General features: G+C 34.2%; 11 protein-coding genes, 2 long non-coding RNA genes, 4 other non-coding genes and 2 pseudogenes across 31 annotated transcripts; 12 read left to right on the top strand and 7 right to left on the bottom strand.

Moving 5' to 3' along the window:
- The first annotated feature begins 293 nt into the window (after positions 1–293).
- On the top strand, positions 294–8,405 carry LOC144557473 (putative disease resistance protein RGA3). 2 transcript variants are annotated; one of them, XM_078306041.1, is made up of 8 exons: positions 294–1,699; positions 3,183–5,319; positions 5,881–5,978; positions 6,116–6,475; positions 6,800–6,839; positions 6,978–7,057; positions 7,809–7,917; positions 8,008–8,405. In XM_078306041.1, the coding sequence occupies exons 1-2, from the start codon at positions 644–646 to the stop codon at positions 5,289–5,291; spliced, it is 3,165 nt and encodes a 1,054-aa protein (XP_078162167.1). In that variant the 5' UTR covers positions 294–643; the 3' UTR covers positions 5,292–5,319; positions 5,881–5,978; positions 6,116–6,475; positions 6,800–6,839; positions 6,978–7,057; positions 7,809–7,917; positions 8,008–8,405. The 2 variants fall into 2 exon arrangements, with proteins under 2 accessions (XP_078162167.1, XP_078162168.1); XM_078306042.1 differs by lacking the exons at positions 6,800–6,839; positions 6,978–7,057; positions 7,809–7,917; positions 8,008–8,405 and adding an exon at positions 6,545–6,747.
- Positions 8,406–20,895: 12,490 nt separating this feature from the next.
- LOC144557203 (disease resistance protein RPP13-like) lies at positions 20,896–208,509 on the bottom strand. Of its 4 annotated transcripts, none has more exons than XM_078305740.1 (6): positions 208,255–208,509; positions 124,037–124,464; positions 114,264–114,459; positions 22,912–23,739; positions 21,070–22,311; positions 20,896–21,037 (listed from the first exon to the last, which is right to left on the bottom strand). In XM_078305740.1, exons 2-6 carry the CDS (start codon positions 124,458–124,460, stop codon positions 21,013–21,015), a joined length of 2,715 nt encoding a protein of 904 aa, XP_078161866.1. In that variant the 5' UTR covers positions 124,461–124,464; positions 208,255–208,509; the 3' UTR covers positions 20,896–21,012. The 4 variants fall into 4 exon arrangements, with proteins under 4 accessions (XP_078161866.1, XP_078161865.1, XP_078161867.1 ...); XM_078305739.1 differs by lacking the exon at positions 208,255–208,509 and adding an exon at positions 124,770–124,908 and having other exon boundaries at positions 124,037–124,489; XM_078305741.1 differs by lacking the exons at positions 114,264–114,459; positions 124,037–124,464; positions 208,255–208,509 and adding exons at positions 24,793–25,438; positions 25,762–25,913.
- On the top strand, positions 77,911–82,782 carry LOC144556569 (uncharacterized). The gene is made up of 3 exons (XM_078304957.1): positions 77,911–80,356; positions 81,722–82,019; positions 82,632–82,782. Exons 1-3 carry the CDS (start codon positions 77,911–77,913, stop codon positions 82,780–82,782), a joined length of 2,895 nt encoding a protein of 964 aa, XP_078161083.1.
- LOC144557215 (coniferyl alcohol acyltransferase-like) lies at positions 89,063–91,805 on the bottom strand. Its single transcript, XM_078305754.1, has 3 exons — positions 91,506–91,805; positions 90,768–90,971; positions 89,063–90,061 (listed from the first exon to the last, which is right to left on the bottom strand). Exons 1-3 carry the CDS (start codon positions 91,746–91,748, stop codon positions 89,108–89,110), a joined length of 1,401 nt encoding a protein of 466 aa, XP_078161880.1. The 5' UTR covers positions 91,749–91,805; the 3' UTR covers positions 89,063–89,107.
- LOC144557675 (small nucleolar RNA snoR103) lies at positions 106,315–106,419 on the top strand. Its single transcript, XR_013512754.1, has one exon. It is a non-coding gene; the product is annotated as a small nucleolar RNA snoR103 (small nucleolar RNA).
- Positions 106,479–107,169, top strand: LOC144557216 (uncharacterized). The gene is made up of 2 exons (XR_013512555.1): positions 106,479–106,607; positions 106,725–107,169. It is a non-coding gene; the product is annotated as an uncharacterized LOC144557216 (long non-coding RNA).
- Positions 115,163–117,086, bottom strand: LOC144557211 (uncharacterized). The gene is made up of 4 exons (XM_078305749.1): positions 116,965–117,086; positions 116,046–116,108; positions 115,876–115,944; positions 115,163–115,535 (listed from the first exon to the last, which is right to left on the bottom strand). The coding sequence occupies exons 1-4, from the start codon at positions 117,034–117,036 to the stop codon at positions 115,389–115,391; spliced, it is 351 nt and encodes a 116-aa protein (XP_078161875.1). The 5' UTR covers positions 117,037–117,086; the 3' UTR covers positions 115,163–115,388.
- On the top strand, positions 136,909–140,487 carry LOC144557208 (proteasome subunit beta type-6-like; annotated as a pseudogene). The gene is made up of 8 exons (XR_013512553.1): positions 136,909–137,097; positions 137,205–137,281; positions 138,081–138,136; positions 138,707–138,787; positions 139,186–139,297; positions 139,422–139,495; positions 139,626–139,700; positions 140,194–140,487. The product of XR_013512553.1 is annotated as a proteasome subunit beta type-6-like (transcript).
- LOC144557674 (small nucleolar RNA snoR103) lies at positions 138,375–138,479 on the top strand. The gene has a single exon (XR_013512753.1). It is a non-coding gene; the product is annotated as a small nucleolar RNA snoR103 (small nucleolar RNA).
- Positions 143,157–149,629, bottom strand: LOC144557202 (putative disease resistance protein RGA3). Of its 6 annotated transcripts, none has more exons than XM_078305735.1 (6): positions 148,495–149,629; positions 144,899–147,025; positions 144,245–144,342; positions 143,900–144,138; positions 143,553–143,647; positions 143,157–143,467 (listed from the first exon to the last, which is right to left on the bottom strand). In XM_078305735.1, exons 1-2 carry the CDS (start codon positions 149,533–149,535, stop codon positions 144,926–144,928), a joined length of 3,141 nt encoding a protein of 1,046 aa, XP_078161861.1. In that variant the 5' UTR covers positions 149,536–149,629; the 3' UTR covers positions 143,157–143,467; positions 143,553–143,647; positions 143,900–144,138; positions 144,245–144,342; positions 144,899–144,925. The 6 variants fall into 6 exon arrangements, with proteins under 6 accessions (XP_078161861.1, XP_078161860.1, XP_078161864.1 ...); XM_078305734.1 differs by having other exon boundaries at positions 143,553–143,656; XM_078305738.1 differs by having other exon boundaries at positions 143,553–144,048.
- LOC144557212 (MAP3K epsilon protein kinase 1-like) lies at positions 162,168–165,240 on the top strand. 3 transcript variants are annotated; one of them, XM_078305751.1, is made up of 8 exons: positions 162,168–162,521; positions 162,860–162,943; positions 163,031–163,122; positions 163,272–163,355; positions 163,800–163,863; positions 164,557–164,601; positions 164,698–164,761; positions 164,884–165,240. In XM_078305751.1, exons 3-7 carry the CDS (start codon positions 163,043–163,045, stop codon positions 164,749–164,751), a joined length of 327 nt encoding a protein of 108 aa, XP_078161877.1. In that variant the 5' UTR covers positions 162,168–162,521; positions 162,860–162,943; positions 163,031–163,042; the 3' UTR covers positions 164,752–164,761; positions 164,884–165,240. The 3 variants fall into 3 exon arrangements, with proteins under 3 accessions (XP_078161877.1, XP_078161878.1, XP_078161876.1); XM_078305752.1 differs by lacking the exon at positions 162,860–162,943; XM_078305750.1 differs by lacking the exon at positions 162,168–162,521 and having other exon boundaries at positions 162,528–162,943.
- On the top strand, positions 178,170–184,918 carry LOC144557207 (uncharacterized). Of its 2 annotated transcripts, XM_078305748.1 has the most exons (3): positions 178,176–178,255; positions 181,395–181,487; positions 182,624–184,918. In XM_078305748.1, the coding sequence occupies exon 3, from the start codon at positions 182,642–182,644 to the stop codon at positions 184,598–184,600; it is 1,959 nt and encodes a 652-aa protein (XP_078161874.1). In that variant the 5' UTR covers positions 178,176–178,255; positions 181,395–181,487; positions 182,624–182,641; the 3' UTR covers positions 184,601–184,918. The 2 variants fall into 2 exon arrangements, with proteins under 2 accessions (XP_078161873.1, XP_078161874.1); XM_078305747.1 differs by lacking the exon at positions 181,395–181,487 and having other exon boundaries at positions 178,170–178,255.
- On the top strand, positions 187,625–191,506 carry LOC144557214 (alcohol dehydrogenase 1-like). Its single transcript, XM_078305753.1, has 6 exons — positions 187,625–187,955; positions 188,883–188,965; positions 189,047–189,115; positions 189,699–189,875; positions 190,763–190,950; positions 191,235–191,506. The coding sequence occupies exons 1-3, from the start codon at positions 187,760–187,762 to the stop codon at positions 189,092–189,094; spliced, it is 327 nt and encodes a 108-aa protein (XP_078161879.1). The 5' UTR covers positions 187,625–187,759; the 3' UTR covers positions 189,095–189,115; positions 189,699–189,875; positions 190,763–190,950; positions 191,235–191,506.
- On the top strand, positions 201,041–201,145 carry LOC144557682 (small nucleolar RNA snoR103). Its single transcript, XR_013512760.1, has one exon. It is a non-coding gene; the product is annotated as a small nucleolar RNA snoR103 (small nucleolar RNA).
- Positions 203,762–208,256, bottom strand: LOC144556571 (disease resistance protein RPP13-like; annotated as a pseudogene). Its single transcript, XR_013512479.1, has 3 exons — positions 207,602–208,256; positions 205,789–206,561; positions 203,762–205,176 (listed from the first exon to the last, which is right to left on the bottom strand). The product of XR_013512479.1 is annotated as a disease resistance protein RPP13-like (transcript).
- Positions 208,510–215,740: 7,231 nt separating the features above from the next.
- On the top strand, positions 215,741–219,557 carry LOC144556572 (proteasome subunit beta type-6-like). The gene is made up of 8 exons (XM_078304958.1): positions 215,741–216,039; positions 216,147–216,223; positions 216,997–217,052; positions 218,181–218,224; positions 218,406–218,585; positions 218,710–218,783; positions 218,911–218,985; positions 219,210–219,557. Exons 1-8 carry the CDS (start codon positions 215,937–215,939, stop codon positions 219,339–219,341), a joined length of 741 nt encoding a protein of 246 aa, XP_078161084.1. The 5' UTR covers positions 215,741–215,936; the 3' UTR covers positions 219,342–219,557.
- On the top strand, positions 216,564–216,668 carry LOC144557679 (small nucleolar RNA snoR103). Its single transcript, XR_013512757.1, has one exon. It is a non-coding gene; the product is annotated as a small nucleolar RNA snoR103 (small nucleolar RNA).
- A 2,076-nt stretch (positions 219,558–221,633) lies between the features above and the next one.
- LOC144557206 (disease resistance protein RPP13-like) lies at positions 221,634–226,260 on the bottom strand. Its single transcript, XM_078305745.1, has 3 exons — positions 225,595–226,260; positions 223,430–224,197; positions 221,634–222,919 (listed from the first exon to the last, which is right to left on the bottom strand). The coding sequence occupies exons 1-3, from the start codon at positions 226,203–226,205 to the stop codon at positions 221,665–221,667; spliced, it is 2,634 nt and encodes an 877-aa protein (XP_078161871.1). The 5' UTR covers positions 226,206–226,260; the 3' UTR covers positions 221,634–221,664.
- A 4,148-nt stretch (positions 226,261–230,408) lies between these two features.
- On the bottom strand, positions 230,409–231,034 carry LOC144556503 (uncharacterized). The gene is made up of 3 exons (XR_013512467.1): positions 230,951–231,034; positions 230,767–230,865; positions 230,409–230,579 (listed from the first exon to the last, which is right to left on the bottom strand). It is a non-coding gene; the product is annotated as an uncharacterized LOC144556503 (long non-coding RNA).
- Between the last annotated feature and the right edge of the window lie 6,153 nt (positions 231,035–237,187).

Below are 237,187 nucleotides of genomic sequence, written 5' to 3' on the forward strand. Positions count from 1 at the left end.
AGAGCTTATAAAAATATAGTAATGTAGATAATTTTTAAATGTTAATTTTTTAACTTATTGATTCACATAAAAATAAAATTGAAATTTGATACTTTTTTATAATCACATAGAAAAAATAACATAGATCACATATAATAATTTTATATATTTTGATATTTATAATTTAAATTTTAAGTTATTAACTCTTAAAAATAGAGGACACGATGGAAATATAATATAAATAATATTAAAAGCATTTTGAGTTATTAACCTTATAAAAACTAGTAAAGTACATTAATGTGCTACACAGAACAACAAAGCCCCGCTTTACAAAGGACCAATTCACATGTGCCAAAGGATGGTACAATTAATAATTTAATATTCCTTGTCCAGCTCATCTCCACCACCAACTCTTTAGTTTCAAAACCCCATTCTCCAACGAATTCGTATCCTCTGAGATATCTCAAACTTTACGTGACTTTTTGGAAAATCCCAATCGTTTAAATAAGTTCTGCACGAATCTCAAAGCAACAATAATAAGGACCCCCGAATAGGCACCGGACACGTCGGTCACGCAAAAGTTGAGATATCTCAGAGGATACGCACTCTTCTCCAACTATTCCCATTAATTCCAATCTCCCTTTCTCTGACCACTCCAACAAACATGGCGATGATACTCGATGCCTTCGTGTCAAAATTTAGTGAGCTTCTCGTGCAAATGGTGGTGGAAGAGGTGGGCATGCTGCTGGGCATCCCTGGCCAGATTGAGAAGCTCGGTGACACCGTTCGTGACATTAAATGCGTCCTTGCCGATGCAGAGAGGAAGCAGAGCACGGACAGTGCCATTGAGAGCTGGCTCATGCAGCTCAAGGATGTCATGTATGATGCCGATGACGTAATTGACCTCTGTCAGATCAAGGCAATGGAGCGCCTTGCCAACTCCAGCTCATATTCCTCTTCAAATGCTCATTGTGGCTGGCCTTTGCTGTCTTGCTTCTGCAGCCCGTCATTTGATGACGAGATTGGATTCAAAATCAAGGATATCAATTTGAGGCTGAAGGGGATTTCCAACAGAAGAGCTGATCTGAGATTGACCGAATCACAAATCTTTCCTATGCCTTCTGATCAAGTTAGCCAAGTGGACTCAATCATCAACCTCAAGACTGATCCCTCGATTGTGCTAGATGATATTGTGGGAGAAAAGATTGAAGAAGATACTAAGATGCTAGTGGACTGGCTGACTGAAGAAGAGAAGGGGGTCAGACAAAATATTTGTGTTGTTGCTATTGTAGGGATGGGAGGAATTGGGAAGACCACTCTAGCGAAAAGGATTTTCAATGATCCGAGAATTGGGGATGAATTTCAGTTAAAAATTTGGGTATGTGTCTCAAAGGATGTGAGAGTAGTAGAAATGTTGAAAATTGTGATCTTGCAGGCAGGAGGTGAGTTTGGTGCTGCCAATGAAAGATCGAAGCTGGTGCCTTTGCTCGAGAGGCACATCAAAGGGAAAAAGTTTCTTCTTATTATGGATGATGTTTGGGAAATGAGCCAAGCAGTTTGGAACGACTTGTTGCGGGCTCCCATGAGCGGGGGAGCTCATGGGAGTAGGTTACTTGTTACCACTCGAGATGAGAGAGTTGCGAATAGTATGCAGGCAACAAAATTACATCGAGTGGACAAGTTATCTCACGAGGATGGCTGGTCCTTATTAATTAAACAGGTATTGTAGAAAACTAAGAAGGTATTTTATAATTTTCTTCTAATTTAAATTAATATTACACGTGTTAACTTAGCTCAGATTTTCTGTACTTTTGTTCTCGACCTCAAAGATATTCATTAGTAGCATAAGATCTCCTTAATTTGAATTAATATTAGATGTGTCAACTTCCTCATATTTTTTTGTTGACTTCTTGGTCCTAATTTGAAGCCGCAGGCCACATCTAGCTTATTTAAAGTATAGTTTTACATGTACTTAATGAAAAATAAATGCAGTCAAATATAGCTTTCTTTTTTCCTCTAAAAAAATGGCTTTCTTTAAAAATTTCAATACACAACATTCGATCATTGCAACTAATTAAACTAGGTTGTTCATTACTGTAAAATTCACCGTTTAATTAGCTAGTGGCAGAGGAAGGTTGGCAAAGGGGCCATGAATAATAGAATGTTTGCAGAGATCGATGGCACTGGTTTTTAAACACAAAACAAGCTTGTATTGTTCATAAAATGGAATACATGATACCAAAAAAAGGGGAAATACACATCGTATGTTTATAACAAAAATAAACTGACTTTAGACCATAATTTTCCACATCTCTTTGCTGGGTAGATTGAGCGTCCTCCTTAGCACAAGCTTTTAATCCAGGGGTCCCCTCTCCTTATCATCTGCACCTCCTTAAGAGCCAAAAGTAACTTTTTTGTAGACAATTACACTCCCAGCACGCTGACCTCCTCAAGGCATTCACATTTTTTTTGTTGATTTCTTGGTATTAATTTGAAGCTGCAGGCATGCATGTCTAGCTTATTTAAAGTATAGTTTTGCATATACTTAATGAAAAATAAATGGAGTAAAATATAGTTTTCTTTAAAATTTTCCAATACACACATTCGATCATTGCAATTAAACTATTTTTAAATTGAATATTTGGGGAAGGAAGAAGCAACGTGGGGGTAAGTACTACATTTATTCTAGAAACTTTCTGTAATGTGGGATTCAATGCTCTTATAGTGGCATTATTTTCAATTTAAAGTTTTGTATGTTTCTTTCTTTGAGTTAGTAATCTAGGACCTTGTAAGTTGTAAATAAACTTTTTTTTTAATCAATATATTTGTTGGCGGTACTTCACCGAAAATAAACTTTTTTATAATCAATATAATAATTTTGGTCAATTTAATGCAATTTATTTTGAAGAAATATATTTAACTAAAATCATAACATATTTTGATTAACGAATTATATTATATGACAACGATATGAGGGGTAATACAGCCGACTAATCGATTCCGGTTCCTATTTTCGGAACCATTGTTTTTATGTGTGGTTCAAACTAGAGCTGTTTTACATTACAAATGTATCACAACTACTAGTGGCCTAATTTTGAACTTAATTCTTTAACCTTTATAGCTATAAATTTTTAATACACATGGACTTCAGTTTTAGAAACATTCAAAGTTACTAACTTCATCTTCATATAATTATATGATAGGTCCTTCCAAATGGGATTGAGAGTGAGATTCAAGATCTCAAGGAAATCGGGATGCAAATTGTTGAAAAATGTGATGGTATGCCCTTCGCCATCAAAAGCATAGGCGGTGTACTTAGCACAAAGGGTAACTCGAGAGAAAATAGGCAAGCAATTCTTAGAAGAATCGTGTGGTCTATGGACGAGCCATCGGGAGATATCCATCGTGCAATCTATTTGAGCTACGAGGACCTTCCATCACCTTTGAAGCAGTGCTTCATCTTTTGCTCCCTCTATCCTAAAGATTTTCAGTTTGAAAAATACGAATTAATCTATGGTTGGCTAGCAGAAGGATTTTTGGAAGATAACGAAGCATTTTGGGTGTTGGGAAATGAATACTATACAGCCCTAGTGCAGCGCAATCTTTTGCAAGATACCAATGCATACTATCATCAAGGTCAATGCAAAATGAATAACCTTTTGTGGTCTTTCGCCTATCAATTAGGAAAAGACGAAAACTGTCGATTACGGGGGGGACAAGCCTTTAGGTCTGACGGTTCAATGAAAGTGCGAAGGCTATCAATAGAAGGAAATGATGTAAACATTGACGTAATCAAAACGGAAAAAGGATATTTGAGAACATTGATTTATTTTGAACCCGAAATTGCCCTCGATGATCTGTGTAAAACCTTTACAAACCTTCGCACCATAAATCTCAGTCGGTCCAAATCCAATTTGTCAAGCCTACCTGATTCCTTGTGTGGCCTCGTGCATCTAAGATACCTAGATGTCTCTAATTCAAATTTAACAAATATTCCATATTCCATAGGAAATCTAAGAAATTTAGTATATTTTTGTTGTTCATACTGCAAAGAGTTGTCACATGTCCCCCCAAGCATTGGTAATATAAAGAAACTGAGGTTTCTTGATTTTCGACATACAAAGGTGGAGGCAATCCCAGTGGCATTAAATAATCTAGAAAATCTCTCCCATCTATTGGGCTTCGTACCAACCGAGAATAGTTTGGAGGAATATAGTAGCATTGATGAGTTAGAATTTTTATCAAAACTCATTTGTCTTATGTTAAATAGCTTGGAGAGAGTAACTGATAGGAACATAGCAGAAAGAGCTAACCTTAGGAGCAAGAATCTGTTGCAAGCATTAGACTTTGGGTACACCTCATTGAGCTCGGAAGAACAACTTTCCCAAACTGACGAGAAGAAGCTGTTAATAGAGGATGTTTTAAATGAGCTTTGTCCTCCAAATTCTGTAAAAAGAGTTGTAATTAAGGGTTACTTTGGTAGATATCTTCCTAATTGGTTGAATTTGGGAGCAGCCCTTCCCAACTTGCAAGATGTTTTAATTTGTGATTGTTCTTGCTTTGAGGTGCTTCCCATGTTAGGTCAACTCCCGAATTTGCATAGACTTCAAATAGAAGGTGCATATTTAGTCGAGAAGGTGGGGGAAGAGTTCATGCAGGGAGATCCAATAGTTCATACAATAAGTGGTTATAGGATGCCGCCATTTCCCAAACTGAATTGTCTAACCTTTCAAGAGATGTCCAATTGGAAAGAGTGGCAGTGGAATAAGGGACAGCAAGCCATGCCCAGGCTGAAGAAATTATATATTGGAGAGTGTCCCCAGTTGAGATCTCTTCCGGAGGGTCTTTTGCTCTATGCTACTTGTTTGGAGTGCCTGGAAATTGTAGGTGCCGATAAACTGATTACCATAGAGAATATCCCATCAATCAAAACTATTCAGGTTGCTAACAATCCAAACTTGATGAGGATTTCAAATTTGCCCAACATTTCGCGTATTCTAATCGACAATTGCCCAAATCTGAAAGGTGTAATGAACCCTAAAGCTTTACAGAGGATGGTGTTAGTTGATTATAAAACACCATTTCTACCAGATTACTTGACGACCACAATGACACATAACCTAATAATCTGGTGTCATGAAGAGTTACTGCTGAAGATTGTAAGTCAAGGAGAAAGTTGTTCTGAATGGCACAAATTCAAGCACATTTCCAAGGTGAAGATTGGCACAGAGGATGAATCACTCTATGCTACCTACCAGAAGACACCATTCAGTTTCACCACCAACGTCACTGCAAGTTTAGAAGAAGCTTGATCTTGGTGTAGTTATTTTTTTCGTTCAAGTATGCTATTCCTCTGCTTGGTTTAACTAGCTTTAATCATATCAGGCATTCTATTGAGATTTCTGATTCATTTGTCATATTCTTAAACATTCATTATACTTCTATGGTATATGAGCAGCCACATATATAAGCTACTTTTGTTGTTTTTATTTTGTGCTTTATTGGTTTGTAATTCCAACAGATCTTTTGAGACCCCATGAATACAGTATAGTTTCAACAATTTGAATTAGTCTGGTCTGTTACTTAGTATGTACCATTATTACAAAGCAATCACCACAAATTCTATTACATAGATATACAACTCAAATTTACAGATTTCAGGTGACATATACATGTTTCCTACTATAACACGTCAACCCCATTGATAGTAGTTTCTAATTTCAAAACCCCTAACAAGTCAATTTAGACTTTGATTGGTAGATGTATATTCATGCCAGATACTGGATGCTGAACATATAAATTTAAGCTATAAGAGAGAAATTAGGTTATCTAAAGCTAGGTAGTGTAAATATAAAGTTCCTGAACTGAAATGCTGAATAATCTTCTGTTTGTGTTTTGTAGATTTTGCAACCTACCGAAAGAAGTCATAAGCTTGAGAACTGCACAAGAAAAGTGGTGGCGGTACCATGAAACATAAATTAAGCAAATTCGATAGAAGGGTAATATTTTTTGGGACTCTCTATAGTACAACAAACTGATTTTTGCTATAGTACAGAAAAATTAAATTAAATCGTAATCGTTCATTTTATCTTTCGAACTGTATAGATTAAATTGTTAATTTAACACTGTTTCACAGATGCTGCACTAATGTTAGTGGAAAAGGGTATAATGGTCTCTGCGCCAAAAAATTCAGGTCGGACTTTTTCCTCTTCGTCTTTCCCTCCAGTATCAACTCTCACCTGAGAACTCAATAGCGAGTTGGCAACCCTCACGGTGATACGACAGAGAGAAACTTGCTCGCCAAATCCAAATCCAAATCCAAATCACAGCACAGAATTAACACCACTGCAAGATCATTCGGCCAATGACCGCGATCGGAAAGAGGAACCAAGCTAAAAAGAAGATATCACATCCCGATTCTAAAACCCTAGGCGAAGGATCTAATAGCTCAGATCCCCAATCTCGACAACGCTCCCCTTAATTTCATCACAATCAGGTACCATGCTCTTTCTCCCTTCAATCTACTCTGCAAATTCTATCTTTTGTTAATTGTAAAATTTTGCAGAGCCATTGTTCTTTATCGGCAAATTTATTTTGCTGGTAAATGCCATTGCACTGCAATGAGGGTTTGCATAAATGGTCATATTATATAGTAATAGTGAGATCTATAATGGCTCCTAGGAGATTTGTAAGGTAAATAGAGCTGCGTATAAAATTACTTGATGTATATTTCTAGAAAAATTTAATTAGACAATTGTGATCTCTGACTTTCTTTTGCTTCTGGTGTTTATTAATTTGGTTGTTTATTCGGTTTTGGCAGGGAGTAGTCCATAAAGGACCTTCTTGATATACTACAGACTGTGAGTTTCTCTCAAATTTAGTGTTCATGACTTTGCATCCATTTAAATAATATACAAATAGTATTTTTTTTTTACTGCTTAAAAAAGGACCAATCCCTTTTGTAAACCTTTGTATTTTACTGTTCTAATTTGTGGCAGATTCGAGGAGAAAATGCCTTGTGATTGATCCTAAGCTTGGTGGAACTCAAAAATGTTGATTCAATTTTCATGTCTCAAAGGTACTCAATATGTTTTAAAGTTGGAATCTAGTACCATAAAAAGCTATCTTATAATTTGTCTAATTTGGTTAAAACATCAGAGTGAGTCTATGGTACTATGCATAGCATGGATGGGTCCATACGTCGGATCAATATTTTCATTTTAAAAATTTAACGGTCGATCTGAACCATTCCACATGATTTCCATATGAATATGTACTTGCATACCGGATTTTACATTTTTTTTTAATTTTTTTACTATTTTTTAAGATAGGCAGAAAATCACTTGATGTGAAAATTCTAGACCATCCAAAAACAATGATATTCTACTTATCTTAAAAAATAGTAAGAAAATTCTAAAAAATGTAAAATTTGGTCTGCAAGTGTATATTCATATTGAAATCATGTTGAATGATTCGGATCGACTATTAGAATTTTCAAAACAAAGATATTAATCCATAGTACGGACCCATCCGTGCTATGCATAGTACCATAGACTCACTCAAAACATAATATAATGTCCAAAATTGAGTTAATTAGTAGCTGAGTTGCAGTTATTTGTGAAAATTTAACATTTTGGCAGTTTATTGAAAACAGGAGAGTGTTGTAAAATTGGCTCGATATTGTTGATGTTAAACTAAGCCCACCATAATTTTACTTAATTGGATATGGTCTGTACTAGTCTATACTGGTACACATTTAACATTCATAGTAACAGTATGTTGGCCTCTACCTCATTTCTTTGTTCTTTGTTTAATTATTTGGAATGTAGGGATCTCAGTTATTGTTGCAAAATTGGGAGCTCAGTTTTAATTGTTCTTTCAATTTTGGATTTTACTCGCTGCTGCATGACAGATTTGCACATTGGTTCTTGTCCAAAGGTACAGTTTATTTCGTTAGTAATTTATACAAATATTCTATTATCATATTTCAATATATTTGATCCTTTCATTCTTTATTTTTGTTTGTAGAGAATGAAGGATGGAACTTATTTGAAGAATTGAGAACAAATTTTGATTGCACAAGAACATGAAGATGACAGTGAAAATGATAACTCATATTACAGTGAAAATTTAGGTTTGGATTGAACAAGCAGTAGATGCATTTAATTTGAGTGTTGCTTAAGCTGTTGCATAGAATATAATAGATGAATTATGTACGGTTACTGTTATTTTCTATTGTTACTGTAACTGACAATGTTTATTGAGTCTGTTGTTTAAGCTTTAATTAGTTTTAGATTAAGCTTACGTGTAGTTGATCAGAATTCAGTAGATGAATTTTGTTGCTCAAGATTTTTGATGAGCATGAACAAAAATATTCTTGTTTTGTTGTTACTGTTAATTAAAGGCAAAGGGAGGTTATTTTGCACGTTTTGTTGAGTGTTACCAAGTTTTTAGCATTCTTTTGAGTGTTTACTTGTAATATATTATTGTGTTTGCTTGTGATATATGATGAAAATTTTGTCATGACTAAACTACCCTTTATTCTTTTTTATTGCTAGTACAGGTTGAAAAAGTAACTCAGTGTACCAATAATAATATAGGAACCTTTCTTTTGCTTGCATAAATCAGTTGTTAAAAACGAAACAACAAAAAACACAATTGAATCATAATCAAATACGAATACAATCATACATAATTCTATTCAAATCTATTAGACCAATTAAAAACTAGAATAACAAGAGAACAGCCTCCTACCTAACATGGAATTCCAATTCATGAATTGAATTGAATTAAATATATTAGTCTAAAGCAAAAAATCCAAACACTTTATGCCCTCGTTTTACGAACTTCACCTCTTGGTTCCAATCCAATTTAATCCCCACTTCACGTCCGTAAATAAATTATTATTATATATCATTCATCTGTTCCCCTCCCCCTCCACGTGTCCAGCTGCAAACGGATCGTGATAATATCCTCCGGATCCGAATTTGGATATAGAAACAGATACGAATACGTATACAATTATCCGTATCTGTATTTTTTTTTATTTTCAGATATCCGCATAAGTAACCGCTGAAATTTCTATTGGGTTTAGGGATATAAACGAATCAGATATTATCTGATTTCGTTCAGATTCGAACCCGAAAAATTATTTAAATTATCCGATCTGTATCCGTATCCAAAAAATTATAACGGATAAAGATACGGTAAGATTTTTAATTATTTGTATCCGATTGTTTACACTTTTAAACCACAACAAATGTACTCTATGTTCTTAAATTGATTTATAAAATTGCATATTCATACTAATGATTTATTAAAATACATATACATATATATTTTGATGAATAATATAACATTATGACATAATTAGTTATTGTTTTGATAATATTATTTATATTTTGTAACAAACAAAATTATTATGATAAATATTAGATCTAATTTGTGAATGAAAAAAGCATATTTAGTTGTTATTTTTTACTTAATTTATTTTTAATTATCTAAATTATATTCATATCCCATTCGTATCTGTCCGATATCCGATCATATCCGTAACATTTAATATCTGATCCGCATTCGTATCCAAAATTATATGTATTCGTATTCGAAAACCCTTCACCAACTCTCTTCTAAATATTGTGCAAACATAACATTCACGCATAAGAAAATAAAAATGCTAATTTTCAACAGAGTCATTCAATTTTTTTTTGAAATAGAAGTCTAACGCACAGTCACTACAACAAAAAAATATATCAGCAACCAGTGCAGTCGTCGGTCGCTAAAAATCTGTTCCTGCAAAAAAAATAAATAAATAAATAACTGGTTTTGGTGATCAATATTTTCAGCGACCTTATCAGACACCCCTTTTCTTTCTATCGCTGAAAGTGTTGGGTTAAAAAAAAAAAAAAAAACTCTATTTCGGGCATGTGAAGATGTAAATAGTAAAATATATATAAAGAGCGAAGTGTATCTTTCTTTTAAGATTATGAACATTATCGTATACTTGTATTATATGATACATGATACCATACTTCTGTCGTATTTGTGCTACTTGGTTAGAGTATATATGTCTTGGGGATTCTCTAAGGGCTAAGATTTCAATTTTGTTTGGCTTGATTATTATTTTATATGAAGTTGATTATTTTATATGAAATTGTCTAAAAAAAAATATCAATATGAGTTAAATTCAAATTAGATGACAAATTTGGCAAATAATTGCTGCAATTATTCAGTCAACTTTAAAGTAATAGCTTCATTTTTGCAAGTATGGAATTGGAACGTAATAATTAGAAAAGAATATAAATACTACATCAAAGCCTTGAAACGCACATATACACACTACCTATTGGCCAGTCCATCATAACTGAACCATTGAATAGTACAAATACGACCCTGTTTGGTTTGAATGCCCGACCCTGTTAGACATGTCACATGTGGAGTTCTGGCACCAACAGGTATAAAGTTCTGCCATTGTATCAGAATTCAGAACATGAAGTCGCACAGAGCAGCTACAGACGAACAATAAATGCCAACTGCCACCAGCCAACTGCTCATTTTTATTTAATTAATTCATCAGTCAAGTTCACATCACATATCTGTACCAGATGCTCATGTGTACTAAACACAATTAATATATAGCCACAGTCACATGAAGCAGAAGAGGTAGAGACAAAAGAATCATAGAGGAGGTGCCTTCCTGGCAAGCGATGCAAATAGTTGCGTGAAGTTTGAATTTGATCCAATAAGCATGGTTTGGAAACTCGGCTGAGTCTGAGTTGACTCAGTCGGGTCGATCTGAATTTCACTCGAGTTTCATGCTCATGTGATTTTTTTTATCACTGTTTAGATTTATTGAAAATCACTATTTTTGGATGGTCCAGAATTTTCAGATCAAGTGATTTTCTAAATATCTAAAAAAATAGTAAACAAATTTCAAAAAATGTAAAATTTGGTCTCCAAACACATATTAATATGGAGAACAAGATGAACGGTTCGGATCGACCGTTAGGATTTGAAAACTCGAATACAGAGCCGTAGCACAGTAACAATCCGTGATATGCATAGTACCATAGACTCACTCAAATATATTAGTCAACCAAGCAAAGTTCTGCGTACAGTTTTTGCTCGTGTTAATAAATAGTTTGTATTTCTTAATTCTGAAAGCAATTGTGCATACATATAGGGGTGGCAACGAGCTGTTAACGAGCGAGCTAGGTCACACTCGAACTCGGCTTGTTGGTGTATCAAGCTGAGCGAGCGAGTTTGGATTTCAGGTCACGAGCTAAAACTATTGCTCAAGACCGACTCGTGGCTTGTCCGAGCGAGCCGAGCTAGCTCGTTACTAACTTGGAAGATTTATAAATTTGTATATTTTCTTTCCTGCTATATCTTAAATTTTCATAACATATCTTATCAATTATGGCTAAAACAAAATAATATTTATATGACTAATTATTGAGGAATATTCTTAATTCAATTGTAATTAAACAAATTAACTACTATAAATTAACTTTACAGCTAAATTCATACATACAAATATATCAAAATCCAAAATTCATACAAACATATTCATAGAATAAATTTATGCATACCAAATCAAACAAATTCATACAAATTAACTTAATTACTTATAATTAATTCACACATATTCCATACAAAATTATCAAATTAACCTTAAACACAGTCCAAAGTGCAATTGCCATAACATTAGCTATAACATTCATACATCATAATATCTCCAATCTGAAGTGAACGGATCTGATTATACTATTAAACTATGTATATTAAATAGCTCGTTAACGACCGAGCTGGCTCGTGCCGAGCCAGACCAAACTCAAACTCATTAATTCTGGCTCGAGTATGTAGCGAGCGAGCTAATTTTAACTCGATCCACTAACGAACGAGCTGTTACCGATCGAGTCACGAGCGAATACCAAGCGAGCCACGAGCCACGAGCTTTTTTGCCGGTCCTACATACATATAATATTTCAAAATTCCTATATTTAAATTTTACTTGCTATTGTCATAAATCCCACATCCACAATAATTTTTGAAATACAATTATTTCTTTGGCAACATTATTGTATAATGATATGGTGTAAAAATAAAATCATTACAAAATAAACTATGCGAAAAGATCTCAAAAATTTAGTCAATGTTGGACTCATTCAGCTGGCATAGATGAGATGAATATTTAGAAAATAATTTAAATCCACCGTGATAGGTATAGTGAGGTTTAAAAACACCATAAATATTTCTGATATCCTATATGAAATATTTATTGCAACCAATAAAAAAAAAGGCGAGCTTATATACAAAATTTGATATTAATTGTATTTTTGGATTTCAAAACTAATTCATCACAAAAAAATCAATAAAATCTAGAATTACATATAATATATGTTAAACTTATTTTTCTGTCAAAATGAAATATATATATATATATATATATATATATATATATATATATATATATATATATATATATATATATATATATATATATAAGATGGGCTAAAATGAGCCATGGAGTAAAATAATTTGGTGCTTCATGGCACTATATTTTCATTTTGAAAATCCAAACAATCGATCTGAACTGTTCAACGTGTTCTCCATATTGAAATGTGCTTGGAGACCAAATTTTACATTTTTTAGAATTTTTTTACTATTTATTAAGCCACTTTGAAAATCACTGATCTGGCGGTCCAGAAATATTTACTGTTTTTTATTGTTCATAGTAAAACAATCATTTTCAAAGTGGCTTAATAAATAGTAAAAAAATTCCAAAAAAAATGTAAAATTTAGTCTCCAAGCACATTTTAATATAGAAATCACATCTAACAGTTCGGATCGGTTGTTTGGACTTTCAAAATGAAAATATGGCATGGGGCACAAATGCGTTTTACTCCATGGCTCACCGTAGTCAACCTCATATATATATGAAGAGATGAACTACGGTGAGCTATCGATCTAGTAAAAGAGGTTTATACTCCACGCAATATCTTCATTTTCAAAGTTCAAATAGCCGATCCAAACCGTTAGATATTTAATCTATAATAAAATATGCTTGGAAACTAAATTTTACATTTTTTGGAAAATTTTTACTATTTATTAAGCCACTTTGAAAATCTGAAAATCCGGGTGAACAGTAAAAAACAGTAAAAATTTCTGGACCACCGGATCGGCGATTTTCAAAGTGGCTTGATAAATAGTAAAAAAATGCCAAAAAATGTAAAATTTGGTCTCCAAGCACATTTCAATATGGAGATTATGTTGAGCGGTTCGGATCGGTTGTTTGAAGTTTCAAAATAGAATTTTTTTGCCATGGAGTAAAAAACCCCCTTTACTCTATAGCTCACCATAACTCATCTCTATATATGAATATGGAAGTTGGCTACTCTACTTCCATAAGCATGTGCTTATAATTAAGTTATTTTTGTGTTTTCAATGTCCAAATGGTTGATCTTAAGCGCTTAATATGTTCTCCATATTAATATGTGTTTGGAGACCAAATTTTATATTTTTTTGAATTTTTTTTACTATTTTTTCAAAAAAATTTAAAACAGTAAAAAAATTCCGAAAAAATAGTAAAAAATTCTAAAAAAATAATTTAAAAAAATATGAAAAACCCTGTTTTGAAAAATTCTAAAAAAATAGTAAAAAATTTCAAAAAATATATAATTTGATCTCTAAACACATTAATATGGATAACATATTGAGAACTTTAGATCAACCATAGGTATATATGATCTTATCTTCTACTAATATGTTATTGCTATCAATAAATAATAGGTGGGTCTATATGCAATTAATTTTTGTCCTTGTCAGCCAACGCATGGCATGTGCGCTTTTACTATGAAAGTTATAACATTTGTCCTTGTTAGCCACCATTACAAGACATGTCTGCACTAGACTAAGTATCAAGAAGGAGATAAGAGTAGACCCCATGGGCATCGGACCTATAGGAGTAGATTCAATGGGAACTGGACCTATTTTTAGATTCAACGAGCTCTAATACTGTATAATTAGCATTAAGATCTATGCGCACGAGTAACAAATATACACGGATTTTCGTGCAACGGGCACAAATATTTTTGCAGATCGGATAGTCATTACACCCATCGAACCAAAGTACGTAGGTCCATTGGGCATCAAACCTGCTCTGAATTCATCAAGAAGACTTAGAGTCAACACTCGATACGACAGGAGGATAGTTGGACATAATTGCAAAGGGACAATTATTGGTGTTAGCTTGCTCTCCATTAGTGGTTTGCAACTCGGGCGGGTACGGGTACGACTCGGGTACGGGTATACTCGGGTAGAAGGGTATTCGGGTACGGGTATGGCGGGTATAGTTTTCAAACACCATACCCTACCCGTCCTATACCCGTACCCGTGTACCCTTGACGGGTAGGGCGGGTACGGGTAGGCGGGTACGGGTATTTTTTTTTTTTTTTTTGCTGTTTTTTTTATGGTTTTGTTTTGTTTTTTGTGGTTTTTTTGTGGTTTTTTCTGATTTTTTTCTGATTTTTTTCGGGGGAAAAATCAAAATTTTTGAATTTTGAACTGTGATGAACAGTAACTCGGGTATACGGGTACGGGTACTCGGGTAGTCGGGTACAGGTTTAGTCGGGTACGGGTAAACTCGGGTAGGGTATGGTCGGGTATTGGTCTAAAATAACGGGTCCGGTCCGGTTTTTGCCCGTACCCGCGTACCCGAGTACCCGACCCATACCCGAGCTCGGGCACGGGTACCCTAGCGGTCGGGTACGGGCGGGTACGGGCGGGTATACCCATTAAGGGTTTTATTCAAACTCTACTCTCCATACATTTTTATGGGCAGAAGAAGGAAACTGGATCCGCTGCTTTTTTCAGAGTCAAAAAAGTTTGCATCCTCCGGTATTGCACCGAATTTCAAATAAATATGACACGATTGCAACCGAGCGATTGAAATTTAGTGTCTCACTACTACAGAAAATGCAACTATACACAGTTAAAGAAGTTAATGACACACAGTTCTACAATTGTGTCTGCGTGCGTCGTGTATGAAAAGGTCGATACATTGTACACAGATCTGCATATCTCATAAAATGTGTACATATATGTTATATATTTTGTTAAATTATGTAAGTAAAATTAATGTTGAATATACTAATTGCTTTCGTATGTTGAATGTTAAACGAGTTATTGTTTTGTGTATATTATACATGTTCAATTCTTGAATAATGAATGTATAATATTGTATGTTTAATGACTATCAAATATGATTGCTAGCTAATTATAAATCGAAAAAAAAAGATCATACACGATTCTTAAAAAAATCCGTGTACAAAGAGTAACAAACACGGATTTGTATTAAACAGTGATGTATGGTTTCCAAAAATCATACACGGATCACTTATAGAAATTGTCTATATAACCCTAGACATTATACACGATTACTATGACGTTGTAGAAATCACAAGTTTCAGCGCATATTTTTTAGATCTGACATGGTTTGATTGCAGGTACCATATATGTTAGTACTATATAGACACAGTTCTGTAACCGTAAAGATTGTATGGACATTTTCATACACGATGCGTATGACCACAGTCACAATTAAAATCATGAGTCATTAGCTTTTTGGATTGTATATAGTCGTGTTTTATGTAGCAATTAAAACACAAAAAATGATTTTAAAACTCTAATGATTTTCGTGAATCTTCATATCAAATTATTATTAAATAATATAATAAAATAGAAAAAGTACCTCTGATTTTCGACGGTATACACCTATGTTGCATGGATACGGGTACGGGTATCGTGTCGGACACGACACGGGTACGGCGATACGGCAATTCTCAAAAATCAAGGATACGACACGCTTATTATATTGTATGATTAATTTAATAATACTATTATTATATAAATTAAATATAAAAATTCTGGGTTACTTTAAATATAAAAGCTAATAGCTTATAACATCAAAAGTAAAGTGGTTCAGTGGTTAAGGCCTTAGACGTGTACAGATGAATCCCCAGTTCGAATCCAGCTTCCAGCGCTGGGAAAAAAAAAATTTTTGGCGGAGTCCACAGCAGACGCGGTGCACGGTGCAGCAATGGACCAGACGCGCGGTATCCAGGGCGTGTCCAGATGTGTCAGAGCCGTGTCTAAGCCGTATCCAGACGAGTCAAAGCGTGTCGGAGACCGTATCAAAGGAGTAAGGACACGCCACGTAAGACGACGCGCCAGCTGGCGTGTCTGATACGTATCGTGGCCGTGTCAGAGGCGTGTCGGTGTCGGATACGTGTCGGACACGGGTACGGTGGGTTTCTAGGAGTGTCAGGGTAACATAGGTATACACAGATACGAAAAAAAAATTCCGATCCAAACTTTTTTTAAAAAGACGCTTTTAAAAATATTTTTGGAGGGAATGAAACGAGTGCATCACATTTTGAATATTAGCTAATATGTCAAAATCGGGTCTTTAAGATAAGAAAAGAAATTTGTTCTAAAATAGTGTTTTGTAATTAAGACTATGTAATTATGATTGAACGTTCCACCAAAACTAGTCCTTGTTAAATGAAAAGTAGATGCTCACGTTATGTTGAAAAAATTGTCGTCCCATTATTAATGCTGACATTGACCTGTTTTAATATTCTTATTATAATATGATATAATTATTCACCGTAACTTGCTAAGAATTAATGCCTTTTATTTAGATGTTTTAGTACTACGAGGTTATCAAGGAAGCAAAACACTATAAAAATATATATTTCGGAAATTGTGTCGAAAATATTTTATCCAGAAAAAGGTGAAGTATTTTAAAAACCGTGAACATAGTGTAAAGCTCCGACTTTCTAAAATGGTGGAATTGCAACTTAAAAAAATATGAAATAATATGAGACAGAGAAAAATGAAAATTGAAATAATAAGAGATAAAAGAGAGGGAAGGGTAACAGAGGACCCACAAATATTATAGGCAAAATTAATCCACGACTTTCAACACGACTTTAAAAAAATAAAATAAAACTATCTGTTAGCTCAGTAAGATTAAGGTTAGTATATTTTAATAACAAATCAACTGCTGTGATTGTGATGGCATAATTTAGCCACTGTTAGATCTGGGCCATCTAATTAAAATCAAAAGGGATAAAAAAGGCCTTGGATTGGGCTGCTTTCGTCAGGGATAAAAAAGGCCCAGTTGGAACAATTTAAAGGTGAGATGATATGCATCATATAGTTCTTTGAGCAAGAATTAGAGGTGGCTTGAGAGTTGAGACTACAGACTACAGATATTATTTGCAGTAACACAGATTTGGAGCTTGAAATTACAGCGTCGGATGAGAATGAGGGTTGGAATCGGTGCAAGCATTGCTAAGGAAAAGACTTGATCCACATTCAAACTTTGAGTTACTTTAGAGAATATGACTAAAATTTTGTACCATAAAATAAATTGCAACAAAACTTCCTCCCATCAAAATATTTCCACCATAAAATAAATTTCGGGTATATTTAACCAGATACAATTTATTATTATTATTATTATTAGAAGAAATACATCTACAGTTTCATGTCAAGTATTTGGCAAAATGGACACATATTTTTGTTACACTTTTCCCAGTCTCTAAATATTTTTTGAAATTACATTATCAATGGCACATCAATAACCAAAAACTAATTAGTAGGCTGAGTGAGTGATCAATAAAAAACCTAATTTCTTCGCATTGGTTGAAGAGATGAAATGAGATAATCTGATATTAAACATTGAGAAAATAATTAATCAAATGTTCCTCTACAATTCCACCATTTAAGATCTACTCGAACAAGTTGTGCTGATTTCAAAAGCAAAGTTGTTTCATATTAAACATAAAATGTCACAAAGAATTATCATTTTGTTGTAAGTGACCACCATCATCGGCGTCGCTAACAACGAACGGTGTGATACTCAGTGCCCATTTCAGAACCAGCACTGGTACGCATCTCATCTTCCCATTTCTGAAATCTCTTCTTCTTTCAAGGCTATAACCTCTAATTACACCTGTTTGTTCTCATATTTCACTTGATTTGATGATTATCTAGGTATGTATGTGGCTAATCGGGCTTCTTAAAACATCACACAGCTTACTGATAATGTCTACATGTGCAGATCTGGATCGGTAAATTCAAATTAAGTACTGAGTTTGATGGTATATATCATTAATGAATTCATTTGATTTATTTGGCTTTTTGGTGGAACATTTTTTAAATAATTACTGAACTGGGTGGTAAACTGGTAATCAAGCAAAGTTATGCTAAACTGAGAGTCCATTTCATAAATACAATTGAGGGTTGACCGAATTGAACTAATTAGGAGTTAGTCCAACAGCTGAGGAACTTTTATAACTATACCTTTTTCTAATTATTCTGGTCTATGGATCACCACCTACTTAGTTTTATTTTATTTTTACTTCTTTTAAATATATTGTAATTATTTATCTTTCAGGCAGCTGATACTCAAGTTATTTCTGATTATGTTCGGTACTTTCTTCATCAACACACGTAACTTCTATATATATATATATATCTTCATTATCTTTAATGGCATGGAAAATTCTTTTGACCTTTTAGTATCTTCTGATTATATAACCCATCAAATATGTTTTTTTATCAGTTCCTGTGAAACCATATTCAAACACCAAAAGATGATATTGGTTTGATTTGGCTGTTTTAGGTTAATATAATTTCATTGACCAACATTTTGATTTGATAATTACCAAAATTTCTCTCATGTGTAACAGTGTAAGGATAATTAATGTGCATCTTTCTTTTTTTCTTAGTCAAATGCTAGGATTTTCTCATGTGTAGTTAATTATATGGATTGCACTTTCTAAACAAAGATGTTATGACAGTGATGTAGAATTTATTATGATAATCTTTTCAAGCCTCTTGTATTTTTACTATTGTGCATTTGTGCTGATTGGTACCTGGGATTGGAAATCGTAATATTTTTCTCAACAATTGTAAAATACAAGATTTTCAAAGAAGAGAGAGAACATGTTGAGCGCTTCAAATTGATCATTGTGTGAGGGCATGTGTTCCCATATTAAAACATTGTTTTGAAAAATTCTTAAAAAATAGTGAAAGTTCCAAAAAATGTAAAATTTTGTTTCCAAACACGTATTAATATGGAGAACATGTTGAGTGCTTCAGATTTATCATTTGAAAATTAAAAACGCAAAAATAACTTATAAGCATATGCCCTTATATACTTATGTAAGTAGAGTAACCAACCTCTATATCTATATACATAATAAAAGATATTCTAGAAATTGTAAAAATTTAATCTTTAAATATATTTTCATATGAAAAATCATATTCAACGATTTAAATTAATTGTTTAGAATACTAATCATATACATAATACTGTAGTCTCACTCCGACTAAATTATAACATATAAATCCACTTGTAAAATACTTTGCTATTTTGCAAAAATAACTTTATTTGGGTCCCAACAAATAAAATAGTACCTTCGCCATTAAAACAAAAGGGAAGGTACATGACGCTCATCTTTTTATAGTTTGGAATCCAAAATTTCGCTATTGGTATTTACATTTAAATATACGGATAATATTATGAAAGGACCTCTCTGTATATAGAAAAATTGAAGTTCGTCTTTATTTTATATGCATGAAAATTGATATTCCATAAAAGTAATTGAGTTTCAATACTTATTTTCAATAATTGAATCAATCATTTATATTGTCAAACTTAATAATATGACTGAAAATTATTTATAATTTGTAATAATAATTATTCAAAATGTTAGGGGTATACCAAATTTGATGTCCAAAATATAAAATTATTATTTTATTTAGGAACCGCCGATAAAATTTTTGATATATTTTTTATGTCGCATTCTATCTGATGTATTTCATTCGATTTAAAAATGAAATTATTTCTCCAATAAATAGTTTGATTTTTAAGACGAAATTCAAAAAAAATTCTAGTTCAAAATATAGTATAAAAAAGGCACAATGAGAAGAGGATTTTAGGTTTATTCTTGTATTTTCTTGGGATTTTAAAAATCTTATTTGTTTTCTAATTTGTAATAATAATTATTCACAATGTTAGGGGTATACCAAATTTGATGTCCAAAATATAAAATTATTATTTTATTTAGGAACCGCCTATAAAATTTTTGATATATTTTTTATGTCGCATTCTATCTGATGTATTTCATTCGATTTAAAAATGAAATTATTTCTCCAATAAATAGTTTGATTTTTAAGACGAAATTCAAAAAAAAATTCTAGTTCAAAATATAGTATAAAAAAGGCACAATGAGAAGAGGATTTTAGGTTTATTCTTGTATTTTCTTGGGATTTTAAAAATCTTATTTGTTTTCTAATTTGTAATAATAATTATTCACAATGTTAGGGGTATACCAAATTTGATGTCCAAAATATAAAATTATTATTTTATTTAGGAACCGCCTATAAAATTTTTGATATATTTTTTATGTCGCATTCTATCTGATGTATTTCATTCGATTTAAAAATGAAATTATTTCTCCAATAAATAGTTTGATTTTTAAGACGAAATTCAAAAAAAAATTCTAGTTCAAAATATAGTATAAAAAAGGCACAATGAGAAGAGGATTTTAGGTTTATTCTTGTATTTTCTTGGGATTTTAAAAATCTTATTTGTTTTCTCAATTTCATTCCCCAAAAAAGATATATATTAACAAAAAGATAAAAAGTTTCATAATATAAATGGCGCAATTCCATGTATCTCTTAGCTCAGTTAGCAACTTTTAAAAGAAAATTAAGTATACTTGTTTGACGACGATTACAATGATCTACAATTAGATACCTTGAATGTTCTCCAATATTATTTTAGTGAAGTTTTATTGGTCCAGTAAAAGAAGGAGAAATTAATTACTGAGAAAAAAGGAATAAAAATATGCCATCGAGATTTCAGATTCAATTTCAACAGATACATGACAGTAAATTAATTATAGAAAGAACACATACAACAAAAGAAAAAAAGAGAGAAGACAATGACAAATACTAAATAGGAAGAGTAAAATATGAACTGGAGGACTCCGTGCATGGCTCTACCAATACTTTAAATCAAATGAAGGGACATGTGGGCATAAATTGCAGACAAAATCAGCCTTGGAATCATCCACATATCCCCACTCCAAGTTTTGAAGGTTGGTAAGGTATTGTAGCCCTTGAGGAACACCCAATTTATCACATCGATAAATATGGAGTTTTTTAAGAATGGGCATTGCACCCTCCTCTATCTCCCATTCCTCCATTGATAAGGAATAAAGCTCCAAAACTTCTAACTGGCTAAAGCCTCTAGAGGAACAGGTTGTTTTTCGACTTTCGAATGCTTTATGAAGTATGAGAACCTTAAGGCAGCGCAGCTTCTCCAATACTGGCATTATATCCTGCTGGAATTTGTAATCCTCAATTTTGAGATCAATGAGGTGACAGGGGAGCATATCCTCATGTAGCATCTGGGTCAATTTAGTGGTGCTAGGGTAAGAAAGTTCGAGAGATAGAGATTGTAAATGGTTATAAAATAGGAAACCTCTCATGTCAAGTATGTCCAGTACACTATCATCATGGATTATATCGAGATTAGTTAGGTGTTCTAATGTGGACAGAAAAGGGACAACTAAGTTCGATGTAGATGACCTGGCATATAATTGTAATGAACGTAAATTGGGTATATGGGGTAACTCTATCTCCCATGATTGTGTGGGCATCACCTCACCAATAATTTTCAAATTTGTTAATTTTGTAGATGCTGGGAGTTCCAAGTAAGTGTCATAGACATGCCTCAGTGTCTTGATATTCCATGCACTTCTAGGAAACTCAAAATAGTTGCCACCAATTGTTTTTAACCATCTGACTTCAAAGGTCTGCAGAAATTTCATTCTGCCTATCACTTTCTCAAAGAATTCTTGATCATAGTTGTCACTTACCCTCCCTGCAAGACTCAGATATCTTAACTGAGTCAATCCCATAAACATCCCCAACTCTATTATGTTCTCCTCTTTCTCTCTAATGCTTACCACTTTGAGCAGTCTTTGCTTAGAACAATTCGGTATGCTCCCCTTATAAAAGCACAAAAGAGTGCGGAGGTTTGGGCTCATTAAAAGTTGATCACAATCTAGATTGTGAATTGCCACACGGCGTGCCCTGCTCAAACTCATTTTATCATCTGGATTTGTATACACCAGGAGAAAGTTTTCTTCCTTGGCTTTTTGGAGAGCAAGATCTCGTAGCAGATCATGTATGCGTAGAGTTTTGATGGAACCAACATACGATCTGCTATCTACTTGAACCATGCTCCTAGCATAAAATGAGACAAAACAAATTAAGTAAAATGATTAAAGATATCATAAAGAAAATAGTTAGTATTAAAACAATTTAGTTTAATGTTGTATACATAAGTTGTGTATATCATTAAATGTTGATGTAACGTGCTAGGTTGATGTTGTATACATAAGCTGGTTTTATTTAAATAAAGAAAGAGACAAAAAGAAAAGTACTTTGATTTTTTCATGCATAGGAGGATCTGTATAATTTTTACCACTAATTCTTCTATGAATGAAAAAAATTAAGATGCTATATTTTTCCAATATTTTCTACAGAAAAGATTCTCCAATATTTTTCCTATATTTTTACTTTTTCTTTATTTTTTTTGCGATTGGTCAGCTCCAATAGAGTGTCATCACGGAATTCCCAGCCCCATGATAAAATATCAATGTTTGTTATTACTTATTATATTTCTCAAAATATAATTATGAGACTTAACATTTAACATAATAAAATTGTCGGTGCTTGGGCCTACAATTTTTCTTTCTATTATTTTTTTTTCAATTAAAAATTTAATTTAAAGAATATTGAATTAAAACCAGCACGTTAAATCCTTAAATGAAGATGTAATACCTTTGTATAAGATCCTCTAAGAAACTCTCTGCAGTTTCTTCCAATGTTCTGTTATCTTCTTGTGGTATGAAGCCCTCTGCAATCCACATTCGAAGTAAGGATGTGGCATCGATTGTATAGTCTTCCGGAAATGCAGCAAAGTACATGAAGCATGACTTTTGAGCAAATGACAAGTGCTCATAGCTAGTGCCTATGATCTCGTGCAGGTTTATTCCTTCGACGTCATGCCAACGCATTGTCCGGGACATGCTACTCCAAGCAGCATAGGTGCGAGGCTTCTTTGATAAGAGACCACCTAAAACCACCAATGCAAGAGGCAGCCCACCACACATGTGAACAAATTGATCTAGGACATCAGAAAGATCATCAATAGAAATTTTATTTGGATCATGATTAGAAAAAATTATTTTTAACAAAAGCTCTCGGCTTAACTCCTTAGTTAAGCACTTGAGCATGTATGGTTCACTGTTGGGATCCATGCCCTTAGGAACATCAGCGATCCTAGTGGTCATAAGGACTCTACTCCCATTGTTTTTATCTGGAAATGCTGCACTAATTTGAGTCCATAGATCGGTTGTCCAGACATCATCTAGGACTATGAGGTATTTTTTGCCTCCAAGAGATTTGTAAATCTCTGCTAGAATCACTTCTGTTTCATTTGGTTGATCACCAAGCTTTTTGTAAATCTCTGCTAGAATCACTTCTATTTCATTTGGTTGATCACCAAGCTTAAGTTGTTGCGCTATCTTTCTCGAAACATCAATTACTTTGAACTTGTCAGAAATAGCTACCCATATGCGAACTTTAAATTGTTTTACGACATCATCACTGTGAAAATAAAATATTATTGGATATTAGTATATGCAACCGAAATACAAAGACGAAAGACTAGATAAAAATATATAAGTGAATATGGAAAGCGGGTAAATAATAATATATAAGGGTTGGACCATTAGATTGGGGACATCTATATATGTAGATGTGTATGCAACAGGTCAGAAGTTCTCTACTTCTCTCTTCCTATTTTATTTTGTTCTATTGACGGGGCTACTGAAATAATTAATACCTGACCTTCCCAAGTCCAGCTGTTGATCTTGTTGAGCTTTTGCACAATGTCAAGAAAACCCATGTAAAAGTGCGATTTAAAATCAATTTAACAAAATATAATATACTAAAGTTGATTAGAATATATATTAATTTTAGACCTTTTACGCAAACCTCAAAATTATATTAATTTTACATCCACTTTTTTTTTTCTTTTTTAATGCAAACCTCATAAGTATTTCAACAGGGCTAAATTTATCAAGGATATATATTATTCTCATTTTATTATTTAAAATTAAGAAGTCCGATCCCAAATTAATGACCGGAGTTTTGGAAGGTAATTGTCAAATTAAAGTTTTTTTTTATAAGCATGATTGGAGCTATCAGCTTAAATGAAAGAAAAAGAAAAAGATTGTTAAATTAATTAAAAGTTAAAGGAGCCAAGTTCTTACAAGTCAAAAGTATACGAGCCTCGTATCATGACATTATACCTTACCTCATTCTAGATTATAAAATTAGTTAATATTTCTTGGTGTCATTGTGAAACATATATCTCATCTAAATATAAAATTTGAATTTAATAGAGCAATATATTTAAATTCATCATACATTAAGGACTCGAGAAACTATAATTTCAAAAATTGGCCTTTTTCTAATAAAAGACGAGTTTTACATAAAGACAAACATATCAACCATGTTTTCCATTTTAATTATCTGAACTAAAGTGTGTAATTTTATATAAACGAAATAATTGAAAAATATTAATATAGGGACAAAGGTGAATTTGGATCAAATTAATAGTAAATGATACAATTTAATAAATAAAAAAGCGCATACCAATTATACACTTTTTGTGCAAGAGTTGTCTTTCCGAGTCCACCGGTCCCGCAAATTGAGACCACAGAACGTCTCTTGGTGGTCTCATCAAGCAACTTCTTGACAATGCGGTCCTGGTCTGCCTTGAAACCAACAATATCGGGATCAATATCGGGTAGTATCAGTGGCCTGACGGGTAGTTTGATGTCTCCACTGCCGTCGCCCAAATTATTTATTCCATATCTGACTCTGCTGTCTTCGATCTCTTTCATCTTTTCTAGGATTTGGTTTATCTCATTTACAAGGTTGTGTACAGCCGGGAGTTTTTTGGTTATTCTTAGGAAGTTTTTTATGGCCGCCCTCTTGCCGGACTTTGGTGGATTTTGAGGGATCTCCATGAGAAAGGTGTCTATTGCATCTTCTATAGAATAGGCAATATCTCTGACCTCCTTGACCCAATGTTTCTGCCTTTCATCTTTTATTTGCTTCTTGTCAGCATCCTTAAGAAAAGCCTGAATCCGCTCGAGTTCACGGCCGACTTTCTCAACTTTCTTATTGACACTGTATAAGTGTAAAACCTCCTTAACTACAGCATCAGCCAGCTTGCCGAGCACCAAATTTACAATGGTTTCAGCCATCCAGCTTAATTCTCTGTTTTATATGTGAGCTGAAACGAGAGAGTAATTTATATAAGAAATCTGAGAGTGGATATATATTTTGGGTGGTAGATGGACGAACTGTTTTGGGAATATAGCACAGTATTAGATACAGTTGAGAACCCAAAAGCAATAATTTATAAATCCAAGAAACAGCATGTGATGAAGTTACCACAATGATAACAGATGATAGAGAAAACTACTAATCAGATAAACACAGAATGAAATCCAAGATGCTCATCCTTGGTTGATATTTTAGCATGCAGGGTTCCACGACCTACACTTAGTTTGTTCTAACTAGGACTCTCAAATCCAATTGAAAGTGGTGCCTTACCCGGAGAGAAGACAAGCGCCGAGCAGAGACTGTCTATAACGTCCAAGACGTAACAAAGCAACAGAGATCACGAATTGAACACGAACAAGAAAGAAATCTAACTAGTTAGATCTCTCAAATTTTCTCAATAATTTTCTAATCTAACTTGTTACCCTTACTGTCTATTTATAGGTGAAACCCAAGAGAGAAGAATCATTTTAATCTATTACTACACATCTCCAGTTAGTGCGGCTGTAGTTTTCAAGCTTGGTGTTGCGTGCGAGAATATGGAAAAGTATCTGAGCGGACAATATTAAGTGCAAGAATATGGAAAAGTATATATGTGAGAGAGTAGGTGTGTTCATTTTACACTTTACAGCACATGCAGCGGATAACTATTATTTAAAAAGATGCATGTGGGCCTTAATGTTCTACGCACCAAATCTTTTTAAGAGAATCTAAATTATTGCTTGCTTTGCTTTACAAAAAGTGATTTTAAATTACTTTATAGGAACGTTTTTATTGTGGCTGTTGTTTTAAAGTAAAATATACAGCAATTTAGTTCCCTTATTCTTGATAATCGCATAGTTAAACATGACAACTACTTGAACAAATTAATCTTTTTCAATTGACCAAATGTTTTTATAAGGATCAAATATAAACTTTTTAGTAAAAATACTTTTTCTCCATTTTTTATAAAGTGAGTTAAAACTCTCTCCTTTAGTTAAAAACGTGTTAATTATTTGTCTAAAAGAAGTTGCCTAATGAAATTGTATTAAAATTGGAAATATCCGTGCCATAATCCAATTAAAAAATATTTTTAAAATTAATAATAGTTGGCCCACAATACCCAAAATATCCGACCCAATATAATACCTATTTTCCTCAGCAGGTAGCTAGCCTGTTCATTTTCTCCCTTTATTTAATAATTTTATATAGGAACAATGGACCACTGCTTGCTATTGTACCCTATGAATTTCCTTAGCACTCTTAGAGCTCCTTAGCACCTTATGGAGTCTTAAACTTGTCGAAGAAGTGCTCATTTATAAAGTTTAAAACCATTTTCTCAGTCCTCTTTTTGTTCAATTTTCATGAGCTTACCGAATATTTTAAGCCTTAATTTTACATGACTTAACCAATTTTCTTTGAGAAATGGAGAGAAAAGAGGCCGGAATAACTGAAGAGGAAAGAAGCAACCATTTAGAGTTAGATTATTGAGAACAAACTGGCAATCACAAAGGTAGGGATGCAAACGGATTGGATACGGATCCAATAGTGATAAAATTATATTTGTATCCATTTTTATTTTATGGATACCGATACAAATTGCCAAGAATTTTTCACAATTGATCCAATATATAGGCCATGCCAGTTGAGGTTGAGCAAAGACTATAGTCAACTATCAAGACGCCATGGTTTGAGTTGGTCGCACATATGCATGGCTCCGTGAAAATTCCAGTATTAATTGTAGAACTGAAAAGCGAGTCCGCATCGTCTGCATTAACTCAAAATAGCATCTTTTGAGTTAATACATGTCGGTCGTCTGATTGTAAATGGAGTCCATCCGGCTTCCGTCTATAACTTAGGTGCTTTCAATATTAATGCAGATGTAATTCGCACAAATTTTAAAGTTGATCAGACGGTCTAGATACATTAATTTTATTTTTCAGTTAATGTAGAGGATACGAATTCCTAGAAAGCAGAGCCACTTGCCTCAAAAGCAGAAGCTACTGCTTGGCCACAGCATATCTTTTCACGTATTGTGGCAGCAGATTGTCCACAAGCTAGCCATCATTTTTCTCGTGGAGCGATTACCTTCCCCATTTTTTTATTAATAGAAAAAATATATATCGGAAAAAGTTAATAAAATTGGAGAAATTCCAAATCTAAATTTTTTGTTATAGTTTGTAACTCTAGTCAAATTCCTACTTTACCTTCAGCTCGTCCCCTAAAGAAGATTGCTACAGTTTGAACGTTATGGACCATAACGTCCATACTTTTTTTTTTTTAAAAGAGGCATAAGCCCATTTCATATTACTGAAATTGGATAATTATAAAAAAAAAACTAGTCTCAGTGTATCAACAACACCTTGACTAGAAGTCATAAAATCTCAAATCACAAAAATAGCAATAAGTTCATACACCATCATACACCAGCCATAATAAAAGCTAGATCTAAGTTCCAAAAGTAATCCATATTAGCTAGAACTAAGCCACTCATAATGGGGCTAGGGTATATTAGATAGTTAGAGCAAAATGGTAAGGCTTTCATCATCATCCATCAAAGGTCCACAAAGTCCTCACGTCCGTCAGTACGCTGGTGTATCACCATAGGTAATGGCATGAACTGGCTAATAGGAATCGCATCCTCCACTACTGGCATCCACTCTCCAACAGAGTCCTTGGTCTTCTTTTTCAACACACCTATGCAATACAAACAAAGAGATTTTATCATAACAATCAGTGTTCTAGCTGTTTTAACTTGAGCATTATTAAAACACATGTCATTTCGATTTTTCCAAAGTGTCCAAGTGACAGCACTTAGGACAATTAGTAAACCTGTTCGATCTTCATTTTTAAGAGAGTAAGAAAACTGAACCAAACCATCCCAATTATGCCAAAGATGCATTACCTCTTGACTCTTCCCTAACCAAAACCAAACCTGTTGAGCTAAGTTACACATTAGGAACAAATGATCTACTGTTTCATGTTGACCACAAATGTGACATTGGGTGTTACCTATCCAGCCTTTTTTAGAAAGGTTATCTTTGGTCAGAATGAGATTGTGTGTCACTAACCACATGAATATTCTTATTTAATAGAAAGGGAACAATTTTGGTACCACTGATCTAACCAGAACCTAACTTGAGTTTGTATACCAGGAGTATAAGTAGAACTCATATCCCCAATATGACTAATTTTGTTCATAGTAGACCAGAATAGAAAAAGGAAATTTGAATGATTACTAATGTATTTGTTTATAATAAGTGTTTTACAAAGGCCAACATATTCACTATTTTTCAATTTCCACCACCATTTAAGCATAAGGGAAATGTTCATTTGTCTAAGGTCTAGTATGCCTAATCCTCCAAATTTTTTGGCTAACCTAGATGTATACCAGTCTAAAAGGATGTATTTTTTTTTCCTAGAGTTACCTTGCCACAGAAACCTCCTCCTAATTTTGTCTATCAGTTTAATAACAGTGAGAGGTACCTTATACACTGAAATAACATAAAGTGGAATAGCAGTAAGTACTGAATTTAACAATGTAAGTCTACCACCTATAGATAGCATAATGCTTTTCCACAATTGTAGCCTACTTTCTACCTTATCAACTAGGAAAGACCAATCAGAAATTTGTAGTTTTTTATAATGTAATGGAAGTCCTAAATACTTCATTGGAAATTCCCCCCAGGAGCATCTAAACAGGTGATTAAGAGCTGAATTACGATCTATATTTAATGGGAACATTTCTGTTTTATCATAGTTAACTTTGATCCCAGATAAGGATTCAAAGGCTAGCATGGCCCACCATGCAGCTTCCACATTAGCTTCTTGAGCTGTCAGAAAGAGAATTGTGTCATCTGCATAGTGGCAGTTAGTAATGGCTCTACCTTCTATACATTGGGGTCCTAAACCTTGTATAACATTAGCAATTCTACCTTTAGAGAATATTTTACTCAATGTATCTGCAGCTAAGATATATAAAAAGGGAGATAAAGGATCTCCTTGTCTAACTCCTCTTTTACAATAGAAATATTGACTAAGCTCCCCATTAATAGTCAGACATGATTGAGAGCTATGAAGCCATTGGGTAATCCACTGGATCCATCTATTACCAAAATTCCTACCATATAGTATTTCTAACAGATATTCCCAATTAATCTTATCATAAGCTTTTTCAAAGTCTATTTTAATAACTACCCCAGCTTGCTTATTAGTATGACAAGAATGCAACTTTTGGCTAAGTTTTTTCAACTTATTGGACCAACTTTTGGCTATATAACTTAGTGACCAGATTCACAAACTCCTCCTTTTCAGTCCAGATTGGATCAAATCGAAATATTGGAGGGGGTGGTCATAACGTCCATACTGTAGCAATAGTTTTTGGGTTTTGATTTTCATATATGTTAAAATCTAACATTGATACTTTATTTTTAAGTTTTCAATTTCATTTAAATTTTTTAAATCAAAATTGAAATATAAATGAGATTGAAATTGTTCAAATTTTGATATTTGGCTTTCAAATATATTCAAATGAGATTGAAATTAAAAAGTAAATTTATAGATTAGTTATTCGTCATATACATAGTCTAACAATCAAATCTCGTATAGGTTTGATTATTGTTTCATTATGCACAAAAAAATATTAATTCTAGTGGTAAAAGCACATGGTCTCTATGTGATGGGTTCGAAACCCAAATGGGAAAAATCATTTGTTGTAATAACAAGAGTATTAAATAGTTGGGTGGCTTGACCTCTAACCTTTACTAAAAAAAAAAATATAAATTACAAATTATTCAAATTTTATGCTATGGTAAATATTTTTTATGAGCACTATATATAAATCATATATATAATACTCATAATTTTTTATAACATATATGAAAATGAAACCAAAAAAAAAAATGCTATAGTATGTAAGTTATGGTACTGTAGCATTTTGTTTTGTTTACGGAACTGGGCTGAGGGTAAAGTAGAAATTTGACTGGACGTTATTGTTTTCTTAGATTTGAAATTTCAAATCTAAAAAATCTGTTTCAGGCGCCCCCAATTCTTTTAATTTCTTTTTCTTTTTTTTACACAAAAAAAAAGGCTGAAAGCGTAATTCATTACTGAAATATTTAATTACAGTCACCGAAAGACTACCAAAGAAGACATCTTCCTGGTAACTGTTTGTCTTGTACCAAAAGACAAACTTTCAAACTCTTTTGTACCGCTGTTCCACTAGAATCTCCTCAGAGCATCTTTTTATGTGTATATATCTAATTAAGGAAGACTGGATATTTTCAGTTTAAAAATGTAAAGTCAAATACAAGAATGGTTCTAACTAAATATAAAAAAAGTGAGAGAGAGAAACGATACACCAATAGAGACAGAGAAACTTAGCTTGGTGGTCACTACCAAGAATTTTTTTTTTTTAGAAAAAAGAGAGACTTACTTGTTTGTGCGCCACAAACTTTGGCAAGTGAAGGAATAATGTCTTTTTTTGCCATGTTTCACTAGCAGTTCTAGACCTCATCACTAGTAGAAAATATATAAATAGCATCGTTCCATTCAAATCAGATGTATCAAATATGAGATACTAATAGCTTTTATGATCGGACGAATTTAAAAAAAACATCCTTAAAAATTACAAGATCGGACATCTCTATAAAGCCGATTATTATATGGTCTGGACCATGGTCACAAAATTTGTAAATTAATCGCGAATTATTCAGTTGACTGAAATTTGACCGAATTATCATGAATAATTTTCAGATTTTACAAACTTTTTCCGAATTTCCAAATTATTCACAAAATTTTACCAGAATATGTTTTTTTTTGGTTTGTTTTTTGTTTCCTTGTAGGTCTGAGATCTCTGCTTCAGATGATTCTGAATCATTTCCAAATTATATCAGAATTATTTCTAAATAACGAATTATTTACTTTGCCAAATCGAATCTGAATAATTCATCTGTCACTATGGTTTGCACTATGATTATCAGCCTTTTAATATTGACCGATCATAATGTTGCGTAATTTGGGTCAGCTGACCCGTTTTGATCAGCTGCTCTTTTTTATATCCTGATACAATCCAGTACTTTCTTAATGGGGGTATCAGAATTTCGCCAAGTCCCGCTCCTCATTTTCATTTCCGCATCCCGTTTACCATTTTGGCCTCTCTCTAAGTTACATGAGCTGCTCTGCCTCTCTCCTCTGCTCACCATTAGAGTTCTCTCTCTCTCTCTCTCTCTCTTCGCCCCTTTCGTATTCAGGTAGTCTCTCACTTCGCTCCTCTCGCCTTATTGCTTCATTTGAAAATTGTTTACCTTTTGGGAGCATGGATTTCATTTGTTCATAAGCGATCTTTGTTGGTAACTGGTAAATGTAATTGATGACACTTGAGTATCTCGTTTATTATTCATTGAGAAAATTGCAGTCCGAAAAAAAAAAAAGTTATTCTTCTGAACTCTGTCTCTCTTCTCTTATTACATTTTGGACCTTTGAGATGCATCTAATTGGTTTACGACAATTTAATTTGGTACTTTCTGATACCATGGCCATCATTAATTTGGGACAATGTAATCGAGATGCATCTAGTTGGTTTCTGGCAGATGAGTTATTCTCTGTTCTCTGTTTAGAGAGTAATAAATTAGTTATTTTCTTGTAGTTATTAACCCTGGCCACATGTGCAAGGGGTTGATCTCTACATGGACCTCTTTGAGGATAAGGTACTGTTGTTGTTATCTGGTACTGGTACTTCCATGACTGGTACAGTTTTTATATGATGGGCAGGAATTGTTACCAAAGTCTACTCTAAGACCTGGTACAGTTTTTGTACCTAATGCTCCTTAAAACTTGACATAATTTTTAAACAAATTTTAGCTAACACAATGGATGACGTGTTTCTTTCATTTCTACCCCTGGCACACATTCTTGACCTGATTGAAGAATACTTTTTCCACAAGGGTGTTTCTGTTGGCTATTACCAAGGTGTACTTTGTAATTTTACATCTCTTTTTCTATTCCCAGTTATTATTCAATCTCATGCTGATAGGGCTGAAAACGGAGCCGGATTATCCGTTCCAAATCCGCTCCGTATTCGATTCAGATCCGAATACGGATAAACGGATTCGGATAATTTCCGGATCCGGATATTTATCTGTTATAGAATATTGATTCGGATACGAATACGGTTATTATTTCATAAACGGAACGGATATCCGGGATATCCGCGAAACCCATTAAGCTATACTCCATTCGCTGAATCCACGTGACTTTCCTAAAAGCTACTTTTTGCCTCTTCACTTTTTCCCAAGGGCAAGATAGATGCACGTGGGTTTTGAACCATTGTGGCAAGAGGTTGTATTATATATATAGAGTTAGGCTGGGGTGCTATGGATAGCATAGTGGCCTCTATGCTACGGCTCAATATTCGAGTTTTCAAAATCCAAACGGTCGATCCGAACCGTTCATCTTATTCTCCATATTAATATCTGCTTGGAGACCAAATTTTACATTTTTCTGAATTTTTTTACTATTTATTAAGTATTTTATAAAATTGTTGATCCAACGGTGGCTGCACAAAACAGTAAAACCGTTGGATTAGCGATTTTCAAAGTGGCTTAATAAATAGTAAAAAAATTCAGAAAATTATAAAATTTGGTCTCCAAGCAGATATTAATATGGAGAATAAGATGAACGGTTCGGATCGACCGTTTGGATTTTGAAAACTTAAATATTGAGCCGTAGCACGGGAGGCCACTATGCTATCCATAGCACCCCAGCCTAACTCTCTATATATAAAGGTATTACTTAATAGTAAAAGTTGTGGGACTATTGGAATAATTTGAAAACCGGATCAGAGCTTGCTTTTCTTTACAAGTAGTCAAAGATAATCTGAGCCTATTTATTGGTCCATTATATCCTCTCTAATTTGAAAACATGTACTGTCAGTTTTTATAAACTATATCCTCTCTCATTTTTGTATTTATTTATTAATTAATTAATATTATTATTTTAAAGTTCATATAACTCAATATCCGATAATTATCCGTTTTGTATTTGTATTCAAATCCGTATCCGTAGATTATCCGCTCCGTATTCTTATCCGTTTAAGAAGGATATGGTTTTGAATTTTGATATCCGTTTACTATCCGTATCCGTATTCGTATCCGCTCATTATCCGACGGATGCGGATATGGTATAGCATTATCCGCTCCGTATCCGCTCCGTTTTCACCCCTACATGCTCATGTAAAAGGGGTGCTTAATATGAATATTTTAGATACACTTGCTGTGAAAATTGAGGGTAAATATTTTAACAGAGCAGTTTAGCTTCATGCAGCGCACTAACCATATGCACCTCTGTTTTTTTTTTTTTGAGGGGGTTGCATCTCTGTTTTGATTCGATTCTATAGTCCGTGCGCTGGACCAGTATGCTCTGTAGTATTCTACAGTGGGGCCTAGATTTACTCTCAGTCGGATCAAATTTAATCCGGTGCCTAGTTAGACTGTAATGATTCCTTTAAGATTCGCGGAAGGTCAAAAGAACAGTCTGGATAATCTCATATATTGTAGAGAACAGTTCCTCTGTATTAACTACAGAGGATACGAATTCCCGTGAGCTGCATGAAGCCAAAACTGCTTCGTTATAATCTTTACCCAAAATTGAGCATTACCTTGACCTCATATTATAGCAACTCAAATCAACTAAACTCTCATAATTAAATCCATAAACTGTAATTACAAAACAATTTAGTAACAAACAACATTTCAGGCTACCTCTAGTCTTTGGGAATTCAAAATAATGCGTGGTATCGAAGAAGGACGGGTCCACACAATACACTGGAAGCACGAATTTCCGATGTCATTTCTGAACCATATTATCACCACCCCAATACCATTACCATTTCTCTTCAAATTGAGATTTCGATACCTCTTAAACGCTTCCTCTGATACAATTGAGAACTCCTCTGGGGTAATCCCAGCTACCATCTAGTATTTCCGGGAAGAACTACTACTCATGGTTAGACTTACACAGGGATCGAAGGAATTGAATTGGAACTGGAATTTGGTCTTTAGAAAGAGAGATTGTGGAAGGGAGAGAGAAGGGAAGAGCTGAGAGTGGTGCCATGTGTGCACAAAATAGTGTGAAACGTGGCACTTTCAATTCTGATGCGCTTTGACCTGTCCCTTTCAAATTTTGTTTGAATTCATATCAGAATCGTACTTTTTTTTTTTAAATATGGAGTTCTGGACCGTTAGATCAGAATACGCAGAGATATTAAAGGAGTTTTTGTAATTTAATTATGATCGGACGGTGCGGATCTAAACAGATATATTTTGTTCTCATAGGATATGGATTCCAATTAAGACTATGTTGCTATGCAGAGCGTAGATCGGTCCGCACTATCAATTGATATTTTATTTTTAAATTTAATATTTAATCTGAATGGCTAAACATGCTAAAAAAGTTACTTGAAGACTATATTTTATATATTTTTAATTTTTTTATTATTTTAGATAAGTAAAAAATTACTACTTCATTTTGAATGGTCGATTGATAATCTACCTATCAAATTTCTTTTGTTAAAATATAAAAGATAACAGTTTCAATTTCAAAAATAGATATGAATACAGATACGAATTATTCATATACGTTTTTATTTTTATTTTCGGATATCCGCAAAAATATCCGTTTAAGTAGCAGTGTTGTAAATAACGATATGCGGTCATCGGACGGGCAAGATACCGCCAAACAATTAATCGAGAATAATCAGTCATAATCGGAAATAATCGATGGATTAATAAAAAAATTCATGCCGGTTTGATTACCGCCAATGACTAATTGGTCGATTAATTGACTTAAACGGACATTTTTTACGACACGGATAAGTAGAGATGCTAGCTTCTTCTCTTCCCTTATTTTTCCAAATTCCTTAAATTAGTGATTCCCATTTCTCCCAAATTACTTAAATTAGGGGAGAAATTGACGAAAACATCAAATGGCGATCTCTACTCTAGTGTTAGGTGCATGATTTTTCTTCATAAAACATTGCAAGGACAAATATATTTTATTTCACAAGAAATCTTGACAAACTTTATGAAAATATAAACTGACACTTAAGACATGTTATTAGATTTATGCATAATGTAACATCCTTACATATTATCTCCCTCTTATGTAATTTAAACAAAAGAAAAAACACCTCAGTACTTGAGTACCCTTCAAAATTTCAGAAACTATTCAATGATTTATTCACTCCTTACTATACTGCGATTCTACATTGATTTTTCCTGAAATAAATTATTACGAGCTCGTAAAAGAAATTTGGAATTAGTATTTTGAGGACATAAAGAAGTTTTATTTCTGATGACCTGATTATTGTAATTACATTTATTAAAAAAAATGTCCGTACTTTTATATGTTTTAATGAGAAGAATAATTTGTTGAATAATAAATTAATTTTGTTACAATATCTGAATTATGTATTCGAACTATATCCGTATCTGTTTAATATCCAATATGTATATGTATCCGTTTAATATTCAATCTATATTTGTATTGACAAAATAATTAAATACCGATGTAAAGAATATTCAACAAATCTGTATCTATATTGAGCCATTGATCAATGATGAGACTTAATCTTATATCACACATTATTCAACAAAAGTGTTACGGATGTAAAGCATGCAAGCAGTAAGCAAGTTCTCGTTCACGATTTGCCTACCAATATATTTTTATTAAAGCAAAAACAAACAAAAAGTTGTGAATTGGAAAAAGAGAAGGTACATGTTAAATATCAATTGGCAATTTAGCACACTTGTTTATCTATGTATTTATTTCTTGGTCTAATTTGTATTTCATTTTTACATATTGATCACACAATCCTGATAATACTGAAACCTATAAAGCCTACAATAATTACCAGTACATTTAAACTCTCCAATCCTTTCAATTCTCTCTGTTTGTGCATAAGGGAGACGGCACAATTACTTACCAGTTACCAGTTACCAGTAAAAGCCTTCCTATATATAACTAAATGTGAGCCAAAACTAAAAATGGGCCTTAGCTAGTTTACTTTACCAAATTACCCTTTGTATCCTTGAAATTCTTGTCCTCCAATCACAGCCTCTATTGGTGCCGAATGAAGACAAGGAAGAAGAAGAAAAGGTAAAGAAGTTTATTGAGTTAAGATTATACTCACTGGTTCCTTGCTGTCAATTTGAGAAATCCGATGTATAACTTTTGCTATGATAACCTGATGCTTTATTGTTAAATCTTTTGTAAAATTAATGTTGTGGCATTCAACAGGCATGTATCCCGATATTATAGATTGTAAATAATAGTATAGAAAAGGATTTATACAGATTCAGTGTTGATTTCAAACTTTGATTAATTATAATACTGATATAATAAATGCTACATTATGAAATATACATTCTGTCATTCTGGCATGCTATAGCATCAATGATTTAAAGGCCTTAATTTTGGAGTTCAGGCCTAATGACAACCTTTCCTGGTAATCCTCAGAAGAAGTAAAAGGAAGAAAAGAAGGTGCGAAGAGCAGGGCTTCATTTACAAAATCTCCAAAATTGTTATATATTATATATGCTATAATCACTAGTGGAGAACATACAATTAGTGTCGCCTTAAAAAACCGACACTAATACATTAGTATCGGCTATTTACAAAAAACCGACACTAATAATATTAGTGTCGGCTATTTAGATATAGCCGACACTAATAATTGAGAATTAGTGTCGGCTGTTATAAACAGCCGACACTAATGTATTAGTGTCGGCTATTTATAAACAACTGTTACGTTACGAAATTTTTACAATTAAATTCAAATGATTTAATAGAAGGAATCGATAAATCATGTTAATAAAATGGAAGTTTAAACCTTAATTAAGGTTTCCCTAAATAAGTAAGTTAATTGTGAATTGAAATCGCGTCGAAATTTCGAGATTTCGGAACTTTATAGGCTCAGTGCGGATGGGGTCCATCCGCAGTGCGGGTAAGTGTCCATCCGCAGTGCGGGTAAGGGTCCATCCGCAGTGCGGGTGGGGTGCATCCGCACTCATGAAATTCTGTGTTGGTCCAAAATCGGCTAAGTAGTGAGTGCGGATGGAGTCCATCCGCAGTGCGGGTAAGGGTCCATCCGCAGTGCGGGTAAAGGGCCATCCGCAGTGCGGGTGGGGTTCATTCGCACTAGGCTCGGATTTTCTTGATTTTGGTCTGAAAACTTTCTAAGTCCCGAGTGCGGGTCAAGCCACCCGCAGTGCGGATGGGGGCATCCGCACTCAGGGTGATTTTTGCCCTAAAACTCAAATCCAACCTTCTCTCTCTCTCACTTCACCATTTCCCCATTATTTCATGATTTTCGGCCAAAGAGAAGGAAAAGAGTGCGAGAACTTTCCGTTTCTTTCAGACTCCCGATTGTTGCGAGAAATTGAGTTTGGAACCGAGAAAGCAGCCGAGGATCTCTCCGAACCCTCCTATTTGGTATTTCTTTCTCTCCTTCTTTCTTTCGAAAACTCGAATTTTCTCGATTTCTCAGATTCTCGTTTTAAACCCGAGATTTGTGTTCGAATTGCTCGAGGATTAGTTCCTCTACACTCCTTACTAGTTTGTTTGCCAATATTTTTCCCGATTTCTTTCGATTTATGAAATCTGATTTCTAGGGTTTCGTGCCAAAATTGAAAGTTGGCATAATCGTGATTTGATTTGCTTAACCCGACCAATTAGACTTGTAATCGGTAGGGTTGCCTCCTGATCGTGAATTTTTAGAACATTTAACGACTGATTTGAGATTTTGACCAAATTAGGGTTAACCAAACGGTGGATTGAATTGAACCGAGAACCAAAGTAGTGAAACGGTGATTGATGGTTACCAAATGGAGAGTTTGTATGGTCCAGAGGACCTAGATGAGATCTTGTGTGATTTTAGAGGATTTTGGTAAGAAATAAGGAACCGAACGAATTGATACCAAAAACATAGGAATTGATTAGAGAAGGTATAAGCCCTAGAGGTAACTCGAGTAAACCTCTCGATCCTGAACCAATGTTAAACCAAGTATACGTATAATATAGGTGTAGGCTCGGTCGAGCAAGAAATTGCGAGACAATACGAGACGTCCGATCCTTAAATTAAGCGGTACGCTCGTCATACTAAGGTGCGGGATTCTTGGACTTGTTTGATACTTTATTTTCAGGAATTAAACTGTGTTTTCGTTTGTCATGTTGAATATCATTGATTGCATCACTGAATTGCGTAGAGCATTTGCATAGCCCAATCAAATTAAACTCGAATTGATCTGAATTGAATGATTTGCATACTGGTATGGTTATAGGTTATGTCGATCTATTGTGATCTGATTTTGATTTAAAGTCACCACGAGTGGAATTGATATGTGTGTGAATGGATTTACGAAGTTAAGCACTTGGATCCAATTAATTTGCCAAGTCGGGCTGTATGCTGACTTGGATTCCCAGGATCCTAAATGGCCTTAGGTGAACGGCCCTCGATATTCCCAGTACCGGTTGGGACGAGGGAGGGTGATTATGTTATGAGATGTGTGATTGGAAATCGTGGTTGACTTGTGTAACGTCTATGGCTCGGTAGCATTTTCCTACGTGTTAATGCATTTGAACGGTCGATTGAATATGACGAATATTGGAAACGATTCTAAAGTGGATTTTCTTTACATGATTTGAACCAGACCTTAATAAACTGTTAAGCCAAGCGGTTGCAGATGGGTGTCAGATAAAGGGTCCAGCGGTTGGCCATCTGTAGGTGTCAGTAACCCTACAGATGTGGGTTTGATAATGGTTCAGCTCGAAAGAACATCTGTAATTGCTACAAGCCCTATTGAATTGAGTTATTGAATTGAGTTAAGCCAAAATATATGTTGTGTTTGAAATTCATCTTGGAAATTCTGTAAACTGTGTTTCGGGTTGATTAAACTGTTGTCGAGCATTGGCATGCTGTTATTTATGATTATATATATATTTGTTTGAACTGTTATTGTTTGGGTTTCATTGTTGAATATAGAGTTTGATTGCAAGTCCAATAATTCAAATGTGGCAAATTCGCACTGAGAATTTATTCTCACCCCCACCCTTCCGGTTATTTTACAGGTACGGGTGCGATTGATTCCGGAGAGGCACGCGAGCAGTAGGCCTTATAGTTTACCATTTACTTGACCCTAGTTATGTTTTGGTTGTTTAGTTTTAGGGTAGGCCTCGTGGTTAGTATCCGGATGAGATACTTTTGTTGTATTATATGCTGACCAGACTGTGTACTCTGATATATATATTAGAAACTTGTTTGAATTGCTTGTTGTTTGGTTTGAAATGTGAGTAGCCTTGTAAGCATACACGGCGTTGTATGCTTACGGCGGGGGACTGTTACGACCCGTGGCCGCGGGTTGTGACAACAACCGACACTAATACTTAACAATTAGTGTCGGCTCTTTATAAACAGCCGACACTAATACATTAGTGTCGCCTTTTTATAAACAGCCGACACTAATTCTCAGTTATTAGTGTCAGCTATTTATAGACAACCGACATTAAAGCTAAAAAAAAAATTTCATTTTAAGTCCTGCGCACCTCTTTCAAACGCACGCCTAGGGTTTAAAACATCTCTTTCACTTCGCTTCACGCTTCTCTCCGATCTGTTCTTCTCAAACCGAGCCGCTTCTAGGCGAATACCAGAAGATCTTCTCAAACCGAGCATGCTTCAGTCCAAGGGGCATAACTTTTGATCCGTCCGTCGGATCGGGCTGAAATTTTGACAGGAGCTCCGCAGCCCCAAATCAATATTGATTTACTTTCCAGCCCGATCTGACCGTCGGATATAGATTTTTCGAATTTTCTTTACAATTTCAGTCCGATCTAACTTATAGTCTTTATAATTTTAGAGTTTTTAGGGTCTTTTATGTATTTTTTATGTATTTTCTGTTTTAGGTTTGTATTTAAACAGATTTTATGTATTTTCTATTTTAGGGTTTGCACAAACCATTTATAAGAATAACAATAAATGAGCAATTTGGATGATATTTTATTTAGTGAGTGTTATTTGTAAATTATGATGAATTATTTGATATCTTTGTTTTATATATAGTTCAGCAAAAATATATGAGCATTCCAGAACAAAAATTTTCATTTTTAGAATTTCCTATGATTTATAGTGAATTTTTGAAATTTTTTTTTTTAAAAAAAAAACATTAGTGTCGGCTATTTATTAAAAAGCCGACACTAATAAGTATTAGTGTCGGTTATTTAATTAATAGCCGACACTAAAAGTTAGTATTAGTGTCGGCCATTTAATAAATAGCCGATACTAATGGCTTACTTTTAGTGTCGGCTATTTACAAAGTATTAGTATCAGCCCGATTAGTGTCGTCTAATGTCCGACACTAATACCCATAAACATCCGACACTAATTCCAAGTTCTCCACTAGTGAATATATGTTCATGCCCCTTATGACAACTCATGCATTCATGCTATGCAATTTAAAAGCACATTCAAGAACTTAATTACTATCAAGCAAACAAGAACTAATTAGCAATCAAGTGAACAAGCAATGAAACTGACTAGCAACAACAATAATAAAGTAAGCTAGAGGAATCTGACAATAACTCGAAACCCGTACCTTAGCAATGTCGAGACGATGTGATTAGCGTGTCACTAGCAGTGTGGATTTAATGATACAATCCTGCTTGATCAAATCGTGCAGAGTTCATGCCTATGCCAAGTTAACAGATTGGTTCCGTAACTCAATGAAGTCTTCTATTAATTATTTGGCCACATCATGTGAAACTTGCGAGATTCCGTGAACCAAGAATTAAGTGCAAGGAGTCTTGAGCAACGTCTTTTGCTCCTTCCCATGCTTTGCTTGAGCTGGAGCCACCATGCCTTAATTGACAAGTTTCTAGTTATGACTCAAGGAGGAAAGACGGTGATGAGAGCGAGATGGAATGACAGGGGTGCTAAATGTAATTGACGACTCACCAATGAAAAATATTGCAAGAAGAGAGAGAGAGTAGAGGTCTAATTGGGAAACAAAAGGAATGAAATAAGGGAAGAGTAAATGACACGGGTTAGAAATTGGGGTTAGGTGGGTGGAGAAACTGAATTAGATAATTAACAGAGAGACCCATGAGTGAAAAAGTAAGATTAGGTGAGCGGTAAAAATGAATAATTTTATAATAGAACAGGTGGAGATATTTGTCTCCAAACTTTATTTTAAGCATTTAAAAGATATTCAATTATCAATTATTCTCAATGAAATGATTAGCATATTTACACCTAAATCCTTTGCATTTTAAGAAATATACTTGACCTTTTAAATATTAAGATTTTAATTAAGATAAAGTTATAGATATATTTCAAAATACTTCAAACTAAACTAAATATTTATAACCATTGTAAGACTTTAAAAGCTATTGAATTTTCAATAATGAATTTGACTATTTCACATAACTTTAAGTCTAGTAGGAATATATTAGGTACAATATTATTAGAATATTTGATTTAGTACATCTTATGTGTTTGTATAGTAGTAATTACTAATTTTTAAAAGGAAGCAACTAACAGTCCCCCAACTCTAGTTCTCCAAAAATTTCCGGATATTTTTAACTAATTCTGTAAACATCAATACTAAATCCTGTAAACTAATTCAACAAATCTTATCAACATAAAACTTTCAATTATGTGTGGTCCCCAATAATTTCTACTTTAACTACCACTTTAACCACCACTTTAACCACTTTAACTACTTTGACTGGGACCACTTTTAAACCTTTGACCATGACCACATTTAGAAGATCTCTAACAGCTTTTCAAAACTAAAAACTAACCAAAACTACATTAAAACTTTGTAAACAAAAATATGTAAAAAATATTCGATTTTTTTTTTCAAATTTTTTTTTCGAACTTTTTATTCGGAGTTTTTATTTTCCAAAATTTATTTTTGAAATTTTTATTCGGAATTCTTTTTCAAATTTTTTTTCAAAATTCTTTTTTTTTTTAATTTTTTCTTCAAATTTTTTTTTGTCTCCTTCTAGATACTACTTTTAATTATTTTGAATTCTGTAAACCTTACTACATAACTCTGTAAATAGTTTCGTTTAATCATATAAACCGGTAAAAAAAAATCAATTTTTAAATTTTTAAATTTTTTTTTTCAAATCTCCTTCTAGATACACATAGTATCCTGTAAACATGCACATATTATCCTGTGAACATACACATATTATCCTGTGAACATACACATATTATCCTGTGAACATACACATATTATCATGTGAACATACACATATTATCATGTGAACATACACATAGTATCCTGTGAACATACACATAGTATCCTGTGAACATACACATATTATCCTGTGAACATACACATAGTATCCTGTGAACATACACATATTATCCTGTGAAGATACACATATTATCCTCTGAACATACACATAGTATCCTGTAAACATACACATATTATCATGTAAACATACACATATTATCCTGTAAACATACACATATTATCCTATAAACAGGTAAAAAAAATTATGTAAATAGTTTTGTTTAATCCTATAAACCGGTAAAAAAAAATTCAATTCTTTTTTTTAAATGTAAAAAAAAATTCATTTTTTTTTTAAATGTAAAAATAAATTCAAATTTTTTTTCAAATCTCCTTCTAGACTACTTTTAATTATTTTGAATTCTGTAAACCTTATCACATAATTCTGTAAATAGTTTCATTTAATCCTATAAACCGGTAAAAACAATTCAAATTTTAATTTTTTTTCAATTTTTTTTTCAAATTTGCATCTAAATGATATTTTCAATTGTTTTGAATTCTGTAAACCTGATCACATAACTCTGTAGACATTTTCGTTGAATACTGCAAACCAGTAAAAAAAATTCAATTATATATTTTTTGAATTCTATAAACCTTATCCCATGACTCTGTAGAGAATTTCGAATTTTTTTTCAAAAAAAATTTCGAATTTTTTTTCAAATATCCTTCTAGATACTAGTTTCACTTAATTTAGATTCTGTAAATCTTATCAAATAACTCTGTAGATAGTTTCGTTGAATCCTATAAATCAGTAAACAAATTTCAAATTCTGTAAAAAAAAAATTTGAATTTATTTTTTTCAACTTTTTTTTCAAACTTTTTTTCCAATTTTTTTTTTCAAATCTCCTTCTTGAGTTTCAATTATTTTGAATTATGTAAACCTTATCACATAACTCAATAGATAGTTTCATTGAATCCTGTAAACCTGTAAAAAAAAATTTAATTTTAATTTTTTTCAAAATTTAATTTAATTTTTTAAAATTTGCATTTAAATGGTACTTTCAATTGCTTTGAATTATGCAAACCTAATCACATTACTTTGTAGACAATTTCGTTGAATATTGCAAAAAGAAAGTTTCATTTTTTTTAATTGCATCTAGATGTTACTTCCAATTGTTTTGAATAATGTAAACATTATCACATGATTCTGTAGACAATTTCGTTGAATACTGTAAACAGGTAAAAAAAAATTCAAATTTTAATTTTTTTTTAATTTTGTATCTAGATACTACTTTACTTCTAATTGTTTTGAATTCTATAATGTATAACAAATGTTAGTGTATTTATCAAATATTTCATTTTTTTATTCTTTATTTAAATTAATATCAAAGTACTTTATGTTTTATCAAAGTTATACAATACTTGTTATCTCCGTATTTCATTTCAGATACTATTTGTCTTACATCAAAACACTAAATAACAATACACTAAAACAAATCTCTTCCATACAATTCTTGGTAACCACTAACAAAAAACTTAATTTAACTGTTAATAAATTCAATTCATACATCCAATAACCTAATTACAAGCAAAGTAATAAACTAAACTGGTTTCAACATCACAGATATGGACAACTATAGGATCACCCTATAAGTATACAATAAAAAAAAAAGCGTGGCTCCTGAATAGTTAAAAGATAACTAGAAGAGAGAAGAGCAAGTAAACAAGCCAACACGCATACCCAACAAGACCACTATGTTCATCCCCACATGAAGCCAGCCGAACCAAGAGACTGGTACATACCCAAGTTGACCAAAAGACGAAAACCATTCTGATCGCAAAAATTAATGTACCTCCACATGGTAAAAACAGGGAGATGGCCGAAAATATTACCAGTGGCAGCATGCAGTAGCCAATAAGGCTGAAGCAACGGTAGAGGTCAAGGCAACCATTTCGGCCCGCAATCATGTTGAAAGTTGAGTAAAGGAAGAGCGATGCTATTATGACCCAACCTAGCAATTATTCAAATAGAAAAAAAATATTAATACAGGGTTCTATCATGGTAATGTTCTCATGCAGAGAGGTCTGTAAGATACACAGTCATCAGGCACACTAGAGTAGTATTAATTCAGACCAGATACTTTCTATTCTCACATAGTACTTGAGTACTTCTCATCCAAGGTATCATATATTGGCTCGGTCAGTTCATAAGTTCCCAATTTTAAACCGTAACATCTATTTCTATTTTGTACCAATATCTCCAATCCTTCATTTCCTGCTTTACTAGCAGAAGTCAGGCACTTTCTAATTGGAACAAACATATGAAGGGTAAAATACAGTGACTGCTAAAAACATAAACCAAATTATCCCATACGCATTAACAAATCAACACTTTGAGAATAAGGCATCAAAATGGTTACTTCTATATTATATTACAAAAGACTATAAAGAAAAGCTCCCTGTGTCATATGCTCTACAGCTAAAAACACTATAAAGAAAAGAAGAAATCAAAGAGTACGTACTGGTATCATATATGATATACCTGTAAAAGGAAGGGTAGTATTGTAAAATTCTACTGGTACAATGTTTAAGGATATTCACGAACATTCTGGAAGAGGTGTAAATGAGCATTGTGGAGGAGGGAACGGGCTTCCTCATTTGCCGAGTCATCTGCACGTACTTCCTTCATCTCTTCCTCCCATTTCTCCAACTTGTCCCTGTGTATCCTGTTTTTTTATTTTGAAAATCATCAATTGATTTACTCCATTTGCTGCCATGTTTAATTAGTCATCATCACTACCTTTATAATTGATTGTGGATAGGTTTAGCAATCATGTTCTCAGTCTATATTTGTGTTCATCTCTTAGAACATACTATTTACGATGCGTCATACTTTTCCAGTAATAGAATACTAAATTTCTTGTGAATAGGTCAACACAGGGTTTATTTTAAAATCAAATAAATATGGAGTTTACACATTTATTGCCCCCTCCCCCGTGAAGGAAAAAAAAAAGAAGTGATTTGAAATCATAGAAAAAAGGAAACTGACGTGATCAGACATTCTTCAAACTGAGCACTGAGATCCTTGAAAAGAGCCTTCCCTGCTTCTAGAATCTCAGATACCTACATATGATACAATTCTAACATTATAACAAGAAAAGGTAGCAATTATAATGAAACCTAGCTAGCAAAAGGAAGTCTTTATACCTAGACACAGATTTTACTAGATCAGACAATCTCAAAATTTCTATATTAACAAACTGAAATTGAAGTAAATTAACAAAATAGTGCACTTTTACAACATTTGAAACATAATGATCTTCAAACCAAAATTGAAGTAATTAGAGGTATGTCATTGGTAAGTGGATGAAAGGAACTGTATGAAATGAAAGAAATTGCAGTTACTAAAATGTGTGCTTTTTGTACATGAATTCTTTTCAATCTCATCTAATTTTCAGATTGTTAGTAATGAATTCTTACTTGACAGAAGCACTAGCTATAGGAACACTATATACAATAATACATTGAGATATGAAGCTCCCAAGGTTTGTCGCCCCAAAATATCCTTGTTTTTGCATCTTAAACCCTAAGATACACGATTTCCTCACTGAAATTCAAAAGAAGTACAATAAAATGAGGTGTAAATAAATAATTATACATATAAACCCTTCAATTACAAGAGAACATTGCTCAAGTACTCCGACCAGCGTGGGTCTCCTTCGTAGTCGTACACCGCCGCTGCCGCCCGTTTGGCGTTGCTGGGACCTTGCTTGAACGGGATCGGTGCCATCTGTACAGAGATAAAGGGAGAGTGAGACAGGCAGAGAGAGAGAGAGAGAGAGCTCCGATCAGTGGTGCCCGGTCCGATCGGTGGTGCCGCGCCCGATTGAGATCAGCGGAGTGGAGAGATTCGAAATGGAAATTTGTACGGAAGAGATCTGGAAAGAAAAGAAAAAGAGGATGGGGATCGAAAATTTTAAAAACCATTAAATCGCAAGGGAGGTTTATCCAGTCGAACCGTTAAAATCAGTTAGGGAGGTTTATCCAGTCGGACCGTTAAAATCCGTTAGAAGTGCTTTGAAAGCGCGTCGGGGATTTTTCGGGAACTGATGGCCGGGGGATTATACCTTTTCTCTTTTTAAAATGCAAAAGTTAGTAAATATACTTGAATATCCTCACCATTTTAAAATCACTTTACTTCAATTTAAATAAACTTTCGTATGTTCCAAAATTGGGATGTTACAGAAGCTATCAATATAACATTGACTAATTTGACTTGAATGGACACTATGTTTGAATTGTTTAACCTTACCTGACTTGGTTGATCAATTTATAAGCTGAGATGGATATATATGATTTAATTTCCTTTTCTATTCCTATACCAAAATGAGTAAAATTGGGTCAGTAGAAACCCGATTATTTAGTGAACTTCTAAACTGGTTCTATAGGCGAACTCATATAATATTATATGGTTGTCTATCGTGTTTGAACTTACAAAGTTGATACAATCTTCTATGGTTGTCTAAGACTAAGTTCCCAATGGGAGCTTACTGTCATTAGTTTGCATGATTTCACAAATATAAATAAAACAAAACCAAGGACTAATTTTCATAATTACACCTAATATCTGACAGAAATTGAGCTTGGATTTTCTTTGAAATTTTGGTTTTCCTTTTATGGCTCATTGTTTGATTTTGTAATTAGATAGGAGAAACATTCACGAAAAATGATTTCTTCATTACATATATCTTAATTTGTTCAGAATGTCATTTATCGAATTATCCAAATGTTCTCAATTCTGACCTAAATATATAATGCGAACCTATGGTTATCAGTACAACCATGGATATAATTTTATCTCTTTTGCCTTAGAATTAATGTACCGGTAAGCAATAATGGTTGTCAGTACGTAATGTATGAAAAGTTTTTATCTTTTTCTCATCATTATTTTATTTCGAACAATTGTAGTTGAAGAGTTGGAGAAGAACATTCTCTAAGAGACAGATCCCGACTTTGATGCTTTAATATCCGTGCTCTATCCTATGTTGACAGATTTGAGAAAGAGGTACTACATCTTTTAATGCATATTTTTTTTATGAACAACTTAGCATGTTATATTTACTTTTGAAATAAGGCTATGGCATTATGGATCAATATCTTCATTTTTTAAGTCCAAGAAAATGATTTAAACTGTTTAACATAATCAAATCAAATTTTTGGCAAATGCCAATGAAACTTTAAAGATAAAATACATATATTGACAAACCAGAGTGTAGAAAAACTTGTATGAAATGTAGGTTGTAGATCAAATTTAAAAAAAAATAATAAAAATTCCATCTAATGGTAAAAAAAATTTTAAAAAAAAAATGTAAATTTTGGTCTCCAAACACATTTTAATATAGAGATCACATCTAATGGTTTGGATCGACTTTTTGGACTTTGAAAATTAGAAAACGACTTAGTTGCATGAGACCTCAGGAAGAATTGATTTCATATTAGCCAACCTCTATATATATATATATATATATATAAAAGATGAGATTTTATATAAATGAAAGCCTTAACAGGCAGCTGCACGCACTGTCACTCTGTTCCATTAATATATTTAGAAGTTTATTGTCCATAAATTTAGATGAGTAGATATTTAATGAAATGCTCACAAAATGATGTACAATTTGTTTGCTGAGTACTGAAAGAATCATAACGCATCAAATAAGATGATTAAATATGTCAAGACGGTTTTCATCTTTCCAGTTAAAGGTTGGATTTTCTTTTCTTGTTATTCAGTTTGTCTAATTAAGATAGGTCCTTGTATGGAACAATATATATGTGTTCCCATGAATATGTCAAGGCACGCATTGTACATGCATGTTTGATATTTTTATACTGCTACTTGAAATGGATTTAGATAAAATAGTAAGATATATTAAACAATCGATAAGTTGACAACCAAATTTCGCTTTATTTTATTGTGGATACATTTGATAGAGTAGGATACTGGGATGATCTGAAATGGACATGAAATAAAAAAATAAAAATAAAAAGAGATCACAAACAACAACATGCCAGCTGAAGTAGAATTGGAAACAAAAAGTCGACATCTGTTTGACATAACAGAAAACATGCTCAAGCGAATTTTGGTGATGAACAGTACTCACGCCCCGAGAGTCCAAGGTTGCACCGCGGAGTAAAAGGCATGGATATCAAGCTCCACAACATGACCCTCTGCTGTTACTTTCGGGTTCTTTTTGTATGGAACGTAATAATTATAGCTTCATTTTTGCAAGTATGGAACGTAATAATTAGAAAAGAATATAAATACTACATCAAAGCGTTGAAACGAACATATACAAACTACTCATTTGCTAGTCCATTATAACTGCACAATTGAATAGTACAAATACGACCCTGTTAGACATGTCACATGTGGAGTTCTGGCACCATCATGTATAAAGTTCTGCCATTGTATCAGAATTCAGAACATGCATAATCTCACAGAGCAGCAACAGACGAACAATAAATGACAACTGGCACCAGCCAGGTACTCATGTGTACTAAACAACAATTAAAACAAGCTCAACCAAGAATCCGGAAGAAATTTCTTACAACCAATACGAGGTTTGGACAATATAAAATAGTAATACTCTAATTTAATAATATTTAAAAAGGTTATATGCAGGCACAAGAATGGGAGAGTATTTGCGACGATAAAAGTGACTATCTGCGAGGGTATACCGTCATAAAAGTATTTTTTCTATTAATGACGGTATACTGACAGTATCGGTCGCGAATACTCCTCCCATGCTTGTAGTGGGACCAGCAAAAAAGTTCCTAATTCATTTTTAAATGCTAGACTAATCTACAAATATTAAAAATGAATCCTATAGTTAGATATATATCATTCAATTCTTCACAACACAATATATATTAGTCAGCCTACCAAAGTTATGCATACAGTTTTTGCTTGTTTTAAATAGTTAGTATTTCTTAATTATGAATTGAAAGCAATTGTGCCTACCAAAGTTAAGCAAAGTACTTACTGCTATGACATTAGGAACAAGTGGAACTTAAAATTCACCATTCACATTTAACAGCTGGTATTTATGCATAAGCATAGACATGCTGTTGGAAATTAGATTATACTATTTACCAGTAAAATTGAACTGGAACAATTCATCAATCACATAAGCATAGACGGGAAGAGGTGCGACTGGTTGTGTGCTCAGGCCGAATCAGAGTAAGCGGATTGAAAGGTCGGAGTAAGATGAATGAGGCGCGAGAGAAAGACAAGCCAAAGAACGACATAAGCAAAGAGAGAGAGGCGGAAGGAGGGAGGTCAAATAGATAAACCCTTCTCTAACAGATGACCCTTTAATGTTTTAATTTTCCGTCTATCTCCGTTAGACTCAATCAGCGTCAATTTTTTGCACGAATCTCTAAGCCTATCCACGGTTTAAAAGTGCATAGCACAGATTGACACTATATATGCATAGCACCGTAGACTAACTCTATATATATATATATATATATATATATATATAAGATGAGATTTTATATAAATGAAAGCCTTAACAACAGCTGAACGCACTGTCACTCTGTTCCATTAATATATTTAGAAATTTATTGTCCATAAATTTAGATGAGTAGATATTTAATGAAATGCTCACAAAATGATGTACAATTTGGTTGCTATGAGTACTGAAAGAATCATAACGCATCAAATAAGATGATTAAATATGTCAAGACGGTTTTCATCTTTCCAGTTAAGGGTTGGATTTTCTTTTCTTGTTATTCAGTTTGTGTAATTAAGATAGGTCCTTGTATTGAACAATATATATGTGTTCCCATGAATATGTCAAGGCACGCATTGTACATGCATGTTTGATATTTTTATACTGCTACTTGAAATGGATTTAGATAAAATATTAAGATATATTAAACAGTCGATAAGTTGACAACCAAATTTCGCTTTAGTTTATTGTGGATACATTTGATAGAGTAGGATACTGGGATGATCTGAAATGGACATGAAATAAAAAAAATAAAAAAAAGAGATCACAAACAACAACAACATGCCAGCTGAAGTAGAATTGGAAACAAAAAGTCGACATCTGTTTGATATAACAGAAAACATGCTCAAGCGAATTTTGGTGATGAACAGTAGTCACGCCCCGATAGTCCAAGGTTGCACCGCGGAGTAAAAGGCATGGATATCAAGCTCCACAACATGACCCTCTGCTGTTTCTTTCGGGTTCTTTTTGTATATGATGCCTTGTGCTAGACGGAACTCTCCGGTCCCTCCGACAATGGCCCACTCACCGTGATATACACTCTGGCCCATCACCTGAAGCGATGACCCCTTGAACCTGTTTGATATGCAATGCATATAGAGGTTAGCAAGTTGTACTACCTCTAATTGTCTGTCAGAATTCAAATATTGCAGTGTGTACCTGACAACTAATTAATAGCAAATTGATCAAGTCACCATTAAAGTTGAATAAAGAAAGTTCATTTCGTGTAATTCATATCAGCTATAAGTGTCTAACTTACGTACTACCTGTCATCCTCGAACACAATGCTGAAATAATTTTGCCAGCTTTCGCTGTTCATGTCAGAATTAATATGCAGGCCCCGTGCACGTGCAACGACCTGTGCATTGGACTCGTGTCCATCGTACAAGGCCCAATCATTAACGACGGTATTACCAAATGAATGACGAAGACTTGGGTTTACTATTGTTGATTGGGTACGGTTTGATCCCTTATAGTTTTGGTGCAAGTACAAGTGGAAAAAGAGTTCATTTTTCTTGAGTGTGGAAACAGGAGCGATGATAAACGGGGATTTATCCATGGCAATATAGGACTGTTGATAGAAGGAAGACAGAATCAAGGTTTGATGTTTTTCTATATGATTGGAGAAATGAGAGAGGGGTTAGGGGTATTTATAACCATGCATGCACTCTCTAGATTTATAAAATTAATTTTTATGATGTCATCGATGAGCATCGGATCTGCTCTGAATTCATCAAGAAGACCTGGACTCAACACTCGATACGATAGGAGGGTAGTTCGACATTATTGCAAAGGGACAATTATTGGTGTCAGCTTGCTCTCCAACATTTTTATGGGCAGAAGTAGGAAAATAAGGAAACCGGCGGATCCGGATCAGCTGCTATTTTCAAAGCAAAACAAGTTTGTATCCTCCGGTATCACACCAAATTTCAAATAAATATGACACGATCTCAACTGAGCACTTGAAATTTAGTGTCTCGCTACTACATAAAATGCGACTATACACAGTTAAAAAGTTAATAACACACGGTCTGCAACTGTGTCTGTGCACATTGTGTATGAAAAGGTCGATACATTGTATATAGGTCTGCATATCTCGTAAAATGTATGTATACATTGAGGTTAGCTAATATCAAATCGATTGTTCCTGAGTTCTCATACAACTAAGTTGTTTTTCAATTTTCAAAGTCCAAAAAGTGGATCCAAACCGTTAGATGTGATCTCTATATAAAAATGTGCTTGGAGACCAAATTTTATATTTTGTTTTAATTTTTTTACTATTTATTAAGCCACTTTGAAAATCGCTGATCCAACGGTGGCTTAACAAAACAGTAAAACTAGAAGCCACCGTTGCACTACTAATTTATTTGAGTTCATCATTCTAATTTATTTCAATTTTTAATTGCACTACTAATTATATTTTGTTTAAAATAATACACATTTCAGTGCCATAGACAAACAGGAGGCTGAGAATGTGGCTATTTTGTGATAAAGAACATAGAGTTTATCATCAGAAATTATTTTAGATATTTTCCAAAGGTTTGCCAATTAATCACCTGTTTTGATCTATCATGCATGTTTTCAGATTCATTTGTTATATATATGTATATGTTGTTAATATGTTCGGGGTTCGTTCATGCAGAATAAATTGAGCAGTACACCGTACAAGGAAAGGGAACTACATGCGATCTGTATAACATGGTGTAAGTACTTCTTGTATCATGTTTTACCTCCTGATGAAAAAAGGATCTGAATAGAAACCTGGACAGTTTTTGGTACATGTGATGTAAATTTTTGTGGTAATTGGGAACAACCGTTATTACTACACCTACATGATGTACATTTTTGTCGTTGGTACAACTAGTGGGTACAATTTTTTGACAGCTTTGCTAGTTTTGGGTGGGGGTATAATTTTGGTGGTATAGTACGTACTTACAATTAATGAAGGTTTGAAAATGATATGTACATTTCTGATGGTACAATGATATACGTGTGGTGATCTAGCTATGTTATACTGCTATATATATATATATGGCTTTTTGGTTTATAATTAATGTATATATATATATATATATATATATAGAGAGAGAGAGAGAGAGAGAGAGAGAGATGGGCTACGGTGAGTTACGAAGTAAAGTGACTATTTTACTTCACGCTCATATTTTGTGATTTTTAAGTTCAAAACGTCGATCCGAACCGTTCATCTTGTTCTCCATATTGAAATGTGCTTGGAGACCAAATTTTACATTTTTTGGAATTTTTTTACTATTTATTAAGCAATTTTGAAAGTCGCTGATCTGATGGTCCAGAAAATTTTACTGTTTTTTACTGTTCACAGCAAAACAGAAATTTTAAAAAATGCTTAATAAATAGTAAATAAATTCCAAAAAATGTAAAATTTGGTCTCCAAGCACATTTTAATATGGATTAAACATCTAACGGTTCGGATCGGTCGTTTGGACTTTCAAAATAAAAATACGGCGTGAAGTAGAAACGCGTTTTACTTCGCAACTCACCGTAGCCCACCTCTATATATATATATATATATATGTTGTTAATTATTGGGTATAATATGCATTATGCATGTTGTCTGTTTATATATTGGTTAATTCATTGCATGTTTAAAATTGGTTCAAATGATGGATTTCAAAAATGGCTAGCAAATGGAGGCTAGCTAGCTCCTAATGGGGCCGTAATTAAAAATATATATATAAATCACCAACGGTTTAAATTAAAACAAATGTCAAAGGTAAGATAAGAATGCCAACGCAAATAAAAACAAAAACAATGGTGTATGTGACTTTTGCCATCTGAAAACAAATTCAAAAGTCGCGGTGTTAAGAACCTATGCTATCGCTTTAAAAAACGCAAGCTATGCCATTGAACGCGCAACGGCCCCAGTTTATAATGCTGTTATGTAAGCAACGCCATCGGTTGGTTAATCTAAGCGATAGCATATGTGCGCAACACCATTGGGTCATCCGACAGGATGGCAAAAGTGAACACATTTTCTATCGGGGCGATATGCATCGGTTCAGAACTCGATGGCGGAATGCTATTTCAACCAATATAAAAGTGTTTTTCTCTAATAGTGTTAACTAGTATTTAGAGTGTGGTTCTGGAACTAAATTTCTTTCATTATATATTTTTGCTTATAATTTTCTACTGCCTTTAGTATTGATTAGAGGACACCTTTCTGATTAGTATTGCTAAGAGTAATTAATATACATTCTATCACTATTTCAACCCCCAAAGAAATGGTTTATTGTAGCCTGCACTGGAACTAGAGGCCTCCGAGTAGGCATGTTATCTCGGATCGAAATCTAAAAAAGGAGCAGATTTGAACATGCGAACAACTATATTTGTAATCTAAACAAATTAAAACAATTATAGTTTTACATGCGAACAACTTTTCGATCACTTAATAAGCAATATAAAATAGTTTGATCTAATTTAATAATGTTTATGAAGTTTATATGCCGGATCAGGTTAAAGTTAACAAATTTTTTAAATGTTAGAATAATCTAGACATATTAAAAATGAATCATGTAGTTAGATATATATCATTCAATTCTTCTCAAAACAAAATATATTAGTCAGCCAACCAAAGTTATGCATACAGTTTTTGCTTGTGTTAAATAGTTTGTATTTCTTAATTATGAATTGAAAGCAATTGTGCATACATATAATATTATAGAATATTAATTCCTATATCTGACATTTACTTGCTATTTTCATAAATACCACATCTACAATAATTTTTGAAATACAATTATTTGTTTTGCAAAATTATTGTATAATGATCTGGTGTAAAAATAAAATCATTAGGGACTGGTACTAATATGTATATGATCTATCTTCTACTAATATGTAGATGATGGAGACCTTAGGCGTTTTCTTTACTTCTCACTTTCAAAGACCTCAGATCCGGTCTCCTTATGCGCAGAAATCAGACCAACATTCAATACAGAGAGAGAGAGAGAGTATTAATTGATCAAAACGGCGCTAGAAGGAGAAAGCATTTTATATAACAAAAACCCTAAAATAACATTTCTACACGGCTCTTTATTAAACGTCCATGTAGCTCTCTCAAGGCTTTCTACACTGTTATTTAAACATAAAACCGTGTACAATTTCTACCTTTCTACACGGCTCTTTATATAAAGGTCTGTGTAGCTCTCTCAAGCTTTCTACACTGTTATTTAAAAAAACATCCGTGTACAATTTATACATTTCTACACGGCTCTTTATATAAAGGTCTGTGTATCTCTATCAAGCTTTCTACACTGTTATTTAAAAAAACATCAATGTACAATTCCTACCTTTCTACACGGTTCTTTAATAAATATCCATGTAGCTCTCTCAAGGCTTTCTATACTGTTATTTAAACAATAATCCGTGTATAATTCCTAATAAACGTCCGTGTAGCTCTCTCAAGGCTTTCTACACTTATTCTTTAATAAATATCCATGTAGAGATCCCACAGATATTTTGGGCTTCCAAAAAATTACAATTTCTACACGGTTTTTATATAAAATTGTCAAATCTGTGTACAATGTGCAGTGTACAATGACCATTTTTGTAGTAGTGTGTAGAGTTTAAATTTACAATGTAAATTAGTAAAATAGCTTAATTAGTTGATTTGCTATAATTATTAAATATATTTTGAATGAAAAGTTTAATTATGTTTAATTTATAAAGTGATGTAGTTATTGTATTTTAATTTATGTATCGTCTTTGTTCAGATACAAGCATGTGAGACCTTCTAGATGTTGAAATACAACATTATCTTTTTTTTTTGGTTGTCCGTGGTAACCGGAAATTCTACAAGGTTACAAATTTTTTTTTCGTTATTTGTGGGATTTGTGGTGTGGAATGGTGGAGTGTGGTCGTTTGTGCAAAACGGATAACTGAATAAAATTTTCAGTTACCACATAGGTAACCGAAAAAATTCTTAGTTTTTATGGTTTTTGTAATTTGGTCGTTTGTGCAAAATGGATAACTGAATAAAATTTTCAGTTATCTCATAGGTAACCGAAAAAATTCTTAGCTTTTATGATTTTTGTAATTTGGAGAGTAATGAATCTGTTTTGTGATTTTTTTTATTTACGTTTTATTAAAAAAAAATCCTTCACCAGCTCCCTTCAAATTATTGTGAAAAATAGTGGTATTACCACCGATTTCATAGAAATCAAAGTATACCTGATATGGTACCTAAAATAGGTACCAAAATCAAATATGAAAAGTCATACATCAAGTCATCATCAACAAACATAAAAGCATACAAGGAGAGATAGTACTTCAAATTATTGTGCAAACATATATAACCTTCACGCATGAGAAAATAAAATTGCTACTTTTCAACAGAGCCATTGATTTTTTTTTTCTAGAAATAAAGGTCTGACACATAGTCACTACAACAAAAACAATACTATCAGTGACCGGTGCAGTCACGCGACGTTGAAACTGTTTTCCTTCAAAAAATAAAATAAATAATTAAATTACTGGTTTTGGTGACCAATATTTTCAGCGAATGTATAGATCAGCCACCCCTTTTCTTCCGGTCACTGAAAATGTTGGGTAAACAAAAAAAATGCTATTTCGGGCATGTGATGCTCCATTAAAATAGTAAAACATGTATAAAGAGCAAAGTGTACCGTTCTTTTAAGATTATGAACATTATCGTATACTTGTATCATCTCATACATAATACCATACTTCTGTCGTATATGTCCAAGGGCTAAGATTTCAATTTTGTTTGGCTTCACTAATATTTTATATGAACTTGATTATTTTATATGAAGTTCATTATTTTATTTGAAATTGTCTAAAAAAAATATCAATAGGAGTTAAATTCAAATTGGATGACAAATTTGGCAAATAATTGCTGTAATTATTGAGTCAACTTTAAATTTATAGCTTCATTTTTGCAAGTATGGAACGTAATAATTAGAAAAGAATATAAATACTACATCAAAGCGTTGAAACGAACATATACAAACTACTCATTTGCTAGTCCATTATAACTGCACAATTGAATAGTACAAATACGACCCTGTTAGACATGTCACATGTGGAGTTCTGGCACCATCATGTATAAAGTTCTGCCATTGTATCAGAATTCAGAACATGCATAATCGCACAGAGCAGCAACAGACGAACAATAAATGACAACTGCCATCAGCCAGGTACTCATGTGTACTAAACAACAATTAAAACAAGCTCAACCAAGAATCCGGAAGAAATTTCTTACAACCAATATGAGGTTTGGACAATATAAAATAGTTTTACCCTAATTTAATAATATTTACAAAGGTTATATACAGGCACAAGAATGGAGGAGTATTCGCAACGATAAAAGTGACTATCTGCAATTGTATACTGATACGGCTCAAGTTCCGGAGGACGGGACCGTAAGGTTTGGTTGTTTTGGGAGCTCGACTCGTCCCAGCTTGGGAAAACCGGGCCGAGTCTCGGTAGAGTGACTTAGGGTAATTGTCAAAGTACTCGTACTCTAACCTCTTGGTACCTTCTATTATCTTTTGGTCCGCCCCCGAATACCTCGGGATTTGGGACTTATATAGATGATTCTCCGACAACCATTCCGTGTTGTCAGAATTGTCAGGGACTGTACGAGGACGGTTTAGGGTCGCGTAACTGTCCTACGTGGCGCCCCTGCGGATGTCATGGGCTGGCCATGTCGAGATAGGCCTTTTGCCGGGCTTTAGGCTTGGGCCTTTCCGCCTTGGGCCATGTTGATTCCGTGGGGATAGGGGCCTTATTGTTGGTCCCGACCTAGCCTCCTAGGGGTCCTAGGCTGGGTTATTCATGACCCAAATCCGTTCTCCTTGGGCCCTTGTTTACATGGGCCTATCATTAGCCCCCTAAGCCGAGATGTATTCGAGTGAGAAGTGCATGAGTGAGGTACATTTCGGCTTGATTATTAATCGTTAGTTTTGTTGATTTGACGATATATGTTAATCAGAATTGGGTAAAAGTGAGAATTATGTCGACGCACAGCAGTTAAGAAGAGGTGTCGTAAGTTATTTGGAACTTTCAATGGTTCATCACGCGACATAGTTCATAATAAGTTAATAACGTGACATTACTCTGCATAGGGCTCAGTGGTCTTGTTCATGACATAACATTGACAATCTTAGAAACTACTACTTAGTATCCTGTGAGATCTTGGGCTCGTCTCTCAGTCGGAGTCGGAATACCATTGTTGTATGTCTCTTTTCGGGTATGTCTCTTGCCTGTATTTTTCGATGGCACATGTTGGGCATGTAAAATGTTTAAACCTCAGGTCTTCACGTGTTTTTGGTGGGTAACCAGAGATGCAAGCTGGATGGAATGCCTCCATACACTCAACGCATGTAAACATCAGATGTCACTTGCCGTACCTTTCGCATTTTGGGCAGAAGTCAACCTTCTCTTGTATGCGAGACGTGGCGTCAGCTGTTTCCATGTGTCTCGCTTGTAATAGCGCCGGATCGTTGCTCATGTTTTGAGATCGGGCTTTTGGTAGAGGGAGATGAAAATATATCCTCTTTTGTCGTTATGACTATTATATATAGCTGTTTGCTGATATCATGTCCATCGGGTGTCGTGCTAGGTCCTTTTATTACTGTGTGAGCGTGGTGTTTATTAAATGTTTGTGGTACTCTTTTCCTCCTCTCCCCCCTTTTTTTTTATTATTTAGAACGAAAGGCCAATCTTTCCTGTTCTCCCCCCCTTTTATGACTATTATATTTAGAACGAACACCAGCAAGTATGGTGGCTGTTGAGTGGCCTCGCGTGGTGTGGTTCGGTAGGCCCACATGACTTCATTTAACATGTCGGGCCAATCTTTCCTGTTCTATGCGACCTTTTTCTTGAGGCCGTCAATGATGGTTCTGTTGCTGACCTCGGTGAGACCATTGCTCTGTGGGTGACTGAAAGAAGCAAAGTTGTTACGAATGCCTAGCCTGTGTAAGAAAGATAGTGTGCTAGTCGCATTAAATTGGGTGCCATTGTCCGAAGTTAATGCTCGCGGCAGACCGAAACGGCAAATCATGTTTTTCCAGATGAATTTTTGGATGACAATGGCTGTGACAGATGCGAGGGCTTCAGCCTCGATCCATTTGGTGAAGTATTCCACCGCGACTATTATCCATCGTCTTTGTCGAACCGCTAGGGGAAAGGGGCCAACGAGAATGGCCATGCACCTGGAATGCTGACTTGATCGTAAGCCGGCACGTTGCTTATCTTGCTGTGAAATTGGCATTGCTCACATTTGCAGACCAGGTTGGTGGCATCTTGGTGAATTGTTGGCCAGTAGAATCCGGCACGTAAGATCCGTTTAGCCAGAGTCTTAGTGCCTTGATGGCTGCCACAGATCCCGGCATGTGTCTCAGCTAGCATTTCCTTAGCCTTGTCTTCACAGAGGCATCTTAGCCAAGGTCAGAGGTAACCTCGCTTATATAGTTAATTGCCGAAAATAGAATAGAGAGGTGCAATTTTCCACAGCTTACGCGCCTCCATTGTGTCGTCCGGCAATGTCCCGGTGGTGAGGAAGTTCCATATCGGCGTGAACCATGTGGTATTGTCGTCAGTGGTGACGAACACGCTAGCAGCCTTGGTATCAATGCTAGATGTTGGAACCTCCATCACGATGACTGGTTTGTCTTTATCCAAATTGCCTGCAGCGCCAAGTTTGGATAAAGCATCAGCTTGACAATTTCTATTGCGGGGAACGTGGACAATTTCGATCTTGTCAAACTGTTGTTTTAAGGATTGTAATTGTTCGTGGTACTTGCGTAACCGTTCGTTATCAACACGGATCTCGGCATTGATATGTTTCATGGCTCCTAGCTCTTTGACTAGTTTGGAATCACTATAAAGATGAACTTCCCTTTAAGCCTGCAATCATGGCTTCATATTCGGTTGTGTTATTGGTGACAGGAAACAGGAAATGTAGTGCGTAGTTCAGGGTTTCACCCATTGGTCCTGTTAAGGAGATGCCTGCCCCGGCGCCCTGTATAGAAGCGGCGCCATCAAGATAAATAGTCCATTTACTTTCCGATGAGTCAGGTGTTCCCGAATATTCTGCTATGAAGTCGACAAAAATTTGTGACTTGATAGCTGTTTGCGGGAAAAAAGAAATGTTGAACTCCGATAACTCCAAGGCCCAAGACAACAGTCGGCTGGAGGAGTCAAAGTTGGTGAAAGCCTTTTTAAGTGTGACACTGATGTAAATATGAATGGGATGTGATTGGAAGTACGGGCGTAATTTCCTGGCCGCGACGACTAAGGCGTACGCGGCCTTCTCCAGTTGGGAGTACCTGGTTTCGGCATCCCGTAACACATGCGAGAAAAAGTAGATCGATTTTTGAACTTTTTCGTCACGAACCAGGGCTGCGCTGACCGCACGGCTGGTCGTGGCAATGTATAGAGCTAGTGTTTTTCCATCTGTGGGTCGGCTGAGCCAGTCGCCCCGTGAGAGTTTGCAATTCTTTTAGGTTTTTTGGGGGGGGTCATATCTAAGATTGCTTTGGACTTAGAGGGATGAATTTCGATTCCTCGCATGGAAACCATGAACCCTAAGAACTTGCCTCCTGTAAGGCCAAAAAAGCTCTTCTTCGGGTTCAACTTCATGTTGGCTCCGTTTAGGTGGTGAAAGTTTCTTGTAGATCGTCGATATGCCCCATGTCGGTCATGCTTTTAACGAGTAGATTGTCCATGTAAGCTTCGAGGTTGCACTCGAGTTGCGGTTTACCGACAGTGTTCATCATTCTTTGGAAGGTGGCCCCTGAGTTTTTGAGCCCAAACGGCATGACCCTGTAACAATAGAGACCAAAGTTAGTGGTAAAAGATGTTTTTTCCTCGTCCGCCTCGTGCATCATAATTTGGTTGTATCCAGAAAAAGCATCCATGAAACTGAGGAACGCGTGCCCGGATGTTGAGTCCACCAATTGGTCAATTTTTGGCATGGGGAATGGGTCCATCGGACAAGCTTTGTTGAGGTCTGTATAGTCAATGCACATTCGCCAATCGCCATTAGATTTCTTTACTAGAACCGGATTGGCCGTCCATTCAGGATTGACTATCTGCAATGGTATATCGTCATAAAAGTATTTTTTTCTATTATTAACAGTAGTATTCGGGACGGTATACCGACAGTATCGGTCGCAAATACTCCTCCCATTCTTGTAGCGAGGACCACCAAAAAAGTTCCTAATTCATTTTTAAATGCTAGACTAATCTACAAATATTAAAAATGAATCCTATAGTTAGATATATATCATTCAATTCTTCACAACACAAAATATATAGTCAACCAAGCAAAGTTATGCATACAATTTTTGCCTGTGTTAATATATAGTTTGTATTTCTAAATTATGAAAGCAACTGTGCATACATATAATTTTTCAGAATATCTATATCTAACTTTCACTTGCTATTTTCAGAAATCCCACATCTACAATATTTTTTGAAATACAATTTTTGCCTGTGTTAATATATAGTTTGTATTTCTTAAATTCAAATTGGATGACAAATTTGGAAAATAATTGCTGTAATTATTCAGTCAACTTTAAATTTATAGCTTCATTTTTGCAAGTATGGAACGTAATAATTAGAAAAGAATATAAATACTACATCAAAGCGTTGAAACGAACATATACAAACTACTCATTTGCTAGTCCATTATAACTGCACCATTGAATAGTACAAATACGACCCTGTTAGACATGTCACATGTGGAGTTCTGGCACCATCATGTATAAAGTTCTGCCATTGTATCAGAATTCAGAACATGCATAATCGCACAGAGCAGCAACAGACGAACAATAAATGACAACTGCCACCAGCCAGGTACTCATGTGTACTAAACACCAATTAATTAAAACAAGCTCAACCAAGAATCCGGAGGAAATTTCTTACAACCAATATGAGGTTTGGACAATATAAAATAGTTTTACCCTAATTTAATAATATTTACAAAGGTTATATACAGGCACAAGAATGGGAGAGCATTCGCGATGATAAAAGTGACTATCTGCGAGGGTATACTGTCATAAAAATATTTTTTCTATTAGTGACGGTATACCGACAATATCGGTCGCGAATACTCCTCCCATTCTTGTAGTGAGACCAGCAAAAAAGTTCCTAATTCATTTTTAAATGCTAGACTAATCTACAAATATTAAAAATGAATCCTATAGTTAGATATATATCATTCAATTCTTCACAACACAAAATATATAGTCAACCAAGCAAAGTTATGCATACAACTTTTGCCTGTGTTAATATATAGTTTGTATTTCTTAATTATGAAAGCAACTGTGCATACATATAATATTTCAGAATACCTATATCTAACTTTCACTTGCTATTTTCAGAAATCTTACATCTACAATATTTTTTAAAATACAATTATTTATTTTATTAAATTATTGTATAATGCTCGGGTGTAAAAATAAAATAATTGCAAATAAACTATGGACATGATCTCCAAATTTAGTCATTGTTGGACTAATTCTGCTTGTATAGATGAGATGAGTATTTAGGTTTAAATGCACCTTAAATACTTCCGCTATCCTATACGAATGATTAATTTATTGCCACTAATAAAAAAAATGTAAACTTACATGCAAAAGTTGATATTAAATGTATTTTTGCATTTCAAAACTAATTCATCAAAAAAAGATATCAATAAAACCTCGAATTATATCTAATATTAGACTTATTTTGCTCTCAAATTGAAATATACACACACACACTGTGAAATATGAATACAGTTAACATATATATATATATATATATATATATGATCTATCTTCTACTAATATGTTATTGCAATCAATAAATAATAGATGGTCTTATATGTAATATGTGTCCTTGTAAGCCAACTAGCTAAGACATAGCCTGTGCGATTTTATTATGAAGTTATAACATTTAACAAGCCACCATTTACAGGGACGTCAATAATGTGTGTACTAGACTTAGTATCAAGAAGACCTAGACTCAACACTCAATATAAGATGGAGGAGGGTAGTTCGACATTATTGCAAAGGAACAATTATTGGTGTCAACAGCTTGCTCTCCGTACACATTTATGGGTCGAAGTCGGAAACCGGATCCGCTGTTTTTCTCGATACAAGTGGAGGGTGTGTTTGGATAGCTGAAGAATAATCACTCATATGGATTAGCACTATTTTGAACTATTATTTTATGTTAGAGTGTATTTGGATTAGCAAATATGGACTATTCTTTGTATGTCTTTTGTGGGTTTTCTCACTATTCTACTAACCCAATAAAATGATGAATTAGCTACTATTTTCAATTTTAGGGTTAGCTCTATTCTTGTTATATTCCCTGTTTCTTTCAAACGTTCCTAGAAAAAAACGAGATTGTATCCTCCTGTACGAATTCCAAATAAATATGGTACGATCTTAGCCGAGTGATTGAAATTTAGTGCCTCACTAATACAGAAAGTGCAACTATACACGGTTAAAAATGCTAATGACACACTATTCTGCAACCGTGTCTGCGCGCATCGTTTATAAAAAGGTCGACACATTGTATAGATTTGGAGAACTGTGTCAGATCTCCAAAAAGAAGACGTTGAAATAGGTTATTTTTATATACTCGATCATAATAACCGTGTATAATAACAAGAGTTATATAGACGGTTTTACAAGGTATCCATATATGATTTATTTAAACCATACATAGCTGGTAAATACAAACCGTGTATGTTACTATTTTTACACGGCTTGTTTTTAAGAAATGACTTGGAAAAAAAATAGAGAGACATGCATTATAACAAAAAGGTGTGAAAATTTGTACTTCTTTCATAACACAAGGATTATACAATAAAACCGTAAAGAATTATTTGAGCATCAGAAAATGCCTGTCCGAAAATGCTCTCTAGGACTTCCGAAAATATCCTCCAACATTCATATATGATTTTTAATAAAAAAAGCCGTGTACAATTTGATCAACTTGTACATGGTTTTACTCTTTACAACCGAGTACAATTTGACCATATTTTTCGAAGCAAATTTCGGAACAGTGTTTTCTGACTTTGGACACAGATTTAGTGGAAAATTTTAACAATAGTATATATTATACAGTGTATGCTTTGTGTTTCTGTACTAGTGTATAGTGTATGCAGAACCAGCGAAAAGTTCCCAATTTTTTTAAATGTTAAATTGATCTACACAAATTAAAAAAAATCTTATAGTTGGATTATATCATTCAACCTGGTTTTCACAAAAATATAATATACTGGAGCGCAAAGCAATTTGAAATGGAATTAATAAACAACAGACACACTCAAGCACTGCAGTGAGTCGTAGCAGCCACAGGCCCTACAGCTACAGAATACGAAAAAGACAATTCGGTTTTTTTTTTTTTTAAATAAAAAAATCCCTTGAGCGATCGAGTAATTCGTTGTTACCGTAAGTGTATTGTATGTAATAAATCGAAAGAGATTAACCTAAAAGAAATAAAAAGATATATTATTCATTGTTGCCACTTGAGAGTGAATGAAACATGGGATATGTTATGTACTAGACATAGTAACAAGAAGACTTAAGAGTCAACACTCCATACAAGAGGAGGGTACGTAGTTCCACACATTATATATTGCAAAGGTACAATTATTGGTGTCACCTTGCTCTCCGTACAGATTCCATGTTTATGGGTAGAAGTAGGAAACCGGATCGATTAGCTGATTTTCTCGATACAAAAGGATGGTGCTTTTGGATGGGAGAAGATTAATAATCACTAATCTGAATTAGCACTATTTTGAACTATTATTTTATGTTTGTGTGTATTTGGATTAGCAAATATAACTAATTTTTGTTTGTCTTTTGTAGATTTTCCCACTATTCGACTAACCCAACAAAATGTTGGGTTATCTACTATTCTCAATCTTAGTGTTAGCTCTATTATTGCTCTATTCCTTGTTTCATCCAAACATTTGTAGAGAAAAAATGAGTTTGTATTCTCCAGTACAGCACCAAATTCCAAATAAATATGGCACGATCTCAACCAAGCGATTGAAATTTAGTGCCTCACAACTACATAAAGCGCAATTATACACAGTTAAAAAATTTAATGACACAGTTCTGCAACTGTGTCAGCAAGTATCGTGTACAAAAAGGTCAATACATTGTACACGGTTGAGGAACCGTGCCAGATATCTTAAAAGAAGATGCTGAAATAGGTGATTTATACACGGTCATAATAACCGTGTATAATAACAAGGGTTATATACACAATTTCTATAAGGAGTCCTTGTATGATATGTGTAAACCATACACAGCTGGTAAATACAAACCATGTTACTCTTTGTACACGGTTTGTTTTTAAGAACCATGTAAACTTTCTATTTGTTTCAATTTTCATTTATAATTGGCTATCATCCATATTTTCTAGCCATTAAATCCAAATTAATTACGCATCCATAATTCAGAAAATATTTACAACATACATAAAATAATATTCAATATCCAACATTTCAACACACAGAAAACAATTACATTCACGTCATAAGCAATATAAAATAGTTGGACCCTAATAATTTAATAATGTTTACAAAGTTTATAAGCAGGATCAGAAAAACTTCCCAATTTTTTGAATGTTAGAATAATCTACACATATTAAAAAAAATTCCTATAGTTAGATATATATCATTCAATCTTTCACAAAATAAAATATACTAGCAAAACCATTGGTGCATTGAAAAGAGCACAAATAATTAAGGAATTTAAGATGGAATTAATAAAAAGGCGACACGCTGAAGCATAGCAGCGAATCGCAGCAGCTAAAGAGGTGGCAATGAGTTAACATCCGAAAAATACAATGGTCACAAGTAGGGGTGGCAATGAGTTTGAGATGGAATTAATTATAAACAGGCGACACGCTGAAGCACTGTAGCGAACTGCAGCAGCTAAAGTGGTGGCAATGAGCTAAAAAGGTGGCAATGATCTAAAATCCGAAAAATACAATGGTCGCAAGCAATGTTATTAAATGCGGTTCTTATGCAGTATGCGGAAAGTCATTGCATACTGCGTATACAGTATGCGGCCGCGTATATGAATTATTATGCGGACTTATGTATACGGAATTTAAAATGAGAATTCAAATATATACGTATGTATTTGAATTTATTTTCATATAAATCCATGTAACAAATATAATGCCACAAAACACAAGATGTGTGTGTGTGTGTGTCGGTCACTGACTTAGTACTTTACAATATATTTATATACGTTTTAAATGAATAAAAAGTGAAACCAATTTATTTCTAAGGTCCTTTGTTTTAGGACTTTAAAAAATTACAAAAAGTGACTAATGAATAATGAATAAGTTGTGCATTATCAAGATAGGGCCCAAAATTACATATATAAAATAGGCCCAAAATACATTGCATTTGATAGTGCGTTACGACTCACTGAGATGATGATGTGGCATTAAAGCTTCTTTAGTCTGGCTGTACAATGAAGATACTTTAGTCCACAGCTCTAAAACAATAAAATGGAACCGTTTGAGAGCCTATAAAAGGCACTGGGAACTAATGAAAAAATTACTTGACCGGACCAAGTCTGCATGAGTAATTAATGGGTTTTGGATCAGATCCGACATGGTTGGTCTGATTTGGATTTAAAATTTTATTTAATAATTAATAAATATGTTGGTCTGATTTGGATTTAAAATTTTATTTAATAATTAATAAATATTTTTAAATGCATTGCATAATACATATGCGGACCGAATAGCCATATCTTATGTGGTTGCTCTCCGCATACGTAGCATACGTATATACGGCCGCATATGTGCGGCCATATGAACTGAATTTTATTACACTGGTCACTAATAGAGGTGGCAATGAGCTGACAATGAGTTGCTAAAGAGCGAACTAAGTCTCACTCATAATTAGTTTTTTGTGGATCAAACTAAGAGAGCAAGTTTGGATTTTAGATCTCGAGCTAAAACTACTGTTTAAGACTGACTCGTGGCTTGTCCGAGCAAAAGCCGAGCTGACCTGTTACGAGTTATTGGTAGATTCTTAAATTTATATATTTTCTATCTTAAATTTTCATAGTACATCTTATTAATTATGGCTCAAACAGAATGACATTTATATGACTAATTATTGAGGAATACTCTAATTAATTCAAGTGCAACTAAGCAAATTAATTACCATAAATTAAGTTCGTAGCTAAATTAATACATATTAAAATATCAAATTCCTGAATTCATACAAACATAGTTCACAGAATGAATTCATGCATACCAAATCAAATAAATTCATACAAAATTAACTTAATTGCTTATAATTAATTCACAAATATTTCATACAAAATTACCAATCAACTTAAGAACAGTTCAAAGTGTAATTACCATAACGCTGGCTATAACATCCATAGACCATAATATCCCCCAATCTAAAGTGAACGGATACGGTTAAAATATTAAACTACGTATAGTAAATGGCTCGTTAATGACCAAGTTGGCTCGTGCCAAGCCAGGTCAAACTCACACTCATTAATTCTGACTCAAGTCTATGGTGAACGAGCTAGTTTTAGCTCGGTCTACTAATGAACAAGTTGTTACCGAGAAAAAGTCCTTGGGAGAGTAATTTATTGTTACCATAAGTGCCAATTTTTTTATATTAATATCTATCATTTTATAGAAAATAACACAAATATCTATGTTTTTCTTGTAATTTTAAAAAATGCCTAAACTGTCAATAAATTCAGCGGTCCACTTTCTTTCTCAATCACCAAGATTCTCGACGGTCCAAAAAGAAAGTGGACTGCCGAGTTTCTTGGCGGCTCAGATTATATATATATATTTTTTTTAATTTGAGGTGAATTTGATGAGAAGATAAAATTAGTGTTATTTAAATCGAAAGAAATGTAACTAGAAAATAAAAAGAGATATTATTTGTTGTTGCCACGTGCACAGCACATGATTTATAATTAAGGGGACAGCTTGGGTTTTTCATTTGAAATGGGCGAATTGTTCGATCAGAGCTGTTCCATTCTTATCTTTCGAGTGAATGAAGCATGGGATATGTTATCATCGGTTTTAAGTCGCACGGATACTTTCATGATTTGTTTGGATTTAGTGCATATGAATTTTGGTTCCGTATCCTTCCTACTCATCTGACTTCAAGCAAATTGAAACGGATGGCCTAGAATAATCTCCGCCGGGCTAACTTCAATCCGTTGCCTATAGAGACTGTAGGAATCCGTTTTGAGATTTGCGCTAGGTTAAAAGAATCGTCTGATCGTAATTATCCTTAGTCAAGTAAAGAGGTACTTGGCCTGACTTTCTCATTGGAGTCACGAAGATCGTTATCTACTTATCGGAGTTGCTCTTCTTGTCCATAAAATGAACTTTTGCGGTTGTTGTGTAAGAATAGTAGAATTGAACTTTAGTCTATGCTGAGGAGTTTATGTTATGTTGTCTTAAGAACGTTTAGTTCATAAATAGAGGCTATGAAGGCTTAGTTTAGGGATAGTAGTGCTTTAAGACTCAGGTATGGTTTAAGATTATAGATAAATGAAGGCTAAAGAAGGTGGTCTTAATTCTCGCTAAGGAACTGATGTTTCAAAATATTAATCGATTAAAAAATTTAAAAGAGACATAAGAAGGCTAAAAAAAGTGTTTATTTTTTTTTTATCTTCTTCAATATTTTTTACCTAGAGCAATAGATATAAAGCAGTATCAGATTTATTCATGATCAAACGGTTCTCATATTTTCCTACCATTATATAATCTCTAATAAAATTAACGGAATGTTTTATCAGAAGGGTAATATAGTCATTTTAACAGAAAAACGTTCCCTTCTATTTCCTACGTCTTCGCCTCTTTCCTTCCTCGCTTCGTCTGTAGTCTCTCTTTTCTCCTCACTTCATTCCTCTAGCGTAAAGATCGTGTCAGCTCTTTGGCAAGTGTCTGTTTGGTGGCAGGTTTGTGGGCCCATGGCCTACGGGCTGTGTTTCATTTAGCTTCTTCGTTTCAGGTCCTTTTATAGAATGAAATTATATGGTATGGCAAATATGGTACTTGTTACCAAGTTATACTAACTTTTGTCGAAATACCTCGGGTTGTTAGCTTTGTATTTGCACATTGAGGTTGCATCAAGCCATAGTTGGTCAATTGTAAAATAACACGAAATTGGTCAAGTTAAGAATAATTTCCCAATTAATGCTATGATACAAATTTTGTCTAATCAAGGCTTAATTTCGATTTTGAAAAAAATGGTAATGTCATTGTGCTAAACTGGGTTTGCAGAAAGCATGCTTTAATGGACACTGAATGGTTAATGGGTTTAATATTTACAAATTTGACCACTTGAAATGTAGTTAAATAAACTATACCAGTTAGGGCTAGTACTAGCAGTTCTATAGGGCAGCACCAAAATTCCCTAATTATTCCTTATCGCACTATATTATGAACAAACAGAATTGCAATAACTTGCTAATGTTGTAATGCTACAAAAGAACGCAATATGAAAATTTTATAGCAATACAAAACTTGGAATAACACATGCAAAACAGTATACTGACACTAGTGGACATCTATAATAACACATGTAAACATATCCTGTTCTATTTGGAAGAATCCAAATGAGATATGCTTTACTGGTAAATCAATTAAGGAAAATAGAAACATAATTCTTCTAATTATTTCTCTTATACACTATTGGACAAGACATGTAAAAGAAGAGCTCTGCCTTGCTACTAGGAACTGGGTGCCTGGAGATGTGGATAACATTCCTCTGCAGGAATGATACTCTACTGAACAGCATATTGGAAAATTTGCTATATGCGCAGCAAAAAAAAAAACTTTTCCAAACCAATTTTCTAATTTTGCTCTTTCTAGCACAACTCTGTTTCATACAAATAATATACTGGATTTTCTGAACTGCTCAGAAAACAGAAACTCTTTCATTCATTTGCTCTGTCTAGCACAACTCTGTTTCATACAACTAATATACTGGATTTTCTGAACTGCTCAGAAAACAGAAACTCTTTCATTCATTTGCTCTGTCTAGCACAACTCTGTTTCATACAAATAATATACTGGATTTTCTGAACTGCTCAGAAAACAGAAACTCTTTCATTCATTTGCTCTGTCTAGCACAACTCTGTTTCATACAACTAATATACTGGATTTTCTGAACTGCTCAGAAAACAGAAACTCTTTCATTCATTTGCTCTGCCTAGCACAACTCTGTTTCATACAAATAATATACTGGATTTTCTGAACTGCTCAGAAAACAGAAACTCTTTCATTCATTTGCTCTGCCTAGCACAACTCTGTTTCATACAAATAATATACTGGATTTTCTGAACTGCTCAGAAAACAGAAACTCTTTCATTCATTTGCTCTGTCTAGCACAACTCTGTTTCATACAACTAATATACTGGATTTTCTGAACTGCTCAGAAAACAGAAACTCTTTCATTCATTTGCTTTCGTTACAAAATCATCTCTACTTACATAGTTAATATACCTAATACAAAATCTATTTTTAGATCTCCAGTACTTCCATAACATTCTAAAATTGATAAATGCTCCTTAATAATCTATGCTAAATAGAGATATTCTAATTAAATATTCTGACTACTAATCTAAATAGAGAAATATGCTACTATAGCTTCAGACAACTACTTTTAGAAAATAATCACAGCAACTTCGATCAATTTTTAACAGAGCAGCTCATGGTGACAGATGAAGCATTTGATGAAGCTAGAGAAGAAGGGACTCAGTAGAAGTCTAGAAGGCTATTTTTATAACTTTTGATATGTTGAATAAGTTTTTTGTGCGAGTTATATGTGTGGCAAAAACATCCCTTATGCTAACTATGTTGTTCTCGTTATGGTACCTGTGTGCCAGTACCAGTGTTTTGGGTACCAGGATAGTTAGTTGGCAAGTAAAAATTTTAAGTAGTTTCTAATTCCTATCAGCCGGTAGGAGTAAACGTATGGTTTGTTTCCATGCACCTTGTGTCTTGAAGTGATTTAGTTAGTGATATCAGACAAATGTTGTTGTTATCACTAGCTAAGTAACGCTCCGTCTAATTTTGTTTTCTGGAAAGTACTGCTTTTGGCTTAATAACTTTTAAATTGAAATATACATTGTGCTCTATGAACTAACTACCATCGACATATATCCTTGCAGCAACTAACTAATGTTGATCTCGCCAATAGCATATGCTGATCATGCACACTCCACAATAAAACCTCCAATAATTATTTTTTGATTGGTAATGTGTGCTTGTATGCTTGACTCATTGTTATATTATCAACAAATAAAGAGGAGACAATAAAACCTTGGTAGCACCTACCAAGTTTTCAAAAAAACAAACAAATAAAGAGGAGACAGTTGAAATATCCTTATTATTTTGTATTCATCATGTCTTTGTTTTTTAAATTTATATATCAAAGTAAAACCGTTAAATGTGATATATTTTATTTTCTCTATATGCACATAAAAAATTATCACTATTCAATTTTAGTTTTATATAAATGAATAATTTAAAAATCAATGCCACAACTTATTCACATCAATATATTTTTGCAAACTCTTGATAACAATTTAAATAAAGTTAAATATTATAATTATTTATATTTGCATAGAGAAAATAATGTCGATGTTAACTAATATTTTATTTTGATATTTGAGTTTTAATTTAAAGTTATTAAAATTTTAAAATAGAGATACAGAAATGAGACATATCAACTTTCTCGATCCAATAAAATATGCACAAACCTGACCTTTAATTTCAAAGAATATTGGGCCCTGAACTAAAGCCCATGAGGTCGACCGGCTTTTTTCATTTAAAAAATATTGGAGTTCTGTCTGTTCGGTCCAACCAGTTATAAATATTTTGCATACGAGCCCATGAGCCCATGAGCCCATGAGCCCATGAATATCCCCTAATTCCACGTATCAATTGGTTAGGCCGCTATTTCTTTTTTATTTATTAGCAAATAATGTGGTCTAAATGCATTAAACTTTAACAGCTTCAATTGTTGGTCACTGCATGCCTAACTTTCCATTACCTAGATATATAGAGTTTGATCATAGATAAATTATGATGAAAGAGAACAATGTACATGCAGTTGGCGCCTCAAACCTTTCATTTTGCATGATGCAAAAGTTGGGTAATGAAGTATCTCTCTATGGCACATATATAAATCCATGCATACGGTAATATTAATTAATTGTCCTTAAAAGTTAAATGTGAAAAACAGAGAGAAATTCCATCAGAGCATATATCTCCAAATATGCAAGAACCATATAATAGAGCATATATCTCCAAATATTATTTCTTCTTCCACTATTTATATCCTTCATCACAGACAAATATCAACTTAAGAGAACAAAATTGAGAGAAAGATCAGTAGTGATATAAAGAACTGGCCATAGATAGTCATGCATAATGAGGTAGTGAGTTGAATGCAGCCAAGGATGACTTGCCGGAAACTGAATAAACCCAATTGCAATGAGAGTTGGTGTTTTTGCAAAATTGCCGGCAAGTTGTCCTTGGCTCCGTATGGCTCTCTTCTTCTCACGCTCGGCTTTTTCATGGATACTAAGGCATCTACACATTTGTGTAAGGTTCTCGCACCGTGTACCATGTTGTGTTAAGCTTGATGATGGTGTACAAGCTAAAGATGGTGGACCAGTTCCATATGGATGTTTTGAGCTGGACCCGGCTTACTTGCCAGTGGGTTTGTTGCAGGCTAAGGAGACAACAAATTAGGTTTGTAGTGAGTAGTGACAAAAAATTAAAATTCAGAATAATTTGGTATATTTTAAGTTACTATATGTGACCCCCATTTTAGTGAAAAGATCTAAGGTTCAGGTTTAGGTAATCACCAACTTTTGAGAAATAAGATCTGAACCTTACATAAACCCAATAGTGACATGTGATATTGGCATGTAATCTGGCTGGTGAGTTGTCATCTTTCCTCGTATTCTAGACAAGCAATAATTTGTTCTCTCTTCATTTTGAACTCATTTTTTATTAACTAAAATATGGCAATTTCCCTGAATATACCTAATTTCTTGAATAGAAATATTTCGGATAAGCAATGTACAGGGAAGGTTTTTGTTGATAAATTAGAATATTAGCCTCAGACTATATAAAGGGTCAGGTCAACCTTCTCTCTTGTAAAAATACACAATAGAAAAAATATTCAAAAAGACTTTTTTTCCTCAGATTTGCATCTCAATACAGAAAATCAAAATAAGCTATATAAAAGTGCATACAACTTGAAACCTTAAGAAATTATACTAAGATAAACGAATCTGTGACCTATTTCTCAAATATTTTAAGAAATCTTACTGATAAAATGAATGAATGGATCTTTAAGAATTCTGAAAAAATTTTAAATAGAAAATAATGAATTGGAAAATTAAATTGAAGGAAAAACATCGTACAAGCAATACAGAAAATTGAAAAAAATAATAATAATATGAACTTGGGCTGACAGATGGGTTCCACCAGTCAGACCCCTGACACACCAAAGGCTACACAGTTCCCTTATTCTTTTTTCTTATCCCTCTTTTATTTCCTCTCGCCTCCTCCTTCTTTTTCTTCTCCTCACAAATTAACAGCCCCTACTCTCTCTCCACTCTGCAATGTAGTTCACTTGATTACTTGACAGTCGCTAGAAATATTATATTTGTGTAGTGACTGAAGATTAACGACATCCACAGTAAAATTAGGTAGCCTCCATCACCAAAAGGAGCTAGACCGACAATGTAGTATGCTGAATTATGAAAATTATGTTGATGAATTATTTATATTCTTTATGTAGCCGAATCAATGTTGTAAAAAATGGTGGTTTAGTCCGATTTATCGACCGATTAGTCGTTGATGGTGATCAAACTGTTACAAATCGTCCGTTTTCATTTATATAAACAATAAATTAGTCATTTTTATTATTCTTTTTTTTCCTATATTTATATGTTATTTTTATATGTATTATACTTTGTCTTATCTTATTTGAGCTTTTTTAAAGATAATTTCATAATATTTTATTAATTAACAAAACTAAGTAAAAATAAGTTTATTTAATAAGATTGATGAGTTAAAGTAAACATTTTTAATAATTATAAGTATATGCACATAACTTTAATAAAAACGTAAAATTATCCATAAAACTCTATTTAATTGTTTAACAGTATCTCGTTTGTTCGACGAACACATACCGTTATTTACAACACTGGGCCGAATTATGAACTTAAGTGACATAATATTATGGTTGTTTAACAATTTCTTGTTTTGGTTGAATGGCTCGTAGTTATGTAGCTTTTCGTATAATTGAGAAAGCAAGGACCAATTAATTAAGGACCTATTAATATATTGGTTTCGGTATTAATTGGTTGAATGACTGGTAAAATGGAATTTCTGTAGAAATAGAGGTAAATGGTTTTTTTTTTTTTTTTTGATGGTAAATAAAAAATTTCGGGTTCCATTACTGGGTCGAATTGGGACTATTATTACAATAACGGGCCCCTTGGCCTTTTTACTGAAAAAGAGAATGAGAATGTCAAGCTCTTTGAGCTTCGTTCCATTTCCATATTTGTGATGTCCAACTAGAGGTGCAAACGGATCGGATATTAGACGGATACGGATACGGATATCTGCTTTTTATAATAGTGAATAACACAATTTTTTTTTATAATTCATACTAAATTATATAATATATATCTACTATTCGGATACGGATAATTAAAATTCAAGACCATCACTACTACAGAAATGGTCATTGTACACTGCACATTGTACACGGATTCGATAATTTTACCTAAAAACCGTGGAGAAATTCTAATTTTTTGGAAGCCCGAAATATGTGTGGGATCTCTACACGGATGTTTACTAAAGAATCAGTGTAGAAAGCCGTGAGAGAGCTACACGGACGTTTATTAGGAAATGTACACGGATTATTATTTAAATAACAGTGTAGAAAGCCTTGAGAGAGCTACACGGATATTTAATTAAAGAACCGTGAAGAAAGGTCGGCATTGTACACGGGTGTTTGTTTAAATTAAAGTGTAGAAAGCTTGTGAGAGCTACACGGCCGTTTCATAAAAAGCTGTGTAGAAAGGTGTCAATTATACACGGTTTTTTGTTTAATTAATAGTGTGCAAAGCTGTTAAAGAGCTACACGGACGTTTAATAAAAAAAGCCGTGTAGAAAGGTTATTTTAGGGTTTTGCCGTTTTGGTTATTAAAGGGCGCGCCTTTTCCATCACCAAGTTGGTTATATAAAAGGCGTTCTCCTTCCAGCGCCGATTTGATCAACTCTCTCTCTGATCTGATCACTTGGGACTTTCGGAGGCGGATGAAGATCATATTTTAATAAAGAAAGAGCTAATCGAATAAATAGTCGGATGAAGATTTTCCAAAAAAGGGGAAGAGGTGAGATGAAGAACCTTCAGAGCGGATGAAGAGTCGAATGAAGAGTCGGACGACTCTTAATCCGACTCTGAAGGTTCTTCGTCCATCTCTTTTCCTTTTTTTTGAAGGTCCATCCAACTTTTTGGTTTTAGCTAGCTATTTCTTTATTAAAATATGTATCTTCACCCGCTCTGAAGAGTCGGATGAAGAGTTGGAGAAGGACCTTCAAACCAGATGAAGAGCCAGTCTGATTTGTGCGCTAAAGTGTTTTTGGAGGATAATTTCAGAGCCGGATGAAGAGTCGGATGAAGGACCAGAGCCGGATGGGGAGTCGATGAAGTGTCGGACGATCTCGTCCGACACTTCATCCGACTCTCTATCTGATTCTGAGTGTCCTTCATATTTCAGTGCTTCCAGTCCTTAAAAGAATTTTCTAGTTTATATGGATTTAACTTTTGTAATTAATGCTCAATAGGAATTTGTAATTTTTGTATAAATTAGTGTTATTGAATTTTTTGTTCAAATTGCTATGTATGTTTTGGAATTGTGGATTTTAAATGTCTTCCTCTGTTTTGGAAATTGTTTGTTTTGCTATCCGAAAAACATAAAAAAAAAAAACAATGCTACACGGACGTTTAATAAAGCGCCGTGTAGAAAGGTATAATAAAAAAAGGTTTTCTGTTTTAATTAATAGTGTAAAAAACAATTCTACACGGCTGTTTATATAAAAGTCCGTGTAGCTCTCTCGACTTTCTACCCACATTTATAGCTAAATGTCCGTGTAGAAAGGTTTAGGGTTACAAAAAGCTTTTTCGAGCAGGCTTCCAGCACCGTTTTGATCAATTAATACTCTCTCTCTCTCTCTCTCTCTCTCTCTCTCTCTCTCTCTCTTTCTCTCTCTCTCTCTGTATTGAATTGGTCTGATTTCTGCGCAAACCGGAGCTGAGATCTTTGAAGTTAATTTGCATTTCTCCTCTCTATCCTGCTAGCTAGGTTAGTCTTCCTCTTTTCTCTCGCTAATTTTCTGGTACTTATTATTGCTTGATTATTTAGGTCAATTATTTATTAATGCATGCATGCTTGATCTGTTAAGGTAATGTAAATAATTAGTGTATTGTGGTCCAATAACCGACCTATTGATGCTTTTAGGTCCATGCCCGTTCAAAATTAATCTAATAGGGATTAATTTTGGATAGTCCCTCGTTTGGGACTGCTATTTGAATATTGTGTCTCATTTAGGATGTGAACAGATTAATTAGCGGGATTTAATTAGTGTTTGAGAAAAATTCGTCAGCATTTCTCCTTATTGCTCCTACGAGTATGTGGTTTACGCATACTTGGGGAGTTAAGGGGAAATGCTGTCGAATTTTTCTTAAACACTAATTAAATCCCGCTAATTAATGTGTTCACATATGAGGCATAATATTCAAGGAGTGGGTTACGATTGTAAACCGGCCCGTTTGTAAGCCAAGAATTTGTAACAATGTATGTTGCTCGACCACCATGACTAATTGGAATCATTCTTTTAATTTAATTTACAGATGGATCGAAGTTGGATGTACGAATTGCGACGTGATACTGCAGAATATTTGGCTCGCGTTGATGAGTTCATAAAATGTGCCGAGAGTTATAGAGTGAAGACAAAGGATAACGACATCTTGTGTCCTTGTAGAGATTGTAGCAATTTTAAAAGATTTGGGGACTTGGAAGAAATTAGAGCTCATTTGATTTGTCGGGGATTTCAGAAGAGATATATGTGTTGGTTTATGCATGGTGAGAAAATTGGGGAATGTAGTGCTACCAATAGAAATTTTGTTTTGGAAGACAGTGTTGATATTAATGTAGAATTTGTTGATAATTTTGAGCTTCATTCCAACGATGATTTTGAGAATGTCGAAAATTTTGATAATCTACTTGAACTTAATTACAACGAGGATGATTGTGTGAATATTGATGAAAATGCAGAATACGATTTTATTGAAAATCTAGAAGACATGTTACGTAATGCATGTGGAAGATGAAATTAGTGATAAAAATTATAAAAAATTTCAGTATATGTCTAATGAATCCAAAAGGCCGTTATATCCCGGGTGTACCAAATTTTCAAAACTATCAGCTGTGTTGAAATTGTTGAACTTAAAAGCAGACAATGGTTGGAGCGACAAGAGTTTCACGTCCTTATTAGAGCTCTTACGAGAAATGCTCCCAGATAACAACGAGTTACCCTGTACAATATATCAGGCGAAGAAGTTGATCTGTCCAATGGGCTTGAAGGTCGAAAAAATACATGCTTGTCCGAATGACTGTGTATTGTACCATGGAGAGTACGAGGCCATGCATGTTTGTCCTAAATGCGGTGTTTCACGGTACAGACGTAAGAACCAGGACACTGACGATGGTAACGATGAAGGAAACAAGGGTCGGGCTCCGGCTAAGTCGATGTGGTATTTTCCGATAATACCGAGATTCAAACGGTTATTTGCAAATCCCAAAGATGCGAAATTATTGCGTTGGCATGAAGACGAGCGCAAAAGGGACGGTAAACTAAGACACCCAGCTGATTCTCCTCAGTGGAGAAACATTGATAGAGATTTCACAGAATTTGGTGGCGAATCAAGAAACCTTAGGCTAGGGTTGAGCACAGACGGAATGAGTCCGTTTGGAAGCATGAGCAGTCGGCACAGTACTTGGCCAATTCTTATATGCATCTACAATCTTCCTCCTTGGTTGTGCATGAAACGCAGGTATATAATGATGTCATTACTAATCCAAGGACCCAGACAACCCGGAAATGACATAGATGTATATCTCGCACCATTAATTGAGGACCTCCAAAAATTGTGGAGGGATGGCGTCCGGGTGTGGGATGCGTACGGCAAAGAGCAATTTGAGCTGCGGGCCATGGTATTTTGCACCATAAACGATTTCCCCGCGTACGGAAATTTATCGGGCTATAGTACTAAAGGAGCAAAAGCGTGCCCTATCTGTGAAGATGACACGCAAGTGCTGAGGTTGAAAAATTGTAAAAAGAATGTTTTCATGGGGCACCGTAGGTTTCTTCCTATTAATCACCCATACCGTAAGAAGAAGAAAGAATTCAACGGGAACACTGAGCTTGGAGTGGCACGTCGTCCGTTAGACGGGAAGGGTGTCTTCCTGCTGGTTAAAAATCTTAAAGTTGTTTTCGGAAAATGTGCCAAAGCACCACCGAAAAATATTTGGAAAAAGAAGTCCATATTTTGGGAGCTACCGTACTGGGAATATTTAGAAGTGAGACACTGCCTAGATGTCATGCATATTGAGAAAAATGTATGCGACAGTCTGATCGGCACATTGTTGAATATTCCGGGGAAGACTAAAGACGGTATCAATGCTCGAAAAGACATGGTGGAAATGAAAATACGACCCAAGCTTGCACCGCAGGATAAAGGGAAGCAAAAGGCATACCTACCTCCCGCAATGTGCACAATGTCGAAGACCGAGAAAACAAGCTTCTGTAAATGCCTTCATAGTATTAAAGTCCCATTAGGGTATTCTTCGAATATTAAGAAGCTTGTGTCGATGAAGGACATGAAATTGATTGGTCCGAAATCCCACGACTGTCATGTTTTAATGACACATATGATTCCTGTTGCAATCCGGGGAATTTTACCAAAGCCCGTTCGACAAGCCATCACGAAACTTTGTTTTTTCTTCAATGCAATTAATTCCAAAGTGATAGACCCGCTAAAATTGGACGCTCTGCAAAAGGAGGTCGTCGTTACTCTCTGCCATCTTGAGATGTATTTTTCGCCATCTTTTTTCGATGTTATGGTTCACCTTGTTGTTCACCTGGTGAGGGAAATTAAGATTTGTGGTCCCGTGTTCCTGCGGTATATGTATCCATTCGAGAGATTCATGGGTATTTTGAAAAGTTACGTAAGGAGCCGACATCGGCCCGAAGGTAGCATCGTAGAAGGATATTCCACGGAAGAGGTGATTGAGTTTTGCACCAACTACATGACCGGTGTTGGTCCTATTGGCGTTCCAAAATCTCGATACGAGGGAAGGCTCCAGGGAGTAGGGACTATTGGGTTGAAAGCCATAGTTGCTGATAGAGATAAACTGTTAAAGGCACATTTTATCGTACTACAGCACATGGCAGATGTCACTCCCTATATAGATGAGCACATGGCAATCCTTCGACAACAGAACTACACGAGAAGTCAGAAGTGGATTACTGATGAGCATAACCGTTGTTTCATAGGATGGCTGAAAGAAAGAGTGAAGTCACACTCCGAAATGTCGCCCGTAAGTGAAACGGTTAGATTGCTGGGCCAAGGACCCCAAATGGTTGTTAGAACATTCCAAGGATACGAGATTAACGGATATACATTTTACACTAAATTACAAAGTGATAAGAGCACCATGCAAAATAGTGGGGTGACGTTGGTGGCGACGTCTCAAGAATTCAGTAGATCAGGGGATGCCCGGCCTGTAATGGCATCAAAGTCATATTACGGTGTTATTGAAGAAATTTGGGAGCTCGTTTACAATGCTCACCTCAGCATTCCCTTGTTTCGGTGTCAATGGGTCGAAGACCGTGGTGTTAAAGTTGATAACGACGGGTTCACAGTGGTAGATTTTAACAAAGTCGGGTATGTTGATGATCCGTTCATACTCGCCAAGCAAGCAACCCAAGTCTTTTATGTCACTGACCCGAGTGATGCTAGGTGGAGCATCGTCTTACCCAGAAAAAGAAGGATTGTTGGGATAGAAAACGTAATCGACGAAGAAGAGTACGACCAGTTCGATGAGATACCTCCATTTTGTGCCGATGTGCAAGCTGAGATAGCAACAACTACTGAAGAACAAGACGAAGCAAATTACATGAGATCTGACCACAGTGAAGGACTATGGGAAAATGTTCAAACAGTAGAAAAAAAAAGAAAAAGGAAAAAAAAAAACCAATGTAATATTTATTTCGTTTAACAGTGAACAATTTCATATTTATATTCTAGAAAAAACACAATTTATAATATTTATTTCTTTTATAATATTTCAGAGATGAATAGCCGAACGAAGAGTCAAACCATAAGATCACTTAAGGTTAGTTCTATAATCTATCTCTGAATATTAATTTGTTTCTCATTAATTTGTATAATATGTATTAATGACTCGAATAGATAAGCATAGTTTATTTGCATTACTGATGAGATCTTTGGATGACTGTAAACCGATAATATTTATTCCTTTTATTTGTTTATTTATTCCCGTTTAGCTCTGTTATTATTTTTTATTTATTAATATTATTTTAATGACTAATTGCTTTTCTACACGGACATGTAGTTAAATGTCCGTGTAGCTCTCTTTTAGCTCTGTATTTCTTTTTTTGCATATTTTAAAATGTTTAAAAACCTTTCTAAATGTTCGCAGCCATTTTGCATTTATTCTTAAGTTTTTACATTTATTATTTAAACTGGAAAAGGAAACAACGCTCCAAACTCAATATTTATGTAAGTACCAAAAAAAATCCGTTTAGAAAGGTTTTCCACACGGACTTTTAATTAAGTGTGGAAAACCATTCTAAACGGATTTTTAATTAAAACTCCGGGTAGAAAGGTTTTTCACACGGACTTTTAACTAAAAATCCGTGTAGAAAGGTTTTTCACACGGACTTTTAACTAAAAATCCGTGTAGAAAGGTATTCCACACGGACTTTTAGCCCTACATTGTGTATACAGGTTTTTAATTTCCTAAATTTTTTTCTATTTTATAATTAAATATAACATCATTTTGTACTGCTAAGTTATATCTATAAATTAATTATTTACATAGCATCATTTGTTCCATTCGAGCCTTCATGATTTTTTACTCTTTTACATGTATTAATTATGATCAGGCTTTTGCATCGTTGGAACTTACGATTATTAAATAAAAGAAAATTGAAAGGGCACCATATTCATTCCCTAACCCTTTAGTAATCAGAGCCATATTTATTGACCAAAACCATTAGAACGAATCGTACACGGACGTTTAATCAAACGTCCGTGTAGAAATAGGTATTTTAATTAAGACGTCCGTTATGCATGAATCCTGTAAAATGTTGCATTTATTTTGAAGCGCGGAATTCGAATAGTTGCCTTTCTATTTAATTATCTGAGAAGACGATCAAAACAACTTCATAATTCTATATAATCCGAGAAACTCCATTACAAAACAATCTGAATTGTACAATTCTTTTGAACTTACTTCTTTAATTTGTTCCCAGTAAAAATGGATCCCTACTCATCCGATGACTCACAAAATAACAGTGACTACTCAAACTCTAACGATTCAAATAGTTCTGAGAGTGAGTTCTTCCAGCAAACTGAAGGTTCAGACTCAGACGACTCACAAAACGACTCACCCACTGGAGGCATACAGTGCACAGTATGCCAAGAGGTCGGAAAATATGAGTGGTTGTTCCATTGCAACCACTGTCAAGACTCATACCACCCGTTATGCGTCTGCTCAGATACTTACCAAGGCAGCAGAGATCCGAGATACAATTCATGGATCTGCCCTGGGTGCGAGAACGATGACCAAGAAGAAGAAGATGATGACGAAGACGACGATGAAGAAGAAGAGGAGGGAGAGGAAGAGGAGGAAGAGGAGGAAGAGGAAGAGGCTGCTGGAGAAGATGATGAGGAGGAAGGAGAAGAGGAAGACGAGGAGAAGAGAAGGGCGAGGAAGAAGCAGAAAAAAAATGGTGAAGATCAAGAAAGCAGTGAAGACAAAAAAGATGAATCTTCAAAAAAAACCAAGAAATAGATTATTTTTATTTTTAATATTAAATAATTTATATTTCATTTGTCTATATTTTAATTGTTTATATTTTGTCTGTTTACATTTTATTAATATTTACTTAAATATTAATATAAATATGAGATTATTAATTTAACACGTTAATTTATATCTATAACATATTAACATTATTAATTATTTAGATAGCATCATTTATTTAACAAAAAAGAAAAATTTATAGAAAACAAAATGTTGATTAAATTAAACAAAATATATTACATCAAAAAGGATCCTGGCTAATACATCATATAACACAAAAAAAAACTGATTAAACAAGATACAGAAGAAGAAAACAAAAAAAGCTAGCTAAATTAATGAAACATGCCTTCATAAAGGCCCTGGCGCAACCCCGTCCTCCTCCTAATCCAGGGGCTTTTTGCCCTGATCCAGCGATCGCCCCTCCTTATGTACGGCTTTGGTGGTGGGTGCCCCCTTGGACTTCGGCGTGGCACATTTGAAGGCGGCCACGGCCATGTCCTCCTGTAGTTGGGAGGAGGCCTGAGATAGCCGGGAGGGACTTCGAAACCGGGGGGGAGTTCGAAATTAACACCAACCTCTTCGGGCAGGATGTAGCCGGAGGGCAATGGCCACGGCACATTTGAGGGGTGAGCACTGCCGGCCGGAGGGACTTCGGCCATTTCTACTTGCAAATAAAATTTATATAAATATATTGATCGTACTAGTTTTATATAGAATTTTGAAGAGCCGTTTCGTCTTCTAAGAATTTTAAATTAATAAATATTTGCACACGGACGTTTAATGAAATATCCGTGGAGACATTCTCTATCATTTCTAAACGGTTTTTTACTTAAACATCCGTGTAGAAAGTTAAAAGATTTGTCATTTAAACTGAAAATGTGCTTTTTAAATAATTATCTAATGGAAGTCGGAACGACGTCGCTTCAAACTCTGAAATTTTATTATTTATAAATATTTGAGTTTAGATGCAAATTAAGTTTAAAAATATAAAAAAACATAAAAATATGTCTTTACATTTCGAACTTCCCAAGGCGCGAATTTGTTTCCGCGAACGCATATAATTTATACACGGATTATTAATGAAATAACCGTCTAGAAATGTCTTCCTTGACGGATGTTTAATTAAATATCCGTGTATAAATGATTTGCGCGAAATAAAATGCGCGCTGGGTCGGCCATGGTCACTTTCTTTTCAAAATCCCTTCGTCTCCTCTAAACCCTAAACCCACGCGTCTCCTCCTCTCTCTTTCCGTGGTTCCTCTCTCTTGGTGCTGCCACTGTTGGTGTTTCGCTCTGTCCTCCTGTAGTTGGTGAACCTCTAAGCTCCTCTCGCTCGCTCGGTAGATTGTAGAAAGAACGATGACACATTCAGGTGAGGATAATGTTGAGAACGTAGCTGTGATGGATAATGTAGAAGGAGAGAATGTAGCTGTCATGGGAGAAGAGGTCTCGCAGGCTCGGCCTGAAAAAAGGAAAAGAGGTCCGACAATGTGCAAGAAGATCACTGAGAAGAAGGAAATATTGCCAATCGAATTCCACAAGAACGGCTGTGCGAAGGGTGATAATCGGGCAAAGTACTCAAATTTTTGCGCCACCACGGTGAAGAAACATGCATCTATCCTGGTTGAGCGCTGGGATCAGTTTGATCAAAATAAGGACAAGGACCAATGGTGGAACATTGTGAAGGTAAAGTACCTAACAATTCATTTTTTTTTTTGGAGTAGATGAACTTACATGCAGTAGTTTCGTTATCAATCAGGACCAGTGGAACATCGTGGACGACCTAAAAGACAAGATAAAGGGAGTGTCTTTGAAGATAATGAATGAAGCTTGGAAGCAATTCAAGAGCAGGTTGAAAACAGTTTACATGGATCAAGGGAAAGATCCGTTGCCAGTGTATCCTTGGCTGACACAAGAGGTGTGGGAGGAGTTCCAAGCTTTGAAGAAAACAGAAGAATTCAAGGTATGTAAATTTAGGTAACTCATTAGAGCATCTCCAACAGTGATTGCTTATGGATTGCTTATGCTGATGTGTCAATTGTTTCTGTAATTGCTGGGTTGTACGGCTATTGCTTATTTAGCAATTGTTGGAATTAATTTCATAATTGCTAATTTAGCAATTAATTTCAATTGCTGGATTGGAGATGCTCTTAGTTTTTATTCTTTCTCAATCTATACTCATCTTCCTTAAGTAATGGATTTACTTTGATATGTTCGAAGAAAAAAAGTGAGAAGGGCAGGAAGATAGCCAAAATGAACAAGTACCCGCACAAATTAGGGTCGGGTGGTTACGAGGGTAAGTCGAAAGAATGGGCTACAATTCTTTCGCAAAACCAACAGTCTGACTCACCCGTGGTTAAGATCAAAAATCCTAGGGGCCAAGATTGGCTCATGGGAAGATCTGAGATAACCGTTGAGGGGCGGATAGTACTCCCAAAAGACGTGGAGCCCGTTGCTCATAAAATGGTAAGAGCCTTTTGTTATAACTGTGTCATTCAAACAAAATCATAACTCTGTGTACATTACTTAGTGTTTTGTTATAACCAATTTTTTAATTAACAGTTGGAGGTGGAGGAGGAGGTCGTTTCTGGTACCCGGACTGTCGCAAGACAAGAAGATTCCTTGTCCTTGGCGCTCCCGAATCCAGAACACACCGGTCGAGTTAGGGGCAGAGGGGTCTACACGGGCTGGAAGGAGGAATTCAATGGAGCAAAACCCCGGAGAAGACCTCGTGCCAAGGTCAACAAAGACGAGATGGAATCAAGGTTGGCACAGGTGCGCCAGGAGGTACGCGAGGAGCTTTCAATGGAGTACAACCAGAAGCTGGCTGAGCTGGAATCAAGGATGGTGAACCAAATGCACCAAATTAGGCAGCCATCCGAGGACCGACCTCCCGTTTCTCCGGGAGTTCGGCGAAGCAGTCAGGCATCCGGGACCGAAGTGATAGGCGGCTTGGACAATCTAAAGGTAACCACTACTTGTTCATAATCGAAAGGTATTGTTGATTCTCGCGGTTAATTCGCTAGACAATATTATTTCATTCTAAAGACAACTAATTGCTGATAATTATTGCAGGAGGCCACAGCATGCGACCTCGTCATGTATTTCGGTACTAGTCCTCTGACCATTGCTAAGGGCATTGTATATCCTCCTGCAACCGGTGATCAGTTGAGGCCCAACTATCTCCGCGTAGCGATTGAGAAGATCACGCAGGATTGGGCTGTGAGAATACCTCTTCCTGTCCCTGTCGAGGAAATGGTGGTGCTTGATGATGCCCGCTATTCGACAGTCCAATGGCCGAAAAATCAAATTTTTTTGGACAATGTACGTAAACTCCAAATACAATAGGATATCTTATTCAAATCATTCTTTTCAAATACTTGAAAAAGACATATACAAAATTTGATACAGACACGAAGAGGTGAAACAATCAGTGAGGATGAAGCGTTGTCACCGGTACGGGACATGGAATTAGCCTTGGTGTCTGTTGCGCCAGAAGTGCCTGATGCGCCAGTGGATGCGCCAGTGGATGCGCCACTAGACCGTATGGGGCTCACAGCAGAAGAGGTTAGCCGTTTGCCTGGTCAGTTGAAGACTCTCCACGCCCACTTGATCAAGGCACCCAAGGACATGGCGGCTGTTACCTTCAGTGTCCCTCCCGGTATGTTTCTACACGATGGCAGGGAGGTCGTGCTGCCTTTCACAAAATTCAACGACTTTCTACAGGGCGCCTCGTCAAGCGATAAATGGCTCGATGTGGGAGTCATCACCGTTTTCCTCATGTTAGTGACCAATCAATTATTTATATCATGTGTATAGCACTCAAATATATACTCTAATGTAAAATGATGATTTTTCAGGTTCCTAGTCCAGAAATGCCGTGAGACCGCATCGAAAGGTAAGGTGAACTTGTGTGCACTTTTGGACCCCAGCAGAATTAATGGAAACATGTTGGAATGGTATGAGGATGATTGTGTCGATTACTTGCGTAAAGCGATGCATCATGCTCGTGAGGATCAAAAGAAATTTCTTCTCCTGCCATACCACCAAAGGTAGGTTACTTGTAACCCTTAATTGTTTATATTTTCAGTTAAACAATTACACAATGAACCATAGCAAACACTTGTGTCACCATTACATGCTGAAATATATATGTCACTAATTTTATGCTAAAGTACTACAATTCTTCTCCCCCCACAGCTCCCACTGGTGTTTGTTGGTGATTGTGCCACTTGAAAATACGATTTATGTCATGGATTCAAGCCGGCCCGACAAATCCATCACCACTCAGCAGTCCAAGAGAGTCATGCCTGTTATAATTAAGTAAGTTATCTAAATATCACTTGGTTTGATTTTTTTTTTTTATAATTGTGGAATTGCTAATTACAGTCACTCAATTTTGTAAGGGCTTTTCGGCAATATCTTAAAGAGGGTGGAGTGCAGAGCACGGGTAAGAGCAGAAATAAAATGAATGGGCTCTGGAAGGAGGTGAGCACACTATAATTTTATAATTTCATATTTTTGGGTTCAAAAATTTATTGTCATTCTGACATAGGCTGCTGAATGTAAATTTCAGTGCCCACAACAGATTGGCGGTTGGGAATGCGGTTATTACATGATGATTTTTATGTTTCACTTTGTTGAGCGCATACAATTCCAATGGCCATCATATCCGGTATGTAATTCATATGTTTTGCCTTGACTTGTCCATACAATTAATATTGATTTCCTCTAAACTTGTTTTATTAGTTGCATTGTTATAATTGCAATAATTTATTTCTATAAAGCAAAACAGAGATGTAGTTGCCATATTTTTGTAACTTGCATGTTTTGAATTTTTTGTAGTATTCACCAGAGTCAAAGAGTTACTCCAAGGAGCAGTTAGATCAGTTTAGATGTATGTGGGCAGATTTTTTTATAAAACAATTTTGTAAACCAGAATATGGATTTGTATGATTTTTGTATAATTCAGTGTACATGAATTTTGGATTAATTTTTGATATAATTTGGAAATTTCGAAAATTTAGGGGTTTTGGTATTCTTATTTTGGAAATTCTCTATTCTGGAATTGATCTGATTTTAAATGGCTGGAAAAACTGGAGGCTAGCCAAAAAAAGCAAAAATTTTTGAAAAACAGTAGTTCAATTATACACGGACATTTTAAAATTTATCCGTGTAGAAAGCTTTTTCCAAATTAAAAAAATAAAGAAGAAAATTAATACATACAATTATATATTAAAAAAATATTAAAAAATAATAGAGCTACACGGATATTTAATTATACATCCGTGTAGAAAGGTCATTCAATATTAAAAAATATTAAAAAATAAGAGAGGTACACGGATATTTAATTATACATCCGTGTAGAAAGGTGTTTCCACAATAAAAAAATAAAGAAGAGAATAAATACATAAAATTATACATTAAAAAAATATTAAAAAATAAGAGAGCTACACGGATATTTAATTATACATCCGTGTAGAAAGATCATTCAATATTAAAAAAATATTTAAAAAAAGAGAGGTACACGGATATTTATTATACATCCGTGTAGAAAGGTGTTTCCACATTAAAAAAATAAAGCAGAAAATTAATACATAAAATTATATATTAAAAAAATATTAAAAAGTAAGAGAGCTACACGGATATTTAATTATACATCCGTGTAGAAAGATCTTTCAATATTAAAAAAATATTAAAAAATAAGAGAGCTACACGGATATTTATTTATACATCCGTGTAGAAAGATATTTCAATATTAAACAAAATTAAAAAATAAGAGAGCTACACGGATATTTAGATAAATAACCGTGTAGAAATATAATTGTACACGGTTTTTTATGTAATAATCCGTGAAGCTCGGTTATGGAGAGCGCCAGTGTCAAGTATTTGTAAACGGCTGTGTATGTAATAATCCGTTTAGCTATTCAGTAATTGTACGCGGTAAATATCCGTGTGTATATATACAAGGATTTCTAAACCGTTACAGCCTACGCGGCGGGAAATCCGTGTAGCTCGCTTGTTTATGTCCGTGTATAATCACTTATTCTGTAGTAGTGCATATCCGTATCCGTATCCTCACTGATATTCGGATATCAGATATCCATATTAAATTTTCGGATACGGTCGGATAATATCCAACCCGTTTGCACCCCTATGTCCAGCTAATGTTGGTCCGGTCCATTGTTTTCGCCCGACAGCAAAATCAACTTGGCGTGGAATCTCCAAGGAGAACTACAGCTTTGTTGATGCGTTTCTGTTTGCAATTGGAGATTCGTGAGCATGTTGAATATCTGTTTTATTTTTCATTTTTGTATATATATGTCTTTATGGTTCAAATAGAGTATCAAGTATCAACTATGCTGAAATAGCGAAATATAAACTCATAATTAAAGATGTTAATAATATTTCATTTTGTTCTACAATGTCTTCTTTTTTTGTTCTGGACAACAATATTTTCATTTTTATCATAATAGAAATGACGATGAAGTGATTCAGCCAGCACGACATAGTTTATGACAGTGAAAGAGTGTGTTTATAGTTTTAATGATTGTATTATGTTGTATTAGTGGATTATTTGATTGTAATCATTTATCTAAACATATATTATTGACAAATTATTTTTTTTATCAATTTTTTCCTATTTTTTCCTATTTTTTTATCAATTTTTTGATCCTGATCCTGATCTCGATACCGATAATTCCTACTATGGTTCAAATCCTGTATAGACTTCAGCCATGAGAGTCTAAGTTACTGTTTATTTTTCTTCTTTATTTTCAACACCAATAAAAAAAAGGAATCACTACAGTAATGCATCGCAAGAGGCACCACATCATTTCACCGACTTCTCCGCACCGAGAAAGTACTCCATCGTCAGTTTACGGAAGATAGTTGGATCTTCCTCCATCACTGCGACAATACTAGGCGCTGCATGTGCATAGACAACCCAATCCCCAGTCGGCTGCGGAATCGGCATCAGGTATCCAGCCTTTCCTCCCCAAGGAAAATGGTACGAGCCAAATGTTGCCTTACCCCAACCGAAATCGATATCAGGAAACCCTCTCCCTGATGACACTACACAAGAAACAGACTTATCCTCTTCGTTGCTGTCTCCGAGGTATATTCTTGCTGCTGTTGGCTCTGGACGGTGGGCCTCCACCCAATCCAGTAGCCCAAGGAAGTGTTTTTCTGTTGCAGCTAGTGATAGCCATTCATGCACTTCCTCTGCCACCTCAGTGAGTTTCATATCAAGCAAGGTTTTCACGTGTAAATTCCCATATGGTATAGATAGCACATTGCCAAAGTAACTCTCCATAAACTTTTCACCATGAACATTTTTCATGCGCGAGCGGCCATCCACGACCATTCCTATTGAGCACGACTTTTCACCCTGATTGGCTGATCTGGCCAAAATTTGCCAGAGAAAGGCAGTGAAACAAACCAATTTGCTATGGCTATTGCCGGCTATTTGTTGGAGCCTGGCAATGTCAGTGGCCGAGACGTAATAAATGCGATTGACAGGTGCAGAGAAGGTTATTAGTGGGTTTGGTGGGGGGCAAAGTGAAAGAGGGGTAAAAAGTCGGTCAATAAAGGGATCAAGAGGGTTTGAAGGGAAGAGGGACCGAGAAGAGAGGAGAGACCGACAAAAGGAAGGCATGCGGCTAATAGGTTGGCCAAGTGCAGTATCAGCCCAGGCTGACATGAACATGTTAAATGAGTAGGCATCTGCAACACGGTGATCAAACATGCATCCGACCACCACGCCACCACACCTCAACTCAGTGACCTGCATTAATAATGGTAAAATTGAAAAATAAAAAAAATAATGATTACAGTGTTGATGATGATGATCAAGTGACTAAGAAATATGGATAATGAAAATTTAATACCATGAATTCCATTATTGTCTTATGGTTGGATTTATTCTTATTTGCACTTATCATTCAGAAAATGAAGAAAATACGATGTTTTGTGTAGAGAGATATGAGTGGAGAGAGAGCTCAGCGCGGCTGGTTAGAGTTCATCGAAAAACCTAGCAAGAATCGGATATAAACTATGGTTGTTTCTTATTAGTATCGGCTATTTACATATAACCCACACTAATACTTTAGTATCGGCTATTTATAAAGCGCCGATACTAATAACTAATAATTAATGTTGGTTTTTTTATAAAAAGCCGATACTAAAGTATTAGTGTCGGTTATATGTAAACAGCCGATACTAATAACTAACAATTAGTGTCGGCTGTTTATAGGTTGTTTATTAACAGCTGACACTAATACTTTAGTATTAGCTTTTTATAAACAGTCGACGCTAATACGTACTTTTAGTGTCGGCTATTTATTTTGACCGACACTAATAGTATTAGTATCGCATTTTTAATACGTCCGATACTAATGAGGCGACACTAATTGTACATTCTCCACTAGTAAACTGTAAATTATGGGGTAATATGTGATCATTTATGTAGTATCTTCATAAAAATAACAAACCTGAATGCAGACGATGCCATTCTTTTTCTTAGGCACAAGTTTAGCCTCCACGCTATCATCTGGGTCGTACAAATTGAGCTCCCTCAACTCCACATCAGCATAAGCCACTGTCAGATCGACAGCTCTGTTGTTGCACACTATTTCTGGCTCACCAGCAGAGTCAGTCACCACCTCACCAGCTAGAGGGTAATATGTTACCAAGACCTACAGTGTATATGTATATGTTACCATTAATAGATATATAGCTGCATATCCGTTTAATTATCTATTACGTGTTTGAAGTCTTGATGCTTCACTGCTTCCTACTATATATGCTGTATGCCAAATCTAAGTTTACATGTACTTTAAATTATATTTGTACCTGTTCTCTTGCTATATCTCATTTGAAAAGTAAGAACCTAGTCTACGTCATTCAACCCCTCCAAATTTTAAAAACCTTAAGAAACATGATCAGTTGTCTTTCTCTAATCCAGATCCAACCAAGTCTCAGAAAAACGAACTATTGTACATGCATGAACTTCTATCACCTAAATTTCTAAACCTACAATACAATGTCACCTTAGCTTTTTGTCAATTAAATGTATGCGCATAACTGTAGGCCATGTTTTTTTTTTTAAAAAAAAAAAAAAAAAAAGGCAAATGCCCATTTCATTACCATGAAACTTTCAAAGAACTGTAGGCCATGTTAATCCCTAATTTTTGAAGTACATAAATTGCACACTCATGTTGAGATATGACCTTTGCCAGAGCCACTTTGAGGGTTGCAACCATGGCTGGAAAGGTAGTGGGCCCCACAGAAGCAGCATTACTGTCAGAGATTGGTGAAGGTTTTTGGAAGCAGAAGAAAACACCAACGTCAATGGGCGGGAGGAGAAGATCAAAGTTCGACTGAGGTAGCCTGTGCTCCTGCACTGGCACCGTGGCTGCCACAGTCTCAGTCGATTTTATCGTGACATCATATCCCTTTGCCTCTGCCCTCATCTTAGAATTTTGCTTTGTGTATGTTTTGTATTGTGTGTGTGGGTGATGGTGGTGTTACCTTTGAGCAAGGTTGAGATGTGTTTGATATAACGTGGAGGTTTTATAGGAGGGAGAAGAGGTCAGGTGAGCAGAAAAATTATCTTAGAAATTACTTCATCTATACACTATTACAGATAGAGTGTATACATTGACTATTACAGATACAGTGCATACACTATTACAGATACACTATCTTAGAAATTACTTTCATCTATACACTATTACAGATACAGTGTATACATTGACTATCTTAGAAATTACTTTCATCTATACACTATACAGATACACTATTACAGGTTGTTTGAGAACTTTGCATATTTTGCCCTGTAAGTCTCCCACTTTACATCTCAAACCATAGATTGTCACAATCAAACTCTTAAGTAGAAGCTGAAATGCTAAGCTTAAATTTTTGAGAAAAAAAAAAAAGAGGATGGGCTAGGAACTTCTATGGGGAAAAGAAAATGGCTAAACAGAAATTGATTACGGAATTACATGAGTTAGAACTTTTACAAGAAAATAGGGAACTTAAATCTCAATTAGATTCAGTGTATTTAGAAGAGGAAATCTATTGGAAAAATAGATCAAAACAACAGTGGTTAGAAGCTGGAGATCATAATACGAAATTTTGTCATGTTATTGCATCACATAGAAATAAGAAAAATAGAATCAATTCTTTAGATATAGAAGGTCAAAACACTACTCATGTAGGTGACATGAAGAAAGATGCTCATCTCATTAGCAAATTTTGACCTATTAGCTTAGTGAATTGTAGTTTTAAGATTCTAATTGATTAGACCCTATTATGTCTTCTATTATTGATGTTAGTTAATCCGCATTCATTAAAAATAGATATATTATAGATAATGTTATTCTTAGTTAAGAACTTATCAATTCTTGTAAAAATAAGAAGGAACCTGGTGTAGTTATAAAAGTAAATTTCTAGAAAGCTTATGATAAAATTCACTGGGATTATATTTTGGAAATATTATCGAGTAGGGGTTTGGACATAAATGGTGTAGATGGATCAAAGAATTGTTATATAGCTCTCAATCTTTCCTTAATTATAATGGAGAGTTCCATACTTTTATTGTAAGAGAGGGGACCCTCTGTCCTCTTTTCTTTTCATATTAGCATCCGATACACTATGTACATTTTTTCATAAAGGTAGACAACAAAACAACATTTTAGGATTAGGTCCATAGTGTTTAGATGGTAGAGCAATAACTAACTGTCATTATGCAGATGACACCATTTTATTTTTGCAAGCGTCACATATTAATGTAGAATCAGCTTGGTGGGAGTGATGTATTTTGAAGCACTATCAGGCATTAAAATGAATTTAAGTAAAACATAACTTTATCACATTCTTAACAATGGAGAAGAGTTTGCTAATACTTTCAAATGTAAAGTAGGTCAATTCCCTCTCCATTACTTAGGGCTGCCTTTGAAAGATAAAAACTATCTGTTGACGATTGGCAATTTTTATTAGATAAAGTAGAAAAAAGATTACAAGATTGGAAATGTCAATTATTCTCATTAGGAGGTAGACTTACACTTTTAAATTTGGTGCTCTCTTCAATACCTTTATACACTCTATCTATTTATAGAGCTCCTAAAACAGTAATTAGAAGATTAGATACTATAAGAAATAGATTTTTGTGGCAAGAAGCTGGTCCTTCTATGAAAAAATATACATTACTTAAATGGTCAAAAGCTTGCTTAGCAAAAGAAAATGGAGGTTTAAGCATCCTTAATCTTCACGAAATGAATATTTCATTATTATTGAAATGGTGGTGAAAATTTCATAATAATGAGTATTCAGTATTGTGGAAGACTGTCATACAACATAATTACTATTCGGATGAAAATATCCCTTTTTCGCCCTTTTGGACTACCATTTGTAAACTTAACTCCTTAGGACACATGAGTGTAGTATATACACCAGGTATTGATTCTGAATTAGAATTCTAGCACGCTATTTGGCATGATAATTGTGCATTGTCAACTAGATTCCTACAGTTATATGATATATGCTCTAACAAACATATTCTACTTACTTCAATTGTAGTTTCTCAAGGTCATAGTATACGTTTTATTAGATGTCTGTCTAGTATCCTAGTTGAAGAATGGCAACAGATATTATATCTTATAAGTACTTCTAGTTTTATGCACCAACATGATAAAATAGCTTGGCGATGGGAAACTTCAGGAAAACTTACATGTAGGTCTATATACAAAATATTAAATTTTAGAGTGTTAAATGATAATAAACATGCTATAATATGGTCCATGTTTATAACCCCAAAGATTAGAATTTTTGTTTGGCTACTTCTAAACAATAGGATTCTTACTAAACCTAACTTAAGTAGGAGAGGATGGAATGGTAATATGCAATGCCAATTTTGCCCCTTATATGAAACTACTAATCACCTCTTCCTCCATTGTCAACAGACACAACACATTTGGTTCTGGCTTGGACAGAGTCAAAACTTCTTCTTAGAGTGGACCACATGTTCTGATATTTTCTTTTTTTCAAATACACTTTCTTATACTCAGCAACAAGGATTTTTGGTAGTTTTTAGTGCTTACTGTTGGACGCTATGGAAACACCGAAACGAACTAATCAATACTGTTACAATCAAATATATTCGAAATATAATCTTGCTAATAATTTCTGTCATTGAATACTGGGCAGGTAAAAAGTAACATGGATAAGAGGACAAAGGAGGCGGCTGCAGCATGGCTCTCTGGGGATATCCATGCCATTCCGCTGCGTGTTTGGAACCCAGACGGCAACCAGGTGGTACCATATCAAGGTGCAGCAGGTGTCCCAGGTGGCTTTGTGGATTTCCAGCTTCATAAAAGATGAAGCCACACACCATTTGTATTGATCCCATTGTTGGATCTCGTACTTACCTTAGCCCTTTTAGTGGCTTAGTTTTAGGAAATACATTGCAATTACTGTGTGTTGGTGGAGCATTAAGCGTAGAGCTTGTATATTTTGTTCTGTTTTGCAATTGGGTATATCTATGTAGTAGCACGATATGTGAACATGAGTACTTGTAATTAAACTTGATGATTTCATGCAAATGAAATGGGCATATACTGCCTTTTATCAAAGAAAAAAAAACAATCAAACTCTTAATTAATTAAGACGTCAAATTTCGACCCAATTCTTATCCGGCTTCTTCAGAAATTTTTGACCCGTCTTGATTTTAGTTGGATACCGATATGATCCGACCTGACCTAATTAATTAAATTTTGATTTTTTGGATTACGTTTGAAAGTTAGCACGAGTAGAAGTTCAGTAAACGGTAATTAATATTAATTAAGATGTATTATATATATGAACTAATTCTTGATATATTTATTAACATAAGGAAGACAAAATAATATACAGGCAATTAGTTTATATGATTTGGCCGAAGCAGTACTTCTGATTTGTCGGGACCAGAGATGAAAGGATGCTTATCTTATCGGGTCAGATTCAAAATGTGTGCTAGACATGGAAACGATCCCGACATTTTTTATGAATAACATTAAAAAAAAAACTAAATTAAATAAAATAACATGTGTTTTGGTGAATTTTCAGAAATAATATTTTCGCTAGATTATTGAAATGCATGATTCATTTTATTGAATTATCCCGCAGAACCAGCAAACGGTTAAAAAAACATTAAAATATTATAAATGGTTAAAAAAACATTAAAATATTATAAATGTTAAAATTGGTTTCACTGTTTTATTTTTTATATGAAAATATTAGAAAAATTTACGGTTGGAAATGTTAATTTGAATACATAAATATAAATTAAGTAATATTTTAATCTAAATTTCATCATGACGTTTTTTTTTTCTATTAATATATTATAAAAGTTATATTTTAATATAAAACTTATTAGATTTATTAATTATTTTTTAGATGTTTTAATTGTTTTTAGATATTTTAATTGTTTGATTAGTTATGTGAAGTTTTATTTGATAATTGTTTGAATATATGAATATGTGGTAAAATGAGAATTAACTAAATAACTAATAGTTGATGTCATAAATTAAAATTGAAAAAAAACATAAAATAAAAAATAAAAACCAAAATTGTCACTACAAATTAAAATTACAACAACATAAAATAAAAAAAACATCAACGTTGGCGTCTATTTTAAGAAGATCGTCTTGAGGAAGATGGTCAAAGATGATCATGTTTCTACTTTTCTTGCTGCTTCATCTACATTACAAGTGTATAAATAAATGAGAATTTGTTCAAGAGAGAATAAATAAAATTAGTATATGTAAATAATTAAATCATGCATTACCTACTGCATTCCTATCAATGATTTCTAGATGAGCCTGATGTCCGAGTCTCCGACCTTACATTCATATCCGCCTTGCATGCTTGAAGAGATTCTGGAATACATGTTGAGAACACAACCGATGCACACATTGATCGGTAGACTCATCACATCCGAGACGTGGGTCATGGGAGATAGATCGGCATCGTACGCACATGTCATTAGCAACTGACCCTGGTATCATCCCGACATGAAACATGCTTCGATACTAATCACTGGTCTGAGGAAATGGTATTGCCGCAATACACGGCCCATATGCCCATGCCGCTACCGTGAAATACCTATCCGATGAATCATCAATGAAGATTTGCAACTGGTTTGGTTGCAGTTGTTATTTCTATGACCCAAAAGAGGGTCAAGTTCTCCACAGCAGAAAACATTCGATCGTATCGCTTCTCTTTATTTTTTTACCTTATATCATGTTTTCCCATGCTCTCTTGAATTAGGAGATCACTATTCTGAAATATATATTTTCATGCAAAACTTAGGACCAATGTATAATGCATTGAACATTAAGATTTGGAAATTTATTGTTTGTATTTGTTTTTGTAATTAAATGAATGAAATGCATGCGCTGCAAAACAATAATAGTGATGCATGCAATAATAACTAAGGTATTATGTATTATAAGATATAAAAATAGAGATGTAAAGGTGCGACTGGGTGCGACGGGATGTGAAGAAGAGGAGAAAGGAAGGGGAGCGCGTGCACATGGGTAAAACTGGCATTATATTTTTTTTATTAATATTAATATGTGTTTTTAGTTAATTAAAGCAAGTAATGTGGATATTTACAAATTATGTAAGTTTAGATGGGAAAATAACTAATTTTTAACTTTTGATGGGAAAATATATAATTAACAAAGTTATGATAGGTATATATCTAAATTTCTCTAATAATATAGATACAAGAGTAATAAACTTAGCAATGGGGGTCGATGTGATTACAAAAAGCAAAGGAGGCAATAATTGACCAATTACCAGATGTTAAATATTTAGGCCGCCTACCCCTTTGTTAATATTTTTTAGGGGCCCATTAGGTACCAACCACCCTTAATTACTTGTGTAATTGAAGGAAAGAGAAGAGCCCTATAATAATTTAACTACAAAACTATTACCTTAGTGGCCCTTACAAGTAAGAAAGCTGATCCAATGTCTCAAAAAACTTTTTTTTAAAAGGTTGTCTCAAAATCTTTTATGTTCTACATATATCTTTAGATACATCAAAGTATGAGAATATTTTATTTATTTTTATATGTTAGAGGTCAAGTAATATATCCAACTATTTAATATCCACAAGAATTTATGTTACTAGATCAAACGCTGATTCTCGAGTAGAAATTTTTGTTGATTATGTTATTTGGATAAGCTTATTTTCTACCAAATAAGCTCATTTTATGCATGCTTTTATTTGTTGTTGTAAAAGATGCTTAATATTAAATGATAAAAAAAATTAATTATTGAAGTTGATGCTCTTTAAGAGTTATAATTGCAGAATATCATGGAAGTTCTCACCAAATTCTTAACAGTCTGCTTGCATTTCTGTCTCACCAAATCTTACCAGTATATGCTTGCAGTTGGGAACTGAGCTCATGTTTCACTAGCCAACTGGAAAACTGCCTTCTAAGTGCTTATTTTCCGTGCTTACCAGAGCAGTAATCATATATTGGCTAGGATATAATTGAGGAATGTTTTCCAACTGCCACCCCCCTCAAAGGAAAAAAAAAAAAATGAAAAAAAAATAATAATTAAAAAGTCATGTTTAGCTCAATTTTCCTTATTTTTGATGTGTCGGCTCTCGTTTAAGACGTGGAGAATTAACTTCGAGTCTATTGAAAAATGTAGATGTTCTCGGTGTGAAATATAATATGTTCAAAATTTGCTGAAAATTCCTTAATTACGAATATTAAATAGTTTGTATGACTTCTAACTTCTTCTAAAAAAAAAAAATTCCTTCTATTTGTTGCTGACTTTATTTGTTTGGTCCAGTGTATATACAATAATTACTCTACATATTTATATTTTATATGTTCTAGTATAGTTTTGTGGGTGTTCTTTTATTTAATTTGTCCTTAATTCTTTTGCTGTCTTATAATAAAGAGCGTACTAGCCATGCTGTAGCCACATTTTAATCAGAGTCAGAGACTTGACCTTGCAAGATTAAATAATGCTATAAAATTAAGTGTGGTTGAAGGGAAAGCGAGACATATACTGTGATAGCATCTAAGGTTGACCCACCAAGCTTGCTTGTACGTTTTTCTTTAAATAAAACATTTCAATGATGAAAGGATGTATTAATTTAATTTAATTTAATTAGTGGTCAAGGACAATGCTTTCGAAGTAAAAAAACACAAGTTTAAAATTCGGCTTAAAGTTTTTGTGAAGAATTGAAGTTAAAGGAGCTGATCACATATTCATCTCAAAAATATGTTTCAATTATTCACGACATGATTGATGCAATTACGAAATAATCAGAAAAAGAAAAGAAATTAATTGTCAGAAAAACACAAAAAAAACATCTCAAAAATATGTTTCAATTATTTACGACATGATTGATAAAGTATTAATTCAATTATTCACGACATGATTGATGCTTCTGTTATCATCAACTAACTCAAGGCTTTGACTGGTCTGTTGTGGTTGGCTGGGAGCTAAAGCTGTTAGGCTTTTTATCTGCAACGAGCCAATTCCTGGATCAATTTTGTCATTTCGGAATTGTGTTGGCAAAAATCCGAGAAAGAAGCATTTATCCCTCTCTCTTAATTCACACTTTCGAATAGTAGTTATTCCAACATTTACAAGGAATAGAGAATAGCAGCTACTCTAGCTATTCCGAATAGTACAAATGTTGTTTGGATGCACATTACTATTCCGAATAGCCTCTATTCTAGAATAGCTTCTATTCTTGACACAACCAAAATTCTTGTTGGCACTTTCAAAATCCTTGTTGTGGATGCAGTCCAATTGTAATTTTGAAATATTTCACTAAATGAATGCTTACATTTTCATTTTCACTCTCTAACAGCTAATCAAATTTGTTGCCTTGGCATTAAAATTAATTACTAATTAATAGCATGGATGTAGGAGTTGTGAAATTAAATTTGAAATTAATTACTCTTTACTCTTTGACAGTTGTTTGAAATTGCTAATTAATTTCATTGATGGAGATGCTCTCATTGAAAATAAAAGAAAAAAAAAATCAATTGAAACTAAAGCAATAATGCAAATTCCCAAATTTCTGTTAATTAAAAAATGTGTATCATATTTTCACTATTTTATTAACTTAATTATCAAATTGAACATTAAAATAAACAGAACAACAATAAACTATAAAAAAAAAAAAATCAAATTTCATATCTTATTTAATTTGCTGGAAAAGAATATATTATTCATCAAATTTTCACTATTTAACTTTGTCAAATTCAAAATAAATGAAATTTCAGATACATAAAAGCTTTGCTAAGGAGACGTCCCACTGGCCACTGTTGAGTAGTTCAATTGTAGATTATTTCATTTATTTATCAAATAACTGCCTAATTGAAGTACCTGATGGCAGTTTAAATCAAGCTTCTAAATAGCTAGCTATAGCGGTTTTGGACCCAGAAAGCTAAGCTACGGGCTAAAACTGCGCTAATCAAGCTACAACCGCTATAGCGGTAATAGTGGTCCGCTATAGCGCGTAGCGGCAATAGCGGTCCGCTATGCTACATGGGTTATGATTTTGCAATTTTTTTTTTCTGAAAACATGATTTTGCAATTTTAATGGGCCTTAATATCTAGATTGGTTTTTTTTTTTACTTTATTAAGCTATATCAATACAATGGAACATGTGCGGGCTATACCGCTATATCAATTAAATTTTGTATCATGCATTAATATATGGTAGTGGTATATTTTGAATATAAAATATATCGATAGTTTTTGAATTAGGGATATTTTGAATGACAATTTGAACTTTGTATTGGTTTAATATGAATAATATTAGAACTTCTTAATTAATTTGATATTTTTTTTCTTGATGAGACATTTTTACTAGGCAAAGCCTTCTATGGACATAAGGACCTATTTGTAAAATGAACATATTTTTATTTTTAAAGTTCAAACTGTCAATCCGAACTGTTCATCTTGTTCTCCATATTAATATGTGCTTGGAGACCAAATTTTACATTTTTCTGATTTTTTTTACTATTTATTAAGATGGGTACAAAATTCAATGGTCTGAATTTGATATTTTTTATACCCATCTTAATAAATAGTAAATAAATTCAGAAAAATGTAAAATTTGGTCTCCAAAGATATATTAATATGGATAACAAGATGAACGGTTCGGATCGACTGTTTGAACTTTGAAAATAAAAATATATTCATTTTACAAATAGGCCCTTATGTCCATAGAAGCATCACTCTTTTTACTATTAGTAGAAATATAAAATATAATTTTTGAAATAAAAAAACGCTATTTATAATAGCTTTCGCTATAGCTCCGCTATTCGCTAAAGCTTTTTTTTTTTGTCTCCCCGCTACACCGCTATAAACGCTATTTAGAAGCTTGGTTTAAATACATCATTCGTGCATGCGAGCGTGTTTGCATGTACTGTACACCAAAATTAATTCTTTATAGGCGAAATTATTTAATGAAGATCATTATTTATATTTAAGCAAAGAAACATATAGGTAATATCTGAGATGCCGTTTGGAGATTTGAAAAGACGTTGGATTTGCCACCATTTATGAAATATTAGGGCCTGGTATTGGTGATGTCAATTTCCTTTTGTTTTAGGCTTCTTATTTTCTTTACCAATTTTAAAATTATTTAGTTTTGGTTGTAGATTGTCAAGCTAATAACATGTGAAACCTTAGGTATGGAATATTTTATAATCTAAATCATAGGGTAGTCATGGTTTGATACAAAACCATAGTTATAGTAATTTTCTTTATGTAGTTATGTTGCACACTTTTTATTATGTAAATCATAGGGTAGTCAAGGAAATGCACTGTTTAAAATGAGTAGGATCGATCTCCGCCACAAAATATGGCTTTCATCCAATTGAATAAGAAATTAAAAAATTAAGTATCTTAAATATTGCTAACTTTTAGCTAAACGTCAAAGCAACAACTCATGCATAAACTTGACTAGGTCAACATTATCCTTGTTATAAAATAAAGATAAATAAGTATAAAAAAAAATAAACAAGATAGAGAGAAAAAGATGACAATCTCTTTATTCATATATTTCTTATGTGTGTACAATACGAGAGTATAAAGTCTCTATTTATAGGTCACAAATTGTGAATGAAAAATCATCTAAATTAATTACAAGAATAAATGAAAAAATGAATTTCAATAGTAGTGTGATATGAATTCTAATAGTAGTAGGGGTAGTGGAGAATAAATGTTGAGAGTTATGAATATCCACATTAATAATTATTCATAACAATCCCATCTAATTGTATGACAAGTCACGCCATTAACATAGCATGTGATTACCTTGTAGCGCTACCAAGTCTTCCAAAAAAGAAAACATAGCTTGTCATAATTTTAAATTTCAAGCCTGACCGACTTTTAATGATATATGGAAGCACAAGTATATACAACTACTTTTAAGCAACTGATCCAAAATATTTTCAAGTGGTGGTACGTATTGGCCGAACAAATAGTTTAAATTTAAATCAAACATTTAGGAATTTTTCTTAGTTCAGTTAGTAATTAGTATTATTACTCATTTATATAAGGATACTTGGAAGAGAAATTCAAAGTTTGTTTCTACAACGTTCTGAAAAACAAAAATTTGATTAATAAATTTTCACTTAAATCAAATTGATCCTTGAATTTCATTGAATTTACCTCAAAAGCTCAAGTTGTCCTTTTAAATTGATAATCTTAACAACAAGACTAATTAACTTGATCGATCTAAAAGTTGATTATTATTTTTGAGAGAAGTCTAAGTACTAATTAACTTTAAATGTTTTTATTTTAAATTAAGTTTAGGAATCAGTCTTAATTTTCCGAACAAAAATTTATGGACCGTCCATGACCCAAGTTTTTGCCTTTCTTCTCTGATTAGAGCTGCTAATGATTAATGTTTGGCTCAAACTCGACTCGGCTCAATGAGAGAAGCAAAATTATTCAACTCTTAACTTGGCTTGATTTTGAAAGAAAAAGCTCGACTCGACTCATGTAATTCCTTGGCTCGACTCGGCTCGGCTCGGCTCGTGAGCTCGTGAGCCGACTCATATTTTTAAGGAGTTCATCAAAGTTCATGCTAAGTAAAGGTTCTCCTAGCTGGGACTGTACTTCATTAAGTGTTAGGCTGTATAAGGATCCTTGCCGAGCTAGGTTTTGGATGTGATAATCTGTCCAGTGGGGCCAGCCTCCACCTTCACCACCTTGCATTTTTCGACTGCCCATCAACCAATTTGTGTCCTCTCTGCTGATTTGGTGTATTGCAAAATTAAGGAACTCGCATGAGAGCTTGGATGAAACTGGAAAAATTGCAATAATCTTTGGTAGATAAAAGAAGTTGAATCAATTACTATCTTCATTTTGAAAAGGGCAGAGCTTAAGGGTACTGATGATAAATTGAATTAAAAAAGGGTATTACTGTGGAAATAACCTGATAAATTGAATCAAAAGAAGTTGAATCAACTATACTAAAGCCCCGATTAACCTCCACTAAATTACTCTTACGGTCTCACCAGGTTTAATTTTCGTCACACCAACAATCAACCAAAAACAACCAAATTAAAGCTAAAAGCGCACAAAAATAAATAAACAAATTAACCTAATTTTGAAAATTGCAGGTACTAATTAAGGAAGCGACCACACCTTTTCTATTGCCAATCCCACTAATAGTATAATTCGCAATAATAAAATTTCAGATCGATTGAATCCTCGTGTTAATTAATAAATGATTTTTAATTTTATTTTTTGAGAACTCTGCCAAGAGGCGAATTGTCTAGCAAAGATTATTAATTAAAAAGGGGCACAAGTGACCTCTGCCATGAAAACACTCGTATTGCATTTTATATGGTTATATGACGTCATCGGAGGAAAGAGAGAGGAGACGAGAGACAACGGACCCAATCGAACTCACGATGGGCCGAGCCGATTTTACATATTTAGTTAATAGTTTAAAAATATGAGCCGGCTCGCGAGCCGAATCGAGTCGAGGTAAGTATTTACATGAGCCGAATTGAGCCGAGCTTTTTCTTTCAAAATCGAGTCTAGCCGAGTTTGACTTTTTTCAGTTTCGAGTCCGATTCGTTATGAAATATTGAGTTGCTCAACTCATTGATTCGTGACCCGGCTCGACTCATTAGCAGCCCTATATATCTTTGATCTGCTTCCTGTCAGCATCTTTGAGAAAAAAGCCTTAATCCGTATGGTCATGTTTGGTTGTGGAGTAAAGTTAATGAGGATTAAATTGCTAACTCTATCTTATCCTTCATATTTTACACCTTGTTTGGTAGTTTATATCATGGATTAAATTAATCCACATAAAAGAGTAAGATATTGGAAATTTAACCCAAGTCTATGATAGTGGACCCTGTAGTGGAGTAAGTGTGGAGTAAGTTAATTAATCTAGAGAATTGGAGTAACTTACTCTGGATTAGCTCACCTCTTACTCCATCTTACTTCTATTTTACTTCCCGTTGACTCCTTAAGTGTCGAGTAAGAGATTTACTCCACCTTTTACTCCATAACGAAACATGGCCTATTGAGTTCACGGCTGACTTTCTCAACTTGCTCATTGACACTGTATAAGTGTAAAACCTCATTAATTACAACATCAGCCAGATGCCGAGCACCAAATTGACAAGTTTGGATCCCCTAAGTGCATATGAATTTTGGATCTGTATCCTTCCAATTAAGTAATCTGACTCAAGCGAATGGAAACGGACGGCTAAGATTAATTTCAGTCGGGCCAACTTCACTCCGGTACTTATGGAGACTGTTGGGAACCGTTTTGAGATTTGCGCCAGGTTTAAAGAACCGTTCGATCGTAATTGTCCTCCGTCAAGTAACCTAAGGGGATTTAAATTCATGAATTTTGATGTGAATCTAACGGTTCTGATTAGATATCTGACGAACTGTTAGATTGTCCTTTACTACTCTTACCCACTCATTTTCGATAAGTATCTGGTGCCTGGTCACTCCCTTCTTTTGGCTAACCATGTATCTTGGTTGGCCATTAAATTCAAGTTATATACATAATTCGAGTATTTGAGATTCAAAAGATTTGTGAAAAAGCTCTCCATTTTTGGTCCAACCACTAAGAACTTTAGCTATTGAAAAATGATTATGGTTAACTATCTAAGAATTCTTAAAATTTGAGATATTACATAGAAAATGGATATGAAACAAAAAATGATGAAGCAACGAAGAAAAGAAATTGACCATAGACCTAAACTTGAAAAGAGAGTAAATGATAGTGCGGTAAATGTTAGAATTAATTCGGTTAGAGAATCGGTTGCTTTATTGTTTGGTAGCATGACTAGTGCCCAAGATACGTTCCACCAAAACTAGTCTGTTTAATGAAAAGTAGATGCCAACGTTATGTTGAAATTAATGTACTGCCGTCCCATTATTAATGGTGAGCTGGAAGATAGAGAGATTGAAAGCCAAATCACATTGACCTGTTCTAATCTCATAATATGACCTAATTATTCACCGTAACTTTGCTAAGAATGCCTTTTATTTAGATGTTTTTAAAAAACCGTGAACTTAGTGTAAAGCTCCGACTTTCTAAAATGGTGGAATTGAAACTTAAAATAATATAAATAAGAAACGTAAGAATAACTTCTTATTTTTTCAATAATTATAAAATGGTGGAATTGCAACATCTGTTAGCTCAGTAAGATTAAAGTTAGTATATTTTAATAACAAATCAACTGTTGTGACTGTGATGGCATAATTAAGCCACTGTTAGATCTGGGCCATCTAATTAAAATCAAAAGGGATAAAAAAGGCCTTGGATTGGGCTGCTTTCGTCAGGGATAAAAAAAGGCCCAGTTGGAACAATTAAAAGGTGACCTAGATGCATCATATAGTTCTTTCAGCAAGAATTAGAGGTGGCTTGAGAGTTGAGACTACAAATATTATTTGCAGTAACACAGATTTGGAGCTTGAAATTACAGCGTCGGATGAGAACGAGTATTGCTAACGAACGGACTTGATCCACATTCAAACTTTGAGTTACTTAAGAGAATATTATAAAGTTTTGCACCATAAAATAAATTGCAACAAAACTTCCTACCATCAATATATTTCCACCATAAAATAAATTTCGGGCATATTGAACCAGATACATATTATTATTATTATTATTATTAGAAATACATCTACAGTTTCATGTCAAGTATTTGGCAAAATGGACACATATTTTTGTTACACTTTTCCCAGTCTCTAAATATTTTTTGAAATTACATTATCAATGGCACATCAATAACCAAAAACTAATTAGTAGGCTGAGTGAGTGATCAATAAAAAACTTAATTTCTTCGCATTGGTTGAAGAGATCAAATGAGATAATCTGATATGAAACATTGAGAAAATAATTAACCAAATATTCCTTTTTGTTGTAAGTGACCACCATCATCGGCGTCGCTAACAATGAACGGTGTGATACTCGGCGCCAATTTCAGAACCAGCACTGGTACGCATCTCATCTTCCCATTTCTGAAATCTCTTCTTCTTTCAAGGTTATAACCTCTAATTACACCTGTTTGTTCTCATATTTCACTTGATTTGATGATTATCTAGCTATGTATGTGGCTAATCGGGCTTCTTAAAACATCACACAGCTTACTGATAATGTCTACATGTGCAGATCTGGATCGGTAAAAGGCTTTCTTTTACAAATCTGTATCATGTTTTCTATGCTTTAGAGTCAGCATTTTGTAGCTTACAGGGACTAAAGTGTAAATGTTGCTTAAATTTCTATGTGCATGAAGGAAATTTTGCCCTTCTGAAAATTACAAACAAGCCCTCAGTGCCGGAAAAATTACCAATAAGTCCCTGAAATGTTACCAAAATCATGTTTGAAGCCCAAAACTTGTTTAAAAGCCCTTAAAAATTTACAAACAAGTCCCAAGACCCTAAAATCTTCACAAACAAGTCCTTTTAACCCATGACTTATTTGTGGATAATTACTAAAATGTCCTAATTCTTGGCTGGCCGTTTAATGTTGCGTGCTTGCTGTAAATATGGACAGATATAAATTACATGGTATTTAGGTGGGTTTGATAGAAGTTATGTGAGCCCACAAAGGACCATTGCACATCTCTTCTTTGTTTTCCATATTTTAGTTTTTTTTATTGTACAAAAAATTCAAATTTTTTATGAAGAATTTAATGTTAATATTTCATCTTTTTTTCTCATTTGCTTTTAAATAAAAGCAACTGGTTATAAAGGCGGCATCTTTGGCCATGGCTCGTGATGGTGCAAGTGGAGGTGTTGTTCGTACTGTTACTGTAAGTCTTTTCTTTTTTGTGCTTCTATGCACCCCCATCATGTCAGTAATCATGCAATTAGGGTTTTAGACATGAAAACGAATCGATAGCTGCAATGTAAAATTTTGTTTATTGCAGATTAATGCTGAAGGTGTCATGAGAAAATTCTACAGAGGGGATACATTGCCTCTATGGCATGATGGAGCCCACTAACTCCTTGCTTGACATCCTCTCTTCTTCGGTACCCGAGCCCATGAGTACTTGATGGAAATTTCTCTCATGCATAAGGATAATTAGTGTGCATCTTTCTTTTTTTCTCAGTTAAATGCTTTGATTTTCTCATGTGTAGTAAATTAGATGGATTGAACTTTCTAAACAAAGGTTTTACGACAGTAATGTAGAATTTATTCTGATTATCTTTTCAGGCCTATTGTATTTTTACTATTGTGCATTTGTGCTTGGTAGTTTTGGTATGGGTTAACAGTTCTGGTAATCTAGATTGTCAGGGATTTATGCTGATTGGTACCTGGGAATCGAAATTCTAATCTTTTACTCAACAATTCTAAACAAATTAATAAATGAACTTTTGTGAGCATGTATTTTGGGCTTTACATACAACAATAGGTTGGAAAGATGTCTAATAATAAACATTCTGAGGTTTATGATGTTGTAAACAACACCGGCTATGCATTTAGTGTTTAGAGCAGATAAATATAAATATTACTTGGACGATTGGATATGAATTGTGACCTTCTTCCCCTTTCCAAAGCAGAATGGCTTTAACTTTCTCACTGAGGAATGCACTCATGGGATCCATACTAATGGCCTCCACTTCAATCGTTCTTTCAACTGGCCTCGCCGCATTGCTCAGTAGCACATGCACTATAAAGAAGGCTCTTAACACCACAATTTACGGATCACATGACGAGCGTGATGGCCATAAAATACACGTCTATTCTTACCATCTTTCTCTTTTCTTTCTTGTGCTATTCACTCTCCATAAGGTTCTTTGGACAGTTTGGTTTCCTCGTCAATGTTCCTCGAGGAAATGACAATAATAACCCCGTGACAGTTGAGTATGTTTGTGGGCATTTGGGAAAAGTTTTTGGGCTGAATACTATAGGAAATAGACTGTTTTTTGTTGCCATGCCTCTTTTGTTCTAGATTGTGGGTCCCGTTTTGGTATTCTTGTGCTATGTTTGCATGATGGTCATATTGTATAATGTTCATGTGGTCACAGATAATAATGGAAAAACTAAGGCTAGAGGAGAGTTCATGGAGAAAAATTGCTTGACAGGTGCTGTGTGCATGATTATTATATGCTTGCAATATTTCTAATTTTACAATTTCTTGCAATTGGAGCAAATTAATTTAAGACGGGTTTCAATTTTTTTTTTCTGTGGTGTGAATAAAAATTTCGGCAGAATTTTCATTAGGTGTCTACTGTGTGGGGCCTACATTGTAAATTTCATACACTATTCTATTATAAACTTACACATAATTAAACAAGAAAATACTCGAGTTCTTCTCGTTCATAATAAAAGAAATTATAGAAACATAATTAATTGTATATATTTATGTCATAAAATGTATTCAATAATTCATTTACATTATCATAATTGAATTATTTTAACAAAGTAGTTTTTTGCTTCCTGCAGCGCACAAACCATATGCACCTCTGTTTTGATTCTATAATGTGTACGCTGCATGAAGCCAAAATTGCTCTGTTAAAATCTTTAGCCAAATATGAGCATTACCTTGACCTCATATTATAGCAACTAAAAGCAACTAAATTATCATAATTAAATCCATAAGCCGTAAATACAGGATACCTCCAGTTTTTGTGAATCCGAAATAATGCGTGGTACAGAACAAGCGCTGGTCCACACAATACACCGGCATCACGAATTGCGATGCAGCCCAACCTCTGATCAAGTAGACGTAGATCATTTCTGAAATTGGGATTTAAATACCTATTAAACGCCACCTCTGAGGCTCTGACGCAATTGAGACCTCTTATATAGAAACAAACCCTCTAAAAAAACAAAAAAATATATTGTTACAGTGTTAGGAAATTGGATTATCCCTCTATAAAAATAAAAACATAGAATATCCTGTCCAGGAATTTTTGTTCCGCTTAGCAGGGTTTAGAATTTGAATTAGCGAACCATTAATAATGACGGAAAATTTTGTACCGTCCGGTGAATGGAATAATCAATCTCATTTTCTATATATTTCAACTTTTCAATGAAACGATATCCATTAACAATATTTTTGAATTTTATTTTCGACTAATAAAAAAATTGGCTTTGTAGACCAATGGCAATGAAGCATCAAGTCTGAAGCGCTTTGTCCTTTGACTCTTTTAAATTTTCGACGACGAGTGAGGGAGGCGATTTTTTTTTTTTAATTCTTTTTTATGAGAAGCCCTAGGCGGAGGCGATTTTTTTGGATCAGAACCTGCACAAATTATTAAAGGAGTTTTTGTATTTTAATTATGGTCAGATTAATCTGTATTATGATCGGACAGTAAGAATATAAATAGATATATTTTGTTACCTCATACGATATGGATTCCGAGTGAGACTGTGGTGCTATATATATTGATCAGATTGGTCCGTATTATGAATTGTGGTGCTATATATATTTTATTTTAAATTTAAATATTTAATATGAATTGTTAAACAGGTTAAAAAATTTACTCGAAGACTATATTTTAATTATTCTTTTTAGAATTTTATTATTTTTTTAGATAAGTAAAATAGTTTATTACTTTTGAATGTTTCAGAATCTTTAGATCAAGTTAATTTATTTTACCTATCTAAAGAAAATAGTAAAAAAGTTCAAAATTTTTTTTTAGTTTATTCTTTAAATATATTTTCAGATGAAAAACATGATAAACAGTTTAAATCAGTTATATGAACTTTGAAAATAAAAAATATTAATATACACAGTCAATCATAACAAATAATACCTCTTGCAAAATACTTTGCATGTTTGCTAGATTGTAGAATAGTGTGACACGTGGCACTATGGCAATGGAGCATCAAGTCTTATGCACTTAATTTGACCTTTGACTCGTTTAAATTTTGGATGATGTAACATAACATAATATCTTTGTTTACATATGGAACGTTAGATTATAACCAGCGCGAATATTAAATGGACTTTGAAAATAAAAAAAATATTAATATACACAGTTAATCATAACAAATAATTAATACCTCTTGCAAAATACTTTGTAAGATTGCAAAATAACTCATTTGAGTCCCAAAATTTTTAATGTTTGTAATACTCTCATGTTATACTCGATCGTAAAGAAATAAAATAGTACCTTCTTGCCCTTAAAAAATAGAATGTACACGAAGCTCAAGTTCTTATTGTTTTGAATCCGAAATTTCAAATTTGCTATTGGTATTTAATTGCATTTAAATATTCTGATTATTCTGGTAGGACCTCCCTGTATATGCATCAAAATTGATACTCCATAAAAGTAATTGAGTTTCAATACCTCTAAATTATGTCAGGTAATCAAATAATTTCGATGTTTTAATCAATCATTTATTATTATCAAATTTCACAATGTGTAGGGGTATACCAAATTTAATGTCCATAATGATATTATTATTTTATTAAGTAATCATCTATAAAATTTTCGACATATTTTTAAAGTTTCATTTTTAGCTTATTCTTGTTATTTCCTTGAGATTTTAAAAACCCTTTTTTGTTTTCTCAATATTTCATTCTGAAAATGATATAATTAATAACAAAAAGATAAAAAGTTTCATAATATAATAGGCACAATTCCATGTAAATCTTATCTCAGTTAGAAACTTTTCAAAGATATTTAAGAAATTCAAGGTATCTCTACAATTAGATACCTTGAATGGTTCGCCAATAATATTTTAGTGGAATATTGTTGGTTCAGTAAAAGAACGAGAAAGTACTATAAAAAAAAAAGAACAAAAAATTGCAATCGATCGAGATTACAGATTCAATTTCAACAGATATGTGACAGTAAAATTAATGATACAAAACACACATACAAGAAAACAAAAAAAAAGAGAAGACAATGACAAATACTAAAACAATTGAAGAGTAAAATATTCACCGGAGGAGTCCGTGGCTCTAATGTCCGCCTAAATCAATTGAAGGGACATGTTGGCATAAATTGCGGACCAAATTAGCCTTGGAGGAATCACCCACACCTGGCCACTCCAATTTTTGGAGGCTGGTAAGGTATTGCAGCCCTTGAGGCACACCCAGTTCAGGACAACCATAAATCTCGAGTTTTTTAAGAATGGGCATTGCACCCTCCTCTATCTCCCATTCCTTCATTGATAAGCTACTAAGCTTCAAAACTTCTAACTGGCTAAAGCCTCCAGAGAAACAGGTTGTTTTTCGACTTTCGAATGCTTTATCAAGTATGAGAACCTTAAGGCAGCGCAGCTTCTCCAATACTGGCATTATATCATGCTGGAACTTGTAACCCCAAATTTCGAGATAAATGAGGTGACAGGGGAGCATATCCTCATGAAGCAGCTGGGTCAATTTTGTGGGGCTATCGTAAAAAAGTATGAGAGATTGTAAATGGTTATAAAATGGGAAACCTCTCATGTCAAGTATGTCCAGTACACTATCATCATGCCATATCTCGAGATTGGTTAGGTGTTCTAATGTGGACAGAAAAGGGACAACTGCCTTCGATGGAGATGATATGGCATCTAATTCTAATGAACGTAAATTGGGTAAATGAGGTAACTCTGTCTCCCATGATTGTGGGGCCCTCACCCTACTAATAGTTTGAAAATTTGTTAATTTTACTGATGCTGGGATTTCAAAACTATCCAAGTCATAGACATGCCTCAGTGTCTTGATATTCCAGGCACTCTTAGGAAACTCAAAGAAGCTGCCATCAATTTTTTCTAGCAGTGAGACATCAAGGGTTTGCAGAAATTGCATTCTGCCTATCACTTTTTCAAAGAATTTTTGATCACGGTTGTTACTTAGCCTCCCTCTAAGACTCAGATATCTTAACCGAGTCAATCCCACAAACATCCCCAACTCTATTGTGTTCTCCTCTTTGACTCCAATGCTTACCACTTTGAGCAGTCTTTGCTTAGAGCAATTCGGCAAGCTCCCGTTATAAAAGCACAAAAGAGTGTGGAGGTTTGGGCTCATTATAAGTTGATCACAATCTGGATTGTGAATTGCCACACGGCGTGCCCCATTCAAGCTCATTTTATTATCTGGATTTGAATACACTAGGAGAAAGTTTTCCTCTTTGGCTTTTTGAATAGCAAGATCTCGTAGCAGATCGTGTATGCGTACAGTTCCGATGGAACCAACATACGATCTACTATCTACTTGAATCATGCTCCTAGCATAAAATGAGAAAATAAATAAATAAGTACAATGATTGCAGATATCATAAATAAAATAGTTAGTATTCAAACAATTTACTTTAATGTTGTATACATAGGCTGTGTATATCATTAAATGTTGATGTAATGTGCTAGTATAATGTTGTATACATAAGCTGCTTTCATTGAAATAAAGAAAGAGCAAAACAGAAAAAAGTACTTTGATTTTTTTCATGCACAGCAAGATGTGTATAATTTTTACCACTGATTCTTTTATGCATGAAAAAATTAGGATACTATTTTTTTTTCCAATATTTTCTACAAAAAAAATTCTCCAAATTAACCCGCTGCTACCTATTTACTTTTTCTTTATTTTTTGGCGAATGGTCAACTCAAACAGAGTCTCATCACAGAATTCTCAGCCCCATGCTTCTAAAATATCAATGTTTGTTATTACATATTATATTTCCCAAAATATAATTCTGAGACTTAACATTTAACATACGAAAATGTTGATGCTTGGGCCTACAATTTTCCTATCTATTATTTTTTTCAATTAGGAAATTTAGTTTAAAGACAATCCAATGAAAACCAGCTCGTTACATCAACATGTTATATCATTAAATAAAGATGTAATACCTTTGTACGAGATCCTCTAAGAAACTCTCTGCAGTTTCTTCTAATGTTCTGTTATCTTCTTGTGGTATGAATCCCTCTGCAATCCATATTCGAAGTAAGGATTCAGCATCAATTGAATAGTCCTCAGGAAATGCGGCAAAGTACATAAAACATGACTTCAGAGCAAATGGCAGGTCCTCATAGCTGGTGCCTATGATCTCACTACAATTCTTTCCTTCAACATGCCAACTCATTGTCAGGAACACGCTACTCCAAACAGCATGGTTACGGGGCTTCTTTGATAAGAAACCACCTAAAACCACCAATGCGAGAGGAAGCCCACCACACTTGTGGACAAATTGACCTATGATATCAGAAAGATCATCAAAAGAATTTTTATTTGAATCATGATTAGGAAAAACTGTTTTTAACAAAAGCTCTCAACTAAACTCCTCAGTTAAGAACTGGAGTTTGTGTGGTTCACTTATGGGATCCATGCACTTGGGAACATCAGCGAACCTAGTGGTTACAAGTACTCTACTCCCATTGTTTTCATCTGAGAATGCTTGACTAATTTGAGTCCATAGATCAATTGTCCAGACATCATCTAGGACTATGAGGTACTTTTTGCCACTAAGAGATTTGTGAATCTCAGTATAAATCACTACTTCATTTGGCATATCACTCATGTTCATAGACGGATTTAATTGTCGCATTATCTTTCTGGAAACATCAATTATTCCGAATTTTTCAGAAATAGCTACCCATAGGCGAATATCAAATTGTCTTTTGACATCATTACTGCAAAAATAAAAGATTATATTATATATTAATATAACGAAAATGCGAAGAAGGCTGACTCCATAAAAACTTATAATTCAATATTAAATTAAAAGTTAGGGTTTCTAGTTTTCTCTTCTATTTCTTTTGTTCTTATCGCGACGTTACAAAAAGCTATTGACGGGACTACTGAAATACTTGACCTTCCCAAGTCTACCTGTTGATTGAGCGTAATGTGTGAATTCAGATATGCACATAAGCATATATGTACACAATTAAAATCAATTTAACAAACTCAATGTAATATACTAAAGTGTATTAGCAAATATATTAATTTTAAGCTTTTCATTACGCAAACCGAAAACTATATTAATTTCAAAAGGGATATATATTATGTTCATTTTATTATTTAAAATTATGTTCCAAATTAAATGACCGGAGTGATTGCATAGTTTGGAAGGTGGTTGTTAAATTTAAAAATTAAGAATTATTGTTCTACCTATAAAATTAAGAATTATTGTTCTACCTTCAAGTCAAAATAAGTTCATGAACCTCGTATGACATATTCATTGTTCTACCTATAAAATTACGTCACCTATACTCTTCTTGTGGTGAAACATATATATCTCATCTAAATATATATTTAACTTGAATTTAATATAGTACTTTATTTAAATTCATCATACATTAAGGACTTGAGAAATATTATGACCAAAGCTAACCTTTTTCTAATAAAATACAGTTTTTACATAATTAAACCAAGTAAGTATATTAACCAAGTTATCCATTTTAATTATCTGAACTAAAGTGTGTAATTTTCATAAACGAAATTAATGAAAAAATTAAAATATGGAGAAAAGAGAATTTGAATCAAATTGATAGTAAATAACACAATTACGAAAAAAAAATCGCATACCAATTGTACACTTTTTGTGCAAGAGTAGTCTTTCCGAGTCCGCCGGTCCCGCAAATTGAGACCACCGAACGTCTCTTAGTGGTCTCAACAAGCAACTCCTTGACAACGCGGTCCTGGTCTGCCTTGAAGCCAACAATATCTGGATCAATATCAGGTAGTACCGTTGGCCTGATGGGTAGTTTGATATCTCCAGTCACTACTAGAATCTCGGTTTGTTGCATGAATAAAATTTGGCTTGTTGCATCGGCTTACCGTTGCAACAATCCCTAAAAATGTCAGCTGCATGGGTTACCCATGCAACAAGCCCCAAAAAATACCGTTGCAACAACCCCCGTTGCAACTACTCAATTTCGGACTTGTTGCATGGCTTTACCATGCAATAACTTCTGGAATACTTGTTGCAACGGTGTGTCCATGCAATAAGTACCCATGCAACAAATCAAATGCATTGAGTAGTTGCAACGATATAGCATTGAGTAGTTGCAACGATGAAGTGTGTGGGTCCCATGGATTAGTTGCAACGATATAGCATTGAGTAGTTGCATGGATAAAGTGTGTGGGTCCCATGGATTAGTTGCAACGATAGGGGAGTGAGTAGTTGCATGGTTAAATGTCGTGAGCCCCACATGGTTTGTTGCATGGGTAATTAACCTATTAGTTGCATGGACAAAGGTGGGTCCCACCAGGTTATTTGCTAAGATATTGTCTGGTCCTCATATTTGTATAGATTTTACGATGCAAAAAATTGTCGTTACCAAAAAAAAAAATCCAGGCCCAATTCTATAATTCACCTCGTACCAATTTGGTACCTGTACCGATTTGGTACCAACCCATAAGCAACCAAGAAATCTTTTACATTACACATTGAAACATAATAAGAAGAACAACACAATAAAACATGGAGAGTAACATTTTAATTATCATTAATAATTATAGTAAATTCAAGCTTTCCTTGAAACATAAGACCAAAAAGGATTGCAACCACAGTATAAGAGGATTGCAACCACTTGTTTCTATAACCAAAATATACACACAACCCAGCATCAAAAAATATACAAAAAGAGGCTACTTTTCTAGCTATACAAAATACCATTTTTCTGTGATAATGGTTTATAACACCCCACACTAGAAGGGTTGGTTGTTCTGCCTTTCTTCCCCAAACCACTCGTCGTCAGCACCTAGACATGTTGCCACCTCATTTTCAGATTGCACATTGAGAAGTGCTTGGAAATTTCTTCCCCCATTTGATTCTGTAAAATCAGCACCTAGACCCTACATATACAACATATAGCATAGAATGAAATTTAATATTGATAATAAATTGTAGAAACACTCGAAAAGCATTAAAATAAGTATAATAGGTATATCTTCATAACCTACTACACATAAAAAATCAGTTTATCTTCATGACATAGGACTAAATGGTAAACTAAGTATATTTCTATTCTCATTTTATCTTCATAACATATGACTAATTGATGAATTATCAGTTTAGCTTCATGCATCTAGCTAGAACTTATTTTTAAGTATGATACCTAAAAAGCCACAAACAAGGAAATTTCCTAATACAACCTATGTTCTTAAAAAAAGAAAAAGGTTATTGATATGATACCTGAGAGATGGCCATCGACATTCCCGAAGCTCCTTCATGAGGTTGAGGTAGTGTTGTGGGACCTTGACCCTAAGCATTAATCATAGAAGAATTGTTTTAGATTATGGACATTTCAACATCCAATTAGTGAGTACTATTAACATCATCTAGTTTTAATTTGACAATCTCACCTGCAAATTAGTGATATTCCCTATTAGACCAACATTTTGAGGTCCCTGACTGTAACCTTGAGCCTAAGTTAAACACGAATCCATTCAAATGAGAATTTAGCAATCAGAAATACACAGTAAATTCAAATGACAATAAATATAAAAATTCAGAAATTAAGAGTAAATTATTTATTTCTGCAAAATACTTTAACACTTGAACCAAGGTGCAGGTAGCTTATTTTGACACGCCGGTCACCTTTCTTCCGCTTACTGCCCTTTACCATGATTTTATTGTAATAGTAAAAATTCCTAGGAATTGGTTGAACAAGTACAGTTATTTGGTTCTTCCTAGGAGTCTGGTTAGGGGTATGGTACCATGGTACTATTCATAGCGCATAATGAAGCATGCTATAGATCAATATCTTCAATTTTAAGGTTCAATAATTCTTAGGAGGCTGGTTAGGGGTATGGTACTATGCATAGCGCATAATGATGCGTACTATGGTACTATGCATAGAGTTAAATATTTTTCGTCTTTCTTTGCAATTCTGACATAAAGATAGAACCTCTCATGTTACTGGATTTAATTGGACTTGTACCTTGAAGGTTTGGCGTATCAATAACAACAACATGATTTCAGTCTCTGAGGAGATGGGCAAATTTTACAGTGGAGATTGTTACATTGTACTTTATAAATACCAATCAAATTTCAAGTAGGAAGAGTACTTGTTAGCATGCATGTTGGATTGGGAAAAATAAAGCTCAGGTTAAACACACAACTCGTATCATTTAATTTATCAATTGTATCAATTATAAAACAATATCTTCTTCACTACTTAAGCAACAGCTAGAAGAAGTTACACTACTAGAATCGAGACTTATAGCATGGGTTAAATTCTCGAATCCTAAACTGACACTGAAAATAATAATTAGACCGTACCTGCAAGTCAGGCCTTTGCATCCCCACCATAGCGTACAACTGCCTGAACATGATGTTATTTTGTTCTTGCATCCTAGTCCTCTCTTGTTGTTCTTAGTTGCTCTTGATCTTGGCAGACCAGATTTTTTTGGAGGCATATTGGTTGTCGTCTTCTATATTCCAAAAAAAAAACAAAGAAGTGTGTTATAGGCAGCAAAGAAGTGTGGTATATACCCAGATTTACTTGGTATAATTAGAGTGTTTTTATTTGCTAACCATTGTGGTTATTATCCATGAACTAATAACATTTTCTAACGAGGCAGCAACACAATTAAATTATGATTTGCATAGTACCAAATATTTGCACAAACTAAAAAGAGTATTTTTTTTCATACATATTTCGACATTTTTTTGTTACTGCAGTGACAGTGACCTAATTGCATGAAACAGAAATTATATTAGTAATATTGGAATGTCATTTATGCGACAAAGGAAACAAGTATACACCAAACAATCACATATAAATTATAAGATGAAATGTCAATTTCAAGAAATATTAAAAATACATTTGACCAAGTTGCTCCAGATACTAATTTGCAGTCTCCTATGTAGTCTCTCATTTGTCTGTGGTAAGAAAATAACACCCAATTCGACCGGGAGCTCCACCAAATAATTGCAGTACAAAAGAAATTTTTTAAAAAGTACTACAAATGGTAAACAATTGGAATATGACTTTAATTATGGAGTAGCAAAAATTTGACAAGTATAAGAGAGTATATCCCCAAAAGAAGCCAAATTTCAGAACTAATTAGTGACACAAATTCAATGTTCCAAGCAATAATGAACCAAAAAAAAAAGCAGATAAAAACATCCCAAGTAACCAGAATTTGGCTGATCACCCCTATACGTGATGACAGCTACAATTATTTGCAAATTCTGGTCATGACAAATTATTTGAGAGAGCTACATTCTTTAAACCATATTTGCAAATTCTGGTCATTACATTTGACAGGTTCAGGTATTTGAGTGTGCAACTGATATATGGTTGATTTGAGATGCAATTATACCACATTGTTAGGTAAATGGCAGACCAGAATTTTTTAGAGGCATGTTGGTTGTCGTCTACTATATTCCAAAAAAAAAACAAAGAAGTGTGGTAAATACCCATATTTACTTGGTATAATTAGAGTATTTTTATTTGTATTTTAGTAATAGTATATAAGGTTTCAACTTAAAAAAACGTGTACAAACTAATATACTTGTATAGATACCAATGGCAGCAACATGTACTTATTTTCTATGAAAAATTTTGAGTTCTTAAATTTTTTAATCCTTAATTGGATGATACCAGATCATGAAGCCTCTTTAGTCATTATTGGGAATTTTGCATGAAGCCTCTCTAGTAAATTAAAAGTGCATAGATATTGTACCAGTTGGATCCAATTCAGTTAAGTGTATACCCTCCAAAAGAACTTGTACAAACTAAGATACTTGCTGATTACCTTTAACCTTCAACACTAGTAAGGAAAAATCTCAATCCCCATGTACTTATTTATTGTCATTATTTAAACCATATTTACAAATTCCAGTATTTGAGAGAGCTACAACTATTTGCAAATTCTGGTCATTACAAATTATTTGAGAGAGCTACATTCTTTAAGATTCTTTTCGAAAATTCTGTTAATTACATTTCACAGATTCAGGTATTTGAGTGTTCCATTAATTTAAGGTTGAATTGAGCTGCAATTATACCACAATTTCAGATAAATGGCAAAAATCACAAGACAAAGGTTTTCATTTCAAAAGCCAAGTGCAAAATTTGCAGAGATAAGCGCATAACACTTAATCAATTTCAAAAAATGTTTGAATTTACCTGAAGAGGAGGAGGGTAATATGAAAATTTTTCAGGGTTCAATCTACCTCCGAGAATTGAGAGAGCTACCTCCGGTGGTTGAATCTACATCCTTGTTTGTCGGTCAATTTCTTGGCGAGAGTGATTCAGAGAGAAAGAGAGACTGTTCGAATCTACCTCCAGTGGCTGAATCTACCTCCGGTGAATTTAGGGTGGTTTGTCGGTCAATTTCTTGTTTAAATCTACCTCCGAAGGATGAATCGTGACCTAATGGAGAGAGGTAAAGAGGGAAAGAGGAAAAGAGGTGTTAAGGGCAAGTCAAAATTTGAGGGAGGCGGCTAAAGTAGTGGATCTGAGAAGGGATGTCGTGAAGGGATTTCGGAATTCACATCCTCTCCATGACATGATTTCCCCAAATTAGTAAATCTGGACTGTTTATTTATCACTGCCTGAATCTCAAAGCCCTTTAATGAAGTATCCCCTGCTGAGCCCGAATCTCCAATCTGTTAGTGATTTAATCTCACACCGTGAATTTAGGGTAAGAATGCGCAATACTTGAGAGGAACGTACCCTATGGAAATCTGATGTGAGCTATAAAGGGGGGAAAATTTTTATCGCCAATTGATGTTATTGACAGAGAGGTTTCTCCTTTCTTCAGTTTGTAGGAAATGCTTTGTATATATAAATTATAAATGTGATGTGCTGTTTTAAATCAAAACTGCTCTGTTAGTAAAACCCCCCAAATTTGAGAGGGAAGTGAAATACAGCACCCGGGAACTTGTTTTGTATTTACATGTGAATTTATAAGAAGTGGAATTTTAGTATAATTACATGTGAATTTATAAGAATATATATTTGTACATAAGATATAAATTTTGTAAAGGATGTAATAATTATATTTTGTTATTTTAATTATAGATGTACATGTCACGACTATTTGATGAATAAAATTCAATTTATTATGTACTATTGTTTATTTGCATGATATGTTGTTATTTTCTAATTAATGAATAAAATTGGCATTTTGTGTGTTAAAAAAAATTATTGAAAAAATATATTAGTAAAATTTACACGATAGTGAATGTTAATTCGTGTTTTTATGTCTTAGTAAGCGATTTAGACACGTAAAATAGTACATTAGCACATGCATGTTGTGTTAACAATTCATATGCTATATACTTGTCATGCAACAACAACAACAATTGTCGAGGCTAATGAAGAAAGAAACAAAAATGTCATGCATCGATCGATCGGGACCGTTACAATTAAAGATTACTAGCTTAAATTGTCTGTGTGAAAATTTGGTCGAAATTTACGTTGATTTTCACATCCATCAAGCTTACGGACTATCATGCCATCGAATGGCTATAATCACATCACGTCGGATCAAAGCTTATACATAACCAAATTCAAAATCATTTCTATTGTGTATGTTAAGGGTTATCCCTTGATCATTTAAAAGTTAAATTTGAATCATTTGAAGAAAAATCAACCGTCGATTTGACACGTGAAAATGCACGGTCCACATTTAATAACACTATGACAAGAGCCAAATAATAATGAAATTGTATAAATTTTATATTTGTATGTATATTTCGTTCACATAATATGGTAAAATTTAGTTTTTTATTTTTTTGGAATTTTGTGCATATAATTTAGTGTGCAATTATTATCTTATTGATTACTGGATTAATCAGAGCCCTATGATGTGTGATGAACTATTCAGATTTAAAAGGAGGCCTCCATTTCAATAGATGAATTACTTGGGGACATTTTCTCTCAATTAATACCATCCATCAGGTAGAAATCCGCCCCATCGGAAGGCTATCTAACTTTCAAGATGCGTGCTACATTGATCAGGCGGCTATATTCGTTACCGCTAATTTTATATTAACTCAGACTACAAACAGAGTGGAGTAAAGGGGGAAATGAGATAGTCTCACAGAGAGCCTTCTCTGTGAAGGACTTGGCGTTTTTTTGAAAATCAAATCCAAAAAACCCTTCTCCTCCCAAAATCCTCCTCCTCAGCCGCAGCCGATCGACTAACCCTCACATCTCCCTCTCCGAAACCCCTATCTAAGAAACCCTCTCTACTCAGCCGATCGACTAACCCTCACATCTCCCTCTCTCCGAAACCCATGTCTACAAAACCCTCTCTACTCAGCCGATCGACCTATCTCTCTGACCTCTAAGAAAACCTATCGCTCACCCTCTCTACTTTGCTTTGTTTTGTTTATCTTAATTTTGTTCTCTATTTTGATTTATTCAGATTTTATAGATCGCAGAGGAAGAGGATTGGAGCGCATTGAGGTATATCTTGACATTTTTTCCCTTAATTATTTAGCTAGAACTAGTCTTTCTTGAATTATTATCAATGAAAAGTGATAGCTACAAGTTAGAAGTGTAAATGTAATTTAGGATTGTATTGTAGCAGTCTGGTTTGCTAATATGTCGTGTAATATATCTGGCTGGTAATTTCGGTTGATTTCCTTGAATTCCTTGATTTCAACTGCACTTGGGAATGAGATGTATTATGGGTTTGAATACTGTCATGACTAGTTACATTTGTTTATAAATTTAAGATCTGCAGTAGACATTAAATGGTTAATAAAGTGTTAATCTGAATATCGAGTTTGCATTTTTTGCATTGCATATAAGCTTAATCTGAATATGAATGATTTAATTAATTCCCATATGTTTTAGACATCATATGATCTTCCTCTAGAGTTGTTTTTTTTTTTAATGTAAAGTAAAGTTTGATTCTTTTGTAGAAAATCACTTTTATAGTTATGTACTGTTCTGATTTTTGTTAACTTAGGTTTTAAGAACCAGCACTTAAAGGGCGTACCTTGAGCCATGTAATCTTTGATATGTTGATGATATAATTGTCTCAAGTTGATATAATTGATAAATTTCAATTAATATAGTTGCTGGTACCAATCTGCACTCTTAGGGAATTATCTCAATCTGATTCGCATAATTACATTATTTGTATATATTCAATTAATATAGTTGCTGGTACCGTACCAGTTCATCAAGTTCTGCCATTGAGTAATAAGTTAATTCAATCTTCTTGATTTTTTTTCTACATATTACATGGTTGAACCCCGTGATGATGTCTCGCAGTTCGAGGCCATTGTTCCACAATGGTGCCAGAAATTGGACCACTTGAAGGGTCTGTGCGACATATTTAAGAATCCCAATTGGGAGAAAAGTTCAATAATCAACCGAAGTAACAAACTAGTTGACAGAAAGGGAGTTGCTAGTCATGTGGGTGGATCCAGGAGCTCGTACAGGCACAAGATGAAATTGGTGTTTCTTTTTTTTAACTAATACGTTACATTACAATGCTTTCCATCATAAATTGCATTGACTAACATCTTATGAATTCATAATTAAATTTCAGATTGCTGAGAAGGGGACTTCTGTTGATTTGAAGGATATTTTTGACCGAACTCACTTGAGGAAGGACTCGAACGAGTACGTCAATAAAAGAGCAAAAGACGCAGCGGTATACAATATTTCTGTCTCTATTCATTTTTAATAGTTAGAATAGCGGGTTAGTTATTTTGTAGGAATATATAGCTGCTGTTAGCTAAGCATTAAAAAATATATGTGCATAATACTTCTATAAGGGCGGTGCTATTTTGAGGTCTCAAAACCCTTTAATTCAGTGCTTAGGAATCTATTTTTATCTTAATACCAGTTTTACCCTCAATAATAAATTGTTATTTAATTTTCAAAGGTTGGTAAACTAAGTTGTAGTAGTACATGGTTTCACTTGATAGAAAAAAATAGCTGCTGTTAAGTATTTGACATTTGAAATAACTACATTGTGTCAAGTAAAAGAAAGAAAATAGCTGCTTCCATTTTTTGTTGTTTATTTGAGGTCAAGTAAAAGAATGTTGGAATATTTTCAATTCAGGGGCCTTAATTAATGAACAATATTAGTGCACTTCAATGATAATTGTAAAAAATATTCACATTTAAGTATTGTATAGAAACTTGTTCAAGCCATAAATCGATGAGAGTTTGTACTAAATTTCTATTGCATAATTAAATTTTAATGAGTATTTTTAATTGGAAAAATACTTCTCTGAGCTAGAGTTATAGTTCAAGAACACAAAACCTGTGAAGGTTCTATGAACCACAATAAAAAATTGTGAAGGTTCTGGTCACAAAATTCATAATTATAAAAATATATTGCACCTGGTGGTAGTAGGGGAAATCAAGAAGGGGGAGAGGAGGGCAATCAAGAAGAGGGAGAGGAACCTTGATCCGGGACTTGTTAAAGCAGAACTGCATGGTTGAAAAGAATAGCAAATTGATTAAGATGGTTATTATTTGAAATACTTACAGGAGAAGGCAATTAATGAAGGCTCTGCTCATCGCGTGCTCGTCCTCTCAATAACTTTCTAATGTTTATTCTCAAGACCAAAATTTAAAGATTCTACAATTTAAGTTTCCGAATTATTTGTGTATCTCTTTTATTTTGTAATATACTGCTCTAATTCTTTTTGCTATGATTTACAAAATATATTTAATTTAAAAGGAGAAATCAAATTTCCTTCTAAATTTGAAGGATATTAAGTAGGATGTGAAGAAATTAATACACTGCTGTAATGTATCCCTTGTTGTAATTTATAAGAATATATTCAATTTGAAAGGAGAGATCAAATATATATATATAAGTCACTGTCCAGAAATTCAATAATTGTTGCATGGGTAGGCCCATGCAACAAATAGTTCAAAAAAATAGTCAAAACTTGTTGCATGGGTAATCCATGCAACAAATAGTTCGTAAATAATCCTCCAAACTTGTTGCATGGGTTACTCATGCAATTGTTTAGTCTAGATTTTGGAGATTTGTTGCATGGATAAGTCCATGCAACAAATAGTTCTCAAATAATTGTTGCATGGGTTATCCATGCAACAGTTTAGTCTAAATTTGGGAGACTTGTTGCATGGATATGAAATGAGTTGTTGCATGGACATTCATTAAAATATACTTTCTATTTCTGCTGATGGGTCATGGGTCATCAAATATTTGTTGCATGGATAAATAAGAGACAGTTGCATGGTTAACTATCACATTTGTTGCATGAGTAACAGTTGCATGGGACTGTCCATGCAACAAATTTAATTGTGTCAGAAATGTCAATACTTGTTGCATGGACACTACTTAACCATGCAACAATTATTTTTATCCATGCAACAAACCCAGATTCTAGTAGTGAGTACTGCCCTCACGCAAATTGTTTATGCCATATCTGACTCTGCTCTCTTCGATCTCTCTCATCTTTTCTAGGATTTGGTTTATCTCATTTACAAGGTTGTGTACAGCTGATAGATTTTTGGGATTTCTTAGCATGTTTTTAATGGCCGCACACAGGCATGACTTTTGTGGATTTTGTGGGATTTTCATGAGAAAGGTGTCTATGACATCTTCTATAGAATGGGCAATATCTCTGACCTCCTTCACCCAATGTATCTGCCTTTCATCTTTTATCGGCTTCCTGTCAGCATCCTTGAGAAAAGCCTGAATGCGTTTGAGTTCACGGCTGACTTTCTCAACTTGGTCATTGACACTGTATAAGTGTAAAACCTCACTGACTAGAACATCAGCCAGCTTGCCGAGCACCAAATTTACAATGGTCTCAGCCATCCGGCTTAATTCTCTGTTGTATATGTGAGCTGAAATGAGCGAGTGATTTATATAAGAAATTTGAGAGTGGATATATATTAGATGCAGTTAAGAACCCAAAAGCGATAATTTATAAATTCAAGAAACAACATGTTATGAAGTTACCACAATGGTAGCAGATGATAGGAAAAACTACTAATCAAATCAGCACAGAATGATATCCAAGATGCTCATCCTTGGTTGATATTTTAGCATGTAGGGTTCCATGACCCAACCTAAACTTACTTTGTCCTAACAAAGACTCAAATCCAATTGATAGTGGTGCCTTACCCGGAGAGAAGACGAGCGCCGAGCAGAGACTGTCTGTAACGTCCAAGATGTAACAAAGCAACAGAGATTGCGAATTGAACACAAATAAGAAAGAAATCTAACTAGTTACCCTTACTGCCTATTTATAGGTGAAACTCAAGAGAGAAGAATCATTTTAATTCATTACTACACATCTCCAGTTAGTGTGAGAATATGGAGAAGTATGTGAGGAGACGAAGATAAGTGCAAGAATATGGAAAAGTATAAAGTATGTGAGGAGACGAAGTTAAGTGCAAGAATATGGAAAAGTATAAAGTATATATGTGAGGAGAACAATATTAAGTGCAAGAATATGGAAAAGTATTTGAGATAGGACAATATTAAGGGAAAGAATCTGGAAAAGGAAACACAAATCAGTGGGAAGAGCATAACTATCACTTTACATTTTACAGAACATGCAGCTGATAACTATTACTTAAAAAGATGGGCCTTAATGTTCTCTGTGCCAAATATTTTTAAGAGAATCTAAATTATTACTTACTGTGCTTTACTAAACATGATTTTAAATTACTTTATAGTACCGTTTTTATTGTGGCAGTTTCTTTATAGTAAAATATCCAGCAATAACAAAATAAGTTCCCTTATTCTTGATAATTGCATAGTTAAACATGACAACTACTTGAACAAATTAATCTTTTCAATTGAGCAAATGTTTTTAAAAGGATCAAATAGAACTTTTTCAGTGAAATACTACTTTTTCTCCATTTTTTATAGAGGTAAAACTTTCTACTGTAGTTTAAAAGCGTGTTAATTATTTGTCTAAAAGAAGTTGCCTAGTTAAAATGTATTAAAATTGAAAATATCCGGGCCATAATCCCAATTAAAAACGATTTTTAAAAATAATAATAGTCGGCCTAAAAAACCCAAAATATCCGACCTAATATAATAGCTATTTTTCTCAGCAGGTAGCTAGCCCCGACATTTTTAAAAATACCCAAAAAAAAAAACAAATCATTAAGAAAAACCGAATTGTTGGAAAAACTATAAAAATGCCCAAACCACCTCAAAATTCGGCGGTCCCGAATTTTAATTCCCAACCACCTCAAAATTCGGCGGTCCTGAATTTTAATTCCCAACCACCTCAAAATTCGGCAGTCCGGGCCTATTCTCCTGAATTTTAATTCCCAAATCATTTTCTTAGTCCTCCTTTTGCTCACTTTTTTTAAACTTGCCAAAGATTTTAAGTCTTGATTCTACATGGCTTAAGTAATTTTCTTTGAGAAATGGAGAGGAAAGAGGTCGGAATAACTGAAGAGGAAAGAAGCAACCATTTAGAGTTAGTTAGATTATTGAAAACAAACTGGCTACCACAGAGGTAGGAGTGCAAACAGATCAGATATGGATCAGATACGGATAAAATTATATTTATATCCATTTTTATTTTCAGATACGAATTATTTTTAGATCAGAATTCTTCACAATATATTCGATCCAATTTGCAATATATAGGCCATGCCAGTTGAGGTTGAGCAAGGACCATACTCAACTATCAAGATGCCATGGTCTAGGTTGATCCCACATATATGCATGGTCGGAGCAATTACCTTTTCCATTTTTTATTAATAGGAAAATATAAAAAAAGATCATAAAAAGTTAACAAAATTAGAAAAATTTCAAATCTAAGAAAATCGTTATAGTTTAAATAATGTCCAGTGAAATTCCTACCTTACGCTTAGCTCTGCCCCTAAAATAATTGCTACAGTTTGGAGGGAGATGATATTCACACTACTGGATTTGTAATTAACACAACAGAACTTAAAATTTAATATTGATTGACAAGTATGCCCTTACTTATTTGTTACATCTGCAGAAAAAAAAAAAAAAAAAAAAAAAAAAATCGTAAAAAAATCGTAAAACGTTATAACGTTTTAAAAACGTTATGTAACGTTTTTCACTGTAAAACTTGATGAAAAACGACGATTTTATGAAGGCTGAATTCAATTAAAACGTCATAACGTTTTCAGAAAACGTTATAACGTTTTATACACTAATTTATGCGTTTTGTACACTATTTCCTGCGTTTTTCACTAGCTGAATCGTTATAACGATTTACCAAAACGTTATAACGTTTTATACACCAAATTATGCGTTTTATACACTATTTCCTGTGTTTTTCACCAGCTGAATCGTTATAACGATTTACTAAAACGTTGTAACGTTTTATCCGACAGTGTGAGGGTCTATTTAGCAAAATTCCTGTTGTCTCTCCTTCTTTCTCTCCATCCTTTTCCCCTTCCTTGTGTGCTCCGCCCAAAAGAAAGAAAAAGAGAGAGAGACCCTCTTCTCCCTCTAAAATCCATCAAAAGCTCGGAGAAATTGAAGAAGGAAGTCGGAGATTGTTGATTCTCTCCCTCGTAACCATCTATTGCTTCAATTGGTACTTCATTTTTCTCCTCTCTTCTCAAAATCCGAAATTCTCACCATTGTTAGGGTTTTTTCTTGAACCCGAATATTGTGTATAATTTGTGAGTAACCCATCTCTATTGAGCTTCTATATTGTGAATTTGGTAATTTCTTTCTCGATTCTATCTAAACCTTGATTCTTCCATCTAGGGTTTGGTCCCAAATCCGAAACTTTGCGAAAAGTTGTGATTTATCTAGCTTGATCCAACAATTAGAGGTGTTAACCGACAAGTTTGTCTCCCTTCTAAAATATGAAATTATTTTGGGTGAAATCGAATTAGGGTTTGTGGAGTTAGAGAAATGAATAATTAAATGGGTATTTGTGCAATTGTTCCGATGTGTGGAAAATGTATATGGGTTGTAGGACCAAATGGTAAATTGTATGAGATTATAAGGATTTGTCAAGGAAAGTATGATTTAAACTAATATGACTCGAGTAAACATAGTGATAGTCGAACAAATATTAAATCACGTATGTATATGTTAATATAGGCGTAGGCTCGATTGAGCACGATTTCGCGGGACCTCTCGAGACGTCTGAACCTTAAGTGCGCGATACGCTCTTCGTAATCAGGTGCGGGATTCTTGGACTTGTTTGATACTTTATTTTCAGGAATTAAACTGTTTATTCGTTTGTCATGTTGAATGCTTAATTGTTGCATACTTTGAAATTCATGCTGCATATTGATTCTCGCATAAATGAGAATGATTGAATTGTTCGGTTAAGGTAAATTTGCATGTTGGTATGGTTATTATTTGATTAGTTCTATTAATTGTTCTATACGTGAATGGATCTGCCAGGCCGACCTGTTTAGGTGGCTGGATCAGGTGACGGTGACCTATCCGTTGATCTGTTTTCTGAATTTGCCAGGCCGACCTGTTTAGGTTGCTGGATCAGATGACGGTGACCTATCCGTTGATCTGTTTCTGAATTTGCCAGGCCGACCTGTTTAGGTGGCTGGATCAGGTGACGGTGACCTATCCGTTGATCTGTTTAATGAATTTTGCAAGGCTGATAGCCGACTTTGGTTCTATTTGAATGAAATTGCAAAGTTGAGCAGTATGGCTGACTTTGATTCCGTGTGATTGCATTTTGTCAAGTTGACCTGTATAGGTGACTTGTAACCAGACCTTAGGAAATGGTTAAGCCAAACAGCTACAGATGGGTGTCAGATAAAGGGTCCAGTTTGGTTGGCCATCTGTAGGCGTCTGTAACCCTACAGATGTGGGTTTGATAAAGGTCCAGCTCGAAAGAACATCTGTAGTTGTTACAAGCCCTAATGAGTCGAGTTAAGCCAAATATGTGTTTGTTTGAGATTCAACTTGGAAATTCTGTAAATTGTGACTCGGTTTATTAATTGTTGTCGAGCATATGCATTCCTTTTTATTATTGAATATGTGTTTGATTGATTTGCTATTGTATGGGTTTCATTTTTAAATATGGAGTTTGATTGCAAGTCCAATAATCTAACTGTGGCAAATTCGCACTGAGAATTTATTCTCACCCCCTCCCTTTGGGTCATTTTCAGGTTTATTACACGGATACAGCAAATGAGGATATTGGTAATGCATATAAAAGATCCACTGCCTTGCGTGTATATGTGACACTTGATAGATACACGCGGCAGGCTGTCAGACACCCGGGATTTGGGGTGTGACATTATTAGTCCAGCAATTATGACGTTTGTCATACTAAATTAATACATCTTTAGTTTTCTTTTTATTTATTTTTTCTTTTGCTTATGTTTCCTTTTATTTCAATCAAATAAAATAAAGAGAACTTTTAGACTGTTTTAATTGTAATTAGATCCTTTTGATTTTTTTTTATTAAGTATTATAGTTATCTAACAATGATATCAGTTGGGCAAAAATCAAGTTAACTACACAATTTATAATAATAAGAAAAGAGAAATATTTTTTTGCATCAATTATAGTTATTTTTTCTTTAATCAATAAAATTTCTAAGCGATTCCTTTTAAGTTATGTAATTAATTTGATTATGTTTTGTTCTCATTTCCAAAAAAAAAAAATTCAAACCTCAAATGTTAGATGGAATAGGGAAAAAGAAACTTTTACAAAATATACTGATTAATTCGTTGCACAAAACATAAATTTTAATTCATTTTATATTATTTTCATTGATTATATTCAAATTCAATTCATGAATTGAAGTTGATTTTGGCCCAGTTGATTTTATTATTCCATAACCATTATACTTTTCATTAACTAGTTCTTTTATTTAATTTTATATTCCACTGCGATACAACTTTTTATTTGTCGTGTGAGTCGCGTTATTCTTTTGTTTGGTGCATATTAACTTGGAGAATTAAATGTTTAATAAAAAATAATCAAAATGAAAATAGTATCAGGAGTTCTATTTATTTTGTTAGATTGAATAAAAGGAATCTACAGCTGTGCTAATTTGGTATGAGATGGCAATAATTGCTAGATTAAGTTTTTAATTAGGGGCATATTTATCAATTAATTTTAAATTTTATGTTGTGTTGTGTTAATAACAAATTTAGTAGTGTGAATATCAGCTTCCCGTTATGGACCATAACGTCCATACCGAAGCAATTTTTTTTTTGTTTCTCATTTTCCATTTTCCATTTTCGTATATGTCAAAATCCAACAATGGTATTTTATGCTTAAGTTTTTATTTTCTTTTGAATTCCGAAATTAAAATTGAAATTAAAATGAGATTGAAATTGTTCAACTTTTGATGTTTGGCTTTCAAATATATTCAAACGAGATTGAAATTAAAAAGTAAATTTAAAAATTAGTTATTCGTCATATACATAATCTAACAATCAAATCTCGTATAGGTTTGATTATTGTTTCATTATGCACAAAAAAAAATAATTACAAATTGTTCAAATTTTATGCTATGGTAAATATTTTTTATAAACACTATAAATAAATCATATATATAATACTCATCGTTTTTTATTTAATTTTTTTTAATATATATGAAAATCAAACCCAAAAAAGAAAAATTCTAAAGTGTGGACGTTGTGGTACTGTAGCATTTTTTTTTGTTTTGTTTACGGAACTTGGCTAAGGGTAAAGTGGGAATTTGACTAGACGTTATGGTTTTCTTAGATTTGAAATTTCAAAACTAAAAAAACTGTTTTAGGCACCACCAATTCTTTTAACCTCTTTTTTTTTACTGAAAGTCAATTTCATTACTAAAATAGTTAATTATAGTCACCGAAAGACTACCAAAGAAGACATCTTCCTGGTAATTGTTTGTCTTGTACCAAAACACAAAAACTTTCAAACTCTTTTGTACAGCTGTTCCATTAGAATCTCCTCAGAGCATGTCTCTTTATGTGCTTATACCTAATTAAGGAAGGCTAGATATTTTCAGTTTAAAAATGCAAAGTAAAATACAAGAATGGTTCTACCTAATAGAAAAAAATTGGGAGAGAGAAACGATACACCAGTAGAGACAGAGAGATACTTAGCTTGGTAGTCACTACCAAGGATTTTTTTTTTTTTTAAAAGAGAGACTTAATTGTTTGTGCGCCACAAACTTTGGCAAGTGAACGAATAATGTCTTCAGGTTTGCCATGTTTCACTAGCAGTTCTACACCTCACTAGTATAAAATATATAAATAGTATCGTTCCATTCAAATCAGATGAATTTAAAAAACATCCTTAAAAATCACAATCAAGATCGGTCATCTATAAAAAGCTGATTCTGATATGGTCTGGATCATAGTCACAAGATTTGCGAATTAATCGTTAATTATTCACGAATATTTTTTTTATGACAAAAAAACGTCAAATTATTTGGTTGATTGAACTTTGACCGAATTTTCCCAAATAATTCTCGAATTTTACGAACTTTTTCCGAATTTTCTGAATTATTAGCGATTTTTTTCTGAATTTTTTCCAGAATATTCTTTTTTGTTTTGTTGTCTCTTGTAGGACTGAGATCTCTAGTTCAAATAATTCCGAATCATTCCCGAATTATAACCGAATTATTCCTAAATCACCAATTATTTACTTTGTCAAACCGATTCTAAATAATTCATCTGTCACTATTGTCTGGACTATGATGATCAGCATTTTACGATTGACCGATCATAATGTTGCGTAATTTAGGTCAGCTGACCCGTTTTGATCGGCTGCTCTTTTTTTTATTTCCTGATACCATCCAGAGGTATCAGAATCCCGCTTACCATTTTGGCCTCTCTCTAAGTTACATGAGCCGCTCTGTCTCTCTCCTCTGCTCACCATTAGAGTTCCCTCTCTCTCTATTCGCCCCTTTTGTATTCAGGTAGTCTCTCACTTCGCCCCTCTCGCCTGATTGCTTCATTTGAAAATTGTTTACCTTTTGGGAGCATGGATTTCGTTTGTTCATAAGTGATCTTTGTTGGTAACTGGTAAGTGTAATTGATGACACTTGAGTATCTCGTTTATTATTCATTGACAAAATTGCAGTACGAAAAAAAAAGGTAATTATTGTGAACTCTGTCTCTCTTCTCTTATTATATTTTGGACCTTCGAGATACATCTAATTGGTTTACGACAATTTAATTTGGGTCTTTCTGATGCCATGGCCATCATTAATTTGGGACAATGTAATCGAGATGCATCTAATTAGTTTCTCGCAGATGAGTTATTCTCTGTTTAGAGAGATTAGTAAATTAGTTATTTTCTTGTAGTTATTAGCCCTGGCCATATGTGGAAGGGGTTGATCTCTACATGGACCTCTTTGAAGATAAGTTACTGTTGTTGTTATATGATGGGCAGGAATTGGTACCAAAGTCTACTGTAAGACCTGGTACAGTTTTCGTACCTAATGCTCCTTAAAACTTGACATAATTGTTAAACAAATTTCAGATGACAGTGGATGACAGTGTGCTTCTGATGTCTATCACCAATGGGTACTTTGCAATTTTACATCTCTTTTTCTATTCATAGTTATTATTCAATCTCATGCTCATGTAAAAGTGGTGCTTAATATGAAAATTTTAGATAAAATAATACCCATATATGTCATATATTTACAATATTTTTTCTTTATTATGTCAATCCTGTTTTCATTTAAGGTCAGTAAGACATTCTATCAAAAACTTGGCTCTCAATGCTGCACAAATTTTAAAGAAGGAAATTAATTTAATCAAATAGATAGAATATAAAATTTATAAATTTCATGAATATACTTTCAGTTTGTCCATTTATAAAGTTCAACAGCTGATCTGAACCGTTCAACATGACCTTCATATGAAAATATACTTGCATACCATTTTATGTTTTTGAGAATTTTTTTACCACTTTTTTAAATAGGTAAAAAATCACTTGATTTTAAAATTTTGGACCATCTAAAGGCACCAACTTTCTACCTATCTAAAAAAAATAGTAAAAAAGTTTTAATTAATATAAAATTTGGTCTGGAATTATATTTTGATATGAAGATTATCTTTAACAGTTCGGATCGATTGTTTAAACTTTAAAAATAGAGATAAGGAATCATAGTATAGGTTGATTCATAACATACATATTACCATAGCCTTACTCTTTTCCAAATTAGCATGCAGCTAAGACATTTAATGAAGAGCAACTTGCCGTGAAAATTGAGGGTAAATATTTTAACAGAGCAGTTTGGCTTCATGCAGCGAACTAACCATACGCACCTCTGTTTTTTTTTTTTTTTTGGAGGGGGATGCATCTCTGTTTTGATTTGATTCTATAGTCCGTGTGCTGGACCATAGTATTCCACAGTGGGACCTACAACTCTACGGCCTAAATTTACTCTCAGCCGAATCAAATTTAATCCGGTGCCTATTTAGACTGTAATGATTCCCTTTAAGATTCACACAAGGTTAAAAGAACAGTCTGGATCATCTCATATATTGTAGGGAACATTCCCTCTGTATTAACTACAGCGGATACAAATTCATGTGCGATGCATGAAGCCAAAACTACTCTGTTAAAATATTTACCCAAAATTGAGCATTACCTTGACCACATATTATAGCAACTCAAATCAACTAAATTATTATAATAAAATCCATAAACCGTAATTACAAAACAATTTAGCAACAAACAACAGTTCAGGCTACCTACAGTCGTTGGGAACTCAAAATAATGCGTGGTATCGAAGAAGCACGGGTCCACAAAATACACCGACAGCACGAATTTCCGATGCAGCCCAACCTCTGATCAGTGGGTCATTATCAAGTAGACGTAGATCATTTCTGAACCATATTATCACCACCCCAATATCATTACCATTTGTCTTCAAATTGGGATTTGGATACCTCTTAAACGCTTCCTCTGATACAATTGAGAACTTCTCTGGGGTAATCCCAGCTACCATCTAGTATTTCCGAACGAATCATGTAAATAGGCCTGCTAATGAGCTGGGCTTTGACTCAATTCTATTCGTCTCATTTTAAAAGTTTAACAGCCCAACTCGATCCAGTTCGATTTTGATTAAAAAAAAAAAAGCCCAACTCGATTCGCATCAGCTCGTTGTCCAGCTCGTCTCGTAATGGATGCCATCCGCTAAAGAAAGGACTTCACCTCTTCATTCCAATCCAGTTTAATCCCCGCTTCACATCCGCGTCGTTTTAAATAAAATTATTGTTATATTTCATTCATCTGTTCCCCTCCCCTTCCACGTGTCCCGCAGCAGGATGTAAACGGATCGGATAATATCATCTGGATCCGGATGCGTATCCGAAATTTAATATTTAGATACAGATATGGATATAGTTCATCCGAATTCGGATACTAGATAACAGTTTCAATTTCAAAAACAGATATGAATATAGATACAAATTATCCATATATGTATTTTTTTTATTTTCGGATATCCGCATAAATATCCGTATAAGTAGCAGTGTTGTAAATAACGATATGCAGTTATCGGACGGACAGAGTACCACCAAACGATTAATTGAGAATAATAAAAAAAAATCAGTCTTGATCATAAATAATTGATCAATTATGCGAAAAAATTTGTGACGATTTGATACCGTCAACGACTAATTGACCGATTAATTGACTTAAACTGATATTTTTTACAACACGGATAAGTAGAGATGCTAGCTCCTTAATTCATTAAATTAGTGATTCCCATTTCTCCCAAATTACTTAAATTAGCGATTCATTAAACTGAAGAAATTGACGAAAACATCAAAAGCTTCACAACTTCAAATCTCGATCTTCTACTCTAGTGTTTAGGTGCATGATTTTTCTTCATAAAACATCGCAAGGACAAATATATATATTTTTTTCTTCATAAAATATCGTTTTAAATAACTTTAAATGCTACATTATGTAATATACAATTTGATTAACTTGTGATATGTGAGTGAACAGATGGATTGGTTTTGGGTTCGCATTCTGTCATTCTGGCGTGCTATAGCATCAAAGATTTAAAGGCCTTAATTTTGGAGGTCATGCCCAATGACAACCTTTTCTGGTAATCTCAGAAGTAAAAGGAAGAAAAGAAGGTGCAGAGAAAAGCGGGGCTTAATTTGCAAATTTTCTAATGTGCAGTTATGCTATGCATCTCCAACATCTTGTTATTTTCATTTGAAGTTAAAGTGCTGAGTATCGAACAATTAGTAATTTAGTATACTATACCATACCAGTTGGTAAAATTTGTTGGGTCGATCGGTTACCGATTGGGTGAACTTTTGCAAATTTAATACTGGTAGTTACTTAAATATTGGTAAATGTTGTAAGTGTTAGAATAACTCTTCAACATGATTCTTTTTGGTCGTATAGTAACGAAGATACAGTTATTTTATTTCTCTTTTAATGTCCAAATGTATATTTACCCAGGTACCAGTACGAATACAACTGGTGATGACAAGGTTTGTTTACTTTTCTTTTTTATTCAATTTGAAGATAAGACCACAAAGTAATTTATCTTAAATAATGCTCAATTTAATTTAAATTCATTAAATTGAAAATATAGATATAATAAAGTATTTAAATTTGGATCGGTAAATAGATAATTACATAACTTTATTGAAAAATATAAAAGACATAAAGTTAAATGGACATATTAGAGCAACTCCATTCGTGCAATTGTAAAAAGTAAACTTATTTGTGACATCAACATTTAATAATTTTTTATTGGCGTGTCAAAAAGAATTAATTTTCAAGATTAATAATATTTTAATTGCTAACATAACTTTCATGAAGTTACTCTTAATTTGTATTATAATTGCCACATCATTTTTTCTTGCACAAAACTGGGAAAGCTCCATGCAGTCCCAGATGGATGTTTTGAGCTGGACCCGGCTGCCTTGCCAGTGGGTTTGTTGCAGGCTAAGAAGACAATAAATTAGGTTTGTTGTAACTAAAAATTAAAATTCAGAATAATTTGGAGTTTTTAAAGTTACCAGATTGCCCCCCATTTTAGTGAAAAGATCTAAGGTTCAGGTTTAGGTAATCACCAACTTTTGAGAAATAAGATCTGAACCTTAAATAAGATTACATAAACCCAATAGTGAGATGTGATGTGACCAGTACAATACCTGGTTATTCTGGTAAATATCAGCATGTAATCTGGCTGGTGAGAGGTCACCTTTCCTTGTATTCTAGGCAAGCAATAATTTGCTGTCTCTTCATTTTGAACTCATTTTTTATTAACTAAAATATGGAAATTTCCCCAGATAGCAATGTATAGGGAAGGTTTTCCTATTTTATAATGTATGTTTGATTCTTTTGTCAAAAATAGTATATCTTTATCTAATTTCAATTATTTTACTTTTTCTTTTCTTTTCTGGTAAATCAAAACAGCTGAAGACTGTTGAAGTTTCTGCCATGTGACATTTGATTTGGTTGCATCTCGAACGGCGGTGCTTTTGGGAGCAAACTTTTTGTATTAAAGTAGCTGAAAAGAATTATTTTGCCATGTTTTATGAGTTATAGCATGAATTAGCTTGAAATATTAGTTTGTAATGCTCAGTACTAGTTCTCTTTGTACTATCGGGCTATGAAAATTGTGATGCTTGTTTATTTTGATGTTATACCCCAACTTGTTATGCTATTAACTATTGGGCTATGAAAATTGTGGTTTTACAAGGCCTTGAATGAAAAACATTACCAATTATTTGTGATGCTCTAATTCAACTTCCCTAGCAATTGAAATGTTTTATTAAATAAATATTTCCTTTTGTATATTTTATACAAAAGTTGAGATGAAGAGAGATGGATGGCATCTAGTTCCAGGCCCAAAAACTGAACATTATAGGAGATTAGGCTCACAGTAAACTAGGTTTTGCTGTGAGTTAACTTTTTTTATTTTTGCAATTGCAATTTTTGTAAAAAAATGAAAAGGGTATGATTGTTTACATCCTTGTTAGTGATGTTTGATGGTATGATTTTTTATTTTTGCAATTGAAAAGGGTATGATTGTTTACATCCTTGTTAGTGATGTTTTGTCCATATAATTATAGGAAAGAGGCAGAAAGAAAAACACACGTATTCAAATTCAATACATTATGGTCAATGTTGCTCTTCGTTTATTTGATTTGTCTTTCTCTCGCTATATAGAAAGAGGAAAAACACAAGTTTTCAGAATAGATGCAAGTCCTTTCGAATTTAGCCCATCAACATTGATTGGGCTTTTCGATTCGACAGAATCGGCCCAATCAAAGCCTTGTAGAAAAGACGAAGCTTTCTTCAACAAGGGGAAGCGCGAGCGCGCTCTCTCTCTCTCTCTCTCTCTCTCTCTCTCGTGCGCTTGCTCTCTCTCTCAGGTCAGGTTAGATTAGGGTTTAATCTATTTCTTCTTCGTACACGATGGATCTCGATCTTTCTGCTCTCGCTCCCCACTCTATGGGGACCACCATCATCGGCGTCACTTACAACGGCGGTGTGATTCTCGGCGCCGATTCCAGAACCAGCACTGGTACGCATCTCATCTTCCCATTTCTGAAATTTCTTGTTCCTTCTAGGTTATAACCTGTAATTCCACCTGTTTGTTCTGATATTTCACTTGATTTGATGATTATCTAGGTATGTATGTGGCTAATCGGGCTTCTGACAAGATCACACAGCTTACTGATAATGTCTACGTGTGCAGATCTGGATCGGTAAAAGGCTTTCTTTTACAAATCTGTATCATGTTTTCTATGCTTTAGAGAGACCATTTTGTAGCTTACAGGGACTAAAGTGTAAATGTTGCTTAAATTTTTATGTGCATGAAGGAAATTTTGCCCTTCTGAAAATTACAAACAAGCCCTCAGTGCCGGGAAAATTGCCAATAAGTCCCTGAAATGTCACCAAAATCATGTCCGAAGCCCAAAACTTGTTTAAAAGCCCTTACAAATTTACAAACAAGTCCCAAGACCCTAAAATCTTCACAAACAAGTCCTTTTAACCCATGACTTATTTGTGGATAATTACTAAAATGTCCTAATTCTTGGCTGGCCATTTAAGGTTGCGTGCTTGCTGTAAATATGTGAGCCCACAAAGGACCATTGCACATCTCTTCTTTGTTTTCCATATCTTATGATTTTTTATTGTAGACAAAATTCAAATTTTAGAATTTTCAGTTATACACTATATAATAGTGTTGATAGTACAAAGTACTGAGTTTGATGGTATATATCATTAATGAATTCATTTGATTTATTTGGCTTTTTGGTGGTACATTTTTTTAAATAATTGCTGAACTGGGTGGTAATTAAGCAAAGTTATGCTAAACTAAGAGTCCATTTCATAAATACAATTGAAGGTTGACTGAATTGAACTAATTAGGAGTTAGTCTAAGAGCTGAGGAACTTTTATAACTATACCTTTTTCTAATTATTCTGGTCTATGGATCACCACCTACTTAGTTTTATTTTATTTTTACTTCTTTTAATTCTTTTGTAATTATTTATCTTTCAGGCAGCTGATACCCAAGTTATTTCTGATTATGTTCGCTACTTTCTTCATCAACACACGTAAGTTCTATATATATATATCTTCATTATCCTTAATGGCATGGGAAATTCTTTTGACCTTTTAGTATCTTCTGATTATATAACCCATCAAATATGTTTTTTTATCAGTTCCTGTGAAACCATATTCAAACACCAAAAGATGGTATTGGTTTGATTTGGCTGTTTTAGGTTAATATAATTTCATTGACCAACATTTTGATTTGATAATTACCAAAATGTCCTAATTCTTAGCTGGCCATGTAAGTTTGCTAGCTTGCTGTAAATATGGACAGATATAAATCATATGGTATTTAGATGGGCTTGTTATAAGTTATGTGAGCCCATAAAGGACCATAGCACATCTGTTCATTGTTTTCCATAATTTGGGTTTTCTTTTTTTTATATAAAATTTTAATTTTAGAATCTGGCCTTTTAATGTTAAGAATATCAAAATTTAACTGTTTCTAGAAGCTCCTACTTCACGTCCCTTGAGGAAAAAACTTTCTAGGAGAGTGCAATGTTTGTTTTTTTTAATTATTTGTAAATCTATTTCTCGGTCTAACTAGCTCTGTGTGCCGTCATTTGCTATAGGATCCAGCTTGGGCAACCTGCCAACCAGCAACGATGAAAGTAGCAGCCAACCTTGTTAGATTGCTTTCATACCAGAACAAGGTAGTTTTACATTTCCACTTTGATTGACTTACACAAATATATTTTTTTTTCCTGGGACTATATTGGCATGTTCTATTACCTATTTTTATTTCCACTTAAATTTTAGTTTGTATGAGATGATCACAGTTAAGTAACTTCTGTTATGTTCGTTTTTCCATAACTGTTATTATTGTTCTTATCTACTGTTCTGTTCCCAAAGTGGTGATTGGTTGCAGTTTAATTGGATTATGTGGACTTGTAGTTTCAGAGTCGAGATTGTTTGAGGCAAAATATTGGTAAAATTGGGTTACTTTGCTTGAAGTGGAATACTTGGAAAAATGTTTTGCTTCTAATCATTTTTTTTTTTGTAAGATACTGAAAAAATAAGTTATTTAACGGAAATATGTTTGACTTGCCAGAACATGCTTCAAGCTGGTGTGATTGTAGGAGGATGGGACAAGTATGAAGGAGGCCACATTTATTCGGTACCACTTGGTGGTACCATTTTAAGGCAACCCTTTTCCATTGGAGGTATAGTGGCATCATTTATGGAGTCATATTTGACTTTCTGTCAATTCTTTTATATTTTCTCAGTGTGTTTAATTCATGTGCATGTGCCATACATCTTAGATGTGAATATGTGATACAATGACAGGTTCAGGTTCAAGCTATTTGTGTGGCTTTTTCAATCAAGCGTGGAAGGAAGGGATGACTCATGAAGAAGCAGAGGTATGAAATGAAGTACACTCATTACATTTTGCTTCAGTTTTTGTTTTTTTAGCCTTTTTATTCCAATTTTATGAAGAAATTAATGTTGATTTGGCTTGTTGTTTTCTCTCACTTGCTTTTAAAACAAAAGCATCTGGTGATAAAGGCGGCATCTTTGGTCATGGCTCGTGATGGTGCAAGTGGAGGTGTTGCTCGTACTGTTACTGTAAGCCCCCTTTTTTTTTCTCTTTTATGCACCCTCATGTCAGTAATCATGGGGGGCCTTGTTCTGCAAGAGTGGAATAGAGGAATAAAGTGGAAAAAAGGTGCTATTTCCGTTGAACAAGAAAAGAAGTCAGTTGAATTGAGGAATTGAGAAAAGTGGAATTGGGTTTGAACTTTTGGAAGTCAACCCCCTTTTTTACATTTTGGTCCTTCTATTCCTGTATGACTCAATTCCATATTCCATTGGAAAGGTGGTATAAGAGGAATTAGCTTTTTTCCAAGATATGGATTTGGCCCATTTACCAATACTCCTTCACTATTCCACTATTCCACAATTAACTGAACACGACTGGAATAGTGAGGAAATAAAGCTTATTCCAAATTCCACCTTTTGTCACTTTTCCTTTATTCCAATGGTTTGTCGCCCCATGCAATTAGGGTTTTAGACATGAAAAAGAATCAATAGCTGCAATGTAAAATTTTGTTTGTTGCAGATTAATGCTGAAGGTGTGACAAGAAAATTCTACGGAGGGGATACATTGCCTCTATGGCATAATGAACTGGAGCCCACTAAGTCCTTGCTTGACATCCTCTCTTCTTCAGTACCTGATCCCATGAGTACTTGATCGAAGTTTCTCTCATGTGTAAGGATAATTAATGTGCACCTTTTTTTTCTTCTCAGTTAAATTCTTGGATTTTCTCATGTGTAGTACATGGATTGAACTTTCTAAACCAAGATTTTATGACAGTGATGTAGGATTTATTCTCATTATATTTTTAAGCCTCTTGTATTAACAGTTCTGGTAATCTAGTTTGTTAGGGATTTGTGCTGATGGTACCGGGGCATTGAAATTCTAATCTTATACTCAACAATTCTAAACAAATTAATAAATGAACTTTTGTGAGCATATATTTCTGTACTATAGAATCTGTAATTTAAAATATGGACGTTATTTTTCTATTAAAATTTGCGAAAAAAAAACCCTGAAACATATCTTACTCCATGTATCCAATCAAGTTTTTACAAGTCAAATTATGCTACATAGCCATTTTTTTTTGAGGAAAAAATAAGGATCTAAGTCCTCATTTGCTTTATTGATATCAGGGCTTCAAAATGAAACCTGTCATAGCTATTTTATGATTTATCATACTATTTTTGGTCCAGAATGAAAGGTAATAAATTTTATTCTCCCATAACCGCAAAAATATATTTAATGTTAAACTTTGTTTTCTCGTTAAGATTGTCGGACAATTTAAATGAAGTAATATAACATTAAGTTTGTAATATATCACAATGCAAATTTGAGATGGGAGCTAGAATAGTGAAATTTAATAATAGTAAATAAGAATAGGAAAAAAATAGTACTTTTCAGATTAATATGAAAATAGTGCTATTTGGATTAAAAAAATGTTGTTTGGATTGTATATTTAATAGTAAATAAGAATAGGGAAGGTTTTCCTATTTTAATTGTATATTTGATTGTTTTGTCTGAAATAGTATATCTTTATCTAATTTCAGTTATTTTACTTTTTTTTCTTTTGTTTTCTGGTTAATCAAAACAGCTGAAGACTGTTGAAGTTTATGCCATGTGCCATTTGATTTGGTTGCATCTTGACTTGAGAAAGTGGAGATCAAACAGCGCTTTTTTTGGGAGCAAGTTTTTGTTTGAAAGTAGCTGAAAAGAATTATTTTGCCTTGTTTTATGAGTTATAGCATGAATTAGATGGAAATATTAGTTTGAAATGCTCAGTACTAGTTCTGTTTGTACTTGTGGTGTATGCTTGTTTATTTTGATGTTATACTCCAACTTGTTATGTTATTAACAATCTGGCTATGAAAATTGTGGTTTTACAAGGCCTTGAATGAAAAACATTACCAATTATTTGTGATGGTCTAATTCAAATTTCCTAGGAACTTTAATTGAAATGTTTTATTAAATAAATATTTCCTTTTATATAGTTTATACAATACTTGAGATGAAGAGAGATGGATGGCATCCAGTTCCAGGCCCAAAAACTGGAAATTATAGGAGATTAGGCTCACAGTAAACTTTTCTTGTTTTTGCAATTGCAATTTTTTGTGAAAAGGGTATGATTGTTGATGTTTTGTCCATATAATAATAGGAAAGAGGCAGAATGTATTCAATACATTATATTGCAGGGGTATTATGGTCAATGTTGCTCTTCATTTATTTGATTTGATTCCTCTTTCTGTCGCTCTAATAAGCCTAGCTGTTGCATTTGTTTACATGTGTTTTTTTCTTTCTGCCTCTTACCTACAATGTGTTTTTCTTTCGCGCCGGAGGGAAACATCTCTATTCTATCAGTTTAAACAATCAAAAAGAAAGAGGAAAAACACAAGTTTCCAAGTTCCGTCCCTGAAAGTACACTTTCAGCTGAATCTCTGACAACAGTATAGTAGATAAAAATAAAATAATATCTATTCTAAGAACACAAGTTTAATTTCTCTGTTCAAAGTGTAAAATACATGACTAAATCTCTCTCTGACAACATAACAGTAGATAAAATTAAGGAAAATAATATATAGTACTCAGTTCTATTCCAAATCTGAAGCTGTCTACAAAGATGCTAATGTCATTGCTTAGGTTGTTCGTCCAAATTAGCGCATCCTGTAGAGATGACTGATTATCCCATTGTAGATTTTGTACGGTTTTTAATGCATTGTCTGGTCTCCTGGAACGAACAAAAAGATTGACCGACCAAACACCAGTAGTGAGCTAAGCTTGGTTAATTTCATTCCATACACCGAGTTCATCATTTCAAAGTATTCAAGACCTTCAACCAATCCCGCATGGCTGCATGTTAGCAGTAATCATATAAATGTTTGCTTATTTGGTGGTGGTGGTGAGGGTGTGCGTGTGTGTGTGTGTGTGTGTGTGTGTGTGTGTGTGGGGGGGGGGGGGGGGGGGGGGGGGGATTCATTATTTGCACAACTGCTACTCGTACCATTCTTCTAATCATTCTCTTCACTTCAAATTACAAAGGATATCTTTGTAAGCAAAATCATCAAATTAAAATCTCATTAGAATATCATGTATATTACCTATTTAGCTCTCTTGAATCATTGGTAAACCTAACTGAAACCATCATTGGACCCAATTTCCTATTTGTTTAGCTCAAAACGGCTGACTATCGTTTAGGGAAGATGTAAAAGGGAAATGTATGTTGTCATGACTTGGGTTGCCAAATTTAATAATATTTGTTCTTTTAAAATAAAAAGGATGATACTGGTTTTGTTCTTTTGTAGCATATAAATTTGTCTACTTGTTAAGTCTCATTCTAAAATGTCAAACTAGACCTGAACCGTACCAGAAAACCTGCCAGTAAACCAGCAAATTTAGCCTGTACTAGTCTGGTACAAGTGCAATATCAGTTCATGGCCTGGCTTGGTTGCAAGCGAACTAAAAAGAGCAGCAGGTGCATGTTACATGACATGCACTTGCAATTGAACTGAATTATAGTCTTTGCACAAGCTTAAAGCTTAAGCAACAGACTCAATAAACATTGTCAGTTACAGTAACAATAGAAAATAATAGTAACTGCACAAAATTCATCTATTGTATTCTATACAACAGCTTAAGCAACAAAAAACACTTAAGAAACACTCAAATTAAATGCATCGACTGCTTGTTCAATCCAAACTTAAATCTTCACTGTCATATGAGTTGTCATTTTCACTGTCATCCTCATGTTCTTGTGCCCTCAAATTTGTTCTTGATCCTTCAAAGAAGTTCCATCCGTCATTCTCTACAAACAAAAATAAGAATGAAAGGATCAGATATATTGAAATATAATAGAATATTTGCATAAATTACTAACGAATAAACTGTACCTTTGGACAAGCAACCAATGTTCAAATCTGTCATGCAGAAGTGAGTAAAACCAAAATAGACAGAGCAAAACTGAGCTCCCAATTTGCAACAATAACTGAGGTCCCTACATTCCAAATAATTAAACAAACCAAGAAATGAGGTAGAGGCCAACATACTCTTACTATGACTGTTAGATGTGTACCAGACTACCAGTATAGGCTAGTACAAGATCCAATTGAGTAAAATTCTGGAAGGCTTAGTTTAACATCAACAATATCCAATTGAGTCAATTTTACATCACCCTCCTGTTTTCAATAAACTGCCAAAATATTAAATTTTCACAAATAGCTGCAACTCAGATACTAACACAAGTTTTCACAAATAGCTGTGATTTGGATTTGGCGAACGAGTTTCTCTCCATCGTGCGTCGCCGTGCGTGCTCGGGGATTTTATCTGACAGCGTCGTCGTTGTGAGGGTCGCCGACTCGCCGTCGAGGTCTCAGGTGAGAGTTGAGACTGGAAAGAAAGACGAAGAAGAAAAAGACCAATCAGAATATTTTTGCGCAGAGACCATTATACCCTTTTCCGCTAACATTAGCGTAGCATCTGTGAAACGGAGAGTTAAATTAACTATATAATCTATACTGTTCGAAAGATAAACATGAATGCTTACATTTAATTTAATTTTGCTGTACAGTTTGCAAAATATTACCCTTCTATCGAATTTGCTTAATTTGTGTTTCATGGTACCCCCACCACTTTTCTTGTGCAGTTCGCAAGCTTTTGGCTCCTTTTGGTAGGTTGCAAAATCTACAAAACACAAACAGAAGATTGTTCAGCATTTCAGTTCAACTTTATATTTACACTACCTAGCTTTAGATAACCCAATTTCTCTCTTATAGCTTAAATTTATATGTTCAGCATCCAGTATCTGGCATGAATATACATCTACCAATCAAAGTCCAAATTGACTTGTTAGGGGTTTTGAAATTTGAAACTACTATCAATGGGGTTGACGTGTTATGGTAGGAAACATGTATATGTCACCTGAAATCTGTAAAATTTGAGCTGCATATCTATGTAATAGAATTTGTGGTGATTGCTTTGTAATAATGGTACATTCTAAGTAACAGACCAGACTAATTAAAATTGTTAAAACTATACTCTATGGGGTATCAAAAGATCTGTTGGAATTACAAACCAATAAAGAACAAAATAAAAACAATAAAAGTAGCTCATATATGTGGCTGCCCATATACCATAGAAGTATCATGAACGTTTAACAAATATGACAAAATTAGTCAGAAATCTCAATAGAATGTCTGATATGATAAAGCTAGTTAGACCAAGCAGAGGAATAACATACCTGAATGAAAAAATAACTATACCAAGATCAAGCTTCATCTGAACTTGCCATGGTGAAACTGAATGGTGTCTTCTGGTAGGTAGCATGGAGCGCTGCATCCTCTGTGCCAATTTTCACCTTGGAAATGTGCTTGAATTTGTGCCATTCAGAACAACTTTCTCTTTGGCATGCAATCTTCAGCAGCAACTCATCATGACACCAGATTATTAGCTTATGTGTCAATGTGGTCGTCAAGTAATCTGGTAGAAATGGTGTATTATAATCAACTAACACCATTGTCTGTAAAGCTTTATGGTTCATTACAGCTTTTAGATTTGGGCAGTTGTCGATTACAATACGCGAGATGCTAGGCAATTTTGAAATCCTCGTCAAGTTTGGATTGTTAGCAACCCGAATATGTTTGATTGATGGGAGATTCTCTATGTTAATCAGCTTATCAGCACCTACAATTTCTAGGTACTCCAAAGAAGTAGCATGGAACAAAAGACCCTCTGGAAGAGATCCCAACTGGGGACACACTCTAATAAACAATTTCTTCAGCTTGGGCATGGCTGGTTGTCCCTTATTCCACTGCCACTCTTTCCAATTGGGCATCCTATTAAAGACTAGATCATTTAGTTTGGGAAATGCCGGTATAGCAAAAGAACGGTTGGAGTACCTGCTTTTATCTCCCTGCATGAACTCTTCCCCCACACTCATAACTGAATATGCACCCTCTATTTGAACTCTAAACAAATTGGGGAGTTGGCCTAACATGGCAAGCACCTCAAAGCAAGCACAATCACAAATTAAAACATCTCGCAAGTTGGGAAGGGCTGCTCCCAAATTCAACCAATCAGGAAGCAAATTACCAAAGTAACCCTTAATTACAACTCTTTGTACAAAACGTGGAGGACAAAGTGCATTTAAAACATCCTCTGTTGATATCTTCTTCTCGTTAGTTTGGGAAAGTTGTTCTTCCGAGCTTAATGAGGTGTACCTAAGGTCTAATGCTCGCAACAGATTCTTGCTCCTAAGGTTAGCTCTTTCTGCTATGTTCCTATCAGTTACTCTCTCCAAACTCTTTATCATAAGACAAATGAGTTTTGACAAAGATTCTAACTCATCTATGCTACTGAATTCCTTCAAACTATTCTTGGTTGGTACGAATCCCAATAGATGGGAGAGCTTTTCTAGATTATTTAATGCCACTGGGATTGCCTCCACCTTTGTATGTCGAAAATCAAGAAACCTCAGTTCCCGTAGATTACCAATGCTGGGGGGGACATGTGACAACTCTTTGCAGTATGAACAACAAAAATATACTAAATTTCTTAGATTTCCTATGGAATTTGGAATACTTGCTAACTTCGAATTAGAGACATCTAGGTATCTCAGATGCACGAGGTCACACAAGGAATCAGGTAGGCTTGATAAATTGGATTTGGACCGACCGAGATCTATGGTGCGGAGGTTTGTAAAGGCTTTACATAGATCATCGAGTGCAATTTTGGGTTCAAAATAAATCAATGTTCTCAATCCTTTTTCCTTTTTAATTACTTTAATGTTTCCCTCATTTCCTTCTATTGATAGCCTTCGTACTTTCACTAAACCGTCAGACCTAGATAAAACTTGTCCCCCCTGTAATAGACAGTTCTCGTCCTTTCCTAATTGACAGGCGAAAGACCACAAAAGGTCATGCATTTTGCATTGTCCTTGATAATAGTATGCATTGGTATCTTCCAAAATATTGCGCTGCACTAATTCCGTATAGTATTCATTTCCCAACTCCCAAAAATCTTCATTACCTTGCAAAAATCCTTCTGCTAGCCAACCATAGATTAATTCATATTTTTCAAACTGAAAATCTTTAGGATAGATGGAGAAAAAGATGAAGCACTGCTTCAAAGGTGTTGGAAGGTCCTCGTAGCTCAGATGGATTGCACGGTGGACATCTCCTAATTGCCCGTCCATAGACCACACGCTACTGTTAAGAATTGCTTGCCAATTTTCTCTCGAGTTACTCTGTGTGCAAAGTACTCCGCCTATGCTTTTGATGGCAAGGGGCAGACCATCACATTTTCTAACAATTTGCAATCCGATTTCCCTGAGATCTTGAATCTCACTCTCAATCCCATTTGGAAGGGCCTGTCATATAATTATATGAAGATGAAGTTAGTAATTTTGAATGTTTCTAAAGCTGAAGTCTTCAAAATGAACTCCCAAGTGTATTAAAAAATTTACAGCTATAAAGATTAAAGAATTAAGTTCAAAATTAGGCCGCTAGTTGTGATACAGTTGTAAACATACGCTTATCATTTGGCCTGTGTAAAACAGCTCTAGTTTGAACCACACATTAAAACAATGGTTTCAAAAATCGGAACCGGAATCGATTAGTTGGCTAATTTGATTCATGAATCAAATTGTGGTATGAATTTTTCTTTTTTTGAGTAAAGGTTGGAGGTCAAGTCACCCAACTATTTAATACCTTTGTAATAACAAAGGATTTCCCCCCATCTGTGTTTGGAATCCATGACCTCTCATATAGAGACTATGTGTCTTTGCCACTAGATCAAAAATTGTGGTATGATTTTAATTAAAACATGATTGAAACAATACATTCATGAATCAAATTGTCGGCTAATAGCACAAAGATTTCGGAACCATGATTGAAACACTACATTGAACACATTAAAATGGTCTGAAACACTGCGTACAACACATTGAACTGGTGAACATTCAATTTAGCTGCGTACAACACATTGAACTGGTGAACATTCAATTTAAAAATAGAGGATAAGCTGACTGTGAACAAAGGAAAACATTAGAGAGCGGAACCAATTGTTCAAGTTGATATCATTATTAACTTTATTAGAGAAACATAGTAAAACCTTTTAAGACAGTTTTAGTTTCACTCAGATCTGAACCAACTTAAAGAGATCTCTTATGAACGAAGGCGCTCCTTAGTTGATTAACCTCTCACCTTAGGTTTGTTATATATACTTCTAGACGACAAAGAGAGATGTCGGAAATTATGGTCTAAAGTCTGTTTATTTTTGTTATAAACGTACGATGTTGTATTTCCCTTTTTTTTTTTATATCATGTACTCTGTTTGATGAACAATACAAACCTGTTTTGTGTTTAAAAACCAGTGGCATCTCTGCAAACATTCTATTTGTTTATTCATGGCCCCTTTGGCAACCTTCTCTCCACCACTGGCTAATTAAATGGTGAATTTTACAGTAAATGAACAACCTAGTTTAGTTACAATGATCGAATGTTGTGTATTGAAATTTTTAAAGAAAGCCATTTTTTTCAGAGGAAAAAAGAAAGCTATATTTGACTGCATTTATTTTTCATTAAGTATATGTAAAACTATACTTTAAATAAGCTATATGTGCCTGCGGCTTCAAATTAATACCAAGAAGCCAACAAAAAAAATATGAGAAAGTTGACACATCTAATATTAATTCAAATTAAGATCTTATGCTACTAATGAATATCTTTGAAGTCGAGAACAAAAATTAATAGAGAAAATCTGAGCTAAGTTAACACATGTAATATTAATTTAAATTAGGAGAAAATTATAAAGTACCATCTTAGTTTTCAGCAATACCTTTTTTATTAATAGGGACCAGCCATCTTCACGAGATAACTTTTCCACTCGATGCAATTTTGTTGCCTGCATTCCATCCGCAACTCTTACATCTCTAGTGGTGACAAGTAACCTACTTCCTTGAGCTCCGCCACTCATGGGAGCACGCAACAGATTGTCCCACACTGCTCGACTCTCTTCCCAAACATCATCAAGAATAAGAAGGAATTTCTTCCCCTCAACGAGGCTATGGAGTAAAGGCATCAGCTCTGATCTTTCCTGTATGGCACCGTAATCACCTCCTACCACCCGAATCACATATTTCAACAATTCTATTCCTTCCACATGCTTTGAGACAGAAGCCCAAATTTTTAACTGGAATTCCTCCCGAATTCTCAAATCATTGAAGATCTTTTTCGCTAGAGTGGTCTTCCCAATTCCACCCATCCCTACAATTGCTACAACATGAATGATTTTTCTCACACTCTTCTCTTCTTCGGTCAGCCAGTTAACTAGTAGGTTTGTATCTTCTTCAATTTTTTCTCCCACAATATCATCTACCACAATATCATCTACCACAATCAAGGAATCAGTCTTGCGGTTGATGATTGAGTCCACTCGGCGAACTCGATGCATGATTGGTACTTCAATCAATCCCAGATCAGCCCTTCTATTGGCAATCTCCTCCAGCCTCAAATTGATATCCTTGATTTTGGATCCAATATCATGAGCAAATAATGGATTGCTGAAACAAGACAGCAAAGGCCAGCCACAATACGAGCTGGAGCCGACAAGGCACTCCTTTGCCTTGATCTGACAGAGATCAATTACATCATCGGCATCATACATGACATCCTTGAGCTGCATGAGCCAGCGCTCAATGGTCCTGTCCGTGCTCTGCTTCCTCTCTGCATCGACAAGGACGCATTGAATGTCACGAACGGTCTCGGCGAGCTTCTCAATCTGACCAGGGATGCCCAGCAGCATACCCACATCATCGTTCACCATTTGCACGAGAAATTCGCTAAACTTTGGTAGGAAGGCATCGAGTATCATCGCCATGTTTGCTTGAGTGGTCAGAAGAAGTGAGATTGGACTTAATGGGGATAGTTGGAGAATGGGGTTTTGAAACTAAAGACTTGGTGGTGGAGATGAGCTGGACAAGGAATATTAAATTATGAGTATTAGTTGTACCATCCTTTGGCACTTGTGAATTGGTCCTTTGTAAAGTGACGATTTTTTTATTAATAGAAAAAATAAAAATAAAATATCAACAAATGGTACAAATTTATGAAATTTCGGAATATAGAAAAACTATTGTGAATTATAACCAATTTTTTTATTAATACTCTACAAAATAAAGAAAATATCAAATATGCCCTTGAAATTTTTTTCTTCCAAATCTGCCCTTGACAATAATTTTTAAGAAGATTCTATACCATATAAAAACAATAATTTTATACTTATTTTCAAACACATTTTAATATAGTGATCTATCCGAATTAATCATTTAAATATTAAAAATAAAAATAAAGAGACGAGACACGATTTAAATTTCCAACCACTCTTTGTATTTTTATACATTTTATTATATTAATTTTATAGATAAAAAATTGTCCCTTCTCTATACTTTTATACAGGAAGCTCTTAGCTAGGGACCTAGGGTCAATAATTAGGTTTTTTTTTTTTTTAAAAAGAAGTCCTTAGGCGTAGTCAATAATTAGAAGATGAGGAATTCAATTACATCCTATGTTTACAACATTCAAACAGTCGATTCAAACCGTTCAACTTGATGGATATGTTAAAATGTGCTTGCAGATCAAATTTTATATTTTTCTGAATTTTTTTACTATTTATTAAGATGGGTACAAAAATTCAACGGTCTGAATATAGCAATTTTGTTAAATACTTAATAAATACTAAAAAAATTTCAAAAAATGTAAAATTTAATTTGCAAGCACATTTTAATATATCCATTATGTTGAACGGTTTGGATTGACTATTTGGAATTTGAAAACTTTGAAAATGGAGAGTATAATTCGGTATCACAAAAAAATGTGTAATTCGGTGTCACCAAATGGGGGTGTAATTCGGTGTCAAATTCTCCCCGTACTGTGTAATAGGGAATAATTCTTGGATCTCAACCATTTTCTTAACTTGGCATCAATCACAAAGTCTAGTAATACTGCTTCTGTGCTAGTTTGAATATCAAAGCAGCTTAAGATTTAGGAAACAAAGTAGGTCCGATGGGCATCGGACCTACTTTGGTTCCAACGGGTTCACTGACCGTCGGATTGGTTTTAGGATTCGCATCAAAACTTTCGCATCTGCTTCAATATTCGTGCGCACAAATCCTGAAACAAATTAGACGGTATATCTGTCCATCGAAACCAAACTAGGTCCGATGGACATCGAACCTACACCTTTCTCTGAGATTTAATCTCAAACCGTAAAGTAAAGAAAACCTTTTACAGTATTGGAGAGACACTTGTTCTAAGTCATGCTAAGTTTGAGACCGAATCATCTGCCCCTCTGGGGGCAGAAAATTCCTGCCCCCAGAGTCACTGCAGAGTGGACCTCTAGTAAACAGTAACCAATTAACTTTAATCCTTAAACAGTAAGCGGGCCCACCCCGCAGTGATTCTGGAAGCAGAAATTTCTTGCACCCCATGGGGCAGGAGATCTGATCTCGCTAAGTTTTTGTTGTTATCAAAGTACTATTTTTCTAGCTCAACGTGATGGAACCTGTGCCCCCAACATCCAACATCAGCTTGTGGTGGACCCGTCCCGCAATTATGGATGAGTGACAAATAGAAACCGACAAACATAAGACCTGATCGATGCATTTCTTTCACGAAATTAATTATGGCAGAGATTAGATACATATGAAATAGTTCAATGTACTGAACAACTTGGGTACAAATAATTATAATAGAAATAATAATTGGAGTAAAAAAGGTCACTTTAAAAATTTTATATTTGTCCGAATTTTTTTTACTATTTATTAAGCTACTTTGAAAATTGCTGATTCAACGGTGGCTACTGATTTTACTATTTTGTTAAGCCACTGTTGAATCAACAATTTTCAAAGTGGCTTAATAAATAGTAAAAAAATTCGGACAAATGTAAAATTTTCAAAGTGACCTTTTTTACTCCAATTATTATTTCTATTATAATTATTTGTACCCAAGCTGTGCAGTACATTGAACTATTTCACATGTATCTAATCTCTGCCATAATTAATATGTTATGCGTAGCATAGAAGGCCTCCGTGCAACGACTTAATATTTGACTTTTCAAAATCCTAACGGTCGATCCGAACCGTTCATCTTGTTCTCCATATTAATATGTGTTTGAAGACCAAATTTTATATTTTTTGGAATTTTTTTACTATTTTTTTAGATTTATTGAAAATCGCTATTTTCAGCAAATCTGGACCATAAAAAAACAGCGATTTTCAATAAATCTAAAAAATAGTAAAAAAATTCCAAAAAATGTAAAATTTGGTCTCCAAACACATATTAATATGGAGAACAAGATGAATGGTTCGGATCGACCGTTAGGATTTTAAAAAGTCAAATATTGAGCCGTTGCACGGAGGCCCTCTATGCTACGCGTAGCATTCTAGCAGGTTCCTATATATATATATATATATGGGACTGTCTAATTTGCTGTCGGCTGCACTTCAAACAACAAATCTAAACCGTTAGATGTTCAATCTATATTAAAATCTACTTGGAGACCAAATTATACATTTTTTGGAATTTTTTTCCTATTTATTAACCTGGTTTGAAAACCACTGTTTTCAGTAAATTTCTGTAGCATTGAAAACATCGGTTTTCAAACCAGCTTAATAAATAGTAAAAAAAATTCAAAAAAAATATAAAATTTGGTCTCCAAGTAGATTTTCATATAGATTGAATATCTAACGGTTTGGATTTGTTGTTTGAACATCACATAATAAAATATAGCCCCGTAAGCACCTCGGTCAAAGTGCTTCCGGTAGCAAATTAGCCAGACTTTATATATATGTGTGTGTGTGTGTGTGTGTGTGTGTGTATGTGAGGAGGGATCCACTTACAACACTTGGGTGCATTTGGATGAATCAAGGAATAGCTCGAAATAGTAGCTATTCCTGGATTCGGAATAGTTGCTAACCCAACATTTCATAGGAATAGAAGAATAGCAGCTAACCCGAGCTATTCCTTTGTTGAGAATAGCGTTTTTTTTCATCCAAACGTGCTATGTTGAGAATAGCTCGCCAGGAATAGCAGTTATTCCTGGGTTAGCGCTATTCATGTGTCATCCAAACGTACCCGAAATTTACAACATCTTACAATAATTTAGTTTTGTGATTTTCAAAGTTCAAATAGTCAATCCAAACTGTTACATTCCAAAATTCTAAAACATGATTAAATTGCTAAATCGATCATTTGGCTTAAATAAAAAAAATTTAATTAACTTAACGATCGTTCAGAAATTTTCTGACCAACTAAAACGAAACTAAAATTTCGAAATATAAATAATGTATGAAATTATGTATATTAAAATTTAGAGATTTAAAAATAAAATAAAATATAGCACTAGGAATAAAATTATAATTATTCGGTAAATTAGAAACTTAGAAAATTCGCTACAATTCCTTGAATTTTTAGAAAAGAAGAAATTTATTTAATTAGATTCGTGTGAATAAATAAGTAATTGAATTCCAAATAAAAGTATAATTATACGAAAATATTCGTACAAATAAAATATAGAATTTATAAAACTAGTTCATTTAGGAATTTTAGAGAGTTAATGGAATATATATAATTATATAACTTGAGAACGAATTATTTGAATCATAAATCTAAAGTTTAACATCCTGAATATTAGAACGAAATTGTAATAAATTTTACGAGACTTGATTCTAATTTTCGTAACATAGAATGTCTTAAAATAATCGATTGAGACCATATATTAAAAATCAGAATTTTTAGAGCCATTTGATCTTGAACCAGCACGGATCTTGAAGCAGCCCCATTTAATACCACCCCCTTTCCCTTCTCTCTTTCTCTCCTCTCCCTCCCTGTCCGTGAGACCCCCAGCCCCGCCCCATTCCTCTCTTCTACGCCAAAACCAGGGGGACTCCGCCCCCTCCCCTCTTCCGTCGCTGGCGAGCCCACCAGACCCGCCCCCTCTCTCCTCTCTTCTTCTCGGTTTGTGAAACCCCACCACCCGCCCCTCTCTCTCTTTTTCTGCCTCCCCTTCGCGCCACCCCCCTCCTCCTCTCTCGCTGACCAACGCCACCACCACCAAAAATCTCACTCTCTTCTCTCTCTAAACCATGGACCCCTTCTCTCGATTGATCCATCTCTGTTTTTCGCTTTTTGCCGCTGATTTCGTGAAAATCCGAAAACCCTAGAATTTGGGAATTTGTCCTTGTTGCTTGCGGGTGTTTTCTACGTGTTTTCTTGCGGTTGCGAAGCAAGGCAAAACCCTCGGATTCAGCCGTTCTCTTTACTGTGCTGCCTCTGTGATTTTTGCCCCCTCTTTCGGTTAGCATTAGCACCTCTCGATTTATCTTGGCTCACGTAGAACTGAATTGTGGCTTGCTCGGGTTGTTGATTTTCCCGGCAAGCCGGTGCATGGTGTTGGTCGTGCCTTGATTTCGTGTGCCTTGTTGAGACCTCTTCTATTCTGACATGTTGCCCTCTTTTATTTATTTTAGCTGTGTTGCCCTGCCCTCTGAATTGCTTTCCTTGTTCGGTTGGCTATTTTTGCCTTGCTTGTTGTTGTTTTGTATGTGTAGGCTGTTGTGGTTGCTTATACTATGTGATGTTATTGCCCAGTGTAATCACTGGCATTGATTCGGGTTGTTTACCAGTATTTGACTTGACAAGGGCCTATAAGTAAATTAATTAAGATGAAGGGTTGAATTGCAAAGTAGACACCATTGTGTGAAATTATATTGATAAAGGACCAATATGAAAAAGATGTGAATTGATATGAAATGATGGACCTGACTTTGTTGTTGGGCTATACTTGAATTAAATTGAAATGGTTGATTGTTTTGGGTCTTAGTAAATTAGGCTTGAAAATGAAATAGTTTAAATGATTGGGCCTTTGAATTGGTTTGATTATATATATATATATATATATATATATATATAGGAATATGCTAGCATGCTATGCATAGCATAGAGCCCCTCCATGCAACGCCTTGGATTTCGACTTTTCAAAATTCTAACGGTCGATCCGAACCGTTCATCTTGTTCTCCATATTAATATGTATTTGGGGACCAAATTTTACATTTTTTGGAATTTGTTTACTATTTCTTTAGATTTATTGAAAATCGCTGTTTTTTTATGGTCCAGATTTGCTGAAAACAACGATTTTCAATAAATCTAAAGAAATAGTAAACAAATTCGAAAAAATGTAAAATTTGGTCCCCAAACACATATTAATATGTAGAACAAGATGAACGGTTCGGATCGACCGTTAGGATTTCGAAAAGTCGAAATCCAAGACGTTGCATGGAAGGGCTCTATGCTATGCATAGCATGCTAGCATATTCCTATATATATATATATATATGCATACTTGGGTCCAATGCTATAATGTAAAAGAAACTGAAATTTGATTTGGCTTTTGAAATAAGATTATGATAAGGAAAGTATAAAGAAAATAATATCACTCAAGTAAGCAGATCGATCGTCGAACAAAAGAAATTAAATCAAGTATATATGTTAATATAGGTGTAGGCTCGGTTGAGCAAGATTTTGCGGGATCATCCGAGACGTCCGAATCGTAAGCGCGAGATAAGCTAGTCGTAAACAGGTGCGGAATTCTTGGACTTGTTTGATACTTTATTTTCAGCAATTAAACTGTGTATTCGTTTGTCATATTGAATATCATTGATTGCATCATTGAATTGTGTAAAGCATTTGCATAGCCCAATAAAATTAAACTCGAATTGATGTGACTTGAGTGATTTGCATGCTGGTATGGTTGTAGGTTGTGTCGATCTATTATGATCTGATTTGATTGAAAGTCACCACGATTTGATATGTATGTGAATGGATTTACGAAGTTAAGCACTTGGATCCAATGAATTTGCAAAGTCGGGCTGTATGCTGGCTTTGATTCCCAGGATCCTAATGTCCTTAGGTGAACGGCCCTCAATGTTTCCCAGTACCGGTTGGGATGAGGGAGGGTGATTATGTTATGATATGTGATTTGAGATCGTGGGTGACATGTGTAACGTCTGTGGCTCGGTGGCATTCTCCTACGTGTTAATGCATTTGGACAGTCAATTGAATATTACGAACATTGGAATGAATCCAAAGAGGATTTTCTTTATATGATTTGAACCAGACCTTAATAAACGGTTAAGCCAAGCGATTACAGGTGGGTGTCAGATAAAGGGTCCAGCTCGGTGGAGCGTCTGTAGGTGTCAGTAACCCTACAGACGAGGGTTTGATAAAGGGTCCAGCTCGAAAGAACATCTGTAATTGCTACAAGCCCTAATAAATCGAGTTAAGCCAAGCGATTGTGAAACTTTTGTTACGATTTAGTTGGTTTTATTTTATATGTTCTTGTTCTTTGTTGTGATCTATTCTTTATTTTAATTGATTGTGAAGACTTAATCGAAATTGCATGAAACCCTAGGATTTAGTATTTACAATTGAGAAATTGAATATTAGGTCCAGACCATAAGGAATAGGGTATTTGATAGGTTAAGTACCGAGAGGTGATGCTTGCCTTATACGGGCTTTACCCAATAGTTTAGACAAATTGTGCCAAGTACCGAGAGGTGAAAGATAATTTTCTAGATCAATTGGGACAGTAAGAACTTAATGACTTTAGATTAGAGTAGCCAAGTACTGAGAGGTGACGTTTATTCTAATTTAAAGATGGTATTAATATAGAAATATCACTTTGTACCTACAACACCAAACTGTGCCTTCATAAATATAAGAACAGAAATTTATAAACCAATTAGTCGTGACATTAGTGGATAGGAACCCTAAGAAACCCTAATTTCTCATACTTGATAAAAATCAGATTTTGCTTTAGAGACTTTAGTTTAATTCAACTTAATCATAATCAAACCAACCTTTGAACAAACAAATTCCTTTTTACTTTCTTTTACTAAATTAAATTGTTAGGTTAGATTTTGATATTCCAACTTGTCCCTGTGGAGACGATCCCTAAGTACTACTTGACAAGGTTGTACACTTGCAACCGAATTGAGTATCAATTAGGATTTATTACTTGTATTGTAATAATTCACACACCACATATAAAAGATCCACTGCCTTGCGTATATATATGTCTTAATAAATATACGCGGCAGGCTGTCAGACCCGGGATTTGGGGTGTGACACAAACAGTTAACATGATCTATATATTAAAATGTGCTTGCAGATCAAATTTTACCTTTTTTAATTATTTTTACTATTTATTAAGTATTTTACAAAACTGTTGTTTTTAGACAATTCTGAACCACTGAAAAACAACAGTTTTGTAAAATACTTAATAAATAGTAAAAAAATTCAAAAAAAAATGTAAAATTTGATATCGAAGCACATTTTAATATATATATTTTGTTGAACGGTTTGGATCAACAATTTAGAGTTTGAAAATCACAAAATCGAATTGTTATAAGATGTTGTAACTTTCAAATGTTGTAAGTGGATCCCTCCTCTATATATATATATATATAGAGAGAGAGAGGAGGGATCTAATTACACCATTTTATGGGGATACATCTTGACATCATATTTTTATAAGTCATTTTTGTGATTTAAAAATCCAAATAGACGATCCAAACCGTTCAACATGATCTCCATATTAAAATGTACTTAAATACCAAATTTTACATTTTTTTGGAATTTTTTTAGTATTTATTAAGATGTGTACAAAATTGTTATTTTTAGGCAATTTTGGAACATTGATAAACAACAATTTTAAAAAATTCTAAATAAATAGTAATAAATTTCAAAAAAATATAAAATTTATTCTCCAAGTACATTTTAATATGGACATCATGTTGAACGGTTCGGATTGACTATTTGAATTTTGAAATTGCAAAAATAACTTATAAAAATATGGTGTCAAGATGTGTCACCATAAAATGGTGTAATTTGATCCCTCCTCATATATATATATATATATATATTTTAATATTTTAATTATATTATTAATTCTTATTATATAATTAAGTAATAAAATATGAAATTATAACTAAGTATACATTATATACAATAGATACCGTCTTCTAATAACAAATGTGAAGTGGCGCAGTGGTAATGTTGTGTGGATACCCTGCCACAGGGGTTTGATTGTCCTCAGGTTAGGGGTTTTAACACGGTGCATGGTGGACCATGTGCTGTATTTGTTGTATGCACGGTGCATAGTGGACACACGTATCCTAGACGTATCTAGACGCGTTAAAGGCATCAAATCAATCTGTATCGGAGATCCACTACTAGAATCTGGGTTTTTTGCAAGGGTAAAAATATTTGTTGCATGGGTAAGTAGTGTCTATGCAAGAAATATTGGCATATCTGACACAGTTAAACTTGTTGCATGGGTAGTCCCATGCAACAAGTTTGATAGTTACCCATGCAACTGTCTCTTATTTACCCATGCAACAAATATTTGATGACCCATGACCCGCCAGCAAAGATAGAAAGTATATTTTAATAAATGTCCATGCAACAACTCATCTATTACCCATGCAACAAGTCTTCCGAATTTAGACTAAACAGTTGCATGGGTAACTCATGTAACAAGTTTTGATGATTATTTGAGAACTATTTGTTGCATGAACTTACCCATGCAAGAAGTACTGAATTCTTGGACAGTGCCTTTTGAGTATATATTTGATATTTTCCTTCAAATTTAATAAATTCTTCTAAATCACAACAATAAATATTACAACATTATATTTATTTGTTCACATCCTACTTAATATATTTCACATTGTACTTAAAAAGTAAATGAGATACACAAATAATTTGAAAACTTAAATTGTAGAATCTTAAAATTTTGGTCTTAAGAATAAACCTTACAAAGTAATTGAGATACAAAACAATTCACCAAATTGTCATGCAACACATTACACAAAAAAATTATCAATTAATAACCATCTTCGTCGGATTGATCGTTAATGTTTAGGCACCAACCAAGTGCTTCCTTAATAGGGCCTAGTTCGGGATTTTAGCCCTGAACAATATTTAGTGTAGAACAAAAGATATTTAGCTAAGTTCACATTTTTTTTTACTTTTACCTAGCAGACATATACCAGATTTAAGGATTGTGTAACTTAGTAAGGGCATTTGGTGTTCTTTGATAAGTCCATATAAACAATTAGGTAAATTCATCCCCAACATCTTCAAATTCACAAAAAAATGTAAAATAAGATGAAACAAAAGGAAAGGAAAATACATTAGTTTTTCAGAGATGTAGATGAAAATTCTGGCTCAGAAGGTATATAATTTCTAAGCAAATTAAGACCTTTTGTAAGGGTATAAAGAGAAACAAGAGAAATTTTAAAAAAAAAGTCCTTTTGCACAACTGAAAGAAAAAGAAAAATGGTGAGTACCAGATCCAACAGCCAAGATGGCACACTGAGGAGGGTTAACAATAGCACATAATTACTTTACTCCGAATGGTCCTCCTAGGTTTGATACCGTAAATGTCCCACCCTGTATTAACACACAGATAGAGAGGTGAAGAATCAAATTAGTTAATTAAAACAAAAGATATTCCACAAGGACAGGTAAATATCAATGCGCCAATCCATTTATATCTGGATATTCTGAACTCCATCACATACCTCATAATCTTGGGGCTTGTGGCTATTCTCCTTAGCTTTCTGAGCCAACACCTTCACCTCCTCTGCTATTGCTGACAAACCCTTCTTGTCGGCATCCTATAAAAATAAAATTTTCCAGGGTTTAGAATAATGTGCTACATTTTGATTTAGTTAATCTAACCGACCTGCTAGTTGTATTATGATAAGGCAGTTCTATCATAATAATCCTACTTTTATGTCTTTTTTGTTTGGAATTATCTGTTGGGGCCGTGAATTATCCTGCACCTCCTTGTGATGTTAGTTTTAAGTATGAAAACGAATAATAAAGAAGAATAAGTAACCATACCTTGATAACTGGTACAAACAAACCATGCTCGGTTTCTTACTGGTACAAACAAACCGTGAGCTATAAATACCAGTATCAAGAGAGAGCACAAGAGAGACAGTGAGACACGTACCAGTATCAAGCATCCAAAAATCACCCAACCTGAGAAATATAAATATTAATCAGAAGTTGATGTGTTTCTTATTGGGTCATATAAAATATCTTAACTTCCAAACAATGTGCCAACCTTTTAGTACCATAACGGCCGCCAAAAATAAAAGAAAGAAAAAGAAAAGTAAAATTATGAGAGGTCCCTATACATAACAAATACTAAAAAACAATCGAACTCTCAGTAACAGTACTGATGCATCATACCCCACTCGCACAGGAGTCTGTATCCTTTGAGATATCTCAAATTTTCAGTTTACCTAAAACTGGGCCAATTTTTTTTACAGTGCCTATTCGGAATGAGGGGGGCAATATTATTGTGCTTTGAGATTCATGCAGAAAGGATTTGAACGGTTCATATTTTCCACGTATCAACTCAAGTTAGAGATATCTCAGGGGATGCGAATTCCTGGTACAGTTATGGGTATGGTTGGATCAAGGGTTTTCCATGGAACATCAGCCCAGATTTCAGCAAATATGTACACACAGGTATCATACAGAATTGAATTATACTGGTACAATAAAAAGGTGTACTGTGGAAATATGTACTTCAGTATATCCTTTTCTGCCCCTGTACAACCTCAGTATATCAAAAAAAAGATTATGCTGTAGAAACTTAAATGTCAATCTGATTAAGTTATGACATTTAGTTCCTATATTGCGCATGAGTGAAATAATTTTATTTCTTTGATTCTAACTACCAACATAAAACTTTTTATTTATTTAATTTAAAGTGGTAGTAGATGCCTGCCTATTATTAACAAATTAAGGCTCAATTTGATTAAATTGGACTTAACTAAACTATTATGATGAGAGAAACTAGACTTAACTGGACTATTATAGTATTATGTCAAGCCTCTGCACCATCTCGTCCCTCTGCAGGGACAACCTCGTCACGTCCTCTCTTGAGATAAATTCTCCACCTGAAATAATTGAAAATTTGAAGATTGTGACACTCGAATTGAACTTTAAATTAAAAAAAATGTTACAATTTGAAAAAAAAAAAGCACCTTTATAAGCATAGTTACCCTTTCTTAGGACCTTGGAAGCGTATAATTGTAACACTAGGAGAGGCGGAGGGACGTGATGTGGAGAAAGTGCGAGGAATTAAAGAAAATGGAGCAAGGAAGAGAGAGGGGGGCGGGGAGGGCTTGGTACGTCTATTGTCAGATTGAGAGAGGGAGCAATTAAAAGTGGGACGTCTTTTGTTGAACAGTGGGACGTCTATTGTCAGAGAAGAGAAAAATGGCGCTGAAATGGAAAGTTTGGAGGGTGGGACATGATTGTCAGAGATGGTAGAAATGGAGAAAAGGCGCTGGAATGAAAACTTAGGAGGGAGAAATGAAAAAGTCTAAGTACAGTAGTGAAGAAGTCTAAAGAGTTCTCTTAGGCTGAAAATCAGGACCCATCTGTCAATAAATATATTTTTATAAAAAATATAACTAGTATTGTTAAATAGAGACTTCCATTGGTTATCCAGGATAGCACATTTTTAATCGAACGGTTCAGATTTAGAAATATTTATAACTCTTTGATGTTTTGATATTCCGTCGACTTGATGGATAGGCAAATAAAAATAAAATTTTATAAAATTTTGCTGCAGGAGTATATATGCAGTGATCTTTAATTTCAACGGTTCTGATCGACCAACAGACGACGTGTTTATGGGCGCCTTTATTAACTTACAAAGCAAGAATATATGTTTCATAAGACATAAACTCTTGTCTTATGAGTTAGTGAAGACGCGCAAAAATATATCGTCTGTTAGTCGATCAGAACCGTTGAAATTAAAGAAAATTGTATTTATTCTCTTGCAGCAAATTTTGACGAAAAAATACTTTTATTTACTTATCCATCGAGTTGACGGAATATAGACACATCGAAGGGCTATAAATACTTTATATTGGATCGAAGTTCGGACACAACAAACTTCAAAATTTTATGTTGGTTATGTTCAATGGTTTTCCTTGATCATTTAAAAACAAATTTGGAATCATTTTATTTCAGATCGATCGTCGATCGGTTGCTTGAAAATGAACGGTCCAAATTTTTTTTCTAAATTTGAAGGTGCATAGAATGATGAAAGTTTATAAAAATGATATGTATAAGTATTATTTGACCATATAAGATGTAAGAAATATAAAAAAATAAAATTGAAATATTTTTCATATGTATTATTGTACATGTATTAGGTGATTTATAAGTATTAAGCTTTCAGATCGTTTGATAAGTGAAGAACGGTCCTGATGGCTTTATTTAATAGGTTATGGGTAGAGAGTCCTTATTCTCTAAAGTAACATAATATTTATGTTTAGATCTGGTCCTAAGTGATGCACAAGATCTTTTAAAATTCGTGCATAATGGTTTTCTTCTCTGTGGCTTGTGGGTAGCGTTTTTTTGTGTAACCCAGTCCAAAATCTCTCATCTCTGTAGTCTGTACTCTATCACCACTCTCTAACCGAGCACGACGAGCACGATGTCAAAGTTAAAACCCTAAAATTTTCAGTCAGTTCCCTCCATCAGCTCCCTCCCAAAATTTCACCGAAATTTCACCAAATTTTCGCCTAGGTTTAATTTGGCTTTTCCCCGCCCCTCTTTCCCTTCCCTTTTCGGTAAAATTAACTCACAACCCGATCAGAACCGTTGTCTCTCTCTGAAGTCTGGACACGATAGGGCGCTCGGCCTCTGTCCGTTGTCTATCTCTGCTCGGAGCTCGGCCTGTCTTCGATTGGCGCTCGTCCTTTCTCCGGGTAAGGCACTGCTATCATCTGGTGTGGTGGTAGCTTTTAGGCTCTTTAGTTTTTTAGTTCTAAAATTAGTTGTTTTTTTTTTCAATTCGACTTAGAATAATAGTTATGTCTTGGATTTGGTGTTAAAACTTGACACAAGGCTAGTATGCTCCACTCATAATTTTCGCTAAATAATCAGAGGGACAATTTGCAAACATTAACATAAAAAATTTGCGATATCCTTTTATTGCTAAAAATAACAATATGTTCCAATTTAAAAATTCAATAAATTCAGCCAACTTTCAATAAGCGATGATCACTGGCACTGATATCCTTTTTTTTTTACAATTTCCATTGAGATTACTATCCCGGCACTCCAAATTATCAACCACTTAATCAAAGATAATATCACTTTCCAAGAGAATGCCTGCCTCGTTGGTCTTGTAAGATATATGTTCTATATTTCAATTTATCATCTCAATGGAGGTTTAAGCTGCGGTAATTAAGTGCCCTCATTTTGTCAATTGTAGATTCCAGTAGTTATGAATCTGGCAACACCTAAAGAGCCTAGAGAGGTTCGAATGCTAGCGGCTTTCTTTTTTCAGCAGCTTTGTCAATCAAGGTTTTCTTCATTTGTATTTGATTTTGTAAAAGAATCTTGCTCTGACTTTTTAATTTGGAGGCATTGCTTTCTGTACATTTTGGTTTCATTGTATACATTTATCAAGAGTTATAACTTTATTATTTTTGTTGAATATTTTCTTTTTACAGCACACATACGTTGCAAATGTTCATAGCATGCAAAGGGATACCTACTTTGGTTAACTTACTTGAACCTGACTATGCCAAGTACAGGTTTGCTTTGAGCCTATCTATTTTATATGCTCCTTTAGTCTCTCTATTTCAGCTATTTTGTTAATTTCCATAATTTTGTTTTCAAACTTATCACGGTGCGTAAGAAATACTTGGTTATGTTATAATCCATTCGTACCAATTTGGTACTTATGGCTTGGATTTTAGTAATAAAAGAGTCAGTAGGGGAAAAATTGTGATTGTTGGATGACTCATGCTTGTGAATTGAACTGTGGAATCGAGCCTTGAATTGGTTGATATTAACATTGAGTATCTTGTGATAAAAAACTGTTTTTTATGAGTTAGGTTTAATTTCTCATTACGTAGCAGTTGACCATGTAATAAAGGGATAAACAATATTCCAATTTACTTAGCATTTAGCAGATATCAGATACTAGCACTTTATCATGCACTTGAAAATAATACGTACTTCCCTTTCATACATAGAGAAAAGACAAAAAAAGAGGTACTGTTAAGGAAGTTCCAAGTAGAAAACGATTCTCCTCCTAAGGTACATTTCCATTTTCTTGGTAAGTACAATATTTATTTTGGTGACCAGCATGTGTGGCTAACATTCTAGAACAACCTACTGGTGAGCAACACCCTCACCAAGTTGATGTCTCTAACAATGAGTTTTCAGACCTGTAGTTCAGAATATCATGTTATATTGTGTGGGTTGTTGGATTATATATTAATAGATTTTTGTGGTGTATTGATGTTCTGATATAAAATTGAAGCCTAGTTAAATAGATTTTTGTGGTGTACCGTTGAAACTGATTTATACTGGAGGTAATTATAAAGCTACCCTTCTATTCGCATATTCCGCAAAGGAATTGATCTCAAGTAAGTACTTTACAAGATATAAAGCATAGTCCTCTATGATCATTTGCTAGTGGATATAAAACATAGTCCTCTAAATCGAGTTAATTTGTCATTTGGATTGGTTATCTTTTTTGGTTTTCGATTGGTTGCTGAAATCATGTTTGTTACTGATGTTTATCAAGAAGCTGTGGCTGCGAAAGGCCGCTAGTAAGTACAAAAATTGCAACTGAGTTTCATTCCTCTTCCTTGACCCAATACAATAGTCATCCATTTTGTGCAAATTTTTCTCATTCTTGATTCTATTGATTTATAAGGCTTATGTCTCATTGCATGAAATTGTTTGTGATCTGAAAACTAATTGTTACCATGTTTTATCTTACAGGGTTACTTTGTGCTTCTTTCATGGATGCATGTGTACTTCAAAACTGTGAGAATTAAAATGTTCATTTATCGCTCTCAAAATGAAATAACTCGTGTATTTATTTTTATAATTTTGTGATTTTGTATTAATTTTTTGTAATAGGTTTATGATGTGAACCTAAAGTGGGCAGCATGGTTCAGTGCCATACCATTCTAGTGTTATTATGGTAATTTACTGGATAATCAACCTTCCATTCTATGCTGCTTCATTTTAATGTTTTTCCAGACTTGGTACAAGGTATTATCAATACTAACTTTCATAATATGCTAATGTGATATATGTATGTAGGGTCTAGGTGCTGATTTTATAGAATCAAATGAGAGAGGCACTTTTCAAGCATTCAATGTGCAATCTGAATAAGAGGTGGCAACATATCAAGCCGCAATGAACCAATGATTCGGGGAAGAAAACCAGAAGAACTAGCCCTTCTAGTGTGGGGGTTTTGTCATCCTTTATCACAAAAAACGTATTTTGCAGCTAAAAAAATGTCTCTTTTTGTAGATTTTTTGTGATGGGTTGTGTGTATATATTGGTTATAGAAACAAATTATTTATAGTATTGTGGTTGCAATTTTTTTGTCTGATGTTACAAAAAAAAACTAGAATTTACTATAATGATTAACGATAATTAAAATGTGGCTCTCCATGTTTTATTGTGTTGTTGTTCTTATTATGTTTCAATGTGTAATGTAAAAGATTTCTTGGTTGCCACTGAATTGGTACCAAATCGGTACAGGTACCAAATTGATATGGGGTGAATTATAGAATTGGGCTTGAATTTTATTTTTTTGGAATAATAATTTTTTGCATCAAGAAACCTATACAAATATGGGACCCAGACAATATTCTTGCAAATAACTTGATGGGGCTCACCTTCTTTATCCATGCAACTAATAGATTAATTATCCATGCAACTAACTATGTGGGACCCATGTTATTTACCCATGCAACTACTTAATGGGACTCACACATTTTATCCATGTAACTACTAAATGCTATATCGTTGAAACTACTTTCTGCATGGAATTTGTTGCATGGGTACTTATTGCATGGAAACACCGTTGCAACAAGTATTCTATAAGTTATTGCATGGGTAACCCATGCAACAAGTCGGAAATTGAGTAGTTGCAACGGGGGCTGTTGCAACGATATTTTTTGAGGCTTGTTGCATGGATAACCCATGCAACTGACAATTTTGGGGGTTATAGCATGGGTAAGCTGATACAACAAGTCAAATTTTACCCATGCTAAAAATCAGAATTCTAGTAGTGACCGTATTAAGAAAATAAAGATACATCATGTAAGTCGATACGTCAGCTAGCATATTCGATATGTATTGGTGCTATATCCAAGAAGTATCGGTATTCGATACGTGTCCGATATAGACATGGAGTCTATATTAAAGTATCCGAGTAACATAGTTGAACTTGAAGGATTTGTTGAACTACCAGGCGGAAACATAAATAAGCTTGGATTTGGATTCAATTTGAATGACCAAAACATTGTGCGGCTGAAAAAAAAAAATTCACTCTCAATTTTTTTTTTCCATAGACACAGTAACAGCTAAACAGTATACATAAAATTTTCTCTAATAAAAAAATCGGGTGATAGCTCGCTACTTTTGATAATTGAGTCGTCAATCAGTCAATAGGTCAATGACAGCTAGCTACTATTTGATATTCGCCAAGTTAGCAGTAAATTTTGTCTGTCTGTCTGGTGTCCACTGTTTACAGTAAAGTTAGCACTTCGATCTCTCTCGACTCTAGTCTACCTTGGATTTGCTCTCTTTTTTTCAATCCTTTTGAAACTTTGGCGGAGTGCTGATTGCTTCTTCGTCGTTGATGCTTCTCTCTTGAGTCTTAAACAAGGTCTCTTTCTGTCTAATTTTTTTCTTTTGTTTTCTTTGAATTGGAGCAAGATCTATTTTTTTCTCTCCCTCTTCTCCCTCTCATTTCTAAATTTGGTAATTTGATAGAAAAAAATTTCCTTTTAATTTTTACCCTAATGAATTTCAGAATTACAGAAATTAGAACAACGAAAAGAATTTCAAGGAATGCTAGCGGAGCAACTTGGAGATTCTTGAATATAAGAGGCGCGAACTAGCTAGCTAATCTTCTGCAAGGTAATGATTTTTGTTTTGTTTTGTTTTGTAATCTTCAATATTTCTTCCGTGTTTCATTATAATATTCTCTATTCTGAATCGTATCATTGTATAATTACTTCCATTAATATATTACGAGTACTGTTACAATAATTACTATCAATTTATAATTTTTATTATAATAGTTAAATCGGTTTAATATTCAGGACGAATTTACTATGATTTTAGTGGTAGTTTGATAGTCGGAGAGAGAAGTACAACTTGGAAAATTGGCTTGAGTTAAACTGGTATCGGTCAGGTCTGAGCCGATATTTATCTGAGTTCCACACCCGAGCGTTTTTTCCATCAATTTAGAAAATTGGTTGAACTGGGTTGTCTCTGCCGAGTTAATTTATTTTTGGTCCGAGTTAGTCCAATTCTTCACTTCTGAGCTGATTTCTTCCGTGTTTTGGCCAATTCTGAGTATTTCACTTTTTTCTAGATCTGCAATGGTTCTATTTCATAATAGAATGAAGGAGAGGAGAAAGAAAAATCTGCCGGTGGGACTGGTCATTACAATTCAAAAGAACTGGGCCAAACATTTTAGGGACTTTCTTATTCACTACTTATTTTCGGTTAAATATTTATCTTAGCTCTGACTTCAGTTATGAATTGTTCCACTCTTGTGCTGTAACCAACAAATTGTTTAATTAGCTAAGGAAAAATATCTCAATGGTGTTTAGTCGTGGGTGAATGAAGTGGGACATATTTCTATATAAGCTGTCTTTTTCTTTCAAAAAATACAAGACTAGTCTACATCCGCTACAATCAGCTCGGACAATACCACCAAACTACAAGTTGAATAAGCTATGACCCTCTTGAGATTATGTAGGATTCCAGTGGTTGGCCTATTCTTAAAAAAAATGCAACCAAAAATACATATTTATTTGGTTTGGTCCTCCATAAAAAGAAGATGCAATGGAGAAAAGTAGTTAGTTCCTCCTTTTTTTTAATTCAATTCACAAAATGGATATTAAAAGCCGAACCAGTTGCTTGCCTCGAGTTGGGGTGTGATAGGCCTGTTCATTCGTTCCCGATGGACCAAAAGAAAGGACGGTTGTCAAATAAGTGGGAGTAAATTAAGGAGTCAATATATCCCCAGAAAAAAAAAAAACCTATCCTCTTATGTGTTTTTGGAAAAGAATCAAACTAAACCTTCACTGGCTTTGTAAAAAACAAACTAGTTTTCCAGACATCAAGAAAAAAAGCATTTTCAAATGGCTAATGCAACTTATTATTATACTAAATGCTAGAAGAAGCAAACCAACATGCTAGAGACGAAATTCCACTCTACTCTGTCCCACTCAATTGAATTGGTTTCGAGAGCATTCTGCCACTTTTTGGCGACTTTCACTTTCAATCAACCGTCCTCCTAGCATGCTACTATCCTCTATTAGATTCTTGTTTCCTATAAAAAAAAGTGAGACTTTCTGCTACCCTTTCTTCTGTTCTTTTTTTCATAAAGGTTCTGTTCTTTGCTAGCTTGAGAAAAAAGAAAAGAACTTAATTGTATGGACCTAACTCCGTTTTACTTCTTTTTTTCCTTTTTTTTTGATTAGGTAGTCTCATTTCATACTTTCTTTTCTTCTTTACTTCAGCTCAAGTTTGTTTGAGCACATTCTGTTTACTTTTTCCCGTATGCATTTACAACACTTTGTAACCGCGATTATCAATCAAATACGGACATGACCCCTATTTTTCCTCAAAAAAAAAGCTCCAGTTTACCGTAGCAACTATAGCAAGCTGCCTACGACTTAAGGAAAAAAAAAATCTAAGTTCTTCTCGAAAAAAGGAAAGCGGGCATTTTGATGATTCTTTCTTTGTCGAGACAATTGTATAATTGCTTTTTCGGATGAATTATCAGGAAGGGACGGTCTGAGGTGAGACTCACCCCCGCACAGTGATTCTTCCTTCCCCTCCCTCTGCGTATCCCCTTCTGGAGGTGAGACTTAAGTGCACAAGCCTTTTCAATAGTCTAGCTTAGATGTGGAATTCCACCTTTCTTCTCAGTTCCATGGGGATTAATTATAGGAGTATTTTTTTATCTTTAATTTCAAACTTGTAATCTATAGATAGTAGTTAATTTTGGATGGCTAGATGAAAGTACCATTGACACGTGGGACCTACTGCTCAGTCCAATATACGAATGCTCTCTCCGATTTCTCTCCTCTCATTAAACAGCATATATGCATTGCATTTGATATGATGAATTAAAAGAAGTGCTGATAAACATAGACTCCATAGACATAGCTTTTATATCAAATGCAATGTATATATGCCCTTTGTTTTTTTAATGAACCAGCATAGAACACCTCGGAAGAATGTTTAACCTGGCCATCAGTGAGTTGGTGCACATCTTCGAATTCCACATTGATATTTTTTTTACAGATAAATGTTGCTAGATTTATTTATTTAATACCTAAATTTTAAGCAGCTTTTTGCTCAGAGAATACTTTGCCCATGCTTAGAATACATAGTTACATTCTACTTTTGTTACATGAGTCCATGTAGAGTTCAAGTTTGTACATTGTGTAAAGCCTAGTGTTTTTTGGCTGTCTTTAGCCTTCTGGTATTATGTGGAATTGGCTTTTATGGTAATTCTATATGCAATTAAAGCTAATTTGGTTGGGTTGAAGCTTTGTACAACAATTGACTATCAATTGAGAGCGTCCACAACATGATTTTCTTTGAAATCCTTTTGATTTTTGTGACATTTGCATATATGCCCTTTTCTTTCTCAATTTCAAGTTTTCAACTTCGTTTATGACATTAACAAACTTACTTCTTCACCGACTTTAGTCAATAAAAGTGAGGTGCAGCCAAATTTCACACCTTTCACAAATCAATATAGTTCTATCACCGGACCCTTGCGGTTACTCAATTTCAACTTTCTTCCACAATCAAGTGCATAGGCTGTGATATTAGCTTCACGCCTTTTACAAATCACATTTCACGTAGAATATACCATGGTTCTGAAACTCGGAATCGGATGAATCGGCTGGAATTGGAAGAATCAGATCGGTAACTAGGATTTTTTTGGCAGAAGCTTGTTTTGTAGACAAAAAGTTAGAAAAAATTGGTAGAAAAATAATGTGTAAAAAAATTATGTTAAGACAAAATATTCACTAATTACATAATGTAATACAAACATTACAAATAAAACACACTTTTTAAACATAGTTAGGTGTATTTAAACATATTAACTTTGTTATCAATTATGTAATATTTTATTGTTTATGCATTTTTTTTGTTTGTGCAGTCAGTTCATGATTATAAATAGATACTGTAGATTTCTAGAAAAAGATGAATTATTATTTCCTTTGTTCTCATACAAGCCTATATAGGCGTTACCTCTTTCATTTGAATCCCTAAACTTTCCTATAATCCTTTTTACCAAAAGGGCCCTACAAAACCCAAAATACCGAAAACATACAATAAATCTCAACACTCCCCCTCAAGATGGGCAAAAGATAACCATCAAGCCCATCTTGTCACATAACCTAGCTAGATCTATTGAGCTAAGTCATTTGGTGAGGCAGTCAGGTACTTGATCTCTCGTGGCTACATGGCTCAGCTCCAATAGTCCACTTTTCAGCTTTTCCTTTATGAAGAACCTATCGATTTCTACATGTTTGGTTCTGTCATGCTGCACAGGATTGTTGGCAATGCTGATCGCTGATTTGCTATCACACCACAACTTCATTTTGGCTCCGTGATTCACCTTGAGATCTTCCAGTAACCTCTTCAGCCACAACATCTCGGCAACTCCCAATGCCATAGCCCTGTACTCAGCTTCAGCCGTTGATCTCGCAACAACCGGCTGCTTCTTGCTCCTCTAGGAGACCAGGTTGCCCCCTACAAACATGCAGTAGTCAGATGTGGACCTCCTGTCATCTTGGCAACAAGCCCAGTGAGAGTCACAATAGCCTTCAATGTTCATGTGCCTATTCTGCCTGAATATCAAGCCCTTCCCCGGTGCACTCTTCAGGTACCTTAGGATATGATACACTGCGTCCATATGGCCCTTCCTAGGGTCATGCATGTAGCGGCTCACCGCGCTTACTACAAATGAGATATCAGGACGAGTGTGACCCAAATAGATCAATCTGCCTACCAGTCTCTGGTACCTCTCACGATCAACCTGTTCTCCTGCCTCTGCACTCATCTTGGCCTTCACATCAATTGGAGAAACTGCAGGCCTGCACCCTAACATGCCTGTCTCACTGAGCAAGTCCAGGACATACTTCCTTTGAGATAGAACAATCCCCTCTGCTCCGCGAGCCACCTCAATCCCAAGGAAGTACCTAAGTTGTCCCAGATCTTTTACCTCGAATTCCTTCCCCAATTTTGCTTTCAATTATGCAATCTCCCCCTCATCATCCCCGGTAATGATCATATCGTTGACATACACAGCCAGCATAGTAATGCGACCACCATGTTGTCGAAAGAACACCGTGTGGTCGGCATTGATCTGCTGATAACTCATGCCTACCATAGCCACCCTGAACCTATCAAACCAGGCCCGAGGGGACTGCTTCAGCCCATAAAGAGATTTCTTGAGCCTGCACACTTTACCCTCCGTTTGTTTTGTGCCAAAACCCGGTGGGACCTCCATGTACACCTCCTCCAACAAATCACCATGAAGGAAGGCATTCTTCACATCGAGCTGGTGCAACTTCCACCCCCCATTCGCTGCTAAGGAAACAAGTGTCCGTATTGTGCTCATCTTCGCCACGGGTGCAAAGGTCTCATCATAATCGATACCATAAGTCTGACTGTACCCCTTCGCCACCAATCGGGCCTTGTAACGCTCAACCCGACCCTCTGGGCTTTGCTTCACAGTAAAGACCCACTTGCATCCAACCGCCTTCTTGTCTGGTGGTAGTGGCATAAACTTCCAGGTTTTGTTCTTAGCGAGAGCCTCGAGCTCTTCTAGCATGGCTGCTTTCCACTTTGGATCCTCCTTAGCAACTTGCCAACACTTGGGTAAAATAACAGAGTCCAACGATGCAATGAATGCTCCATGTGCTGGTGATATGCTAGAGTAAAAGACAAACTGGGTAATGTCATGTGGAAAACCATAGCGATCAGGAGGATGTCCCGCATTCGACCGAGAGGTCCGTCTTAATGACATGGGAGTGAGAGGAGAATCAAGAGGAATTATATTACATGAGTACTCTGAATCTCAGGTGGATGGTGTAAGTGCCGCAGGAGTCGAAGTGACAAGGAACTTGGCACAGGTGGCACTGTAGGCACAACTCCCTCACTCTGCTTATTTCTCCTCACATACACCTCACGGTATCTCGACTCCCCCTGAGCCTAAGTGCTACCACCTTCGCGCCTATTTCTCTCAACTTCCGGCTCAACTACAACCGAATCCTCTCTTTGCGTCTCAACCCTGGCTGAATCCTCCCTTTGCGGCTCAACTACAGTCGAATCCTCATTTTCCGGCTCAACCCTAGCTGAATCCACTAGTGGGCAAGGAATACCACCCACACTCACCATCCTCTTCTCACCATCACTACTACTCTCCCCCTCTCGCCTCATACCTCCTGTATCGAGCGAGTCTCCAAAGGGTGATGTAGTATCTGAGGAGTAGTAAGTCTCGAGCTCGCGGAATGTAACATCCATACTCACAAACAATCCTCTCTACCGGGCTCCAGCACACATAACCCTTTTGAATACCAGAGTAACCCACAAAGATGCATTTCACCGCTCTGGGATCCAACTTTCCCACTGTTGATCTGTTGTCTTTCACAAAGCACACACAGCCAAATACTTTTGGACGAAGAATGCCCTCATTATCTCCTTTCAACATCACCCATGGAGTCTGCCACTCCAACACTCTAGATGGCATTCTGTTGATCAATTGTGCGGCTGTCAGGACTGCTTGTCCCCACAAATGTTTCGGAACATTCATGGAGATCATCATGCACCGGGCTACCTCCAACAAGTGTCTATTTTTCCTCTCTGCCACTCCATTTTGTGCTGGTGTGTAAGGGCACGTGGTCTGATGATGTATCCCATGAACTGACAAATACTCCTCGAATGTCTTGTTTGTATATTCGGTCCCATTATCGGATCTCAGTGCCTTCACCACAGCACCGAACTGAGTCTGAGCCGCCTTATGGAAATCCTTGAAGCAAGCAAGTACATCATTCTTGTTTTTCATCAAGTACAGCCATGTGACACGAGAATAACAATCGATGAAAGTCACAAAAAATCTATACCCATTTATCGAAGTTGTACCATATCAAAGGCATGAGAACTCCTACTTCCTGAGCTTGCATACGAACTCCTTGTGTGCTTCCCAAACTCACATCCATCACACACAAGTTTCTGTTTGTTAGCTTTCTCATACTTTGATGGATACAAACGTTCCAGTAGGTTGAAGGAAGAGTGCCCCATCCGCTGATGAATCAGAAGCAACTCATCCTCCACACTCACCCCAGATCCTCCTGCCCCCACTCTATCGACCACAGATGCCAGCGCTGTGTCCATCCCTTTTCTATCCACGTACCACAACCCATCACGCCATGTGCCAGTCCTAAGTATCTGACCTGTCTCCTTCTCCTGAAGGACCATCCTCGGAATATCAAATGTCACAATGCATTTATGCTCACGAATAATAGCACTAATGGACACCAGGTTTACTGGAAAGAAAGGAGCATGCAACACATTGGTCAGAGTCACTGAATCGGTACATATCACGGTACCTTTATCAACCACGGGCTGGGCCGTACCATCGGCTGTCTGAACGCTATCTGGGACTGCTAGGTGGGTATAGGAAGAAAACTCTCTAGCAGCACCAGTCACATGACGAGTCGCACCAGAGTCGACTATCCAATCTAGTGATCTAGTGGTGGGTATGGAGGCAATAGCAAGTGTATCACAAACACCTGTGGCTGATTGAGCAAAACAAGCAAAGTTACCCCTGGGTGAAGATGAGGTAGATGCGTCCTCTACTACACTCTTCCCATTACCTGTTGTTTTCTGCTTCCTCTTCAGTATCTCCTCACTCTTGCCCTCTGCTACCATCAGATTTGCCCGGTAGTCTCCTTTTCCACCTCTCCTACCACCCCGGCCATAACCACGACCTCCAGACTGCCCCCTTTCACCTGCATCTCGCTTCTTAGGTGACTTAGGACAAGTCTGTCTCATGTGACCTATCTCACCTAGAGTTTGGCAAAAACTCGGGTCGGGTATACCTGCCCGTACCCGCCGCCCGGGGTACTCGTGCCCGAGCTCGGGTATGGGTCGGGTACGCGGGTATGGGCAAAAATCGGACCGGACCCGTTATTTTGGACCAATACCCGACCATACCCTACCCGAGTTTACCCGTACCCGATTAAACCCGTACCCGACTACCCGACTACCCGTATACCCGAGTTACTGTTCATCCATTTCAAAATTCAAAAATTCTGATTTTTTCCCCCCAAACCAACAAAAAAAACCAGAAAAAATAGGAAAAAACCAGAAAAAAACCAACAAAAAAACAAAAAAAAAAAACAGCAAAAAAAAAATAAAAAAATACCCGTACCCGTACCCGCCTTACCCGTCAAGGGTACACGGGTAAGGGTATAGGACGGGTAGGGTATGGGTTTTGAAAATTATACCCGCCATACCCGTACCCGAATACCCTTGTACCCGAGTATACCCGTACCCGAGATGTACCCGTACCCGAGACGGGTATACCAGGGTACCCGTACCCACCCGAGTATAAATACACTAATCTCACCGCATCTGTAACACCGTCGAGGCTCACCTCTGAACCCTGTGTTACCTGTGTGACCTGAGTTGGAGACCGCTAGTGCTGACTTCACTCCTGGAAGTCCTGCTGCCCTAGCCTGTGGCCTAATCCGGCTCTCCTCCTTTGACATTGATCGAACGCAGATCTACGCCTCACGTATTAATCTAAGTCCGAATCCCTTCTATTACTCTCATAGACCTGATCTTACACTGTTAAGATCGAGATCCATATCATCTCCCCCTTTCTTCTTTTCTTTCTTGACCCGATCTTGATCCCTCAAGACGAGATCCACATCATCTCCCCCTTTCTTCTTCTTCTTGATCCGATCTTGATCTATCTCATCAAGATTCGAGTTCAAAACCCAATCAAACCTCGATCCAAACCCGCGTCTCGGGTATCGTGGGGGTAGAGGTCTGTTGGGGTTTTACGGTGCTATAACCAAAAACCCGTTTAGGCTTAAGTTGCGGAATGACCGTAGAACAAAAATTTCTACGGCCAACTTAAGCTCAGGATTAAAAGGGGTATGTCAGGAAACCTTCCAAGGCGGTCCACCTTCAGTATTCCTTTGGCATCAAAACCTAATTTAATCCTTTTACAGATCTACTCCATGATTGATTTCTAAAACTTTAATCTACTTACCAATTAAATAGATTAATATAACATATTTATACCTTGTTTCCAAATCACAGTTGGAATGCAGACCGAGCGAGTAGAGCCTCACCGGGGAAGGAATCGACTCGGAGTATCACACGTGTGATACCTCTATCGGTTATCCACCAGGACTAACCGGAGAGCGGTTTGTTTCTTCTGCCAGAAATACCGTAAACCGCGGAATTCTGCAAAAACAGTATTCACGGGGAAAAAGACGAAAACCCGTAAACACGAATTTTCGGTTGCTCAGTTTCATCAATATGCAAAACTGACATACCGCTAAATTCGATAAAACACTATTCATCAATCCCGTAAATATACTCCACAACAACCCGCAAGATTATACGTCAAGTACGTATAACTTTCTTTTCACAATCGAAACACTATTTGGGAGAGAAACCGAGAAAGAGAGAAAATACCGATCCGTTTCGACACGAAACCGGTACGAATGAATTAGTTATTTTATCTCTACCTCTCCACCCCTATTTATAGTGTTTAGGGTCGGTTGCAAAAGACCAAAATGCCCTCCAAGTTCGGCCTATTTACAAGGTATGCCATTGACACCTCATCCTTTTATATGTGAAATGACCAAAATACCCCTTCCACACCTTTCCACACTCTTCTCCATGTTTCTACACATGCAAGGTGGCATAGGTGTGAAATGACCATTTTGCCCTTGTGGATAGGATTGATGACATGTCATCTGGATAGGATCAATGACATGTCATGCGGATAAGGACGAATCTGAAAAGACCCGAATGCCCTCGGTCCGAACACAAATAATATTCGTATAATTATTCTGAACAATTATATATATATTTTTCTTGCGGTTTGTTGTTTCGGTAATTTATACAACGTGTCCTGCACATTTATAAATTAACCGGTTAACTTTTATACAACGTGTCACACACGTTTATAAATTAACCAATGTTTTTGCTTGTTATTTTTACATAACATTTATAATTTAATTATAACACGTATAATTAATTATAACCATTTTAATATTAATTATAATCAATTTATAATTAATCAGTAAGATTCTCCGAGTAGCTCTTATATGGTGTGACCCAATAGGATCTGTGTTATGTTGGTAAACAGAGTTAAAACTGTTTTAACTTCTATAATCATGAGCGGCATCTGGCAACACATCATGACCATCCAATTACACAGATGATGCTGTACTGTACAATATCACGATCCAGTAAACAATTTACTTGTGTCTGTTCTTCTGTCTCATAGCTATCAGATCAGTTTCAAGGTAGATGTGTGTCATCCTTGCTAACTGAATCTTTTCTTGATCTTGAGCAGATTATCAAATATAATTACTCTTGTAATTATACCGCTAGCAGATAATCTTACTCTATCAAGGGGCCCAGTGATGCTATAGCTCGTATAGAGATACGAGGGACAATAGTACTTTTGGTAAACCATCACTACCTCAGCTAAGCCATGTATACCGAAGAGCTACCGTTATAACTGCATTTTACCGACAGCGTTTGATAACAATCACACATATACATTTCTTAGTAGGAAAGATGAATACCTCATACTTTAGAACTTAACACTGAATGAAAGCATTAATGACACGAACACAATTCCGTATAATGTTTCATTCGGGGTCTGTCAGATATCATGTTCCTGGAACATATATTTATGTGATTAAAATGACAACTCCTTGTCTATGGTCTGTAAAACTTGACCATCATTTAATCCACATACTAACCTTACAGCGGTAATTAGTGTTCCTGCTAATTACCTTGGTCAGTGACCTTTTAAGAGTATATATCATCTATATTATGGAGTTTCACAATTTCAGTCATGAACTCGAAATGATCCATAAATGCAATAATACTCAAGGCAACAAAATGATATTAATCATCCAATTCATGAACAAAGCTTTATGATAAATTATCGTATTATTGACTTCTAGATTATTACACTAACAAGGTCCCTCACGCCGGCCAAATCAACACAAAGAGGCTACCTTTGGTGGCCGGCCGACTTTAGAAGAAGAGAATACCGAGTGGTGCGGTACTGTAGCAACCGGCTACTGTAGCGGCGCGGACTGTAGCAAATCGGTTACTGTAGCGGCGCAATAAGCGTGGTGGGCCCATAACGCACAGGTCCCAGGATCGGAACCTGGCTCTGATACCATGTAGATTTCTAGAAAAAGATGAATTATTATTTCCTTTGTTCTCATACAAGCCTATATAAGCGTTACCTCTTTCATTTGAATCCCTAAACTTTCCTATAATCCTTTTTACCAAAAGGACCCTACAAAACTCAAAATACCGAAAACATACAATAAATCTCAACAGATACAATGAATTATCTATTGGTGAAAAGCTCCATCAGTTTCTTTCCTTTCAGTTTTTTTTATTTTTGCAATGCACTTATCAACCACCAGAATTTGGAACGTAGAGTAATTCACTAGTGGTTTTTGGTTTCACTCATTATCTATTGGATATTATTCTCATTTTATTGAGTAAGCATTTAAAAATAATTGAAAAAAATGTTGACTCGGCTAGACTCGGACAGACTTGGGTTGACTCGGTCGAGTCAAACACTGTTCAACCGAGTTTTGCTGAAAAAATCGCATGAGCGTGAGACTTGGGTGAAACTCGGACCGGACACGGCCGATACCGAGTTGACTCAGAATCGGCCGAGTTTCCAAACCATGGAATATACAATGTCTACTCATTTTCACCATGCTTCAATGTCCAAGATATAAGAAGTGCTGATAATTTTGATTGCACAGTTCTATCACCAATTAAACCTTTGCAATTGCTTTTTCAATTATAGATGAGCTAAGTTTATTGCAACTCAGGTGCTGTTGTAAAATACACCAAGTGTTCAGTTTTCTTTTCTTCTTTGATAATTGAAGACCAATAAACTTGAATTGATAAATGGCTGGAGTTACTACATCTAACCAAAGAATCTACAATTTCAACATTTTATTTCATACTATTGTTGTGATTGTCAAATCTGACTTTTGATTTCCCTCTTTTATTTTTTTTCATTTTCTTTTTTTAATTTGCAGCTGTAGTTGCTACACTGGATTCAGCTGTTTCTTTTTTGAATTGCTCGTGCTATCTCTACTTCATCTGCGCACTGTTTCAGGTTTGTGTGTTACACTCTTTTTGTCTACTTTGCCTTACCAATATTATTACTTTTTGAAAGCCCAACAATAAGAAATGCTATGATTTAGAACATCAGATTTAATTTTTTAACAAACCATCAGTAAGATATGCTATAGATTAGAACATCAATTTTGCGCCTTAGGATGACACCTTTTAGAAAGCATGTCAACAAGAAAATCCATTATACTATTAGAGTCATTTTATTTTCATTTTTTTGAGAAATTGGCAGAGGCGGCCAAAAATTTTATTGATGAAAATATTTACAAAGCCAACCCCCAAGTGAGCTGAATTTACAAACTCAGAACCTCTGCAATAAAAAAAACCCCTCTATATGGTACCATTCATGTACCAATTTTACCCCACTTTCTAATGTCTCATGTTACAATCTAGCCATATTCTTTCCACGATTTTCCCACAATCAATATCCTGTCAACCAGATGTTTGGGCAGCATGGCATAGTTCCTAAAGACCCGTTCATTTCTTTGCTTCCATATTAGAGTCATTTTAAAGGCAAGAAACAAATGCAATTGATTTTAAGATAGAACTCCGTGGAAATATTACAATAAAATTGAATATAAAATTTTAATTTCATATATTAACTACAACAAATGGAAAAAAAAAGAAGAGAAATTGGGATGCAAAATACTTGCTTATTTTCACAATCAAGTTCTCCCTTTATTTCCCATGTAAGGTTGATAAGAGGCATCAACATGGTACAGTAGTGATGATATATCCACCTAACAAAAATACAAGTGTATCTTTTTGTATACTCACAACACAACTTAATATTACAATTACAAGATCAAGGCAAAACTGCCCATACCGGGGACAAATGTCACTTCCATTAGTTCTCAATGCTAAGTTTGTATACAAAAATAGCAGCCGTGCTTATAGTAAATAACCATTTTTCCATGAAAAAATATTGTGAATATAAGAACTGGAAAGATAACATATGCTGCTAAAATTTGTTTTATTGTACCTTTACTTGGTACAATTGAACTGGTAAAGCCCGGAAGCATCCATTCCAGATCTAAGACCTCAAAACAAGCTAAGTCAATGGGAAGAGAAGGAACGAGAAAGCAGTTCTATCCTGCACAGAGAGATGATTACTTCTTTAAATTACAAAAAAACATCATTGATCGGCGTAAAGCGCAACACAAGTTTCGGTACGCTTGGGAGCGTACCTTTTAAACCTCGGTTACACCTTCCGATTAGGGTTGCAAGTGCACAACCCTATCGAGGAGTATAATCGGGTATCGATCCACAGGGACGGTTTCTTTATCTAGAATTTTACTTAGCTTAGCTAAAGACTAGAAGTGAGAAAAAGGGGTTTTGGTGTTTAATTTTCCTAAGGAATCAACTCAAGCAATCACACAATGATATAGAATAGTAAATGTGCAAGAAAAGGTATAAACTGTGTTTTGATTTGGGATAAAAGGTGTTTCAAGGGTTTCAGACTTCATCTCTGATTTGCCTCTAGTGGTACGGCCCTTACCAAGTTGGTACGGCCAGGCCGCACCAACCTGGTATGACCAAGCCGTATGGGGCTTGGTACGGGTAGGCCGCACCACTCTTGTAAGGGCCGTACTGGTTTACCAGAACAGAGCTTACAAGTTTGAGTTGATGCATTTCTTGCTGGTACCTCGTATTAAACTCTTGATAAAGGTTCAATTGACCATACCTAAGGTTCCTAAACCTCAACTCTCGTTTGTTGGTTCAAGATCTAAGTTTTGGATTCAATTCTTCACCTTCTAGGGTTTCTAAACCTCAACTCTCGTGTTTTGGTCCAGATCCTCTAGTTGATTGATTGGAGATCTAAGGTAACCTCTAATCTGTCGATTAGAGGAGAATTCAACCTTTCGGCTTCAATTCGATCAAGTCTACCTAAAGGGATTGGTTTGGTTGAGAGAAGGCAATGGTCACATGACCTTGTTAGGGTTGATCTACCACTATAGGCACACCACATGCAATCACAGCAACACAAAGCAATCAAGACAAGCAAATTCACAATCAAATCAATCACAAGAGTTCATACAAGATCCAAATCAAGAAAAGCAACACAAATCAAGAAAATCCATCTACAAACCCTAGAAACGAAAGTCTACTACTCACAAGTCATGGATCTGTCCAGATATACAAGAAAAGAGATAGAGAAAGTCATGAAAGAACTAGATTGAAGATCGGGAATGGAGAAGGTGTAGATCCGTCGATTCTCGCCTCTTCCTCTTCCTTGATCTTCTCTTCTTGCTCCTTTGCTCTCTTTCTTTCTTTCACTGAGCTCTCAATCTGGAATGAAGTGGAATCCTCCAAAATGGAGAGATCCCCCGCTATATATAGCCTCTGCCAAAATTTGAATTCTGTCAGGCGGCACCTATGTACGGCCCGTACCAATTTGGTACGGCCAGGCCGTACAAGGTGGGAAGAAGGCTGAAACGGCTAAGTTTGGTACAGGCCGTACCAAGTTTGGTAAGGGCCGTACCAAGGTGTCCAAAAACGCCGTTTCTTCGTGTATTTTGCTCCAATCCTGCAGAAAACAAACAAACTCTCAGCAGTACCAAATTCTAAGGATATATCAATGAAATGCACATGATTTTGACAATTTAGAACGTGAATTTGGTACGAAATCAAGTCAAATATAGGCTAAATATGCGAGGTATCAATCATAAAAGAAAAATGGCACAAATGATGATGAAATTAGAACAATCTGTTATATTATATGAATACGAGATAGTGTGGCACCCTGTATCTGTAGTATTCTTCTTTAATTCAAAGGTATCTCCTCTTTTCCTTGCGACATGCACATCTACTTCTGGTCAAAGAAACATCTTTAGAAACCGACCTAATAATTCAAAACAAGTTTCACATAATTAATTCGATAATCATTTAATCAACAACAAGAAGCTCTTTTCCCTTCAAACTCCGCATGTGTTCTCTCTGATTGAGTTCTATCTCACAGCTAGCAATTAAAATGTGGGAGTTGCATATGAGCATATCTTCTACAATCTCACAGCTTAATTCTGAACAATATCCATACCACTTTTTATATTTATTTTTCTTTATTACTATTTTTGTTTTAATTCACTATCTAATCCACTTTTACAACTAAACAGTTCTTGCAGTTCTAAATCACAGCTGAAACTTTCAGCGTCTTCTGAGACAAAAGACGCAAGGAGAGCTATTTGTAGAACAACCATTAAGAAGCCACGAATAAGGTAATAAAAATAATAAAGGAGACGCTTTACATGGGTTATTAGATTGTCTATTAAGAACCCGACAAAACTGTTTAGAGTTTTTACAAAAATATTTTTAACAACCATTTAAAATCATATTATGTACAAAACCCAACAACTCCTCAATTACACCTTTCTTACACAGCTCATTAATTTCCAACACCTCCACCTTCACCTCATATTAATTGATGTTTTATGCTCACCAAGAAGTCGGTTAGCATAACTTCAAATCTATCGGATTGGCTTCAAATGATGAATCTAAACCGTAGAAACTGATCTACTTAGTGAGTGATGTGTGTAAATGCAAAATTTACAAAATTTTGAATTCATTTAGTACAAAGTCCGGCGGTCAAAAAATGAATGTATTAAAATAACTCATAAACCTTCATTTTTTGGACCGCTTGACTTTGTACTAAATGAATTTGAAATTTTGAAAATTTTGCATGTACACGCATCACTCGTGAAGTAAATCGGTTTTAATGGTTTGGATTCGTCATTTGAAAGCAATCCGATAGATTTTAGAGTTATGCTTGCCAAACGTTCCTAGTGAGCATAGTGCACGCTAGCTTTACTCGTAAATCCTCCCTATCGGACATATCACTGAAAAGAAGGGTCATAAATTCAATGGGAATCATGTCTTATATACAAAATTAATTAATTTCTTACATATAGTTGCAAATTGATAGTTAAAATTCCAGATTTTCATATTAAATTATTTTAAACCGAATGGCCCAAATCAATCATAAGTTCCCATTCAAGGAATTTTGTCGGACAATATGAATATCAGAACCGATTAATAGAAATACAGTCACCCAACTTATCAAACTTAGATATCAAAGCAGATTGATTTTATTTAGAAACTATGCATCACATTTTTCACTAAATTGAGAATCAAAATTCTTAAAATATTATTTTATAAATAAATAAATAATTATCATTTTAACATTAAATAAAAAAAACCAGCTAAATTGTGAATGTTAAATTTGACAGATGTTGCAACACAAATACTGACATATATAGATTTTGACAAAACATATTAATGTCAACAACCTTTTTGTATGTATGTTGTAATTTGTTCGTCCTCTTAACTCAATAGACATAATTGTTGTTTTTGGTAGGTCTGAAAAACCATTGCAATGAGCAACCATCAAAAGGAAGCCAAGTTAAAGGCCAGTACTGCAGATTTTATCGGGCCACTATTGAAACGCCTAGAACTAGCCAAGGAGCAAGTTCCTAAAAACTCGGAGACAGAGAAAGTCATCGACCAAATTAGTACAGGTATTGTAAATACAAAAGATATTATTGATGATAGAGAAAATTGGGACAGGGAGCTAATTGGTTACTTTGGAGAGATAGAAAGACAAATTGATTACTGGGTTGATCATAATAAAATGACTGAATGGGATGAAACTGTAAGGGCCAATCTAATAAATGTTAATAATCGGCTATCACGGAATCTAATGGAGAATCCTGCGAAGGCTGGCACCAAACCTCGTGAAAAGGCATTTGATTTGCCTCAAAAAGCCACAATAACTGAAGTTGGGGAATCGTCAAATAAAAGTAATCAAGAGCATGAATTCTCCAAGGATAAAAAATTCCCTGTGAACAACGATATGAGGGGTTTTTTGGATACCCTTGCCATTTTTCCAGAAAACACAGAACTGAAGAAGAGATTCCTGATTTACTGGTGGACTGGTCTTAGGCTTTTACCTTCGCGATATAAGGGGTATACAAGTATAGCAATGTATTGTGAATACGTCTTTTCTGAGCTGGTGAAGGAGGGCATTCTCACACCAGTACATATCAGAGAGCATAATCAAGTAGTCGACCGCTACACCATCAAACCTGCAATTCATAAGCGGTTGATCTCTGCCTGGGAGAGCTATTACGCGCTTATCTCTCAAAAAAGGGAAGAAGGCACTGGGCACTTATATAGAAGTCAACAGGGGAAAAGTGGACTACTGAATCTAGACCAAAGGTATCTCAATTCCAAGAACATAATGGACATTAGCAGCAAGAATCAGTTGTTGGCGGTTCAACTTGGTAGTTGGCGTTATACAAAAATAGAGGTTCACAATGGGGTCGAGGAAGAGCACATTGAGGTCGACCAAACCAATTTCTTAAAAAAGTTGGGAGAAACGGTGACCTACCTTAGCTTGCGAGGCATTTCGAGGATAGAAGAGCTTCATGAATCAATTGGAAAGCTAGAAAACTTGATAATACTAGATCTTAGATCTTGTCATAATTTGGAAACTTTATCACAGAAACCAAGGTCCATAATGAAACCAAAATTAATAAAACGGATGTTACCCCCAAAAAACATGTTTGAGAAACTGATGGTTTTAGATATTTCAGAGTGTTACCTGTTAGATATTATGCCAAAATGGATATGTAAGCTACATCATCTAGAGGTGTTAAAGGGTTTTGTAGTTGGCAGCATGGGAAACCGGTCATGCCAGGTAGATGATCTCTCAAATTTGACTCATCTTAGGAAGCTCAGCATTAGAATTGGCAGCAAGCATTTGGGTTCCGAAGATTTAAGTGGCTTAAAACCTCTAAACAAACTTTTGGTGTTGACCATTATATGGGGAGAAAATAAGTCCAATTATGCGATGCCAGCCTTATCTTTCCCAACATATCTAGAAAAGTTGGATATCAGATGTTATCCAGAAGCTGAGGCATCAAAACTGTTGAACGTTGCAAAGCTGAACCATTTGAAAAGATTATATATTAGAGGTGGGAAGCTTACTGAAATTCCACACAGTGATAACTGGGAAGTGGAGATATTGCGTCTCAGGTTCTTGACAAATTTGGAAACCAATTGGGATGAGCTCAAGCCCTCATTTAAGAATTTAAAGTACGTAGAATATGTGGAATGTCCAAGTCTCAAGAACTTTCCCAAGGATAAGTGTTGTTGGATTAAGGAGGAGGATGAGCATTTTCAAAGCAACAATGATAGTGAGACAGCCATAGCTAAGGAGAAGGATGAGCATTCTCAAAGTGACAGTGATAGTGAGATAGCCAATACCTTCCGATGGATGAAGGAGGAGGGTGAGCATTTTCAAAGCGAGAATGAGACAATCAATCAGGCATGAGGCTTTTTCAAGGGGAGATGATGCAATTTGCCCTGCTTTCGAGATTATTTAACTTCTATCACTTTTATATATGTTGTTATTATTGTTCTTAGTACTAGTAGTAGTAGTTGTTGTTGTTGTAATAGTGATATTAGTAGTGTTTTCTTTTTTCATATAGACCACAATAAATAATGATTCCTTCTTCATGAGCAGTAGTGTGTTAATGATTTCACAATCTTTTTCAGCATGACTGGTTTGCTGGTTTAGGAAAGGGTGGGCAATTTTTTTATGTGGTCTCCTATGTTTAGAAGAAATTATATATGAAAGAGTTTAAATCAATGAGCGCTTTATGCAAAGCCCATCTCAATTCTAAAAAAAGCTGTTCGCTGCCTTAATTGTTGGACTTCAGCCTTGGCAAAAATTGGTATCCTAACAGAAATCTGATATCTTAGGGATATGCATTATCTTTAGATGCATGCAGATTATCGCCAGTCTTGTAATATATACCATGAATACATGAAATGAATTTAGGTAATTGTATCATATATATATATATATATATATTTTTTTTTTTTGTATGGCACTCTTAGGTTCGATCAGAGCTGTACAAATTTTTTGCAACCCTTCAGTTAGGACTGCAAAAAGGTCATATAGTTTCTACATTTTTTCTGATGAACTGAAAATTTCAATTGGTTTTGTGAATTTTTTAATCTGTCTCTTTTTTCCTCACTATCATCTGTGTTTGTTTGAAACTTCATTCAATATTTAACTGTGCCTTCCTTACCGCTAGTGACCAACATGAAAGAAGATCTGATGTCTTCCATCAGCTCTGTTCCTTAGCCTCGGCCTGAGCTGGGTTGATTGTTTCAACAAATTTTGACACCCATTCGAGTGCTGTTCCCTGTCTTGTCAAATAAACCGCCTATTCCCGCCCAAGTAACTTTTTGTTCAATACTATATATTCTGCAATTCTACATATAAATGAATGTTTGTCACTTTTTTTTGTCTTTCAGAGATGAATAAAATGGTTGTATTTTGTATTCTTTTTTATAAATACTTTTCTTATGGTTTAATTAATTTGTTGAAATTTGGGATGTGTTGTTCATACTTAGTACTGGAGTGTGCAATCAAATCTATAGCCTATATACCTTAAATTATTCTGTTGCATGCTTATATTTTTGTGAGAAATTACAAAAACATTTTTATTAAATTACAATTCTATACATTAGTTGTTTTAGCCTTCTCAGTATTGTACCAGTGCAGTACCAGTATATAAAGTGTGGCATTACTCACTGGAACCATACCAGTAATTGATCCACCTAATAGTAGTCCAAAGAGAGCAAACCGTCAATTCACTTTGAAAGAAAATAAATCAATATAAATATCTATGCAACAATTGTAGATGTGAAAGCAAATCCAAACTAAATTGATATACTTGAAGAAATGATTAAATTATTAGACTTTCAAATAGTTTGATGGAATTGTGAAAAATTTCCGGTGTGGTAAAATAGCTCAAGTTTATGTGTAGTTAATCAGAATTCAATAGATGAATTTTGCTGCTCAAGTTTTTCGATGGGCATATACATATGAACCAGTGTTGTAAATAACGGTATGTGGTCGTTGGAAGGATAGGGTATCACCAAGAGATTAATTGGGAATAATCAGGAATATTCGGCCATATTCAGGCATAATCGTCTGATTAATCGGGAAATCCATAGCGGCTTGATCACAGTCAACGACTAATAGGCCGATTAATCGGCCTAAACGGATGTTTTTTACAACACTGATATGAACAAATATATTTTTGTTTTGCTCTACTGTTAATTTAAGGCAAAGGGAGGTTATTTTGTGTTGTTACCATTATTTTTTTTTTGTTGCTCAAGCTTTCAAGGTGGAGTGTCTACCAGTTTTTGCACATTTTGTTGACAGCATACCAATTTTTTAGCATTATTTCGAGTGTTTACAAGGGATATATGATTAAAATTTTGTCATGACTAAACTACCCTTGATTCTTTTTTATTGCTAGTATAGGTTGAAAAAGGAAATCAGTTTACTGATAATAATATAGGAACCTTTTTTTGCTTGCATAAATCAGTTGTTAAAAACGAAACAACAAAAAATACAATTGAATCATAATCAAATACGAATACAATCATACATAATTATATTCAAATCTATTAGACCAATAAAAACTAGAATAACAAGAGAACAGCCTCCTACCTAATATCAAATACGGAATGGATGCCAACCCGCTAATTTACGGACTTCACCTCTTTGTTCCAATCCAATTTAATCCCCGCTTCATGTCCGCGTCGTTTTAAATAAATTATTATTATATTTCATTCATCTGTTTCCCACCCTTTCCACGTGTCCCGCAGCAAGGATGTAAACGGATCGGATAATATTCTCTGGATCCGGATTCGTATCCGAAATTTAATATTTAGATGAGGGTTATAATGCCTCATCTTTTTCATATCTCATTATACTTCATATTTTATATTTTCGTTTTCAAAATTTTAGTTGTCGATCCGAACAGTTCAACATAATATTTATAATAAAATATGCATGAAGATGAAATCTATCTTATAGTTATAATCTTGGATGTGAGTTACTGTTCACCTACAGTGATTTTTTAATTTTCATCCGTTGGATTGAGATCTAACCACAAATACCTCATGTCTCCTTCTATTGACGCGTGTTAAAAAAATATCTATATAAATCCGAGTCGCGAAGCTACAGTAGATATCTACAGTTCCTCTGCCAGACGGATCCCACTGCCAGTGTAATTGTTATTTCTCCTTTCCTGTTTTTATCCTGAAACTTCTACCGTCTTTGCACCGCTTGATTTACTTTTGCACTTTGTGATTCAGCCAACCATTGACTGGCACGTCTTTTTATTTCTTCATTCTAGTAACACGTGTTTCTCTCTCTTTCCTTTTGGGTTTTATTTCTCCTGAAGCTTCTTCCCTCTTCTTCATCTTCGAAAAAACCACTCCCTTCTATGCCTTCTCTTTTCTCTCCATTTCTCGCACAAAAAAAAAAAAAACAAAAGCTCCTCTCGATCCCTTTTCTTCTCTCTCCGATTTTCCCCTCACCAGTCTGCTCCAAAACACAGCTCCAACCTCTCACTGGCACTACCCTAGCTGCCTCTGCCCTCCTCTCTGTCTCTCACCCGACAACATGTGTGATCTCCTACGTATCAAAACTGATCGCGGCGCTATGATCGGCGATGGTCAGTCTCGCTTATCCATCTACCATTTTGTGGTCACCTCCATCTTCAACGGTTATGCCATCATCCACGTCGACTGTGTTGCGAAGATCAACCCTGAATCCCCACTCGACAAAGTCTGTGTTCTGAGTTGTGGCATTTTGACTGGTAAGTATCTGATTTAGCTTCAAGCTATTTTCATTTTCATTGTTGATGGTTTATGGATAAGAAATGGATATTGGGGATTCTTGGATGTCATTAGTAAATAGTAAGTTATGCCTTCTTTATAAAAAAAAAAGTTAGTAAAAAGTAAGTTGTTATTATCTTTTTTATGATATTATAGACTTATAGTTGTTTTGGTACCTAATAGGTTATATCATTGTGCAATACTAATGTACTCAAACACGTAATCATATCAAGATGCATACACTTATACTGCATAGTCCTGCTATGTGTATTTACCAAATTTACAAACAGAAAATGGATACTGTACTCTTTCAAATTTCCCTTTATTGCCTTAAATCAATTAATCAGGATATTATCCTATAAATGAAAATGGATACTGTAGTCCCTCTCCAAAAGTATAATGTTCCAATCATTTTATTGATGATACTCTCTTCACCCTTTCCAAATTCCAGGCCTAATAAAAGCTGTCGTCTCTTCTATGGTGACTTTCTCGACTGAAGCTTGATCAACCCTCATCTAGCACCTTTATTTGGACTCAACTGTCACATACACATGTTTCACATTGATAAATTTCAAAGGTAATCAGAATTACTATTTCTTATTTCAAGTAGATTACTTTAATTAGTAATTCATTGCTATCTGATTTGTTCTTTTATTTTTTCAATTTGAGAAAACTATCAATTGTAATGGTTCACACACTTGCAACTGATGAACAAACTCAATTGAGTAATATCTAGATTCTAGATGCTAAAATTTAGTGCCAGAGTTCTTTTAGTTCTTGGATGTCATTAGTAAATAGTAAGTTATGCCTTCTTTATAAAAAAATTAGTAAAAAGTAAGTTGTTTTTATCTTTTTATGATACTATAGTTAATTGATCTGATTTCTATTTTGTTTTTCTGGTTATTTAGGTCTTCATGCTACTTTTAATGTTACAAGACCACTAAAGGGGTTTACTGTGGTAATTTCTATTCTGGTAATTGTTGCCTTGGTGGTAAGTACATTCTTCACTTTCTTTTTTCAATGAGTTGTTAAAGTTGAGCTCCAGTATGGAGTGATTTATTTGGGTAATTAGGCTGCCCAGGGAGTTAGGCTGGCAGGAGCATCATCGGTGTTGATTTGAAGCCAAACACATTTGACCTATGTAAGAATTTTTTTTTTTGTCTGTCTCTAGAATCCAATATAAGATCTTCAGTTCACCTGGTTTGATTCTTGATTTGCACAATTGTCCCTTTCACTATGCACAGGGGCACGAACAAATTTAGAGGAAATTGTATCAGAAAAATAATGTCAAGTGAGCCACCGACATATAGCAAAAGCAGTTACAATATTAAAGCATGTTTATTACAGTTTCAAATTAATCTTATTTAATTGTTGTAAAATCATCTTAAACTTACAATATATGCAGGTTGCATCTTCTATATAGCTATTTGAAAATGCAATGCCCTATTTATGACCAAGCAAAAGCAATAAACAAAATTATTGGTTTTCCTGTTTACCACACATATGAGTTCTGAATTAAGTTAGTTCTTAACATTACACATGCTACTTTATTTTCTTTCGCTCTATATTTTCATGAAAAATACTTTTTTTATACCAAAAGCTGGAAACAAAAAATTACCAACTCTGCCACAAGAAAAAACAAAGAAAAAAACCAAGAAAGGAAGTTGAAGAATTTGATTTATTGGAAAGTGGGTTGAATTTCAATGTGTTGTTGTGATGGGCAGGTTGCAGAGAATAATAGAATGAGGATCCCGACTCTGCAGTGAACATTGTGTACTCAGCAGAAACTGTGAAGCAGCTTCTCCAGGATCGAATGAGAAAGGAGCTTGGGGTTGCATGGGCCTAACCATAACGAGGCTGAAGCTAACTGTATCCTAACCCGCCTCGGGCAGCATGATCAGGTAATCCCTGTTCTCAAGTCTACTTGCACGTGTTTATGCACAATTGCATTAATTAAAAATATTACCAATTACATGCGTAGACTCCTGATAGGATTAGCTTTATGTCTTTGAGTAAAGGTTAGGGAAAAATCAAGGTATGGTCAGGGAACTTTATCCAAGAAATGAATGAATCTTTGACACACTCACAAATTCGCTCTGACGATTCTTCCCCCCTTCGATCCTTCTCAGAAAGAAATCTCATTCCAGCTCTGAACATTTTATAAGAATTGAACTCCGAAATTCAAATAGCTACCAAGAAAAATGAAACAAAAAAGGAAACATCAATGATATCTGGGAATTTGCACAATTCACCTTCCATGCCCCACAGTCCACAATTGCTTTTATTTTTTCAATGGTCAGTCTTCTATTTGCCTTCTTGCTCAGCCTATCATTTCCATTCTGATTTGTAAAGAATGATCCAGGACCAATAAGAAACACTTTGGAAGAATCCGATTAGCAACAAAAAAGGTAAAGAGTTGGAGAGATAATACCAGACTCAAAATTGCAAATTTTGTAAAAAATATTTACAACAAATCGATTTTACCTGGATAAACAAAAAAAAGTAGGCAGCAATCGTTCTCACTTTCATTTGCATCAGCTATTTAATTCTCAACAGTCAGTTCTCTTCGTCATATCTTAATTTTCATTTTTGGTTAAAAGAAATAAATGAATATGCTTTTAATTGCAAATTGTCTATTACTTTATTTATATGCATTTGGCTTCACTTCCCTTTGGGAACTAATTTGGTACTGAAATTTGTGCTATTCCTTCTTATTTTCTCTTTTCCATTCTTCTCTATAGGTATTTAATATTTTTTTTCCAAATATTCTTATTTGCTTTTCTTTCAGATCTTCAAGCGCTAGCATGCTACAAAGGCAATTGGGATGTCATGTAAAGAAAAAGTTTGTTTAAATTTTTTTCATTTTCAAGTTGCTAATTTTATAAACATTTGAGTTAATTCTGTAAAAAAAATTATGGTAGCTTGAACAGCTGATCTTTGCAATTTTCAATCTCAGCCTATTACCACAGTTTCAAGGTACTTTACAATATATTTCATCTATAGGTAATTAGAAATTATTATTGAGTCAAAACTTCAACATTGTTACATAATTATATATATCATTTTAACTTCAAAACTCAATTTCAATTTTTGCACCCTATGGTAAATTAGTATCAGTCAAGAAACGATAAAATATCTATATAAATATGTAGTGCCTTTTTTTTTTTTTCCAAAACATAAACAAAAAATGTGCATAAACGCTCATCTGCTTTAAATCAAATTCTAATAAGCTTTTTATATCTTTTTTTTTTTTTTTCCAGTCATGATGACAAGAAAGCAGAAGAGAAGAAAGAGTAACATGCCATCGAAGCTAAATTCGTGCAAATAATATTTTGTTTATTGTCTCCATGTAATGAAATTATTTTGATAAAACTATGTATATAGAATAACTATTTTCTTAGAAATTTAAAAATGTCATAGATAGCACTAACATAGCTTACATACACTAATATTTTTTGTGCTTTCCTTCGATATGTAAACTATAGCTTACATGACATACATTATTTTGTACATTTTGTTTTCTGTTGTTTCATATGTGAACTATTATTTCTATATTACAAGTTTACTATTTATCATGTACGTAGATATGTAGAGAACATTTTGCAAACCACTGCCGAAGCGAGGCAAATCCTCTAGTTTTATATTTTTTAGAATTTTTTTACTAATTTTTAAGATAGATACAAAATCACTGTTTTTGAACCATTCAAAAAACAGTGATTTTCTACCCATCGTAAAAAATAGTAAAAATTTTTCAAAAAATATAAAATTTCACCCCTAACCATATTTTAGTATATATATCATGTTGAACGGTTCGGATCGACAATTTGGACTTTAAAAATGAAAATATTAAATATGAGATATGATGAGATATGAAAGGCACGAGGCATTGGAACCCTCCTCTATTTAGATACAGATATGGATATAGTGTTGGATTTCGGGGTAACCAAAATCCGTTTAGGCTTAAGCTGCGGAATGACCGTAGAACAAAAATTTCTACAGCCAACTTAAGCTCAGGATTAAACGGGGTATGTCAGGAAACTTTCCAAGGCGGTCCACCTTCAGTATTCCTTTGGCATCAAAACCCAATTTAATCCTTTTTACAGATCTACTCCATGATTGATTTCTAAAACTTTAATCTACTTACCAATTAAATAGATTAATATAGCATATTTATACCTTGTTTCCAAATCACAGTTGGAATGCAGACCGAGCGAGTAGAGCCTCACCAGGGAAGGAATCGACTCGGAGTATCACACGTGTGATACCTCTATCATTTATCCACCAGGACTAACCGGAGAGCGGTTTATTTCTTCTGCCAGAAATACCGTAAACCGCGGAATTATGCAAAAACACTATTCACGGAGAAAAAAATGAAAACCCGTAAACACGAATTTTCGGTTGCTCAGTTTCATCAATAAGCAAAACTGATATACCGCGAAATTCGATAAAATACTATTCATCGATCCCGTAAATATACTTCACAACAACCCGCAAGATTATACGTCAACTACGTATAACTTTCTTTTCTCAACCGAAACACTATTTGGGAGAGAAACCGAGAAAGAGAGAAAATATAATTAACGAACTGATCAGACAATCTGATAACACGTGAATTAGTAATTTTTCTCTTTCATCTCACCCCTCTATTTATAGGCATTTGAGGAGGTTCGTCAATGACCAAAATACCTCTCAAGTTCGGCCTATTTACCAAAATGCCATGCCACCTTTCATGCCACCTTTCATTCCATGCCACCTTGCATGACACCTTAGGGTGTAGAAGCATGTAGAAGAGTGTGGAAGGTGGTGTGTCATGATTAGTAAAAGGCTTTATAAATTGGGCTTTTACTTTGGACTTTTAATTTTAATTAAGGCTTTGATTATTTTTGGGCTTTAAACCCATAATTCAAATCCATAATTAACAATTAAAATCCAAATCAAATATATATATAATTGTCATGTACAATTATATTTCTTTTCGGTTGTTGTTCGGTAACTTTTATACAACGTAACTTGTACGTTTATAAATTAACCTTTGTTTCTGTTTGTCATCTTATATGACATTTATAATTTAATTATAACACGTATAATTAATTATAACCATCTTACTATTGATCACAACCAATTTATAATCAATCAAAATAAGATTCTCCGAGTAGCTCCTATATGGTGTGACCCAATAGGATCTGTGTTATGTTGGTAAACAGAGTTAAAACTGTTTTAACTTCTATAATCATGAGTGGTATCTGGCAACACATCATGACCATCCAATTACACAGATGATGCTGTACTGTACAATATCACGATCCAGTAAACAATTTACTTGTGTCTGTTCTTCTGTCTCATAGCTATCAGATTAGTTTCAAGGTAGTTGTGTGTCATCCTTGCTAACTGAATCTTTTCTTGATCTTGAGCATATTATCAAATATAATTACTCTTGTAATTATACCGCTAGCAGATAATCTAACTCTACCAAGGGGCCCAGTGATGCTATAGCTCGTATAGAGATACGAGGGACAAATAGTATTCTTGGTAAACTATCACTTCCTCAGCTAAGCTATACATATGGAAAAGCTACCGTTATGACTGCTTTTTACGGACAGCGGTGGATAACAATCACACATACATATTTCTCAGTGGGAACGATAAATACCTCATACTGTAGAACGTGACACTGAATGAAAACATAAATGACACGAACACAATTCTATTTAATGTTTCATTCGGGGTCTGTCAAATACCATGTTCCTAGAACATGTATCTATGTGATTAAAATGACATCTCGTGTCAGGTGGTTTGTAAAACTTAACCATCTTTTAATCCACATACTAACCTTATCGCGGTAATTAGTGTTCCTGCTAATTACCTTGGTCAGTGACCTTTTAAGGGGGCGTTTGGTTCGTGCTATCGGAGACTCATTCCCTGGCATCTCAATACCATTTTAGTCATTACCGCGTTTGGTTAAAACAGGAAGGGAATAGGTTTGGTTAAAACAGGAAGGGAATAGATATGGGAATCATCGATTCCCTTCCAATCATAATGCCATAGTTGGTGGCCATGTCGCTAGCCACGCGAGACGTGGATTTTTTCCATTCCCGCTGCGCAGTAATCAATTCCATTTCCAATCAGCGCCAAATATTTTTTAGTTTTGCCTTTTTTAGCTCCACCGCTAATCTTTTCTCTTTAATACTCCTCCGCTGCCTCCATTGAGACCAATCAAAATCTCCGTGCGTTTGCAAAAAGAAAACCTCCGTCAAAAATTTACCTCCGCCAATCCTTATTGCAAGGTACCTCCACACTTTCCTCTTTCATTTTACTTATTTACTTTATGAAAGAATCTTATTTGAGCTTTTGAATCATCGATTAAAGTAATTGAAAGAAGTATATGTTTTTCTGGAAGCCTATTCCCTTTCAATCCGATTGAGTCAACTCTATCTTTTATTTTGATTTTTTTTATGCTTCCCGTTGCTTAATTGAGTTGAATTGCATCATAGCTTAATCATCTTTTGTGAATTTTGATTATATACGGAAGTTCTACAATTTCTGTAAAACAATGAACTGTTACGAATTTTGAGTAAGCATATATTAATTAGTATTTATCACATATATTCATATTTTTTTTTAGTCATGAAAATATCAATTTTGTTAAAATCTAAAAATAATTAACTTTTAGGTATTATGTGATTTTCTTCCAAAAATCTGATATTGAATAATCTACACACAGAGATTAAGATTCTGTCATATACACACAGAGATTAAGATTCTGTCATGTACCAGTCTTGATGTCTTATACTAGTTTGTCACTGTACCAGTTTGTCACAGTACTGTACCAATTTGTCACTGGTACCGACTTTTGGTTTAGTCTAAGGGTCTGTTTAGAATCCAGATACCAAGTGTTGTTGTCTGGTTAACTCTAGGTCACACTGTGTGCATGAGTTTGAACATACATGAACTTAAATATATCATATACATTTTCATAGCACAAGCATCCACTGTGCTATGGGTTGACAATATTTCTCTCCTATGTTGTAAATTTAATTTCGATACGAATGCTATTCTAATGCCATGCTATACTAATGCTGTAAATTTATATATTCTTACATTACTTTATTCATAAATATTATTGTATTTTTTCTTGCATAGACATGGAAGGACAGCCAACTAATCAGAGTAGAAACAATACTAAGCATAAGTGGGATAAGGAGGAAGATAAGAAGTTGATCGAGTGCTTGCTTCAACTTTTAGAATCTGGAAATTGGAGAGGTGATAATGGAACATTTCGAAGCGGCTTTCTGCAGCAACTAGAGAAATGGATGCATGAAAAACTTCCAAATTGTCAAGTAAGAGCTACCCCTCACATTAGCTCTCGAGTGAAGCTATGGAAGAAACAATACTATGCACTTTCCGAAATGCTGAGTGCAAGCGGATTTGGATGGAATGACAATGAAAAATCCATATCTTGTGAGAAAGGTGTATTTGATAATTGGATTAAGGTAACACACTTGTTCAATAGTTATTTCTACAAATGTATCTCTTTTTTTATGATTTATGTTTGAAACGATATGTACAGAGCCATCCAACCGCTACAGGAATGAGAGGAAAGTCATTTCCTTATTTGGAGGAGTAGTCTGTTGTCTTTGGCAAGGATCGTGCTAATGGATTAGGAGCCGAGTCCCTGGCTGATGCAGTAGAAGATATTGATCGAGATGAAGCAACTAATGAAGATGGAGCAAGAAATGCTGAAGTAGACATGAATGATAACTTAGGTGATGAGGAGTTGGTTGATAGTCCCGTTCACAGAAGCCAAGCAAACATTTCACCAACACAGAGAACTGACGGTAGGGGGTCCAAAAAATCTAGAAAAAGAAAAATGTCAAGTGCAGAGGAGCTTAATGAGTCAATTGCTCAATCAATATGCTCTATGGGGGGATCTTTGGGACAGCTAGCGATAACATTGCAAAACTAGCAGGTTGTTTTCAATTCATGGCTGATGATGCAAATAGAAAAGATGGAGTGGCTAAAGAGATTGAAAAAATACAAGGCTTATCTATGTTAGATCGTATAAAAGCTGGGGCTGTCATCTCAGGAGACACTAATAAGACCAATTATTTTTTTTCTTTAGCAGTTGATGCTAAGCCAGAGTATGTGAATTGGGTCTTAGGTGGTTGCATGATGTAGCAATTTTGTAGGTTTTTCTTTGGCAGATGGTGCACAATTTATGTTTAATTTAATTCTCTTTTGGTACTGGTAGGCAATATTTTTCTTTTGGTGCACAATTCGTTGTTCTATCTACTGGTTCAATGTGTGCAGCTGAATTTTTTTCTACTGGTAAATGATGTTTTTCTGGAGTTTGCTTTTTTAAGCCATCAATTGAAGCCTTTTATGTTAATCTGGTATAAAAAAATTACTTTGATTTTTTAAGCCATCAATTGAAGCCTTTAATGTTAATCTGGTAAATGATACATTCCTGTTAATCTGATTTTTTTCTACTGGTAAATATGTGTTTTCCAAAAATTCAATCATTATCTTATCACTCAATTAAAAGTCGTAGCCATGCACAAACCAAACATGGTAATAGCACATTTCTTGGAATGCTAAAGTGATAGCCATACGCAAACCAAATATGGTAATAACATATTCCTTGGAATGTCATTCCTTGGAATCACATTCCTGGGAATCCTCTATTCCCTGGCATGATCTATAACGCGAACCAAACGCCTCCTAAGAGTATATATCATCTATATTATGGAGTTTCACAATTTCAGTCATGAACTCGAAATGATCCATAAATTCAATAATACTCAAGGCAACAAAATGATATATAAATAAACATTCAATTCATGAACAAAGTTTTATGATAAATTATCGTATTATTGACTTCTAGATTATTACAAACTAACATATAGATCATCCGAATTCGGATACAGATAACAGTTTCAGTTTCAAAAATAGATATGAATATAGATACAAATTATATATATAAGTATTTTTTTATTTTCAGATATCCGCATAAATATCCGTATAAGTAGTAGTGTTGTAAATAACGATATGCGGTTATCAGACGGACATAGTACCGCCAAACGATTAATCGAGAATAATAAGGAATAATCAGTCATAATCGAAAATAATCGATCAATATTAATAAAAAAAATCCATAACGGCTTGATTACCACCAACGACTAATTGATTGATTAATTGACTTAAACGGATGTTTTTTACAACACAGATAGATAAGTAGAGATGCTAGCTTCTTCTCTTACCTTATTTTTCCAAATTCATTAAATTAGTGATTCCTATTTCTCCCAAATTACTTAAATTAGCGATTCATTCAACTGAAGAAATAGAGGAAAACATCAAAAGCTTCAGAACTTCAAATCACGATCTTCTACTCTAGTGTTTAGGTGCATGATTTTTCTTCATAAAACATCGCAAGGACAAATATATTTTATTTTACAAGAAATCTTGACAAACTTCATGAAAATATAAACTGACACTTAAGATTCATGTTATTAGATTTATGCAAAAGAAAAACACCTGAGTACCTGAGTACCCTTCAAAATTTCAGAAACTATCCAATGATTTATTCATTCCTTACTATACTGCGATTCTACATTGATTTTTCCTGAAATAAATTATTAGGAGCTCATAAAAGAAATTTGGAATTAGTATTTTCAGGACATAAAGAAGTTTTATTTCTGATGACCTGATTATTGTAATTATATTTATTAAAAAAAATGTCCGTACTCTATTTGTTTTATATGTTTTAATGAGAAGAATAATTTGTTGAATAATAAATTAATTTTGTTACAATATCCGAATTATGTATTCGAACTATATCTGTATCCGTTTAATATCCAATATGTATATGTATCCATTTAATATTCAATCTGTATTTGTATTGACAAAATAAATACGGATGTAAAGCATATTCAACAAATCTGTATCTGTATTGAGCCATTGATCAATGATGAGACTTAATCTTATATCACACATTATTCAACAAAAGTGTTACGGATGTAAAGCATGCAAGCAGTAAGCAAGTTCTCGTTCACGATTTGCCTACCAATATATTTTTATTAAAGCAAAAACAAACAAAAAGTTATGAATTGAAAAAAAAGAAAATGTACATGTTAAATATCAATTGGAAATTTAGCACACTTGTTTTATCTATGTATGTATTTCTTGGTCTAATATGTATTTCATTTTTACATATTGATCACACAATCCTGATAATACTGAAACCTATAAAGCCTACAATAATTACCAGTACATTTAAACTCTCCACTCCTTTCAATTCTCTCTGTTTAATTGCCTACCAGTACATTTAACCAGTTGGGAACAAATCTGCTGTGATCTCATTGAATGAACAGTAATCCTGAAATCCCTGCTATTCTAAATCCAATTGTTGAAATTTTTTGAGATGCGTACAAAGAAAAGTTCTTTAAAAGAGTTTTTCGAGATTCGTTCACAAAAAAAATTCGACGACTAGACTCGGAAAAGCAGAGATTTTAGTATTACTGTTTACTCATGGAGGATTGCAGCAGATTTATTTCCCTTACCAGTTACCAGTAAAAGCCTTCCTACAGATAACTAAATGTGGGTCAAAACTAAAAATGGGCCTTAGCTAGTTTGCTTTACCAAATTACCCTTTTTATCGTTGAAATTCTTCTCCTCCGATCACAGCCTCTATTGGTCCTGAACAAAGACAAGGAAGAAGAAGAAAAGGTAAAAAAGTTTATTGAGTTGAGATTATACTCACTGGTTCCTTGCTGTCAATTTGAGAAATCCGATGTTTAACTTTTGTTATGATAATCTGATGCTTTATTGTTAAATCTTTTGTAAAATTAATGTTGCGGCATTCAACATGCTTGTAATCCGATATTATAGATTGTAAATAATAGTCTAGAAAAGGATTTCTACAGGGTCAGTGTTGATTACAAACTTTCATTAAATATAATACTGATATAATAAATGCTACATTATGTAATATACATTCTGTCATTCTGGCATGCTATGGCATCAATGATTTAAAGGCCTTAATTTTGGAGTTCAGGCCTAATGACAACCTTTGCTGGTAATCCTCAGAAGAAGTAAAAGGAAGAAAAAAAGGTGCGAAGAGCAGGGCTTCATTTGCAAATTTTCCCATGTGCAGTTATATATGCTATGCATCTCCAAAATCTTGTTATTTTCATTTCAAGTCAAGTGCTGAATATCGAACAATTAGTATATACTATACTAATTGTTCAAATTAAAACCACATTTTATAATAACGAAGATACAGTTATTTTATTTCTCTTTAAAATGTCCCAGTACGAATACAAGAGGTGAGAACAAGCAGGTTTGTTTATTTTTCTTTTTTATTCAATGTGAAGATAAGACCACAAAGTAATTTATCTTAAATAATGTTCACTGTAATTTAAATTCATTAAATTGAATATATATATATATATATATATATATATATATATATAGATAGGCTAATGTGCTTTCGGTAGCATATGGGCCGAAATACACACGGTCTAAATTTGAAATTTCAAAATCCAAACGGTCGATCCGAACCGTTCATCTTCTTCTCCATATTAATATCTGCTTGGAGACCAAATTTTACATTTTTATGAATTTTTTTACTATTTATTAAGTATTTTACAAAATTGTTGATCCAACGGTGGCTGCACAAAACAGTAAAACCGTTGGATTAGCGATTTTCAAAGTGGCTTAATAAATAGTAAAAAAATTCAGAAAATTGTAAAATTTGGTCTCCAAGTAGATATTAATATGGAGAAGAAGATGAACGGTTCGGATCGACCATTTGGATTTTGAAATTTCAAATTTGGACCGTGTGTATTTCGGCCCATATGCTACCGAAAGCACATTAGCCTCTCTCTTTCTCTCTCTCTCTCTCTCTCTCTCTCTCTCTCTATATATATATATATAAAATAAAGATTTAAATTTGGATCAGTAAATAGATAAATATGTAGGGATCACTTACATCTTTTTTTTGTGACACCGGATTACATTCTATATTTTCAAAGTTCAAACGGTCGATCCATATCATTTACCATGATGGATATATTAAAATGTGCCTACGGATCAAATTTTATATTTTTTTGAATATTTTTTACTATTTATTAAGATAGGTACAAAAATTCAATGATTTAAAAAAAATCAATTTTGTAAAATACTTAATAAATAGTAAAAAAATTCAAAAAAGTGTAAAATTTGATTTGCAAGTATATTTTAATATATTCATCATGTTGAACGGTTTGGATTGACTATATAAACTTTGAAAACTTAAAAAAGTATGGTGTAATCCAGAAAAAGAGTGTAAGTGGAACTCTCCTCTTACAAATACTCTGATGTAACAATTATTTTTGTATTGATAAAGTAAGGGTTTAATGTTATTGTAAACCATGTTTTCTTAATTTTAGTTATGTTTTCTTAATTTTAGTTTGTAGTGGTAATATGAGTTTGGTATTAGCTGTTTGGTACCACTTAAAGATTTCACAATATTTTAATTCATAACATTAAATTAAATGAAATTTCAAAACATAACACCACATTATTGCACAAAAGTGGTGTTATGTTTTCAAATTTTATTTATTGTGATTTTATCAATAAAATTTTCGGCAAGATTAATGGTGACATCGATGGAGTTTTCCCACTTTTGTGCAAAAAATTTTGATGTCACAATTATAATATAAATTTTAATTATAGAGTTATCTGAAAATACCATATCAGACTTTACAATTAATAACTTCATGTATGTTACGTTAGGAATTAAAATATTATTAATATTGAAAATTAATTATTTTTAACACGCCAACAAAAAAATATTAAAATATTGATGTGACAAATAAGTTTAATATTTAGTTATTTACAAAATGAAATGGCAAAGATGCTCCTAATTCTCTCTTTTTTCTCTATTGCTTGCTTGTAGAAAAGATGATCCTTTCTTGAAGAAGGGGAATCATTCTCTTTTTATTCACTCTCTCTCGCGCGCTTGCAAGTACTTTTAACCCATGACTTAATTGTGGATAATTACTAAAATGTCCTAATTCTTGGCTGGCTGTTTAAGGTTGCGTGCATGCTGTAAATATGGACAGAGATAAGTTACATGGTATTTAGGTGGGTTTGTTATAAGTTATGTGAATCCACAAAGGACCATTGCACATCTCTTCTTTGTTTTCCATGCATATTTTAAGTTTTTTTATTGTATACAAAATTCAAATTTTAGAATTTTCAATTATACACTATATAATAGTGTTGATAGTAGTACAAAGTACTGAGTTTGATGGTATATATCATTAATGAATTCATTTGATATATTTGGCTTTTTGGTGGTACATTTTTAAAATAATTGCTGAACTGGGTGGTAATTAAGCAAAGTTATGCTAAACTAAGAGTCCATTTCATAAATACAATTGAAGGTTGACTGAATTGAACTAATTAGGAGTTAGTCTAACAGCTGAGGAACTTTTATAACTATACCTTTTTCTATGGATCACCACCTACTTAGTTTTATTTTATTTTTACTTCTTTTAATATATTGTAATTATTATCTTTCAGGCAGCTGATACCCAAGTTATTTCTGATTATGTTCGCTACTTTCTTCATCAACACATGTAAGTTCTATATATATATATATCTTCATTATCCTTAATGGCATGGAAAATTCTTTTGACCTTTTAGTATCTTCTGATTATATAACCCATCAAATATGTTTTTTTTTATCAGTTCCTGTGAAACCATATTCAAACACCAAAAGATGATATTAGTTTGATTTGGTTGTTTTAGGTTAATATAATTTCATTGACCAACATTTTGATTTGATAATTACCAAAATGTCCTAATTCTTAGCTGGCCGTGTAAGTTTGCGAGCTTGCTGTAAATATGGACAGATATAAATCATATGTAAAAATTAATATATAAAATGGATTGATCTGCCATATCTCCATCCTTATATTATGCACATAGTTGTCCTCATCCGCCAATGGTTGAAATTGAAAGATGAATTCCGAATTGAATATCAATCTCTCCAATCACATAATTTTTTTTCTTTTGATTAAATACATCTATCTTATATGTAGAAGTCTAAATTTAGTTAAAAAATACTCGCCATACAAACTGCTAAATGGTGTATCAAATTAAAATTGAATAAATTCCTAGCAATTTGTTTCCTTATTTCTGCTTATAGCTGTCTTCGATCCTTGCAATTAAATTATTTCCTTATTTCTTCATTTCCTCATTTTCATTTCTCCTCTTCCTCTACAATTTCGACAATAAAAATGGAAACAATCATATCTTTCATAATTTTGTTTAGGGCTACTGTATCTTTGTGAATAGATGAATAACAAATCTTGTGCTGATGGAAACAATCATATCTTTCTGATCTGGAGAGAAAATAAATAATATCGAGAACTTTCGTGTAGAGAAATTATATATAGAGAAATTTTCATTGTGAAAATAATTTTCATCAAGAATATATATGTAGAGAAAATTCTTATTTGAATCATTTAATTATATTTTTTCCAATTTTGTTTCTTTACATATCATTTATCCTCTAAATTGTTTAATGATATGTTTTGTTTGTGGAGAAAATTAGATATTAAATCGCAATGATACTTTCAAGAATTTTTTTTCATATTATATTTGATCCATTTTTTTTTATTGTTGTTGTTTCTTTTATTGTTATTAATTATTTGGATTTCCGTTATTTTTTATTTGTCTTTTATTTTCATTAAATTTTTTTTTTTGTGTGCATGTCAAACAAAAAAGTTTGTTCATATTCTATTTAATCTTATAATATATCTCCGATGCAATGCACCGAGTACAACACTAGTACCTATATATATAATACCGTAGTCTCACTCCGATTCAATTATAACAGATAATCTCTCGCAAAATACTTTGCAAGTTTGCAAACAATAACTCATTTGGATCCCAACAAATTTAAAGTTTATAATACTCTCATGTTATACTGGTCAAGAAATAAAATATTACCTTCTTGCCATTACAAAATAGAAGGTATATATAACGCTGAAATTCTTATTGTTTGGAATCCAAAATTTCAAAACTTTGTTATTGGTATTTACATTTTAATATTCTGATATTACTCTGATAGGAAACTCCCTATGTATAGACAAATTGAAGTTCAACTTTATTTTATATGTATGAAAATTGATATTCCATAAAAGTAATTGAGTTTCAATTCAATAATTGAATCAATCATTTATTACTGTCAAACTTAATAATATGACTGAAAGTTATAAATACCAAATTTAATGTCCAAAATAGTATTTTATTAAATAATCATCTATAAAATTTTCAATATATTTTTAAAGTTGCATTTTTAGCTGTTGTATTTCATTCGATTTTAAAATTAATTTTTTCTCTAATACATACTTTGATTTTTCCGATGAAATTCTTAAAATAATTCTAGTTCAAAATATAGTACGAAAGGTAAAATGAGAAGCGGATTCTATGTTTATTCTTGTTATTTCCTTGAGATTTAAAAAAATCTTATTTGTTTTCTCAATTTCATTATGAAAATGATATAATTAATAACAAAAAGATAAAAAGTTTCATAATAGGATAGGCACAATTCCATGTATCTCTTAGTTCAGTTAGAATCTTTTCAAAGATAATTAAGAAATACTTGATCGACAACGACTACAATGATCTACAATTTGATACTTGAATGGTTCGCTAATATTATTTTAGTCGAATCTTGTTGGTCCAGGAAAAGAACGAGGATGCATGTACACATACAAGAAAACAAAAAAAAAAGGAATAAAAACATGCAATCGAGATTTCAGATTCAATTTCAACAGATACATGATAGTAAATTAATTATACAAAGCACACATACAACAAAAGAAAAAAAAAAAGAGAAGACAATGACAAATACTAAATAGGAAGAGTAAAATAATCACTGGAGGACTCCGTGGCTCTACCACACGTACTCTAAATTAATTGAAGGGACATGTTGGCATAAATTGCGGACCAAATTAGCCCTGGAATCGCCCACATCTTTCCACTGCAATTTTTGAAGGTTGTTAAGGTATTGTAGCCCTTGAGGCACACCCAATTCATCACATCTACAAAGCCTGGGTTCTTTAAGAATGGGCATTGCACCCTCTTCTATCTCCCATTAATTCCTCCATTGATAAGAAGTTAAGCTCCAAAACTTCTAACTGGCTAAAGCCTTCAGAGGAACAGGTCGTTTTTTGACATTCGAATGCTTCATTAAGTATGAGAACCTTAAGGCAGCGTAGCTTCTCCAATACTGGCATTATATCCTGCTGGAATTGGTGATCCACAATTTGGAGATAAATGAGGTGACAGGGGAGCATATCCTCATGAAGCAGCTGGGTCAATTTAGTGGTGCTACGGTAATAAAGTTTGAGAGATTGTAAATGGTTATAAAATGGGAAACCTCTCATGTCAAGTATACCCAGTACACTATCATCATGCCATACATCGAGATTGGTTAGGTGTTCTAATGTGGCCAGAAAAGTGACAACTGCCTTCGATGGAGATGATCTAGCATGTAATGATAATGAACGTAAATTGGGTAAATGAGGTAACTCTATCTCCCATGATTGTGTGGGACTCACCCTACCAATAGTTTGCAAATTTGTTAATTTTGCTGATGCTGGGAGTTCCAAAGGATAGTCAGAGACATGCCTCAGTGTCTTGATATTCCATGCACTTTTAGGAAACTCAAAATAGTAGTCATCAATTGGTTTTAGACATGAGACTTCAAGGGTCTGCAGAAATTTCATTCTGCCTATCACTTTCTCAAAGAATTCTTGATCACGGTTGTCACTTACCATTCCTCTAAGACTCAGATATCTTAACTGAGTCAATCCCACAAACATCCCCAACTCTATTGTGTTCTCCTCTTTGACTCCAATGCTTACCACTTTGAGCAGTCTTTGCTTAGAACAATTCGGCATGCTCCCCTCATAAAAGCACAAAATAGTGTGGAGGTTTGAACTCATTATAAGTTGATCACAATCTGGATTGTGAATTGCCACACGGCATCCCCCACTCAAGCTCATTTTCTCATCTGGATGTGAATACACCAGGAGAAAGTTTTCCTCCTTGGCTTTTTGGATAGCAAGATCTCGTAGTAGATCATGTATTCGTAGAGTTTCGATGGAACCATTATGTTCCGATCTACTATGTACTTGAACCATGCTCCTAGCATAAAATGAGAAAAGAAAAATAAGTACAATGATTACAGATATCATAAAGAAAATAGTTAGTATTAAAACAATTTAGCTTAATGTTGTGTACATAATTAAGCTGTGTATATCATTAAATGTTGATGTAACGTGCTAGTTTAATGTTGTATACATAAGCTGGTTTTATTGAAATAAAGAAAGAGAAAAATAGAAAAAGTACTTTGATTTTTTCATGCATAGCAGGATCTGTATAATTTTACCACTGATTCTTCTATGCATGAAAAAAATTAGGATACTGTTTTTTCCAATATTTTCTATAGAAAAATTCTCCAAATCCGGTGCTACCTATTTACTTAATTTTTTTGGCGAATGGTCAGCTCAAATAGAGTGTCATCACGGAATTCGCAGCTCCATGCTTCTAAAATATCAAAGTTTGTTATTACTTATTATATTTCCCAAAATATAATTCTGAGACTTAACAATTAACAAAATAAAAATGTCGGTGCTTGGGCCTACAAATTTCCTTTTGATTATTTTTTTTGAATTAGAAAATTTAGTTTAAAGACTATTCAATTAAAACCAACACGTTACATCAACATGTTTATATCATTAAATAAAGATGTAATACCTTTGTACAAGATCCTCTAAGAAACTCTCTGCAGTTTCTTCCATTGTTCTTTATGTTCTTGTGGTATAAAGCCCTCCGCAATCCACATTCTTATTAAGGATGGGGCATTGATAATATAGTCTTCCGGAAATGCAGCAAAGTACAGGAAGCATGACTTTTGAGCAAATGATAGGTGCTCATAGCTAGTGCCTATGATCTTGTGCGGGTTTATTCCTTCGACGTCATGCCAACTCATTGTCCGGAACACGCTACTCCAAGCAGCATAGGTGCGAGGCTTCTTTAATAAGAGACCACCTAAAACCACCAATGCGAGAGGCAGCCCGCCACACATGTGAACAAATTGATCTAGGACATCAAAAAGATCATCAATAGAAATTTTATTTGGATCATGATTAGGAAAAATTGTTTTTAACAAAAGCTCTCGGCTTAACTCCTTAGTTAAGCACTTGAGCATGTAGGGTTCACTGTTGGGATCCATGCTCTTAGGAACATCAGCGATCCTAGTAGTCACCAGGACTCGACTCCCATTAATTTTATCTGGGAATGCTGCACCAATTTGAGGCCATAGATCAGTTGTCCAGACATCGTCTAGGACTATGAGGTACTTTTTGCATCTAAGAGAGTTGTGAATCTCTGCAAGAATCACTTCTGTTTCATTTGGTTGCACAGCAACCTGAAGTTGTTGCGCTATCTTTCTCGAAACATCAATTACTTCAAACTTTTCAGAAATAGCTACCCATATGCGAACTTCAAATTGTTTTACGACATCACCACTGTGAAAATAAAATATTATTGGATATCAGTATATGCAACATACAAAGACGAAAGACTAGATAACAATATATAAGTGAATATGGAAAGTGGGTAAATAAAAATATATAAGGGTTCTCTACTTCTATATATGTAGACGTGCATGCAACAGGTCAGAAGAGTTCTCTACTTCTATCTCTTCCTTCTATTTTTCTTTTGTTCTATTGACGGGGCTACTGAAATACCTGACCTTCCCAAGTCCAGCTGTTGATCTTGTTGAGCTTTTGCACAATGTCAAGAAAACCAATGTAAAAGTGCGATTTAAAATCAATTTAACAAACTTAATATAATATACTTAAAGTGGATTAGAAAATATATTATTTTTTTAGACCTTTTACGCAAACCTCAAAATTATATTAATTTTACATCCACTTTTTTCTTTTCTTTTTTAACGCAAACCTCATAAGTATTTCAACAGGGATAAATTTATCAAGGATATATATTATGCTCATTTTATTATTTAAAATTAAGAAGTCCCAAATTAATGACCGGAGTTTTGGAAGGTAATTGTCAAATTAAAGTATTTTTTTTATAAGCATGACTGGAGCTATCAGCTTAAATGAAAGAAAAAGAAAAAGATTGTTAAATTAAAAGTTAAAGGAGCCAAGTTCTTACAAGTCAAAAGTATCTGAGCCTCGTATGCATGACATTACCTTACCTCATTCTAGATTATAAAATTAGTTAATATTTCTTGGTGTCATGGTGAAACATATATCTCATCTAAATATAAAATTTGAATTTAATAGAGCAATATAGTTAAATTCATCATGAATTAAGGACTCGTGAAACTATAATTTCAAAAATTGGCCTTTTTCTAATTAATAAAAGACGAGTTTTACATAAAGACAAACATATCAACCATGTTTTCCATATTAATTATCTGAACTAAAGTGTGTAATTTTTTATAAACGAAATAATTGAAAAATATTAATATAGGGAGAAAGGTGAATTTGGATCAAATTAATAGTAAATGATACAATTTAATAAATAAAAAAGCGCATACCAATTATACACTTTTTGTGCAAGAGTAGTCTTTCCGAGTCCACCGGTCCCGCAAATTGAGACCACAGAACGTCTCTTGGTGGTCTCATCAAGCAACTTCTTGACAACATGGTCCTGGTCTGCCTTGAAGCCAACAATATCGGGATCAATATCGGGTAGTATCAGTGGCCTGACGGGTAGTTTGATATCTCCACTGCCGTCGCCCAAATTATTTATTCCATATCTGACTCTGCTGTCTTCAATCTCTTTCATCTTTTCTAGGATTTGGTTTATCTCATTTACAAGGTTGTGTACAGCCGGGAGTGTTTTGGTTATTCTTAGGAAGTTTTTTATGGCCGCCCTCTTGCCGGACTTTGGTCGATTTTGAGGGATCTCCATGAGAAAGGTGTCTATTGCATCTTCTATAGAATGGGCAATATCTCTGACCTCCATGACCCAATGTTTCTGCCTTTCGTCTTTTATTTGCTTCCTGTCAGCATCCTTAAGAAAAGCCTGAATCCGCTCGAGTTCACGGCCGACTTTCTCAACTTTCTTATTGACACTGTATAAGTGTATAACCTCCTTAACTGCAGCATCAGCCAGCTTGCCGAGCACCGATTTTACAATGGTTTCAGCCATCCAGCTTAATTCTCTGTTGTATATGTGAGCTGAAACGAGCGAGTGATTTATATAAGAAATTTGAGAGTGGATATATATTTTGGGTGGTAGCTGGACGAACTGTTTTGGGAATATAGCACAGTATTAGATGCAGTTGAGAACCCAAAAGCAATAATTTATAAATTCAAGAAACAACATGTGATGAAGTTACCACAATGGTAGCAGATGATAGAAAAAACCACTAATCAAATAAGCACATAATGAAATCCAAGATGCTCATACTTGGTTGATATTTTAGCATGCAGGGTTCCATGACCTAAACTTACTTTTGTCCTAACTAAGACTCTCAAATCCAATCGATAGTGGATTTGAACTAGCGCAGAGCAGAGACTGTCTGTAACGTCCAAGACGTAACAAAGCAACAGAGATCTCGAATTGAACACAAACAAGAAAGAAATCTAACTAGTTAGATCTCTCAAATTTTCTCAATAATTTTCTAATCTAACTTGTTACCCTTACTGTCTATTTATAGGTGAAACCCAAGAGAGAAGAATCATTTTAATCTATTACTACACATCTCCAGTTAGTGCGGCTGTAGTTTTCAAGCTTGGTGTTGCGTGCGAGAATATGGAAAAGTATGTGAGCGGACAATATTAAGTGCAAGAATATGGAAAAGTATATATGTGAGAGAGTAGGTGTGTTCATTGGGTCTGGTTTAGTCGGTTTTTGAAACGAACCAAATTATTTTGGATCGAACGGTTCGTTTTTTCTGGTTTAATGGTTCGGTTCGGTTTGCTTTTTTAAAACCGAATTACAATTTCGGTTCGGTTTGAATATTTTAAAAACCGAAATAATCAAACTGACCAAACTTTTATATATTTTGAATTTGGTCCGAGTTATTTCTTAATAGCCCGGTTTATTTCTTAACTAATTGTTTTAAATACTTCGGTTTATTTCTTAATATTCCGGTTTATTTCTTAGTACCTCGGTTTATTTTTTAATATACTCCGGTTATTACAAAACAATTGTTTTAAATAAAAAATAATAATATATTTCGATTTGAATCTAACCGAACCGATAAACACGCCCACGAGAGAGGATAATAATAAGTGCAAGAATCTGGAAAAGGAAACACTAATCAGTGGCAAGAGCATAACTATCATTTTACACTTTACAGCACATGCAGCGGATAACTATTATTTAAAAAGATGCATGTGGGCCTTAATGTTCTACGCACCAAATCTTTTTAAGAGAATCTAAATTATTGTTTGCTTTGCTTTACAAAAAGTGATTTTAAATAACTTTATAGTACCGTTTTTTTTTTTGATTGTTAGTGGGTTACCCACTAAGAATATAGTACCGTTTTTATTGTGGCTATTTTTTTATAGTAAAATATACAGCAATAACAAAATAAGTTCCCCTTATTCTTGATAATTGCATAGTTAAATATGACAACTACTTGAACAAATTAATCTTTTTCAATTGACCAATTAAATGTTTTTATAAGGATCAAATAGAAACTTTTTAGTAAAAATACTTTTTCTCCATTTTCTATAAAGTGAGTTAAAACTTTCTAATTTAGTTGAAAGCGTGTTAATTTTTGTAGCAATGAAATTATATTAAAATTGGAAATATCCGGGCCATATATAATCCTATTAAAAAATATTTTTAAAAATAATAATAGGCGGCCCAAATTACCGTAAATATCCGACCCAATATAATACCTATTTTCCTCAGCAGGTAGCTAGCTTGTTAATATTCTCCCTTTATTTAATCATTTTATATAGGAACAATGGACCACGTACTGCTTGCTATTATACCTTATGGATTTCCTTAGCACTCTTAGTGTTCCTTGGCACTTTATGGAGTCTTAAACTTGTCGAACAAGTGCTCATTTATAAAGTTTAAAACCACTTTCTTTGTTCTCCTTTTGCTTGCTTCTTTTAAGCTTGCCGAAGATTTTAAGCCTTGATTCTACATGGCTTAAACAATTTCCTTTGAAAAATGGAGAGGAAAGAGATCGGAATATATAACTGAAAAGGAAAGAAGCAACCATTTAGAGTTAGTTAGATTACTGAAAACAAACTGGCTATCACAGAGGTATGGGTTCAAACATATCCGATACGGATCAAATAGTGAAAAAAATATATTTATATTTGTTTTTATTTTCGGATATAGATAGGAACCGGATATCTGATAGGCCAAGAATTCTTCTCAATCGATCCAATATATAGACCATCCTCAACTATCAAGATGTCATGGTCTAGGTTGGTCCCACAAATGCATGGTCGGAGCGATTACCTTCCCGATTTTTTTATTAATAGGATAATATAAAAAAATATATTGGAAAAAGTTAACAAAATTGGAGAAATTCCAAATCTAGAAAATCGTTATAGTTTATAATGTCCAGTCAAATTCCTACTTTACCCTCAGCTCGACCCCTAAAAAAATTGCTACAGTTTGGACGTCATGAACCACAACGTATACTTTAGCAAAAAAAAATATTTGGTTTTTCATTTTCGTATATGTTAAAATCCAACATTGATACTTTATGTTAAATTTTTTTTTTCATTTAAATTCTGAAATTAAAATGAGATTGAAATTGTTCAACTTTTGATGTTTGGCTTTCAAATATATCCAAATGAGATTGAAATTAAAAAGTAAATTTATAGAGTAGTTATTCGTCATATACATAGTCTAACAATGAAATCTCGTATATGTTGGAATATTGTTTCATAATTATGCACAAAAAAAATTATTAATTACAAATTGTTTAAATCTTATGCCACGGTAAATTTTTTTTATAAACACTATATCCTCATAAATAAATCATATATGTAATACTCATAATTATTAATTTTTTTTTTTAAACACATGTGAGGGGGATGCATCTCTGTTTTGATTCTATAGTCCGTGTGCTCGACCATATATAGTGTTCCACAGTGGGACCTACAACTCTACGGCCTAGATTTACTCTCAGCCGAATCAAATTTAATACGGTGCCTATTTAGACTGTAATGATTTCCTTTGAGATTCACACAAGGTTAAAAGAACAGTCTGGATCATCTCATATATTGTAGGGAACATTCCCTGTATTAACTAGAGAGGATACAAATTCATGTGAGCTGCATGAAGCCAAAACTGCTTTGTTAAAATCATTGTCCAAAATTGAGCATTACCTTGACCTCATATTATAGCAACTCAAATCAACTAAATTATGATAATTAAATCCATAAACCGTAATTACAAGACAATTTAGCAACAAACAACATTTCAGGCTACCTCCAGTCTTTGGGAATTCAAAATAATGCGTGGTATTGAAGAAGCACGGGTCCACACAATACACCGGCAGCACAAATTTCCAATGTCATTATCAAGTAGACGTAGATCATTTCTGAACCATATTATCGATCACCACCCCAAATACCATTACCATTACCATTACCATTTCTCTTCAAATTGGGATTTCGATACCTCTTCAACGCTTCCTCTGATACAATTGAGAACTCCTCACTCCTCGTGTGAATCACGTAGTAGAGCTGAACAACGAGCTGGGCTTTGACTCAATTCTATTCCTCTGATCCAGTTCGATTTTGATAAAAAAGAAGCCCAACTTAGATTCGGAATGGATGCCATCCGCTAATGAAAGGACTTCGCCTCTTCGTTCCAATCCAATTTAATCCCCGCTTCACGTCCGTGTCCTTTTTAATAACTTATTATTATTATTATATTTCATTCATCCGTTCCCCCTCCTTTCCACGTGTCCCGCAGCAGGATGTAAACGGATCGGATAGTATCCTCTGGTTCTGGATCCGTATCCGAAATTTAATATTTAGATACAGATATGGATATAGTTCATCCCAATTCGGATACAGATAACAGTTTCAATTTCAAAAACAGATATGAATATAGATACGAATTATCCATATACGTATTTTTTTTTTATTTTCGGATATCCACATAAATATCTGTATAAGTAGCAGTGTTGTAAATAATGACATGCGGTTATCGGACGAGCATGATACCATCAAATGATTAATCAAGAATAATAGGAAATAATCAGTCATAATCAGAAATAATCGATTAATTAATCGAAAAAATCCGTGACAGTTTAATTACCGCCAAGTTCCAACGACTAATTGGTCGATTAATTGACTTAAACGGACATTTTTTACAACACGGATAAATAGAGATGCTAGTTTCTTCTCTTACCTTATTTTTCCAAATTCCTTAAATTAGTTATTCCCATTTCTCCCAAATTAATTAAATTAGCGATTCGTTAAACTAAAGAAATTGACGAAAACATCAAAAGCTTCACAACTTCAAATCGCTATCTCTACTCTACTGTTAGGTGCATGATTTTTCTTCATAAAACATCGCAAGGACAAATATATTTTATTTCACAAGAAATCCTGACAAACTTCATGAAAATATAATAAACTGACACTTAAGATTCATGTTATTAGATTTATGCATAACGTAACATTCTTCCATATTCTCCCTCTTATGTAACTTAAACAAAAGAAAAAACACATGAGTACCTGACTACCCTTCAAAATTTCAGAAACTATTCAATGATTTATACATTCCTTACTAACTGTGCGATTCTACATTGATTTTAATTTCCTGAAATAAATTATTACGAGCTCATAAAAGAAATTTGGAATTAGTATTTTCAAGTTTTATTTCTGATGACCTGATTATTGTAATTACATTTATTTAAAAAAATGTCCGAACTCTATTTCTTTTATATATTTTAAAAATAATTTGTTGAATAATAAATTAATTTTGTTACAATATCCGAATTATGTATTCAAACTATATCTTTATCCAATCCGTATACGTATATATATATATGTTTAATATCCAATATGTATATGTATTTGTATTGATAAAATAAATACGGATGTAAAGCATATTCAACAAATCTGTATCTGTATTGAGCCATTGATCAATGATGAGACTTGATCTTATATCACACATTATTCCAAAACAAACAAAAAAATTATGAATTGCAAAAAGAAAAAGTACATGTTAAATATCATTTGGCAATTTAGCATACTTGTTTATCTATGTATGTATTTCTTGGTCTAATTTGTATTTCATTTTTACATATTGATCACACAATCCTGATAATACTGAAACCCATAAAGCCTACAATAATTACCAGTACATTTAAACTCTTCACTCCTTTCAATTCTCTCTGTTTGTGCATAAGGCAGACAGCGCAACTACTTACTGGTTCCTTGCTGTCAATTTGAGAAATCCAATGTTTAACTTTTGCTATGATAATCTGATGCTTTATTGGTGTCTTTCCATGAGTCCAATGCATTGTTAAATCATTTGCAAAATTAATGTTGCAGCATTCAACAGGCTTGTAAATAATAGTCTAGAAAATGATTTCTACGGGTTCAGTGTTGATTGCAAACTTTCATTAAATACAATACTGATATTATAAATGCTACATTATGTAACATACAATTTGATTAGTTTGTGATACCTGTCAGAGTGAACAGATGGATTGGTTTTGGGTTCACATTCTGTCATTCTGGCATGCTATAGCATAGATTGCAAAGGCAATGATTTAAAGGCCTTAATTTTGGAGGTCATGCCTAATGACAACCTTTTCTGGTAATCCTCAGAACAAGTAAAAGGAAGAAAAGAAGGTGCAGAGAAGAGCGGGGCTTAATCTGCAAATTTTCCCATGTGCAGTTATATATGCATGCTATGCATCTTCAATATCTTGTTGTTTTCATTTGAAGTGAAGTGATGAGTATCGAACAATTAGTATACTATACCATACTAGTTGGTAAAATTGGTTGGGTCGGTTACCGATCGGGTAAATAGATATAATAAAGTATTTAAATTTGGATCGGTAAATAGATAATTACATAACTTTATTGAAAAATATAAAAGACTAGGGGTGTAAATAAAGTTAAATGGACATATTAGAGCAACTCCATTCGTGCAATTGTAAAAATTAAACTTATTTGTAACATCAACTTTTAATATTTTTTTTATTGGCGTGTCAAAAAGAATTAATTTTCTAGATTAAATTAATATTTTAATTGCTAACATAATATTCATGAAGTTACTCTTAATTTGTATTATAATTGCCACATCATTTTTTCTTGCACAAAACTGGGAAAGCTCCATCGATGTCACTAGAAATCTTGCCTAAATTTTAATTCATAACATTAAAATAAATGAAATTTGAAAACATAACACAACTTTTGTGCATCATTGTGGACTTGTGGTGTTATGTTTTCAAATTTCATTTATTTTAATGTTATGAATTAAAATTTCAGGAAATCTTAGGTGGTACCAAACAGCTAATACCAAACTCATATTACAACTACAAACTAAAATTAAGAAAACATGGTTTTACAATAACATTAAACCCTTAGTTTATCAGTGCAAAAATAATTATTACACCAGAATATTTGCAACTTTTTTACAAAATGAAATGACAAAGATGCTCCTAATTCTTTCCGAGATGTGGTGAGGTTTGGGCTGTATTATGCCGCTGGTGAAGGTTAATGGCTTCACGGCTGTTTATAAACGGGTTGACAGTGAATTGGGTAAAGATGGTGGTGTACAAGCTAAAGATGGTGGACCAGTTCCAGATGGATGTTTTGAGCTGGACCCGGCTGCTTTGCCAGTGGGTTTGTTGCAGGCTAAGGAGTCAACTAATTAGGTTTGTAGTGACTAAAAATTAAAATTCAGAATAATTTGGTGTATTTAAAGTTACTAGATTGCCCCCCATTTTATGGACAGATCTAAGCTTCAGGTATAGGTAATCACCAACTTTTGAGAAATAAGATCTGAACCTTAAATAAGATTACATAAACCCACTAGTGATGTGATGTGAACGGTACAATACCTGGTTATTCTGGTAAATATCGGCATGTAATCTGGCTGATGAGTGGTCACCTTTCCTGGTATTCTAGACAAGCAATAATTTGTTCTCTCTTCATTTTGAACTCATTTTTTATTAACTAAAATATGGAAATTTCCCTGAATATACCTAATTTCTTGAATACAAATATTTCGGATAAGCAATGTACAGGGAAGGTTTTCCTATTTTACAATGTATATTTGATTGTTTTATCCGAAATAATATGTCTTTATCTAATTTCAGTTATTTTTTATTTTATTTTTTTCTTTTCTGGTTAATCAAAACAGCTGAAGACTGTTGAAGTTTATGCCTTGTGACTTTGAGAAAGTGGAGATGAAATGGTGTTTTTTTTGGGAGCAAAGTTTTTGTTTTAAAGTAGCTGAAAATATTTATTTTGCCATGCTTTATGAATTATAGCATGAATTAGGTGGAAATATTAGTTTGAAATGCTCAGTACTAGTTCTGTTTGTACTTGTGGAGTATACTATGCTTGTTTATTTTGATGTTATACCCCAACTTGTTATGCTATTAACTATCTGGCTATGAAAATTGTGGTTTTACAAGGCCTTGAATGAAAAACATTACCAATTATTTGTGATGTTTTATTGAATAAATATTTCCTTTTATATATTTTATACAAAACTGAGATGAAGAGAGATGAATGGCATCCACTTCCAGGCCCAAAAACTGGTCATTATAGGAGATTAGGCTCACAGTAAACCAGATTTTGCTGTGAGTTAACTTTCTTGAAGAAGGGGAAGCGCTCTCTCTCGCGCGCGCTTGCTCTCTCTCTCTCAGGTCAGGTCAGATTAGGGTTTAATCTATTTCTTCTTCGTACACGATGGATCTCGATCTTTCTGCTCCTCACTCTATGGGGACCACCATCATCGGCGTCACTTACAACGGCGGTGTGATTCTCGGCGCCGATTCCAGAACCAGCACTGGTACGCATCTCATCTTCCCATTTCTGAAATCTCTTCTTCCTTCGAGGTTATAACCTCTAATTCCACCTGTTTGTTCTGATATTTCACTTGATTTGATGATTATCTAGGTATGTATGTGGCTAATCGGGCTTCTGACAAGATCACACAGCTTACTGATAATGTCTACGTGTGCAGATCTGGATCGGTAAAAGGCTTTCCTTTACAAATCTGTATCATGTTTTCTATGCTTTAGAGTCAGCATTTTGTAGCTTACAGGGACTAAAGTGTAAATGTTGCTTAAATTTTTATGTGCATGAAGGAAATTTTGCCCTTCTGAAACTTACAAACAAGCCCTCAGTGCTGGGAAAATTGCCAATAAGTCCCTGAAATGTTACCAAAATCATGTTCGAAACCCAAAACTTGTTTAAAAGCCCTTACAAATTTACAAACAAGTCCCAAGACCCTAAAATCTTCACAAACAAGTCCTTTTAACCCATGACTTATTTGTGGATAATTACTAAAATGTCCTAATTCTTGGCTGGCCGTTTAAGGTTGCGTGCTTGCTGTAAATATGGACAGAGATAAATTACATGGTATTTAGGTGAGTTTGTTATAAGTTATGTGAACCCACAAAGGACCATAGCACATCTCTTCTTTGTTTTCCATATTTTAGGTTTTTTTTATTGTATACAAAATTCAATTTTTAGAATTTTCAGTTATACACTATAATTGTCCGATGGTGCAAAGTACTGAGTTCATTTGCTTTCTTTTTGGCTTTTTGGTAGTATATTTAATTTTTGACTAATTGCTTAAGTTGGTGATAATAAAGCAAATTATGTTAAGGCTTGAATGCACATTTTAAGGTTAACTGAATTAGACTGATTAGAAGTTAGTCTAACAGCTGGGGAACTTTGATAGCCATACCTACATTAGTGTTTTTTTATTTGTTTTAATATAATATAATTATTTATCTTTCAGGCAGCCGATACCCAAGTTATTTCTGATTATGTTCGCTATTTTCTTCATCAACACACGTAAGTTCCATATATATATATCTTAATATTCATAGCATGCCAAATTCTTTTGACCTTTTTCAAAAGAACTATTGGTGGACAATGCCAATTCCTTTTTGTTTGCTTTTATGCAAATTACATACAGTCGTTTGTATATGTGCAAATAGCGCTGAATATTCTTATGTGTGCAACTAACTAACATTATTGTGTTTTTTTGCATGCAAATAAAATCAACTAAATGTTCATAGTATCTTTTCATGATATAACCCATAAAAAATATGCTTTTTGATCAGTTCCTGTGAAACCAGGATCCTAGCACCAAAAAATGATATTGGTTTGATTTGGCTGTGGCCATTTAAGGATAATATAATTTCTTCATGAGTGAGTCTATGGTACTATGCATAGCATAGATGGATCCGTACTACGGATCAATATCTTCATTTTCAAAATTCTAATGGTCGATCTCAATTGTTCAACATGATTTCCATATGAATATGTACTTGCAGACCAAATTTTACATTTTTTAGAATTCTTTTACTATTTTTTTTATATAGGTAGAAAATCACTGTTTTTGGATGGTACAAAATTTTCAAATCGAGTGATTTTCTACCTCATAAAAAATAGTAAAGGAATTATAAAAAATGTAAAATTTGGTCAACAAGTACATATGCATATGGAAATCATGTTGAATAGTTCGGATCAACCGTTAGAATTTTAAAAACGAAGATATTGATCTGTAGTACGGACCCATCCGTGCTATGCATAGTATCATTGACTCACTCTTTCTTCATTGACCAACATTTTGGTTTCATAGCTGGCCATGTAAAAGTTTGCGATTTCTGGATAATAACCAAAATGTCCTTATTCTTAGCTGGCCGTGTAAGTTTGCGAGCTTGCTGTAAATCACATGGTATTTAGATGGGCTTGCTATAAGTTATGTGAGCCCATAAAAGACCATCGCACATCTCTTCATTGTTTTCCATAATTAGGCTCTTTTTTTTCTGTATACAAAATTTAAATTTTTAGAATTTGGCCTTATAATGATAAGAATTTAGAAATTGAACTGCTTTTACTCCCCTGAAAGTAGCAGCTTTATAATGCTTTTACTCACTGAGAGAAACTTTTTTTTTTTGTTGTTGTTGTTACAAGATCCAGTTGGGCAACCGGCAACGGTGAAAGTAGCAGCCAACCTTGTTAGATTTCTTTCTTATTGAACAAGGTAGTTTTATATTTCCACTTTGTTTAACTAGCACAAATATCTTATTTTTTTAACTACCGTTCAGTTCCCAAATTTCAGTTGGTACAAGATAGTTTGAGGCAAAATATTGGTAAAATTGCGTTACTTGGCTTAAAGTAGAATACTTGGAAAATAATTATATGCTTCTAATCATCCTTTTGTAAGAAAAAAAAAGTTATTAATAGAAATTTGTTTGACTTGTCAGAACATGCTAAAAGCTGGTGTGATTGTAGGAGGATGGGACAAGTATGGAGGAGGCCCGATTTATTCGGTACCACTTGGTGGTACCATTTTAAGGCAACCCTTTTCCATTGGAGGTATAGTGGCACCATTTATGGAGTCATATTTGACTTTCTGTCAATTCTTTTATATTTTCTCAGAGTGTTTAATACATGTGCATGTGCCATACAACTTAGATGTGAATATGTGATACAATGACAGGTTCGGGTTCAAGCTATTTGTATGGCTTTTTTGATCAAGCGTGGAAGGAACGGATGACTCGTGAAGAAGCAGAGGTATGAAATGAAATACACTCATTACATTTTGCTTCAGTTTTTGTTTTTTTAGCCTTTTTATTCCAATTTTATGAAGAAATTAATGTTGATTTGGCTTGTTTTTTCTCATTTGCTTTTAAAACAAAAGCATCTGGTGATAAAGGCGGCATCTTTGGCCATGGCTTGTGATGGTGCAAATGGAGGTGTTGCTCGTACTGTTACTGTAAGCCCCCCCTTTTTTTTTTTTTGCTTTTATGCACCCTCATGTCAGTAATCATGGGGCCTTGTTCTGCAAGAGTGGAATAGAGTGGAAAAAAGGTGCTATTTCCGCTGAACAAGAAAAAAGATGCTATTTCCTCTATTCCAATGGTTTGTCGCCCCATGCAATTAGGGTTTTAGACATGAAAAAGAATCGATAGCTGCAATGTAAAATTTTGTTTGTTGCAGATTAATGCTGAAGGTGTGACGAGAAAATTCTACGGAGGGGATACATTGCCTCTATGGCATAATGAACTGTTGCCAACAAACTCCTTGCTTGATATCCTCTCTTCTTCGGTACCCGAGCCCATGAGCACTTGATTTTATGACAGTAATGTTGAATTTATTCTGATTATCTTTTCAAGCCTATTTATTTTTACTATTTTGCATTTGTGGTTTGGTAGTTTAGGTATGGGTTAACAGTTCTGGTAATCTAGTTTGTCAGGGATTTGTGCTGATTGGTACCTGGGAATGGAAACTCTAATCTTTTACTCAACAATTCTAAACAAATTAATAAATGAACTTTTTTAGCAGATATTTTCGGCTTCACATATGACAATAAGTTGGAAAGATGTTTAATAATAAACATTCTGGGGTTCATGTTACAAAATTTTCTGATTAACAATAAACCCCGGCTATGCATTTATGTGTTTAGAGCGGATAAATGTTACTTGGACGATTGATATCAACAAAAATGTAACTTTTGGTTATCAACTTTTGGTAATTTTTATTAAGATATTGCAACACCTACTCTATTTAATATACAAAAAAAAACAAAGCACATTTTAATATAATTCTATTAATACCACTTTGATGATAGCCAATGTCATATACAAAACAAGGTCTTGGTACTTCGTTTTTGCGATTTTCAAATTTAAAATAGTCAATTTGAAGTACTCAATGTGTTCTCCATATTAAAATTTGATTTTTAAAATTACTGTTTTTCAAATTCTATATTTTGCAACATTTTTTACTATTTGAATTTTAAAATTGCAAAAACAAATTGGTAGACTGGTACTATGAAAAAAGGCTTTGGTTGTACATCCACTATGACCTCAACAAATTTCAAATCTCTCTCTGTGTGTGTGTATATATATATATATATATATAGAGAGAGAGAGAGGGGTTGGCTACTCTACTTACATAATCATATGAGGGCATGTGTTTATAAGTTAGTTTTGTGTTTTCTATGTCCAATGTGAAGCGTTCAACATGTTCTTCATATTAGTACATGTTCGGAAATGAAATATTTTACATTTTTTATTTATTTTTCAGAATTATTCAAAACAGTGTTTTTAAAAAGAAATTTGTTATTTTTTTAATTTTTATTTACCATATTAAAACACTGTTTTGAAAATTCTTAAAAAATAGTGAAAGTTAAAAAAAATGTAAAATTTCGTTTTCAAACACGTATTAATATGGAGAACATGTTGAGCGCTTCAGATTGACAATTTAAAAATTAAAAATGCAAAAATAACTTGTACGCATATGCCCTCATATACTTATGTAAGTAGAGTAGCTAACCTCTATATCTATATACATAATAAAAGATATTCTAGAAATTGTAAATTTAATCTTTAAATAGATTTTCATATGAAAATCATGTTCAATGATTTAAATTAATTGTTTAGAATATAAATCATATACATAATACCATAGTCTCACTCCGACTAAATTATAATAGATAAATCCTCTGGTAAAATACTTTGCTATTTTGCAAAAATAATTTTATTTGGGTCCCAACAAATAAAATAGTACCTTCTTGCCATTAAAACAAAAAAGAAGGTACACAACGCTCATGTTTTTATAGCTTGGAATCCAAAATTTTAATTTTGCTATTGGTATTTACATTTAAATATTCTGATAGTATTCTGAAAGGACCTCACTGTATATAGAAAAATTGAAGTTCATCTTTATTTTATATGCATGAAAATTGAAGTAATTGAGTTTCAATACTTATTTTCAATAATTGAATCAATCATTTATTATTGTCAAACTTAATAATATGAATGAAAATTATTTATAATTTATAATAATAATTATTCACAGTGTGTAGGGATATACCAAATTTAATGTCCAAAATATAAAATTATTATTTTATTAAGGAACCGCCTATAAAATTTTCAATATATATATTTTTTTCTGTGGCATTCTATCTAATGTATTTCATTCGATTTAAATGAAATTATTTCTCCAAAATAGTTTGATTTTTATTTTGAAATTAAAAAAATAATTCTAGTTCAAAATATAGTACACGAAAGGCAAAATGAGAAGTGGATTTTAGGTTTATTCTTGTTATTTCCTTGGGATTTTAAAAATCTTATTTGTTTTCTCAATTTCATTCCCAAAAAATATATTAACAAAAAGTTAAAAAAGTTTCATAATATAATTAAGTGACGCAATTCCATGTATCTCTTAGCTAAGTTAGCAACTTTTTAAAGAAAATTAATTAAGAAATACTTGTTTGACCACGACTACAATGATCTACAATTAGATACCTTGAATGGTTCTCCAATATTATTTTTGTGGAATTTTGTTGCCAGTAAAAGAACGACAAAGTACTGACGAAAAAGGAATAAAAAGAGAAGAAAATGACAAATACTAAATAGCAAGAGTAAAATATACACCGGAGGAGCCCGTGGCTCTAATATCTGCCTAAATCAATTGAAGGAACATGTTGGCATAAATTGCGGACCAAATTAGCCTTGGAGGAATCACCCACATCCCACCACTCCAATTTTTGAAGGTTGGTAAGGTATTGTAGCCCTTGAGGCACATCCAATTCATCACAACCCCAAATCTCGAGTTTTTTAAGAATGGGCAATGCACCCTCCTCTATCTCCCATTCCTCCATTGATAAGCTATTAAGCTTCAAAAATTCTAACTGGCTAAAGCCTCCAGAGGAACAGGTCGTTTTTCGACTTTCGAATGCATTCGAACTAAGTTTGAGAACCTTAAGGCAGCGTAGCTTCTCCAATACTGGCATTATATCATGCTGGAACATGTGCCCATCAATTTGGAGATAAATGAGGTGACAGGGGAGCATATCCTCATGAAGCAGCTGGGTCAATTTAGTGGTGCTACGGTAATAAAGTTGGAGAGATTGTAAATGGTTATAAAATGGGAAACCTCTCACGTCAAGTATGTCCAGTACACTATCATCATGCCATATCTCGAGATCGGTTAGGTGTTCTAATGTGGACAGAAAAGGGACAACTGCCTTCGATGGAGATGGATTGGCATCTAATTGTAATGAACGTAAATTGGGTAAATGAGGTAACTCTATCTCCCATGATTGTGTGGCCCACACCCAACCAATAGTTTGCAAATTTGTTAATTTTGCTGATGCTGGGAGTTCCAAAACATTGTCATAGACATGCCTCAATGTCTTGATATTCCATGCACTCTTAGGAAACTTAAAGCGGTGGCCATCAATTTTTCTTAGCCGTGAGACTTGAAGGGTCTGCAGAAATTTCATTCTGCCTATCACTTTCTCAAAGAATTCTTGATCACGGTTGTCAACTACCCACCCTCCAAAACTCAGATATCTTAACTGAGTCAATCCCACAAACATTCCCAACTCTATTATGTTCCCCTCTTCATCTCCATCACTTACCACTTTGAGCAGTCTTTGCTTAGAACAATTCAGCATGCTCCCGGCCTCATGAAAGCACAAAAGAGTGCGGAGGTTTGGGCTCATTATAAGTTGATCACAATCTGGATTGTGAATTGCCACACGGCGAGCCCCGCTCAAGCTCAATTTATCATCTGGATTTGAATATACCAGGAGAAAGTTTTCCTCCTTGGCTTTTTGGAGAGCAAGATCTCGTAGTAGATCATGTATGCGTAGAGTTTGGATGGCACCAACATACGATCTACTATTTACTTGAATCATGCTCCTAGCATAAAATGAGAAAAAAAAAATTAAGTATAATGATTACAGATATCATAAAGAAAATAGTTAGTATTATAACAATTTAGTTTAATGTTGTATTCATAAGCTATGTATATCATTAAATGTTGATGTAACGTGCTAGGTTAATGTTGTATACATAAGCTGGTTTGATTTAAATAAAGAAAGAGAAAAATAGAAAAAGTACTTTGATTTTTTCATGCATAGTAGGATCTGTATAATTTTTACCACTGATTCTTCTATGCATGAAAAAATTAGGATACTATTTTTTTCCAATATTTTCTACGGAAAAAATTCTCCAAATCCCCTGCTACCTATTTACTTTTTCTTTAATTTTGATGAATGGTCAGCTCAAACAGAGTCTCATCATAGAATTCGTAGCCCCATGCTTCTAAAATATCAATATTTGTTATTACTTATTATATTTCCCAAAATATAATTCTGAGTCTTCACATTTAACATACGAAAATGTTGGTGCTTGGGTCCCATGTAATACCTTTGTAGGAGATCCTCTAAAAAACTCTCCGCAGTTTCTTCTAATGATCTGTTATCTTCTTGTGGTATGAATCCCTCTGCAATCCACATTCGAAGTAAAGATTTAGCATCAATATCATAGTCTTCGGGAAATGCAGAAAAGTACATAAAACACGACTTCAGAGCAAATGGCAGGTCCTCATAGCTGGTGCCTATGATCTCGCTACAATTTATTCCTTCGACATTCCAACTCATTGTCCGGAACACGCTACTCCAAACAGCATGGTTGTGAGGCTTCTTTGATAAGAAACCACCTAAAACCACCAATGCGAGAGGAAACCCACCACACTTGTGGACAAATGGACCTATGATATCAGAAAGATCATCAAAAGTACTTTTTTTTGGATCATGATTAGGAAAAACTGTTTTTAACAAAAGCTCTTGGCTTAACTCCTCAGTTAAGCACTGGAGCATGTATGGTTCACTTTTGGGATCCATGCCCTTAGGAACATCAGCAAACCTAGTAGTTACAAGTATTCTACTTCCATTTTTTTCATCTGGGAATGCTTCACTAATTTGAGTCCATAGTTCAATTTTCCAAACATCATCTAGGACTATGAGGTACTTTTTTCCTCGAAGAGAATTGTGAATCTCTGTAAGAATCACTTCTATTTCATTTGGTTGCTCAAGGTTAAGTTGCCGCGAGATCTTCTTCGAAACATCAATCACTTCGAAAGTTTCAGAAATAGCTACCCATATGCAAATTCCAAACTGTCTTTTGACATCATTACTGTGAAAATAAAATATTATATTAGACATTAATATAACCAAAATGCGAAGACGGGTTCCATAAAAACTTATAAGTGAATATGGAAAAGTGGGTACATTGAAAATTATGATCTGGTTAGGATTAGTCCATTAGACTGGGGACATCTATCTATCTATAGTTGTGTACAACAGGGTTCAGATTTTCTAGTTTACTCTTCTATTTTCTTTCGTTCTTATCACGACGTTGCAAAAATACTTGACCTTCCCAAATCTAGCTGTTGATCTTGTTGAGTCTTGCGAAATGTCAATAAAACCCATGTAAAGGTGCGAATTCAGATCAAATGCACTTATAAATCAATTTACCAAACTCGATATAATATATAAATGTGGATTGGCAAATATATTAATGTTAGACTTTTTTTACGCAAACCTCAAAATTACATTAACTTACAGACACTTAAGAAACAATAATACAATGAACAACACTTGCAATATTTCCAAATAAGCCAAGGCAGGGGCCTAGCTGCGACGATGAAACAAATAATTTTTGCATGATCAATGCCTTAAGTAATGCCCGGTAACACTACAAATTAATGAAGTTCATAAAAGAAATTACAAGCTTTAGAACAATTTCAAGTATGAAATGACCCTTACCCGATAATACGTACTCTTTGTTGTTTGGATATTATGATATTTATATATTTATGGATTTTTAATTTGCAGAAAGATGTCTAACTTCTTTCATTATACGTGAGATTTTGATTATTTTATTTTTGTTTTCGATTTTTTGTATGTTTAATTTTATTTTGATGGAAAAATATAGTTTCATAAATTATAAAATGTACATGTAATGTAGCAAACATTATAAAATAAGAAATTATTATTATTTTAGTATTAATTATTTAAAATAGTGTACTACAACTGACAAAACGTCTTTCAAAAAGGATAAATTTATCAATGATATTATGGTCATTTTAATATTTAAAATCAAGCATTAAGTGCCAAATTGAAAATATATATGCCAAGCTGTTACAAATCAAAAGTATATATATGACATTATCTCATTCTAGAATTATAAAATAAGTTAATGTCTAAGACATATTCATTGTTCTACCTATTGATTAAAGTACGACACCAATATACTCTTCTTGTGGTGAAACATATATCTCACCTAAATAAATAACTTAAATTTAATAGTGCACTTTATTTAAATATTATGACCAAATCTGACCTCTTTCTCATAAAATACAAGTTTTACATTAAGAAAAATATATTAACCATGTTTTCTAATTTAATTATCTTAACTAAAGTGTGTAATTTTTAAAAACGAAATTAGCGAAAAAATTTAAACCTGGGAGAGGTGAATTTGAATCAATTTGATAGTAAATGACACAATTTAGAAAATAAAAAAGCGCATACCAATTGTACACTTTTCGTGCAAGAGTAGTCTTTCCGAGTCCACCGGTCCCGCAAATTGAGACCACCGAACGTCTCTTAGTGGTCTCATCTAGCAACTCCCTGACAATGCGGTCCTGGTCTGCCTTAAAGCCAACAATATCTGGATCAATATCAGGTAGTACTGTTGGCCTGATGGGTAGTTTGATATCTCCAGTACTGCCCTCACCCAAATTATATATGCCATATCTGACTCGGCTCTCTTCGATCTCTCTCATCTTTTCTTGAATTTGTTTTATCTCATTTACTAGGTTGTGTACAGCTGGTATATTTTTGGGATTTCTAAGCATGTTTTTTATGGTCGCCCTTATGCCTGATTTTTGTGGGATATCCATGAGAAAAGTGTCTATGACATCTTCTATAGAGTGGGCAATATCTCTCACCTCTTTCACCCAATTTTTCTGCCTTTCATCTTTTATTGGCTTTCTGTCAACATCCTTGAGAAAAGCCTGTATCCGTTTGAGTTCACGGCCGACTTTCTCAACTTGCTCATTGACACTGTATAAGTGGAAAACCTCCTTAACTAAAACATCACCCAGCTTGCCTAGTACCAAATTTACAATGGTCTCAGCCATCTAGCTTCTCACTTCTCAGTTGTATTAAAGAAATTTGTGAGTGGATATAAATTTTGGAAATTGTAAGGTATCTGGGCGAACTGTTTTGTGAAGAAAGCACAGTATCTTAATTTGTTGTGCAGTACGTACACGAATAAGATGCGGTGGAGCTTATATAAAGGTCTGAATTGGATGCATTCAAAATAAAGATTAATTAATGAATTAATACAAAATGATCATGTACGTATGACGTACCCCATATTGTGTATTAATTAACTTCATCTTCATTGTTTAAGAAGAATTGATTGATCTACATCGATCTACTCCATTGACTTTAGATCAGATCGGGAATGTACGTGCACCATATTAAAAATATATTTCTAAGCGCATCTCAAGGAAGGAATATATTTCAAATCATGCCTACCATGTCTTCATTGTATGATAATAATTAATGAGAAGAGACAATGAAGTCGGATCCTAAATTTTTGGGTTTTGATCCGGGCCGTTTGTTCTGCTCTAACATAAATATTTAAGGGGCCCGTGCATTCCACCACAGGACAAGGTAGGCCCGAATTAATTTCTGATCAGAAATTAAATTGAGTCACTTTAGGGGATACTAACAAGGTTTATCTTGGATTATTTTGAATTTTTAAACTTTTAAGATATTTATTGAATATAACTAATATAGGTGATTAAATTAATGGAACCAAGTCGTAGTTAATATTTACAGCTAGTAAGTTTTGAGCCAATTCAACTATAACTAAACAGAAATTGTAAGGACTGAAAACAATGTAAGCACCAATTATGTTTAATTAGTTAGAAATTCTAAAAAATTAAAATGTTGAACATTGAATTTATTTTAATCACTCTTAATTTAGACTTTTTAAAAGACGGATTTCTAATTTATCACCCTTCAGAAATTGCAAAAAACGAGATTAAAATTTATTGCTTCTCGTTAATATTTGATATTGCAGATGTGATAGCATGTAACGTACATAAGTAGAATTATTATTTTTTATATTTTCTCTTTTATCAGAAAAATTATTCAGTCTTCGATAAGTCTTTAATGTGTAACAAAAAAGATTGGCCATTGATGCACCCCCATATTGTGAGTCACTTTTGTGTGTTGATTTTATATTGTTTAAGCCAAAAAATGATTGATGTGTATTTATTTCATTTATTAGTCAAACAAAAAACCAGATTTCGAGGTGCATGCATTCAATATTCATTTATTTAATATTATCAGTCTTGCCGACCTTATCTGCACTCATATTTTAATTGGCAGCTTCTACGAAAGTTGGAGGAGAGGGAAAATTAACTAATTAATATAAAAAAATAACTAATTATTAATTGAAAGATTTAATTTGATGGGGAGGGAAATTAATTTCCACCGTCTACGAATTTGATTAAGGTATGTCTTACATGGTAGGGCCTCTTTCTACTTAATTATAATTGATATTAATTACAGTGTGAAAAGCAAGAATTTTAATTTGTCGATCTTTCACATGGTAATATCACTCATCTATACACACCATATACAAATAATTCCAATCTACATCATGCCTACCATGTCTTCATTGTTAGATAATCAATGATGGAAAGGGATAATTAGTTTTTTGCAGGGTTAGTTAATATTAATTACTTCATTAATAGAAAATGATCATGCATGATGTACGCCATATTGCTCATTATTGTGTGTTCACCATGAAATCCATTGACTTTAGATCATGCCTACCTAATTAATTACTGTTAATTTGATGCATTCATAATTAATAGAGATTAATTAAATAATTAATACAAAATGAATATGCATGACGTACGCCACATTGTGGGTCATTATTAATTGTGTATTAACTTCATCTTAATTTTTTAAGAAAAAATGATTGATCTACATCTACTCCATTGACTTTAGATCAGATCGTGAATTAATGTGCATATTAAAATGAATTTCTCAGCTCATCTCAAGGAACGAATCTGATTCAAATCATGCCTAACATGTCTTCGTTGTTAGATAATAAATAATGGGAAGGGATAATTAAATTTGGGAAAATCATTCGGTGTAGGTATATATGAATTCGGATTCTAAAGTAATCCATTTTTTTAGTTTTGATCTGGACCGTTCGTTCTGCTCTAACACGAATATTAAAGGGGCCCTGTTTGTTCCACATGGGCCGGATTGGCCCGAATTTCTGACCAGACGGTCCGGATCAGAACTCAAAAATTGAGTTACTATAGGGGATATGGACTCGGTATATTGGATTATTTTGAATTTTGAAACTTTCAAGATTAAACGTGATCCTATAATTGAAATACACGAAGATATTTATTGTATATAACTATGGTGATTAACTTAAGGGAACCAAATTAAATTTAGTCTTTAAGCACAGCTAGTTATATTTCAGCCAATTCAACTAAAACTAAAGAAAAATCAAACCAAAGTTATAAGGATTAATTGAAGGCAAAATTAAGATGGGTTTCTAATATATTACTTCCCAATCAATATTCAATACCACTACAGCAGAATCCACTAATGTTGAAGGTCGCTGTTTCTTCACTCCGGTTGCTGAAAGCCAAATTCGGTTGCTGAAACTCCGGTCGCTTATACTCTCCCAATAACGTTACCCGGTCGCTGATAGCTTATCAGCAACTAATTTTTTTTGGTAGCTGTTGGTTTTTGATGACGTCATGAAAAGGCATCAGCGACCAAAATAAACGGTCGCTGATACCCATGTTATCAGCAACCAATTGGACCGGTCGCTGAAACTCCAAACCAGTCGCTGAAGTTCTATTTATCAGAGATCAAAATAACCGGTCGTTGATACTTAAAACTGGTCGCTGATACTGTTCTGTCAGGTTTTTGAGTTATTTTTGTTATTTACATTTGCACCATTTAATAATTGGTACCACACAAACCAGCATATAACATAAACATACAAACAAATATAAACATAAATATCGATACATACAATTAACAAGAACATAAATATCGCATACAACATAAACATAAATATCGATACATATAAACAAATATAAACATAAACATCGAGAAACTGTATACCATATCATCAAACATAAACATCGAAATATAAAGTAACATAAACAGTAAATGTCGAATAACATAAATAGTATTATCTAAATGTCGAGTACCATCTAAACAAAATATAAATACCTAAACATCTGAACGGTACCATCTAACCAAGATATAAATACCTAAACATCTAAGCAGTACCATCTCTGCCGACATCCGACCAATGCTCCTCGTCAACATCGCCATAATAATTGCCGATAGGAAGAAATTCAAATCATATATGTTGTATAATATGCTGTTTTTATTTTTGAAAAGTCTAACTTTGAAAATAGCTAAAAAATAGCAAAAAAATCCAAATGGAGAAAACTTCGGCTCTAAACCGCTTGTTTTTCTGTTCTCTATCTAACTGTGTAAGTGGATTTTGGATTTGGACTTTTGATCAGCCTACACTGGCTGATCTGTCAGACACTACTACAGAATAAGAGATTGCACAAGGACAAAAACAGGGGAGCTACATGGATTTCCTACCGTGTGGAGTGTGAGGGTGTAGAAATTCCTAAATAATTACACACGGATATTTACCCATGTGCGATTATTGAGTGCTACACGGATTATTACATAAACAGCCGTGTACGATTACAATTTTTACACGGTCGTTTAGACAAAAATCCTTGTACAATTACTATTCTACACGGATTATTACATAAGCAGCCGTGTACAATTCCTTGCCATTGGCGCTCTCCATTACTGAGCTACACGGATTATTACATAAACAACCGTGTACGATTACTCTGTCTACATGGACGTTTAGCTTAATATCCATGTACAATTACTATTTCTACACAGAGTTTAACATAAACAACCGTGTACAATTCCTGGAGAACTCCACGGAGTTTTACATAAACAGCCATGTACGATACCTCTTTCTACACGTATGTCTAGCTAAATATCCATGTAGAATAACTATTTCTACACGGATTATTACATAAACAGCCGTGTAGCTCTTTTTTTTTATTTGCTCTTTAAATACCATTCTACACGAACTTTCGTTAAATATCCGTGTAGAATGGTCTTATTTTTTTTTTTCAATTTTTATATTTTTTTGGCTAGCCTCCAGTTTGCTAGCCATTTAAAATCAGATCAATTCCAAAACAGAGAATTTCCAAAATCAGAATACCAAAACCCCTAAACAAAATTATACAAAATTCATGTACACTAAATTATACAAAAATTCATGTACACTAAATTATACAAAATTATACAAATCCATATTGTGGTTTACAAAATTCATGTTAAAACCATCTTGCCCACATACATCTAAAATAATCTATTTGTTCCTTGGAGTAAGTCCTTGTCTTTGATGTAAACTACAAAAATTTAAAATATATAAGTTACAAAATACAATATAGCAACTACATCTCTGTTTTGCTTTATAAAAATAAATATTATAATTATAATAATTCAACTAATAAAACAAATTTAGTAGAATAAAATATTAGAGGAAATCAATATTAATTATATGGACAAGTCAAGGCAAACATATGAATTACATACCGGCGATTGTGGCCATCTGAATTGTATACTTTCGACAAAGTGATACATATAAATCATCGTGTAATAACCGCATTGCCAACCGTCCTGCTGTTGCGGGCACTAAAATTTACATTTAGCCGCCTATGTTAGAATGACAATAATTTTTTGAACAAAATATGAAATTATAAAATTATAGTGTGCTCACCGTCAACCACTTCCAATTCAATCTGTTTTTCTGCTTGCCCGTGCTTCGCAATCCTCCCTCTTTAATATATTTCAAAAAACCCTTACAAAATTGAGTGACTGTAAAACACAGCCAACAGAACAAATTTATTTTGCATAAATCAGTACTAATGTATTAACTGATATCAGAAGAACACACTACAACAAAGTAGGATAATAATACAACTCTACCAGTGATCAATAGAAAAAAAAATTGGTGTACATCTCCTATCAGGTCCTGAGGGCACAATTGATAGAGTAATCTTTAAATTTATTTACTAACTTGCCACAATTTCTTTAATTTATTGGCTTCATTGTAGAATTGATCTAAACCGTAAAGAAAATGGGTGATAGAAGATTCCGTTTTTGTAGTAGTGTCAGTATAGTACAAAAGTGAATCAATCAATCCTATTATCATAGCATACCCTCCTCTAGTCTTCTGGTCCCGGGGTTAATTTATTCTAAAATCAAGTTGTCGTGTTTAGAAGACCATCGCCATTATGTGGAATTTTCTATATATAATCTAAAATCAAGTACGAATTTTCTAAAATCAAGTTGCTCTTTTCTAAAAGTCATCAACATTATGTGGAAGATATAACTGTAATGTAAAATTAAAATTACTATTCCTAATCGACTGGGACGAAAAATTATTTAAATTACCTAACAAAGTAATAGTTTCCCATAGTGCCTATATATCATGAGACGATCTATGTCTAGGATAGTCATCTGCACTAGCTAATAATATCCTCTGATAGTGGTGCTACATTTTATTAAAAAAAATGTAGAGGTCTGATGATGGGTTGTAAATACTCTATTATTTTGCAACATGGAGACACTACAACAGTGCTTCAAATACTTTCAATTGGAGTGTTGTAGTAGGGTTGTTATTGCCTTATTACCTTGCAATCTGGAGACACTACTAGAGTGCTCCAAACACTTTCAATTTGAGTGTTGTATTAAGGTTGTAAATCCCCTATTATCTTGCTGTATAGAGACACCACTATAGTGCTCCAAATACCTTCAATTGGAGTGTTGTATTAGGGTTGTAAATGCCCTATTATCTTGCTTTATAGAGACACTACTGGAGTGCTTCAAACACCATCAACTGGAGTGTTGTATCAGGGTTGTAAATGTCCTATTATCTTGCTATATAGAGACACTACAAGAGTCCTCCAAACACTTTTAATTGGATTATTTTATTAGAGTTGTAAATGCCCTATTATCTGGCAATATGGAGACACTACAAGAGTGCTCCAAACACCTTCAATTGAACTGTTGTATTAGGGTTGTAAATGCCCTATTATCTTGCAATATGGAGACACTACTGGAGTGCTCCAAACACCTTCAATTGGAGTGTTTTATTAGGTTTATAAAGGCCCTATTATCTTGTCATCTGAAGACACTGCTAGAGTGATCCATACACATTCAATTCGAGTGTTGTATTAGGGTTGTAAATGCCCTATTATATTGCGAACTGGAGAGACTACTAGAGTGCTCCAAACACCATTAATTGGAGTGTTGCATTATTACCTTGCAATCTAGAGACACTACTAGAGTGCTCCAAACACCTTCAAATGTGAGTGTTGTATTAAGGTTGTAAATGCCCTATTATCTTGCTGTATAGGGACACTACTACAGTGCTCTAAACACCTTCAATTGAAGTGTTGTATTAGGGTTGTAAATACCATATTATCAAGCCATCTGGAGACCCTACTAGAGTGCTCCAAACACCAACAATTGGAGTGTTGTATTAGGGTTGTATATGCGCTATCTTGCTATATAGAGACACCACAAGAGTGCTCCAAATACCTTCAATTGGAGTGTTGTATTAAGGTTGTGAATGCCCTATTATCTTGCAATCTGGAAACACTACTAGAGTGCTCCAAATACCTTTAATGTGAGTGTTGTATTAAGGTTGTAGATGCCCTATTATCTTGTTGTAAGGGGGCACTACTAGAGTGCACCAAACACCTTCAATTGGAGTGTTGTTTTACGGATGTAAATGCCTTATTATCTTGCGTTCTGGAGACACTACTAGAGTGCTCCAAATACCTTCAATGTGAGTGTTGTATTAAGGTTGTAGATGCCCTATTATCTTGTTGTAAGGGGGCACTACTAGAGTGCACCAAACACCTTCAATTGGAGTGTTGTTTTACGGTTGTAAATGTCTTATTATCTTGCGTTCTGGAGACACTACTATTGTGCGCCAAACACCTTCAATTGGAGTGTTGTATTAGGGTTGTTATTGTCGTATTACCTTGCAATCTGGAGACACTACTAGAGTGCTCCAAACACCTTCAATGTGAGTGTTGTATTAAGGTTGAAAATGCCCTATTATCTTGCTGCATAGAGACACTACTACAGTGCTCCAAACACCTTCAATTGGAGTGTTGTATTAGGGTTGTAAATGTCTTATTATCTTGAAATCTGGAGACACTACTGTTGTGCTTCAAACACATTCAATTATAGTGTTGTATTAGGGTTGTAAATGCCCTATTATCTTGCAATCTAGAGACACAACTGGTGTACTTCAAACACCATCAATTGGAGTGTTGTATTAGGGTTGTACATGAAGGATTTCGTGATGCAGCAAGGCAATAAATTCAAAAATTTTGACCCTCTTACAACATCTACGGATCTACTTTATTATGCTAATTCTATTAAAGCAATTCAAATGTATGCAAATGGATATCTACTAATTCATTCATTACAAATCTATCTACTAAAGGTGATTTCAATATACCTCTGCCAAATGTCAATATGGTAAATAGAGAGAAGTCGAATTCTCTTCTAGATCTCTTGGATACCTTCGTTTGTCGAAACGGCCTCCTAGTGTTCACCTTGAACTAAACAAGGATTAGAAAGACCTTGCTAGAGGTCTTAATCTAATCTAAACTTAGAACCTACTTAATAACCATTGTTGTTCTTCTAATAATTCTTCATTAGAAAAACCAATAATATGAGAGGAAGAGGGGTGGCGGCTAGGAGGGAGAGGAATAGAAGGAAATAAATTTTCAGAAAATTGCTTGCTTGCTTGTTTACTTTATGAATACCTTCCCTACCTCCTTATATACAAATATACTAGGGTTTCCATTGTGTAACCTTCCAAGTATAATTCTCCTTATTAAAAGAGCCAACCCTAGCCGCTGCTACAGTGCGCACTACAGTAACTGCTACAGTTCCAGCCTCAACTCATATTAATTTTGGGTTTTAATAAACTTATGTTATAACAATGTTTTGCACATTATTATATTTATGTGTCATGTATATTATACTATATAATATGCGCCATATTATACCAAATAATATATATCACACTTCTCATAAATTTATCTTCGTTCTAAGCAGTCATGATATTTATTTATCACATGTATATTATTTCATGTCATATGAAACAATATACATCATATAAATAAAATATCCTTCTTGTTTCTCGTTCAGTTGCTGTGACCTATATGGAGGATCTGTGTTATGTTGGCAATGGCATAAAATATTTTATTACCATAAACTATAAGCGGTATTCTAGCTATACATTATAGTTACCCAAATAACATAGATGTAAAGTATCATTTTTACAATACATTATCCTTTAAAGTAACGTTGTGAATAACATTACTTGTGTTCATTCCTTGCCACATGATATTATGAATAATATACAAAGTTGGACTCTTAAGTAAATTATAAATATATAACTGCACTTCAGTTATATTGCATGCATTATAATTCTACTTTACCAAGGGGCCCATAAAATATCATCACTCATTATAAATGAGGGGCAATGATACTATTGACATATAACTTTCTCCCGCACAATTTATATATAAGGAACTAATATTTTTATCTCCACTTATGATAAGTAGCTTTTAATAGTAATTACATTATATATTTCTCATGTGAAAAAGAAATACATCTCATATCTTAGAATTCCGAGATACAATGAAAATATTAATGACACTAACATAGCCCATATAATATTTTCATTTGTTAGGTCTGTTCAATATATGAAACCTTTCATATACTCATGTTAGTAAACGATAAGCCTTTATCAACATTTATAGAACTACAATGTACTTTAATCAACATGACAAACTTATTATGGTATATTAGTGTTCCATGCTAATAACCAAGTTTGTGAACATTTTAGAGATTTATGTTTGTCATCAGATAAAGTTCTATGATTCAAGACCAAGAGCATCCTCTTGTACACAACTATAGATAAACATAACTTTCATGGAACAAAATGCATGTAGCATCCAATTCATAAACATAAGATAACTTTTAGGACACATATCTAACAATAAATGCCCTATTATCTTGCAATATGGAGACAATACAAGAGTGCCCCAAACACCTTCAATTGAACTGTTGTGTTAGGGTTGTAAATGCCCTATTATCTTGCAATATGGAGACACTACTACAGTGCTCCAAACACCTTCAATTGGATTGTTGTCTTAAGGTTGTAAATGCCCTATTATATTACAATCTGGAAACACTACAAGAGTGCTGCAAACACCTTCAATTGGAGTGTTGTGTTAGGGTTCTAAATGCCCTATTATCTTGCTATCTAGAGACACTACTGGAGTGGTACATACACCTTCAATGTGAGTGTTGTATTGAGATTGTAAATGCCCTATTGTCTTGCTATATAGAGACACTACTACAGTGCTCCAAAGACCTTCAATTAGAGTGTTGTATTAGGGTTGTAAATGCCTTATTATCTTGCAATCTGGAGACACTACTATTGTGCTCTAAACACCATCAATTGAACTGTTGTATTAGGGTTGTAATGCCATTTTTTCTTGCAATCCAGAGACAATACTAGAGTGCTTCAAACACCATCAATTAGAGTGTTGTATTAGGGTTGTAAATGCCCTATTATCTTGCTATATAGAGACACTACCAGAGTGCTCCAAACACCTTCAATTGGAGTGTTGTATTAGGGTTGTAAATGCCCTATTATCTTGCCATCTGGAGACACAACAAGAGTGCTCCAAACACCTTCAATTCGAGTGTTGTATTAGGGTTGTAAATGTCCGATTATCTTACAATCTGGAGACACTACAAGAGTGCTCCAAATACATTCAATTGGATTGTTATATTAGGGTTGTTATTGCCTTATTACCTTGCAATCTAGAGACACTACTAGAGTGCTCCAAACACCTTCAATATGAGTGTTGTATTAAGGTTGTAAATGCCCTATTATCTTGCTGTATAGGGACTCTACAAGAGTGCTCCAAATACCTTCAATTAGATTGTTGTATGAAGGTTGTAAATGCCCTATTATCTTGCAATTTGGAGAAACTACAAGAGTGCTCCAAACACCTTCAATTGGAGTGTTGTATAAAGTTTCTAAATATCCAATTATCATTCTATCCGGAGACACTACTGGAGTGGTCCATACACCTTCAATGAATCTTGTATTAGGGTTGTAAATGCCCTATTATCTTGCTGTATAGGGACACTACTACAGTGCTCCAACCACCATCAATTTGAGTGTTGTATTAGGGTTATAAATGCGCTATCTTGCTATATAGAGACACCACAAGAGTGCTCCAAATACCATCAATTGAAGTGTTGTATTAAGGTTATGAATACCCTATTATCTTGCAATCTGGAAACACTACTAAAGTGCTCCAAACATCTTCAATGTGAGTGTTGTATTAAGGTTGTAAATGCCCTATTATCTTGCTGTATGGGGGCACTACTAGAGTGCACTAAACACCTTCAATTGGAGTGTTGTTTTACGGTTATAAATGTTAGTTTGTAATAATCTAGAAGTCAATAATACGATAAATTAATCATAAAGCTTTGTTCATGAATTGAATGTTTATTTATATATCATTTTGTTGCCTTGAGTATTATTGCATTTATGGATCATTTCGAGTTCATGACTGAAATTGTGAAACTCCATAATATAGATGATATATACTCTTAAAAGGTCACTGACCAAGGTAATTAGCAGGAACACTAATTACCGCTATAAGGTTAGTATGTGGATTAAAAGATGGTTAAGTTTTACAAACCACCTGACACGAGATGTCATTTTAATCACATAGATACATGTTCTAGGAACATGGTATTTGACATACCCCGAATGAAACATTAAATAGAATTGTGTTCGTGTTATTAATGTTTTCATTCCGTGTCAAAGTTCTACAGTATGAGGTATTTATCGTTCCCACTAAGAAATATATATGAGTAAGTGTTATCTAACGCTGTC

This window comes from Carex rostrata, chromosome 7 (genome assembly GCF_964058835.1).
Source record: "Carex rostrata chromosome 7, lpCarRost1.2, whole genome shotgun sequence".
Classification (NCBI taxonomy): Eukaryota; Viridiplantae; Streptophyta; class Magnoliopsida; order Poales; family Cyperaceae; genus Carex; species Carex rostrata.

Coding starts and splice junctions, on each gene's coding strand:
- LOC144557202 (XM_078305738.1), bottom strand. CDS start 149,535: ATGGCGATGATACTCGATGCCTTCCTACCAAAGTTTAGCGAATTTCTC. Junction 147,026..148,494: donor GGTCCCTATTAATAAAAAAG/GTATTGCTGAAA, acceptor ATTATATGACAG/GCCCTTCCAAATGGGATTGA.
- LOC144557203 (XM_078305740.1), bottom strand. CDS start 124,460: ATGGCTGAGACCATTGTAAATTTGGTGCTCGGCAAGCTGGCTGATGTT. Junction 114,460..124,036: donor AAACAATTTGCGTGAGGGCA/GTACTCACTACT, acceptor AGATTCTAGTAG/TGACTGGAGATATCAAACTA. Junction 21,038..21,069: donor GTCCCTTCATTTGATTTAAA/GTATTGGTAGAG, acceptor GGAGTCCTCCAG/TTCATATTTTACTCTTCCTA.
- LOC144556572 (XM_078304958.1), top strand. CDS start 215,937: ATGGATCTCGATCTTTCTGCTCCTCACTCTATGGGGACCACCATCATC. Junction 216,040..216,146: donor CGATTCCAGAACCAGCACTG/GTACGCATCTCA, acceptor ATGATTATCTAG/GTATGTATGTGGCTAATCGG. Junction 216,224..216,996: donor ACGTGTGCAGATCTGGATCG/GTAAAAGGCTTT, acceptor TTTATCTTTCAG/GCAGCCGATACCCAAGTTAT.
- LOC144557206 (XM_078305745.1), bottom strand. CDS start 226,205: ATGGCTGAGACCATTGTAAATTTGGTACTAGGCAAGCTGGGTGATGTT. Junction 224,198..225,594: donor GCACGAAAAGTGTACAATTG/GTATGCGCTTTT, acceptor TTATTTTCACAG/TAATGATGTCAAAAGACAGT. Junction 222,920..223,429: donor TTAGAGGATCTCCTACAAAG/GTATTACATGGG, acceptor ATTTTATGCTAG/GAGCATGATTCAAGTAAATA.
- LOC144557473 (XM_078306041.1), top strand. CDS start 644: ATGGCGATGATACTCGATGCCTTCGTGTCAAAATTTAGTGAGCTTCTC. Junction 1,700..3,182: donor GGTCCTTATTAATTAAACAG/GTATTGTAGAAA, acceptor ATTATATGATAG/GTCCTTCCAAATGGGATTGA.
- LOC144557214 (XM_078305753.1), top strand. CDS start 187,760: ATGTGTGATCTCCTACGTATCAAAACTGATCGCGGCGCTATGATCGGC. Junction 187,956..188,882: donor GAGTTGTGGCATTTTGACTG/GTAAGTATCTGA, acceptor CTGGTTATTTAG/GTCTTCATGCTACTTTTAAT. Junction 188,966..189,046: donor TGGTAATTGTTGCCTTGGTG/GTAAGTACATTC, acceptor TTGGGTAATTAG/GCTGCCCAGGGAGTTAGGCT.
- LOC144557212 (XM_078305751.1), top strand. CDS start 163,043: ATGAATCTGGCAACACCTAAAGAGCCTAGAGAGGTTCGAATGCTAGCG. Junction 163,356..163,799: donor CCTGACTATGCCAAGTACAG/GTTTGCTTTGAG, acceptor TTTCATACATAG/AGAAAAGACAAAAAAAGAGG. Junction 163,864..164,556: donor AAAACGATTCTCCTCCTAAG/GTACATTTCCAT, acceptor TTTATCTTACAG/GGTTACTTTGTGCTTCTTTC.
- LOC144557211 (XM_078305749.1), bottom strand. CDS start 117,036: ATGCAAGAACAAAATAACATCATGTTCAGGCAGTTGTACGCTATGGTG. Junction 115,945..116,045: donor GGAATATCACTAATTTGCAG/GTGAGATTGTCA, acceptor ATTAATGCTTAG/GGTCAAGGTCCCACAACACT. Junction 115,536..115,875: donor TGTCGATGGCCATCTCTCAG/GTATCATATCAA, acceptor TTGTATATGTAG/GGTCTAGGTGCTGATTTTAC.
- LOC144557207 (XM_078305747.1), top strand. CDS start 182,642: ATGAGCAACCATCAAAAGGAAGCCAAGTTAAAGGCCAGTACTGCAGAT.
- LOC144557215 (XM_078305754.1), bottom strand. CDS start 91,748: ATGAGGGCAGAGGCAAAGGGATATGATGTCACGATAAAATCGACTGAG. Junction 90,972..91,505: donor TCAAAGTGGCTCTGGCAAAG/GTCATATCTCAA, acceptor TATACACTGTAG/GTCTTGGTAACATATTACCC. Junction 90,062..90,767: donor ATGGCATCGTCTGCATTCAG/GTTTGTTATTTT, acceptor TTATTAATGCAG/GTCACTGAGTTGAGGTGTGG.
- LOC144556569 (XM_078304957.1), top strand. CDS start 77,911: ATGTGGTATTTTCCGATAATACCGAGATTCAAACGGTTATTTGCAAAT. Junction 80,357..81,721: donor TTACATGAGATCTGACCACA/GTGAAGGACTAT, acceptor ATTTGTTCCCAG/TAAAAATGGATCCCTACTCA. Junction 82,020..82,631: donor AATTCATGGATCTGCCCTGG/GTGCGAGAACGA, acceptor GCCTTCATAAAG/GCCCTGGCGCAACCCCGTCC.